The sequence below is a fragment of the Sylvia atricapilla genome, chromosome Z, assembly GCF_009819655.1.
Source record: "Sylvia atricapilla isolate bSylAtr1 chromosome Z, bSylAtr1.pri, whole genome shotgun sequence".
Taxonomy (NCBI): Eukaryota; Metazoa; Chordata; class Aves; order Passeriformes; family Sylviidae; genus Sylvia; species Sylvia atricapilla.
The window spans coordinates 11,622,593-11,868,517 of NC_089174.1; the positions used below are offsets into that span (position 1 = coordinate 11,622,593).

At 41.3% G+C, this 245,925-nt stretch overlaps 4 protein-coding genes and 1 long non-coding RNA gene across 19 annotated transcripts; 2 read left to right on the forward strand and 3 right to left on the reverse strand.

Moving 5' to 3' along the window:
- The first annotated feature begins 2,370 nt into the window (after window positions 1-2,370).
- CKMT2 (creatine kinase, mitochondrial 2) lies at window positions 2,371-24,632 on the forward strand. Its single transcript, XM_066339960.1, has 11 exons — window positions 2,371-2,459; window positions 6,951-7,024; window positions 9,588-9,745; window positions 11,331-11,529; window positions 12,510-12,605; window positions 14,066-14,287; window positions 16,756-16,841; window positions 18,472-18,595; window positions 20,392-20,526; window positions 20,879-21,004; window positions 24,398-24,632. Exons 3-11 carry the CDS (start codon window positions 9,594-9,596, stop codon window positions 24,515-24,517), a joined length of 1,260 nt encoding a protein of 419 aa, XP_066196057.1. The 5' UTR covers window positions 2,371-2,459; window positions 6,951-7,024; window positions 9,588-9,593; the 3' UTR covers window positions 24,518-24,632.
- Window positions 24,633-30,705: 6,073 nt separating this feature from the next.
- ZCCHC9 (zinc finger CCHC-type containing 9) lies at window positions 30,706-35,911 on the forward strand. 2 transcript variants are annotated; one of them, XM_066338439.1, is made up of 5 exons: window positions 30,706-30,994; window positions 32,228-32,378; window positions 32,593-32,685; window positions 33,573-33,641; window positions 34,940-35,911. In XM_066338439.1, the coding sequence occupies exons 1-5, from the start codon at window positions 30,728-30,730 to the stop codon at window positions 35,203-35,205; spliced, it is 846 nt and encodes a 281-aa protein (XP_066194536.1). In that variant the 5' UTR covers window positions 30,706-30,727; the 3' UTR covers window positions 35,206-35,911. The 2 variants fall into 2 exon arrangements, with proteins under 2 accessions (XP_066194536.1, XP_066194537.1); XM_066338440.1 differs by having other exon boundaries at window positions 34,935-35,278.
- A 1,542-nt stretch (window positions 35,912-37,453) lies between these two features.
- On the reverse strand, window positions 37,454-62,157 carry ACOT12 (acyl-CoA thioesterase 12). The gene is made up of 18 exons (XM_066338959.1): window positions 61,976-62,157; window positions 61,388-61,677; window positions 60,000-60,174; window positions 58,803-58,891; window positions 58,674-58,743; window positions 54,611-54,671; window positions 53,552-53,653; window positions 51,494-51,635; window positions 49,546-49,696; window positions 46,743-46,862; window positions 45,976-46,126; window positions 44,825-44,880; window positions 44,408-44,468; window positions 43,038-43,121; window positions 41,147-41,280; window positions 40,061-40,189; window positions 38,931-39,057; window positions 37,454-38,134 (listed from the first exon to the last, which is right to left on the reverse strand). Exons 1-18 carry the CDS (start codon window positions 62,155-62,157, stop codon window positions 38,000-38,002), a joined length of 2,259 nt encoding a protein of 752 aa, XP_066195056.1. The 3' UTR covers window positions 37,454-37,999.
- Window positions 62,158-64,810: 2,653 nt separating this feature from the next.
- Window positions 64,811-200,377, reverse strand: SSBP2 (single stranded DNA binding protein 2). Of its 14 annotated transcripts, none has more exons than XM_066339388.1 (17): window positions 200,146-200,376; window positions 167,905-167,977; window positions 164,074-164,135; window positions 162,360-162,444; window positions 109,618-109,707; window positions 97,293-97,352; window positions 95,545-95,611; window positions 95,285-95,355; window positions 93,130-93,221; window positions 88,972-89,020; window positions 87,952-87,987; window positions 86,110-86,164; window positions 84,522-84,592; window positions 83,721-83,799; window positions 82,565-82,593; window positions 79,718-79,816; window positions 64,811-77,366 (listed from the first exon to the last, which is right to left on the reverse strand). In XM_066339388.1, the coding sequence occupies exons 1-17, from the start codon at window positions 200,202-200,204 to the stop codon at window positions 77,337-77,339; spliced, it is 1,107 nt and encodes a 368-aa protein (XP_066195485.1). In that variant the 5' UTR covers window positions 200,205-200,376; the 3' UTR covers window positions 64,811-77,336. The 14 variants fall into 14 exon arrangements, 13 of the variants coding, with proteins under 13 accessions (XP_066195485.1, XP_066195486.1, XP_066195490.1 ...); XM_066339389.1 differs by having other exon boundaries at window positions 93,130-93,197; window positions 200,146-200,375; XM_066339385.1 differs by lacking the exon at window positions 64,811-77,366 and adding an exon at window positions 77,590-77,700 and having other exon boundaries at window positions 200,146-200,377.
- Window positions 123,133-134,467, reverse strand: LOC136374161 (uncharacterized). Its single transcript, XR_010745845.1, has 2 exons — window positions 126,941-134,467; window positions 123,133-126,542 (listed from the first exon to the last, which is right to left on the reverse strand). It is a non-coding gene; the product is annotated as an uncharacterized lncRNA (long non-coding RNA).
- Window positions 200,378-245,925: the final 45,548 nt, after the last annotated feature.

Here is a 245,925-nt window from a genome sequence, read left to right on the forward strand (position 1 = left end):
AAAAAAAAAAAGAAAAAAAAGGACCACTTTCCACTTTTTGGGTTTTGGAGATTTCTCCTTTTCCAAAGGGTCAGTTCAATGTGTAGGAAAAACTTTTCTTCTCCCTTTAGCCAAAAAACACACTGCTAATTATAGACAGCCTTTCCTCTACTCTGTAGTGGATGTCCTGTGAAGAGCAACTTTAATAACTTAAAAATAGCTGGGGTTATTTTTAAAACGTTTGTTGGATCTCGTTGAGCTCTTCATTTAGTGCAGATGTATTAGCACCTTGAGAAGCCTTTCTCTGGAAGAATTAGATTACTGCTCTGTGCCTGCTTGTAGTGTTGGCCAGTGTGTGCCCATGATGGACACCAAGTGCTGGATTTACCTCCCCTGCCCCTCTGAAATGCAGAGGTTGGATCCCCTCAAAAAGAGATTTTCCCCCAGCCTGATGACCTGCAGACCTCAGTGGCTGCACTGTGTAAGGGGATATTGAGCATCCACAGTCACGAGGAATTCTCAGTGAGAGGTCAGGGTAACCCCTAAGTATCAGCTGTGTTTGCTTCTCTGCCTTATTTTGAATCCCAGAAATTAGAGACCCATGGAACTGAAAAAACAGGAATTGCCATTCCACCGGGGGACAATCCAGCCTCTAGTATAGGAGGACACTGCGTCCATTGGCTCTTTGCTGATCTAATTTAGCAAAGCTCTGACTTCAGCAGCAGGAGAGACACTGATCTGTGTCCTTGCAAAGCTCCTTGGGACAAACATGCACCCTCCAACCCCCAATTCCACACACAGAGTTTGTGAGAACAGCCCAGCTCGTCACTTCTGACCTGACTCCTTTCACTGGCAATAAATTATATCCCACACATGGAAACTTGACTTCAAGTAAATTTTCTTCTAAATCATTGTGGCAATCAGAAGGGCCCTTCCATAAAACACGATTACTTTTGTCTGGCCCTTACAGGTAACTCCTCTGTCCAACAAACTCCAGCTGCTGCACTCCCTGTGCAGGGGCAGATGGATTAATATGAACTGTAACTGAATTAACACTCAGCTGCTGCTGCCTCCCCAGCATGAGCAATGAAACCACAAGAGCATTTCAGTTGTTAGATAATTATATTAGAGATGAAAATAAGGCATTATTTATGGATGATCCTTGGCATTCCACCTGTTTCAGGAGCTGAGTTTTTCACAAAATAGACCACAGTCCAGCCAGGCACTTCATGGCATCAGCTGCTTCCAGGGGAAGTCCTGGTCTGTTCAAGGCCTTTATGAAAAAAATGTAAAAAATGTAAAAGTAGGTGTGTGCCTCCATCATGAACCGTGGATTTGCTGTGCCCATATTTCCTTAGTCATGTTACCTCAAGAGATCCACAGTTGGTTTTTTTTCTCTATCAACACCAGGAACACAGTGATGGGTTGATAAAATCCTAGTGTGTCTAAGAGGCTGTTTCCAGGCTGTTTCCAGATTGATCTGGAATGGCTGTTTTGGTTTTAATTATTGTGGGTGTGTATGGCTCCCATTAGCCCAAACAAGACATGATATTGTGAGGGAGAGATGTCTGTGTTTTGTAAAATTTCAAGATCCTGAAATATGGGTTTAGGAAACTGCTACGTAAAATTAAAAGTATTTTAAATGTACAAAGGGAAAAGGATCTTTAAGTCTTAGATTTTTAAAAGCTGCACAGTGCTGGCCTGTGTGCTCCTCTGTCAGCCTCGACACATGTTCAGCTCTGATGGGAGCAGAGCCAGGTTAATGAAATTGATTATTCTTTCAATTCCCAAACCATAGCGTGTTATTTCTTACTGCAATTTACTGCTATGTAGCTATAGACATACAGCAGTTCTGAATGCAATAAAGTAATATAATAATTCTAGATGAGAGGCTTCAGAGGTAATTTCATTTTTCTGGCCCCCCTTGCCTTATAAATAGTCAAGAATTAATGTCGTGAATTAAAAAGTAAAGGGGAGGGGGTAAAAAAACACCCAACCTAAAGCTGTGATCCCAGCTCAGTTCTCTGCCCTGAGCCGTTTCCACCCGGGATGTCAGCGGTGGAACCGTGGCATCGCCTGCCCTGGTGTCTCTCTGGAGCTGTTCAGGCAGGACTGACCTTTCTCTTCTGGCTGCTCCCGAGCGGGTGCCTGGGGGAGGAACCGGCCTCTGTGTCCGTGTCCGTCTGTCCGGCCGTCGCTGACGTGGGCGCCCGCAGTTGAGAGCTGTTGGAGAGATGATGTTGCTGTCGCCCCGCTGCTGCCACATCCTGCTGACGCCCTCAAGGACACCCTTGTGCAGGCAAATGCCACTCACCTAAGCCAGCAGGGCAGGATTGGCCCCTGCAGCAATTATTTTCGTTTCCCTCACCTCCTTTTACCCGTCTCAAATTACCTGGGCTTCTGTCAGTTCCCAGCCTCCTGCTCTCTTTACACTCTGGGCGAGCTGCAGGCAGCAGGACGTCCCTACCTCCAGCTCCAAGGTCAGTGTGACTACACATATATTGCTTTTCTAGTCTCAAATCATACCATTTCAAATGCAAGGGTTATTAACAATGGGTTCAAAGCACCACAGGATGGTGGTATTAATTTGGTTATAATTTATTTACTTGTGTAAGTACTTGGTACAGTGAAGTATGTGCCAGCACCCACTGTGCAGCTGCTTCAAATAATGGATTCATAGGATTATTAAGGTTTGGAAAACACCTCTAGGATCATAAAGTCCAGACATTAATGCTGCCCCTTAAGTAACAAATTTACTTAGAGAAAGATAAGACTCTTTGCAGATGTGTAACAAGTTCGAAGAAAATGTTTCTAATTACATGAGTTTTTTGTGGTTTTGATTGTAGCTCTCTGCACTGCGAAGATGAGAGGTTTATACTGCAAAATGGCACCAGATTGGCTCAGGAGGGTGAGCGGTGCCTGCACCTTGGCTGGGCTTTGGCAGGAGAATTTGGGCGTCTGGGTCTCACCTGGTTGGGTCTGACCAGCCAGACCTTCAGCTGACAGAAACCAAAAGTCATGGTGGTACCAAGGGGTTGTTGTCTGATCTATGAAGAGTTACCCTGTCTTCTCTACTCACACGAATCTGGTCACAGGTTTATAGTTTGCAATTTATTTTTTTTTTCCAAACTAGTAAGTTTTTATAAACATTCATTGTCCTCTGGAATTACAAGGAGAAAGAAACTGAAATGTGGTTGATATTCTTGGTAGAGATGTTCCACGCTGTGATTAAGGCACTGTCAGAACAATGTCTGCACTTGGTGTTGTTTCTGCACTTTGGAGACTGTATCTCAAAACCCAGATGAGTCAAAAGGGTTTGAGTGATGCTGAGGCTGAGCAGTGAAAAACTGAAAAAAATCACCAGTATTGCTTTATGGGATTGGATGTTATAATGTGTCTTATTCTCTGAGCTGTAGTGTGATGTAGCAAACGACTAGAGATATAAACTGATTTCTGGGTGTCTAAAAATGGCCTCTGAGGCGAGCAGTGACTCATGACAGTCACTGCAGATGTTTCTGAGGCTCCAGAACCTTCCATGGATGGGCACAGAAAACTTTCCACTGCCCTCTGTAGGCTTTAGCTCTAACTAAGGATGGCTTAGAGGAATTACTTCTCAAATATAAAAGGACAGGCTCCCTGTCCCTGCACCACGTGAGGGTCCAGCTCAGCACATGGATCCTCTGGCTAAAAAGCTTTGTGGGGTAAGACGTGCACACACATCCCCTGTGGTGCTGAGCCCGTGTGAACTTTAGCTGTGACTCTGCCATTCCTCCAAAATGTCACTCAGGATCACATGGGGTGGCAATTAATACCACCCATGACATGGCTCAAATATTTAATCTACCTCTATTTCTAGAAATGTCACTGTAACCCTGGCACTTTCCTTCCCTCCAGGCAAGTGTGAAATATTGGATAACCAATACCTGTGTTTAAAAGCACCCAGTAAAAGATGGAGCTGGAAACTTCCTCTTTAGAAGAAGTTCAAGAAAGTGAAGAATTAACAGGGAAAACACTTTATAATTTTTTAAAAAATATTAGAAGTAGTTGTGAAGTTCCTGGGGTTCAAGCTGTGGTTACAAAAAGCCCATCCACCTGAAGTGACACCTGCAATCCTTTGGGCTGCTCTTCAGCCAGCACCAGATTTGCTGTAGTGACTTCTTTTAAACCTTGGTGATGGTCTTTGCCTCTATTTTTTTTGTGCATGGCAGGTGATATAGGTAAGAAAATACAGTTTAAAACCCAAGATACACTCCTGGCAGGATAGCAGTGTCCTGAGGGCTGGTTACAGGTGGCTGAGCAGAGAGAGAAGGGCTGTGACCTCTAAGATTGTGACCTGGTGGACACGTGCTGACTCAGTGGCCATGGTGTGTGGGAATTCTGCCATGGGAAAGGCAAGGCTTGTTTGATTCTGCACTGGCTCACCCTTCATGGTGCCAAGGGGGTGAGGATGAGCAGGGTGGAAGGAGGAGCCCTTGGTTTGGAGACACTGGAGGCCACCTGCTGTACTGGCTGTTACTCTGAGTCAGTGCTGCACATTCTCTGACCCTGCAGACACAGCCCCAGAGGAGGATTCCTACTGAAATTAACCTGAACTGTTCATTATGAAGGGAACCTGTTTCAGGCAGGTTGTTTATGGGACAGTTGCTGTGTGCTCCTCCCCTGTGCAGCAGCATTTGTGCCTTCTCTGAGAGGTGGCACAAGCACAGATGACCTTGGGAGTAAATCTTTACAGGACCTTGTGACAAAGGCCAGCCCCAAGGCGCTGAGCTCTGCTCCATCCCCTGGCCTGGAGCCATTTGTCAGCCTGGCACAAAGACATCCTCACCAGTAGTTAGGGAGCAGCTATCCAGAGCATGAGCAGACTGAGATAACAAGGGAAAATGTACAAGGCAAGGCATGGAAACATTTTGTCAAGCCCTCATACCCTCAAATGCCTTGCAGTACACTTGAGTAATAAGAGGAAAACCCAAACCCAATCCTGTCTACAGGTGGAATCACCTGTAGAAAACACACCTGATACAGAATATGAGCTGGGACATGAAATCTGAGCCTCCATTCCCACCCAGGACAGGAGCACAGACAGGCTGCAGGTGACAGCAGAGCAGCTCAGCCTTGACTAGTAGCCTTGACAGAGATGTTTGGGTAACATCTCTGATTTCTTACACACATTTCTTACAGTGGGCCAAAATATCTGCATTATTAAATTGTTCATGAAGAAGCTGCCTCTCAGTGTGCTTATCCATTACATTTTGGAGAAAGAGTTTTATTGCTATAGAGCATTTATCTGAGTGACACATGATTGAGGTCTTGTGCCAGGAATCTTGAGAGTCTTTTTAAAGATCTAAAATAGAAAATCCTTAAGGTTTATACCCACAAAAGGTGTTGTGTCTAATCACACAGAAATCACATCTCTCTTGGACAAATTACACAATAATAATCAGTGCAAGTTTAGATGCCACTTGTCCTGTCTAAAATAAAGCCCAGATTCCCATGTAGATTGTGGTGGATGAAAGGACTTGAAACATATGGAAGGTTGGTGCAATTAATGAACCACTCAACACAAATAAAATTTTACATAGAAATTGATAAATCATAATCAAGAACTCTTCAAGAATTTTTATAAGTGCCTTCAGAATCCCTCAGCAGAGGTGAAAACCCCTTTGCTTATGAGGAGGCATTCCAGTTTAAAGAGGTAATAGAAAGTAATAGTAAAAAAATCCTGATGTGACTGATAGGGTTGCAGCCAACCCCATCACAGGCATTGATTCAAACTGAACAGATATGCAGGCCAGGAATTGGGGTTTTATTTATAATTTTTTTACCGTGGGTGGATTAATCCTTAGAATTTATTTCTCTTTTCCAGAGCATACTGTCTCTAAATGGTTTTGAACACAAAACAGATGCCTTCCTAAGGGAGGTGTTCTTCCAGCACACATGCCCAGCTCAGGCAAACATTCAATTCCTTTCCAAGGGTTAAAACTGACACCCTCAAAAATTCTTCTGGTTGTGAAACAGTGCTTTTTCCCTTTCCCAGTTGCACTACAGCAGCACCACAGGCACTCAAAAGAAAATGGATTTTCTATCACGAGCACAAGGGAAGACACTCAGGAAACTCCTAAGAGAAAAGCCTGCACTTTAAATTTTAAGGCTGTGCAGTGGTTAAATTACCCAAATGAAAGTGCAATCCTTGCAGTGGAGGTTCAAATATGGTCTGTGGTGAAACCTGAATCACAGCACAGTAAATCTGGTAAAGTGCTCCTAGGAAAAACATAGTCAGAGGTAGTGATGGTGCAAGCCTACTGCAGTGGCAGGCTAACAATTTCTGTGGGGAAAGAAGAGCTGAATATATTAATAATTTGAGGTCAGACTTGACAAAAAGCTTTGGTAAAAATCTTTCCTTAGTTTGGAGCCATTGCATTTGGACTCTTTCCAAATGAATATTTTAAAATTCTTGTTTTGAAGCAATGCATTACTTAAAAATCATGCTATCTTTTGAAGGGAAAAAAATGGACCCTCTCCCCTCTACCTCCAAATGATATTGTTTCTTGCCAAATAACATTTCTTATTCATTTTGCACCCTCTTTTTGTAAAAAAAAATTTTGCTAAGCTGTATACCAGGTTTTTGAGCAGTCTGTTCTGGTTTTGTGGCACTGCCTGTGCTGCAGGACATTCATACTCAGGACTAGAGCCCACCCATGTGGCCAAAGCTGTGACTGAATCAGGAGTCACAGCACTTGGATGAAAAGGATTATACTCACTTTCCCGCAGCATTCCAGATGGTATTTTTCTTGTCCTAACTTTCATGTTCCCCTAGACCCTTGGCATTAGACAGACACAAATGATGGCAATTCGATGCTGCCATCAGAAAGTTGTACCTTCCACTGTATGAAGAGATGTGTACTGAAGCATTGTATTTTTTTAAAAAAGAGGAAAAAAACCACCCTGTCTTACTCTGGTTTATGTTTTTTTAGGTAGACAACCTGCACAGTCTGTGGCGTCTCCAGTGTGGGAGGCTTCTAAGAGCTGCCAGAGAAGTGTCTGTCAGGTAAAGCAGAGCCTGCCCGAACATCAGGAAAAGCTTTTCTGTGATCCAGTAGTGCCAGGCTGTCCTGGGGATGAGTCTGCAGCCCCAATGGGAGATAACACTGTCCATAGGGAAAATAGTTGGAGTCTGGGACATTATAAATCTGGTGATAAAGCTCCTGTCCATGCCTGGATGTGCCGTGGGGAATAAAGCCCAGCACATCCAGGCATGGACAGGCAGAAACAAGAGTGAGGAGGAGTTCTCAAGCTCACTCAGCAGCAAAGCCACAACATGAGGCGTGGCACAAAGCCTGAACCATCTGGGTGACCAAGAAGGTCTCTTAGCCTTTCTAAACTGGGCTCTTCCCTCCAGGGTTCATCTCTTTCTTTTCCCAGGTGTTTTATTTCCCTCTCTGCTCATAGGTTCTGGTTTCTGTCTGCATCCTATGTCCCAGGTCATAATTACCCTACTGTGCCTCACACTTCTTCCTAAACACACCCTGCACGTGATTCCTGTAATTTATTCAGATGTACAGATCATATTTTTCCCTTAAACAACACAGGGTTCAGAAGCTCCCAACAAACCCACCCTGATGGAGGTGCTGATGAGTGCCTGGGTTTTTTTAAGTCACAATATCATCATCTGCAGTGGGATTGTGATACGGCTGATAGTTTGCAGGACAGGTTTTTGACTGCCAGCCAATTCCTTGCAATGGTGACACAAACTATAAATACAGAGAGCTGTTGTGAAAATACATATGGTGTTTTACAGACATTTAGGTATGACAACAATAGCTCTGTGCAGAATAGTCATAAGGAAATATTTCCAGAGTGTAGGTGAGGGTGCTATACAGTGAAAAAGCACAAGAACCATCTGCTATAAACACAGAAATTAAATAATCAGAAAAATCTCTGTCAGAAACCTCTGACTTGATTTTCTTTACCATCAAACACACTTGTACTGCATTTTGGGAGCCAGAAATCCTGTTGCAGTCACAAGAGCCTGTCCTGCAGCGCACCTAAATGAATTCATAGATTCAGAGAGAATCTTTCAGTGAAAAGAACCCCAACATTTCTGTGAAACAGTCAGCACCTTTCTCTGCAAGTGACATTATATTAATTGGATATTGTGTTTCAAAGGCATGGAGGAGTCAAAATGAAAAGATTCTGGTAAAAAAAATTGCAGCAGCACAATAGAGGATGTGAACTAAGTAGAATGTGGAACACATCATATTCCTCATCTCACATCTTTCTATGTGACTGACATAGAGAGAAAATACTGGTTTGCAATACAAAAACATGCAAGCACAGAAGAACTTTTTACCAAGTGAGAAGATAAAGGTGCAACATTGCATCTGTCTTTGGGCAAGAGTGAGAAAGACAGAGAGGTAAAGGATTTGGGTCTAACTAACCCAGATCTACAAGAAAATTGTTGGGAATTTGCTCACTAAAAATAAAATCAAATGCTTTGAGGAGTTTTGTATAACCTCCAAAAGAATGGTGAAGAGGTTGCATAAAAATATCACACTTGAAAAAAATCTTTTAGTAGGACAACTGAAACAGTAGATCCTGGAAGAAATGTCATGGGTTCTTTTGTAAATCTTCCAGCTCATTTCCCAAAGGTGATTTATCACAGTCTAGTTTGAAGAAAAATCTTCTGTCTGTTACACAAATTTGAATTTAGATTCATAGAATTGTCCCTTATCTGGACAGGAGTTATATCTTCCTAAGGAACTCACAGTCACCAGCAATCCTGATCCAAATCTAATTCTTGTAATGAAAAACATGCATTGCATCCTTCAGACTCCCACAGAACATGCCAATTTCTTGGCCAGCCTTAGACCTCAGACACAGTCCTATTGCCTTCTAACCTGGAAATGGAACTTGAGATAATTTTAATAAGGAGGTAATGTAAGGATGGATCTTTATTTGAAGGCCTTCAGAGGCAGTTATGGAAAGATGTCTGCAAAAGCAGAACTAAACAGGACAAATATATGTTATACAGCATGTATAAATCCCTGAATCTCTCTGAACACTCCAGAGGAGCATGAGGTGCTGATGGGGATGAGTTTGCTGGGCTGTGGGGTGAGGTGGGGCTGCTGCTGCAGTGCTGGAGCTGGAGCTGATCATGCCTTGAGAGGCTACCTGGAACAGAGGCTAGACAGTGTTACAGGAATAAAGTAGATATTTGGTAAAAGGCCTTCACAGAATATATCTTGGGCAGCACAAGAGCCCGGTGAAGGCTACACCCAAGAGGGATGCTGGCTCATGAGGTTTCACAGTTTTATAAGTTTTGGTCCATTTACATATTGGGTTAATTGTCCAATTACAGCTTCAGGTTATGAAGTTTGCTCCCAGATTGCTCTCCTCAGTTTGCTGTTGTTTACACCTTTTTGGGGCCTGAAGCTGCAATGGTGTCCTTGGTTCTGGGGCTGGAAAAGGATTGTTTTGTCCAACTAAGCTGCGAGGAGAACTTGCTAACACTTTATATGAAGTTTAGAGTTACATACCAATGCAGCACAGAATCTGGACAATATGAAAGCTCAGACTGAAGGCATCCCTGACCCTGGCTGTGCTCCTTGCAGAGAGGAATGGCTGGCACCTTCTGCCGTCTCCTGGCCGGGCGCGCGGCCCCCGCGCTGTTCGCCGCCGCGGGCACGGGGGTGCTGGCCACGGGCTACCTGCTGGGCCAGCACAATGTCAGCGCTGCTGTGCAGGAGAAGAGGAAGCTCTTCCCACCCAGGTAAGCACAGGGCAGGAGGAGGGTGGCAAGGGAGGTGACGCCAGCACAGCAGCACATGCCCACCCTTGGGCTGTGCGACTCAGCAACACGGCTGCCAGCATCTCCAACTCTGGGCGGCTCCAGCAACAGCCTGCAAGGGATGTGATGATGCCCTGGAGTGGCCACCCAGAACAGAGGATAGACAACATTGAGAGAATAAAGTGGGTATTTATTAAAGGCCTTCAACAGATACACCTTGGGCAGTCAGAAGCCTCCCAGAGGCTACACTCAAGATGGATGATGATTATGAGTTTTTCAGACAATTGTAAGTTTGGTCCATTTACACATCAGGGGTTAATCCTCCAGCTACAGATTCAGGTAATGAAGCTATTTAACCCCAGTTCCATCCCCCCCCGCCCCAATTTACTTTTGTTTATACTTTTCAGGACCTGATACAGGAGGGTGTCCTTGAGTTTCAGACTCAGAGGGATTGTTCTGTCTGACCAAAATGTGAAGACAGTAGCTAACACTCTGTATAGGGTTTAGAGTTCTAAACTAATGCAGTACAGGATTTGAAAAATATAACAGTTAAAATCCTAATGCATCAGTAGATAATATCAGCTCTCAAAAAAATACCCCCAAACCAACCAAAACCAACACTGCTGAATGAAATCAAGCCCAATATATGCCTCAAATGTAGAACTATATAATTATATTAACTCATCAATGACCAACTCATCACCAGCTTTGCAGGTGCACCTATTGGACCTGTTGATTGTATGGACTCTGCTACAGGGAAATGTGAAAATATTTTCTCCATGCAAACAGTAATAATCTCCTGTATTACAGTTGTACTTTAAATACTCCTAGTTCTGTTACAAACTGACTGGCTGATGGTTAGGCTGATTAATTACAGGCCTTTTTCTCTGTAGATTGACTTTGCCAAAGGTAATGTGAATCAGGCTCTGACAGACTCATTTTATTATTTAAATCATTTCTACCATCCTAGCTAAAATATATTCTTAGAAAAATACCACAGTTGTACATAAAGCAAATCATTACCAATACAAAATATTTGAGGACTGACAGAGTTGAAAACCCCTTGCTAAAGCCTAACATCTTTATTTTCCATGGCTTCACACACCCTGCCACTTTCTGCAAATAATAATGCCATTACACCAAACCCTGGTATTTCAGAAGAACCACTGCCCAGCTGGCAGGTCAGACAGTCCCTCTGATGTCCGCAAAGCTGTGAAAGCACCCGGGGTGGCAAACTACAGAGCACTTCATCATCTAAACTTAAATCTCTGTCTAACTGGACAAATCACTCACTGCTGGGGGTCTTTCCTGTCAGAATAACATGTCTCAGTGGGGCTCAGTGCCCTTTCAGATCTCTTTGGGCCCCATTTCCCCCATGACCCTGAGCAGCAGAAAGCACACGGGGTGCTTTGGGGTGCAACATGGAGTATATTCAGCACCAGAACCTTCCTTCTCTCCTAAAATCCAATGCAGCACATACCAAGAATAATTACACTTCTGGCATCACAAACTATCTGGGGTGACTGTCCAGGGGACACAGTAATGCCTCGGGTTCCTCTCTCTGCAGTGCTGACTACCCTGACCTGCGCAAGCACAACAACTGCATGGCTGAGTGCCTCACGCCGGGCATCTACTCCCGCCTCAGGGACAAGATGACCCCCAACGGGTACACCCTGGACCAGTGCATCCAGACCGGGGTGGACAACCCTGGACACCCCTTCATCAAGACGGTGGGCATGGTGGCGGGGGACGAAGAGTCCTATGAGGTAAGAGGATTCCACAGGACCAGCTGGGTCTGCGCTTGTGGTGTCGTTCCCATCAAATGAAGACAGATTCCCAGTGGGGCGCATGTCCCTAAGACAAATTGTGTCCCAAAGGGTACATTGGGGGAAGGCTGGTGTTTTCCCTTACTTCTCCCTACTTTTCCACATTAGGAAAAGCAGGAACATGGTATTACCACAGGTGGTCCCTCTGCTGCAGCTGAAGGTAATGAAATGTACCTGCTTGGCAGCAGCTGCTACCTGCCTCTAGCAGCTTCCCTCCTTCCTGCACCTAAACCTAATTTATAGGAAAACTATCCAACTCTGAGAGACACCAAATGAATGTAATGTGGAAATTACATTGTGAAGCAGCAGAGGCAGAAGTGAAACAAAAATGTCTCCTGGGCAGTGCCAGACATCATTAAACCACAGCCTTTGGATCATGAGGAAAACTGAAGAGAAACAGCATTAGGGTCGACAGTTCATTTAGCTCTGCAATGAGAAGAGGAAAACAAAAGGAAGATCTCACTGTTATTGACCCCATGGTCTGCTTCCTTCATGCACCTGCAGTGGTGCCTGTTCCTCTGCAGCCTCCCAGTAGTGTCCCACTGAGGGTGGGCTGGGACATCTGCCACTCCAGACTCTCTGCTCCAGGGTTTGGTGTGTCTGTGCAGATGTGCCACTGCTGCTCACCTGAAGGGAGCTGTGCTGGGGCTCTGTGTGGGCACACCTGAGCCAAGTGGCTCTAACCAGGACTCTCCCCATGGCAGGGAAGGCTCAGGGTACTCCTGCATGACCTAGAACCAAGAGGCAAGTGGCTGGTGGGCTCTGGGGGTGTGTTCTGGTTGGAAGTACACCACAAACCCCAGCCTGGTTGTCCTTTCCTTGTCTGTGGTAACTGCAGACAGAAACTTCTGCCTGGAGCTGCTGCGAAGATACATTTCTGTGATGCTGCAGATTCTATCTAGACTCTCTTGACTCCACAGGTGTTTGCTGAGATTTTTGACCCTGTCATTAAAGCAAGACATAATGGCTACGATCCACGGACAATGAGGCATCACACGGACCTGGATGCATCCAAGGTAGGACTGAAATAAAACAATGAGACAAGAAAGGCTCTGAGCTGCTTATTCCAGTGATGATGCTGTAGGCAACAGTACTTTCATTTTTCTTGATCCTGCTGTGAAGACACAATTTTATGTTTAAGGGAAATGGGATGCCAGTAACGGCCCTGTCAGCTGCATCCGTTGTTCTCAGCAGGGAATCAGTACCAAACATTTAAGACACAGACTCCCTGGGCACTGTGGGTCTGTTCATGAGCTTACAGATCACAGACTCATCAGAAAATGGCTTGGGTTGGAAGGGACCCTAAAGCCCATCACCTTCCCACCCCCTGCCATAGGAAGGGACACCTTTCATATCCCAGGTTGCTCCAAGCCCCATCCAGCCTGGCCTTGGACACTTCCAGGGATCCACAGGCAGCCACAGCTTCCAGCAATTTTTTCAGGATGCCTGACCTTGCTTTTACCCTCTGTAGATTTCCTTTTTGTGTCTGAGCTTGTTCAGCAGTTCCTTGCTCATCCACAGAGACTTCCTGATGTTTTTTCCTGATGCCCTCTTCCTTGAGATGCATCACTCCTGGGCTTAGAGGAGTTGATCCATGGATATTACCCAGCTTCCTTGGGCCCCTGTTCCATCCAGGGGTTTATCCCATGGTGCTTGGCCAAGCAGATGCCTGGAGAGGCTGAGGTCTGTTCTCCTGCAGTCTAGTTAGTGATCTTGCACTCCAGCTGATCACTGATTTAAAGGGTGACACCCTGTCCTCATCTCCCCTGCCTGTCTTCCCAGGGAGCCTGCATCCTTCCAGTCTAAATCTCCAGTCACAGGAGTGTCCCACCATATCCCTGTGATGGCAGTGAGATGGCAGCCCTGCTGGCATGCACACATCTGACATCTCCTGCTTTTTTTACAGTGTTTTCTCAGAGATTTCAGCTGGGCCTCAGGTGAAGCAACCTGTTGGTGTGTATGGAATTCCTTGGGCTAGAATTCCTCGGATTAACATGGTCTAAGGCATGGAGTGAAAGCAGGAGTTGAATCCAGTACCACCCCATACACATGATGAAACCTTCCGTGCAGCTCAGTATTTCCTCAGTAGTTCAGCTACAGTATGGTTTAGCTCATTTTAAGCTTCTCTTTTCCAAAAGATCTTCCTTACCTGACCCTCTGCCTCTCCCCATATCCATATTTTCCAAAAGCCTCTGCCTCTCCCCATATCCATATTTTCCAAAAGCCATGTGGACTCCTTCATATCTGGGGACCCTGAAGGACTAGCTGGTTACTTCAGCATGTTCATACAGTCAGAGAAAGGTGTTGCTCCTAAAGACAACTCCTGGTGCCCAGGGATGTCAAACGGCTCCTGCTGTCCTGGCTATTTGTGACTGGTGGCGAGGACGCCAGCCTGGGCGGAGAGCCGCCGCTCACTCTGCACGGTGGGGTTTGGGCTCTGCTGAGGGCCGTGCACTGAGCGCTGGCTGCCCCGCAGATCACCCACGGGCAATTCGACGAGCGCTACGTGCTCTCGTCCCGGGTGCGCACCGGGCGCAGCATCCGCGGGCTCAGCCTGCCGCCCGCCTGCACCCGCGCCGAGCGCAGGGAGGTCGAGAACGTCGTGGTCACCGCGCTGTCCGGCCTGCGGGGCGACCTGTCCGGCAAGTACTACAGCCTGACCAGCATGACCGAGCGGGAGCAGCAGCAGCTGATCGATGTAAGTCCCGCTCCGGCGCCCGCAGCGCCTTCGCCGACTCTGCTTTCGCCTAACCTCCGCCTTCCGCGGGGGCACAAGCTTCCCTGCAGAGTCCAGCAGAATAACCACACCGCTAACCTGTACTTAATGCCCTGTCAATGTTTTTAATGGGATAGCAAGCCACCCAGGGTCTGTATTTCTGTTAAGCACATCGCTGTGCGGGTCTGAAGTGTGGATTTATATTCCAGAGAGCGAAGCCTGTGCCAAATCAAACACACGTGGCTGCTGCCACCTCTCTGAACAAGTAGTGAGATATATTCAGAACATTTCCTTTGTCATTTCCTTGAGCAAAGATTGATGCTTTCTACATAAATAACTAACCATTCTAACTAAAACTATTACACTGAGATAGGTGTGGGTGATTATACTGTGGGGTGGGGGCCTTTGCCTGTAATTTCTCTACATCAAAATGAGAGTAATTCTAATTTCCCAAAATTTGGCTGTAGTTTCATAACTGAACACTACACTAATTCTAGTTTTCCCAAAGTGGCCTTAACCTACTATACCCAGGTGACTTTTTCTCAGTCCTGTCATTATATGTAAGGAATTGAAGGATCAGGCCCATAACAAGAATTTTCATTGTCACACAGATGGAAGCACAAGGATTTTCATCATGGATTTTGTCACAGCATGTGACATGTCAAACAAAGCTTGAATATGCATTTTAAGTATCCAAAGGAATGGCTGTACCCTCTTAGCTATATTCATGGCACATTATTCCATAACATCAACCAAAGGGGAGCTGATGAAGTAACGTAACTATTTATAACCCTGGAACTAGGTGTTTGGATTAACCAGGAGTTAAGAATTTATGTAAGGTCAGTAACTTTTTTAATTGAATGCCCCCGGTAATATGTTTATTGACAAGATGTTGATGACCTATTGCACGTTTTATTTTTAGCAGGAGACAGCTCCTCGGGAAGCAGAGGTTGAAACAGGAATGTGGAAAACATAATTTCTTCATGGTTTAAGGCTAAATCCTGTGGGAAGTGAAATAGGTTTCATTGACTCAGTATTTTATCTCATTTTGTTTGGTTTCCTGATTGATAATGCAAATTTAGAGAGATCAGGCATAGATGTTGTAACCTGAGATTCATTCCTTACCTCACAACACTGCTTTATCCCCTCCAGCACCTCAGGACCTGGCACCTCTGTGGGATAAGGCTTCCTGCCAGCTTTTAAAAGGCACCCTTTGAGCTCAGTAAGATCACAGTTCATTTCAGTGAGATAAATCAGTGCTACTTGAATTGAACTCAGTACAGAAGGCATTTGGTGTTTTGCAGATTTGGGCCATATGCTCATGAGGAAAACTAACACTCTTTTCTAGCAAAAAGGAAAATTTTTGTTTCAAGCAAAGTGTCAAGTGGAGCAAGCTGAAGAAGGAAATTTTGTGTTCCTTTGAGGAACAAATAGAACTCTACACCTTTTCTTCCTGCATGGTTGGAGTTCTGGCTGCCCTGTGTCCATTACAAAGCATTCAAAGATGAAAACCTAAGTGAAATGAAGAGTATAATAACTATTACATTCTTAATTAAGGGAAAAACAAAGTAAAGCACATCAATGTATCTACCACGACATATGCCTTCTGGATAGATTGCCTTACTATTCTTGGTTAAGCCCTAGGGTCATGTTTTTGTGTTTTTTTTTTTTTTTTTAACAAACCAAGCAACATTGCCAGCAAAAAAATCCCCACATTTGATATGGCAGTGTTCAAGGAATTATGAAATAACATATTTTAGCACACACAAGAAAATCAATAATAAAATATTTATTTTCTTTGGGGGAAAACCCCCAAAACAATTAATTAAAAAAATCTAAACTATTAGGCATGGGGCAAGGTGGTGACAGAGCAAGTGCTATATTTATGAAGTCACAAATAGCACCTCTGTTAAGGAACATAACAAACCTGTGATTCCAAAGGGCTGAGATTAGCATTGATTTAATTCCTACCTGAGTTCATGCTCAGAATAAATATTCAAATCTCCAGGATGGAGAAGTATCTTTTCAGAACTAACACCTTTTACTGTTTGGTTTTTGTTTGGTTTTTATTCAATCTTTAAGAATTCCTTGTCTTCTCTGATGCTGAAATGTGTCTGAATGCAGGGAAATCTCTGGAGCCAGGTCCTCCAGAGCATCCTTTGGTGTGTCCATGTGGATTTAAGCCCCACCTCCCACCCCTCCCTACCTTTGAAAAGTTTTTGGCAAAACATGTCAGCAAACATCTGCAAGACTAAAGAAAATCACCTGGGTAAAGAAATCCTAGTTTCCAGGCAAAGGAACCAGGTTCCCAGGCTGTACTCTGTGGTTTGCTTGTGCTTCCACTGCCTTCACCAAAAATGTACTGGACAGTGTTACAGTGCTTCCTGGATAAACTGGAGTTTTGTTTTCTCTGTCTCTCTGTCCCCCTTTGGCTCTGTCTTGGTGCCCAGGATCACTTTCTCTTTGACAAGCCAGTGTCCCCTTTGCTAACATGTGCTGGGATGGCCCGTGACTGGCCGGACGCCAGAGGAATCTGGTATGTTGTGTGACCTGCAGAGTCCTGTGTCCTGCTTAAAGATCGTCTTACAAACCTCTTTGATTGTCCTAACCCTGCATGCACTCTGGCCCCACACTCACAGCATGTCCAGTCTGCTTTAGAAAGAGAAATGTTTTACTTCCTGGGGCTGAAAGCAGCTCTTTCCTTCCAAATGAGCTGGATGAAAAGGAGACAAGGAAGCTGGATTTCCTGCTCTGTTCAAGGTCTGTTTCTACTGTCACAACACTCTTGATACTGGGCTCAAATATCAAATATTTATACCTGCTGTGGAAATAAAGGGGTAACAGCTCTGAGATGAGGGCCCAAACCAGCATCAGAGGATACCTCATTCATTGCCTCTACAAACAAACAGAAGTACCAACAGCATAATTACTATCCAGGGATTTCCTGAATAAAACAGACCTGGATTTTTTCTTCTTTTAGATGTGAAATATCAGGGAGAATGGAAAAAAATTAGTGTGTTGGAAAGTACTTCTGTAAGCCACATCTTGAAAATCTGCCTTTCTCTTGCAAAAGAATGTTGTCAAGAAGTGTGCACATTGTGGAAATAATGCTTTTGCTTATTTCAATCCTGTCCTTGTTATGGGCTGCAGAATCATTTCCACCAACAGCACTGTCAGAAATGGCACAGTTCAAATGGATGGTCCTGAAAGTAATGGGGACAATTTTTAACTAAAAGAGGGAGGTGAGTTGGGCCAAACTCAGACTATTTATAAAACCCTCCCTCAGCATTTGTGTGTGACTGAGGAGGTGACTGGACCTGGCCTGACCCAGTGTCAGGGCACAGGATGTTTACACCTGCTCAGCATTGCACTGGCCAGCTCCAACTGCAAAAAGAAAAAGGAGACACAGCAAAAGACCAGCTGAAAGTCAAGCTCTCAGTGGTCTTGAACTTTCACTTTCATGTGCCTTAAACCTGGCGGTATTTCACTGCTGGCACAAATGAGTCTGATCTCATCAATCACCTTCTATTTGCCGTAGGAAGGCAGTAGTAGGAGAGTGGCCAAGTAGAGAAAAAGCCAGGAGAAGTGACCCAGCACTTAACAAAGCCAGCCCTGACTGCCTGTTTGAGGCAGGAGTGGGTTTCAGGGGTTCTGTCCGTTGTGGCAGAGCAGGGTCACTGAGGAATCCCAGACACATCCCTTGAGGGTTGCAGACACCCTGTGCTGCCAGGGACATGGGGTCTAAGGCAGGGGAGAACAAGATTAAGTGAGCACACATTACTTGGCTCCCAGCAGCTTGTAGGTGTTTCGGTTTTCCGAGAGCAATTGAACTCTTCCCTGAGGACAGAGGGTGCAGAGTTTGGCTTCTCCCTTGGGTGCATTCCCAGCTATGCTTCTGATGGAGGATCCCATGTTTTCCTTTCCTGGCACCACAGCAGTATGACCAGAAAACAATCCTCACACTGTGCCCAAGAGACCCTGTAATGCCATAGGCATGAGGCATCCACTGGTGGAACCAGCTCCAATCCCTCACTCCAGACAAGAGTTTTATTATGACATGTTTAACATCTCTGCTTCTTGGAAAGACTGTGATAAAACTAAGGATGCTGAGAACTATTTCTCAGGGCTTGCTTTTTAAAAGATTTTTTTTCTCCCGTCTTGATTAGGCACAACAATGAGAAGACATTTCTCATTTGGATTAATGAAGAGGACCACACCAGGGTGATCTCCATGGAGAAGGGTGGCAACATGAAACGTGTCTTTGAAAGATTCTGCCGTGGATTAAAGGAGGTAGTGTCTCAATGAGTTTATTATTCATTTGTTCACTGCTGTCACCCCTGCTTACTGTGGTTCACACTGAGCTGACATCTCCAGGGGCAATGAAATGAAGTCACATCAGTCCACACAACAACTCACATCAACACAGCTAAAGCAGGAAACATGGGCAGATTGCTAGCTGAGTTGTAGGCGAAAATAAATAAATAGCTTTTGTTTTTTGTCTTGGTTTTTTCCCTTTTTTTTTTTTTTTTTTCCCATTTTGTGCCTGCAGACTATGGAAAATCATTTGTGTCTGCAGACTATGGGAAATCATAAATGAAGCATTTTATTTGGATTGTTTGATTTGCTTGATTGAAGACTTTATTTGGCCCATCTTCCTTGGTTCTCATTTCTATGTCTGGGAGCAGAGTGGAGGGTGCTGAGGTTGTGCACAGGACTCAGGATTTAAGACCCATTCTTTTGAGGAGGTATGGGAGTTTGCAATCCAAATGCTAAGAACAGATAGTTGTGGCTCCTGGGTATTATTTTGGTCTAGCTAATCACAATGATAAGAAAGGCTTCCAGAGTCAGGGTGTGGTTTAAAACACTTTTGCCCAGACAGTCCAGTTATGACTCAGGTTGGGTCTTGGCCCAGTGCAGCCCTCTAACCTGCTCTGGCATGAAAAAAAGTTGATTTACTAGAGTAATAGAACTTTACTCTGCCCCACAGGTAATATCAGGGAACCCTGGGATGGTTTTAGTTAGAGTAAGGGTTTGCAGTGGGTTTTGGGGCATAGAAAAACAAAACCATCTGATTTATGCTCTGTTGGCATCAAAGTGGTTACTGAGAGTTTACAGAGTGAGTTTTCAGCACACCTCTGAGACTGAGCAATGCACAGGTGGTGGCCCAGGTGACACAGCTTCCAGATGTTGTTCCCACCTTTGCCTCTGCTGTTGAGCTGAACTCATGGCAACCCTTGGACATGAAAAGTGGTGGGGCAGGTGTCTGGGGCAGCAAATCATGTCTAGTTTCCCACCATCAGTTGTGCTGTCCTCACAAAATACAGAAATGTGGTTAGGATATTTATTTATTCTGTATCCTACTCACCTGAAGTATTCAGCTATATTCGTGGAAATCTTGTGAGCATGAGCTGGTTTATGTATCTAGTTCTCCTCAGGGGCAGATGAGAACTGAACTGAAATTGTATTGGGTTTGCACAAGCCTAGATCAGTGAACAGAGTACCATGTTGTTGAAAGGGCAATAGATCCTTGTGGTTTTCCTGCATGTAATTATTTCACTCTCCTGTTAATTGTGGTCAAAGACCTACTAATGAGAAGTCTTATCTACAAGCTGTGTTGTCTCCTTATAATGGAAGCGTGGCATTTAGAGGCCAAACGTCCTCTTCAAGGAGTCATGACATCAGCTAGAAAGCTACACTAGAAAACAACTCAGGTTTGGCCTCTTCAGTTTGCTTTGGAATGTTTGGACTCCTTCAGGGTCCTGTACTGCAAACTTCTTTCAAAATTACAAATTTGTTACAAACAAATGACAAAAGCCACAACTCTTAAGTGAAGAAGTAGCTCGATGGGCCAAGGCTTTACCAAAACACCATGACAGGGAGTTTTCTGATGAAGTGACCAAGAGTCTGTAAGATAGTGAGTATGAAAAGGTGGTGAAGAAATCCTTCTGGTACCTGTGGAGTGCAAACATTTGTATCACACCTAGACTCTTTGCCCAGGTGTAAATTCCTGCCGCTCCTCTGCTATCTTAAAATAAGACACTTGTATATGCTGTCCTTTTCGTTTTGTTTGTGTGCTGCCACCGCAGGTGGAAAGGCTGATCAAGGAGCGGGGCTGGGAATTCATGTGGAATGAGCGTCTCGGGTACGTGCTGACCTGTCCCTCCAACCTGGGCACGGGGCTGCGCGCTGGAGTCCACGTCAAGCTGCCCAGGCTCAGCAAGGTACACGGCATTCAAATGTGACATAAGTGACAAAAGTCAGCTCTCCTGGTGTGCAAGGGGGCAGAAGAGAAATGACAGCTTATGGGAACTGCTGGTTAAAAGGATGTGTGTAACAAGGTCCCAGGGATAGTGCACAGCTAAACCAGCACGCTGTAATTCTGCAAATTGCTGTATTTGTTATGGAAATGAATCTGCTTAGCGGAAGCCGCAAAGCGGGGCTGCAATAGAAAGGAGTGAGAAAAGTCTTCACCTCTTCCTGTCCTTCTGGCAGTGCTGTAGGGATCACAGCATCGCAATGACTCAATACATATGCAGTGGAAGGCAGTAAGCTCAAAGCTGTTTCTCCTGACAGGACCCCAGGTTCTCCAAAATCCTGGAGAACCTGCGCCTGCAGAAGCGTGGCACTGGTGGGGTGGACACGGCGGCTGTGGCTGACATCTACGACATCTCCAACCTGGACCGCCTTGGTCGCTCAGAGGTAAACAGCTTTCTGGGGTTTCTTTCTGTGTTCTCCCCTTGCTTTTTAGCTCAGATCAGTACTGACATGGGTGAGTTTCTCCCTGCTGACCTCAGTAGATCCATGGCAGCTTTTACTCATCGTAAATATGGTCCAGTGGAAATGCTTACTGAAAGAAAAACTGTTAACATGCATGAAGTTCTCGACAAATGCTCTTTTATGGCAGTGAAAAAGCCCAACCCTGAGCAAGCTGCACAAATGTGACCATGTGCTGAGGATCTCTATGAGGGTATGCAGGTGTTGGAAGGAAGCAGGCACAAAGTCCTAACCCACCCAGGGACTCAGGCACTACAGCAAGACTTGGTGAAGGGTGTTGTATTCCTTTCACTACTGAGTCACACACTTCCTCCACGGTTACACAGCAGCACAAGGCTTCCACTCCACAGTGACTGAAGTGTTGGGGCTGTTTTCACATGTCCTGCGTGGCTCTCAGCAGAGGACACAAGAGACCTGGGTTTAAATCAGAGATTTAAATCAGGGCAAAGATGTAACAGTGAACTGAGCCTTCCTTGTAGGGCACACACTGCAGCAAGGTGGGTGCACCTCAGACATCTGCTGCAAAGCCATTTCAGTGAGAAGGAACATTTGTTGTACCAGAGCATGGAAAAAACCCTGCAGCCTGGACCAGCTGCTGCCCTCCTGGCAGCTCGGGTCTTATACCTCATTCCAGCCTCATGTTTATAAGGCGGAGCAGCTCCTAAGAGCAAAGCTACTGAGGATGGAGAGAAACAGCCGTGCCCAGGAGCTGCAGCCTCCTCCCACAGCTCTGACTGAGCCAAACACCAAAGCCGTGGCAGGCTGTATATGGATGCAGTCTGGTCCTGGTGTTGCAGCCCAGGACCTGGGGCCAGCCTCATTCTAGGTAGGTTTTCATCACAGAAATATAACCCTGGGATAATGCACCTGGGTGACAACAATATTAACCAGCCCACAGTGCCTTCCCTTCCTGGCTCACCTACCACAGAGCCCAGCCAGGTAACCTGTGCTTTCTGAACCAGATATGCCTTTGAATGTCCCCATAGGCACGGACAGGTGTCTGGAAACTTTGAATGTTGGAGTTTGATGTAGGCACTTGTGTTCCTTTGAATCTAAAATGAAATAAGTAATAGGGAACAAAATAAGTTAAAGTGAAATACTATTAAGCTGTATTATTTGCCAAAACAGCCCATGACAAAGACATCTATTAACACCTGACACATCATCATGTGTGTTTTATATTAAAGTAATATTAATAATAAAAAAAGGATTACGCAGCATGATTGAGTCCTGCTGGCAGACAGCCTAAGCCTACAAATTTTTGTTTATATGAAGAGTTCCACTGAAGTCAGTGAGGCCTCCTACAGCAAGGATCCAAAGGATTAGGGCAACAGATAAGACACAAGCCCTACCTTGGAGATTCTGAAATCTAAATAAGACAAGGCATACTCAAGTGGATAAGAAAAATTTTATTATAGGATAAATTTTCCCAGTACATAATTAAATAAATTCCATTATGTGGTAAATGTATCTACAGAACTGAATTATGTTCCCAAAGGTGCAAGATAAAACTGTATTTTTGCTCTCTTTCAGTTATTGGTCAATGCAAACTTAATATGAATTTTGTTTTCCTATGGAGGCTGCAAATTCAGACCTCTGAATTCCCAACACAGCTAGTCTGTAAAAACAATAAAATGAACTGCTAAGCCACCAAAATGCTTTATAGTAAAAATAAATCCCTTGAAAATCGGCAACTATCACAATAAAGAGGCAACAGGATTTAGTCTTTGCACTTGGTTTTAACAAGCCGGTCATTAAAGGTTGCTAATGAACTATTTCATGGAGATTAAGAAATATCAGCTTTATCTTGCTGTCTCACAGTGGCACAGGGTCTGTGGTCCTTACATGCCACCTGTCTGCTGGGGACAAAGCCCCTTGTATTCTCTGGGAATTTTGAAACAGGTTATGAAGACACCACCATGCTCTGCCATACAGAATTATGGATTTTGGTGATGCTCTGGGACTGGAGTGAATCCCAGCCCTGGCAGTGTCACTCTGATGCCTTGGAGTGGCTACCTAGAACAGAGGCTAGACAAGATAGAGAGAATAAAGTGGGTATTTATTAAAGGCCTTCAATAGATACACCTTGGGCAGTCAAAAGCATCCCAAGATGGATGATGGTCATGAGTTTTTCACACAATTCTAAGTTGGGTCCATTTACATAATCAGGGGTTAATCTTCCAATAACAGCTTCAGGTAATGAAGTAATTTTCTCCAAGTTGCCCCCCCCCCCCTCAATTCACTGTTGTTTACGTCTTTCAGGGCCAGAAACAATAAAGCGTCCTTGAGTTTCAGGCCTAGAGAGGAATTGTTTTGTCTGAATAAAATGGGAGAATAGTAGCTGACAGGGTATGGATTTAGAGTTATACACTAAAACAGTAAAGAATCTGAAAAACGTAAAAGCTAAATTGTAAGGCATCAGCTCAAGAGCTGGGAGCAAAGGAGTGCTGGATGCTGCAGAGCCACCATGAGTCCCAAGCTGTGTGTTCTGATCCTAGCAGCACAGTCTGGCAGGACAGGCAGGGTCCCTAGCAGGGCCATGCCCATCTGCAGGAGAAGGACACAGCTCTGCTTTGATGAGCCTTCTCAGGCACTGTGAATGTCCCTGGTAGTCCTTCCCTCCTCCCAGTCCCAGCCACATCCAGGACACTCACCTTGAGCCTCCAGCAGCATTCAGGGCTGGTGTGAACCACGATAACAAGCTCCTTCTTTCTCTCCTTGCACCAGCATCCCTTCCAATTCATTTCCATGTCTCTGTGCTCACACAAAGGTTCATGCAAGCATGGGGCGTTTTGGGCTTGGGAGCTGGAAAGACACAGCAAGGGCTTTAGTGCTTCATCAAGCACTGCCTGGCAAGGCTGAACACTCACAGCACAGCTGCTCTGTGTCCTCACCCTCGTGCAGTGTGGGGAACACTCTGGGCCAGGCATCCCTCCTCAACACCTGGGGAGTACCCTGCACCGTCCTGGGGGTCATGTTTGAAACAGGTCCCTCAGCTCCCCCCTGAACACTTCATATAGGGACTTACCTGGTTGGTTTGTTTCTGTGGGAACACAGTTTGGTGGAAATAAGTTCAGTGGAAATAATTTTAGGGCTCTAATCAAAAGTTTCTGCTGCTGGTGGTCCAAACCTAGGGCAAACTGGAGAAAGGAATTATTGTGGCTTTGCCGTACTCTGTGCCAGAGGAGGTGTGATGTCTGTCACCCACCTCACTTACAGCTTTGTCTGCAGTTGTGACAGCAAAAACCTACTTCCTACTCTTCTATTAAAAGATGAGCTAAACCTTCTGTTAGTACAATTTTCTCCTTGTTGTTGCAGGTGGAGCTAGTCCAGATTGTCATTGATGGGGTCAATTACCTCGTCGACTGCGAGAAGAAACTGGAAAGAGGTCAAGACATCAAGGTGCCACCGCCCCTGCCCCAATTTGGCAGGAGATGAAGTTGCTGCTGATGGCTGCAGCTGAGGGTCAATGTGGCTGCCGTTCTGATGGAAAGGCACCCCTGTACATCTCTGTGTAAATGCATTGTGTAATAAAACACTACCTGACACCTGAGGTCTCCCCCATGCCTGGCTGCACTGGCACAAACTGGTCTGGGTGCAGCTTTACTGGAGTGCACCCACACAACCTCCATGGGACACTCTTTTTGGGGGGACTGCTTCCCTTTCTTGGTTGGTGATAAGAAAAGTACCACATCAATGGGGTCTGAAAAGTACCACATCAATGGGCAATGGGGTCTGGCTCAGCTGCCACTCCCCAAAGTGCCTGAGGATGTGCCGCCACTCTGAGGGACCTCTCCATGCTCACCATGGTCCCACGTGCTCAGCAGCACAGTGGAAAGGAAAAAAAACCCAGCAAGTTCTGACAATCCCACTGATTGCTTCTTTTTTGCATATGGAAACACAGCGTTTCACAGCCAGAACACCAGTTCTCAGGAAGGTTCCTGGGTGAGTCATATCTGCAGAGCTGTGGCTGGATAGCTGGCCCGAAACAGGCTATAGACCTTAAAAGTCACAATTGGAGGCTAATTGAGAGCTAGATGGTGAATTAGCTGCTCTTGAAAATCAGCAGCATGGGGTGCTGGCTCAAAAGGAGAGCTGCTGAGTGTAAAGCAAGCTGGAGCTTCCATGTGATTACTGTTACTTCCTCATCTATGCTAGGCACATTCCCTAGTCTTTTGCTGCTGGCTCTCCAAATGGTGATTAATAATAGTAATTCTGGGGGAGGGAAACAGACTTAGCTGATTTTACATAGAAGTCGTATAAGCAAACTGGAAAGGCTTCACTGTTAGCTCTCCAAAACTCTCAGCTCAACACAAAATCCAACTGTGTCCCAAGTGTCCTCAGAATTTATCCTGTATTTTGCTTTTCTCTTGCTGACTTGCAAACTGCTGATGGGCAGCAGCACATTGTCCAGTGGGCTGCCACTTGCTAACAGCATTCCTGAGGGGCAGGTATGGGGCTGATGACTCTTTCAGTCAAGTCTTTCAGTCTTTAACAACAACCTGGAGGATGAGGTCCACTGAAGGTACTACATAAAAGCTGAGAGGAGGGCTGTTCCTCAGAGTGCATTTCACAGTGGTAATGGGCGCTGGAAACCTCATGGGGTTAAGCAGAGGCAGAGCCTGGGAGAGGAAGGCTGAGAGGACATCTTAATGATGTCCACCACTGCCTGCACCAGGGGAAACCAGACTCAAGACTCTCCTTGGGGGTGCAGAGTGACAGGATGGGAGGCAATAGACACAGGATGGGACTCTGGGAATTCCTGTTACTTATTAGAGAGGCCTTTTGCCCTATGAGGGTGGTCAAACATTGGAACAGACCCGTAGATACCCAAAACTCAGGGAATAATGTTGTAAAAAATCTGATCCACACTAGGGCTGGGGTGGGATTGGTGGGTGTTGTGGGACAACCTACGCAAAGGCGTGATCCCTGGCTGAACCAATCACTGCAAAATGCCTGAGATGAGTAAATAACCCAGAGCAATGCCCTGGCATCCTGTGCTCTGACCAGACAGGGATAAGTCTGCACAGAATAGGAACACTCAGGTATGATTTACTGCCTGCTCTGCTCCAGCTGTGGCATTCTCCGTATTGCTGGCTTCCAAGCATGTCCTTCACGCTCCTCACATGGATTATTTTGCAAAGGCTCGTTGTCACCTACATTTCCCACTTCTATGACCTTTCTCTCTCTCCATGACTTCTGTACAGCCAACAAGAGCAACTCTGCTGCTTCACATGAATGGTGTATTTTCATTCTTCATTCCACATCACTAATTAATATTTTAAATTAAACCTGGACAGTGACAATTAAGTCAATGCAGGATGTCTTGTCTCAGTCCTACTCCCTCATGACAATGCTCAGGAGGACAGTTTTCTGTTTGCTTGGAGCCCATTCTCCTCTGAGTGGACCCAGCCTGGGGCTGAGGTGTGGGAGCAGGGTCTGTGCCCCTCAGTGCCTTCTGAGGCAGCTGCAAGGTGGCTGCATTGCCACCTTGGACAGTTCAGGAGAATGGCTGCAGCAGGAAACAAACAACCTGAAGGTTTGTGTGCCCACACAAAGGAAAGAAAAACATACAGATAATGACTCAACAAGAAAACATTAAAGGTTCAAAAGCTGGGTTAGTGCACTAACTCTTGACATAAAATGCTACTTCTTGTTTCTCATATTTATTTTCCCAAGGCGACAAGTACTGCACTGCTGAGACCCTTCTCTGCCAACAAAACTCTTTCCTGATAGACACTGATTTATTATAAATCTTTGAAATTTATTTGATTAAGTGCCCCAGAAGCTATATGCCATGCCTCAAGCACTTCTCTAATGCTCTTTATAAAGCAACTAGGGATCAGCAGAAATAATCTCTCAGGTCAAGCTCCATCAAAGCCCAAATCCATCAAAGCCCACCTATGCTCCATTAGGCAGTTCATGCAGGGTGAGACCCGGGCAGGAAATTCCCCTTACAAGACAAGAGGAAATGGGCACTTTCGATGAGATATCATGAAGAAATTTTTCCCCTGAGAGAGTGGGGAGGCCCTGGCACAGGGTGCCCAGAGAAGCTATGGCTGCCCATGGATCCTTGGCAGTGTCCAAGGCTAGGTTGGACAGGGCTTGGAGCAGCCTGGGATAGTGGAAGGTGTCCCTGCCATGGCAGAGATGGCACTGGATGGGATTTAGGGTCCCTCCCAACCCAACCCAGTCTGTGAAGTCTGTAGCTATGACAGTTGCACCTGATCTCACATGTGGCACTTCATATGTGGCACTTCACACCTGAAATCTTTGGCTACCCCAACAAATACTGACAATAGGCTCTGGAGGTTCAATGACTCTGTTACCCCTACAGGATCAATGCACACCTGACATAATGTTTCTCTGGAAACATCAAAACCAAAAGTGAGCAGATAACACGAGGAATGAGTTACAGCTAATATTTATATGCAGAATTACTTTACTAATAAGATTCACTGGAATGCAATTTAAGACCTGCATGCTAATCTTTCTCCAGCAATGCCTCTTACAGTTTGCCTTCAGCCTAAGGTTTAATTAAAAGATTAAAGACTTAAACAGTCACTTCTTTTGCCTGCAAAAATGTCTGTGTGAAACACCAAAATGCATGGTACAGAAGTCCTACCAAGCCAAATCTTCTAAGAAGGCACAGTCACCTACTGCCCAGCCTACTGATGATGACTGATATCACATTTTTAATTCCCTCTAAATTATAATAGAAAAACATTTGGCTCCTAATGAGAAAATATCAGTTATATTACAGTAATAAGTCTATCAGTAAACAAATGTAATTAAAGTATTTTTTTATCTACCCACTGCTCAGGGAACTCGGGTGGACCCAGCAGAGGGGAAAAAGATATTGATGAATTATACCAGTTAATTTTTAGCTCATTTTATGTGTACTCTGGCTTGAAAATGCTGTAAGTTTTCAGTGTACACCTTTAAGGAGTATCTGTCTTAGCTCTCGTTCCAGACTTATGCTCTGGTTTCCAAACCAGCATTTGGGCTTTGAAATTACTGATAATCTACCTGGTATTCAGCCATAACTGCATGAACTACTGGCATCTCTCTTTTTTTTTCCCCCTGTGGAAATGAGGATGTTGCCATTTTCTTGACAAAGAGGAATATAAGAAATTAGTAAGACTGAAAAGATTAGACAACTCTCCCTTGCTGATCCCTCTGCCCAAGGAACCTGTGCCTCTGCTGCTGCCTGCAGATTCAGCCTGTTCTTTCTCCTTTTCTCTATGAAATGCGGGAGTTTTTCAAAGTACAGACAATACTGCAGAAAAGGCCATTGTATCCAAACACAGGCGCATAACCCATTCTTGCTTTGTTTTGCACACCTTCAACCCTAGAAATCACAACTTTGTAATCTGAAGACACAAGCTTATGTGAAGTGCTGTGCAAATCAAATTTAAATTCATGAATTTCCTCACTGTGTGTTTCTGAAAAAAGAAAAAAATACATTCTCCTAGGGGAGAACAGTGTTTCCTGTTTAGCATTCAGCCACCAAAACTAAAACCTGGGAAGATTCTTCTGCAATCCTGATAGTGCATGTGTAACATTCCTACTTGAGCCACTTTTCTCAGACTGTCATTTTGATACGAGAAAAACAAATAGCAGCTTTGCAGTGCAAAACAGCCAGAGAAAATAACTGACTGCAGACTTTAATTTTCAAAGGCTTCAGTTGATCCAGGCACTTAAACATTTGTCTGAATATAAACCAATAAATATCTGAGTTGATCCAGCAACGAAAGTTGATGGAGCAACTTATTTAAGCTCTTGTTAAATATCCTGAAAGAACCACAGCTGTGAGCAACACACCCTGGTGGAAATGACATCCAGTGCTGGTCAGCTGAGCAGGCTCACTGAAAGGAATGCTGCCCCGGTTATACCAATTAAAATGCATAAATATTAAGATTAAATATAGCACAGGTAATTATTTAATACTGACAAGAAAGCAGTGCAGTAAATGCTAAGCAATTTGTTCATCTTATGGAGAATAAATCTAAGCAAATCGCCTGCACAGGAGCCTCAGAATATTTCAGATGTAACAGAATTTAAGAGGGAATGGGGCCTATTTTTCCTTTCTCTCCCCAGGCTTACATTCAAATTAAAACATCCAGGAAAATGTTACCATGACACTACACTCTGCCAAGTAGTATTAACTACACAAACCATACAGGCAAAAAAGAGTGAACAAAGATAACATCAGCTGTGTGTGTGTACAACCAAAGCTTCTGGTACCCCTTCAGCAGACAAAACCTCCTTCTTGGGGTATGAGGATTATGAACGTATGGACGCTGTGCCGTGTTCAGGTAATTTACTGTTTATTAGGAAAACATAGGGGCAAAAAAGGCAAAAAATGTTACAATTATTTGCACTGTCTTGCTCATAACTCACAACTACACCACCAAAGGAGGTGGTTTTAATTTTAAAAAGACATACTTGCCCCTTCTGGTGTAGTGGTGTTTGGGGTTTTGGTTTCATTTTTTGGTTTGGTTTGGGGTTTTTGGGTTTTTGCTTGTTTGTTTGTTTTGGGTGGGTTTTTTTTGTTTTTGTTTTTGTTTTGTTTTGTTTTCCTGGCTTTTAAACGTCGTTCATCAGATATTTTATCTGCAGTCAGCGGTGTTCTTAAATGCGCGCTTGTCCCGCCTGGCGGTGCAGTTTAAAACGCTCTTCGCGCACACCTCCCTCTAGTGGTCTCAAAACCCCGGAATATCGGCAAAATCCGCGAATTCCTCTAGGGAGACTCAAGTGTTATGGATAACTACTAGAGAAAGTGTAACATTCTTTATATATTTTATGTAGTGTATGTATGATGCAAATACCTTCATAACATCAACCAGGCAGCATCATGGGGATCTAGTGAAATGCTCAGAACACAAGATGCAGCAGCCTGACTGGGGGGCGAAGGGCTCATCGTCTCATAAACATGAACTGAAGCTGCTGAGCGGCCTCCTCCGAGAACACAGCCTCGGGGATTCACCCGGTCACCCCTCACTGTCCTCAGCTCAGAGCCCACTGCAGAGCTGCCCCAGCCCTGGGCCCAGCACAGCAAGGAGCTGGAGCTGCTGGAGCCAGGCCAGAGGAGGCTCCGGGATGAGCAGAGGGATGGAGCAGCTCTGCTGGGAGGAAAGGCTGGCACAGCTGCCATTGTTCAGCCTGGACAGGAGCAGCTTTGGGGTGACCTCACTGTGGCCTCGCAGCGCCTGAAGGAGCTGCAGGAAAGATGGAGAGAGACAATTGACAAGGGCTGGAGGGACAGGACACAGGGAACAGGACACTGGCTTCCCAGTGCCAGAGGGCAGGGATGGATGGGATATTGGGAAGGAATTGTTCCCTGGGAGGGCGGGGAGGCCCTGGCACAGGGTGCCCAGAGAAGCTGTGGCTGCCCCTGGATCCCTGGCAGTGTCCAAGGCCGGGCCGGAGCAGCCTGGGACAATGGAAGGTGTCGCTGCCATTGACAGGGGTGTCACCGTCCCCACAGGCCGCTCAGGAACATCCTCCCCGAGTCCCGCCCCTCCCGCAGTCCCGCCCCCGACACCTCCCGTCCTGCCGGCCCTGGCTCCCGCTCCTCCTCTTCCTCCTCCTCTTCCCGGCCGTCATCACGGCGCGCTGTGCCGGGCGCTTGGCCGTGCCGGGGCCATGACCCGCTGGGCCCGGCGGAGCGCCGCGCCCGGGGCCCGGGCTCTGGCCGCCACCCCCTGGGAGCAGCTGGCGCCCGGCGGAGAGCCCGAGCCGCCGCGGGCAGCCAGGGGGAAGAGGAGGAAGAAGGAGTACGAGAACCAGGACGTGAACGGGTTCGCGGCGCACCGCGGGGAGCAGCAGCAGCAGGAGGAGGAGTTGCGGAGGAAGGACAGGCGGCGGGAGAGCAGGAGGCTCAGGAGGCAGGAGAGGAAGAAGAACGCCATGGTGAGTCCTGCCCTGCAACCACGGGAAGAAAATAGAGAGGCTCTCCTTTTTTACTCACACCGCTCGGGTTTGGGGAGAGTGTCAGCGCCCTTGAAGGGCTCGCGTGAACAATGTGCACAATTGCACTCTTTGTAGTAAAATGTGATGGGTTAAGGCTCGAGGGATGCCGGTGACGGCATCTCACTGCGAAAGTGCGTCCAAAGCAATTTAATCGGAGCAATACACAGACTAGCTTTAATTCCTGGGAAAGCTCACACAGAGCACAGTCTTCACCTAGTGTGGTCCTATGGGGAGGAGACAATGGCTTCAGCTGATCCCACAGGTTATGATGGAGTCTTTCCAAATTTCTCCTCTTTTGTAACTCATTTTTATACTGTTTTATTTGCATTTAAGTGGAGATTCAGAGATTTATGGGTGGTTGTGCCTTGGGAACGGGTCACTCAGGGCAGTACCTGAGGTAACCCTGAGGCGGTATGTGGTCCGTCCAAAGAGAGGGATTTCACCACAGCTGCTGATCCAGCATTCTCCCTCATCTCCCTCCCTCGGCTTTCAGCTGCTGTGTGGCTGATCGGCTGCAAGGTTCCACCAGGTTCCTTTCTCTGCAAGGATTTTGGCAGAGCCTCTCTGCTCCACCCTCCTGTTATTCCAGCCCGGATTGTGATGTGTGTGAGGGGGTCCCATCCAGGGAGTAGCCACTGAATTTTCCCCTGGAATTTCTCCTGTTAACCCCCAGTCACGTTCCCACAGCGCTGTTAAAAGAGAGCCCCGTGTGGGAGGCACAGGTCTCTCTCCCTGTGGTGGTGCTGCTGTGGGGCTCGGCAGGAGCTCAGCCCTCCCTTGCCGCAGGCACAGTGTGTTTCAGATGAAAGACATGAAGTTTGGAACAAATGATGGTTTTTAGCTCTAGCTGTAGCCTTTAGCATGGTTCTTCTGGCTCAGCATTGTTCCCCCTGCCCCTTTGAGAAGTCCTCAGCCCCTCTTGGTTCCTGGGTGAAACTAACCCAGGTGATTTTTGTGTGATTCATCAAACAGTGTGTTGCTGGTTAAAGGAGAAAAGTGCCCATAATAACATGGTTTGATGGCACAGAGCACAGTTTGATGGCAGAGCACAAAAACTCTTCCTGGCTGCTTTTTTCTTGGGACAAAATTGTGTTTACTCTTTAGGCCCTGTGAAGCTGGGATTTCCAGGTTTTGAGTGCCACTCAGAGAATCACTGGATTTTCCTCTTCCAAGGTGTGTTTCCACTGCAGAGAACCTGGCCATGGTGTGGCTGACTGTCCTGCAGTGCTGGAGAGCCAAGACATGGGGACGGGGATCTGCTACCGCTGTGGATCCACGGAGCACGACCTCAGCAAATGCAGAGCCAAGGTGGATCCAGCTGCTGGTGGGTCTCAGGAATTTGTGCTGTTGCGAAGTGCCTGGTTCTAAATGGTCTGACTGCTGACCCTGAAGTTTTGCGTGTTAGAAATTTAACTTTTGTAGTATGATAATGAGGAGCCTGACAGGAATTTATAGCGTGAAGTGATTAAAATATTGTCATTACACTGTGTTGGGTCTGTGGATTTGGTGTGGACCATAAACCTTGTGGGATTTTGCAGGGCCATTTCCCTATGCAAAATGTTTCATCTGTGGTGAGATGGGACATCTGTCAAGGTCATGTCCGGATAATCCCAAGGGGTTGTATGCCGAAGGTGAGTGTACTGATTCACTAAATTTTGTAAAATTAAACTTCAGTGTCCTCCTTACCTGATACAGAAAAAAGTAACACTGCATGTGAATGGGAATGTGGCTAAAAGGAATTCCTGTGTATCTTTCAGTAAAAGCAGAGTAGTTCCGGGGAATTAATTGTCAAATAATTACCTAGGGATTTCTGTTTTAAATGTAGGTTTAGTATTATATGACAAGATGAGGTGCAAAGCGTGAGACTTTGCTTGTGCCTCAGTATAAGGAAATGCATAAAGGAACAAAATGCTGTGTGAATGTAGGCAGCATGTATATACACGCACCCAAGTAGGTTGTAAGAACATTCTCACACAGTGGCTTAAGAGGTGGCAAAACACAGGCTCTCACTCAAGGGATAGTATCTTCAGTCTGAGTAACTTTATTGAGAAATGGGGTCTAACTTTAAAGGCTTTACTTCTCCATTGGCTCCAGTTCTGTCTCCTGGTGTTTCCCAGGAGAAATGTGGGGTCTTGGCAAACTCAAGATAGGGATCTTGCAGCCCCAGTTAAAGTGGAACAAAAATCACCTTGCTTTCAAGTGTTTGTATTGTGGAATTGTGTATTGTGTAAAATTTCACATATCAGTACTTGCAGTTGGATTACTTGCCTCTCAGGAGCCTCTGTCAATTTTAAAGTTTATTTGAGTATGGATTTCAGCAGAATTCAGCCTGTGTCTTAAAAAGAGAGCTTCCAGCAAATCAGAGGTACCCAGTAAGCAGTGGCTGGAATGTGTGGTGCTCTGCAGAACAGTGTGATCCCAAACAGCTCTATCCCTCACAGACACAGAAAGAGTGTTTTGTTGGGTGTTTTGTGGTGTTTTTTCCTCTCAGATGAGTAACAACTTTCTGTGTGAACAGGTGGGGGCTGCAAACTTTGTGGCTCTGTGGAACACTTCAAAAAAGACTGCCCGGAGAAGCAGAATGCAGGTGAGCTGCAGGGGGTGTGGGGTGGGTGTGGGTGAGCTACTGCTCTGTATGGCTGTGGTCAGGGAAAAGGCTTTGGGAAGAGAGCTTGGAAGCATCAGAGGTGCCCTTCTGTTGGGACACTCAGGGAGGGTGTGGAGGAGTTATTAAGTTGCCATGCAAAACTGAGATCATTGGTTTTTTTAAAAAGAAAGTTCATCTTGTGTGTATCTGAAGGCCATGTGAAATAATCTGTGTTTTTTTGGCCAGTATTTGTGCTGCTGTTCACAGTTTGGCAGCTGTACAGCAGAACTGGCTGCTGCTTTTTGCAGATTTCAGTGTGAAGTGGTGGAGCTGAACCCAGTGCTGAGTGCAGGGTGGTGTGTGCAGGCAGGTGTGTCAGGCACCCAGGACAGGAACAAAGAAGATCTGTCCAGCTGGAACTAATGAACTGCTTTCTTACCTGTTCTTCAGCTTTCCATGTGTGTGTGGGAAATTAGATAGCCCAAACCCCCACTGCACTACTGGAGTCAAAGTATCAAACAAGGTTTGAAGAATAATCCCCTTACTGGAGTGGTGACACACCTGTGCATTCTTTTGCTTAATTTCTGTGACAGTTAATGTGCCACTTCATAATAAACCAACTTGGTGAAGTTTATATAAGAAATATTTATGGCATTTTCTATATCTGATCCTATATTTTATGGTATATTTAGGTCTGACACCATATGTAGGATTCTAGGTGTGGGCTGCTTTGCCAGTTTAGAATGGGTCACACTCAGTCGGAATTGGTATGACAGAGGTTTACGATACCAAAAGACTCAAATTTGCCCAAACTCATCTGCAGGTAGCAAGGCTGTTGCCCACTTAGGTGACTGATGTTTTAGAAGCTTGTAACTAGACTTTTTTCTACCTTTTTCTGGTAAGTTTAACATCCATAATGAGGACTGTAAATGCTGTTTATTTTCTCAAGTGACTTCTTTCAAAACTAGCACTGCTGGTTGAAAACAGTCGAGTTACTTGGAACTGTGACACCATTGGCAAGAATTGTGATATTCTTTGAGATGAAGTCTGCCCTGTGCAGAGCATGTTGAGGTACAGGAAGGCAGGTGAGAGCTGTCAAAGGAGTTCAGGCACTACAGTTTGCAGTTTTCTCAGGCAGATTGGCCCAGCCTTTGTGCCCAGAGGCTGGTGTGGGTACCCGTGGCATTCCCCATGTGCAGTGCTGCGTGCTGGGTGTGCTGCCCTGCTGGGGCAGACCCCAGGCTGTGCAGGTGGCAGAGCTGGCCCTGGCACTGCTGTGTTGTGTCCCTGCAGAGCAGATGACAGTCGGGCGCTGGACCCCCGGCCTGAGCGCGGACCACGAGGACGTCACGGCCGCGCCGGCGCTGCAGAAAGCTCAGCCCAAGCGACCCAAAGTTGTCACTTTCTGAAGGTCTCCTGGCTCTCACAGTTCTGCACTGCCGCACTCCAGAGTGGTGATGACAGAGTGGATCCAGAAAATCAAGAAGGCCGTGGAGGAATTAGTTTTTTTTTGTCTCCTCTCATTTTCTCAGTTTGCCTCCCAAAGTTGCCTGGCTCACTGTAAAGCTGGAAACAACAGGAACACAGCAAGTGGCTATTAAAGGAATTGTGAGTGTTTTTTAAAGGTTCTTGTTGGATTACGGTTTGGTTTTGCCTTTTCCTTTCAGGAATAATGAACTTATTCCTCCATATGTTCCAGCTTGAGCAGTCTTGTGGTGAAGTTACAGATCAGCCCTGTGGGCTGCCGAGCTTGGGGTGCAATTCCTGGTGGTTGTAGTTATTCTTACCAGCCATCTATCTCATTGGTCATGCACATTGGGTCATTTTAATGTGTTCACTAACAGACTCAAGCCCTTCTTCTGAAGCCTGTCGTGAAACACAATCCTAAAGAACTGGAGAGAAAGTGAGAAGCTTTCTTAGTTTATTTCTTTTTCAAAGGAAATGCTCAAAAATCTGCAGTAAGATTTCCATGCCTTGGTAAGCTGGGAGTAAACTTTTCTTTGTACTGCACCTGTCTGCTTCATGACAGACTTCCTATTTTTAAATGGAGACTGCAGCCTTAGAAAAACTGGTGGATATTAAAAAGGAAGATTAGGAAACCAACTCCAGAGTTCGTGCAACCACCAGTGTTATGGGAGAAGTGCACCCCGAGCTCCCCTCACATGCTTTTCTTGCAGCAAAAAAAAAAAAAAAAATACAAGGAATGAAATTGTGTGGAGATATTTTATATTTGTACAGGTAATTATTTTTAATAAAATGCTGCTAAAGAATACAGTGGTAGGTGTCATATTTTAGGTTTCTTAGTGCTACTGTGGAGACTGAGATAGGGGCTACACAGTTTGCATTTATCAGAGAATATTTTTAAATGGGGAAGAGGAGTGGCTGTGAATGAAACCAAGGTTTAATTACAGAGTTTTTAATTAACTGTTGGATAAAAGCTCAAAGCTATCAGTATAATTTGGATGTTTTGGCAACAGACATTCATCCCAGCTTAAGAACCATTTCTCTTCCCATTGTATGAGTTAAGTATATTGTTTGAAAAGCATCTTTTTAGATAATTTCCCTCCTCCTTGGATTTGTAATGTGTTCTTGTAGCCTTGAGGCCGTGGACTTGGCCTGTCCTAGTGGTACCAGTGCTGCCCAGTGAGGGCTGGTGGAGGCAGTGTGGTGTGCTGTGGTTGTGGAGCTCCCAAGGAGCTCCTGCAGAGCAACCTGAGCTGTAACTGCTGAACAAAACCACTCGTTAGATGCACCCACTGATATTTCACAGAGGGATGTGTGGCTGCAGGAAGCTGTTTGGAAAGCACTCACAAAAGGTGCTGTTCTGTGAAGATGTAAACCCATTCATTTACAATGCCTGGTGCAGGCAGCATCTGGGCTGGCTCTGCCTAGTGTCTGTGTCCAGAGCCAACATTAGGGGTCTCTCTTCACCAGCGCTGGGATCTCGGTTTACCTGTGCAGCCCAGGGCTGCTTTGCCATCACCTGCACACCGCAGGGCTCGGGGAGAGAGAGCTGCTGCTGAGATGGAGATGGACCCTCCTGAGCTGGGAGGTGGCAAACACGACTTTGGTGGCTTCCATGCTCTGGAAGGGGCTGCCCGTGCTCCCACAATGAAGTGCTGCACTTCATCCACCTGAAGGGAATGCTAATCCAGAATCAGATCTGATCCCTGCTGCTGAGCCAGAGGCCAGGAGCTGTGTCTCTCCCTGCACTCCTGGTGAAGCACAGCCCAGTGGTGGGGCTCGGCAGGCAGAGCTGTGCCCAATCTGAGACACAGGCCAGGTGACACCGGAGAGGTGACACCCCCAGGGCTCCCCTCGGTGCCTCCCCTGCCACGCTTCTCACATGCAGGCTGTGCTGGTGGTTTCTGCAACCTGTAAATCCCTGCAGCAGGCTCTGCTCTGGCTGCAGGGCCAGCTGAAGGTGTGTCCAGTGGGAGCTGTGCCAGCCCCGAGAGCTCTCACCATGGTGGTGGTGACGCGGCAGTAACATTGAGTGGCAGTGCTGCAGCTCACTTGTTTTCCTACCCTCACCCCCGAGTCCTCCAGGGTCCAAATGCTGATGAGCACACTCGTTGCTCTCACCAGGCCCCTCTGAGCTCAAACAGGAGCAGCAAACAAAGCAGACACATCACAGGCCCTGGAGCCATCCCCAGGTTTGTTGCTGAGGAGCGGATCCAGGAGTTGCTGTTGTGTGTTTGCTCCAGCCTGGCACAGCTGGCACAGAGGTTGGAGCTCATGGCGCTCCTGCAGAACCCACCACCGCAGGGCAGCCTTCTGCACCCCCAAACACTGTGATGAGTCTGTAACCTCAGAAACAATAATTTATTGGGAGTCACAGATGAACGGACAAGTACTAAAGTACAGACATTAGCAAACACTAATTTACACGGGCTGTAATCAGTTTATAAATAATGGGTGTGCAAAGACCTGCATGGCCAGGTTAGAGCACTGGCAAAGCTACTTGGTAGCACTGGTTTCTGCTGGTTACAAGGAACGGTATTTTAAAACTGCCTGGATGCCACTGTTCAATGTAACACTAAAATAGCGAAATAGTCTTATGAACTACAGCTCTACTGAGCCAAGTTCTGCCTCTGTTTATATAAAATTCATTAATGCAATCAAAAGCAGAATCTGTTCCTTAATATTTTTTAACTTAAAGATTGAATTTAGAGCGTAAGGTCTAAGCTTGGTTTGATAGAAAATGCTTATAGCAGGTATTTTCAGGCTGAAGCCCAATACTGACTACATGATCTGAAGTAAGTAACCCACAGAAGAATGATCAACACCCTTGCAGGAATTGAAACCAGAACTGCTTGATAATCTTCAGATGTCCCTTCAGAAATCTGTTTTCAACTTCAGCACTTGCTGTCTTTCAGCTCTAAGAACTTGATACATTCCAAAGCAGTGTCTTCAATGGATTTTGATGAGCCAGTAAGATTTGCAGCTAAGTAAGGCATAACTCCTGATGTCACTTGATTGAAGTAACACACCTGTTTGAACAAAAGTAAATGAAACAAAAACGCCTATGGATTGCAAGTTAGCCATTTTTTGCAGAGCCTGGATGAGTACCACAGTTTTTATGGATGTGAATAGAAGCACACAGTGCTTCTGAAGCTGAAGGCAATAATTTGCAAAAAGCATGCCTTTTTTACAGCACTCCAGTGATCTGGGTGTCCTCGCTGTTTTCAGATCCTCCAGCATCTGCAGGTAAATGTACAGAGCAGTGCAGCAAGAAACACTGTGTATAACATGTTTAATATGTGTACTTTGCAAACGAAGCTGTTGCCTCAAAAAAGGAACCGCAGCCACCAAGAGCTGCTAAAAGTTTTCAGAAATGTGTTTTCTTAAGTGGAAAAGTTTTGGCCTTCCCATGGCAAAGAAGTTTGGCATGGGTTCAGAAACGGGAATCAGATTGTGTGATTCATGGCATATGAAAGTTGAGGCAAGGAATTAATTTTGAACTAATTCCTTGGCCTTTGTAGTCAGTGAAAAGAGACACACCACCAGAGACCAGTGCAATGCACATCCTCTAGAGGTGTACTTTAGGACTCAGTGAATGACTCTGGAGGGGCAGGGCAGCCTCCAGTGCTCGATTTAGAGCTCATTTCTAGCAATCAGATTGGCCAAAGTTGGGCAAGACAGACTCCACACCCCCAGACTGAACTTTTTTTTTTTTTTGAAGTATTTTGCTGTTCCCTTTGCAGACTGTCAGCTCAGGTGAGGTGACAGCCCCAGGGCAGGAGGAGCAGGGCAGGGGGCACAGCTGGGCCCTGCAGGGGTACTCACGGTGCAGGAGCTGCTGCTGTTGCTGTGGATCTGGAACCCAGCACAGAGGATTTCACTCCTGCAGAACTCCGGGCTCGGGGGCACTGCCCTGAGGGTCACCGACCTCACAGCCACTGTGTAGGGCTCCCTGCAGGACAGGGACAAGCACCACACTCTTGTTAAAAACGCTCACACATTCACAGAAGTGACTCATGTCATTTTCACAGGAGAGCAGAGGAGCTCGGGTGCGTTCAGCAATCCTCGTTCAAAGTCTGGGCTCTGCTGAATCTCAGTGATGCTTCAGCACAGACTCCAGCCCAGGAGATACCTGTGCAGACAAAGAACAATTCCCCATCTTTTCTTTTTAATTTACCCTGCTCTCCTCAGCCCACATTTACAGTATCAGGGAGGACCCCCTACCCAGAGGCTTCACAGTGTGACCACAGTAAAGATATCCAAACTCATTCAATCCCCTCAGGGAGGGGGAGGGAAAGCAAGCACTGTACAGAATACTGCCTTTTAGTGTTAACTTGAGGAATTACTGAATGAGAGAAAAGAAACAGAATGAAGAGGGGTAAGATACACCAACAGGTTCCATTTGTCCATGTTTCACTATGTAAGAACAAAAGGAAATCTAATAATAAAGCTCTAAAAAGCAGGGTATGTTAAATTGAGTGAGGTACTTGGCAGAATTTACAGATACAATAAATGTGTAAGGTTTCAAGCACTTCCTGACTAAGTAAAAACTCTGTAATTACATGGAGCGGGAGAACAAATCACTTCAAATGAACAAAAACCAAACTCCCAGCTAGGTGCTTCAGCCCACTGACAGGCTCTCTGGGACATGAATTTTTTCCCAGTTTGCCTATTTGAAATTCTGGCCTATTTATCCTCCTGGTAGACCACTCCCAAAGAGTCACTATCAAAGAATCAATACTGGACTATGCTAAAAATTTGTGATTATCTGGATTTATTTCATTGCACCTTCACATTGCAAAGCAAATCTGGTTGTACAAACTCGGGCATCAATAAATGAATCTCACTCCCTTAAAAGTAAAATGCCATCTTTGTCCCCTGGTGACAGATCAAGGTCACAGGACTCCAGACTGTGTCCTGTAAGTGCTGAGAGTAAAAATCATAGCCATACTCACTGTGGCCTGCAGGGCTGCCTTTGGGACACCAGAATGACAAAGTCTCTGGGTTGGTGGCCTGTCATGGGGGCAGATGTAACGTGGTAGATCTTCTCCTCTTCACTCACAGCCTGCAGGACCTTGCACGTCCTGTGAATGCATTAAACACACATGTGTTATGTGCAACAGCATCTCCTCCAACAAACCCAGTGCAAGTGGGCTCCATTCTGACACTGAACATTTGATTTTCATCTTCCAGCAGCAAGGCACAGAAAGTGAAAAATTTGGGTTTTCTGCAACACTTCATCAACAGTATTTCTTTAGGTTTTGTTTGCTAATGTAAATTACAGTAAAAGCTGTAAAAAGCTGTAAATTCAATAGAGTTTGTAGATTTTCAAATATTCCTAAGGTTCTGCTTCCACCCTCTGGTAAGATCTTTCAGGATGGAATAACTATCCGAATACGCTTCACCAAATCAAATTAGTATGATTTCAATTCAGCTGTCTCTAATCACTATTCTACACCATAAAAGGTAAATAAAATCCTCAAACACCTTTTAGAGCCATTCCAAAACCCATTTCCAATCATACAAACATGTTCTTCTGAAAATACGCATTTTGAAGGACCACATTTCTTGATTTCTCAGTTTGACTGTACAGTGAGATTGAGCATCAGTGTCCCCAACAGCACAAACATTAAGGAATCCAGGTTTTCCTTAATTTTTAAAGCTAGCATGCACAATATATCCACCTCAGTTCTTACTTTTAACTTTTTCTGTTTTCGCTTGTTTTGGGGTTTTGTCACTTACAACATACACACATCTAGGATTGGAACTGTGCTCATTTAAGAAAAGGATGAGCTCTGCCCTATCCCTCTCTTTTGACAGAGCACTCTGTATTTTGACACCAGACTAAGCACAAACCAAATTCTACTTCTATAGTAAAGCACCAAAGCCCATATTTTGACTGATGAACGATTGGGGTCAAATTCTTACAGCACTTTCTTCCTAACGGGGCAGTGAAATGCCAGCACTCCAGAAGTGCTGTGTGAGGAAAGGAAGAGTGAGGTCAGGGGAGGATCAGAGCCTGGAGAGGGGCAGGTTCTCACAGGAAGTGTCTGTCCCAGCGCTGGCGGAGGCTGAAGTCGGACAAGAGGGAGAAGGCGACGTGGGATGGGACCTTCACCTGCATCTCCACCTTGAATGACAGCACAGCCCCCTCCTCATGGGTCCAGATTCTTACCTGGGAAAAAAAGAAAAAACAAGCAAGCATGTATTAAAACAAAAGAATTATTACTGTAAACGTTTAGATGCATAAATGTTACACATTTGGGACTTGAGTAGATTTTTCTCAAGAGTTCCTGGGAAATGCCACATGGCAAATCAGCCACCCCTTGGCCCAGCCTCCCTGCCCCTGGAGCAACCCAGCACTTCCCTTTCCAAAATATCCTTATTTTTCTCTCTTCTGTGAAGCAGAGCACCCAGAACAAATGACACTCTGAATAACTACTTGAAATCATAGTTTTGCATCTCTTGTCCCACATCTGTACTATATTCCCTTTATTTTTTGCATCTATTTCAATTTATAGGCCTAAATCTCAACATAGAGAATTCAAAAGGAATAACCTGTACATAACAATGCACGTATAAAGATGGGTTTGGCACCACCCATAAACCCCATATAACGGAAGAAGATGGGTACAATAAAATATTTAGAATTAGAGGATTTTATTCCCAAATTCACGTTGCTTTATTGCCTCTCAAATCCTGAGAAATTTAAGAGGTTTTCATTTCCAAGTGATACAAAATTCATAAAGTTCATCATCACTGCTGAGGTTTTATTGGTTTGGGGGTTTTTCTGCTGCATCAAAAATGAGCCATCTTTTGGTAATGCTGCATTTCTGCAACAACACAAATTTTGTATTTCTCTAGATTTTCCTATCTCGGCAGAGGAAATAAACCCCAACATAATCCAGCAGGCACCTTGCTGAAGTGAAGTTTGGTGTAAAATTAAATGCTTAGGAGGTCTGCTTAGGAGGATTGATATTTCTCTAAGGCATGGAACAGAAATCATGTTGTTCTAAGAGTCTTCTGGACTTGAGAAATCACAAAACAAGCCAGGAGGTGCAGATGCCAAAACACCTCTCTGCTAAGTGAACATTGGCAAGGCCAGATTATCTCTACAGCCTTCCAAGTCTAGTGGGTTTGACCACTCCTCTCATCAGAGACATCAGAGTGCCATTTTTTACCTTCAAAAACTGTCAGTCAGCTGGAGTCATTCCATTTGCAGGGAAAAGGGAACAAATCCTATACGTTTTAGGGTCATTCTCCCTCGTGCTGTCCCTCTCCAGACTTCTTGTAAGCCCCCTTTAGGTACTGCAAGGTGCTTCAAGGTCTACCCAAAGCCTTCTCTTCTCCAGTGTGAACAACCCCATTTGTTCTCTCTGCCTGTCTCCATGAGCTGGTTCAAGCTTGCTTCTCCCAGCACGGGTCTTGTCTGCTGTTTATCTGGAACAGCAGTGTTTACTTAAAGTCTTGAACCACTGGAACAACCTACACATGGCACTGGCAGTTTTGCCATCACTGGAATTCCTTACCATTTGTATCTGCTTTTACTCAAGTATCTTACTGTCTACATGCAAGAGTCACTAAGCAATGTTTCATAGCCTGTGATGCACAGGAGGCCAGACTAAAATACTGCAAAAGTCTTTTTTGGTCCCAAAACACCTCTGGATTGATCTTGAAATAAACTGCCAGCCACTATCCACATTCCAGACACTCAGCCTTGGCAGATGCCAGATGTCCCTCCATTATCTGGAAAACATGCACTGCAACAGGGTTAACACCACCCTTTCCCTTGACTTTCTTCTGCTTTTCCTAGCAGCATCTTCCTCTGGTAGGAAATGCACATGTTTCCTCACTGATTTTATTTTCCTCTCTGAATTTATAACACCAATTCATGAACAGGGAGGTGCTTTGCTTTCAGATTTCTGCACTTACATTATCCAGAGTCTTGGTTATGTCCCAGCCTGGTTTTCTTGCCAGATGTGTCAGTGCAGCTATGTTGCTGTAACTCAAATATGCCTGAAACACAAGACACATGTCTGAAAATGGAGAGGTAAAAGTACATTTCACTGAACATTGCAGAAATTAGGGGTTTTTTTCTATCATTATGCTTCAACTGCAAACAAATGCCTATTTTCCTTGTAAGTGAAAACACACTTCAGTAGTTTCTGAATTAAAACACTTCCAGTGGCTTCCTGATGCACTCACATGGCTGTTGGCAAAACAATCTTAATTAAAGGACAGCAAAACACTATTTTAAGCTTCTCCAGTTATAAAGCTGTGAAGAACAAAGATTTGACCACCAGGGAGACAATACAGATAACTTCTCAGACCACTGAATTAATGGTTTTGTCCATCTTTCTCTTAGGTAATCAGAATCTACTCGAAAATTAACCTCTTCTTTGCTACCAAGCTGGGTCCAGCTTGGCAATTGCTTTACACAGCAGGCTCACAGCAAAGAAAATGCAAATATATCCATTCTTTATGCTTGGCTACAGCGGATGGAGTTCTCATTTAACCACTCTACAAAGAGAATACAGCCTTTGAGTCTTTACTGACAGGTTTTGATTTTGTGGAAATAAATCTTAAGCAAGCCATTTTTATCATTGTGTGCATATTTACATTCGTTGTTCTGCAGAAAGAAAAAAAATAAGCTGCTTTAGCCACAAAAACTGGACACTGAAACAGATTTAGCTTATCTATAAATCCACCTAAATTCAAGTTCAGTCCCATTCACTGCAAGACATGGGCACAATCAATGGCCCAGCATGTCCAAAACAGGGACACTTGGTACAGGGTATCTGGGAATGAACATGATTTCACCTCTCTTTCCACAGAAACAAATTTTATGCTATTCCAATGCTCATCTCTCTGTTGCTATCTCTCTCCCCGCTTTTAGCACGTACTAAATGGTTTCCTCACTGCAATTTTTCAGACATTCCATGGCTGGATAAAGACAAAAACCAAAACCCCAAACTTCCTCTACAGGAGAATTCAGCTTTTTTAACAGCTGGGGACACTGAGAGATAAATCTGCAGGAGACCTTAAGAGACCACTCATATGCATCCGTTTTAAAGACATTTTTTATCCTTTGTATTGAACTTACTCTTATATTAGTAGTGAATCGTTGACTCTCTCCTTTTAGAAGAGAAATTTCACTGTGTTACACATCCATCCATTCCTCACATTCATTCCTGACATTCCTCCTCATTCAGAGGGTCCACCTGTACTGCCACAGCCTGAACAGCTGTTTCATACACCCCAAAAGGTGCACAAACACAGCTTTTTATGCACCTGCAGATTACCTGGTTGCTTGTCTCCCAGGTATCAGAGGGCTCATGTCCTTTAGCAGCTAGCATGCATTTTCTAAAACATAATTAAAAAGAGACATAGTAGCATAAATTGATTCTTTACACATCTGTATGCTAAGAAAAATCACTTTCTATAAGCTTAAGTGTCTTCTAAGTATAGGTATTCTATCAATTTTTGGTTTGCAATAACTGCTTTTTCTTCATGAGAAACAGTGAAACAAAATAACCCCCAAAGCAAAGTAATTTTGAAACAAGTAGCCTCTAATCATTTCAGTGCCACTGAAACAGAATTATTTGTAAATGTAAGCCATATAACAGTCATATATATGTTAAGGAGAGTTCAGTTACCTTATTTAGAGGATTATAAAGTTAAGTTTTCAAAATCAAGATCTGCCAGTGACCCAGCTATACCTGGTGAGTCGAATCCTCCTCCGGGCAATAGCTCCATGGTACCTCCTCACACCATCCTGCACAAAAAGTGAACCAGAGAGCAACACATCTCATTATTTTAGAACAAAGTCTGAAAAAAGAACAGAAAAATATTTATTACAGATGGGAAAATGGCAGAGCAGTAATACAAGCAAACAGAGAGTAATACTTCATGCAATAGCCTTTCCACAGGCTAACCCAAGTAAACTGGTAGTTTACTTTTTGCCTTAGCAATATTCTATGGAATTTGAAAAAACCCAGTGTGATAGAAGAGTTGTATCATTGTAGCATTCTCCCAGCGCTTTTTGGTCCTCAAGCAGTGGCAGCTGGGCAGTGCACCACACACAAACCACTCTTTCTCGATCTGCCACCCACCAAATAAACTCTTAATCAAATTTATCTGGTGTTCAAAGCACAAAGAAAAATTTTATTTTTAAGACTCAGTTTCTCCTCTTGGGACAGTCTGCAATGGACAGTAGTGAAACTTACTGTCCAGTGAGTACACAAGGCACCTTGAATCATTTGTCCAGTTCCCATCCTATAAAAAACATGATGTTAAAAAAAAAAATTTATTTCTGCCTTACACTGGCTCACTAGAATTCTTGTACCTGGAGCGGAGCAGGAAGTTGAGTGACAAGTGTTACCACAGTAAATAATTCAACAATAGCATTCAAACTGCATCAAGTACTTTATGAACCACTTTCAGTGAAACATGAACTGAGATCTCCATGTCAGAGTAACTGAAAAGCCCACCCACATCATGGCATTTGATTCCCACAGACTTCTTTATTCACTCTATTTCTCATGTTTGTTAAGGGTTTATAAAAATAACTATTCATTTGGTACTTATCAATTTCATCTACAGTCAGTCAACCTTGCACCAAGTGGAAAAATCTCCAGGCACATCAGATTCTTCTTCTCTGCTCATCAACCACAAAATTTCCAGTCATGAGGACCCTCCACCGAGCCTCTCAGTTTTGGAAGACTAAAGCTAACAATAACAAAACGCTCACTTGAGGGCAAACATTTCATTTGGAGCTTTTCCCTCCTGCAAGAAGATGCACTGCAGTGCCCTGCTCGGTCCTTGCTTCCCCAGGAAGGCTGTGGTGACCACCCTGCTCCTGAGAGCTCACCTGTGTTGTGGGCTTGACCCTGGGGAAGGTGAGCAGCTCCCCTTTGTCATTCACAGCGTTAAAAGTGAGGAATGCGCTGTTGATGTGCCGTGGCTGGTCTTTGATCCACTCCTCACAGTTGTAAGCCTCAACACGAACACCAACCTCCACACTGAAAGGAAAGTTTTAATAAATTACCGAACTGCTACAAGTGATGCAGAAGCAGTCCTGAGACATGCTGGAAAGGACTGCAGTACCTCCAGGTGTGCAGGAAGCCTGAATCAAATACCTTCTGTAGCATAGCAAATCAATTACTCAATCTGGACAGACACACTTCTGAAATAAAATAAAAGATGGAAGTAGCTAAATAGCATTAACAAAAATAAGCAATAACTAGAACCGAGATTTGTCAACAAATGCCAAGATGGGAAGATCCTGGCATCCTCTTCCTGGAAGAAGATGGCATCTTCTGAAGAATCAGATCTCTAGGAGCAACTCAGCCCTTGAAAATCCCTGAATTTATTGTGTGCATTTGCAGGAGTGGGATTTGGTGACAAATGATCCTTAAACTGAAAGTCAGAAAATATTTTTTTAAAAAACTTCCACTCCTTAGAAGTGAAACAAAAAAAGGCACATATAGGCAGTTATAGATACATATAAGTATCCCTCAAAGTCACACCTGAAAAAATAATTAATTCACTAATGGAAATCCTACTGATGAAACCTGAAACACATAGTGTAGGCTGGTGCTGGAGATGCCAAGGGAGGCAACAGATGAGGAGCTTTACCTGTTGTGAAAAGTGTTGTTGACAATGGCATTGAAGACCAGGCGGTCACCCACAAAGGATGGCCCCCAGAATTTGAACATGTTAACTGACTTCAGGATGGGGTGTGAACGACAGAGGCGGCTGAAACAGAAAGCCAGAGAGAGAGATCAAAACACAGAATTGTGCTAAAAGCACAGCCAGGGTGACTGAGTACAGAAAGAGGGTTTGCAGGACCTGGAAGGTCACGAAATGACACTGATCTACTCCATGTCAGCATGTTCAGCTCAAAGAGCATGTAAACTTGAGCTTCAGCCATCTCAATACCACTTATGTCATGCTGCTTCATTTCCAACACGTTTTACAAACACCAATTAATTCTTACTGCTTGAGACTGCCCTCTCTCTTCTGCCCTCTGAAGCCAGACCATCAATCCCTCATCTACAGAGTAACCCCTTACCTCACAGTTTCATTAATTTCTGTAGGACTGCATGGGGAGCAGGCTCCTGAGCAGTGTCAAAATGCCAGACCTTAAAGCCTTTAAGCAATTAGAGGAAACCTGAGCAGAAAGGTCGAGCACGATGGACAGTGTCCAAGAAATGCCATGTCAGTTTATCTAGTCTTAATATTTGTAATTTTTGCTTGGTTTTAGATGCTTTCTGCTGGTGTGATATGAAATGAGGATAAAAAGTCCCTCAGATGGCTACCAGATGCAGTCTATGTAAATACAATCTCATTTCCAAACTCTCTGGACCAGGCAAAAATCAGGTTTCTTCATCAGTTCTGCATGTAGTCAAAGACCCTCACTTTCTACTAGGATGTCTGTGCATCACAGGAAGAGGAGACAATATCAAACACATGCCATTCATTTTTGGCTTCTGAAGCAACAGACTGCTCTCAGTAAGAATCCCATGTGCACATCTAGGATAGATTGTTCCACAGTGAAGTTATCTAAATTTGAAAACACAGTTTCGTAGCACTTTTAGCTTTAACTCAACTGCACTTTGGAAACTAATGTACCGGTATTGTTAAATGCACACAATTATCTGCAGCTAATTAAATGACTGGTACATCTCTTCAATAGCCTAATACATTTTAATTACTTTGTAATTAAATTAAAATAATTTGCTCTTCTGATTTAAAATGCTAAGTGTTGATTTTATTTATAATGTTCACTCTAAAGATGCAAACACAGTAATGACGAGGAGAGGAACAAACCAGAAATCAGGCTTAAATATTCATTTTTTCCTGGAAAAGTACACCCTGAGTGCTTTTATTGCAAATGTAAGAAATAAGAAAGTATATGTCAACTTCAGGCCAATATTACTAATACTCAAATTATTTTATTGCTGTCTGCAAGATTTTCATATATTAGCCAGCCAAAAAAAGGTGCTGGGGAGGTGAGAAGCCAGAAGAAGAGTGAGTAGCCTTTAAAATGCCCTCAGAAATTTATTTTTCCACTGCTATCCCTCCTCTTCCCTTCCTCCAACACAGTCTGTAGCCATAGAAACTCTTACCTGGCACCTTCAAAGATGGGGTCTAACTCTGAGGGGCCTCACAAAAGGTTCATAGTGAGAGTAGTTACTTCTCAAGGAAAAACTACAACATCTGTTTTTAACCAGCCTCTGACACCAGCCATTATTCCTGAAATTTTCAACATGAGTAATCATGTTTGGCATTAATTAGGTCAAAGAAAATTTTTTCAATACTCTGTTCGCTGATGTTTCCCTTCCGTTTTTTTTAAATTTAAATGTGGCTCCCACTAGGTGAAATTTATCAGATGAAAACAGGTAAATATTCGAGTCATATTATGGCAAAAATCTGCAACAGTCCCTTTGAGCCACTGGAACTACACACAGAGGTAAGGTCAGCGCACTCTGATGTTCCTAAAACAAGTTGTTTATCCAACCACTACAGAAAATCTGTTGTTATCAGTACAACCACTGGCTACAAATCAAAACTGTATGAATAATGAATGGAGAAGTCATTTAATTATTAAAGATAAAAAGGGAAAACATATCTAACGTCCCTGAAGTGAATTAGGTCACTCGGTATGCAAGGAGAATTCAGCCTGAAACTTGAGTGCTGCTTACAAAGAAGCTTTGTACGGTGTCCAGGAACAGGAAGGGAGACAAACAACGGTTTGACTCCAGGGAAGAGGAATTAAATGATTATGTCTCTGGGTCACGCTGACAAGCAGCGTCACAAAACATACTTTGTTCTTTTTACCTGAAGATGCCTGAGCTCTTTAAACTGCTAAAATTGTTGCAAGCCCTGTGTAACTCACAGGGACTGAAAGGTCAAGTGACTTGCTGAGGGTTAAGTATCCATTCTGTGTACACACCAACAAAACAGAACCTGTTTATGTCAGTCCTTTTTCTCTGACTTATTTTTCTTCTGGGATCATGAAGTCTAAGTCCTGGAAGGCTGTTCATTTCGGATGTCACTTGATACAGGGTCAGCATTGGATTTGTCCTGATTAAACAACTTACTTTGTTTTTAAAACACTGCACCAAGCAAAAGGAGGGCAGGTTTCTGTTCCTCTATCCAGTGTTGGCTTTCTGTAAAGATTCCCAGGAAGGTAACACAGCCTCTTTTGCCTTAGGGTCTGTATGTGTAACAGAACAATGTCTGAGTCTCAGAGGCATGGCATGCTGTGGGAGATGTACTACATAAATAGTTCAAATACCTCCTGTAATGAGAGGAGGAAGAAAAGTCACAAAGACCTATGTCTGTATTCTTCATAAAATAAGTCCCTGTGAAACCTTTAACATTAAAAGCACATTCATTTAGAACCACATGCAGAGGCAAGGCTGTAGGAAAGTACCTTGCTGAAATGCTTGCCACTGTCTGCATCCAAGCCATGATCTGGCCACCAAAAGTGTTTCCATGATGATTTGCATGAGGAGGCAGGACAAGCTCAGTGCTCTGTACATGAGTATGTTCAGTTGAAACCGCATCTTTCTCTTCACAAGTATCTGAAACAGACCAGCAATAGATCAATGAACGCTTTCAAAAGAAAACACACCCACTGAAGCAAGCAGTTTGCTTCAGATTTGAAAGGAAGGAAAACAGACAGGCACAGAAGAGCTTTGTGGTTTGCAAGGGAAGCAACAAGAGGCCGAACATTTGCTCTGTTCTCCCAGGAGCCGCTGCTGCAAGCCCTCAGTGCATGCCCACATCCCTGTGTCAGGGGCAGCTCCTGTGTCCCTGTCTCAGGGGCAGCTCCTGTCCCAGGTTGGGGAGCAGCAGCCCAGCGTGTGCTGGGGTGTTCAGGGCTGCCAGCATGCCACGACAGCGGCTGTCAGAGCAGTTCAGCACTGACTCAAATGTGTGTCAAAGACATTCCACTGTGTGTGATGGGCACCTGTACAGATGTATTTAATTAAGGTTAGAGCAGGACACGATTATTTCATCTTGTTACAAATCCTGTGATTGCCTGCCACCAAACAGATAAGAGAAATAAGGATCTGAACCAGTGGTGACTTTGTACTACCTGAGCATTTCTGACATCACTTTCAAGTGTTTAGCCATGCATCCTCACTCTAATCTCAATTATTTTCAGTGGTATTTTGCAGAAAAAGATTTAGGTGTGAGACTACATCAAATAATTTTAAAAGTGCTTATCTGTGCTAGGAGTTGCTTTGACCTGAATGGTACTTTTGACTTATGCCATAATTAACTAACTTTGTGATTATGTAAGTGTGTGGAAACATATGACCAACTTGTACTTTGGACCTACTCAAGGTGTTCCTTAAGATACACTCATCAAATAAACCTCACTTTCAGGGTATGATCTGTACATATGCTGCTACCTAACAGCCTTTACACACAATGTTCTCTCCTCTCTTCTCCCACTCTGCTTGTTCTGTCTCCTTAAGGAGGTGAATTAGTGCTACAATAATATCCTTCAAAGACGTTTCCAGGAAAGGAGACAAAACCCAATGACCTCTGATTTATCACTCGGGTTATTAAACTGTACCCTGTGAGACAGTTACCATGAAGACAAATAGCTTGTTTTCTCGTACCAAACAAGACTCTTCAGTTCTGTGAAGTCTTACTAAATTGTTAAGGCTAGATCTTTGTTTATAACAGGTTTAATCTCTCCTCAGTAAAACCACATAATGCCTGTTATTTATACATGGAGCTACAGCTCAGATTTTCCAAATACCAGCATATTTTCCTAACTGCTCTGAGTAATTTCTTTTGTGGGGGAACACAACGACTTTTGAGCACAACTTTCTTTAAGAACAGAAATTACTATCATAGATAAAGAAGAATCTCTTTCTTCACTCAGTTTTTCTAACTTTTTTACCTGTTTTGACCTCCATATAATGAAACTTCAGCTTTTGGGAATCATCTTGGGGAATAAACATAGCTTTTACTTTGCTTTCTGGCAAAGACATGGCCATAAGCCTGAGTAAATTTCATGCTTCTCTCTACATCAGCTAGTGTCACAGAAGTTTACTGCTGTAATGCAGAGTTCTGTGTGACATGTGAAACCTCACACAAAGAACCTACACTAAGATCTGCATCTCACATCTATTTAATGCACACTTGTCCTCCGACCCGGCATTTTCAAGTCTGGAATTTTTGAGAGACAAAGAAATCCCTCTCTTTTAGAATAACTGCCTAACACACCTCTGGCACCTCTAACCACAAACCTGACACAGACTTTTCTACCTGACAACACAGTCCCAAGGAGCTATTTTGTCTGCTTTTTGCCTTCCTTCCAGGTGCCCATAAGTGTTTGTTCCACCCTCTATGCTGTGTACAGAAATCACCTTCCTTATTGCTCTCCTGCATTAGCTTCTGAAAGACCTGGATGTAGCCCAGACGGATTCTTCTCCTCTCAATAGCCAGGGTGTGCTCCAGGTGGTCTTCTGCAGACAGAAGCTGTACAGGTTTTAACTCAACCTGTGCAAACAGGGAAAAACCACAACAGTTCTCAATTTCACAATCACAACAAAGCCCACTTTGAACTTAAAGTGGTATCAGCATTTTCTACAACTTTTTCCTATCAGTTGTCCAAGATGACAAGTTTAATAATACAACAAATACAGAGTATACAGTTCAAGAGATTCTGCATTATCCTTTCAGAATCATTCATTAAAACTCAATGACAAAGTGCTCTTAGCTTTTAAATGCAAACATCCATGAGAGCACACAGTGTTTAAGAGAGTTCTCATTTGAGGGAAAAAAAAATACAGGAAAAGATGAACTTAATATGAAGGTTTGAGGACAGAATTTTTGAACCAGAAAAATAATTCAGTTGCACTGGTCAGTGGTGTCAGTGCAAATTCCTGTGTATGTCAGTTCAATGACAAACTGTATCCAAACCTGTACTGGCTTAAGAAAATTACTACATTTGGATAATGACAGCACATCTGTCACTGAACAATCACTTGTGAGATTTGTCTAGAAGGCCTAGCCTCAGAAATCTTAAAATTAAGCATAAAGCAGTACACAACAGACAAATTCAACATTTTGTTTCTTGCAGTGCTCCCACTAATGTTTCTCAGCTTTTCACTCTTCACTCTAACCCTCCTGCAGATTCATTGCCTCCTTTCCAGTCCTTTTCAAGAGCTTCCTAGATTTTCCCAGATAGCACAATTAAAAAATTAAGATGGTAGGTATATTAAGATTCTTCCTGTACAACTTTAGAAACAGTTGTTCAAAAAGTGGATTTGAAAAAAAATTCTTCAATATCTCAGACTTTAGTTAGTGATGGAATTTGAACCGAACTCTCAAACTCCCTCTGGGACATTCCTGTCTTAAGCCTAATCTTAGTTAATCATCACCAATTTAATCCTGAATTAATCTCCCAAGAAATCTGTGCAAAAGGTAAACAAGTTGATGTTATGAGTATGACATCAAACTAATAATGAACAATTCTTACTTGATAATATTTTAGTGCTATCAGGGTAGCAATTTAGCCATTAGCCTTTCAGGGACTAGATCTGGGCTTAAGTTTTTATAAAACTGCTCCAGTCTGTTTCTTCTCCAAACTGTGCCACATGCTCACAGAAGAGAAAGCAGTAGTGACTGGATGTATTAATTGCTCATGGGATGACTTTGCCAGTCTCCAGTGGATATTTAACAGCCAGATGTGTTGTCATAACACATTCAGTGAGACAGGAAAGTCAGACCCATGATGCTAGTCACATCCAAGAAAGCAGAAATTCACATACAAAGGGCGTTTATTAAAAGAGTATGAGGACTGTTTGGCCTTCTTCACAAAAAAACTATGAAAGGTCTGTGCCTGTCTGGCACAGTGATGTGAAGGCCAATGGCACCATGACTGATTTCCAAACACCTCCAGAGAGCCAATCACTGGGGAGAAGAAACAGCCCTGGCATGAAAACTAATCAACATAAAAAGCAAAGAACCAATTTAGATTGGAAGTGAGCTTAAAAATAATGTCTTATGTCTGAACAGTGATGTCTGAACCATCTCCCTGAGAGGGGAAGTGAAGGATAAAAAATCCCACCCTGCAATCAACTTCTGAAAAAGAGAGAGATTCACAAGGATCTCCTTTCCACTGCGTGCCTCTGTCAAATCTGTAGCCCTCACAAAGACCCTACTTCTAGAATGAACAAATGTGCGAAACAAAATGGAAATAACAAAAACAATGACAACAACCACCTAACCATTTCAGAGCAGTGAATTGGAAAAAAACCCTAAAAGTCTATCTTATCAAGCCTGGACTTCATGCTTTTTTCCTACCAGTGATCAGAATAAACAGTGTTTCTGCTGTGTTTCACAGCCAGAAAAGTTGGGTTATTTCACAGAAACTCAGTCACTCCAAGCTTAGGAGAAAACAGGAAAAATACCTTTCCAGCACCAACTGGTTTGGCCACATATGTTGCATATGCCACACTCACAACCTTTTCAGCATTAGTTAAAACATCCTGTACTGTCACCTTGATGCCAACCTACAAGGAAGAAGGTGATGGAGGAAGGAGACAAAAACGGTATTTACATCACTGTCAATTGATTTGAGACAAAGCAGTGCAGTTTTTATCAATCCCTTTCACCCAAAAGGAAAATGGTAAAAAATCTGCTATAATCACTGATACATCTCTGGTGATCTCAATATTAACTCATCTCTGAAAGGTTTTTAAATATAACGTTTATGTTTGTGTAGCATCACTTGTAGGGTAAAATTGCAAAAACAGGAAAGACACTTAGATGTAGTTTTATGGATATTTCCTTACATTTACTTCTGTGGCATTTGGAGTTCCCATCTGAATCAGTTTCTAAGATCTGTACATGCAAAAAATGTGTGTTTGCAGAGCACAATGAAACACTTGAATGTGAGACACTGGACTTAATCCTGTGGCATAGGCCTGACATACTTCAAAATTCTGATTTTTTCTAATCTTTAGAAACTTTCATAATACATTACGTGTAAGATGCATCACTCCCAATAACAATAATTGAAACTGAACACAGCAACAATGCACAAAAAGCACCCTCAAAAGTACACTTATGATTTGGAGAGACTGGTCAAGGCATTGCATTCTTAATATGATATGAAGATCTTGTGTACACCTGAGACACATACATTTGTATCACAAGTATCAAAATTCTTTGAACCCCACCTATTCAGTGGATTTGGCCTGGATCAACACCACCTATCCCATCCTGCCCACTACACTTGCCAAAGGCTTTAATTCTTTGGGGCCCAGTTGCTACTTTAACATGGATTATTTTACAGGAAACACACAACTCTAACATTCTGAAAGCAGTGCCATTAGTCAGTGTTATTGTTCAGATATCTGCAAATATGTCGAACATATAAACCTGGACCCATGCTGTGCTCCTCTACTGCTCCCACCTCTGCTCTATTCCTTCAGTATCTTTAGGAAAAAAAAGTTATAATCTCTTACCTCCATGCTGGTTTTGAATGCTCTGTTCACCTTTGTTCTGATGGAAATAATTTGTCCAACCCTGTTAAGAAGAGTAAGACCTCAGAGCATGCAAACATGCAGCTTTATAAGGGCTTGAATCTGCCTCTCTGTGTACTCCTAAAAGTAGTGAAGTACATCTCATTAATCAGTCTGTGTCTTCCACACTGCACTGAAAATTCACTGAGAAAAGTGAATTTTTCACTGTTTTCAATTTAATACTGTTGTTCAGCAGTCAGACTTGGTCAGTAAAATTACAGCTACTCGGAGATCTGCATAACCTTAATGGCAACATTCTTTCTCTCTGCTGGTGTCTGTATGAGGGCAGGTGTGCTCCAGGTACACCCAGAAATTTTGGCTTTTGCTCAAAAGCACATCCTGCACAAAATCACTGAGTACATCTAGCTGCAAAAGCAGTTGGATACACTCTTCATGCACCTCTGGCACACAGCTACTTGCACATGAGGAGATAAACTCAGGACAAAATGTGCTCTTGGACATCTTTAAAGGACGGGGAAAGAGTTCATGTTCCAGGTCTTGGCCAATAACAAGACTGCTTGTCCCTTCTGTGCTAACACCATCCCTCTGAAAACTACTCTTCCCCATTTACCTACATAAAATATCTAATTTTTTAGAATTTTTACTTTATTATCTAGTGTGATTTTATTATATTATGTATTATTTTATTATATTATTTATTCTTATTATAGTCTTTATTTTATTATTTATTATATTTTAAATTCTCTTTATTATATCATCAAGAAGAAATTTAAATGAGGAAATATTTTCTTTTCTTCTAGAATTCCTAAAGCACCTGCTTCATGTTGATAACAGGAGCAAACCCTCTTTCCAAAGCCCTCATATCCCAACCCTCAGCAGTGCTGCAAGGGTGGAAGGAAAGCAGTTTGCCCTCAAGTTTTCCCACGAAGCAGGAAGTAAAAGGACACAATGTGCAGGGTAAGCCAGAGCCACAGCCAAAACAGATGGGTTTTAGGCCACTGCCTCCAGGGAATTCAAACTGAGTTACAAATGCTAGACAGCAGTCCTGGGGCAGGCAAAGTGGAGCTAATTACAGCCAAGACTGAAGTTAAATATGACTCAGAGCACTTGGGTACTGACAAAACATTCACAGTAAAGGATTTTGCACAGTTATTACCCCAGTTTATTTAAAATAATAATAGTTGCTTCCTAATTTAAATGGATGAAGTTTTGACATTTAAAGGTAAAGGCTTACTTAAATTGCTTATTCCACTGCAGAACTAAAATGGGAAATAGGAAACAGGAAATCTGCTTCTTCACAGGACCTGACAGGAACAACACACTACATAGCAATTTTCTCTTTCTTGTTCACATCCAAGAACACAGACAGAATCCTTTGGGTGGATAGGGCAGGGGAAATGGTCAGTGGAAAAAACTAAGACCATCTGTAGGTGCAGAGCCTTCATTAGCTTCTGCAGAAGATGCTCAGAAGCAGTTCTTGCATTATTCATTGCACAGAAAAAGCAGAACTGTTATGGCAGTTGTTCCCAACTGCACAGCTAAGGGAGCCACCAGCTCTTTTCCAGAAAGGAGAGTGTTTGGAACTACAGATTTGCAGGGGCAAAAGTCACACAACACCACACTTCCACTTTAGACTGTCAGAAACTTACCAGAATGAACTGACTATGATTCGCATATGGAACACTCATAAAATTTGCATAAATGTAATTTAAAATCACATGTAATTGAAAATCAGTACCACTGAACTGCTATGTGCTACAAGAAAAGGAAGAAGTTATCATGGTATAAAACTACATTTTGGACTATATAGATTTGTGACAATTTCTGTTTTACATCTCAGCTGAAATAAGCACAGATGACTTAATCCTTGCAGAAGATTTAGTAACCTGGTTTAGATAAATAAACCTTACAGTAAGTCACTTACTGAAAAACCATCTTATTAATTTACCAGAGAGAGAGCAGCAAAAACTCTTTTATTTATGCAAGATGTTTCTACAATGAACTAGATCTGGTAAAATTTAGGAAACTGCACAATAATCTCCAAGAAGGATGTTACGAATGACCTGACAGAGAAGAATAATTTCTTAAATAATTTCTTTCACAGTTACAAGATCTGTACCCAAAATTCTTGTTACAAATGGAACATTGGTATTACAAGTGAAAGAAGAACTAGAAACATTTGGAAACAAATTTGGAAGGAAAACTATTTTCCCCATATTCCAGAAACTCTGTTCTGCTTTCAAGAAACAAGACAGAAAAGTGCTCTGAAGCTACTAAGTCTGAACTATTACACCTGAAAGGGAAACATTGCCCTGACTTTGATCAGTTTTCACAGACAGGATTTTTTCCTAAGGACAAAATTAAAAACACAGAGCAATTCCAGGTATGTCAAACACTTCAATATTGTGAAACAGACCAAGAAATTCTCTATTGAGTCCCAGATTTGGTATGATCATATTCTTTTCTTTGTCACTGGCTCTAGTTCTTAGTCTAATCGACGCTGCTCTAACAGTCTCAAGTCTGAGTGCATGCTCGTTTTACACCCATGCCATGAGCAGTTTTAAACCAACACCAGCTGTACCTCTGGAAGCCAGTGTTGCTTTGTTCATAGCCACAAAAGCCACGACAACTGCATATGCACTGCTCTGTGCAACCAGATCTATCCCATCTAACTACTTGTTAATTCCCAGATTGCACTGTGTAAAACTGCACAAAGCCCACAAGTACTGGTGTAGGAGAATCCGCGGATGGCTGGGACAAGGAATTCTGCTGACCTGAGATATTCTAGAAACACATGGTTTTTTTGCAAGGGTCATGGGTGAAGAGGGTCTGCTTTCAGCCACCAGCCTCAGCTGAAGGGAAGTCCCAAAGAGAGAGGGAGAGAGAACAGGAGAGTGAGAGGTAAGAGAGAGGGGAGTGAGAGAGAAGGTGGCAGGGGGAAGAGAGCAGGGGTGAGAGTGGGAGGAAAAAGACAGGAGTAAGAGCAGTAAGAGAGGTAGGAGAAGTAAAAGGTAAGAGTAGTGGGAAGGAGAGATAAGAGTTAAGAGGTAAGAGAGCGAGGTCTTTGTTACAATACATTGTATCTCCTTTTGTGATGAATATTCCAATTTACAGTGACCAACCAATACAAGACACAAAATCCTGTAGAATCTACATACAGCCTATAAGAACTACTACCTTACCTGTGTTACATTTTAAACTCTAAAAACTACTCTTTAGACTTTTCTGTTTTGCTACATTGACCTTTGGATCCCTTAGCCAGCAGAAAGGTATTGTCCAGTCAAAAGGGATTCTCCTTCAGCTAGCTAGACCATTGTTTTCAGGTTATATAGTAACTAAGACTTGGTATCCTACAACTCAAAGTAAGCTTTCATTTCTATTTCGATTATAAGTTTCATATTTTCAGAATCTTTTGCTAAGCAATCATATTTATAAGGTTTCCCTGATCCCTCTTCCACAACATACTGGCTTTAGGTTTCTGTAAAGATATGGTTTAGGAATAAAGGTCCTATTTCCTCTTACAGTATCTTTTATCCCACCAAATACCAAGAAAAATGGTTAAAACAAGTTCAGTTCTGTGTTATCTTGTAGACTCAGTCAATTCAGTGCTCAGTGAATACAAAATATTTCTCTTTTTTCTAAAAGAGCTGAAAGAAAGTGATGTCAAGAAATGAAACAAAAGAGAACTTCCAACAATAAAAACATTAATAACAGTAAGTTTTATAGGCATGTATTCCTTATTTAACAGAGATAAGCAACAGCCTGCAGTCATTCACTACAGCCAGAGACCACCGGACCATCAGTTTCTCATCAGGCATCTCAATTGCCAAGTAAAGTTAACAGTTTATTTCTGACCTGTGAAATGGATCTACTCTCTGGGTGGGTCAGGCTATCACAGGTAGAAAAGAGCAATTTTGAGACTTAGCCCTGTGACTGTGCTGAGTTCGTGGGTCTGCTGTCTCTCATTTTATAATGCCTTGGTTTATCTCTGCTAAATAAGAACCTCCAGAATGAAAATATCTGACTGCTGTCAGCTGGTTTGTACCTGGCAGCCTCTTCAAATCGAATGTCATCCATGGACGCTGTCACGCAGGACACCCCAGCATGCTTCTCAGCTTCAAAAGAGACACAGGGGCACACAGTTACCACTCTGCACCTGCAGGGAGCTATTCACCTGTGGGCTCGTGCCTGACAGACAGGGATCTCACACAGCAGATCCCGCTTCCTCCTGTGAACAACATAATGCAATTCCGCAGCGCACCCCTTAGGAAAAAAGAGAAGCTAAATAAGATTAAAGTCAACATTTTTTATCATGATTTTGTTGAAAAGGGTGTTTGTATTTATGGGTAACGTCAGGAGATGAGACTAGATGATAGCAACTGTCTTACTCAGTTTGAAAACCTCAACCTAACGTCTTTTTCTAGAAATGAACATTCTGGTAAGAGAGCCTTAACAGGCATTGAAAGATAGAAGGAGTCACAAAGTGTTACCAAACTCACAGAAACCTCATCATTCTTCCTCAAAACAATATGTCATGGGCATCAGCTAGGGCAATCCAGTGGGAAACTTTTATGTCAGCTGAAGATTCTGAGATACAGGAGAAAAACCTACTTATTAGTAGGTAAAAACCTTAGCTTATTAGTGCGGTCACAACGGTGGAAAGCAGCTAACTACATGTCTTAGTGCTGAAGCAAAAATGCAGGAACTAAAACAAACCAAAACCACAAACAGGATTTAGAAAATTCAAAACCAGAATTCACCTGCTGTGAAATATTTTAATGTAAATTTGAACTGTTATTCATCTCCCTGGGATGCATTTGGCTGTGAAAAAGAATGCACACTTTTTGTATTAATTACAAAAGCTAATCTAGAAAAGCTAAACATCCTATTTACTGTTAATATTTAATCACCTAAAGTTAAGGTTTTATAGGAAGATAATATGATATATTATTTATTTGACCATAGCACCTAGCGCTTCTAGTCAAAAGGTAAATCTCCAATGAACTAGGAGCTGTATAAACCAAAGAACCTCTGCTCCAAAGTCCTGAGTGACAGAGGCAAGAGGGCGGACCAGCAGGAAGCCCGGAAAACAGCACTGCACAACAGGCAAGAGTTCTCACTCCCGACCAGCCCCGTATTTTTAGTCAGCATCACAAGAGGAGCTCAGAGAAATCAGAGGTTTTATATCAATATCTGAAGAGTTCCCTTTGAAAATACGAGGGAAAAACACAGTCTCTCCTCAAAAAGCACTGCTAGAGGGTTAAAGCACTGAAGGGCTAAAATGGAACCACTCCTGCATAAACCTGAAAGGAGAGGTGTGCGCGTTTGGGGAAGCTGCCACACGCGAGGTGGTCCTGGGTGTGGGTCTGACCCCCGCTCGGGCACCCACGCGTGGCGCTCCGCGGTCACCGCGCCGGGGACAGCCAGCCCCGCACCCCGGTACCCCGGCAGGAGCTCCGGAACGCCGCCAGGCTCGGTACGGGCTGCTAATGCATGCACCGGGAACGCAGCTCGCTGCCAGGCTCTCTCCGTGCTTCCCCTGCAGCCTGCACTCACAGCAGGCACTCACAAGTCACTTCTGCAAGTTAGCTAGGGGGTTTTAGAACCTTTCGAAGCCGAGATACAGTCAGATATGGAATGTTCTGCGCGCTGGTTGGATTTGCGGTTGTTTCACAGAACCACAGAATCCCAGAATAGTTAGGGCTGGAAGGGTCCTCCAGAGACCATTTAATCTAATCCCTTGCCAAGGCAGTGGCACCTTTCCTTCTTTTTGGCACACATGTGCCAATAATCTTAAATTAGTACTCTTTTTCCTTCTCTTACTTATGTTTTCCCACCACTTTTCTTCCCTTCTGTTGCTCCTTTTATAAATTCTCTTCATCCTCACATTCCCTTCCTCGCTCTCCCATACCATCTGATGCCTCACCCTCGTGGTGTCTGTTCCTAACCGGACCCCAGATCTCCCGGGCTCCTCGAGAGAGATGTGGAGCTGCTGGAGCGGGTCCAGTGAAGGCTACCGGAATGACTGGGGGCTGGAGAATCTTCCTCACGAGGGAAGGCTGAGGAACTTGGGTGTGCTCAGTCTCGGGAAGAGATGGGTGACAGAGGACCTCATCCATGTATATACATATCCAAAGAGGGTGTCAGAGCATGGATCAGGCTCTGCTTGGTGGTGCCCAGCAATGCGACACGAGGCAAGGGGAGAAAATGACGCCCAGGAAGTTCCACCTGACCATGGAGCTGTGACAGGGGAGGTTCAGACTGGCGATCAGGGAAAGGTTCTTCCCCCAGAGGGTCGTGGGGCACTGAACAGGCTCCCCAGGCTGCCAGAGCTCCAGGAGCGTTTGGACATCAATCCCAGGCATGCACAGGGGGGTTGTTGGGGTGTCTGTGCAGAGGCAGGGATTAGACTGGGTGACCCCTGGGGGTCCCTTCCAGCTCAGGATATTCTGTGATTCTGTGATGGAGAACTTCTTCAGTGAGCGCTGGATCAGATTGCCCGGAGAGGGTGTGGAGTGGAGCTCACCGGACCCGTCCCAGCAGTGCCTGTCCGCGATCCGGTGTCCCGTGCTCTGGGATGGCCCGGAGATGGGACAGGATGACCTCTATGGCCTCTTCCACCCTATGACCCGGCGCGACCTCCAAAGCCCTCTCTCCCTTCCAGGAGATGAAACCTTCCCTCAAGCCTCCCGCGCCCCAAGGCGGGTCTGTCCCCTCCGGCTGCCGGGCGAGGAGGGTCCGGGCCCCGCGGGAAGGTACCTGCGAGGCAGGCGGCGGCGTCCATCCATCGCAGCAGCGGCCCCGCGCCCAGCTCCCCGCGGGGCCCGGCGTGGGCCGGCAGCACGGGCTGGCACATGCACACGGCCATGGGGGAGCGCTGCCCCGCTCCGCCCGGCACCGCGGCCAGCGCCGCCCGCCGCCTCCGCCCCAGCCATGGGCGGGACCGGCCCGCCCGGAATCGCCTCCCGCGGGGGCGGGACGGGTGAGGGGAAAGAGAGCCTGGGATGGGGAAAAAGGGGGGCTCGGTGTGAGGAGAAAGGGAGCCCGGGCTGAGGGGTAAAGGGGAACCAGAGCTGAGAGATTAAGGGGTACCCGGGATGAAGGAAAGAATGGGACGAGGTTGGTGAGAAGGGCCCGGGATGAGGAGAACGGACATGTGAGGATATGGGGCCGGGGGGCGAGGTGCTGAGGGGAAGAGGGTGCCTGGGATGAGGGGAAAGGAGTGTCTGAGGGTACAGAAGTAGCAGGGGTGAGGGAAAAAGGATGAGAGCAAGGGGGTGTTGGAGATGGGTGGGGTGCTAGTGCTGGGTGGAATCATGAAGTGGTTTGTGTCGGGAGGGACCTTACAGCCCATCCAGCCCCACCTCTGCCACGGCCAGGGACACCTTCCACTGTCCCAGGCTGTTCCAAGCCCCGATGTCCAGCCTGGCCTTGGACACTGGCCAGGGATCCAGGGGCAGCCACAGCTTCTCTGGGCACCCTGTGCCAGGGCCTCCCCACCCTCCCAGGAAACAATTCGTTCCCAACATCCCATCTTCAAGTGCTATCTCAGTTTGAAGTCATTCCCCCTTATTCTGCCACTGCATACCCTGGTACAAAGTCTCTCTCCAGCTCTCATAGACCCTTTCGGTAGTGGAGGGTGTTCTAAGATCTCTCAGCAGCTTTCACCTCTCCAAGCTGAGGAGCTCCAATGAAGGGGGTGCTGGTTGTGTACAAGGCACCACAGACTAGATATTCCCTCCACTTCTGCCCCGACTGAGGACTCCTGAGGTCACCTCACAGCCTGGCATCAGCCACGGCTAGGTTTGGTGTGTTCACTGTCACTGAAATGTCTCAAACCTGGTTCACATTTTAATTTTTGTTTCTCCTTTGGAGTCTTGCCCTCTCCTGTTGTCACCAACTTGACAGCTCAGCAGATGCATCCAGGGAGGACACATCTCCAGAGGCAGTGGAACCACTGGCACTTCCAGCATGGATGTTTTGATTCCCACCTCTGTGGCCACAGCCCCGGTGCACACTCATGCAGGAGTCAACAGCTTGAAAGCTCACAGAGAACTCCTTCTCTTACCTCCTTCTTCTCACACGGCTGCTCTTGCACACTGTGAAAATACAAGCACGGCTGAGGAAGAGCAGAGCAAGGGCTTCTGAGCTGACAGGAGCATTGAAGTTTTACGGTAGGGATACAGTGTTACTGCTACTGAAGGCTCAGCCAATTTGGGGATGCTCCGTGCCTGGGCTCGTCATGGGGCAGATGTGTTACTGCAATGTAGCAGAGTGTATTAACTGTAAATAGTTTTCAGGAAAGAATGCAAGGCTTGCATTTGACTATTTTGCTGCGTAGTTTCAATGCAGCAGCAAGACTGTTTTCTGTAGCCCTTCTTTACAACCTTTCCTCTTGTTAGTTACTGTTCCAGAGAGGGCTTCCCATGTTTCTCAGAAACATAACTCCACGAGTTTATATAGTGAACACTTGTTCATTTAAACATTGTTAAAGATCCAGCTTTAACCTGTAACAGCCGGGAAAACTTGAATTTTAACCAAGACAGAGTTTCTCAGAGCAGTAGGGGTTCTCTTCCCACACAGTCTGTTCCTAACACTGCACTGCTACAGCACTATCTCTGTTTCTATGCACATACTCTTTATCAAGCAACACCATGGCTGTATCATCTCACTTGTTACATTTCAGAAGATCTTGGCTCTGAAAATCAGCATGTTGTGCTATTCCCTACATTTATTTTTGTTCTGTTGCTTCAGAGAAAAAAAAAATGCTGGTATCTCTCTCCTCTGGCTTCTGTGAAGGGAAAAACTAGATTGTCATGGCAGAGAGACACCTTGGCTTTGCTACCTGAAGAGGGTCTGTAAAAGGTTTGCACCCAGTGTTTCCTCCTTCCTCAACTGTTCAATCCAGATGATAAAAATTCAAATTACTGGTTTCTCACACTGTGGCTCCTAGATGCTAGAAGAAAAAGTCTGTAAACAGAACTGAACATTTTCCTATAAAAAACCCCAAACCCTTAACTTGCATTTTTCCTGCCTAGGCCAGTAATTTGTAAATTTGTTTTCAGGTTTATCTTGTCATGCTTGGGCATTCTCTAAGATAATGCTGGTTGTTGTTCTTCCATGGGCAGCTTTTGCACCTCTGTTACACACAGTCCCAAGTGCCTGGCTTGTTATGGATCTCTTGTTAGCTGCGAGATGAGGAGCTACAAAGCTGCTGGAATCACAGCGGGGCAAAGTAAAATCGAAATCTGCTCACATGAAAAACCTGCAGTGTGGGGGGAACACGTGCTTGGGATGAGAGGAAAGAGAAGCAGCTGGAGCAAGGGAAAGCTTTTGTTTCAAAATCACACCTCTAATCTGCACGTAGCTCTTGGCCTTCAGGGAAGGAGGTCATTCACGGGGTGTCCTTTAGGGAACAGGGATACAAATAAACAGTGCCCATGGCAGAGACACACCTGAGCAGTGAGGCCAGAGAACTCTAAAATGAGCTTTCCCAAATGATTCTCTGCTTTCACAAGCTGCATTTCCTCTGCCCTCCAGCTACAGGAGATAGAAGCTAAAGTAGTGTAAATGGACTGCAAAGGAACCACCGAGGCTGACTCCTGTAGTTTCTTACAGTCTCCATTGGATTAAAACAGTGTTTTACAGCTTTCGGTGCTCAGGTAATACCTGCCAAGTCGGTACTGTTTTCCTTTCACTGCTGAAAAAGAGAAATTAGGCTGCTGGCCCCCGTTCAGAGAGGAGATCTGTGCTTTTCTATACTTTCCCTCTTGAAATTTACCTTCTGTAGCACAGCTACAAGCAGCACCTGTGACATCATTGAGGTAGCTGGACCTAAGGCAGCCTTTGTGGAAGCATCTTTGTGCATCTTTTTCAGTTTATAAATGATGATCTCAGCCTTAGATGTGAATAAATCTTCTGTAAAGTAAAGCCATTAGAGCTAAGAAGAAGGGTTCCAAAATGCATTGTTTTGGGAACATTTTAAATAAGGATGTCAGCTACTGCAGTATAGAGCTGTGCATTTCTGTAGACAGCATACTTCTACATTCTAGAAACAAATGTATTACTGCCTGAAGTTATAAATGTTTTATGTAGGCTTCTTTTATAACCCTAGTTATTTATGGAAAAAAGGTGTTAAATTGCGGGGTTTTTTTGGGACACGGCTTGTGAAAATACAACTACTTCTTGTAAAATGAAACTTTATTCTAAAATGTATCCAAAATTGCAAGACACAAGCACCATTAAACAGATAAATAGACATATATTTATGTACAGAGAGCATCAAAACACAAAACAATTGTTAATATAATTCTTATACCATTTTAATGAGTATCCATCAATAAAACTTTACAATTTAAAGGAGACTTTTCAGTTGCAAAACAGTTGTAAAATCATATGTATAAATTATGTTTACTACAATTCCAATAACAGAGGCAAAGTAAAATACAAAAATAATAATCAATACTGCAAATTCAAATACAAACCCCAAAAGTAATGCTGCACAGGTACATATGTACACTGGATGAATTCATGCAGCCAGGCAGTGCAACAAATTAACTGCTGAGTTTAACTTATCACAAAATGGAATCACCATGTCATCGGCAACGGAAGAAAATATAATTTTGTAATAAATCATAGTGCATTTTGAAGTTAGACTTTATAAAATGATTGTTGAGTGATATACTTCTAATATTCCCCATGTGATCTGAGATCCCCCCAACTCCTTTTTTCACAAAATAAAATACAAATGACAAAAGCTAAAAACCCCACTGTAGAACAGAGTCTGATGTACTGGTACCATCTTGAACATATTTGTTTTAATTCTCGGTATCAGACTTGTTTGCAAGTGTCCATGTCCACAGGGACACACGTTTTTCCTTGCTACCAGAAGTAAATCTTTCACGCTCCAATGCTATCTCTATAAACTGCATCTCACACGATGCTTAGACTGCACTAGTTTGAAGAGACACAGCTGAGCCTTGAAAAAAGAACCCTTAAATCCCTATGAAGCACAGAGAGAGTAAATGGAGGATAGAGAGACCTCATTATTCCTGAAGCTCCTATCCCTAATTGCTTTAATTACATAAACAGAGATTAACATAAGAGGCTTTTATGGCTTGGGTGAAATTTCTGCTAATTTGCTGGGCAAGTGCGAAGCCTGTGTCTCTCCACAGGGCTTTGCCTTTCACAGTGCAGAGGGCTACAGACTCTTTTGGTTGGTGAAAGGAAGCCTCAGGTAACTATATAGAAAAATACCTCTGCAGTGAAAATGTGGTAAAGAAACAAAAAATCAAAACCTCTGGAAAACTGTGACTTCTTGTGTAACAAAAACATGGCTGTCACCTTTCAGGTCTGTGTTGGTTGGTATAGCATGAACACGTAGATAAAACTGGTTAAGTGTCAAAATTATATGAGATACAATTACACAGTCTGACACTTTTTTCCTTAAAATCTTAAGCGATAAGCACGCTCAGTGTTTTCACTAGGAAATTACTGCTAAAATGCTACATTTCGTTGCTGAAAAGACATTTATAGCAGCCTGTAAACTACTGAAGAGTTGCTCCCTGCATCCCTTGTGCTTCCAAAACCCCCTTTCGAGCCATCAGTAATTTCTGAGTTAATGGGAGTTTTGAGCAAAAAAGGGATGCAGAAAACCACCTGTATTGGGTAAATAATGTTGCAATTTATACAGCAGCTCTTCAGATTTTCCAACATGCAAACACGTGTAGAGAGAAGCTAAGAGACAGCATGCACTGCAGTGTTATGTCATTGTGCTTATGTCTGCTGAGGGCAGTATGGCATTTTCACTCAGAAAAACAGAAATGTTAGCCCCAGAAGACTAAAAGAGCCAATATTAATGAAGCCATCAGCTACCATTGTAGTAAAGAACACCCCAAAAGAGGGAGGAAGTTTGTCTGCTTGTAGCATATATATACTGAAGCTGAAGAGAATTACAAAGGCACAATACAAGCCTATATTTCTGGTAAATTACATATATTCATAAATTTCTGCTCATACCACCTCAAGATAGTGAATGGTACAATAATAACTGAAGGTACAAATGTTAATTGAAAGTGAAGCTCTACAAATAAAGGACTGTTGGAGAACACAGCTCATTACTTGCTACATTTCTACTCTTCCCAGGTGGTGAGCATATCCACCTTTCCTTCACTGCCTGACAACAACCTGGTGACCCAGTGAGAAAACTGGAACACTGTCAGATGACAGACAGGCTTTATGCACCTGAAAAGTTGTCAGTGAGTGGCTGCCATGACAGTATTTCCCACTGCCTTACCTTTGGCTCAGAATTCACAGAGAAACCAGGAACAGCAACTGGAAATTCATACCCATTTTCATGCAGAGCTGACGCTGAGATAATCCATGAAGGTAGCATTTTGGTTAACTTCAGCACTCAAAAATATTGAACAGCAGAGCAGGAATTGTACCAGCTCATCATAATTAACAAATCTCAATTTTTCTATTCATAGCTACACAAGATCTCTGTCATTTCCAACAGTGAATGACTCACATCTTAGGAAATAAAGTGAATGGATCAACATCGCTCTAGTTAAACTCATAAAAAGTGACCTTACTTTGTATGATGTAATTACAGGGCAACTGTGGAGGCTACTGCCGTCCCAACCCAGCTTTGAGAACGTGGATGCTTGATGAAGGTGAAAGGTGTGGCTACAACATTTGAGTTTTAACCTTGAGCTGTTCCTCAGCTTACCACAACAACTGGCACAGCTGCTGTTCAGGATTTTGTACCAGCAGATAATGGAGGAAGGTATCAAGGGGAACTAGAGGAGGAACCTGCTGGAAGCAAACTCTGCTAACCCACAGTAACACTGCCTGCAAATCTGCTCTATCTGACATGAGATATTCCTTTATCTCTAAACCACCACCCCAAATCTCAACAAGTTTATCGCCAAGTTTCCCTCCAAAAAACCTATAATTAACTGCCATTACTACTTATATTCTCACAATCCTCAGTCAGGACCTCCTAAATTTGTTCCTTAAAGCTCTCAGGAAAGAATCTTTAGGCCACACCTGGAAAGTATGAACATTAATACCTTAGTTATAAGCTCACTGCCAAACTTAAAAGCTGCATATGCTATTGCTGGTGTTGACTGATCTATGCAATGGTTTCTCCCTGTGTTTCTTCCAATGAAAATCAGTGCAGGTAACAAGGAAGCCCACTTAACAAATAAAGGTAAGGATTCCTAGGCAGGGGCAATTCCCCTAGAAATGTTCCAACAAGTTGCAAGTTCAAGCTACAGGTGTTCATTAAAATTGAAGTCAAAATAAAGAAAATAGCACTACAGGGCAGAAATCTCATGCTTGAGACTGAATTCAGAAAGTCATCTGTAAGTCACTTGGATTCAGGTTCAAAGGAGCTGCGTTATTCTTGCCCATTCCAAGCTCAAATAAATACATTTTTGTGTAGAGGTGTGAGAAGCCAATTGTACACACTTGGATTCATCCCACCTAATTTCAGATGTTAATCAGCGGTGATGGCAAATGATGCCATAATGCAATCTTCCAGAGGCATCTCCACTGGTGTCTGTCCTCTGATTTACACATGGGACCCAGGATGGTAATTTCTGGCCAGCTGAAATTAGGGCAGGATGAATCAGGCCACAGTGTGGAGCGGAAACAAGTCTGATGTGGTGGCACAGTATCACCATGACAATCCAGTCAGTCACAGCCCTGTCTGAGGCTCCAAGCCAGACACGCTTTGGGTCAGTGACCCACACCATCCGTGCCTTTGCAGCTCACGGTCTGTTAAGGAGCTCGTCACACATTAAACAGTGAGGCTTGAGTTCATGACGATCCCCCAAAGCAGGACCCAGAGCCGCTTGGGATGGGAGCGCTGCCAGGCAGCTCTGGTGCACAGGGACTGCAGCCCCCTAGACATCCCAGAGGCTGCCATGGAGAGTTACACACAAGGTCTGGAGGGGTTTGCAGCTGGAGTGGTTACTCATCCTAACATAACATGCACACATATCCATGTATCCATGGTGCTGTGGGAGTTCTGCATCCCCACGCCCTGGCTACGGCATGGGCTGGCTCTTTGCAGGAGCTGTCGGTAATGAGGATGAAGCATACACTGAGGAGAAATACAGCGTTCTGAAACACACATTTGTGAGATCCCCAATAGTATCAATAGTAACAATTAAGGTCAGAGGCAGTATCAAGTTTTGCATGCACTTTCTACATTAATATTTATATAGACAAGTTTTATTCTTGCTGGTTTGCAAAATTACTGAGGTTTTCTCTACTTCCAGAGACTGGAACATTGAACATTAGTTTCACTTATGATGTTGAAAGTTATTTTTTGTCTAAAATACATCTACAAATACTTGGAATTACGGGACTGGGATTGTTGTTCTCTGCAAAGGGCTGAAGTAACTGTAGAAATATTTTTTGATCTTAGAAATACAGGGAATTTATCTACAAATTGGACTGTAAGCACAAAGAACACTTATTGCAAGTTCTCAAAGTCTTACATGAAAGGGTAAAGGTGCAAAGTCATTAAGACTGCCTTGATTCTAAAGATTAGCCTACTCATTTAACTAAACTATTAATAGAAACACAGAATTCAAAATAATCCAAGTAATAATCCCCTTCAACTTTCCAAGCTTCTTCACTTTTCCCATCGTCTTTCAGACTAGACAGGACTTGAAATTCTGAAGTCAGAAACCAGCAAAGAACACACAGACATTTTCAGGTCTTTGTTGTAAATCATAAAATACTGTAAAAAAGAATGCAGAATCCCAGAATTCATGTTATTTTTCTCTCTCAGTAACCAGACAGAGTTCAAATCTCCTTAAAACACCACCTCAGGTAAAGCCTGTGGTGGGTGGGAATGAGGACACAACACAGAAGCAGCGCTGTGCCTCCCATATGCCCTTAGAGATGGGCTTCTATCTTGGCACTGCTGCAGTTTTTGGGGAATAAAAAAGACAGCACTCACACATCTGTGTAAGACAGCAGCCTGCCCAGGTGGTGTGCCTGGGGCACCCCTTTGCCAGGGGGCACTGCACAGGTATGACACCTCTCAGGTGTGCAGGCACAGGCACCTGGGATGCCACAAAACCTGCAGATGCCTGCTCAAATCCAACTCCAAGCTCTTGGAAAAGGATATGAACTGGGTTGAATTATCTTACATTACATTTAATATTCTTGTAAATGGCTTATAGATCTGCTGCTTGAAATAAATTCTGAAACCACTAAGCGTGCTTAAGAGAGCTTCAACTCTATGTGGACAGAGAGTTCAGAGGATAGAACAAGGACTGTTGCAGTATATAATACACATGGCTGTACAGTCAAACGCCACCTCTTGCTTCAAAACAAGAATTTACAGTAGCAAGCAGTGGTGGCAGGTTTTCTTACACAAAACCTACAGGAATTTACAGGATATGCATGGATCACCAAGGTTATAACACCAGCAGTAGACAACACGGAGTATCTTGTGCAATGTGAACAAAGATGACAGTAGTTTACCAATGCTGTAAGTAATTCACATAAATATGCTAACCCACCAGCTAACAAATCTTCCTCCTCTTCCCACCAGAACCAGAAGATGTGTGTACAGCAATCCATTAAAAAAAGTGGTTGTTTTTTGTGGTTTTAGCCAAACATGCACAAAATAGATGCACTCCAAGGGGATACTTGTGGGAAAAAAACCAAAACAACAAACCCTCAAAACTGGTGTCAAGCACACGCAGCAATTGGATTCACACTTCTCAAACAGCCATGACAGAGCAAAAGTTTATTGTATGAATGCTTTTTGTCCTGGAAAAATAATAATATAAAAATTCACTTGATTTTTAACTAACAGAAAACTCCAGCTTTACTCACACCATCCTTCCATGTTTCTAATTTCAGCCCTACTTTAGGAATTTGTGCTGTCTTCCTTATCCATTAATGTAAATTCAAATCAAATCAAAACTACAACATAATCAGAAAAAATAAAAAGAGACTAAAAAATGAAAATGAAAATAGCTTATACCTGCTTTTGGATGTTATGTTTATTTACAAAAATTTAGTAATGCCACTTTGCTTTTCCACTAAACGACTGGATGTGCTCCTTCCCTCTGTTACAGACAGTTTTAGTAAATTTCTACCTCAATTAAATATATCCTGTGTTTGGGATTTTACTTTCCTCCAATCTGCATGACAAGAATCAGCTTTTCTTTCAAGGTATTTTCTGCCATTGTTAGGAACCATCTTGTCTAATTTGTGAGTATACAGGATGCTAATTTTGCTGATGTCAAGTCGTGAGAGTTCTCAGGATGCTGCAGTGCCACTCCTTATCTGGTGTTATACTCAATTTCTCTCTAATGAAATAAACTCTCCATAGCAGGGGTCTAGTTACAGATGTGAACAACTTCTTGCATGTTTGTTGGGCAAAATGCTCTTATTTTTGTGCAAAGGTCTGGCACAATACATTTAATGGAGAAGTCCAAGTGAGAGAGGGTAAAACAACAGATTAAAACAACAGAAATAAAGCCTAAAATATCCAGTTCATCCAGTTGACAATTTGACTCCTCAGGATCAGAGCAGTTGTTCCACAATGATAATTTTTCCCATCAAAAGCAATTACTGATGATTTCAGTATCTCTTGTAATAGCCCTAACTCTTAGACTGTACAGCTATTTCCTAGTTCACCCAGGCTATTGATAACACATCATCTTTCAAAATCCCCACATTTTGTGCTGTTTCCCTACAAAAACTGATGCTAAAACCGCCAGAACTTTCTCTCAGCAAAATCTAGCCTCTTGTCTCAGCATTGTAAAATCTTTAAAGGATCCCCAGAACCTAATGGCAAGAAGAGTTGTGCAAGTTCTCAAGAGAACAGCGAGGTAGCAAACAAACACCTTGTTTCTGGTGGATAATTGCCCAGTCCTGAGCCACCTGACCCTGGGAACAAGCCTGCTCAACCACTCGGTCACTCTTCTGAGACCACAGAACCCTGAATCATCTGTAAGACACGCTAAAAACACTGACCAGGCAAATTAAACCACTATTTGCGATTTAGGCTTTGTACAAGGTCACACACAAATCAAATATCAAGCAGAACACTTTTGGGGACGTGGAAGGAGTTTTCAACATGAAATCAAGCTGTATTATTTATAGCAATTAGCCAGCAAATCTCTTTTTGATCTGATTTTTCAAAACCATGTCTTTCAGCAAATATTTACAATGCTGAACAAAAGTAAAGAAAAAAAGAAGGTGAATTTCTTTTCCTCTCTCCATTTCTTTTGCACACAGAACTGAAATAGTGACTAGAAAGTGACCATTTCAAATTATAACCGAAACCTGCATTTATTAAATTTGAAAACATGTACCCAAGAAAACCTTTATACATTTTAATGGCAAGTTTTCCTATTACATGAGAGGCCTTCTTACACATTTTAAGCTTAAATGATGACCAGCAACCAAACAGAAGTTTGGACTAAAACTGCAAAGCTGTTGGCTGTGTTGGGAAACTATGGCTGTTGAGGGAAACTATGGCTGCACAACTGAAAACAAGATGGAAGAACAAATTCACAAAAATAGTTCATGTAATAGTGAACAAAGCTCTAATAAAGAAAGAAACAGAAGAAAGCCAAATCTGCTCTGCATGTCAGTACTATTGATACATAAATATGCTCCTGCACTGGTAAAATCTGTAAAACAATGTCTGCTTAGGAAAGACTTAATTTGAGCTCTAGATTATCCATGTTCAAGCATGGGTTTAGATTATTACAGTCCCACTTTTTTAATTTCCTGAAGGATACTACCTGTGTTCTTAGATCTGTTTAAAATTAGCTATGTGCAGGCTCAATTTCAAATCAAGGTGAAGCTGTTGGCAGGATCGGAATTTTTATGTGCTGAGTAGATGATCCATTTATTTTTTCTAGATTTGGTACTGTAATTTGTTTCCAACATGTAGACACTATACAAGAGTGCATTCAAAGCAGTATTTTAAACTCTTTTTTCTCATTTTTCAGGTTGAAACATAATTTTGGTAATTTCAACAGACCCTCTGTATTTTGCTCTATGTACTCAGTTTTTACGTCTGCCAAATAATGTTACACCACAGGTAAGTTATATATTTGACCCAGGCTAGGGTGAAATCCTACCCACAAAATGACCTTATGTGAATGGTTTCATCAAAGTTTCAGCAGAACTGACACAAGCAGCAGTTCATAGAACCGTTCCAATAATATCTGAAAAGTAGAGCAAGCTGCATTCAGCAAAATTTAAACCTAACTAATTTATTTGTGAATTTTCGCAGTTGTTTTGAATCACTAAATCATGAATTGGATCCTCAATGTGAGATAACGGTGTTGAAATAGTTTATAGAGGTTTATATGAAATATGTGCTTTGTCAGGATTCCCATCCTTAAGGCCTGAGCAAACTCAAGTGTGTCTGTGACAGCACCCACAGTTATATCACCACTTATAGTGAATAAAGAAAGATAGATTTACCTGTACTTTTTACATCATTAAGGTATATTTTATATTTTTCAAATGCAAATGTGTAGAGTCAAATACTGAAGAATCCAGTCCATACTTAGCCACAACAAAAACAATGGATCAGAGCTGACCAAGAATAGGGGAAAACACTTAATAATTAACTGATTCAGAAACAGAAACCTGCGCAACATGTATCAGCTGAAAAGTAATTTTGAATAAAGTGATCAACACTAAATATCACAACAGCTGGTCCCTCATTAAATCTAATTCCAAATCATCTGAACTTTCAGTATTGTACTTGCTAGCCACAGGACAGAGGAAAATTCAATTGGTTTTAGGCAGTTCAAGAAGCTGTCCTTTGATGCATCCTTAAAGAAGCAAACTTCTATTAACTTCTTACCAAGTGAAATTATTTAAAATAAATGATTAGCCTATATATTTCTCATTGAGTATTCCTGTTGGAAGGGAAAGGAACAGCTGGATGTCCTGTGACAAAGAACATTTAATCCTACATTATGGGGAAAGGGCTGAAAGCCTGAATGCTGTTACTGTCTCTGAACCTGTGACAGGTTAGGTGGCCAAGACTCTGCAACCACAGGGCTTCCAAATAAAAACCAGAATTTCTGGGGGGTGGGAGTGCAACTGCAGATTTCATCATTCTCAGAGAATTAGGGAAATAATTTAATCCCCACATGCAAATATCCAGGTATTTTGTTAATGCATGCCAGGCCACGTGTTTTACCTGTGATTCAGATAGCTTCTTCCTCGCCTCAAACCCTGTTCTTGCTTACATAAGACTTAGACATAGCAATAAAATCTAGGTGACATGGAGGATACATCTGGATCTGAATGCTCCTTTCCATAGGTTTAAGTGGCAGGTAAGACCCTGGTTTCACTGTGAAGATCACATGTGAATCCAGTTTCAGCTGATTTCCACAAAGCTGGAATATTTGCAAGAGTTCTCACAGCATAAGAGGTCCCTTACTCTCCATTTCTGCTACTATAAGATTTAATCACTTTTGTATTGTAAAAGGCTTACTTTAATTTTTCCTGAAAGAATAATTTACAGAATCACCTTTATTTATTTCTGTACTAAAGAGCAAGATCTATCTAAAAACCCAGGGTGAGAAGATCAACCCTGCACTACTTGAAAAAAAATTCCTACCAGAGCTAGACAAGTTCTGACATTATTAACAGTGCTGTTGCATAAGGACAGAACCAAACAGAAGTTACTTTGCTCCTGGTATCTGGAGCATAAAAAATGTAAGTGGGAGCAAAGACTGAGTGCCTGGGAATAGTCTTTCTTCTCATATTGATACTCCAGATACCATGAAAATCCTACAAGGATTTGTAAGCAAAAGAAAAATGAACAAGCAAAAAGCCCTGTGCAAATTAAGAAAAAAAAATAACCCAAAGGTGTAATTTTGAAGTTAAGTAATTAACACATAAGACTGTTTTCTAATGGTTCAGCTGCTGAACCTGGCCTCTCTAGGAGTCTGGCTGAAGCTGGGTAAAGCCTTGGACAAAGCATTTGTGACATCAGCTGCTGACTGTGGGGCTATGTGAGCATGAGAAATGCAGGACACAGGGACTAAATTATGTCCTGAAAGGACATTATGCTCTTGTATAGAAGTGAGGATAATGTGTTTTAATAATGATATACAATCTGTGTCATCAGTTCCACGCACAGGTTTAATGGTCAGACTTCTATCCTTCCAAGGTGCCTAACAACTCACTGACCTAGGAATGGGCTTTGGCAGTTGATGCATTGTTCCCACCTACCACAGTCCATCACCAGTGATGCCATCTGACTGAAACTGGGCCAGAAAGAGCCCTCAGTTCCCTGGAAGGCTACCAAAATAATACAGGTGGCAAACATAGGCTGCAAGAACACCTGGACTCTGGGTGTAATAGGGACACACCAGTGGTGTTAGTGACAATAGCAAAGGGTCTGAGGAAGTTACACCTGATTTTGTTTTTGTGACGCAAGCTAATAGCAGGGTCTTCCAGCATCTTTGGAGACAGCAACAAAGTGTTTCCCAAAGAGAAGCAAATGAATGTGTCCTTCATAATCAATATGAATACAGTCTACAAAACCATATAATGACTACCTAGGTCATGTTTACATCTAATCAAGTAGCTAATACTAAAAAGTAATGCTAACAAAATCTTTGATACTTCAACAGAATTTTAATCCTCTGAGACTTTAATTTTTGAATAGCCCTAACAGGAGAGTAAAGTGTTAAATCTTTATATTTCCATATAGTATACACATATAATATATGGAAATAAAAATGAGTTAAGAGATTGTAGTATTCCTTACACATCCTGTTACGTTCAGCTACCATCACAAGCCCAGCACATATGTTCCTTTATCACAAGTTCATGAAAGAAAATCCCCTTGCATATGGACATACCACATACCAGAACTGCTCCTCCTCTGCAAGTGGCTCTTCTGGATTTAAGTCCAAGGAGAGGGATTTGCTGTTTGTGGCATGAATTTCTGCTGAGCCACTTTGTGCCTGCACTGCTGATCATCAGCCTTTCTATCACTACAAACTGAAAACCTTTGTTTTCTTGAGGGAGCTGAAAATCATCAGGAACTAAGTAAATGTACCATAATCTTTGTTTCAGAGCTCTACCTGAAGATAAATGGGAAATGCTTCCAGAAGCGATTCCTTTAGGCCTTTTACTGCATTCTGTCCCCAGCTTTCATACCTAACTGTATGTCCTCCTTATAAAAGGGCCCAGACCTTTGCTCCTCTTCTGTTCATGGCAAAAAGTAACACTGTCACAACAAGGCTAGTAGTCATAAAAAGTTTACTGTGGCATTTTGGCTCAAAAAAAAGAAAAAGAAAGAAAGAAAGAAAGAAAGAGAGAAAGAGAGAGAGAAAGAGAGAAAGAGAGAAAGAGAGAAAGAGAGAAAGGAAGAAAGGAAGGAAGGAAGGAAGGAAGGAAGGAAGGAAGGAAGGAAGGAAGGAAGGAAGGAAGGAAGGAAGGAAGGAAGGAAGGAAGGAAGGAAGGAAGGAAGGAAGGAAGGAAGGAAGGAAGGCTGCTGACTGGAAAGTTTTGTGGGAATTAATTTTAGCAGATATGGCAGAAAACACACACCCAAGCAGCAGGGTGACCTGATTTTCTAAATGGGCTTGGGAAATACTGTTTATAATTAGGAACACGGATTGCTCATATTTGTTTGAGAATCACTGAAAATGGGAAACATAATTGTAAGTTGTTAGAAAATGTTTTGGTGATAAGCACTCTACTGTATTTCCAATAACGACCACCCCTACAGAAGACCATGCTAAATAGAAAACTCAATTCCAAGGGCAAGAGAAGCCCTGACACTTTATTGCTAGATTCTATAGCAATTGGAGCTCACTTACAGTAACCTTATAGTACTCTATATAAACTGAGAAGCTTGTATCAAATTCAGGCTTCCATTTAAAATAGATATTGCAGATATTAGGCTTCAATTAAAGAAGAAAAATAACCTTCAGTGCTTTTTTTTTTCTCTTAAAGGCAAAGTATCAAAAAAAAAATCCCCAAACTAGGTGGAAGTTATTACATTTCTCCATAAAATTAAGATGAGCTTTCTTCTATTTCTTGAGATAGTAAACTTGTGATTCACAGAATAGCTGGTATCAAACACAAGGTAATGAAAGCTCGTAGAAGCAATTTTATTCCTATCCATAATGGCAGACACTAACAAAATCAAAAGAATTTATCCTTTGAGTTCAACTTAAAAAATAACTTATAAAGCAGTGATATATGCAACATAAAACAGTTCAGGAGGGGAGAGGGAAAGCAAATTTTAATAATTAAAATGTAAACGTGAAAGGAAAAAAAAGAAATGGAATAAAAGTCCCTACTTCTGATTTCTACATAAGATGTCATGTGATCCTATTTTACAGTGTCCTGGGGTCTGTGTGTGTGTGTGTGTTTGGTGTGTCACACACACACACCCCATGCCGACCCACACATGTACACACACAGACAGGCGCTTGCAGCTCCACCTTGGGCACTTCTCTCATGTCACTCCTTACAGTTGTCTCAAGCATGTTTGGGACCCACTTTCTTGACAAAATGGGGGAGATGGTAGAAAAGAAAAAAAATGGGTGGGTCTGATTGTGTCTGAGATCCTTTAGTTAAACTGTACACTGGGATGAATAATTTTCTTCTTCAGTAGCTCTCTGGAGAGGGCCAACTCACTGTGGTCTTCATGGCGACACTTGTGAACGGGTCACACACTCATTGTCATGCTAGGGGAGTACTGGAAAAGAGGAATCCACATTTTAACAAACATTTAAGCCCCCCAACCCCAGGTAGCTACATCCACACCTGGACTGCAGCAATGGGTTCAGAGCTCCTTGAGCTCCATCCTAAATTTGTGCTGCAGCCTCTGTTGGGGCTATAGTTGACTTTGTGTCCCCAGAACTTCTGTCGGGCTTCTCTCATGAAAAATAAAGATGCTGCTGACAAAGGCAACTCACCTTAGGGCTGTTCTGGTGCTACCTGGGTGTTGTGATGAACCAACATCTCACTGAAGCTTTCCACACCCCTTCCTGCCCAGCGCCAGCTAATGGGGAATTTACCTGGGCAGGTGCCTAGCTAGAAGTAGACCGGCTGCATTCAAGGGTAGCTGAACCACACAAGATTTTGGGGAGTTTTTGATTACTTTACAGGAAGAAAGGAACAAAAGTATGTATGACTGTGATTAAATTAATGTTTTGGTCTGTATTATTTTGTGATACTTCACAATTTTAGGGGACAAGCTGAATCAGGGACCAGTGGTCATTCTCCTTTATGTGAACCAAAATCCAATCAACACATCACACTTATAGCAGTGACACAAATTGAACTGCAGTCTTTACCCAAGCTACAGCTACGCTCAGGTTAGCAGTTAGCAGATTAAAGTAATCAATGGGACACCACAGTGCCTAGGAGAAATGCACATCTGTACACCTAATTTGGTTTTAAATTGAAAACTGTGGAATGCAAAAGCACTTGATTTGCTCTAACATCCTTTAAGTAGAGGAAAATGTTCAAATACAAGAAGATCAGCATTTTGAAAATTGACAGAAGAAAAAGGAAAGACAAATTTGCCTGTGCAAAACCACATGTGCCCTAAACATCCTGCCAAGTCTTGAGTTCCAAGCTGGCCATTTCCCAGTGTCCAAGCATATAGAAAAAGTATTTTAGATGGGTCTTCCCTGTCACGTAAATTACACAAGTCTGACTACCAGCTCCAAAGCTTAAAGCAAAGTACCCACTCAGGTCTTTTCCTGTATCTGAGCCAAGGTATCTGGGGAATCACTTTGAGAAAGGAATCAAAGATTGGTCTCAAGGTGTTTAGGATTTTCAGCTTGTTATTAGGCCCTGCATTGCTACCTACCCCTAACCAAAATTCCTGGTGAACTGAACAGCAAATCTCCCTGAGGAAGGACTTCATGATACCACCTGTTCTGAGCAGCCAAGTAGCAAACCATGGATCAGAAAGCAAAGCAGCTCTCAACTATGATGAAACAACCTATGTTACAGAGGGAGTAGTTCCTGGGAGCAGACAGGGACATCCTTGGCATGTGTCACTCCTGCCTTGCAGGCACACATCTCAAAAAAAACCTTGAGAAATCTAAGTCCCTGGCTCTTCCAGGCAGCAATAACATCTAGAACTCAGGAGGTGTCTGAGAACACTGATTTTCTCCAGAGTACCACAGATATTGTCTTGTTCCCATGGTCCTGCTTCAGTGACCCACCTGCCCTCAGCACAGCAGAGCGTGCCAGACTGTGAGCCAAGGGCTGCCAGGAACAGGGACCACATTTCATGGAGGTTCTGTGCTTACTGCCATTTTGGCAGATATTAAACATTGCTCCTTTTAGGTTGTATATGACAGTTTTCTTCAACACTGCATACAACCTGAATGTGTGCCCACCAACAGCTAACTGGCAGAAACTCTTCCTTTTTTAACTAGCTGAAAAAGAAAACCTCCTAAAACTCCTCAAAATCTGATTCCCAGGAAATTTTCCATGGAACTCAACTATGCTATGATCTAACAGAAGCTGTTTGCTGAGCTGCAGGTCACTGGTAGCACAGGTAATAAGGTTACACTCCTATTTAGGGACCTAGACATGGACTTAGAAATCCAGCTTCAGGCACATGAATATGACAATACCAGTGTCTTACTCTGTAAAATATTTATACCACATTTTACTGCTTTGAGCATTCCATATTAACAAAAAAAACCCCAAACCCAAAAACACCCCATATAATTTGCCCCTCAATGAATAGTAGTGGCCTTTTATGGGTGTAACAGCACACTGACCTTTACAACATGCAATCTACTGGTGCTCTCATCACATACTTCAGGGTAAACCCTGCTCTTTCATTGATCTCCTGGTCCAGAGAGTTTTCTGCAGTAAATCTATGCCTCCCAGCTATCCTAGTTTCAGCTCTCTTTTGCACAGCAATTTTTATTAAAATCAATCCTGTACTTTCAGATACTTTTAAAAAACATGCAAGATATAGTGCTCCACTACAAAATTTGTAAATTTTCTTTTTCTAAGCAAAAGGCCAGATACAGGTTCACCTTTGCAATCCAATAACCCAGGTAATTAAATACTTACACTCTCACTCTGGAAAGGGTTTAGGAAGTTTCCACCCATCTCACTGTCATCCCTGGGAGTGCCAGGCTGGTTGCTCATGCTCATGTTACTGGGAGAGTTCTGTTAAATAAGATTGCAAAATATGATTCAGTGTTAAAGGTTTTGGTTCATTTCCCAGCCTCACTAGCTGTGCCCAGGGCCTGCTCCATCCACACAAAACTTGGTGCACTCAGGTGCACTGTGCAGGGCAGTGGGCCTCTCAAGGATGAAAAATCAGCCCCAGCAGGGTTCTGCATTATTCAGTCACTAATTTCAGTCTGTTAAGTAATGTTCTCTTCTCTTAAGCAAGGATTATTTACCTGTGCCTCATTTTCAGGCTATACCCAGCATCTGCTTCTGCTGAAGTCAAGAAAAGCTAGAAAAGGCTGCAGCAGGTATATGAGGAAGCTCTATCACCATATTAAATCATGTGGTAGAATGCAGTCATGTCTGTGAACCTGAAATATGTGAGTTATGGGTATGTACTTAAAGATAGACAAAGGATGTACTTAAAGGCAGGATGGATCAGGTCTGAAAAGACCTTTGCATAGGCCTGTGCCTGAGGGCTGCTCCTCATGGTCACAATTTACTGAAATAGTAACAACCTAAAGCCTTCCAAAAATTAATTGTTACTCTTTTTCTTACAGAAGTGCACAGTGACCTCTGCAACTTCAGAAGGAAAATGGGTGAAACAAGGTAATTGCCACAGAAATTATTGTCTATCATGGTTATTGTACACACTACCATTAGTCAGGTGCTGTTACAAAGCTGCTTTGCAGTACCCTGCCATGCCTGGACCATGGGCAATCCCTTTCCATCATTATTACATCTCCTACTAAGAAGACTCATGGTGGAAAAAGAGTAGTCAGGGAAAGGGAAGAGGGAAACCTCATAACAAAATTCTTACATCTATCACAGTTTTTTTTCTTGGCTTTTTTTAACTCAGAAAAATGGAATGCATTATAAATATAAATACCAAACTAGCTATGTACATGACATGAAAGCAGAAATTCTTTACTAGCATCTGAAATGCAGGTCAGAGAGTTGGGTCAAAAGCCCTGCCTTAGCCCTTCTGCTTTCCTCAATCTAATTCACTACTTCCAAAACTGTGACCCTCAGGGCGACTGGACAACACGTCCATCAAAGACAACTAAAAGATTAATGAGGTTATTGACATCAGTTAATCAAGTTTGCTCTCTAGTGAAGCTAGTGTACCAGATATTCAGGGACCCACAGCTCAGTTGTTGAACCTCTTGCCTTGGCTCTGCCACTGCTGCTGTACCTTCAGCAAGCATTAATCCAGGGGAGCTCACTGCTTGTGTAACACAGGAGGTCAGGCTACACAGTCACATTACTCCCTCTGGCCTTAACATCCAGGAATATAAAGACCTTGTCACATTTATATTTTATGATGCTCCTACACTTTTGCTCGTTCCTAGGGGATTTCCCACTATTTTACCTTGCTCTGTGTGGAACTAAGCCTTGACATTCCAGCACTGCTGCAGCATGCCAACCCCAAGGGGCCAAATTCCTGAAAAAAATCCCATTATAGTGGCTCCCTCAGGCTACTTTTGTGGTCACTTGGGGTCCAGCACTATAGCTCCAACTGGAGTTTTCCAAAGCAAGAGTCCCCCTGATGTCTGCTCAAATTCCATGGGCATTGCAATAAATGCAGGTTATTAATGCTTACTTAACATGCATAATTTCAGTTCATTTTCTGCCCTCATCTGAACTGACTTCATAAAAAACTTTATATTCTGCCATTCAGCCAATTTAGTCAAAATCTTTTCTAGAAAGCTATTAATTCTGTGTGCTGATTCTGCCAGTACTGGATCCATTTCTTAAGGACAACAGTCTTACAGGCAAAACTAATAGTATTTTTTTACTTATTTAAAAAACACAGATTAAATGTGATTTCCATGAGTTATTCATGCAGGTTAACATATTTCAAGACTTCCAGGTAAATTGTTTAAGACCCAAGTTTTCTGAGCTGCTGATACCTGTATCAGCACATACTGAACAGCTATAAGTGGAATACTGACTTTAAAAATTATCCCATGAGAATGGAAATGTTTTGGCTTTTTTTGCCTTAAAAAATGTTGCAGTTTGCAGAAAATACTGAAGAAAAAACATAGACTTTGATTAAAAATGTGCTGTATGCTGGTCATCTTCAGGAGGGATTTATTGATTCCTTCACTGCAAACCCATCACAGCACAACTGAGGCAATGTGGTCCTTTCCATGTATCACTTTATGTCATGCAGAGTCTGAAAATGTTATAAAACTTAAGAACACAGGGTCCTGTTTATTTATTCCCCTTTAGCAATACCACATCAGCTCAGTTCCTAAGTTAATGACGATCATATCCATAGCACTTTATTTTTACAGAAATTATGCATTCAAGTATTATTTTTGTAGATGCAAAATTCCTGCAGATTAAACTCACATCCTTTTCCGGCTATTTAACGGCTATGATATCAAAACACTGCTTCTTCTGAAACTACTTCTTAATCCATTTTTTGGAAATTTATTCTGAGGACTAAGGTATTAACATTACCTTACATAGTTGACAAACCAAATCCTGCAACACCCTAAGGAGGTTGTCCCAAGTTTACATTTGACTAGAACTGATTATTAGAACTGCTTTCATTTATTTTAAGAATATCAAAGATGACAACATGATCAATCAGATTATGAACTGGAGGTAATTATATATAATATAGATATGATATAATAAAGGCGCATAACAAAAAGATTTATAACATTGACAAGGGAAATGAGTTTAGAGTGAAAAACTCTAAAAATTCCAAATATTTAATTATATACTCACTTTGGAAATACTGTCCATGTCTCCTGAGCCTGAAATTAAAACAGACAATTGCTCAGCTGGTTTTGAGCTGAAGCTAATCCAATAGATTTTTCATACAAAATACATAGTGCAACATCAACATTTTAAAAATAACCAACTTAGTAAAAGTTTACAGTAGGTACAGAATAATCCACTCAATCAATCTGAGGCTCCATCAACTTTTGCTGCACTACATGTACTGAATATTTCTTAGAAGAAAACAGATGATCCTGATGAGCAGACTAATGGAAACTAAATAAAATTAAATATTATGAGTGCAAGACTACTGAAAACTAAATGAGGGTTTTTTTCACATGCTGTGGCTCTCATATCAGGTAAAACAGAGGATAAAGAAAATGCAATTTTAGGATGGATGAATGAAGAAAAGTATTTTTTTTCGCAGCAAAAGACACAATATATTTTCAGGGAAGAAAAGTTTAGGAAGAGTACTGAGTACAAAACTAGAAGAGTATCACAGCAGAACAATGAAAAGAAACGGCACTGCGGGAGAAGACTGAAGCAGCTGTTTCATACAGCTAGGCAAATTAGGGCAAATTAGGAATACAATTTCTCTAAAAACATCAGATACTGTTATCAGGAGTTATTTTGTCATGGCCCAAAAAGACAAATTACATGCTAGATACATGTAAAATCCTCCCATAATGGTTGCAATTCAATTTTTCATTTTAGCTAAGAAGAAAAAATTCTCAGGCTGTAGAAAGTGACATAGAAAGGTGTGGCTGCCTCTCACACAGATTTTCATTGATTTGAATGTAATGTGCATCATTAATAGTTAAACCAAGTACCCATTTTAGGATTGTAATAGGTAAAGAAAGGCTGTGTCCCTATATAAAGCAATCTAAAATTTCAGGGACATGCTTTCCTAAAAAAAGGCAATTCTCTTTAGGAGAGAGATGCCCATGCTGAATAGTCATTGTTCACAATAAGTCTGCTCACTGAGCTTCAATGACTTTTTTTTCATTGCCACAGCCTCTTCAAATCATTCTCTTTATTTTACTGATGTATACACAACTTTTTCCATACATTTTGACAAACTCATCCACAGGACTCCAAGAATTAGTCACAGAAAATAGCACTGCCAGTGAAAATCCACCACATTGGTAATATTTACTGTTACCTAATGATCCATTCATATGATGTGAGTCCATTCCACCCAGTCCACTCATGGGTCCATCTGAGCCTGGCCCCAGTGGAAACTACAAAAGGAGCAGGCATTAAAAACTGTACAATTATTTTTCACATAATCTAATAAAGATATTCCTCAGGAGAACCGAAAAAAAAGTAAGGACAAATCCTCAGCTCTGAATGAGAAGACACTCTCAAGTCCCATTTGGATCTTTAAGAGAAAGGTTCTTATGAAGACTGAAAACTAGTATCTTTTGCAATTCATATAATTTCATGATTTGTTGAGACTATCATCTCTGTAGGCTGGAATCTAACACATAATTTATTATTTACTTCAGTGGTTTTTTGTATGACTTTGCAGACTGCTGCTGGCAACTCAGCTGTATCCCCACTGAAGTTATAGGCAACTTTGATAATTCTCTTAAATCCATCAGTGATTAATTAACAGCTTTCAACCTCCACCTGATCTATCCTAAATTGGAAAGCTCCTTATCATCTTCACAACTTCAGCAGTTTCTGTCCAATTACATAATTAACCTTAAATTTAGCTCTTCACACATTTAAAAGACATTATATTATAGTCAAACAATCTGCAATTTACTGCATAATGACTTAGCAGATTTACATATTTTTTTTCAATTTCTACTGTTGTTTTTGTTTCAAGAGGCTATAACTGAAGAGCCACCCATAAAAATGGAAAGCTCAGCAATAATGATGGCTGCTGGAGACTCACTGTTTAGATAAACAAAAGGCTGCACTACTCAAAGAAAGATGTAAGTAGATTCATATTTACATTAGGTCTGTTGGGCCCAGGTGGCACAGCGTTCATTAAAGTGTACATGTTGTCTCCAGAGTTGGTTGAATCTGTAATAAGAGATTATTTTAAGTGCTAAAATACACTTTTCAATAACATTACTCATCTCACACATTTCCTGTCATTTTGTTCATATTATTATTGTGCCTCAATCCTATACACAGTGGCAATATAATGGCGGATTTTATTCCCTTTCCATCCATTGCTGCCACACAACAGGGCTATGAAAAGAAATAATTGCCATGGCCCCAAGTGACTATTTCTGGGCTCTAGTTTTATGCATGACTGTTAAAAGATTTATAAATCACCAAGAATCTGTAACTATTTAATTCCTAAAACGCTGCTTCCTAGAGTTCTAAATTTCTTCACTCATCCTCAATGTTATCCATAGAATAGGAGTTTGTTTCTTATCAATACTTCCTGTAATTTATTTTCCATCTGTAATAAATGATACAAAGCTCCTCCTTACACAGACTGAGAGTTAGTTTTTTACTCTCATCCCTGACAAGTCCATATTATTTTGGATCTAAGTCTTCAGTGGAATGTTGTGCAAAGATCCTACACTCCTGAGGGAGGCTTTAGCTGATGTACCTTCATGGTATAGCCTCGTGCAATGCTTGTTAAAAAACAAAAACCCAAAGTGACAAAAACTGAAAGGAATGAATGACCTGACAAAGTCTGTATACATCCCTAACAGGACAATGTAATTAAAAAAAAAAGTATTGGCAACTCTGGAAAATCAGTATCTGCACAGAGAATAGAAAGAGCTCAGCATTCTGTACCCAGACCTTCCACAAGGCCATTCCATAGCCAGTGGTCTTCTATGTACAACAGGAAGACAAATCAAGGGTTTTGTATACTAATTAATATTTCCAAGATTATTTTCTAAGCATTAATCCAAGCAAATAATTCCATTATATACAGAGCACTATGTATCACTAGAACATTCAAAGATGGTGTCTGAGAAAAGCAGGGAACAGAAAAGCTTTTAGTCTAAAGTAAAATTTGCCTATATTTTTAATATTCAGTGAGGCAAAATTTCTTTATCCACCAGATCCTTTTGCAACAAACACCCCTGGATGTTCCCAAGTTCTGCTGGCTCATGTCAGAACACATCCCAGGGGATGGCTGGGCTGTGGAATCTTTGAGTGTTGGTCTCAAAGATGAGATGAATACCTTGGCAAAACTCAAAGGTTGCCAATTTCTAAGTGTTTTCATGCTTTGGAAAACAGAACTTCAAAGTACTTCCATCTTAGCTTGCCTTTTCTTGTTTATTCATTTTTGAGGGGCTTTGTTTGTTTTGGTTTTTATTTTCATTTTTATTTATTTAAATGCCTGAAATTGTATGCAATGAAGTTATCATATTGGTCCAGTAAGTTTTGATGGCTAGTTAGGAAACTTCCCTACCCTCCTGTGCTGGAGAGGTCAGCAAGCAAGGAAAAAAAACCTGATACAAAAAATATAGACCAAATAATTTAGTTATCTGATTTATTATTAAAAAAAAAAAAATCTGTGTACTTCCTAAAATCCCTGATAATTTATTTTTTTTCCAAGTATATTTCAGTACCTGCAGGACTAGGCATGATAGGTGTTCCTGGTGGCCCTCCACCTCCTGGAGGACCCTGGGGAGAATAAAAAATTGTCAGTTAGCATGAATTAAAAGGTTAGAAAATTTCCATGTCACAAATCTGATCAAGACTAAGAAACACAAAATGCTCTGGCTGTCAAACAAGAGTTTTACGATTCTTTAGGATTTCTCCAGGAATTTTATTCTAATCACCCAAATCATGTACTAAGAACAGAAACATAACATCTTGCTTTCTATGTTTGTTGAACCCCTTCAGGTAACACGAAAAACTACCAACTTCCACTTTGGTAAAAATGCCTACATCAATTAAAGTAAAAAAATATTGACTTTCCATACTAAAACATACATAGACTGCTACTAATAATTATTATTTTCATTGCCATATGACTATTACTGTACTTTATCTCTTTTTTTATCATTTAAAATAGCAGATATTCTGCTTCAGTCAGGGACATCTTTTCAGTGGCAGTGATTACACAGGTCTGGTGGTTCTGTCTGCTTACAGGATATCTATCCCTATACTTTTTACTTATAAATTTTTATCTATAAACTTATATCCACATTTTATCCATACCCATACAATTCCCTAGGCATCACAGGCTCTCCATATACTTTTTATCCATATGCCTGTATACTTGATTTTTTTAAGGGCCCTCTGCATATTTTTTCAACAACACATCAAAAGATGTAGGAATAACTAATGGATGATTTATGAGAAAAGTTACCTGTCTTCATTAACTTTTGAATCTCATTTCAAATTTTGCTCTGTGTTTTTTCTTCTCTAAGAGAGTTTCTTGGTATCAACTATTTTCACTCTGAGAATATAACTTTATTTATGTATGAAGAATATATATTTGTATATTTATACACATTATAGAAGCTTATATATTAGTAGATAAGTTTATGTATTAGTATATATTAATATATCATATTTAGATTAATCTTATTAAGTTCTCAAAGCAAATAATTTCAGACTACAAATCTTTTCAGGAAAAATCTTCTTTTAGGAGTTCTCAAGCCCATCCCTCATCCCCAAACACTTGCTGTCCATGAAGTCAAATATTCCCAAAATGTCTTTAAATTCTTCAACAATAGAATAAGCCAAACCCACAAAATCTTCTCCAAAGAGAAAGAGTTCTTTAAAATTCTGCATTGAAAGAACAGATTTGGAGACAGCAAATCTTGGCTGTTTCCACTAAGCTGTGACAAAATGCGGCCTATAGTTACGGACACTTGGAAGAACCACAACCTTTTCTGCAGCTAATTGTCTAAATAAAAGACAAAATAAATTGCTTTTAATTATATAATCCTCCCTCATCACCCTATGACACCAGCCTTGTGCATACGACAAAAACAGACTAAACAATCTGCCTTAGAAGAGCTCCTTAGATATACAAATAACCTCAGTGCAACAGCAACAACAATAAAATAAACAAAGTTAATCTCTACTGACAGAGATAAAATTCAGCACTACACATAAACACTTTTTTCCTGGATAAATTCAGAAACTCTCACACAACATTGTTTTTCTGAGAATGCCAAGGGGTTTTTTGTCCTTCATTATGGTAGACAATACATTGTATTAGGTATAGGAAAGTTTTCTGAAGTAAAGCAGCACTAAGGGCAATTTGGAGCAGGCTGACAATGATGAACATTCTGGAGATGAAAACCCATATCTGCATAGAGGTGGCTGGGAAACCTCAATGCAGGCCAGATGTTCAGCTCCCAGCCAGCACATGAGGGCTTCCCATAACATCTGAGCTGTTGTTTCTCTGCCTAAATGAGATGTGATGTCCAATAAACACACACAAAGGCACTCACCACATAGTTCCCAGGAGATGCTGAGGAATAAGGTATCTGTAACATCAATAGAAAAAACAGTGATTTTCTCTGTGCTGGGATGGGCTCCAGGCAGCTGCAGGTGAGTGCTCATTCAATTAGAGTAACTAAAGACAGCTAAAATCATGGGGAGAAAATACCTCTGCTGTCAAAATAAAAACCTCTTTTCAACATTTTAAAAATATTGACTATAAAAATATTAAAGTATTAAAATGTTAAGGTATAAGATTATTAATGCAATGTAGTTTATAAGGGTTATGAACTCAAGCAACACATACTTGCATTTCAGTCAGCAGGACTTCAGAGGCAGCCAAATATGAACTGATTTTGTGTGTTCTTAGAGATACCCACTTTTGATTACAATCTTGACCAAAAAAGGAAAATAACCTACCACATCTTTTACTTTAGAAGATTTTGGTATTTATTTCCACTTTTTATTTATGTTTTTTTTTAAGGACAGTGTCCTGGAGAAATCCTGTGAATAATCTGTTTTCCTTTTCTGTTACTCCCTTTGCTGTTATTCTCTCCAAAGGAACACAGGCTAGTGCTGTTGTGGGAGCAGCAACTGTACTGAGAACCCCAAATTTCTCTATAGACAACTTGTCAGATCTATTATTGAACCTGCCAATTGATTTCAGGGATTGCAAAATAACTCTCAGTTTAAAAATATCCATTTTCATTGAGTATATGCAATAGAAAATTGAAGAAGAATTTCACTAATAATATTAAAAAGCCAAAAGTGAGAAAACCAAGAAAAACTGATTAGCAGAGCAAGCCAGACCCACCTTACCCATCTGTATCTGCAAAAATTGGACATTTTTAAACTAATGATACATGATCCTGAATGAAAATGAAGATTTTCTGCCTTCTGGAGAAATACCAGACACTGCTGTTCATGTAGGATCCCAGGATAACCTTTATGTTATAGCAGTGCCAGGCCTGGCATGAAGATACTTCCCTAAATACAAGAAGATGTCAAATATATTTGTAATATTTACTTACAGAATTGGCATTGGTTGGGTTTGGCCAAGGTCTACCACCCCCAGGACCCCTGAAACAGAAGAGGAATGATGAGACACAGAACCATCCTCTGAACACCTCTGAGCAAAAAAGTCTGAATAACCAGTTCCAGAGGAAGGAAACTGCTTTTTTCAATCTAGAGTGTGTTTACAAACCATAACTACACCAACTTAAAATGCAAGAGCAGAATTTTTATCATTGCACTGCTATTCAATCATTTAGTGAGTTGATTAATTTATTTACTATTCAGAAAATAAATTTCAGTAATAAAATAAATAAATGTTCAGTCATAAAACTAGTAGTCTTGCTCACATAATTAAGCACATGCCTGAAGTACTGAGGATGCATTCATTTGTTGTGCATCTAGAATACTGCAGTAGAGTCAGGTTTCATTAATAAAAGTTGTGCAGTTAGCTAATAAATGTTTTGGGAACACCTAATTTACAAAAGAATAAGCCATACAAAATATGTTGCAATGATCCCTACACGGTGATGAGGATGATGATGATGACCATGATGACGGTGTTCATGATGATAACAAAAACCATGATTATAAATTTCATGTATTGAACCCAGAAAACCCTCAGATGGTTTTTCTCACAACTTTTGCTGTTATTTTAAGTTTCTCACTCTCAGCTAAACCCAGAAAAATAGTTGGAGGGTGAGGCTTCATCTCTTAACAATCCAGAAGGAACTTAGACACACCAGAGGTAAAATCTCCATGTTACAATGTCTCAAACCCATAATTATTTCTGGGAGCATCAAGAACTCCAGCTTGTTTATAAACAAGACTGAATCACTTTTTGAAGGCCCTGACAATGGAGAGGCAGAGCAGATGACAAAACTTTCACATTTTCAATGGCATTTTGGCCTCATTAGCTGTAGAAAAGCAACATTAACCACTGCAGCTCACCAGGCATGGGAGAGAGACCAAAACACAGAGAAAGAAGCACCCTTTATTAATGAGTTCTGAAAGTTTTTCAAGTCTGGCAAAAAAACCCCAAAACTATTAAATGCATACATTGCCTGAGGGATTTAATATTGAATCTTATTTTTTTATTACATAGTTGATGAAGCTACAAAAAAACTCTCTCTCAAAAAAAAAAAATCAACAGAAATTTTATTTATTTCCACTGTCTTTATTGTTGGAATGCTGGAAATCCAGAATGTTGGTATGGTCTTTTCTGCTTTATTCAATGAAAGACTGAGCAAGGAAATGCTCCTCAGGTCAAATATTTGCAATTTCTCCTATACTGATGATCATATAGTAAAATACTAACTGGTGTTTTTTTTTTTTTTTTTTTTTTTTTTTTTTTTTTTCTTGTTGTTCTTTTCCTTATTTTTTATTGGTTTATTGGATCATCTCCTTCAGAAAAATCAGGAATATTTGTAAAAACACCTAAAAGTCTGTTTTCACCCCAAACCCTTGCAACTCATTTCTGTGACATGTGCCGACTCAGAGACACAACTGGGTTAAGCCACAGGAATATGGAAACTCAGAAATTTACACTGAGACATGGGAACTCACCTTTCATCTAAAAAGCTGTTGAAATTTTCAGACTTATTGGACAGCTTTCAGCATAGACTAAGAAATTATTGCAGCAGATTATGCTGCAATGCCACATAGATTTTGTGGAGCCAAATGCTGATAAAACACACATAAAAATCCCCAAACTGCATTTTTTTCCAATTCCATGCAGGCAGGTCTTTTGTCTTTTACTAAACATTTATTCTGGAAGCACCAACAAGGTCATAAAACATAACCATACAAGTACCCATTCCAAAATCCTTCACAAAGTATCTGTTACTATGATCAATTCTTTTAGCTGCAATTTTTTAGAGTTTGTCCTGTAAGTGTCACCCTTGGCTTGAAAAATTAAAGTCTGAAATTTAAGTTTTCCAAGAGGGAAAAATATTCCATCAGAAAATGAAACATCTAGACTCAAGTATGTGAATTGAAGCTAAAAGACAAAATCACACCTTTTTCTTTTTTTTTTTTTTTTTTTTTATAAATCTGAGGCATGACTGAGATATTCTTAGTGCTTGAGACAGCACTGCAGGTCACACAGGATGTTAAAAATCACCAGTGAAATGTAACACTGCTCCCTGGAATTTGTCTTTTTGTTCCAAAAACTGGCAGAGACATGAAATCTTCCTAAAAATGGCTATGTCAGGTTCCAACTGAAAAACTTACAGCTAAAATGAAGTTATTCTTTTGAAGAACATGGGTTGGGCATCAGCTGTGTCCAACAGAAATCTGATGGTGTTATTGATGACAAAGCAAGGAATTACCCAGCAGTGCAGCATTTGTGGATTGCATGGACTGAAATGCTGCTTTATGAGCCCTCAGGCTACCATTTCTGACCACAAAGAACACTTTCTCATCCAGAAAACTTGTAACATTTTATTTGGCAGATAGTCTGCTCTTAACCAAAGCAGCTTCACTTCGCACTTTCCAAGGAGGAAAAGCTGGATTTTAAATGGCAGCTGTTTCTGTGGAGCACTCATTTTTGTACTTGACACTGCCAAAAATCCAAGAAAACGAAGAACAGAACACTGGAAAATTGAAAGAAAACACTCAGGTATGAAGGGACATCCTTATGTACAGCTGAAATGTGATTTCTCCAGCTGACCCACACTGCTGCTTCCTGCACTGGAATAAAGGGTGAGGGGAACACAAGGAGCACATTTGGATCCATCCTCTCCCACAGCCTCCAGGCCAGCCCTCCAGGCCTCACTACAATTTCAGAGACAGCAGTAAATTTAAAGTAGGAAAATACCCCCATGTCCTGAATATACAACTCAAAGAATCTCAACTCAGATCAACCCTTTGATAAAATGTGTTTATAAAAAGCAGCAATATTAGTACTTCAATTCATCTTCTCTCTTTCTGGTAGGTTGGCAGGTGGCCAGGAAATTTTTTTGTCATCCAGGAAACTATTTTCTTATTTTTCCTGTGCAAACTCTCATTTATGTGAATAAATAGTTTCAAAATACATATCTATCTCAATTTTACTTCTGGAAAGTTAATTTCCTATTTTTTTTAATTCAGTCTTCTGCTGAGGAAAACCTCTACAGTGCTTATATCTGACTCACAATGAATTTCAAATGCCTAAATATTTTTTCCCACATCAATTTAATTGAAAAATATAAATGCCTACCATCAGGAAGGCTCCTAGAATTGTCTTAAATCCCCACATGTGATGTCTATGATAGAGCAACACACAACTTCAGATTTTAATTTATTTGCAAAGAATTCAATGTGTGTCTATTCAATGTGTGTCTCAAAATCCAAATCAATGAGAGGTATGGAGGATTTTTAAAATTGCATTATCTATTTCTGTACCTCTTTGACTTCTTCAGTGTGCTAACATTTTACTTGAAATGAAAATTATAATTTCTTATTTATTTTCTACAAAAACTAGAGTCAAAACAGGTACCTATGATATAATGAAAAAAGCATATAGAAATCTTTATTGATTTCTTAACGTTACAGCTGAAGGATTTCTGCACACTTAAAAGGGGGGTTGTCTTAAGGGATACAAGGTACAACACCCTGCCATGGCTATATCTATGTCTGGACTCAGATTATATCCATTTTTACCAGACAATTTCTCAGACCCAGAAATACACAGAAACACTGACAAAAATACTCTCATATCTGTAAAGGTCCTCTATCTGTTTAGACTGGAAATAAATGTAGTTATGGAAATAAAAACTGCAGTTGAGGAAGACTTTCAAATCAATTGTGTCTTTCTTTTTCTTATAAATAGTTCTAGACAAATGCTATTTTGCTACAATTAAGCACTGATTTATTTTGCAGAGAAAAACCATTCCTCACAAGATACTTAGTAAATAGAAATATAAATAGCATAATTTTTTAAAATGCATACAAGGATATATCAGTGATTATAACAACAAAATATTCCCAGTATATGAAGGTTGATCTGTGAAAGAAACTGAGTATTTGTACAGACTTGTTAGGACAGCCAAGGCTCCTGTAAGACTTTGAGTTCACTTCTTCAAACTGCATTTATTGGTCATCAAACCATGTTCTCTTTGTCTTATCTATTCCGATTGCTCCTTCTGCAATGCAATAATGGCATTTTCTAGGTACAGTAGGATTTATGTTGAGCTTACATGTTCATCCCAGGCATCCCCGGGCCACCTAAAGCGTTCAGAGGGGGTCTCATGGCACCTCCATAGTTCTGCAACGACAACCAAGGGTCAGACTACCACAAAACAAAAAAACAAAACCAAAGAGGAGGGGGAAAGAAAGGACAGCAGGTTAATGACATTCCTGTGCAACTGCTGCCAGGACAGGCCATGCCATTCATGCTTTCAGGATTCCCTGACTGTTGACTAAAAAAATGGGATCATTAACCCCAAGGAGAAACAATACCAACAACAGAAATTGGCTAAGAATGGTTAACATGGGTTCAGGGGGAATTATATTACTTACACATATTGAGCTCAAATTAATGGCCAGCAAGTGTCAGGTTTTATAATTAATTCAACTTCTAAACCAAGGCAATTCAGAATCAGAACCCCCTACTAAGATTCTGAGATATTAAATGGTTTTATTTCTACTTAGACTTCATTATGTTTGTATAAAATTAAACCACATGATATAACTTTTGTAATGTACCATTACATTTCTCTTTCCATTATTCAATTGTAATAAATCACAGAATCTCAAGATGGGACATTAAAGCCCATCCAGTGTCACCCCTGCCCTGGGCAGGGACACCTTCCACTATCCCAGGTCTGCAATAATGAAAATGAGGAGTATTTAATATGGTAATTAATGTCCTAGCAATGCTAACAAATTAAATTGCCAATGCCCATAAATTCTGAGTTTTTGCCCTGATACCATGATCAAAGTTTAGCTGCACCACTTATACAAAAAATAAATTACATCTATTTTTATTCAGTGGAATAGCAGAACAACCTATCTCACCTGACAATCTAACTTCCAACTGTAATTACTGCTAATTCTAAGCAGATGTACTCCTTTGCCCTAAATAACAGCGCTGCCATTAGGGCCACCCATAGAGGTGTCCTTTCAGAGCAACGATGTTCTCTGCAGAACCTGATGGCGGAGGTATTTGGTGATTCAATTACGGAGTCATTTGCGAATCTAAATTTTGTGGACTTTTATGTGTAAATTGGGATGTTGAGCACAAGAAAGAAGAAGCTTACGAAAACACTGGATCTTAAACGACAAAAATGCAAGAAATAACAAAAATGGAAAAATTATCCTTATAAAAAGTGGCATGAGATTTGCCTGCTGTGTGACTAATGATGCTGCATAAAGGATCAGCTCAATCTCATACGGCAGCACAGCAGAGTTGCTCTTTCTATCTCCAAAAGTGGTGAATACATTTCAGGGCCACATAATAAAAATAGCAAATATATTTAATAATGTTTTGTTGGTCACTCAGCAGATGTTGTGAAGAACTGCAGAACTGGTTTGTGGCAGGAAGACCCAAAATTGTACAGACAGTTGTGAACAGACTTGGAAGGGAAAGTTACTCAATCATTTAGAATTTAGTTGTTATTCAAACAAGAAGCCACCAGAGAGATTATTTGAAACAGCAAAGCAAAAATGCACAGTGTGGGCACAACAAGCACACTGTGAAACAAAACACTGGCAGCACCAGTAAGGAACACCACCACCCACATGCTGCTCACTGGCAGTGCTGACAAAACACAGAGGAGCCTCCTGGATTTATGTTCCAGGGGTTCACCAAGGACTGTTTGTCCCCCTGATTTGGAGCTCTGCTGGGACCAAGCCACAGAGATGCTCGAGGTGGACATGGGGACAAATGCCAATATGGACATCTCACTTTATACCAAAATCTTTGCTACACATGCAAAAATTTAGATCAACAGTGTATGAAAGAGAAACTTTACAGAATTTGGAGAGGTATTTTTGGTGAAGTTAGAGGGTATTAATCTTTTCCTCTAAAACAGCATAATCAGTGAGGAGGAGGAAGAAACACCCACTCCACTCCTGGTCTCCCTTGCCAGTGTCAGTCTTTGATTACAACATACGCTTTTCTAAAGAAAGCAAGTGAAAGGATTCCTCTTTTAATTCCAAATATTAATGAAAATGACAGATTTTTCATTTTGATTTTGTACAGCTGCAACTCAGAATGGATTCTTTTGGTAAAACAGGAAGTTTGTTTTTAAAGGGGATTATGAATATAACTCCTGGGTATCTTCAAACTACACAAAGACAGAATATAGACTATAGGCCTGTCACTAAGGAGAATCCATCTGTAGAAAATACCTGTGGTCCTAATGGCACCATTCCCCTTGGAGGAGTCATCCTCTGCATTGGCCCACCCATGTTTGGATGACCTGCAAATGCAATATAAAATACATTCTATTTATACGTGCAATACACAACTGATTAAACTATGCAAGACACAAGCACCTTCTACAGCTACTTTAAATGAATCATCTCTTTCTAATTAACAGAAATGCCTAAGGATTTGCAGTAAGGTGCCAGTTTGTGAGGACAGCACTGTGGAGAGGTCCCACACTCACCCTGCTGCCGTGTGGGGTCCATCCCGCTGGGCAGGAGGGGCTGACTCCCTGGGACACCTCCAAGGGCCTGAGGCACAGAAAACACAGCATAAAACCACTGAATACCTTGAAATTCATGTTAAAGGCACAACATACACTTTTCATTCCTAATTCCTGGATGTTTCCTCTGAGTCAAGAGATAATGTGCTTTTAAATCCCCATATTAATCTGCCCTCTGGGTTTACTGAATTAGGTTTAAAGCTCATTTTTACAGGATTTTACCTGTACCTGGGTCAAGTAGAAAAACATTTTTATGAATGGGTCTTTGCAGCTGATCCATGAGGTGCTATTTAGCATTTCAAAGCACCATCACATTTTCAGTAAAAAGTTATCCTGAGCAAGCAGAATTTCAGAATAGTTTGGGCTGGAAGGGACCTTAAAGCCCATCTCCTTCTAACCTCTGTGCCATGAACAGGGACTCCTTCCACAGTCCCAGGACCAAACTACCACTTAATCAAAATTTGGGCCTTAAAGCTGCACCTCAATAGTTTATTGCTTCCACACCCTGCCCATCCATGCCATATCTTGAGTAATGTCAGTGCTGCTAAAGCAGCAATTCGTGAACTTGACATGTGAATGTAGCAAGAACTGAAGTTCACTGGGATTATGTGATTATCTTCCACTCTGGATTGAAAATACCACAGTGTGCAGACCAAAACATTCCTGAAACCAAACCTGCAGGTTGACAGGTGGCACTTCCAGCCACTACATTCCACCTGCCAGGATTCACTGAGCTCAGGCTCAGAGGGTATGAAACACAAACACTTGGCTCAGGGGCTCAGACACCTCTGGCTAAGAGAGTATTGTGAAATGCAAAACTCAGTAATGCACTGAGTGACAGCACTAAAATGTTATCAAATATTAAGTGAAGTACTAATGGCACTGCACTGATGATCACTTCATTAAGGTTAATTAAGTCCCCCACTGCCCTGGTGAGAGATAGCCCTGGTACTGTAACTTAAATCTGATCCCAAACATCACCAGGTAAAGCAACACCTGGAGAAGTCTTTCCACCTGATACATCCAGCTCACTGAAATTTAGATTTCATTCTGGTAATAGTATGTCAGAAGTAAGGACAAATTTGTTGAAACTGTGTTACACAAATATAAAAATAGACAGAAATTAGGCTGGGGTATAGTGTGACAATAGAAAGGCTGTCCTGGAAGCCAAAGCTTATACCTATCCCATTTATACTTTCTACCTTTCCCAATATTGTAAATCACCTAGTTTTCACCTCAGAGCTCCACCAATGTTTTTCTGTCTGCTTGTCTTTAACTTTTCATTGGCTGACAACTATTTCTCCTTCTCTATCTGCACTATGGAGAACTTATAAACACAAATGTTCTCTACTTCCAGAACCCTCTTCTCACAGATGGGCCAAAAAAGTTCCCTGCTGACAAATAGCAGCTCATTACTCATCCTTTTTTTTTGCTGGCACTGTACATCCCTTGATGGAAATGAGACAAGATTGGGAATTCAGAGCTTTTAGAAAGCCCTCAGAGTGTCTGTAGGAGCCACAGAGCACTTCAAGAGACCTTCAAGAGGCCTTCATGTTTCTCACCAATAATCCACACATTTATTGTGAAATAATTATAATTTGTATGTCCAACCGAGATGGACAGAGACTGATGCATTTGACAGAGAACTGAGTAACACAGAGATGGAACCCTCACCCTGGGCAAGAAGAGCATCAGGGATCAAGTCCTACCTGGTTGGGTATTCTGAGAGGTGGCCTTGGACCTCCAGGGTACCGGGGGGACATGAAAGGCTGCAGGGAGAAAAAGAAACACTGCTGAATAATCCCACTCATCCTGTAAATGCCACCCCTGTGTCACTGCCATGCTCACACCTATCCAGCCTGAACACTCCCATGAAGAGCTTTGGACATTGTTCACAATGCTTAGCAGTATTACATAAATTCACAGATTTGCAGCCAATCCATCTATCAGGATAAACTATTTAACAATTTGTTTCAGCACTTGTAAATTCAGAATATAAAAAAAAAAAAAAACTTCCATTAATAGTGAAGAATAAATCATAATCAGACATCTGTACTTTCCACTGGAGAAGGGGCAAAGATGGGAACCTTGGAATAGAAAACAAAAGTGTTCCTGGGAGAGTTCAGAGATAAGGAAGATCAAAATAATTCACAAATACTTTTCCTTCAATTTTCATAATATGCTAATAAGCAACACAAAATTTAACCTGTGGGGGCAGAGATTCCCAGTTCACAATACAAATATTTAAAATTTTGCTGTTTTCAATCACCATGCCAATTCAGTGTGAACTCCTGCCATCTCTTCCTGCTGATGCATCGTATCTCCTCTCTCACACCTCAATCTATACCCAAATCTGGCACCCCATCCACACCTTAAGAGGTTCTGGTGGTTCTTGGCTACTCCTGAGCTACCTCACAGACCACAAACAAGGCCAGGCCCCCAGATAATTGAGTGGTACTGGTACTGGCAGCAAAAACATTTAACTTCTCTGCTCATTCCACTCCAAAATGTGGCAATAGTCTAGAAATCAAAAATTATGAGTGGCAAATATACAGGAAAAAGGCACAAATATCTGACTAAACAGAAGATGAAGAGGATGGCTTTGGCAAGCAGGAGTACCTAGAGCCTCAGAAGAAAATGAAGAGAGAAAAGTATGCTGTGACTGAGTACAGGGACAAAAAGACTATTAAGACTAGCAATAGCTAGCAGAGAAACTGCAATTATTTTACCAATAATTACTACTCAATTTTTTTTCTATGATCTTACATCAATAAATTAACGAAACCTTTCACGTCCTGGAATCAGATGAAATCTGAAATAATGTAACCTACATAAACACACACTCAAAGTAGAGTTAGAAAGCAATTTAAAGTACAGAGAATTTACAAACTGGAGAAGAAAGTTCAATAACAATTGTGAATAGATTAATAAAAAGATACTTGAAATTATGCGCTGTAGTAGAGGGAGGCTTCTTTGTGCTCTCTGATGGTAAGAAACTCCGATAAGAGAAAGCATCTGGTGAGGCCCTCATGAAACAGTAGAAGTGTCAGGAAATTAGAATTTCAAAAAATTTCCACAAAGGCCAACTGAGTGCAGCCACTCCAGTGAGGACCCTGGGTTTGACTTGTCTCCTCCAGCAAACAAAGCTCAACTTTGTTTACAGTTGTGCAGCTCAAAAAAGGAGAAATCTGAAGTGTCTCTCAATTCAGCCATGTCTTAAGAGCAGAACCAGCCTACCAATATTATGTAAAAAAAGATTTTAAAAAAATATTAAAAAACCTGCTCCTTCCAAGCTTACAAGGAATACGTAAATATTCATGTACCTATGTATTCCCCTTACATCCAGGTGGAACTGCAGTCAGCGACAAGCAGATTTCAAGTAGTTCTTACAGTTTTACTTACCACAAAAAATTTACCATTACAAACTTCAATATTTTCATTTTTGTGTCAGTGACTTGAACTTCTCCCTCTCCATTACCAATATATTGTTTGTCCACAAAAACATTCCACCAAGATGTTGCAAGACAACAAAGAAATTATATCCAACATTTTAATTAAAATCTATTAAATACTCCCAGCTTTTCATGACAGGGGAATTAGTTTTAAAGCCCCCACACACATTATTGAGCACCAGATTCTGGAAGACACGAACTCAAGCAGCAGAAATTTTGTGCCACATGCTTATTCACCAATTCTCTTGTAATTTCCAGAACACCTGACATTTAATCTCTTAACTATTTTCACTTTAATTTTCTACTCTTTTTTTTTTATTAGGAGTTTCTGGAATGTCCATTAGGGAGGAACCTCTGCAGGCTTTCATTTTTTACAGCAGGTATCCCTCTCTCCTTGACTTCTTTAGCAACTTCTTCTTCCTCTTCTCTCGCAGCACAAACACCCCTGAACTTACTGGGCTCAGAATACTAGTACTAAATTTAAACCAGTGTCCACAGACCTTGAATTGGTCATTCAGATCTTGTTTCTGAAAGTGAAAATAAAATATTTGCATATTGAAGACTTGGCCATTTCTGCCTGTTGCTTCAGCCTTGTGTAACTCAAAATTCAGCATTTTAAATACACCTTAAATGGATGCTCACACTGAATTGTCAGGAGGACAGACTCCTTATTTGTCTTGGAGTTAAGCTGGAAAAATACTCAATAATGCAACAGGCAACTTTAGCTGTGGGGTGGAAAGAAAACAGAGGGGCTTAAATCAGCTTCTCCAGTAGGAGTTCAAGAACTGGTAGGCATGATAAGGTGTTAGGAAAAGGAGAAAAAAAACCTCCAAAACAAATAAACAAACAAAAACTCCCCAACAATAATAACAACAAACAAACCAAACACAAACCAAACCATGCAAACGAAAAGACAGATAAAAGACTCCACCCAATTAAAAAAAAATACCCACACAAACAAAACCAAACCTCCTCCAAAATCCCTCAAAACTAAAACCAAAAATCAAGACAAAAACAAGCAGGCGACCACAAAAAAGGGGGAAAACCCCAAACTCAGAACAAATCCCAAACAAACCCAACCAACCAAAAAAGAAAGAAAGAAACAAAAAAAAACCCACCCTAACAAAATGTAACAAATAAAACAAAAAAATCCCACAACACAAAAAAAACCCCCACAAAAATTCACACCCAAAAATGAATAAAACAAAATAACAGGCAAGCAAGCAACATCTAAGCCACTGCTGAAATGGAGATGCTGCAACGGCTGTTGACAGCAATATTCTTACCCACAGGTAAGAAATTCGCTTATCTGGCATCACAAAAAGTGTTCTGAAGGCTGCCATCTTGCAGCTGAGAGCAAAGGAAGAAGAACCTTCTACTAAACAGAGTGAAAAAGAAGCCAGAAAGGAAAACCTTTTTGTGTAGTCACTGCAGAATATTTGCATTTACCAATTTACAGAGAAGGTTAAAAAAAAAAAGCCCCAAAACCTAAAAGGAGGAAAATATTAGAATACTGAAATAATAGAGATGACACAAAATAAAACCAAGATGTGAAATGTTAAATTTAATAAGCTTTCTGCTCTTATAGGAACATTTTGTGTTGAATTGTTAGAAGTACTTTAAAGAAAGGCAAGTTCAGGAACTTCAACGATGGTGCCAGATATTTTAGCACTTTTTTGTTATCTCTCTGCTCAAGAATAATCCAGCTGTGTACAGGGAGAGCAAAGGGTATCTCATAACCTGTATCTAATGCAGGTATGAGAGGTGTGTGTGCTGTGCAACATCAAAATCTTGTAAAATCCTGTTTTTCTTAGTTCTCAACACAACAGAAAATAAGTTTTTCAGTGGGAAAGTCTCTGAGAGAACGATTTTGAAGCATAACAGACTCACTGCCCACATTTTGCTGCCAGAAAACGTGATTTTACAGAAAGGATCCACCAGGAAGCGAAGTCCATAAAGGCACAGAGACTGGGATGTTTCTCTGCCAGTCATGCAGTTCCTACTCTCTTTTTCAGTTGTTCAGGAGACTCTAAAATACTATGTAGATTAGCTTTCACTTCCACCTAATAAGTGGTGAAATAAGGAAATCAGAGGGTGATGTTCTGCTAAGCATGACATACTTTAATAAATCTATTGCTTCTTTAATTTGCTTCCCTTCCAAAAGCTGGGAGTGTAATTTACTTCCTTCCACATACAGGTTTCTTGCATTGACATTTTTATCCATTTTTTTTCCTCATACCTTTACATTTATCAATCACATTTTGTCTCACATAAATTTGCAAAATTTACAATAATCCACAGCCCAAAGAAGTAATCCTGAATATTTTAATTCCTATTGAGACTTAATTGACCATAAATATATTGATCACAAATTAAAAATCACATGGTGAGACACAGCTTCACACTTGGTGCGGAGAAGGACTGAAATGGCAATAATTGATTTTTATAACTACAGCACAAACATAAACACCACTTATCCTAGCAGCTGAAAATGGAACCACAGACCTTATTTGTACACACTACAAGTGATCTTAAATTAATTGTGCTGCTGCTTCAGGTGTAAGTACTAGAGAACAGTTCAAGCTGCAAGAGACAAGGCCACATTTCCTCTGGTAATTCTGAAAATGACCCAGTCTTTCCTTCTAGCCATTTAAAAGTTCTAAATGATCACAAGTGAAACAAACTGAAGATTTTTGTTCTCCTCTCTGTTTAAAAATCAGTTGCCAAGTTACACATTCTGCGTAAAATACAGTTCATCTTCACCCTTTTTTGTTTTCAAACTCTACTCTGGGCTAAAAGGTTTGGCATCACTTACTGTTATGATTACTAGTATTAGTATTAGTATCCAAGTGATAAAAAATAAGACTGCTGGCCATTTTTATTTCATTTTCCTATAAGGGTAAATAATATCTTAATATACCTCTTTAAGATTCTTGTGTTTAAGGAAATGCTCTAGCGGTGTTTTACACCTACATTTCCCATTCCCAAACCAAAGGCGGTTTGCCCGCCCATGAGGACCACGGGGAATCATTAAATATGTGTGAATTGAATTTATCTAAGTTACCCTGCAATTCATTTTTCATTGCTTTTAATATTATAGTTTCCTCTGTGATTTTTTTTTCTGGCCTCTCCCTCAGCAGTAACAAATCACCCAAGTTTCAGGACACTGTTTATTAACACATTTTAGTTTTAACCAGCGCTAAACCCAAAATGATTTTTTGTTAAAGTATTTCAGAAACTAAATTTGTTGTTCATTGAGCATCTTGTAGCCTACCAATGCAAACCAAACCAGCTGATTTAATCTATATTATTTTACATAAAAACATATTATTCTCGGCACTGAGAGAGGATTTCTCTCTACATTGGCCTTTGCTGATGAACAAACCCATTTCAATGAGCAAATTCTTCTCTCTGCTTCAGAAAAAGACCCCTAAAAATAATTCCTGTATTTATAGTTTTCTAAGAGCAGATTGACAACTTATAAGTAGCAACAGTAAGAGGTCTGATTTAATTCAGAATACAGAGCAAAAATTTTTTGTTCCTAAATTGAAGAGCTCCTTCCACATCCAGAATTCCAAGTTACAGCAATACCAACTTTTTAAAATAAGTTAAATGTTTTATCCCTGTCCCAAGGAACACCATATGGAAAGACACTGCAACACACACCTTGTTTGCTGTAGAAAAATGAAGAAACATTTCCGTGCTTAGAAAGAAACAAACAAAAACAACCAGAAAAGCCCTAAACAAAACCTTTGGTCCCCAGCTAAATATTTGTCTGGATGCTGAAAGCCAGGTCTGCTTTTAGATGATCTGTAGGAATTGCACTGTTACTACACCTGTGTAACTTAGTGGGGAACGTCATTATCTGAAGCTCAAGGTTTCACAATTGGGAGAGAAAGTTGCTAAGTCCTGCACATGATATTTAAAAGAATTTTTGAGAGATAATAAAATTTTGTAAGAAGTATTACTTACATGAATTTTAAACCAGCTAAATAGCTTTTATATTTATTTTATTAAATGCACATAGAAGGGAAAACTGAGTATTTCCAACATCACAAACCGAAACATCCAAGGTGTATCATCTTAAACCCCCTCAAAAATAAAAATCGCTGCATATTTAGAATTTAGACATCACCAGACAGATGACTGAAAGCATATTCCCCAGACTGATAAACCTGATTATGATACACGGCTGATTCTTTGGAACAGCTGATTAACTCTTCAAGCTGAGCAGTTTTAATTTGTTCCAAAAACTACAAGCATCACAAACATTGCCACAACTGCAGGGTGGGATTACTGAGCCCAGCAGATCCTGGATAACTTTACTTTTTAGAAGTTAAATTTATTGCTGCTATTTAGGGAAAGAAATACAAACAGGAGAAAAATACAAACTACTTATAGATCTTTCTAAATTATAATACCCTCTCACATAGGGCAACAAGTCAAGTAATTTTTAAAAATGGAATATTTACAAATGCAGTGTGATACTGCTGAGGACAAACTGCACATATACCAGTTCTGCAAAGAATTAGACATATAATTTTATGAATTTGAGTATGAGAATCCAAAAATACAATAAAAGTTCTTCCTACTAACACAAATTATATAAACTCAGAGGGAAAATAATCCCCTTTAAAGTATTATTTTCGAAGTTTCTCAAGGCTACCAAAGCTGCTGTCTTTGCTCACAACTGCTTGTGCAGCTCTGGTAACATTTCATTTTTCCATCACGATATTTTCACAATCCAGGTGGTTCTCAAGCCTCTGGCACTTCGCTGTATCTGCCCTCCTCACATATTTTAGCTTTTCAACCCTTCACCTGCAACTGTCCCACTTGCTGCACTGGAATTGAGACCGGGCGTGAACATGAGCAAAATCCATCTAATTTTGCCATTCTGTTACATTTTGTAACTATCTCAGTTTTACAGACAAGTTAATGCTGCAAAGATGGGGAACACAGGAGTAGGGTGATGGATTCTGGGACAGATAATGTGGTGTGGCTACTGGAAGAGGGAAGATAAAATATGAAGAAAATTCTGGAAAACCTGCGGTTTTCCAGAAACAGTGTGAGACTGTGTGAGCATTACGGGAAGAGCTGAAAGAGTTCAAAAGGATTTATAAAGAAACAAAATGTTTTTACACTGACAGAGATACAGATGCTGGTTCTGCACAGACCAAGATGAGCCATAGCACATCCTCAGGCTCCAGCTGTGCCATTCCACAGATGGGACTGGGATTTCTCATTCCCTGCAGAAAGAATAACCCCCAGTGGACAATTCACTCCGAAATGTCTTTAAAGAGCTGCTGGGGGATTCCTCCCTCCTTGTCTTCCTTCCTTTCATTGCTTTAACCAAATGTTGCATTTACTGGGTCTCAAATGCAAACTCTGTTTTTTAAAAATGTGTCATGCCATGACTTTATGGTAAATATGATCAATATTAACTATGAAATAAAATAGAGCCATTTTACAGCCTTACACTTACAAATCCATTTTCTTTTCATGTGTAAGTAGCTCACCATTTCTGCTTCAAAATGCAGAAGATGCAGGTTACTAACTTTTAGTTTGCTGACTTTGATTATTCTCACTTACCTAAATGATAAACTTTGATTTATATTTATTTACATATGGAAGATATATATTTGTTATATATTCATATATAACCAATATAAATGTTTGTTTATATATATATTTATATATACCTATATATTAATTTTCCTGCCTAGCTATTTGAGATATATCTTTATATCTCAAATAGTAACACTAGGTAGGAAAATAAAGTCCTTTTTGCCCATGTGCCTTACTGTAATAATGCTCTTCTGAAGCAGTAAGTCAGCTCTACTATGGCAAACCAGGCTAAAAATAATACTTGAGAATAATATGGATTGAGCTAAAACAAGCACGAGCAGCTGCCACTAGATGGCAAAGCAGGCTCACATTACTTTGCAGAGCTGGATTTGGGCTGGGTTTTTTTCCTTCTCCTTTATGTAAGAGGAATATGTAACATTTGTATTTCAAACATGGTGTCGACACTTCTCTCCCATGCCATTTCAAGTTTATCTGGTTGTTGAGTTTATCTGAAGTTGGTGAATGAAGTCAACCACTTGAAAAGCCCTTTAGAAAACAAGCACCACAGAAATAATGTTTAGTGGTAAGTTGAACTTGAAGAGATTTTAACAAATATGCTGAAAAAAGTAATTTGTTTAAAAGAAAGGGCACTACATTTATGTGTGAAAAGGTACAGACAAGTGTTAGAATTTGACTTTTACCAGAATTACCAAATAAATAAGTGAACTGTCAATTGTAAGATAACCTGTTTCCCCTACAACTCACAGCTGGTGTCTCAGGTGAGTGCCTCTAAAGCCAGTCATGCTCCTCACACAACCAAACCTTTGGACAGCCATGGAATAGAGGACCTGAGTACAACTGGAGTTTAATTAAACACACATTTAAGTGTTTCTTGTAATTGCAGTGCAAAAGCAGCAGCCAGGGCCAGACTCTGGGCAGTGCTGGATCAAGTGTCAGTAACTTGGATAACCAGTGGAAGGTGTCCCTGCTCACCTAGGGGTGGAACAAAAGGGGCTTTAAGGTCCCTTCCAAACAATTCTGTGCTGCTTTGTTTTAAACTCTGCATTTAGGAGTGCTAAAACTGAAAATTTAACTAAAAGGCAAATAAAATCCTGAGAAATCAATAGTTTACATTCTGCCTAAAAACTCCAAACACCTTAATGAACATGTGTTCCTAAACTGCCCTCTGGCCTCTGCTCATTTGCTTACTAACACCAACATTGTCCACAAGGATTAAATAAATGGTCTGTAAAAACACAAATTTAACATCTCTCAAATTGTTTAGATGCCTTAAAACATCAGTGAAGAGTGGGATGGAAATGGTCCTCAGTACCTGAAGAGAGCAGCAGTTGCACCTGCAAGGCTGGATGTGCAAATCTGAAAGCCTCTGAATTCTGTGACCTGAACTTCTTTGATCACAAGTGGAAGATTTAACTCACTCAAAATGGGTTTCTAAGAGCCTTGGGTAAAGCTGTGGCTGCTGACATCATATACATCCATGAATGTTAGACCCAAAGGTAATTACGTATTATTATTTTATTCAGTCTTTTGGCTGCTCAATTACTATGACAGCATCAGTCAGGGCTCCAGAACCAGGGACAAAGAGCATGCTGATATCCATGACTGGCCATATAATGAAACTAACAAATTATATAGATTAAAAATGTCTAAAAATGACACAGGAAAATGTCCCAAATAACTTTTTATTATCACAGTAGCTAAGTGCTTTCCTCATGCCCAGGATGTTATAGATGGGAAAACTGGAAAAGGATGAGCTATTTCCAGACTTAAGCTGGGGCTGATTGGGCATTTCAGATATGTATAAACAAGTTCATCTCACCTCTATGCAATCTAGTATGGTTTAATGACTTCTGTTGCCTAAAGCAGCTGTTTGGGTTGTACTATTTAGAGTTAAAGAGTCCTGTATAGCAGAACTGTTGTGCCCCACACATTAGAGTGTTGCTGCTAATGAACCAAGAACAAGTTCATTTTCTGTTTCACACCAAGTTATTTCCATTGTCCCACTGCTGCTTAGACTGAGAGAAGATGAGAACAAAAAGTATGTGTCTACGAACTTAAAGCCACATTCCAACACAAACACACCAGCGGAGGAAACTGAGGCACATCCTCACTCCACATAAACAGACTTTTCAAATTTCACTTTTAACAGTGCAAACAATTTCTCTTAAAAAAACCCAAAAAACAAAACACAAACTAAACCAACCAACCAAACAACCCCCACAAACAAACAAACCCCAAAACCTTATTTATTTGATGACAATATCTGTGTACAACTCTATCACCTTCCCTGCACTGTGCCATTTTTCTGGACAGTCAGCACTGCAGTGATCATCATCCCTCATGTGAACTGAAGTACTAAAGTACAGCTACAGAGAGATACAAGACAAATTCAGCTGCTGGCTTCAAAACCACTACCTCTGTGGACCAGGCATGAAATGCCACAGGTTGCTAATTAACATCAGTGCTAATGGTCCACTTGCACAAGAAAAGCTCATTTTACAAAGAGAAGAGTTTACCACATACCATCTGAGAAACAACAATTCTCCTGTATTTCTCTACCTCCATATGCTATACTAGGAGTCTGCATTATCTTTTAAAAATAGAATAGATTTATTTTCTTCTATAGAAAAGAAATGTCTCAAAAATCATCTTAGAAGTCAGCAGTGCCTACCAAAAGCAAAGCCTGTTGTGTTTCTTCATTCCCAGCACATTTCCTCCCCTGGACTGTGACATTCCCCTGCTCTCATGAGAACCCACTGCAGCAGTGAAGACCCCACTTTGCTTATGTCCCTGTGAGTCCTCAGTGCCCACCCAAAACACGAGTGCAAAAGCAAGAGGAAAGAAATTACTTCAAATCATCTGTGACCTCTGAGTTCTGCAAGCAGAGCTGGCAGCTGCTGGCTGTCAGCAGCTTCAGTTCAGCCCAACCTAAACAACCCCTAAAAGCAACAACAGGCGCCCTTACCATCCCAGGGTGACCTTCCAGATAAATTTTGGGCTAAAGGAATTAAAACGTTATGAGGCCTTTGTGGAGCAAAGTCTCAGTGCACTAAATATAGATACAAGTACTTCTCTCCTGCTCTGCCCATGTGGTCTGACTCTGGAGAGCAAACTGTTAGCTGTCATAATCCAGGAGTAAGGGGCAAGTCTCAGCTCCAAACTGCTGTGGGAAGAAGAATGAGGGTAGCCAGCTCTCAGAAAAGACAGAACCTGTTCTCTGTGGTTTTACACTGGAATCGGAGGAATTGAGTGAGAGGATGGAGAAACAGCCTGTCCAGGTAAAGGTCTACCAGAACAGTGACACCCATGAAGGAAGGAGGAGGTTTTCACCATGAGTTTTCCTTTCTTTCCTGTAATTTCACGTTTATTTCACAGCAGCAGATGATGCCCCTCCATTTTCAAGTTTCACACAGGCTCTGTCTGCCAGCACATTTTCTTGTCCTGGGGCAAGTTGACCTTGGTGAGGCTGAGCTCTGAAGAAGGTTTCAGAACCTGGCACCAAGTGCTGCCTGATAACACCCACTGCAGCAGCAGGGCTGTCTGCACTCACAGCCTCAAGCACCTCAGGCTCTCACTGGGATGGAACCCTCTGGATTTTGGCTTAGCTCCCCTCGCTGGGATTGCTCCCAAACACATCAATGCACCCACTATCACACCTAATTTCCAAACTAACAAGTATTCTTAAGTACACAACTATGCAAGAATTACTAATGTCTTGAAAAATGTTCCTTTTCACTCTCAGACCTCACAAAAAGAGCAGGATGATGTTGTGGCTTCAAGCCAGACTCAAGCCAAATACTGGCATACAATGGGATTTTACCCACACTGAACCTTCTATCAGCTTGTCTTTCTTACATCTTCAAATATCTGGAGTGGCTAGAAGTCTATTCACACTTCTAAAAACAAAACTCCCACATCCTCCTTCTGTAAAACCTTTAAAATAGTTACTTCTCTCCTCTGTACTTCACACATTCGTCCTATCTGTGCCCCTTCCCCATCCTAGTAGTCATCATAGACAATAACAAAAAAAGTTAATTCCTCTGACATCACAACTGAAGTGGGAGGCTGAAGTAAAAAAAAAAAAGAAAAAAAAAAGGTGAAATATTGATATAATCTAAAAATTAAGACAAAAATAATGTGCAAAAGAGCCTACCTAACCAGCTGTTCAAAGCACTAAAAACAGAAATAAAATAATTAAAGAGTTCTGCTAGCTCCCAAGAATTTTGTGACTGGCAACAAACAGATATTTTCCGCTTCACTTCCAAGTATCTTTTCATTCATGTAATACAAATCAAGCATCAGTTTGCCACTGTGCAGGAAAACAACTGAGTTTTGGTGAGGAGGAGATGTAAGCCCAGCCTGGGGAAAATGCAGCCTCGGGTCACAAACACCACACTGGGCTTGCACTAAAATGTCATTTCTTCCACCATCATGTCCTGTGCTGTTACAGCCCAAAGTGCTAAATAGGTGCTTAACACCACTTAGGACAAAACTGAGCAGAAGCAGCACATGGTCTAAATCCCTGACTTAACTTTTTTAGGCACTGGGGCTGAGATCTTCAAGGTGCAGGGCAATGCTCAGTGGGACATTCTGCATTGCCCAGGCAGAATTCCCACAGAAGGTCCAGAATCTGCTCTGTGGCTTTAGCACAGAGCTGAACACAACCAACAACGTTCTGAGTTTAAAATTTCCATAGAATGTTATGTATATTATCATAAGAAATTATTTTAATATTGTACTCAAGCATTTTTGATCTCTGCTAAAACCCTGGCACCATTTCTTGTTCTGTGCTCCACTATTTCATAAATTAAATACTTGTCACTCAGGTCCCTTCCTTCCCACCTGTCCACTTCTGTCTAAAAATAAACTCTCAAATATTGCACCATACAGTGAGACATATTTCAGAACAGGACCTTTTCTACAGACTTGCAAACAGCATTACAGAGGATTTTCTATCCTAAAATTCCTGTAATCATAATTTTTTTTTTCTGAATACCTGAAAAAACCCCGGTGGTACTGGACCTACTGGCATGCCATCTCCTGGGGGAATGTTTCCTAGCACTGGGCTGGGAGCTGCTGCAGCACTCTGAAAAGAACAAAGGGAGAATAAACCTTTGTCATTGCATGGTAGGCATGAAAACCCTCGCCCCCCAAAAAACCCCAAACCTGACCAAAGTGCAGAAAGTAATTCTCTGGATATGTCATTATGCCATTGTTTCATCTGAAGGTAAATTAAAATAGTTTAGCCTTTTGTCTATACAAGTACCATGGTTTGTTGAAATAACAAATGTATGTTGAGGGGAAGGGTGCAGAGATTGCACAGGCCAATTAGACAAATCCTGACAAAATCGTAAAAATGTTGTATCTGAGTGTCTCTATACGCACCAATGTGAATGAAACTTGCATACTTCTTCTCTTATGCATATGAACAGTCTCACACATGCACAAGGATATACACAGAGCATAAAGAAAGTAATTTATGCATTTTATCAGCAGTTTCTAAGCACTTTAAAGATAATTTCAGCAGCCTGTAATATTTTTCCAGAACAACAAGCTTCCAAACAGGGCTCTGTTATAAACAGTACAAGAAGGGACGCTCATGATTCTGCCAGTAATGCTCATGATTTTACCAACCCCAAAATAACCACCATGACAAATTAGAAGAATTCAGGTTACATTTTTGGAAGGGGAAAGAAAAAAGGGATTTCTAAGGAGTGAATCAGAGGATGAAATTAGTTACCTTTGCAAATCCTTCAGCTGGAATAAGCGAGTGAAGAATATTGCTCCTGGCAATTTACAACAGGAAGATTGTCACAGAAAAGAGAAGCCAAATGACTTCTGTTGTCATGTGTTGGAACCTCAATTACTTTTAATTTCTAGCATTCATCCTTCCTGCAACATGTTTCTGTAGTGTATGAGGCTGAATCACCTATAAATGCTCAGAATCTTGTGTGAAAGTACTGAAGCACACAGAATGTTCCCAGACCCACAGGCAGGTTACTAATGACCAGCCAAAGCCTGCCCTGCAGAACACACAGATATTAAATTATCACTCTATTTATCGTGCACTCAGACTCGATATCCAAAAGACGCAGATGTGAATATTGCATTTCCAGGTGTTTGGCACAATACCTTGAAAAGGCAAGAATAGTGCTGGAAAGATCTGAAAACTGGAACAAAAGGAGGGATGATCTTTTTCAACCAAGCAGAAAGGAAACATTCAGTTAATCACCACAGATTCCTTCAATGGATTAAGCTGTGTTTTAGAATTAAAGTTCTGTGCAACCAGCAGCAACATATTTAGCATCCAAGCTCAATGTTCTTTAGAGAAGTCTGGAATGTATCACTGAAATAAAAAGTCTGCAAAAGGTGTTGGTTTTCAAAATGAGTGCAAGGCCTTGATTCATTAAAAAATCCTCTAATAAAGGGTATCATCTATGCAAGGATCAGTGCTAAAACACTGTAGAATTGCAGCCGACAAGGGAAGCCAGCCAGGTGAGCTGGATGCAGCAAACACTTTGGAATCATAACCACAAATCATGCAGGGGGAGGCCACCACAGAGAAGCCAGAGCAGCTGGGAAGCTGTGGACAAAAAAGATGGTGCTCTGCCAGCCACTGCCACTCATGTCAAATAATTTTTTACTATCATCTCCATTTCCAAAGGAAAACAGGAGCAAAAGCTGTTGGTTTGTTGTTTGAGGTTTTTTCAAGGAAAGATGAGCTCTTTAAGCATCAGTGTGCAATAAACCCATGACAGGCACAGTCTGAGTAGAGCATGTTGGATGCACATCTGCAGGTACAGGTTTTCTGGATGAAGGATGACAAAAACAGCACCACTGATGGAGAAAATCGATGATATTAAAAGCCTGAGCATCTCCAAATGGCCCAAAGAGCCTGAATTGCAGTGGCTGACCAAGGAGGAGCCGCCCACTGAAGGGGCAATGATGTGCTCTATTACAGCACCATCATTCCTGAGTGCCCTGGGCTAAGCCACCTCACTTCGCCATGGGATTTGCCAGCGGCAATGGGATGTGTCTGTTCCCTGCCAGGTCCTTCAGGTCACAGGGGAGGAAACAGGCCCTTAAGATGAAGAGTTCCCACAGGGATACAGTAACCTGCTGCTGACAAGTTCATGCTCTTTCCCATTTGAAAATTATTTTTTTAAAAATAAAATGGCAAAATCAGTTAAAAAAAGGAAGGGGAGGGCGAAATAATGACTATTCCAAAATGGAGGGAGAAAAAAATTAAAGTCATAACTGTTAGCCATTTATTGTCCTAAAAAGGCTTTGTAAGAAATATACCTAAAAATAGCACTTTCATAATTGTCTCATAGAGGTGGGTTTTTTCCCCCTATTTCTGCTTCTCCCCTGGCACTGACAGCAGAGGAACACAGCTTCCCTGGTGAATCACCAGGAATTGGCAGGGAGGGACTCGATGTTACAGGCGTCCTGCAACACTCTCACATGTTACAGAAAACTCCATTTTTACCCTTCATTATGCTTCATTGAGGTTATTTTTCTGTTTTCATGTTTGTTTGGGATTTTCTTCCCTGATGGGCAATGAAGTCCCACAGCCAGAAATAAAGTATTTTCAGTGTTTTGGGTATATTACATTTTCTAGCTTATGCTAAATAATGAATCTTTTAAGAACTTGTACCAGGTAGATCAATAAACAAACCTACAACTGCTGCATGGAAATATTCTTATTTATTCTACCCTGATGAATTATTCATTCTTTTTCCACATCCCATAGCAAACCATGGCCTCCTTTTGCATGCCTTACAAGTTGTTCATCATTTATATTTCCATTAGTTTGACATTTTAAATATTTGCAAATTGCTTTCCCTGCTTTTCATAAAAAGATGAAATTGGAAAATTTAGATGGTATAAACTATTTGTATAGCAGCTTACCTCCTTAAAAATGGAAATCTGTATTTGCTTTTGTAGCTAAAATAATGATTTTATACTAATGAATTTATAATAATTTACAATTATTAATTAAAACTGTGTACTTGAGTGAAAGTTATTATGGTCATTCCTTCTCTACCTAAGCTAGTCTTGGCAATGCAAAAAAAGATTATTATAGTAACTAATAGAACTAGCTCTGGTTTAGGATGGATTTTATAATAAAGAAATCACAAAGTAAATAAAATGTAAAGTAAAATAATTTAGCTATTACACTAGTACAGTATCTGAAGTATAAAAATCCAGAGATAAACCTGCAATGCTCATTTTTGACACAATCCCAAGAAGTGGCTGATGAGGGAAGCTTACTAAGAATTTCATTTGAACCCAAAAAGTGCTCCAAATACATGATTTGACTTTATAAAAATCCTCACCTGGCTCTTTCTTTAACCAAGACATTCAATTTCAGGTATTTTGGTTAGAGTAAGACTTCCTTATTTTTATCCAAAGTTAGCAGTTTATCACACCTTACTAAATTTGTCTACTCCAGGGAGAGTTCTGTTTTTAAGAAGTCTCACTGAAGGCAAATGATGTAATCTACTGGATGATGGTGGGGAGGAGTTGGACTCTACAAATAAAAGTGTTGGACACTCAATTCCCTCATCACCTCACCCTCTTCCACGTCAACCCTAAATCTACTCTTACCATTTAGGAATATAATGTTTTCATATATTTTTACAAGCAACCAAAGCATGTTGTCTCCAGACAAAGATATTCTGCCATGGATGGTACAGAAGCAATCAGCTGAACTGGAGGAGAAAGGATCAATATCTCAGGATATCTTTATATACAATGATATTGGCTTAATGAAACAAATTGAACAGTGAATGTGGAATGTGAAGGACAAGGCAGGGAAACCACAGCCAGATTTGAAATGCTGGTGAGAGCAGCAAAGTCAGAAGGAAAAGCAGAAAATGTCAAAACTTTAAAAATTGCCTTTTTTTTTCCCCCTATTTTTTCTTTTTTTCCTTTTCTTTTCTGGGGACAGGATAAATATCTGGTACATTAACTCAGGAAATTATGGAAAATAAGGAATTTTAATATAGTTGTTGGTTGTTTTCTTCCTGGAAAGACAAGCAATGGATGTTTACTATTTCCAGTCATATTTACCACATGTTTTATTTCTGGTCATTGATAGCTTTGAAGTGCCAGACATACTGCAGCCAGAACCATAAAAAATTACCAAATTTCCTTTTGTAAACACTTCAACTTGTAACTACCAAGTGTTTCTAAGACATCGGCTGGTTCCTGTAACAGACCTTCCCTATTTCTACCCATCACAAATTTAAAAGTATTAAAGGAACTACAATGATTAACCACTATCAACATCCTTGTTTTCTCCAAGATGGAAAATAAAACTACTCATCACTCTAAACAACAAAATAAATAAAATTCTAAAAATTCCCCCCAACACTTTAAATAAGTCTCTGTGCCTTTTACAAAGCCTTTAAACACTTGGCTGTACGTCAAGAAGCCAAATCACTCACACTGAGCAGCCTTGGTTTACTTAACACAGATTGGAAGGTCAGGCCCAAAAAACACTGAAAGAGGCAGGTAATTTGAAAGATCTGGATCATGAGACCTAATTAAATCCTCACGTAGCTCCACTGATATATATTTGTCTAAACTGCCTAATTTCTGTTGTGTAATAGGAAGGCATTCACAAGACAGCACAAGTCTGAGAAGTGTAATTGTGGAAGGTCATTCCTTACAACCTCTCAGTCTTCCTCCAATCCCAGCTCCCTATGGTTTCATCTGGACTCTGGTATTTTATTTCTCTTCATTCCATCTTATTTATGGGTAATAAAAAATAATAAAAAATAATGATGCCATCAATGCAAACGAAAAAAAATCACATTTAATCCTTTTCTTGGAAAGACAAAAAGAGTTGTACCAGCAGTTAGGAAAGACGAGACCTAGTGATGATGATGATGATGATAATGATGACGATGAAGAAGGTGCCCATTGAGACTTCACCCATCCCTATTCCCCAAAAGATAATTCTACCCCCAGACCCATCTCACTCCAGCAAAACTTCCCCATATCTAAAGCGGGATCACAGTTTGTATCCCAGTGCCCAGTCTGGGGATTTCATCCTGCTTAGCTGAGACAGAGAAATTGCATTACAGTGCTGAAAAGTGGCTACTGGGTTGGAATATAAATTAATTTTGAGGAATGCTTTATTATCAATGAATAAAAGGACTTCAAATTCCTGTTAAAAGACAGCATTTCCATCCTGCCTCTAAGCTGCTGCTTCTTGGATTATTTAGAAGATAATTTCCAGACAAGATTTTCTCAAAACTGTGGTTATAAAGAAAAGTTATTTAAAAGAAACCTTCATTATTTCCTGGAAGTTAATAAAATCAGTACTATGAATAGGCATCAATGGACCATTCACTGAAAAAAAGATGCAAGAGTAATTTGTGTTGTAGATATGGAAATAAACCTATGATATTATTTTGAATTTCTGCCCATTCTTCTGGGTTATTTTTTTTCCAAAACAGACCTGTAGTGAGAAGCAGAATACCCAGCTTTCCCCCGTTAAGAGAATCACAAAATCACAGAATGAACTAGGTTGGAAAAGATCTTTGAGATCATCAAGTCCAAGCTGTGACCCAACACCTTCCACATCAACCAGGCCACAGCACCGAGTGCCACATCCAGCCTTTTTCTGAACCCCTCCAGGGATGGTTACTCCACCACCTCCCTGGACAGACGATTCCAGTGCGCAACCACTCTCTCAGTGAAGTTCTTCATGAAGATCCAGAAATGATACTTCAGACAATGCTTCCAGCCCATTTTCTGTGAAGGCGAGGGCACTCATTTGAGGTGAATTCCCACGTCTATGTTTCCCAGCCAGGTGCATCTTTGTGCAGGACCCTCCTAAGCTGCAGCAGCACCAGCAGCACCAGCAGGAACTACCAGGCTGCTGACAACAAAGGCACTTGAGGACACAAAATGCTGCTGTTGAAGCCTGGAGCCGAGTTGCAGTGATATTTCAACAAAATAACTTCTTTTCCAGAAGCGACACTTACACCCCTCCTCCAGACTCCCTAGAGACTGAGGCAGCTTTGCTTGGCAGCTGCAGAATCCTCTGCACGTTCCACGCACTGCCCTCCTCCTGTTTCCCTCCAGGATCAATGCAAGGGCCACTGCAGACCACGGGTTTGACCCCTGCCCGCCGCAGGAACATGTTACTCCTAACACAGGGGGATGTTCAGCCCCCACCTCACACATTCTGCCTCCAGCTGGATTTTTAAATTCCAGATATTCCCTGTGCTCAAGACACACCATGCTGCACAAAGGGGGCTGATCACTGCTCATCCTTTCCTTGTTCTTCCCCAGCACATTCGTCCATTTTTTTCCACACTCTACAGATAATTCATGGTTGGTACAATTGTGGTAATTGGACTAGTTTGACAAGACTTTCTCATACCCCAACTTCCCCTAACAATTAAGTGGTTGGAACGGTGTCTTTTAATCATTTAATTAATCTAATTGTTAAACCCACTTTATTTTCCAAAGATTTTAGGATTGCCAGAGTATTGTATCCCAGTTCTTATGGCCCAGCACTCCACACAAGTCAACTGCTTTTCCATTTTAGGAATATAGTGATCATTAAGATGAAAGTTTTTCTGTATCTCTCTATCCTTTCCAAGTTATGAAACAAATGAACAAATATGCTGTGAGCTGAAAGACTAAAATTTGATTATGAAATGCAAAGTAGCCTGGTTTGGGGTTATCCTCAGGTCGCCTGGGAGTGATTCAGCAATGCTGGCAATATATGCACAACTTCAGAAAGGAAAATACACCAAAAAGTCCTCAGTAATTCCCTCACAATTCAAAATGGGTTTTTGTCTCCATGTGTAGCTGACTGGAAAAGTAATATGCACAAAGAGCTAAATTTTACTTCAGAAGGACCTGAACTACAGAATTTACCTCATGATGAAAATGCTTTTCTGCTTCTCCAAATTCTAAAAAACTGTTCATTTGGTTGTTCCTGTCTGGACCTTCATGTCATGAAAATTCCTCTTTAATAACCATTTACTAAAATACCAACCACGGATACGTCTCCACTTTCCAAGTCTGTGCTCTGTAAGTTATTCCTCTGTCCAAAAAAGTGAAAATGTGACTTCACACAACTGTAATTCTGACAGTCCATTTTCATAGATAAAACTTACTGAAGCATCCATTTGGAGGTTTTACTTGAACATTAGCTCCATTATCAACGGAGTGGTACGTAACATGTAACACAGTACACACTTTAGAGTCCCTAGACTAAATTTCATTGCTTTAAAACCAGTGGCATTTCTTGTGTGTTCAGGTCCTGATGAATAAATATTTAATTCCCTAACAAGTATGTGTTAATTTGAAGAAAAATAGGATAAATTTAAAACTCATGGAAAGCTAGCCTCCAAAGTATCTCATTTTTCTCATATTGCCTGAATGCCTATCTTTGGATAAATGTAACTTGATGAGCAGAGAGTTAACACCTCAAAGTGCTAAACCAGAATTAGGCACTGTGCTTATGGAGACCTCACATTTTCATGCTGATGATTATATGCTATAAAGGAGTTACAGAGAGTAGTCAATGAACAACAGCAGTCCCCCAGCCCGCCCCACAGGGCACCAGAATTCAAGACATTTTTATCCATCCAACCATGCATCCCTCCTCCACAGACTGCAGAGGCAGAGCAGGGCTCTGTTCTCCAAGGACCTCCAAGTCTTTTGGATGACCTTCTGAAAAAAAACCAAAACAAACCACCATAATTCCCTTTCTTTGGGAATTTGATCCAAGAAAACCAAGCCTGTGAGTGCCCAGCATGCACCCCAGGGCTGTGGAGGGCTGGGGCAAGGAGAAAAAGCCCTGCCAGGAAAAACCCTGGCTCCAAACATGACCAAATTCGCTGGTCCCTTAGTCACACAGCAGAGTAGGTGAACCTGTCTCAGGTGGCTCCTCCTCAGGGAACCAATTATTTTTCACCCCGTGGTGTGAAAATCCATAGCAGTGGTAATGAGAACTTGAATCTTTCATGGTTAACTACCTCCTACAGCTCTTAAGCACACATTCAAAATCTTATTCTTCTGTTTATTATATTATTATTTGAGTTTTCAGGTGGTGCTCACACAGACACTGAAGGGATGGTGATCCATGCACAGCTATTCCACCTGGCTGGTCCATGGACTACCGGGTCACCCACATAGAAAACAGCAACACTGACAGTGTATTTAAAATACATCATGTTATACAAGAAACAAGATTCAGAATTCAGCTGATGCAAGAATGACTACTGAAACTTCTGCTTCACCGCATAACTCTTCATTGCACTTCATTAAAAAAAAAAAAAAAAAAAGAAAAAAAAGAAGATCAGCTAAACCCAGGAATAAGGTATGAAAAATTGCTTTCATAAACAGTGTTATATATGCACAGATCGCATATAGAAACGGACTGGGTTTAAATGAGAATTATGTGTATTAATCTTCACCAAAAATGCACATTTTGCAGGGAAGGAGCAATAAAGTCAAGCAGGTATAAGCTCCTTTGTTTATATAAATAAATCAGATCACATTACACTGATCCAAAAAAATGCAAGCCTGTTTTCCCAAGGTCTGCGAATGCAGACCTGTCAGGGTCACCTTCACCTCAGCACTGTGTCCAAGATGGCCTAAAACACCAGAGATTAATGTGAGCACTTAGTGGTTGCAATAATCCATATTTCACTATATATAAAAAACTGGCTTCCTCTTCAGCTAACACAGTGAGGCTTACAGAAAGGAAAGTACAGACAGATCCAGTTCAACTCTGTTATTTAAAAACATTATCTACAGGAGTGCAGCAGTCACCCATGTGCCACTTAAACAGCTCCTGACCCACAATGTCTTTGGAATTAAGTTTATGTTCAGGTTAAAACACACCAGAATGAGAACTACATAATATACAGGCTGGAAACAAGAGAAAATGAGAATTGAAGTAAATTTGAAGCATTCTCTGCATACTAAACTATGATAGAGGCATTTTCCAGGAGGAGGAAAATGTGGCTTTTATTGGCACTGCTCTAAATAACAGCCAAGGCACAGAACTCTGAAGCTCCCCCATTCCACCACTGCCTCTTCTTCACTTTTAATTCCAAGCCTTCCAATCCCTCAAAACAACCCCTGCCTTTTCACTCTCTGGGGACTGCGGCCCATCACACAAAAATAAGCAGGTTTCTGCAGGCAGAGGGTCCCAGGGGAGAGATATTTGTGCTTCCTATGAAAGTTGACAAAACTTAAGTGTTAAGTAACAGTGGATAATTGTAGTATTTCATTTAACTGCCTCATCTACCCCAATAGCCTGCATAGGGCAAGTGCTGATGAAAGCAACTGCAGATGCCGGGGATGGCAAAGTTTCTTTCCTGCAATTACCACAGAGGTGCTCACCTGTGTGCTTGATGTCCCTTGTGCCTCCAGCTTCATGTGAAATGAACAGAAAACACTTATTTTCCCTGCAAGTACCATTGCATGGAAGGGACTTTCCAGGATCTGTTTTCCAGAAAACCCCCTTTTTTCTCATTCCTTGTGATTACCATTTGCACGGATATTTTACTAATCAAGATCATACACATCAAAGGCTGTTTTTACTTTTTATGCACTCAACTTGGTACCTCTTTAAAATGTCTGGAGATTTTCATTCCTACCCAGGTGTATTTCATCTGCTGCATAAATAAAATGTTATCATTCTAGCCTGAAAATCCAAGAGAAAGGTGCAAAGTTTGTATAGAAAGAATCAAGGGGTTATTTTTCCCTTAGTGGACCCACTTGGGTGCTATTCCTGTATGAACTTGTGTTTGCAGCACAATTTGTGCAATTGTATACATAGCAAAATTCACATTTAGCACACCTACTTCAGATTGGTGAAAGTCTAGCTAGAGCAGACTGCATGAAACAACTTGTAATTTTGAGACTGAAAACCACCCTAAAACACAGTACAATGTGTGAAAAGGTGACAAATATATGAGTTTAAATATGTATACAATATGAAGCTTGAAAAGAGTTTTTTACTTCTCAGGCTAAGGTAACATTATCACAAACTGTTATCAGCCATAGGAATGAACTTGTACAAGTTTTTCAATTATTTTTAAAATCCTTCTTTTTGCCCAGAACAGTGTGTGCATTTTTAGCATGACAATGACAAAGGCTCACTTGATAAAGCACTGCAAAAGAAAAACCCAGTGTCTCATTACTTTTCTCAGTGTAATTGTTAAATCCTCCTCATCCTTAACAACCCTCAACTCTACTAGTGCCTATTCCAGTGGTGTTCCTCAAGCACTCAAGTTTTGAGTGTATTGGTTATTTTGGAGCAGGAAACAAGGCTTTAAAATGAAATAAAAAGTATTTTTTCTGCAACACAGTGCCAAGAAAAAAATTACAGGAGGCAAGGAAAGGCTGCTTGATGTTTTCCAGTTTAAGCTGTGCCATGGCTGGGACATGAAGAGAAAGATGTGTGGTACCTGCAGGGACACTCGGGGCACTCCCCAAATCCCAAACCTGACGAGGCTCTGACCCAGCCAGTCACACCAATGCTTGGAGAATGTTTTTGGGGTGACCTTTGGGGGTCTCACGAAGATGGGAGGATGAGGAAGGTAAATGCAAATGCTCCCATTAGTGCAGTTCTTAGTCACCTCCATCCCCGTAATTAAAGATGAAAGGGCAGAAAGTTCAAAATCTGACGGCAAAGGGCATCTTAAAGCTGTCCACAGGTCTCAGAATCCTTGTAACCAGCATTTCACTCCAGAGATGAGAATGCTTTGCACAGGCAACCCTCCCCCATGCACTTTTTAGGCTGTTGCTTTTGGCTGAGGCTGCTGCTACAACAGGAAATAAAAATTATATTACTCAGGAAGGAAGCTAATGAGTTTCCCCTCCCCCAAACGCCATTAGACACTTCCTGAATAAAGGAGAAGCACATTAATATAAAGAATGGCCCTACGTGAGCAACCAGGGGCCGAATAGCTCCCGGATTAAAGCTGAATTCCAACTCTGGATGGACCAGGAATACCAGGTCAGCTGCCCCGAGGCACCACTGCACTGCCTGTGCCTCCTCCATCCTGCGCTCAAACCACCCAAAATCAGCCATGATTTCATCACTTCCTCTGGGAGAACATGCCAGGAGATAAAGCAGCTCCTTGTAAGGAGTGTTTTCCATGTGCTTACTCTGTTCATTTTGGTTTACTGTTCTGAATTTAAGAGGCAGTTTCATAAAAGCCCAAATCTGGGCTTTTAATATTTGGTTTGTTTTGGTTGTTCTTTAGACTGAGGGATTTCCCAATCTGGGAAATATTCAGAGGCCAAAAAATAAACAAAATACCCAGTGCTAGATTCATAGAAGCTTAGTGACTGACCCTGCTGTGTTACTAACATTTAGCACTATTTTAAAGATGCAGTAGCTTTTTCAGTGATCAGAATCTAAATATTTTTGTGTCAGTATTAAACACTTGTGTCAAAATCATCAAATTTTTCATGTAGTTCATCTGTATTACTTTGGACTGTAGTTACCTCAATTCATTCTCGGCATGTTGGTTATTTTTAAATCAAGTTACAGTAAGTAATTTTAGGAGTAGCTCCCCAAAAATGTAAGTGAGTACCATCGGAACTTAAAAGAAAAATGCACAGGAGGGAAGTTTTGTACCTATTTTCAATCTTCACAGGAGCAAACCTTCCCAGCAAAGGAGCACCAAACAAAAAAATGAATTTATTTTAGAGCTATTCAGCACGAGCTGGGCTTTTTTGACCACCCCAGCACGACCAACAGTGACTGCTGCAGCACTTGGAAAATCTGCGTCTTTGCTTTGACTTATTCTGCTCTCGCTCCCTTTTCTTTCCTAGCCAACAAATATCTTGTTTTCTTGTCTTCTTTAGGCTCCTCCCAATTTTTCAATCAATCAGCTCTTTTTTTAACCTCTTTTGATTTACAAAGTTGTGATGACTTGGTGTGAGTCTGGAAAAATTAACCACATTTTTGAGTTTAACTCATACTGACAAAAATGAATGGGGAATAAAAGTGTCCCTCCTGGTATCCTGTCTCTGCCACAGGCACAGTCCTCATCCAAAAAGATCAAACTAATGAGAATGGAGGGATTTCCTGCCAGTTTCTCCAGCTTCTCTACATTGTAACACCTTCTGTATCTAAACTATGGCTCAGAATTATTTTACGTGCCAATCAGAGAGTTTTAATTTCAGACGAGACCTAAAGGCATAGAAAACAAAATAATTAAAAGTGCAACTGACATAATTTTACATTCACATATCCTCTTCCTAGTGTTACAACACCTCTGTTGTTTTATTGTGATTATACAATATAATAGGAACATTTCTTAATCACAGCGAGAGATTTCAGAGTGCACTGACACTGGATGTTCCCTTTCCACCAGGAACTGAGACACTTGGATTCTTGTGTTCTAAGGAAATCAAGACGTATCAAGAAGCTATTGTGACAAAGGGTGTGTGGAACCTCAGGATTTAATCACAGGATCCTGTTTTTTAAAGAGAAACCACACAAAACCATGTTTAGAAGCAACAGAAAGGTGTGATTTAACCTGTGTGGATTAAATTCCTTTGCTCTTCACTGTGGAAAAAACACGGTGTTAGTGACGCCTATGTACAACATCTAAAAGGCAAAAAGATGGCGGGGAAAAAAATAACCCAAAATGCTTCTTTTTTTGATTTGTTTACCCATTTAAGAAGCACAGCTATTATTTCCAGCCAGAGCTAGCAGCCTTTGGCCACAATTCTGAACATACCTATAGAGTGTTCTGAACAACAAAACAAGTTTAAATTATTCAAGAGGAATTCTCCAGGAAGCAGAAGGATTATCTGGGTAGAGGCCAGCATGGCTGACCAAGTTTTGTCATGGGGACTCTACCTAAGCTGGAGACCTGCACAACACAACTCTTGGACAAAAAAAATAAATCACTCCCAGCAAAATAAAAAGCACACATGTGCACAAAACCTTCCGCATCCCTTCCTCCCCTAAACTTGTAGTGAGGGGTTAAATTTCAGCTCGTGTTAATTCCACAGAAATGCAGGATAACTCTGCAAGGAATTAATGCTAAATGAACCAAAATTTCCCCTAAAAATAAGAGATTGGAGTTTTTAAAAATTGTTTGCCACATTCAAAATGCTACATACTCTAAAATTGAGCACAAATACATCTTTTTGAGTGTGTTCTTTTCACACTCCTCACAGAGCCTGTCATTAATCACCTGCCAAACATGCAACAGTTCCCAGCTTCTCGAAGCACAGCCCCTCTGCATCTGTGGCTCCTGATACCAGCACACTGTCCTAAGACCAGGTCAAACTGTAAACTCACAGAACATTTACCCACAATTTTTCTTATAAGTTGCAGCTAAGCAAGAACAAAATCTAACCATTACAGAAGCCCCCAAATTGTTGCCCTACTACCCAACAACATCCTTTTCCTTTATTTAGAAGGCAATGACCATTACATTTAGAAATTAAGGCACTGAACCATTCAATTTCTCTGCTTTGGTTTGATTTTTTTTTGGTGTTTTTCCGATAACATGTTGCAAACACTGCAAAAGGGACTAAAGATCACCCCAAGATAAAAAAAGGGGTTTAATGTAGCACAGGGATTTTTAAACTTTGGCATTCTCCTGGGCACAGCCCTTTATCTGGCTTGCAGGTGATGCTCTGAGCCTGCCAACCCCAGCCCAAAACACAAACTCTGCATCCCTAGATATAGATAAATTCTAAATATTCTAAAAGGTGAGGACAAAGACAACAAGAAAACTTCATTCTAGCGTTTTTTTCTTTTCTATGAAAGAAAGGACTTCCACATAATGAAGCAATAATTACTCTCACACTCTTATATTGTCCTTCATTTCACATGCCCTATGTCAGCCCTATCATGCTTTTTGTTCAGAGAACTACTCCAGTAGGCTTAAAAAAAAAAAAAATCAGAACTGCCTCATATCCATTTGTAATTCAGTAAGGTTTTTAAATTTTGGCTTATCATACTGTCACTGTCACTTAATATCCATATGAAGAGTAAGTTTCCTTTCACCTGGAGATCCCCAAAGTGCTGGGCGCAGAAATCTGTTTATCTTGATGGTATTCAACGTCTTTGAAGTTAAGATACGAATATTCAAAGAATGCCTCCCACACTAAGCCTAAAGATAGAAACTTTTCATTCCCATTGTATATTCCGAACTCCAGAGCTGGCAGTTCTGGAGTTCAGAATTTCTGAGTGCACTGTTTTTGATTCAGAAGAGGGAAAACACTGAACAATGATTTCATCAGAGCTCAGGAAATATTTTAACCCTTATCTAAAATGAGGTTCATTTTGTCCTCGTACTTTTTCTCAGGGACAGACCCACCTGTTCTGCACGATTTTTACTCCTTAATAATGCACAAGCTCAGCATTCATGTAGTACTAGATCACTGTTTCGGAGCCACACAATACAACAAAAACCTTCTGAACTGAATTTCCAGAAGTAAGACATCTCAGTTCTGACAAACTGAGTCAAGTTGTGCTTCACTAATGCAGTTAGGACTTTAAACAATACCACTGAAACAGAGATTTTAGTATTTACAGCTAATACAAGTGTTGCACAAGGTTGTTTTGAAGCTAAATCCAACACTTTGAGGCACTGGTACTTAACAGTATCAACTTTTTCAGCTTCGTAAGTATGGCAATCCAAAATTTAAATCATTGAATAAATAAGGAAGGGGGAGGAAACTATCACCAAAGTAAAACCAAAGCCTTTCCTGACATATATTTTCAAAAAGAGTAAGTGGAGCTTCCCTGAGAAGTCACCTCGTTATTTAATGGTTCCTAACAGTTTCCTACAATCTTGCACATCCATTGTATATCTAAATAAATAACAGTTTCTTTGGTGTAGTAATAACAATGAGGAGTATCTTAATAGAAATCAGCAGTCTGTACTGGGGGGTAAAAAACTCCAGACCAAGCAGGATATAACTTCTCTAGGGACTGAGGAGACCTTGTGTGTAAACTGTCAACTCCTTCCTCTTCCCTCAGCAGCAGGAAAGGAAACATTAAGGGTGGGACATCACTTGCTTCTCTTACAAAGAAATGCCAGGGATCACAGATACTACAGAAAAAATATCTATATGATGAACAGAAATTATTAATTTCATTCAGCAGGGAGAAAAACAAAAGCCCTGTAATTATAGTATTGCTAGCTAACACTGGAGGAGACAGGTGGAGTAAATATAAAATAAATACAGCTGGACTCTTTTTACTGCCTAAGAGCAAAGAGGGAAATAGACCCCTAGAATAAAGTTCTTTTTAAGAAATAGAGCAAGTTGAATTGTTAAAACCTTCCCAGAATTTAAGGGAAGAGAGTGCACTTACAGCCATCTACAGTGCTTGCATCATTCCCAGCTAAATCCCGCTTACTAAGATTTATATCAATTTCATTCAAAATTAAGTTATGTTGGAAGAGGAACTTCTTACTCCAAAATTATTTAATTTATGACTTACAAGCAGGTACTAAGGTCAGACAAAACTGAGGGCAGGGCCCATCTGACCCTTTTTACTGCAGTGAATGACTGAAATTAAGAGTTTTGAGGGATGATTTCAAGGAAAGAAACCACTCAACATTATCTTAAGAGAAACTTTTGGTTTGTCTTCCGGTGCTACCTTTTCTTTTATTTTTCATGAGTATTAACCAGCCTGTGATGGACCCCCATAGCCCCCAGAAGCAGGTCCTGTCTGGAGTGGTTTCAAACCCATCTCAAGATCTTCTCTTGAGAAGAACTTTAAAGAACATACTTGTTCCAAACATTTGCTTGAAGATTGTGTTGGTGGGAGGAATGAAAGGGCTGTACCATGAGCCTGTGCAACATGAAAAGCCCCTCCATCTGGACCCCTGACCCCCGTGGCTGTGCCCAGGTGTGAGCACAGCTGGCCCTGAGGGGCTCTCTGCAAAATCAGTGACCACACAAGGGTCTTGGTCAGCATTAAAAGATGCTACACCTCCCACTAAAGCATCTCCAGATTCCTTTTTTTTGTTCCAGAAAATTTGAAGTAGCCTCATTTGAGGGGATTAAAGAATAAGCTTCAAGAATTATGATGAAAAGATAGAAAGACAAGGCAGGGTTTTATCCACACTTGGCTCTGGTTGATCACCACAACGAGAAGAATGTACCACTTTTCTTCTTCTGGGAGAAGCAGCTGGAGTCACATTTAATTTTTACTGCTGCCCCAATAAAACAGCTTTTTGTGATGCCCAAACGGAATTATCTGTACTTCAGTCTGTGCATTGTGCATGAAATCATCTCAGTTAACAAGATCTTGTATTATTTTGGTCAATATTTAATTTACAATAAATACACTTTAAAAGGAATTAAACACTGTATATGACTCCGGCTAGTTTCAAAAGGTAATTCCAATTAAATACATGGTAACACCTTAAGAAAAAGAAAAACAGGTAAATTCCACATGAATAGCTGTCATCTATTGCATAAGAGTAAAACTGTGGCCAGTGGTAGAAAAATAAACAGACCTTAAAAAGCTTCCATAGGTAATGGGCATAATCCAAGCAGAGTTCTGAAATGAGATGGTTTTCCATCACAGTTGGAGCAGAAATATATCAGATATATTTGCTGGCCTCACAAAGACATTCCAGGGCTGCTTGTGCAGCTCAGAAGTCTGTGAAGCCAACTCCAAAAATGAAGTGAGGCTCTTTGCTCAATAAACAATACTCTTCATGTTGGTTCCTAAGGATTCTCCTATTTCAGTATTTCTTTTTTGAAGGAATTCACTCAAACTCCACTCACTTCAAACTTTGGAGATACCAAAGATGACCAGGGCTCAAAACTTAAATAATTAAATACTAACGAATCCATTTTTAAGAAGAATCCTACTGAGCCAAGCTCCAAATAATTACTATGATATGTTCTGAGGATCTAAACACAGAGGAAAGAAAGCACCTGGTAAATAAAAAAAAAATAAAATAAAAAAAAAAAAACCAAAACCAACAACAAAACAAAACAAAAACTGGCTAAGTATTGTGAAGGTATGAAGTTTATATAGGCTTGAAAATAACATGAAAAAGTTCTTCTCCAATTCCAAAAAGATGAAGGCAAAAAGAACTCCCTGGAAATGTAAAATACAAAGGAAAGTATAAACATGCCCATGATTTTTAAATTATCCATAGTGCCTTTTCTTCATAATTAAACCTAATTTAGTGTTTGAAGACATGTTTGAAGACAGTCTTTAACTGAACATGTATGAAAGTGAAGTTATACAAAGCAAGCCCTAAAACCAAAATTATAAAACACATTATTTTTAGATGATTTTTAAAAATCAACTTTTAATTATCACCTACTATTTGGATTTCCCAGAGGCTGCAGAACTATTTGAGAGCGCGTGAATCCCTGATAAGTAACTGAAGTCACAGTCTCATCTGATGCTAAAACATTATCACATTCTGCCAAGCTGCTGTGCTAATGGCTGTATGGGAAAAGCACAAAAATCAATGAAAATCTATTAAATCTAAAGGTGCTCTTTTTTTCATCTGAAGAAGCAATATTAAAAGCATGTCTGCAATTCGCACCCTCCACGATCAGAATAAAAAAAGAAAAGAAACTGAAATGTTACAACCTGTGACAACATCTGAAGAGCCTATGTAATGAAAAGGGATACACCCCAAAAGGTGGATTTTACTCAAGAAAACTTGCACAATGACAGTCTGCAGAGTCATTGGTGGCGAACACATTCTGCAGCTGTGGAAACTATGGATTTGTAACAACACCAAAGAAGGTGGAAGTCTTCTTCTGAAATATGGCAAATCAGTTCTCCACCTCTGAACTGATTTAGAAAATTAGCATCTTCCTCTTATCAAATGAGGTCATTATATTTAATTTATTTTACAGCTACATAAGAAAAATCTTAATGCCATTATATTATATATGGAAACCTCATTAACAGCAACAGGAATTTCACAACCATGGGGAGAAATAAATCAGTGGGCTCAGGAGGATTTGGGAGAATTCACTGTGGGACCTTCTTTTGCAATATGTGCGTGTGCACAGGATATGACAACAATTTACAGTAGATTAGCAAAGATTAAAAATAATTAGGAGGCCAAAGATTACAAATTAGCCTGGATCATTAGGATATTTGAAACTAAAAGCCCAGGCTCACAGTGCTTTAAAGCACACACCGCACTCAAAGCACCTTGAACTTGACTGTTGCACTGGAAAGATTGATTAGAGGACCACAGAACCGTAAAAAGAAAGATTACCCATTTGTTTCCATGCTGAGCAATGATCAGTGTAAAACAATTCCCAATATTTAGCCAATTCCCTTTAGGATTGGGCCATTCCAATCTATTTCTCTGCTGCAGCCAGGTTACATGGAGACCACAAGACAAACAATTTTGGGTATTCTGGCATTGTTTTATTAACCAAAACCAAAACCTGACCTAACCACTGCTGAATGAAACAGCTTCTGCCCATAACTTCTAGCCTAAAAAATACAAAAGAAAGTGTTGTCATGGAAACCACTCTATCCCAAAGGTATACTGCATTTTTCTAGATCAAAATTTTATCACTATCCATATTTCCCTTATTAACAGGGATAACATCACACTGAGCATGGCCTCCATTCAGCACAACTAAAACCAGTCTAATTTTATAACAGATCACTAAGCAATGGTAAGAAGTATATATACACTATTATTTTTTAATATACAAAGTTACAAAATCTCTAGACAAATATGACAATAAATGGCAAATCACACAAGAAGACCAAAACCACCAAGTAACTGAAAATCAAAAAAATGAAAATCACAAAGCCTCAAAAAATTGAGAAGGATCTGAGTTTTGATGTCTGCTTTTGGCCAATTTTCCAGGACTTCCAAATGCACACATTACCCTGATTCATGTCTGGACTTCAATGCTTGTATTTATTTCATTTATTTGCTGCACCAAGGTCAAAATCTTCACAACCTGGAGAGTGTTCAGTATGTTTTACCCAAACATTGCTGAAGATTAATTCAAAATGTCAAAAATCTTGCTCAAATCTTGCAGAGTTAAAGCACTATTAAAGCTTTTTCTTTGCACTTTAGGAGGCACTGTGCAAAGCTGTGATAGAAGCCGCCTGGATCCAGGTCAGTCATGGAGCAGCAGGAAACCAGGCTGATGGAAAGGAACACCAGCCTCAGTACTGAGCAAATAAAATAGGAGCTGCTCAAGGGTTTAAAACTACAGACTTTCTCAAGAGCCTTCCTGCAGCAATGTGTTTATAAAGAACCTGGTGAAATGGGAAATGGAAGATGTCTGCTAGCTTGACTCCCAAATTCAGCAGACACAACCTCAAGAAGTACTCCTCTGAAGGACCAGGACTTTAAGCCTGCACAAAGCACGAGTAGAGATACAAAAAACTGCCAACACCGGAAATAGAACAGGCAGAAGAAGACTCTCAGGTCCCAGTTTCAATTCTTTGTAGTGACCACTTCAGCTTATTGACTCCAGGACACTCAAAAACCACAATTGGACTTGATCAACCTTTGCATGGCATGGCCCAATTAAAAAAGCTTCACAAAATCAGCCAAAATCCATGAGGATTTGGTACAGCAGAAACTTCTTTCTGCCAGAGGAGAAGTGGTGATGGGACTGGAAAGCCATTCAAGTCTCTGATGGTGGTGGAAAAATACTTACTCATCATTGTGAAATGTATGGCAGACAAGCCTACAATTTTATTTTTATTTTTTTAAAAATACAGCAGGTAATAAGAATACGTTTAAATGCAATTTATTCTGGTGACCCATGCTGCACCTGGAGCTGTTCACAAAAGTTTGAATCTCTGCTGAAAATGACACAGGGAGGGAAATCAACCTAGTGTTCACAGCATCTCTGTTCCCATGGCCACACAGAACCTTTCCTGTCTCAGAAAAATAAAAGTAATAGGAAGTACAGCTGGGACAAAAATCTAGGCTCCCTCCTAGGGCACAAACATTTCACTCTGCTTTCCCATGACAGTTTAGGCAGTCAGTGGTTTTGCTGCACTAACAGGTGTTTTACCCAGAAACAAATAATCCAAAGATGGTAATGAAGCTGCTGCTAAACCTGGGGATTAATTTGGACCTTCATCTCAAACTTTAAATTCCTATACCTGGTTAACAATCCAAGCCTGTGATTGTTTCAAGTGTATTCCTTTCAAAACTACATTGCAGTGGCCCATGAGATGGCCCATGGTTTTGGGAGGCCACCTCTTCTGAGCTTCACTTCGAAGGCCAGAAAATCCTTATGAAAGGGGTTTAGAAGACACAGACACTTGGTACAATTCTGGGGGTTTTTTTTAACAATAACTGTAATTATAAAAATGAATAACCATAATGGTGGTTTTCTGCTCCACAATCTTTTCCCCTCTCTAAGGACTTTCAAGAAACACTGAGTGATGTTGTACATGCTATAGCAGACTTCTGTGGGCATGGTAGAACTTCTTGGTTTAAATAACATTTTGGTTGCTCAGTGAGAACACGAACAGAAATGTCATTTTAAATAACTTAAAAGATGAAAACCTGACACAGTTCAGTGTCAACACCTGACTTTTGTGAGACTAATAAAAATTTTAAAGTGTAAGACACATCATGGCCAAATAACATAGATTCTATCCAAGTCTTGCATACAATTCTTTGAAATTAGCAAAATAAAACTTCAATTTCTTTGTAATTTCACAAGCCTGTCATGGAGCAAATTGAAACTGGAGAAAATGTTATTTGAGGTTTCTATTGAGTTTTATAAAGTCTATAAAGTTCACTTACGGGAATTTCCACCCTAAGACTCTAAGAGATACTGCAACTAACAAAATATCATGTATTGTTGCTAATCATCCAAGCTGGATGGTCACACTTAAACAAATGGCATCTTTTTCTAACCCTCATCACAATCTTTAAACTGTTTCTAATTAATGGCAACTTACATAAATAAAATAACCCACACTGAAGTTTTTGAATTATGGAAAAAACAGCTGTTATAACAACTGGCCTTCCCAGTTATTATAAATCACTCTAATCGTTCCTAAAAGGAGAGGACAGATAACCTCCTTTGTTGTTTTGGGATTTTTTTCTGCATTTCAGCATGCACACTCTGAGGCTCATGAAACCACTAATCACACATGGAAAATCTATTTCTTTATTCACACAAACAAGACTTGAACACAGTAAGTGTGTGAAACTCATTACATGGATTAGAACCTACAAATAGATGGTATTTAAGGTTCTATGTGCACATTACTGGCCTTGGAATAATGTGTGATTGGGAAATTCTGAGTCTATATTGCTGCCAAACCAAAACCAGTGTCATTGATTGCTCAACAATACCCAAAACTCTCATCTTCAACTGCTCCACACCAAGCACAGCAACATGACAGGGACTGGAGAACTCTTACATTTCCCCACAAATCCAGAAGAAGCAGTGATAAAGAGAGCTACAGTGAGAAGAGAAGCCAATTATCTGGAGCAAAGGAGTGTCGATGGCAATCAGATACACTGAGATTCCTCTGACTCCATCCTTAATTTTATTTAAATGGTTGAAACTTAGCTCATATTCATTTTTCTGCCTTCTCCATTTAACATCATCTATATTTTCAGCTTTCTTCCCAGCAGTTTTTTTTTTTTTTTGGTTTCAGGCTAATTGTGTTTCCAGATCACACCATGCCTAGTGTACTCCTTTTAAAATTTAAAACATTAAGGCAAAACTTCATTATTTTATGCAAGTATTAAACCCAAACCTACTTGTGCCTTTACCAGACAATGAAAACAACAAATTTAAGCCCAAAATCCAGCATCTAAACCTCTTTTTGTCAGATGTTTGGTATGGTTTTTTTCCATACTGGCAAAGCAACAGATGTTGCTGAGTATTTTTAAACACAGGAGCATTTCTTTTTGTGCTGCTGGATAAGATAGGAAAAATTTAAAGTGGCAATAAATTGAAGCTTATTATTGTCATAGTAATAGCAGTATAATGTGTTTAAATGGTACTTAGAATTGTGTCTTCTGAAGTTGAAATTAATTACACCTGTGCTACCGATCACTGATTTAGTTGAAAAATTACAGCCCGTGGCGATGCTTAAGAAAATCGTGTGTTGATCTCACCTGTAACCTCTGTATATTTAAATACAGGACATATCTAGAGACAAAATATAATGAATATAAAATAATAATGAATATAAACCATCATCCAAAATAACAGAACATGTGACAGGATGGCAGCACACAACATTACAGCAACTCATTTTACAACTCCTGTTTTCAGGGAATTGGGTTTATTTCCGTAATAAATGATTACTTAGAAGATTTATAACTCTGTTTCAAGGTAAGTATGGCAGGAGTAGTTTCCCTCAGGAAGGACTGCAAGATTACATCAATAAGCAAGTCCCTGCTGATTCTTTTAACCACTTAGGACTTGATGTTCTGATATCCAAGATTATTTCATATCAAACACCCTTTTTTGGTGTGACCTCAGAGAGATCTCAGCAGCCAGGCAGCAGAGCAGGGAGCAGAAGCAGAAATGTCTGAGTCCTGCTCATACGTACAGCATTTGGATGCTGTTGCTTCTGCTCCCTCTAAATTTTCATGGATTTGATTTTGAGTAAAATCTCCAGCAGTAGCTAAATGTAACATTCTCACAAATAAACACACTTCCAAGGACTATAAAAAAATTCTACTACCCAAAGTTAATAAAGCAGCTGTACTTCTACAGGAGTACAAGAGAACATTTCATGGTTACAGCCCTGTAGATCCACCACATACTGATATTTTTCCCTAAAGTGTGCTACCTAAGCAGATGAAACATTACTGACCTTTTTTAAAAAAAAAAAAAAAAACATGAATCTTTAATGCAACCAGGGTGTCCTAATATTTTTGTGATCCTTCACCAAATTTCAGATTCCTATAAATAGCTGTCTTGAGTTGATGAAATGGTCAAGGTTTTTAATCATTACACTGTTTTACGTCTTTCACATTCAAAAAAAATTGAACCTAAGAATTATAACTGTGTAGAACATAGGTGAGGCAGCACCATAACTAAAGCAGAATGGTTTAAAGAGCTAGAGATTAAAATCAAGAAGGACTAATGCAAATATTTGCAGCAACCTGAATTAGGATTTGTCATTCTGACATAAAACATTACTGTATGAATGGCGTGGTTTTCCTTCAATTCAGCTGTGATTTATGATGCATACCACCTCTACATTTGTATTTTCACTTTAAAATTCACATATAATTGCATTTATATCTGTGTGTAACACACTGTTCAACATGACATTATGCTTTATTTCTAGTAACATATTACACTGAAAACTTCAGTAATTGTCTGTGAATTCTTCAGAAGTACAATTTTACTGTACTAGGTGTTCTTAATGCCCAAGATGAACTATATAAGTGTCCAGTTCAAGGGCTACCACTTTCAACTCTTGCTACTGCCCAGACAGAGCTTTTCTTACATATGTAAAATCATATAAAATTTCTCAAAACCAGGCAAGTTATCCCCGAATCATCCGTTTGGTCATTGTGGGGCAGCCTGAGACAAGAGGAGAATATGCAGTAAACTAGAAGTAATTCTTTCAAGGGGTCCCACAGAAGGAAATAAGTCAAATAAAACTGATACTATATATATTCCTCATTAAAAAAGAAGGAAAAAAATTACTACTACCCTTTGCCTCCATAAATTCTTTATGACTTGGAACCAAGTTCCAAGTTTCTTTCAATCAGCTTTGTTTTTATCCTTAATATGTAATTTTTGATCCCTGCAAAGCTTGCAGTGCTGGTCGCATTACTGGCACTGAGAACAAATATCTATATTTTTAGGAATTACTATAGGATGACCAGGTAACTTAGGTTGGAGGAGACTTCTGGAATTCCTCTACTCCATCCCTCCCAAAACTGGTTCAGCAGAGCAGGGACTTGACCAGACAAGCGTTGAGCATTCCAAGAAATGACACCACAACTTCTCTGGAAAACCTGTCCTAGAGTTCTGTCAAAGTCGATGTAAAAAACGTTTCCCTTATTTTCACCTGGAATTTCCTATGCTCTCTCAAACCTTGTTTAGGTCAGATCACCCAGTACAACAGATTTCTGAAATAATTTGCCCATTTAATTTGCACTATTCATACAACCTGAAAATGTACAAAACATGTTCTCTGTCCATTTCATTTACACTGTAATTTTCTTTTTAAATTAGAGAAAGAAATGAATTGTTATATGAGAATCTTCAGACTCACTGAACACACTGCATTTGAGAGGCAAGAATATCAAAGATCTGGAGGGAGAGTTCCAGACTGCAAAGCATAACAAACCCATTCATGTATTTCAGGTTTTTCATGGAACTAACAGAAGGCTTCAGCTGCACCAATCCCATCCAAGCAAGTGGAATTTAAAATCTCATTTCACAGGGAAGAAAGGAGCAAGATAAAAACATTGGAATAAAATTCAAAGCTACGAATTAAATAATTAACAGATATGACTTCTTATGATAACTTACTTTTGAACCAAAGCTTATTTTCTTTTACAAAACATAAAGAAATAAAATTAATGGCTATTTTACGTGGTGGAAACAAATTTTGAAGGATGTTGAAATTGTGTAAATTTAAAGATGATAATGAAAAATTAAGTGCACACCAGAACCTCCCATGGTTCTGTTCCCAAGAAGCTTTCATGCTCCATAATGACCCCTCCTTTCCCACAGTATGCCAGTTTTGGCAGGGGCTCCCCAACCAATCATTGTCAGTGCAGCTGATCTGATCTGAGACCTCATTGGTCATTCCACCCCAACAGCCTGCCAGTAGTAACTGGAATTTTCTTTTTGTCCTCTTCAAAGGCGTACTTTTGGGGTTTTTGTTTGTTTGTTTGTTTTGGTTTTGGTGGTGGTGGTGGTGGTTTTGGGTTTTTTTTTGAGACAATTAAATGAAAGAAATTGAATCAATGGCTCTGTCATGAAAATACCTCATAAAGGAGGAGCTTTAAAACCTTGTATCACTGGATTTAAGGACTTGGATACTCAAGGACACAGCTGTAAGAATTCAGCACAAAATCCCTGTAAATTCTGAAATTAGGGATGCAAGGAGAAATTTGGATGTGAGCCTGGCCAAGATTTTCTCTCTTGATTTTGTGCTAAAAACTACTTTGAGTAAAGAACTTGTAGGTGGACATTATAAACCAGATTAAAGTACAGCATTAAATTCACATTCATAATCTTTCTTTCTACCAACAGATGCAAATATGTGTATTATTAAGGCCTTACTTTTCAGACCCTTGTAGTATATAAACAAAACTATTTCTTTTTATTAAGAAAATATACAACTCATGCTTTGAAATACATCATTTACTGAGATACCAGGAGTCAGTCTGCTTTATAGCTGAGGCTTTTAAGTATCAGCAATACTGATCATGATTAATTAGCGATTTTTAAAGGGTGCCAGCAATTTTAGAGGCAGGAAAACTTTTGCCTCTGTCAGAATCATATGCCATTTATTTGTGACACCTTTCAGCTTGGGAAAACACTAAGCATTTTGTCTACTCTACTAATTTTTAAGTAATTTTTTAACTAAAAGCTCAAAAAAACATCACAACTCTCCCAACCCAAGCCTGTATGTGACCTATGGAGAGTCAATCCCATGAGGATGTGTGCAAACCCTTTACAGAACACAGGGAAACACAGGGAAGGTGAAAGTTATTTGCACATTTACGGGCACTGGAGGAGTGCTACAAATAAAATTTGGCAATTTCAAAAAGTTGGAGATCTCAGCAGTGAAGGAACAGAACATCACTGTTGAGGAAACAGATGGAGAGGATGACCCGCAAAGGGATAAAATTTATCAGGTGTTAACTGGGAAATGGATAGCACATCTACAAATTAATAGAATCTATATTTTAATCAATCTATGGCGGGATAAATATGTAACAATAATGAGTGATTTTGAGACCATGAAATCACACTTGAATGTGAAATTTGAAGTCACTTTGGTAAAGCAGAGGAAAATACCAATAAGAGTCCAGAAATGATCTGTGAGATCCCAGCTGGGACATAGAAAACTGTGACCAGTAAGTAAAATTAATTTGGATTGTAACAGAGTTAAAGAAATACAGTGGCAAGAGGCTTGTCATTAATGGTGGTGAAGAGCTAATCAGGCTTACATGGCCATTTATTAACCATAACTAATTTCACAATGAACATTCAGAAAACTGGCAGAACCAACTGAAGATGGAGCATTTTCATATTGAGAATATTCTTCTTTTGACATTTCATATTGAGAATATTCTTCTTTTGACTCTGACATCTCTTGAAGCAAAGTTTTATACATCTGAATAAAATGAACCAAAAGTTAACAAATGCAACCCTCTTCATGGTTTTGGATGGGAGGGGTAGGGTTGTTACAACTGGTTTACCAAAATCTTAGTACAAAATCATCAATTAAAACAAAAATATGTATATATTAATAAAAAGTTTATACCCGCTTCTGGCTTTTTTGGACATAAGTCGCTTTTATATCTGCTGCTCTCTGAAATATTGAAAAAAATGCTAAAGATGCTCATGCCTGTGTTCCCACACCACAAGAGTATTTTAAACACTCTTGTGCAACATGGTCAAAGGCTCTTGTGACCAAAATAGCTCCAGATAAACTCCCAGCAAACAGACCTGTAAATATTGTCATACTCCTTTAGACTTTGATCAGGCTACACTGTGTTACCCTGGCTGAAAACCTGCCCCAAAATATTAATGTCAAACTCTGGTTCCAGCAGCACAGAACAGGAGGGGGGAAAAAAGAAGACAAAGTGTTTATTGAAAATTTGACCAGAGTAAAGTTAGTACTCAAATTACATTGTTTCCATTTATTTCTATTTTTATTGCTAATTACGTATGTTCTTTAATATTTAAGACCATTAAAATTTTGCAGATGCCAATATTCGCTTCTCCCATTTTACAGGACAGCAAGTTTGGGGAAAAATTGTTAACAGGACAAGACAATGGCAACAGGAGGTGCAGGCAGGGGATGCCAGAGCTCCCAGCCCCATATCCAACCCTTTTTATCACATTATTTCTTCCTGAAACCACATGTTGCACTGCTGACTGGATGTAACTGCAGCAGACCTGTGTGTAGGATTGATTACTATTATTAAGGTCCCAAAAAACCTCTTGCTTTAGTTTTAAAGATCCAAGAAAAAGCACTTGAGGAAAAGGTGGAAAGGAAGGGGGGGGAATTAGGGAAAAGGCAATCATGTTCAGAAATAAGCAAATATTTTCTTGATATCTTGTTTCATCCACAAGATTCAGAGGAGGCATCTGGTCATCTTACCCTGCCCACTTGTGGTGCAGGTTAGGGGAAGGTACACAAAACAAAATGGCTTTTTCTAATGCCCACCTAGAGGAGTGGAAATTTCCATTTCAGCAAGAGCCACTTAAGAATTGTCCAAAATCCAGAGAATATTCTTGAATTTCAATACACATTTATGATGCTGTCTTCTAAAGTAAACAAATGCAGCTGATGTGATGTCAGTAACTAATTTATTCTATGTTAAATATCTTAAGGATCTTTAAGGAAGACTTCTATAGAGTTCAAGACCTAGTGATCTATAGGAGCAAGAACCTGGCAAGGAAGGCAATAGACCAAGGAGCAGAGACCTGCGGGACACAGTAAAGGGACAGAAGCAAATGCACAGGCAGTGGGAAAGGAGAGGTGACCTGGGAAGAGTCTGGAGGTGAGTGTGAGTTATGTAGGAATTGCGGTGAGGGAGGACAAGGCAGAGCTGCAACTGAATCTCTCAAGGGACACACAGAATAACAGGAAAGGCTTCTACAGGTCTGTCAGACAGAAGGTCAGAGTTGCCAAGCCACAATCTACAGTACTGGAAATATCCTGGCAGTCAGGTCAAGTCCCATGTGACTGGAAAAAGGGAGCCATTGTCTCCTTCTTTAGAAATGGTGGAAAGGAGGACCCTGGGAACTCTGCCCTGTCAGCCTCCCTCTGTGCCTGGGAGACAGCCCCTCCTGAAAGCTCTGCTGAGGCAGGGCGGGGAGAGGAGGTGACTTGGGACAGGTAGCATGGCTTCACCACAGGTAAGTTCTGCCTGACCAACCCCATGGCCTTCTCTGATGGGATGACTCCATCAGTGGACAAGGGAGGGCTGCAGATGGCATTTATCTGGACTGCTATAAAGCCTTTGACACAGACTCAGACCCCCACAACATCCTGCTCCACGTTGGAGAGAGATGGACTTGGCTGTTACATGGATCAGGAATTGGCTGATGGGCACATCCCGAGGGGAGTGAAAAACAAGTCAAAGTCCCGACGGACATCAGTGTCCACTGGTGTCCCTCAGGGGTGTGTGCTGGCACCAGTGTGATTTAATATCTGCATCAGTGACACAGAGGCACCCAGGGCACCCCCAGCAGCTGACAGCAAGCTGAGGCTGCAGTGACACCCCTGAAGGACAGGATGGCATCTGTCAGAGGGACCTGGACATCCCAGGAGTGGCCGACGGGGATCTCAAGGTGTTTAACCAGGTCAGGGGCTGGTGCTGGCCCTGGCACAGGCTACCCAGAGAAGCTGTGGCTGACACATCCTGGGAAGTGTCCAAGGCCAGGCTGGACAGGGCTTGGAGCACCTTGGGAGAGTGGAAGGTGTCCAGGCCCATGGCAGGGGTGGAATAGGACAGGTTTTAAATCCCCTTCACACCCAAACTACTTTGTGTGTGATTCTTTGATTCTATTTTATGTAACAACAGAAAATAAACTAGTGAAATAGTTACTTGTTTCTCAAAGATAGGACACAAACTACAAAATTATGTCTGCTTATGTTCTTCTTGGGGAAAAAACAACAAACCAAAACCCAAACACACAAACCCCAAAAACTAACATTATTCTACAATGGGTAAAGCAACAGCAAAAATTCCTGCTATCAAATGCTGCTGAACTAATGTACTCAAGCTCATACTGAATTACATTTTCCCATAAATGATCCCAACATCATTACTCAGACATATTTTCTTTCTCTTCACTCTCACTGCATCACCTCACATTTATTCTGTAAGATACTTGGTCTTGAAGACATTGCCTGCAGTTGCCTTAAATATTACTTAATATAAGGGATTTTGTGCATTAATACTACCTTCAAGAAAAACCAAAAAAGTCCTTTCACTGACTAGAAATTTTATCATTTCTTTTCCACTGAAAGCCATCTGCAAGTATCAAATAAAACAAAGACTATTTTAAAATGTAAAAATACCTTAAACTAAGGACATTCACATGAAAACAAAATGATCAGACACTACTTTGGATAGTGAAGAAAAGTCTGGGTGCTGCTACACAGGAGTAATGGAATACTGAAAATATTACTGTATTTTATCTTTTTAGAAGATAGGTTTCAAGAGGTATCAGCTGTTGGAACAAGCAACTTATCAGTGAAGGGGTTAAATGAGAAACTGTGTCACGGAAAAGCTACTAAACGTGTCTTCCTACATTAAAAATTAATCTTATGCTAAAGTTGTTTAGTTGTGCCCTGGTTCAGAACGTTTCCATGTCTTCTGTGAGTTCAGTCTCTACACTCAAGAGCTTCCCATGGTGTGTACACAGGCTACCCTGAGCACACCCCAGCCCTCCAACTGCAATAATTTAATGAGCTGAGCCACCACCAGCAACAGGCACTGCATGCATATTTTTGAGAACATTAACCTCCTTCCTCACCATTCAAAATCCAATTACCCACCCAGTCTACAAGCATCACAATTACTCTTCATTAAAAAAAAAATCAGTAGCATCTAATATTATTAATCTAGCTCCTTGTACAATTATTTCCCATTACAAATGCACCATTTGAAACTATTGTTCAGAATTCTGTCTGGAAAGTAATCCAAAACCAACCTGGTTCTGTATGGCCCAAAAAGCACTTTTATGGTAAGAGTAGGGGCAAGGGGTTGGAAGGAAGAAAACCTCTGGTGGTTGCAATGACCATCATTGCACATAGAAGGCAGATGAGGCACTAACATACATGTATCATGATGAGTTTATAAAATTTTCCATACTGATTCCCACCCTGTTAATTTTGCAAGCATCACACAAGTTTATTTTCCTGTGCTATCATAAATAATTTGAAACTGAGAGATATGGTGGGATTTTTTTTATAACTGAAGAAAGAACTTCCTCAAATCTCAGTTTCAGAAATACTTCTTGCAAAAAGAAAGTGCAAAAAACAATCTCACAAATACAACGTAAGAATGTTAATAAAGGAGGTTTGTGTCAGAAAATCTGGTTAGTTTGAACCCTGGATTTATATATCACGTGAACAATTAAGCACTGTTTTTTACAGATGGCCTATTTTGTCAAACTTTAAAACAACTATTTTCTACATATATTAATTTACATAGCAATTATATTAATATATATTGTTGATATATATAAGCAGGATTACACATTTCAGTGGTAGGAATGCAAAGCAAACAGCAATATGCCAACAATTAGAACACTTCCCTAAGCTCTGGAAATACTGGAAGTTTTCAAGGACAATTTTAACAAGTGTGTAAGATGCTGAACCACACAAATTCTGAACCAATTATTTATATGATACCCAACACCCGCTTCCTAACATATTGTTTAAAATTATTCCATCTGTGGATACAGGCACTTAAACAGATGAAAACCTTTGATCATAAAGGGCTCACCAGCCTTACTGGAGCATCACAGGATCCAATAACCAGAGCTTAGTTATATTGTTAAAACTGAGAACTACTCAGCACTTACATGCTGTTTCCAAGAAGTCAGGATTATTAAACACAGAACTCACTCACCAAAAGAGCTTGTGGGCTTATTATTGCCTGGCAGTTGTTCAGGTAAAGCTTTTTTTAAAGTTATGTTCCTATCCACTTCGAGGAAAAACCTATCTGCTGTGCCCAGAACCCCCTTTTCTCTGCTTTTTTCCTTCTTTTGCCCTGGGGAGAATGGAGATGCTTCCACTGCCCCAGTGTGCTTGGAACAGCTGTGACCCTGTGTGGTGGCACCAGTCAGGGCAAAATATCCTCCCCAATGAACCTGCTGTGGTCCAGACCCTCCCCCCTAAGGTTACACCTATTCTGACAGTGCAGCAGTTCAGTGGTTGGTCCTGATTTTTAAAGAACAGAGTATTTGCTTTCCAGTCTGTTTTTGATAAACTTAGAAGATTGGTTTCATTCTCTTTTTCCTTCTCGTTTTCCCTTGGACAGTCCTCACTGAATTTTGAAACATTCCTTACTACCCACCTCACGAAAGTATTTCAGAACTCCCTGCATTTTTCTTCAAAGAGCATTTTACACTTTACTGGTTAAGCATCCCATCTTACCTGACCTTGCTGTTCAGTGGAAACTGACGTTTAAGAAACTGCTGGTTCCTTCTCAGACCATGCCTGCATTAGATCTTTTCAGCTTTTAATCTCAGTGTTTCTGTGATTAACTATCTGATTTTACTTCCTCTAAAGCTTAGTCTCCTCTGTGTTGCCTCTTGGTTCTCTATCTCCCCCTAGGATGTTGAAATTAATTATACTGTAATTATTATTATTAAATTGGTGGCTCAGCCATTCCATCTGAAATTGACTTCAGTTAGGTATTTACAATTAAATTGAGAATAATGTTGGCTTTCCAACTAACTGTTCTGGAGAAGTTCTTTAATGTGCTGGAAAAGCATACCTGAAGTTTTGTGCTACTCATCCACTTAATTCCTAACTGAAGTCCATTATTGTAACAATTTATACATGATTGCACAGACTCTCCATCCCTCTCTGCTGGCACACCAGTATCCTTTCCTTGGCTCATGTCTGAATTAAGCAGTTTATTTAGCTTCTTTCACTTCGGAATGAAAATCTGAGAGGCTTTAAATCTGGCAGCTGACAGTGGCTGTGTAAAGAAGTAAGTGAAACTTGAATAAAATAAGCATTGCTTGAGCTATAGACTGACTGCCACTCCTCACTTCTCACATCCACACACAAACACACAGCATATCTGAGAATATGTCCCAAAACATCTGTACACCATTTAACCACCTTTACCCCTGCAGGTGCTAATAAATTTCAGCCTCTTATGGCTTCTTTTTTTTTTTTTTTTTAAATAGCTCCCCATGCCTATTATCACCTACCATTTGCAGTTTGAATAAAAAAAAAGACGCAGGCAAATCATAATTGATTATGGGGAACACTATAGAAGGAAAAAACAAGGAGATCATTTTTATTACCGATAGTTTATGCTTTAAACAGAGACAGGATATCTGAGAAAAGGACAGTTATGCCCAGTTTACAGATAAGATCCTAAGGCAGAGAAATTATCTTCATACAGAATTCTGCCTCAGAGGTGGGCATTTTCCTTAGTCCTCCTCACTTGACTCCCATGTTGAGATAAAGATATATAAATAACTACAAGGTTATCCTTTCCTTCTGCACTGTAAAAGAGGGAATAAAAGGAAACTACCAGAAGACCCCCTCTACCTCTGAACCAGCTGATTAAAATGGAGTTCATCAAAATACACAAAACCTGAAAACCATATTCAGCAACTTCTAAGTGCTCTCTTTTACAGCTTTTAACATTTACTGTTTTGCCATTTCAAGAACTTAGTGAAATTCTTACACCCAGACTACTTGAAAAGATCAGAAACAACATTTACTGTCTGTGTTTATTGTCTGAACTTATTCTTTGATTAAATAAATGTTGTAAGTGCAATCATACCTGTTCTTTATTCTGTATGCTGCCTGACAAATGTAATTTCTGCAATATATGAAACACAGTGATTCTGATACTTAGAAGTCTGATGGTGAATTATGAAAGAAATCAGTCACACACCCCAAAGAGACTGACTTTGAAACTGGAAAATTCTGTGTCATTGGCAATGCCAGGAATAGCTTCCCAGAGGACTTTTAAAATTCCTGTATAATGTGGCTTTACCACTGCTTTTTCTTCTGTGGCAGAACAATAATTAGAATTATATTAGAATAAATAGAAGCTTATTTCCTTCTCCAGTGTAGCAACAGAAAACATTGCTTTCTGTCTCTTTCCTTTCCAAAGGAGAGACCCTGCTCAGGTGGGTCTCTCCTTTAGAGAGGAAAGAGACAGAAAGCAAAGCCTAGAATAGGAAAAATCTAAAAATGTCTCATCAAAAATACATTGATAATAAGATATTACCTGAGATCTAATCTTCCAGAGCTAACCCTGTGGGCTAGAGTTTACTTTTGGGTTGTATCATGGCTAACTGAAGAAGTTAAAGCTATGTTCAAATAACCTTGCCTACCTTTTTTATCTTTATCATTACCATTATTATTATTATTAAAAAGTTTGGATCTTGTACTAAAAGTGGTCTTTATTTTACCCAGACAAGATCTTCCAAATCTTCACAGAGAGGGCAACAGCTCTCAACAACAAAAAACATCATCTTTTCAATGATGCTGAGTGGAAAATATTTTCTCTTTTGTTTATTCTATTTTTCCTGTGCTGTACATGAGGATGAACATCCAGAGTATTAAAATAACTCAATCATTGTTTTAAAAAACAAACATACGCACCCGAAGGGAATAATCCTTCCTGAATTTCTTCCTCAGATCTATCCAGATCAAATTCTGAGAACTCTTTTTCTCTTACAGATGAGAGAGGAAGAGATGCACACACTCCTGCTTCTTCAAGTTTTCAAGTTTAAGGTTTTCTTTTTAATTTCTCTTTTATATTTCAAATTGTGTGACAAGTTTCAACTACAAACTTTAAAAAATAGGCTTCCCTTTTCTAAGCAAGGGGGATTACTCTTCCTGCTTGGAAGGACAGAAGACAAACTAATAATGTTAAGGTTTTGTGGAACCTCTGCAAAATTTGGGATACACTGAAGCTGCATTGAAGCGAGATGTTAAGGGTTGGTTGATTGGCTGGTTGATTGGTTGGTTGGTTGGAGGATTGCACCCTTGGGAAGTAAGGGATCACCTCACTTCCTCTGCATGGAATAGGTATAAAAGTGGCAGAATTGGTACAAAAGTGGCAGGCAAAGACCTGGAGAAAAAAAAAAAAAAAAAAAAAAGGAGAAAACCAGTATGTCCTTCCACAGTTGGAGCAGTGGATTCATAACCAGGACACTTGAAGCTGCAAAGAATGAACTGAGAGAAGACTGCTGAATGCAAATGCAACCAGGGAAAAATCTTAATACATTTAATAGTATCCTTTGTATTCTACAATGTTGTTAATGATACTAACAAGACTTTCTTGAGAAACCAAACTTGACAGTATTAAGAAAAGTTTCTAGATCTTAAACAGATATTCATATAAAATTCCAAATCAATTCCATCGACATATTTAAACCCACAGCACACAGCACTGTACTGATAAGCAAGTTCCTTACACAAAAAGACAAAACAAAACAAAAAACAAAACCAACCAACCAACCAACCAACCAACAACAACGAAAAACAAAACAAAACAAACCCACAAACCCAATCCCCCAAAATACCACAAACCAAAAAAACCCCAAAATCCCATACTAAGAAACAGCTAAAATTCTTCAAACTCAAGTTACATTGGTATTTGGGAATTCAGTAAATTTTTTCAAAAAACATACCAATATAATACAGCACCTCTTTGACTTCTCTGATCTATTTTAATTCATCTTCCTGGTTTTAATGTTTTCCATGCACAATCTTTGGTCATAAGGTCTTATTCACTCTCCAGCCTAAGATGTGGCTGCCCCTGGGATCCCTGGCAATGTCCAGTGTCCTCTCATCTGCAAAACCTGAAAATAGTCTGTACTCCTTTGGTTTAAATATAAACAGAGCTTTCATTATTTACAAATATGTGCAACTGTTTTGCTCTTGCTACTGATTTATTAGGTAACTGATATATATGACGGAAAGAGAGCAAAATGAACAATTTTTTGAAGAGGGATGTGAGGAAAGGTTGAGGTGTCTGTACAAGGCATGTCCCCAGGATACACAGGGGCAGCAGATGAGAGCCTGACTGTGCAACAGATCCTACTTAGATGGGAAATTCTGGAAAAAGAGGCTGTCCAAGATCTGCAAGTCAAGACATCCTCATGTCATGTTAAGACCAGAATTATTTTTTCCTCTGCCAAATATAATGAAGACTACATTGCACCAAACTCAACATATTCTTTTTAATGACTCTAAGCAGGACTGTTTCTGAAGAAATCCCTAATTGGTCTTCCCAAGACAAGGCAAAAATAATTACAATGTCAGATAAATACCCTGAATATTTCAGCTACCAGAACATCCAGGACTACAAACAGAGAAACAGGACAAATCAAGGAAAGAAAGAGAAAATACTACCACACAGCCAGCAGACAAACCACATTAACAGTGCACTTCCTTGACTTTTAATGTATATAAAACATTGAAAACAAACAAAAACCCCTAAAGACACTAAAGTCATTAAGGATTAAGGATTAATCTGGAGAATGGTAACAAGTGAAGCCTGAGAATATTGAGAGGGCTTCTCTTTAACAGAAAGGCAAAGCACAAGACTGGAATGATGTTTTGAAAATCTATGCAGGAAGGGCAAAAATAGTATTATGGCAGGTTATTAACTTTTTATTGGTAATTACTAGGAGTAGAGTGAAGCACAGAATCAACAACCAGCAGTGGAAAGTGCAAGGATAGTGAATACTAAGTTAGGGGCAGGATTTCTGTAGAAGTGCTCTGGGTGCTACAGCAACCTCAAATTTTTAAGGGCTGGAGAAAAGCACAGCTCCATAATCAATACATTGGTCAAACACAGAGACACTAATTTCAGCTCTAAGACAGACTGGAATGAAAAAAAAAAAAATATATATATATGGTGACTGGGAAATACCTGCAGATCTCCAAGCATTCCTGGCTATAATAAGAACAAGGGAAAGGAGATACCAAGTACAAAAGGCTGAGGGCCAGACAGTCAAAGAATAAAATTGGAATCTTAATTATTACATTTTCCTCAAAAGGAAAGGTGCAAGAGAAAGGCTAGGATACTGATTTGGAGAAAATAAATTTTTGAAGATGTGAACAGGTAGAATTATGAAGACAGAAGCTGTGTTTGTGTTTGGAAATGACCAAAGAATGAAAACGAAGGAAAGGGCCAAAGGACAAGAGATGTTAAGAGATGAAAAAAGTTGCTGTCGGAAACAATGTTGGAACATCTGGCAAGTGAGGAGGTGAACACACAGCCAGGCCACTAATGGCACTGAAGGAAGGGTAGGATGAATGAAGTTAAGAATGGATCAGACTTTTCACATGAATAAAACAGTGAAATCTGAGTTAGAAAGGTCCCTCATGCCTGTGAAGGAGGGGTACCCCAAACACACACAGTGAGGACTGAAAAGCTGATGACAGACAGATGATGATGTGGCTCAAGGAAAAGGAAATCAAAATATTTTGTGTGTGTGCGTGTGTGCTCCTACAGAAAAGAAGGATAAAAGACCTTTAGTTATAAATCAGGGAGGGATAGCAATTAATAAGAGAAAGGTGAAGAGCTATCCAGAAAATGCAAGAGAAGGAAGCTGAACAACTGGAAAAAGTAGCAGGAGAGCTGCAACTCCTTCCTGAACCTGTGACAGAACAAAACTGAGCAAGGAGAGGGGAGAAGGCAGACCAAAGGAGGGGAAAGGTCACACTGTGTGTTACTGTGCTCCAATTTCATTATTCATAATACAGTGAAATTATACAGAGAGAAGGTGACGGCCAAGAGTTCAGCTGGGATCCAGAACCAGGGGAGAGCCAAGGGAATATTGGGGAGTGTGGAGATATAAAGATGCTCAGTGCAGGGATGGCAGAGCTGGAGAGAGAGAGAGGAGCTGGATCTGTGTCCAGAGGAAGTGGGGCTGGCCGCAGGATTTCCGCAGGGATCCGGAGCTGCTGCAGCCCGCGGGAGGAAGCGGATGCTGGGAGCCTGCCAGGGACAGCAGTTGGTAGAGGGGAAAAAAGAGAGAGGACAGCACAGTTTACCCAAGAGCTCTGTTCAAATATCTGGTTAGAGGAGGACAAGCCCAGGAGTCAGAACAAACAGGGTGAGGACCTGCAGTGTTTGCTCCTGCAGAGCTAGGCTGGCTGGGGATTTCATGTCTTGCTATCAGACAGCACAGGGGGATAAAGCAAATGATGGATGTAGAAGCAGAAAATCACAATGTTAATTACCTTAAAATATCAATTATCTCCAGAAAATCTCCCCTTTGATCTGGGGAATCCCAATTTCTCAGGGTATAAACACGCAGAGCTGGAGGCTCATGAGCTATTTCTGCACATCTGAGCCACCTTGGTCTAGATAGAAGTGGTTTTGATCCCACACTCACTACCACAAGTTCTTAACAGGAACAGTGAATTTTCTGTCTTCAGTTTCACATTCCAGCAGGTCAACATTCAAGCAGTTCCTGTTCCTATCCACGACACAGTTGCAGGCCTAAATACCCACTTTCTCCTCCTTCTACTTCAATCTCTGTAAGGAGCAGCAATAAAATTCCAGAACATGGGATTGCTTTCAGCATCAGTGCTGCTGAAAGATATGAGTGACATTATTTCACCAATTGAAAACTGAAATTAGGGACAGTTCTGCTGTGAGACATATGAATTATAATGCCTGCATTCATCAGATATATCTATGTGTATATTTATATATCTTGCAGACATAATTTCAGTTTCATTGCAGTGCAATCCAGCAATCAATGCTATCTTTCTCGAGGGCAAAAAAAAATTTAAGAAGTTAAGAAAAGGTCACCTAAAACTACCTTCAAAAATTACTATTTCAATAATTACCTGGAAAATTCAACTTCAGGTGAAACAACACCAATTTTTTATAAGGGGCTCTATACATTACCTTGTGGAATATATTATCTTGGGTCTTAAATCAATTATTCTGGGAGTTTAAATTGCGAGTTTTTTAAGTACTCTCAATCCTAAACAACCTTGCAGCAGGCTTTCCAAATGTCCAATATAGTGGCATTGAAGTAGCAGACTTACAAATCAGGACCTGACAATTTAGCTCCTTCGTTTTTCCCCAGTCCTCCTAAAACTCTCAGGAACTTTGCTATAGTACAAGAAATCAGATTTTGCTGGAGAGCAACGAATTTATAAATTTTTACGTATTAGACGCCATGCTGGGAGCAGTGTTTGAGGACCATGTACAGACACAGTGCAATTTAATACGAAAAAAGGGGTATTATACTAATCAGTAAATGAAAGCGTGGTTCCAGCACACAGTACAAAAGTACCACAGCACATGAATTACTTAACACAATTCAGCACTTTAACTTTGCATCTACAAAAATAAAAGTACTACAGTGACACAGCGTGTGCTGATTGCATATCTTCAGAAATAAAAGGGAAAGAAAATCCCACTGGAAAAACTGAAATACAGAAAAGAATGTCAGCTACTTTAGGCAGCAGATTTCAATTTCTGGATATAATAATGAACTCTTAATTTTGGAGGTGCTGCTTAATTAAAAAGCTACCAAGAAGACCACAAATATAAGAAATATTGGTGGGTTTTGATCAATACCTAGCACAGCAATTAAAATAAAAGCCTTTTCCACAGTCTGACACCGGATATGGGGCTCACTTCTAAGTTTCTTCCATTCCACAAGAAGTTTTGACTTCAGCAGCTGCTTCAGTACAAAAACCCCTCGACAATATAAAACTGCAAACTGCTGAGCAACTGGAACAAAGAATATTGACAGCATTGCTTGGGTCCCCAAAGAGAAGATTTAGAAACCAAGTAACTGGAAATGAGACTTGAACCAATTCTATGGTTCATCAAACATCTGCAATAATATTTGATTCTGCTGCAGTTACAGTTACAGATTCTGCTGGGAATGAATCGGAATGTCTGTTAGGCTGGGATTAAAAATTAAAGCAGAGGCCTTGGCTTGTCAGGAATTCATGCTGTTAAGGAAAAAATAAAAAGAAGAAACATATATTTTAAAAGCAAAATCACTGATCAGTGGAGGATCACCACCACAATGTGACAGTGGGTTAAAAAAAGGAGGAGAAAATGTGTGTTATTTTGTCAAGGCTGATAGCCAGTTTGAAGTCTGACATTTCAGCATGCTTGAAAGCAATATTTAAGATTTTTTTACTCTTTTTACAAAGACCCAAGTGGTTTATTACATTACTAAACTGTATGATGGGATATCTGCGGGCACGAAGCAAAGCTGACATAAAATAAAAGCATCAACTAACTTACCTTAGAACAGCTTCAGAGAAGTCAGGACTGAGCTCTCAAACAAAGGGACATAAAGCACAGGTCTGGAATGGTGAGTTATGCAAGGAAAACACAGATGAAAAAAGACTCTATGCCTTGGCTTATTTAGCAGAGGTAAACACAGAGAAGGGTGTTTAGAGTGGTCACCCCATCTGTATGAATATTATTTAAGTTTAAATAAACCAATAAAATAAATTTTCTAATAATAATAATAAAAATAAAATAGTAGTTTAAAGAATGTTTTTCCTGATCTGTAAGGGAAGTAATGGTATTTCAGTACTTCATGGGAATGAGGAGGAAGATGCAACCAAAAGCAACTCCCGTAACTTGTGCCCAGTAGTTTAATCAGAATTACAGCTCAATTCTAGCAATTTGTGCAAAACCAATTAACCAGTATGAGAGTATCTTTTTATGCAGCAGCCAAATGCCTGTCAGAGTTTGTAAGCCACAGCACTACGAGGAGCAATGGGTTCAAAATCTCCTTCTCTTTTATACTAAGGAAATACCTCCAAATGCAAGAAGCACTCCATTTTCAGATAAAACGATTGGGAAAACTTGAGGAGGCACTATGGGCACATCTTATGTGTCATGAAAAGAACTCCTAAGAAACTCTTGTCTTTTTAATTCTTTATAAATAAATATGTTTGGAAATTTCAAAGTTTAATTTATTATAGGCTGGTCTCTGGAAAACAGGACAAATCAGCAATGGCACTTTAAAAACATTGTCCTGTCACTGTTTTCTTTCATTCTGAACTTCACTCTGTTTCATGACCAGCTCTATTAATTATAATAATTAATAAAGAGTCTAGAATACCAAGTATTTCTGCACTATTCCTATCCTCATGTAATGTAATTTCTGAATCAGCACCAGTAAGGGTTTACTAAGCCTTTTTATTTCCACAGAAATTACACTTCAAGATTGACAACTCACACAGTATTTTGTGTTTTGGGGCATCTGAAGTTTCCCTGAAAACAACCAGTGGAACTAAATGTCACTACCATGACCTTAAAAAAAATTAAGCAAAGATTAGAAGCCCCAGGGTGAAATAAAACATCAAGCAATGGCACAAGAGTTAAAATGTTCAAGGAATTATGTTGTCCATTAGCCAAAATTGACACATTCTACTTTTGCAGCTCAAACACCACCATGGTCTGCTTACTCAGCAAAAGTGCAACACAGAAATTACTACCAAACAAAGACAATTCTAACTCACAGATCTCTTCTCTTGTTTAGATGATGGTTGTGCTTACACCACCACAAACAATAATTCAGTTTCTGCTACCAGGCAACATCTTAACTGCAGCATTTTCCAGGCCCTGTTCAATAAAGATGGAACACATTTTCTAAGGTGGCTTCTAATCACTAATAAATCTAGTATGTAAATACATGTTTATTTCTTGTAATATTTCCTTTAACCTCAACCTGAAATTCTGAAAACTGTGAGCAATCTAATTTGAATTCTTGTGTTTTACTGTAACTTTTTTATCCTAAGAAGTTCCTGACAAAACCAGGACATACCTCCTCTTTTGTGTGACTAGTTTACAGAGTTTGGTTAATCTAGTATCAGGCCTGCATAAAAAAAAAAAAAAAAAAAAAAAAAAAAAAGGCTCTTTGTTAATAAAAGAGATTATTACTACCCTAGATAAATACCCTAACTCAGCCTCTTGAACAGGCAGCATGATTTATGGCAGCTGGAACACCTCTGGACTTCATCTCATGTCAGGAACAGCTACTGCAGACTCCACATTTTTATGTCACAAAAATAAAAGAAGGAAAGAACCACCAATGGGGTACTCATATTAACATGTACCGGTAGCTAAAATTTAGGCAGGCATAGCTGAGATTTAATTAATGATGTCAAAATCATCAGAACACAAATTACTACCTGTTTTCAGCTCCTGCTCTCTTTAAATGTATTTTTAAGGCACAGAACAAACCCAGAGGTTTTACCACCTTTCAAACCTTATACTTGATGTTAATAATGTTCCAGTTGACATTATTAAAAAATCATCACTGTTTTGCATTTGGGTAGTGGGAAAATGGAGAAAAAAGCAGAAAATAAACATACCAAGGTAACACTTTCTTCTTTTATATTTTTTTAAGTCACAGGCTGCTTAAAAGTGAATAGTACACTGTTTGTTGAGGACTTTCTAACACAGAAACATGGACTAACCAAAAAATTATCACTGCCAAACACTGCGAAGACTGAGGTGGGGTCTAAGAGACTCTTCTGGAAGGATATGAAGGTTCTGCACAACAAAATTTGTGTGTCTGCGAAGAGATTTAGCCATCACACAGCTGAACACATGTATTTAATTAAAAAAAATACTCCATAAACCCCCAGTTCTGTCATCAGGTAGCTTGAGAGGCAACTGAGTGCCACAGAAGCATCACAGAGACATTTCATGGACAGATATCTTGGACAGACAGCTGCAAATGCTGAAGTTTAGGAAAATGTAAACCAACCAAAAATAGGCTTTTAAAAAGAATCTCAAACTACAGATTACTTTTTGTAAACCTATTACCTATATTGCATGAAAAATGGAAAGTTACTTGTGTTTGTGTGTTTCAGTGGCAACAGGAAAAAGTAGATTTAATAATGATAAATATTCAAGAACTACCCCTATGGGGTGAAATGGCATCTGGTAACAGGGTAGAACACCACCCTCTTATATAAGCCCTATAAAAGCCCTCTTCTGCAATCACCCTCTTGGATACCTTAGCCTTCAATACCATTTTCTTGTGCTAATTTGGAATGCAGGAAACTGAATAGAAGCAATGTCAGTTTTACTGAGTCTATTTCTTTTTTTTCAGTACCTAACTATTTTCCACCATTCACTCAGGTCATGTTTTCTAAATAATCAGGCTAAAAAAGATTTTTTTTTTTTTTTAATAATGAAAGCTTAGTTCCTTGTACAGTTTAAGGAACATGATTTAGGGAACAGCAGCTTTAACAGAACCCTTCACATTCTATAGTGCTGCAACAATAAATAACAATACCCATCTTGTTCCAGGAAGAAGAAATTCTGCACATTATCAGGATAAGACAGCAAGGATGTCAAGTAGCTACATTTTTTCCTATTAAGAGGAAATCCAACACATGTTTTTCACATAGCAATGGGGGGACAGCAGCTGGATCAAGAAAAATAAAACAATTGGCAGCAGAAGTCACAAAACACCCTGTGTACACAGAGTAACACAAAACTATAAAAATACACGCATAAGATGGAGCAAAAAGCTTTCTGCAGGGATATCTAAGGGTTGTCTAGCAGCCACCTTTTAATAATTTTGTCCTTGCAAATAGAAAAATGGAGATTTTCTTCACAACAGAGAAAACTGGAAAAGGGTTTCATTGCCTCAAATATGTAGAAAAAATCCAGATGAAATAAATTAGTAGTTTTAGTACAGAGAAGTGACTCTAAAATTTAACAGTAAACAGGAATGACGCACTGCATTTGTACTGTTTTCTGTGACCCTGCTACTGCAAACGTGTGTGACTCTAATCAGTGTATTCACACATAAAATGCTACTCGACCATGAAATTGTTTGCCAGGTGAGGGCCAGAGTCCCTGATCCTGCTGTCGGACCTGTCCAGGCAGATCCCAACATCTGTGCAGAGCTGGTACAAAGCCAATGGGGTCATGCTCCACGGGGACTCACTGCCTGCTTTTACAAATCTCACTGAAATCCTACTTGAGAAAAACTGATTTATCAAGTGAAATGTCACACTCAACTGTATGCATATGCACAGTCTGTGCATTTTTCTGCCACTCTTTTAAAAGAGAAAAGACATTAAAATTCACCTCAGGGGTTAAATTATTCCCTTAATTATCTACTACTTAAAATCTCAGTACACTTCAGACTAAAATTTAGGTTTGCAATATGGAAATTGGATCTGAAAGCAGAATTGGAAAATGTTTTCCAGATCCTTTATGTCTCAGAAAGTAATATTTATTATCTGCCTTATAGAGAACTTGTCTTCCACTTCCTACATCAGAGAAAACCAGATAGGTCACGCACCTCTTCTGGTGTGAATTATGCACAGAACTACTTTCTTGGGTAAATGAGCCTCTGATGGATTACAGACTGCTGCATCTGAATTTTGTTATGGGTATCCTCCCTAAGTGGCATAAATCCAGTCTGTGGATGCTGCTGTGACAGCACTTTGCAGATGTAAACTTACGATAAGGAGGGGTCACAATAAAATAGGCTACAAGAACAAAGTGCAGTGCAGACTTCCACCTTTAGTCAAGTTTAGTATTTTTTATTCTCCTTGATTATGCCACAACCTCTATTTTTCTCTAGGGTGGAGAAGATGGAGTTGAAATGTTGTATTTTGTCTATCTGTATACACTGCAGGTTTACTCTTTTCAGTGGTTAACATGTTTAGAATGCAGAGATCTCAAAATAAGAAACAAGATTTCCAAGCTTTCCTCTAAATGTATCCCAATCTGTGGAGCTGCACGTTTGTTCCGAAGCACCACATCCTGTGCAGGCCTGAGGACCCATGTAAACAAGAGTGTCTGTAACACCAAGGCCTTAATTCTGCAGAAAATTCAAAAAGACCATTATCTGCGACTCGTGTTATGTAATGCGCATCTCATATTAAGTGTAGTGTTTGGATATGACAGCTCTAGTCAGCCATGGATATCCGTGTTCCCTCCAGAGGCCTCTCTGCCTTTCCTCCTCATTACTTCACTTTTCACCACCTCTCATAAGGCATTTGTTGTTCAGCTGTTCTTATTAAGAGCTGCACGTCTCCTGCAATTTGTGATCTTCAGGATTCATCTTTCATCATATTAGAGAGCAGATGGAAGTTGTAAGTCCTTGGATTTTCCAGAAATGTGCTAAGCAAGTCTGAAATGAGTCACTTAGACGTATTAACAGAGCAGTCGACCTGATAACAAAATCTGTGTTTGGCATACTGTGCAGACATAAGACTCTCGGTTTCACTTTTGCTTTTCATGAGGCTAAAGAAGATTGCATTTAGGTGAAGTGCCTCCAGTCCAGGCAAACAGAAAAAGGAAAATGCTTCTCATCAGTGCAGCTGCTGCTTAACCTAGTGCAGACAGAGGAATGGCCACACACCAGAGCCAGCTTTGTTGCTGCTTTTTCCCTAACCTGGAAATGAAACTCGTGATAATTTTAGCAAGGAGACAATATAAGAGGGTACGGTAATATGGATCTTTATTTGAAGGCTTTCAGGGGCAGTTATGGAAAGATGCCCACAAAAGCCCACCCCCACAGGGGTGACTACATGTTTACAGGTTTTAGGAAATTAGTATAACTGATAAAGAGCACCAATTAGGAGAACAAGTGATGATGGAATTCCCCTCAGAGAAGGTTAAGCCCCTTCTCTGGAGCCCTCCCTTGGTACTTTTCCCATGAAATGTATCTCAGAGAGCTGTTTTCAACCTTGGTAGCCAGGAAGAACTAAGAGAGCACTGGGGCCTTCTACCCTCGGGGTTGGAGCTCTGGAATTCATTTTGTCTTTCTGCCTAGGGAAAGAGCTTGGAAAATTACTGGGAAAACTAGCCACTAATGCAATAGGCTACACAGCTACAAATGCATGTGCGAAGAATACAGAGAACATAGAAAAAACAGCAAAAACCAAAACGGCATCAGTGCAAAGAGCCACAAAACATCTTTGTCCTCATCCTAAGGAGATCCGACCAGCTAAAGCGGAACTGTTCAGCGCAGACCCTGAACCAGAAGCATCAGGAGGCACCCTGGTATGGAAAGATGAACCATCAGGGGGAAGAGAACGAGGGGGAGGAGAGTATGCAGAAGCAGCAGGCCCTGGCAAGGCTTAACCCAGCACTTGCTTCCAATTGATCAAATGTTTGTAGAGCATTCTATTTCTGAAAGGCATTATGTACAATCAGTGTTAAATATTAATGCCATAAAATGTCCAACTCTAAATTCAGAATTAGTCCATTTAACATTCCCAGTGTTACTAAGCTACAACTTGACCTCCTTTAGTGATGTTCAGGAGTGCTGTAAGAACATACTGTGTGCATACTGCCATGAGTAAGGATGATCTGTATGTCAACAGTGATAAAATGTTTTTAAATACAACTAATAAAACAAAATTTTGGAAACAGGGCATTTCTCAATGCTACTTAAAATTATAGTAGGCTGTATCTTCTTACTCTTCAAGGTGAAATAAATTCAAAATAAACAAAGCTTCTACAACTTTTGAGGCAATGTCTAAAATCTAGAAGGTTTACACTTCTGTATATTGAATTATTAGATTATTAAACACACACCATGAAGTGTGTATACACAGAAATACTCTTAATTTGTAAAAGAAAAAATATCCTCTCTCCTCTAAAACTTTGATTTTAAGTTCATCCAAATGATATAGTTTAAAATTTAAACTGTAATACAGCTTTCACTATGGTAGCATAAATAATCCATTAGAGCAAATGAAAAAATTAAAATTTGAATGAGCAGAGTTCATTCAATTGCAAGACATTTTACACAGGATACATTTAACAACATTACTCTGAGAAATGGCTGAAGTTAACAGTTGTTCATCAGGACAGCCACACAGGAAAAGAAATTGCAGTATCTTGGAACATTGAACTGGTCAGAAATCTGTGGAGCCTTCTTCCAGGCAATGACACTTGTCCCAACTTAAGAGCAGGAAGACCTCAGCTTTGTTTTAATTATAAAGAAAGCCCTTGACTTCAGAACGCAGAGAAATAAACCCATGGAGACACCTATTATGAACTAAAGTATCTAGTAATTTAACAGTCTGTCTATCAACTTCAAAGAAAAAACCAAACTAAAAACCAGTTTCTAAAAAAACTGTATTTTTTGAAAAAAAACTAAGCTACTCTAGAAGGCTGTGAAGCAGCCTGAGCATTCCAGTCACTTCCCTTTGTCTTTCAGCCTCTACCTCACCCTGTGAATTCCACATTATCCCTTTAACCACTCACTTCTCCCTTAACTTCCTGAGCCTTCACATCCCCCTCCTCTCCTCCAAGCAAAAGAAAAACAAATTTTACCCAATTTCATAAATTTGGCATGGTTCTGCATACAGTGTATATAAATCTTTTTGGTGCTCCACTCTTAGTACATTTTTTAAAAGTATTCTTAATACTAATACTTCCACTGTCAATACTTTTTTGACACAGAATGTTCCCAAAGCCTGCTCTCACTAAAATGGCTGTGATCTCCCATTGTTTTCAATGAAAGTGAAGCTAAAATGGTTGTTAGAAAAGGGGAAGAAGAAAGGTGTCCACTGCCTCCCTCATGGGAACCATGAAAGAGGAGCTAAATTACTTTTGGGGAAATGCTGGTTCCTTATCCTATCTGAGGCCTTTACTGAGCTCAAACTAATTAACCATTTTACTTCTAAATTCCAAGGAAATTAAATATTCACTCAAGGAAGAGCAATTGAAATTTTGGGGAGGAAATGCTGCTTGTTCTCTCTGAAAGTGGCTGAGTTCTCACATTAAAAGAGAAGCAATACACAAAATTACCTAGGAAATTACCTCTATAAAGAGAAAAATTATGTTGTATGTAAGAAGCAACACAGTTCTGTATCAGAGCTTAGAGTTAACATTTGTGACACAGAGCAGTTCTAATCCAAGCATTATATTTTCACCTAATTTATGGGAAGGAATAATGAAGGAGGATGGTATGAGCAGAACTAGCACATCTCCCCTCTTCGTGAAAATGTGAAAACGAGGATTCAATTGGGGGATTTCTTAGCAGGAAACAGGAAATTAATCCTGATTTTCCTGCAAAAGGAGTCTTGGCAATCCAAGGGAAGTACCAGTTGCTCAACTTCAAAATATTTCCGCCGAGCAAACAAAAAGTTTCATTCTCTTGGAGATGCAGTGGAATATTCTAATACTCATTCATAAACACCTGACACTAGCCAATGTTGTTTGCAGACTTTGGGAGTGGAGCATACTTTTAACTAATCCTTTCCACAACAACTGCATTAATGAATAGCTACTGAACAATAAAATTAAGGAGCTGGGAGACTGAAGCAGCCCATCTCATCTGTGTAAATTCTGTGTAAGGCCCTCAGGTGGTGACCCACACTGTCCTCCCCAAATCTCCCAGTAAGCACTGGCCTCCATGCTGACAAAACAGTGCTCCTACACCAAGAACAAGAATTCTAAACATTTCTCCAGTTTTTCACATTCACAGCACTTTTGGCTGCACACACAAGAAAGTCAAGGATGCACCACCTTGTGAGATTATACCAAACAGCTGGACTGCAAAATATATGGTTTGCAAAATATATGGTTCATTAATTGTTTATTGTTGTACAATCTTTAACCATATGGATTTACTTAATGTGTTCGGGTATGTAATTTCAAAGCAAATACAAATTCTTGGTTTTCTTCTGGCTTCCATTTCTAAGAACACATTTTACTGCACATATACCTGAACAGTGTGAGACATGATCTCCACAGAATGAAAAGAGCAGTAAAGAAAGCCACTTCATTCAAAATTAAATACGAATGCTACTTACACAAAAGGAAAGAATACAATTCTAACCATGAATGTATGAGAGGAAATGCTTTTCACTTCCCTATTAACTACAAAAAGAATGCTACTGCCACTTAATAAATTTCTTCTACTTTCAAGAAATTATCTGCTCTCTATCTGGACACAAACCATCTACAGAGTAGACTAATCAGTTGTCTGAAGAACATATTCTGAGGGTGAAATCACTGACTTAGTGATGATCAGTCAAGATAGAAACAGCCTCCAGAACTTTCTGGAATTTGGGTAAGGAATTAACAGGTAACTCAGATCTCCAGCATTGCCTCTGGTACAAAAGCCCTGAAGCAAAGCAGGCCAACACGCCATCTTTTCCCCTTCTATGGGAAGATGAGGATGATGGGGAGCATTTTTTCTTAATTTCTCTTTTAAGCAGAAGGAGTTTAACATGCATTCTCCACAGAAACTGACAGCTGGAAACCAGACCTAGAATTCCATTTTCAGCAATAAATCTAGAAACTAAAGTTGCCCTAGCTAGGCTGCCTGCAGAAGGTCACAGTAGCAAGAGATGGGTCAGGCAATCAAGAAGGAAAACAAGTTCCTTCATCTCTGATGCACAAAAGACAGAGAAGGAGGACAGCAGTTTAATGAAACCAGAAACCAAACAGTCCTTGTGGGAGAAGTCTCACAGGCTTTTCATGGCAATCTGTAGTCCAAAACACACATAAAAGTATTCATAACTCCTCAAATACTGAGTATTGATAATGATTAATGAAGGGGACTTGGGGCATTTAGGTGCAAGTGCCTCCTAGCTCTACTGAAGGAAGATAGGTCCAGAGAAGAAAGCAGTAATTCCTCTCCCCATAAAACACAGAAATAAATGCAGAGACCTAACTCTTCTGAAGAGAGGTGCACAGAGATTGATCAGCCATCTCAAATGCCAAAACACTCCACTCAGTAACGTCTAGGAAAATTTTGTTTCTATACTTATGACCTTTAAAAAGGAATAATCTGGACAAAGCTGGTGAAAGCATTGTCTTTGGTATATTCTACAACCCTCAGTCACAGAGCTCAGCACTGAACTGTGCCAACAGAGCAGAGGGCACGTGGGCCTAGCTCATGACTCTTTTCAGTCTCTGGGGCAGGGAGTGTCTCCAGCTTGTTACTCTGTGCATTACATGGAATTCTTCTGGGAGACACAAACACAAAACAGACACCTTTGCCCATACCAGAAGTGATCTTTCAAAGAGCTGAGGAGAACAGCTATGTGTGAGAAACAGTGATCCCGTTCGTTGCACTAGCACCACGTGGAAAAGCTTCCAATGCCAGGAGCATGAGACAACAGGAGCACAGAAATTTCTGGACAGTAAAAATATCTTAACTGCTATGTACAGAAATCACCTTGTAAGGAATGATTTTCAGGTACCACCATTTCAAACCCAGAGATGGGATTGAATGGCCGGGAAGAGCAAGATGGTGATTTGTGGCCATCAGAAGAACAGGTGCTGCTAAAAATTCAGGGTTTATTTCCCCTTTTGGACCCAGTTTCCAGACTGGAAAGAAGTGGAAAGAGATGCATGTTGGAATTTGTTTCTCTCAGCAGAAGATCTCAAAACATGGAAAACCGACCCCTTTTAGAGAGGTGAAGAGATCTCCTCAGGACACTGCAAAGAAACACAAACCATTCTACACTGAAGACTGAATTCTGCCTCAGACCATCCATGTACATGATTTCTCACAAGATTTCAAAGTGTGCAGAAGTTTTCCTCCAGGAAAAAGTAAAGTAACAGGTACTCAGAAAAGAATCACAGGGATCTTTCTGCTTCAAGTGAAGCTACTCCTACTGAAATGCCAGCAGTATTAACAGACTGGGTGAGCAAGCAACAGTTTTCTTTCCTGAGTCACTTGAAACAATTTCCAATTCTACATCATATATCTCCAAACTTAAAGGCCAGGATCTATCTCCCTGATCCAGCATATGCACATTCATTACATGCACCTTTTCAAGCCTAAAAAAATTATAAAAATGTACAAAATCAGTTCAGAACCTTATTCAATCAAAAGAAAACATATCCAGTGGCAAATCTTGACAGAAAATAAACATATAATCCATTTTAAATATGAGGGAGCTGCAAATACTTCAACTCAGGATGAGCATAGAAAATCTTCTTTATAAAGCCAGAATAGCACTTTGCTTTACTATTTGGTGGATTTTTAGTAAGATGAGAATTATAGTGCTGCAAGCGACAATGCACTGTCTGAAGGAGGAGGGAAATCAAACAGCATTAATCTTACAGCTGCAGTTTAGATAATGGAAAACTTATAAGTAAACTTAAACTCAGTCCTTCTCTGAATTCATTTTATGAGTAACCAGTGTGTTCCTGCCTGACTTGCAGCTATGCCGAGTGAGGCAGCAATATTTCCAAATCATTAAATCATTTGCAAGTGCTTTCCTCCTCCATCAAGCAATCCTAAGCCTTTCTCTCTCTTTCTGACAAAAGCAAAGACAAGATTATTTCCTCTCCAAACACAGCCCACTCAGCTACAGCTGCCATGTCTGCAGCAGCCAGACCACACACCCCTTCAGCAGGAATGGTTTTCCTTAGGTCAAGTGGAACACATGCCTAATAAAAAATTCTGAATTGCTCATATGAATTAATAATCAAGCCTTCTGTGCTGTTTTGTCTGTACAATAACAGTTTTCAGATATGACAGAACAGCTACAAATGCTCTACTACTTGACCTGCAATGTGGCAGTAGAGTTTTGATTTACCAACCCCCTCAGCCTTGGCAGGAGCCAGAATCCAACACTAGCTTCCAATGGTCCCCACTGATGGTGGAACTTTGACCCCTCCACAGTCAATGGCAAGACACTGTGTGGATCAGGATTTCACTTAATACATGTTTATCTTCCTCTGCTGTGAGATCTGCTTGGGCTATATTCTAATACTATTTTCTTGTTCTTTGAAATGAGCTTGCAATGCTTCCTTAAAATATCAGACACAAAAACCATGATGAAGACTGTCCTAAGCAAAACCTAAATGATAACAAGAAGCATTGTGAGTCTTGTGAGGGATTAATTTATCCCAACTGTGACAAAAACAATGCAAAGCTTTTCCTGCCACCTTAAAATATTAAGAGAATGGGTTCTACAAACCAGGTGAATTAATTTCTAAAATAAATCAAATTGTTTTTAAAGTAAGTGTTCATCCTGTCTTGATGTGCAAATAGAATCATACCATGATTTATCTTTCCTTCATCAAACAGAACTTTATACAACAAATTAAATATTCAATCACAGAACTGTAGGACACATAGAACTTGCCTTTTCTCATTTTTCTTGAATTATGACAGTACACATCATAAATGAAGATGGAACTGAGCAAGAAGGCCATGTAATATTCCAAGGCCTGTAGAAATTAGAAATGCTAATAGAACATGCTAAAGGATGTTCCTAACTACTTGGATTCTCCTACTCAGATTCTTAGTATACCTCTAAATTTAGACTCAATAGTAAACTTACTGATCAGTTAAACTCTCCTGAGCTTAAAGGTTTGGGGACTCTTTTTAGATTCCAAATGCTTTTTCAGTGAAAGTTTCCTCTTGCTGATAGTTTGTTTCACAATTTTGTTTCACAGCAATATTTACATTTTTCAGATTTTTGGCTCTTGTTACATACACTTCATTTTGAGAACACAATGTCCTCCATTGAAGTCAACTGTTGTGCTTTGGATCACCCCAGATTTAAACCTCTAATGTCATTCCTCACGGTCTTGCATTATTCCTGTGATAACTGCTCCTTCAGTGGGGAATAAAACTTTCCTCTAATAACAAGGAACCAAAGTACTAAGTAGTTAATACTAATAGCTAAGTATCCTATTTTTTTCAACTATTTTATATTTAAAACAGATCAGAACAAAATGACCACAACTATTGTACTTGCAAGAGATATTTTATTTTTAACTTGAGGAATGTGCCTTACTAAATTGGCTGACCTTAACAACTTTGTGGGTATAAAATGTCACTAATCTTTGTTCCTCTCTCTGATAATTGTTTCATTTAATAATTATGTTTAGTGGTCAGCATAGCCTGGATACAACTGTGCAACATTGTCCAAGCTCCTTAATCATCCACCTTCACAATTTAACCACCACTACGGGGTGCTAAGGAGATATTGGTGAAAGATGCTGGACATCTCTGACTGCACTGATGGTGCATTCGCAGTCTAAGGTATTTACTGCAAATAAGGCAAGATCACCATTAGCTCACACATTGTAGGATGCCAAATCATTACCAGATTTTGACAGAGAAAATGGAAAATGGTCACTTCGCTGAATCATTTCTGCTGCTCCTGTTCTGTATTTGTAAGACACTGGGCTAGAGGAGTCTAATTCTGGTTTTATCTGTAGAAATATTTTTGGCAGTATATAGACACTGTTTGTGAGACAGACCTAAGAAAGACTCAAGGAAAGAGGTTTCACCATTGTATTGTGAGAACTACTCTCACCCAAGACCCTCCCATTGTGTTTTGAACTAAGTCTCAAAGGCAGCAAAAACTGTCATGAAAATTCGGCCCTTTATTCTTCCTGCTGTCTTGCTGATTTTGCATTTAACTTATTTTTTGATGCTTGATTGTTTATTAGGATGAAAAAAATCTTCAGGTTACTTCAGGATATAAAAATATATGAACCACCCTAGTTCCAGCCAGGGTGGTCCTGACAGAAGCCAAAGATCAACTTCATCTACAGAACAGTCTTTTCTTTAGCGCTGACAGAGCACAGATGTTTGGGTAGGTCACATCCATGCTTCTATCTGTCCTGTGCCCATGACCAGCCTCATGTGTCCACAGCACGGGGGACAGAAGAACACTCTTCGTTCTGCATTAACACGTGGGACAGCACCTTGGTTTCTGGGACAGCTTCTAGGAGTCACCGATATTGTGCTGGCAATTAAAGAATTAGGAACTCGTAATTCTAAGGTACTCCAAAAAACTGAGAGTTACATATGACCAACCTCTGGTTTTGAGCCACTGCAGTGCAGAAATACTTCTCTATCACATTTATACATGCAATTAATGAAGCCATGGTAAAGACACGCAACACTTACGTAGTCATGAAAGGCTTTTGCTTCACTTGAGTGTTCACATGTTTCTCGTCTTTCTGGAGCTGCACAGTAGAGATCCCAGAACACACTGAAAGGGAAGAGGTTATGGGGATGGTGAGAGTGTCACTGTGATGTTCACGTGCATTTTATCGCATACACACACCCCACATGGATGTTCTTATATAGAAACATCATCTTCTCTCCAAAGGATGGGAACACTCACCTCTAAGGAAGAATTAGATTTGTAAATCATCTGTGAGGAACCAAGTCCTTTCATCTGATTTCTGAGGCAAGTAGTGCTGTACTCCTTTAATACCACTCAATTACAGACCAAGAGTCTGGTCTAATATATAGGAATACAATAAGTATTACTGTACATTTAATCTTATCTCTCTGGCAACTGTTCAAATGACTTCCATGAAGCATGGGAAGGAATGAATTCACAATATGAAAAGAAAGAAACTAGAGAGAAAACTGTGAATCCCTTCATGGTCAAGGTTCATGAAATCACACAATTATTTGAACTGGAAAGATTTTAGAGCCCATCCAGTCTCCACCACTTTCCACCATCCCAGCTTACTCTGAGCTGTGTCCAGCCCGGCCTTGGACACTTCCAGGGATGGGGCAGCCACAGCTTCTGTGGACAAACATCCAGTCCTGTGTTTAAAGCAAAGCTTCCCGAGGATCTGGTGCCTGGGCAAGCATAGAAAATGGATGGGCATGTTCTTAGATGATAGAGTGAAAGCAAGGGTATTATGGCACATCATCCCATTGGTCTTCCCCCACAAACTCCTTCAACTAGAGTTATATACCAATCTGTTCTATCACAAAGTTTCTGGAATTAAGCTGTGTGTATGCTAGAATGACTTAATAATACATTTGATAATAAAATTTGTCAGAATTTCATAGCAGTTTTTTGCTGGTTTAGACTTAATCCTCTGCAACTTAATCCAATGCCATAATAGGGATTTATGGACAATTTGAGCACTCTGCTGCAGACAATCAAAATAAAGGATAATGCAGACATTAGAGATAAAAGGGACACATTCTTGCCAGGCTTCCATCACACACCAAAAGCTGTGAAAGAATGGTCAAAGAAGGATACCCCACTTCCCATGCAGCTGTGCAAATCACTTGGGTTCAAAGGGGACCACTTCAAAACCTGTGAATTCTTGTACTCCTGACAGCTGGGCATATTCTCTGCACTTCTTCATTCCTTCAAACACAGGCTTGTTGGATATATTAAAATAATGAATAAATACCACAGCTACACAGAAGTGCCTGTGAGCACTCCTCTGCCCTAGGGAATTCTACACACACAGCTATGGACTGCAGACTGAGCAAGCTCACATCTACACAGTCTCTCTATTTAGTGTGTTTTCTTTCCAAATGCAAGTATTTATGATACATAGAATGAGCCCTTAGCTGCAAAATGTGCTAGAAGGTGCTGAAGAAGGAAAGCCAGGCTACTTTCTTTCTTTTCAATGCATTATGCACCCTTTCTTTTATTTTGTATCCAAAATCCAGCATATTTTTCTGCTATTTCTTCTTCTGTATCTAATTTTCTGTCATTTTATTCCTTAACAAGAGAATGCCTCTTAATCCTGGTCCTCTCATTCTTTTTACAGTATTCACCTAAATTTCTTGCCCCCAGCAGCTGAAACTGGCCATTAACATGTTCTAAAAAAAGTCAGAGGAGAAGAAAACTGGTACTTACCACCACCAAGAATGCAAGAATCCTGGGGGCTCACCCAGTGTGATGTTTTTTTCCCATCTTATCTAAAACAAAAGGATAAAAACAGAGGTGTACATTCTTGTGATCATTGTGACTAAAAAGCATTACATAATTCAGATAGAAAAAGCATGAGGAAGAGAAGATTTCATGGTTAAAAGATGCTTTATGGTCATCAATTTGGATGCCATATTTACTTACTTTTTTACATTTATTGATACAACTGATACTTAAAATTAGCTTTTCTTATGCTAGGGAAGCATAGTTTAGAAGCAAAACGTTATTCCCTGGGGTTTTAAAAATCCTGAATATATTATGTACTACTTTAAGGTCAAAAATGCATGATTTAAAAAGTGATTATGAAGTACCCTTAAAACCTGTAATCTTTCCCCATTTGTACAGGACTGATGCTGTGGATTCAGCAGGTGGCACTCTTAGCCCCGCAGCCAGGGCCAGTAGAGTTTTATAATCCTCAAGGAATGCTTCAGTCACAGGTAATGTGGCAAAAAAAAAGGCAGCACCACTGCCATAACCCAGCTCCCACCACCCAGGGAAAATGTACAGCTAATCTGGCTTGCCTTCCTGGGCTGACAAAGCTCTCCTCACACCTGTATTGCTGGGACTTCCTTCCCACTGAGGAAACTGGGTTTGTTTGATTCTGTTTTCAAAGGAAATGCAGTTTAAGAACTCTCACTCCTGAATTCAAACTTTGTTGTTGATCAGGGAACCCATCAGACAACAACAATCACAGCAACAGGATCTGTCTCTCTGCAAAACTTCCCAAATATTCCTCTTAACTATAATCACACAACCACCTTCTCAATGTCAGTCAGTAGCTGGTTCTTAACTCCAAAATTAAACAGTTCAGGCAATAATAAAGCCCACATAATGCTGTCCAGACGTATGTCTCATCTTAGAACTTGGTGGATCTAAGGCACTGTGTGCACTGCAAACTCCTCCAGTTACAAGAAGGTAACAGCATTATTTCCTGCCAAACTCTGTTAAAAAAGGAGTTTTTAAAAGCACAAACATATTTTTCTCTAGAGACAGACGCAAAGGCAGACAAGAAGGTTATTTTAATTAAATGCTTAAAAAGCCTTAATATAAAAGGAATTAAACAGATAGATCCATATACATATACATAAAAGTAGATTCAAGCTTAATATTAAAGGTAGATACAGTGTTCATACTGCATGGGGCCTTCCTACAGCTGGCATTTTCAAAGAGGCTTAAGATTCTCAATTCACACTGGATTTCCACATCCAATTCTTAGGAAATTTAAACACATACAAGTTTTGTCAATAGCAGAATATATAGCTCATACATCTAAAAATGTTGTTTGGACTTACATGAAAATCCATATAGAAAAACTCAAACATGAAGAAACCTAATGCAATTTTGATATATTATATGAACATTTTGTTATTTTAAATTGTTTATAAAAGATAACCTTGAGCCACTATCACTTGAGTTGGTAAAGCTGGCAGAATGAAAACCAACATTCCTCATACTGTAGTTAATACACAAAAAACATATTCTACTGAGTTCCTGCTTAAGTGCAGGCAGAAAAAAGTGATGAACATTTGAAAGCCAAAGCCACTACAAAGGTACTACACACTCTTCAAATACATTTCTCTGAGGCACAGCTGTTCCTCATGTGCCCTAAGGAATGTCTTGGAAAGACCTGGATTAATAATCAGGAACACACAGTACCTCTGAGAAAGTTCAAAATAACATAATGAAGAGGTGCTTTGTACAACCAGAATGAAAAAGGGGTTTCTGAAGCAGAAATATCATTCACTTAGGAGTAAAAATTATCTCTGTGAAGATCACCCACATTATGTCTAAGCAGCGATTGTTTTCTTCAAAGCAGGGCCTGGTGAGGAAATTACCCAATTCAGGTCTTTTGTGGGTCCTGGGACAAACTTAATCTTGCGAAACTTATAGGGAGAAGGAAACTGAAGGGAATGTGGAAGTTGGGGACTCTTTTCAAGGATTTTTGTTTTGTTTTTTCAAAATATCCATAACTGTGTCTAACATGGCAGATGTGGTGTGTCTGACCAATGAGACTTACCAAGAATTATTATTTATAGAAAAAAAAAATCTTCATTGTGAAGTATACTGGTAAAGCTTCTATTTGTCTTTAATTTGGTTCTATTCCTCTGAGCCACAGTCCCTGGCAGATCTGTGAGAGAGGGCTCAACCTTTAGAGACCACTAGCTGCCCTACAGCTCAGACAATCTCTGTGTGCTCTTCATTTAAACCCCAGCACTCAGCTTTAGAGTTACTCTGAACTGTTTAACTTTAAAATGAAACCCACCCAAACTGAGAGAGCATCCAGGGCAACAGTCCCAGGATTATTCACAAGAACTGTCAGCACATTAACCCTCCTGCACTGCTAATTAGTGAGGGAAATAAACTCACAGCTCATGCCTCATACCCACTCTGTGCACTACTAATTGTCCCTCACCGGTGTTGACCATCTCTTGAGGAGTACAAGTCTTAATCTTGAACATTTGATGTATCCTGAAGTTTCACTGTTTAGACCTAAGAGCTTCTCTGTATGTCAAGACTGAATTAGTTTTAAAAGCGAGTTTCAAGACACTATATTTAATGTTTTCAGGAAACCCAGATGTCATACCAGCTATGCTTCTGCCAATTGCTCATTTCACAAATACACCATAAAACCAAAGATAAACAAAATTTACCTTGTGCAATGCATTATGTACAAATGACAGCTGTTTTGGAAAAGCCAAGATGATACCCTACATTATTTTATCTCTCATTTTTAGCACAGAGATAAAACAATTGTCAAAAACATGCTTTACTACAAACAAAAACCTGATCCTACTACAATTCTACCCTTTTTCCTTATCTCTGCTTTGTCAGTTTTTGTGTAAACATCACAAACAACCCTTTAGATTTTCATTTTCCCTTCTTCCATCTCCAAAATGTCATCACCAGCATAATAATTTTATTAGCTTTTGGAGGAGGATCAGTTAAAGCAGCAAATTTTCTTAGGACAATATCTTGCCTATTTTTTTCTTTCAACTTCTGCTCACTATTCCTATCATTACTACTACTACACTATTGCTATTACTATTATTGTTATTGTTGTTATTTTTACTATCTTACATGTTCTTGTCAAAGATTAAAAACAATACTAAACTCAGAAGATTTCAGTGTGTTCAGCATACATTTGTGTCCTAGGGCAAATGTAAAATGCTGAGGAGACATAATTTACTTCAACCTTCGAAAGATGCACACAAAGTGTTTGAAAATACTCTTAAAAAAACCCCAAAACTACTGTGTAAAGGTAAAAATTCCATTAGCAGTTGGAAGTGTTTAAAAAAGCAGGACCAAAGTGGTTGTGGCAATCATTGATTCAACAGATGAAAAGAAGTGAAGTAGTTAAAAGCATAGTGAGAGCACAGAGAGATCAGCAGTGCTTCAGAGAAGGAGAACTGATAGTGAATGACAGTGGGATATAAAATACATTTAGAATGGCCCATCATTCACAATTGGAGATATCAATAGCAAGTTAAAAGGTCATCAAAACTGAGTACCATTGAAGTGTTCTCCAACATGCCCACTTATTAGAGAAAATAGATTAATCTTCCCCAGTGTAGAATGGGGATAACAAACCACAGCAAAAATAGTTACACAAAATCATGTAAAATGACATGGCAAACTGGGCTTCAGAGCATCAGGAACAGCAGACTGAGGCAAACTGATACCCAAGGTTCTCACTGCTTTTATTCCAGACCAAATCATATTTATTTCACTTGCAGGCCCTCGGAAGTAAAAATAACTCACCTCTGATAAAAACGTCTGGGCTGATTTCTGTGCTCCTACATGGAGCAGATATTCATATACATACAGTGCTAATCTGAAAAATAAACAGAAAGAACAATATTTAGTATTGTGCATTTGTTTGCTCCTCTTCCTCAGAAGTAAAGGATTATCACAACCTTGAGGTATGCCCCATTGCCTTCCACAAACCACAATGTAATGAATGTGCCAAATCTATTACCTCTACCAGAATTTTTCAACTAGACATGTAGGACAATCTGACCAGAGGTGTTTAAATAGTCATTAATTAAAACATTATTAAGCCCCCAAATTAGTTAATGTCAACATTTTTAATATTTGGACAAGTGCCCAGTGAGCTAACAAGTGACCCAGTGCTGCTCTGAGCGAGTGTGCTTACTGTAAATACAATATATTCATACAGCATCAAAAGCATGATTGCTTTTCCAGGTCAACATTTTAAACATGGAATATGTCAAGCTGTTAGCACACTTGAAAAATAGCCCCGTAGTTTTTCCGAAGAACATGGAAACTTCAGGCTGCATCAGGAGAAGGGATGGCAGCCTCGATGCATGGCACAGACAAACAACCACAGCTCTCCAGCAAAGAGAAAACGGATCCTGAGATTCATCCAGACCTGGGCTCTAGTGGCAGCAGAGCCACAAACAACCACCACAGCTCAAGCTGACTCCCCAGAGCCTCCTGTCTGTCTGCCCATGAGCCTCCAGGCTTTCCAGAAGGAGAAGGAGGAGAAGGAGAAGGAGGAGAAGAAGGAAAAGGAAGTAGAGAAAGAGGAGAAGGAAAAGAATGAGAATGAGAATGAGAATGAGAATGAGAAGGAGAAGGAGAAGGAGAAGGAGAAGGAGAAGGAGAAGGAGAAGGAGAAGGAGAAGGAGAAGGAGAAGGAGAAGGAGAAGGAGAAGGAGAAGGAGAAGGAGGAGAAGGAGGAGAAGAAGGAGAAGAAGGAGAAGAAGGAGAAGAAGGAGAAGAAGGAGAAGAAGGAGAAGAAGGAGAAGAAGGAGAAGAAGGAGGAGAAGAAGAAGTCCTTTCATATTTGCTACCTGCACTATTTCTAAGAAGTAAAATGTATTTGAATGCACCTAGTCATATAAAGCTATTCTAATTTGAAACATTCTTATTATCCTTTTTTAAAAACCTGTAGATAACTACACAAAGAGGAGAGGGATAGGATCTGTCTTCCTGTTCAAAACCCCATGCCATCAGGTGATCTGTGTGGTCACTGTCATCATGGCTCTGATGGAGCAGTAATTATTGCAGTGAACTATCAAGTATGAAATTTTAAAATCTCAGAAGGGCCTTCCCCAAAAATGGTTTTCACTAATTTTTTGGACTTTGCATGTGTAATACATGCACATTTTGTTTTACTCTGTCCAACTTCAAATGCAAAGATGTATGTTTTCTCTCTCTCTCTCTCTCTCTATATATATATATAATATATATATATATATAATTTAAATATGTGACTAGTTTTCATTTGAACTCTATAAGTACTGTGGGCAGAGAGTATATCTTAAGACTTGACTTAGTTTTTCCTAGTTCAACTACCATGCAAATTTTAAGCAACAAATGTTCTAGACTAAATCTAAGACAGATGTAAAAGACAGAGAAGAAACACTTTTCTGCCACAGCCAATACATCCTGAATATCCAGTAATGCCTTAAAGCACCTCATTTGTCATATGAGAGTCACTTTCTTGTTCTTATTCAAACATGAAGTGTGCAGTCCAGATAAAAGAGTTTGTGTGATCACATCCTTCCTGCCCAGTCAAGGAAAGTGAAACAGCATAAAGCCCAGGTTTGCTGTGGGGGGTTACAGCACCCCCATGGATTTGCCATCGCCTGAAAGCTCTGGCAGACAGGGCACCTTGATACCCCCACTGACAGCACAAGACTTTAATGCCCAGAGAGATTTGTGCCTCCTCTCAGGACTCTGTGGTACCTGCAGTGTGCTCCAGCACAGCCCAACATCCCTGCCTGTCCCCACTGCCCTTGCTCCAAAACCACAAGATACTTCAACCCTGCTACAAAAAGACAACCCTAAAACTTTTGACATAAACACACAGAATGTGCTAATTAAGCATAACTGTTAAGGTCTCCAGCTCTGTGTAAATGGCTGTTACCTCGTGGGCTAAACAAACCAGCAGTGCAATGAAATAATGTTTGAGTGTGTGGAGGGTAAACGTGGCACATTTCAGTAAATGAATAGCCAGGCTTTAGGCTTCCAGGTTGATTCAGCTGTGGTAAACCCCAGGCTGCCAAGGGTTGTGCCAAGATAGCTGGGACAACTTCTCACCAACAGATGTGGGACATGAGCACAGCACAGAATACCCCATCAGTCTTACTAGGTCTGTATGGCCCAGCCCTTGTTATTGTGCTGTCAGGATGTCTTTACAGAATTCAACAATGTTATTGGTTCATTCCAGAATAAATGCATTCGTGGCAGAGATCAAAAGAGAAATACTAATGTTTCACTGTGTCACAGCCGAAAGATCAATGAGAAACTGAGGCTCTGAGCAAAAACAGCAGATGCCCAAAAAGGTGCAACACTGTGTAACAACAAGGAATACCAAATATACAAACTATAACGACAGGAGAGGAACAGAATAAGACAAAAACCAGGCTTCAGTTCAAGGGAGTAAAAAAACAACTTAATAAACTATTTCACATCCTGGCACAAGACTAAGAAAGTATTAGTGAAGTGGTCTTCAGCACCAAAAAGACTTGGGTTTGAAGTGACATTTTAAAAAGACAGTTTTTACTCATTAAACTGGTGTAAGAAACTGTGCAGAAGCAGCAAGCAGACATATGTTGAATTTTCACATTTGCATACTTGTTGACATCCCATGAGTAATGTGAGGAAAAAATATTTCCAATCAATTTATGACAATGCTGCAGTAATTTCTGCTAAAGACGTGACACAGGCCAGAGCTCCCCCCTCCCTGCCAAGACAATTAGAGCACAGATTCATCTGTACCCTGATGATACATTCATTCCATTAACAAACAAAAAAGGTTACTGTCTGACTCATGCTGCTAACCTGGTGCACTTTGCCTGAAGTTCCTGCTCTAATTGGACAAGGCATTCTTACATCCCACAAGCAGCTACTGAATTCCACAGAAAAGAACTATTTAAGTGGTTCAAGTCAAGCATTTATCAGAATATTACCAGGAGATAAACAGTAATCCCTCTAACTGTGCCTTGGAAATTACATTCTACATTTTAAAGATGGGGAGACACAATTAGCTTAATGAAAACTTACAACTCAAGCCTTTCAGCAGTATTTCCATTGACTAAAATATGGTGAACTCACCCAATTCCAAATCAAAAGACTAAGACTGCACATCACCCAAGTGTTCCCACCACTTCCTCCGTCACCAAAAGCCATTATGCTGCTAACATCTGATGCTGGATGTAAAAAAATAAAGCATCTATAATGGGAATGTTCCAGATCTGAGCATCACCAAGATATATTTATAGCATTTTTAGATTGTTAAAGCATAATTTTTTGAAAACCCTTCATATATGGAGAGTTTAGCATATGGCAAACCATCCATTGAACTTTTGGTGGGTTCAAAACAGTAATTAAATAACTAGAAAATCAATATCCATACATAACTGTAAATTTGAGTGAATCAAGAATGAAAAGCAACTTCACAGAAGAGATCTTAAACGTTACACTCCATGTTTTATAAGACCTCATGTATTCCTAAATTACTGCTCTGAACCATACAGAGAAGCAGCCTTTCTGTTGTTTTCAAGGTTTACAGTCTTCAGTTCAAATCCGTATTTAATTTCAAATCCTAGGAATCTCATTCATCTTACATTCAATTTACAAATCTCATTCTCTTAAACAAGAGTAAGTAGCACTGAACCACAGCACACGTTTTAACCGGAGGTTTTCTGAACAAATTTTCTCGAATCTATCAATCCAGTACTTAAAAACCTGCTACAAAGCTCCTGGAGGTGAGCTGAAGTTTCAACAAACACCGGTAAACAATCCCTCTAAGGAAGTTTATTTCATATGCCAAACCATGCTTTCTGATCTATTTGGTCATACTGACAGTGATTTTTCTCTGCTTCTCTTCCCTCATTTTTAGCATATTTACATAGTAATATAATTTGTTCCTAAGTATTTTAATATATTTTATATGTATTTTTGTATTTATGTATATATATAATCTTTTCCTATTCATCTCACCTGACATTTAGGTGATTCAGCCTGCTGTCAAGCACTCACCCGAGAGAGGACTGGACAAGAGATCAGATAAGCCACAGTTTTGGATCAAATTCAAGCCCTACTTGAGAAGTCCATGAAATCTTTTCCCTGTGCTTAGGCAGCTCCATTATGGGCCTCGAGGCTGCAGAGATTTCCCTGCACCTCCCAGCACAAGCAGCCACCCCAGGGTCACCTCAACATTCCACATATCACTGACATTTTGGGCTGTTCAGCCTGAGCCAGAAGGCTACCCTTGCCAGGAGGCTCCACTCAGGCCACTCTACTGCTTCCTCTCCCAGCTCAAGACATGATCTGTGTCACTGTGAATGCTCTGTGTCCCACCAGCAGTCTGAGTGCTGCTCTCCGGAATGCCCAGGCATTGAACAGAACCCAACCACTGGCCAAAGAAATAGTCCTGGGGGAGATCCTCGATGTTTGCCAGGCACTCAAACGCCCTCACAGCTCCTGAACTGCCCTGCAAACACAGCCAGCATAAAAGTGTGTTCAACATGATTCACAGGTATCTCTCCCTCTCTCTGCACATAGCAGAAAACACTTTCTTTGCATTCACCCAAGCACCACAGGGCTTGCACCCAGTGCTGTAAGGAATGGGGGCCTTACATGAGGCTGGTGGTACTTCCCAAATAAGCTGATCCTTCTCCTTGTTCACCTCGGTTTCATAGACAGGAAAAGCCTTCACCCAGCACAGCTCAGGGCAAGCAGACCTGCCTCTCGTCCCTTTCCACTTGACTCATTGCAAGATGTCCTCAAAAATTTGCCTAGTGAAGTGTGGCCACCCTCCCCTTGGTTACTGCCCTGACAACACCATAAACAGCAGGGTTTTTCAGTTCACCCACATACTTGCAGCTCATTTTTTTGCATGTGTCCTAATTTCATGCACTTTTGCTACCTAAACTCCTGCAGACTTCAAGTGCTAGCACAGCCATTTCCAACCACATGTTAAGTTGAACACTAGTGTGTAACTAAACACTGAACAGGTATTTGGAATGCACTGATCTTTTGGGAAAGAGCAGAGATGTGTGCCTTGGTAGTGTCTGCAGTCTCTCCCACAAGCTCTTAATTGCATGGTTTTACGTATTTTTACCTGCTAAGGATGCCTTGGTTTGTGCTGTCACACTGCAGCATTCCCCATGTTGCTTTTATCTGACTCTGGATGAATTCCATATTCGTTTTTTGTCTCAGATCTCAGCTCATAGAAATTACTACAGATCCAAACTACTGCAGAATCAAAATACTCTTCTGAAGACTTCATCTTGAATGGGACAATTTCCATCCGTTTCCAAATACTTCATCAAAAGGCAAGGTTTCTTGTTGACCTCAGAATTTCCACAAACTGTCATTTTTACACCGATGTTTGGCACATATGTTCCTCAAGATTTCCAGAGGTTTCACAGGCTTCTAGTCCATGTTTAGGGAAAAAAAGCAACACATTCTATGAAAATATATGGATTTTTAAAGATAGTCTCTAAGTAGTTTCTTGGGCTTAATCATATAAATTACACAACTTACCATAATTATAAAATATTCCAAATGGCAGCTAAAAATAGTTACTTGACAAAATACATTTTAAAGTGTAAGTTGAGGCTTTTATAAAAATACCTGAGATTCCACCTCTTTCTGATAGTCAAGGTGATAACCTTGTCTTCCCTGCTGCTTTCAATGTGATAGTAATGGGGTTTTATGCAGTATTTTGTCCTTGGTATATACTTTGCTGTATTTCATGAGTTTAATGCCATGCCCTGGCAGTGAGCAAAGGCAGCAGCACAGAGCTGGAATGGAGAGAATCACCATCAGAGGCAAAGCAGAGACTTGACCAAAATGCAGATTTTAAAGCTTTAAAATCACAGAATTACTGATTGGTATATAACATGCTAAAATATTACAGCTGTTCCTGAAGCAGCTGCTTGCTCTGAGTAGAAAACACAGCCTACAGCATCCCCTGGAGAAGGCTGAGGAGAAGGAGAGAGTTGGAATGCACAGAGTAGCTCCCCAAAGATGAGCTGGATCAGCACTGACTGAACATGCAGTGCCCAACAGTTCTCACAGAGCAAACAGCACCTAATTTGATTTTCATTAGTAGAAAGGAGTCAGTGTTTCTGAGTATCTGGCTGCTACGAGGTATCCATGGTTTTGCTAGTAGCTTTCCCAGCCTTTCTCAGAGAGTGTACATTTAATATCCTGTCTGAAAAATCCCAGGATATTTAGGGTTGGACTGCCAGTCTCCCTTCTAAGTGTCATCAATAACGTTGGGCAAAAGAGTTTATATTCCTCTTTTACAGAAGACCCTGGTTAAACCCAGATGCAGATGTTAAATTCAGACTGTGCCATTCCCCCTACTCACTGCTCCACTTATGTGCTCAGACTCTGTTAAATGCAAACTCTGCACTTACAGCTTGGTAGGACGCTCTGAAGAGACAATAACGAGTCACCTCATGAATTTTAGGGGAATCATATGGGATAGTGACACACAAGATGAAATTCCCTAAGTATCTACCTAAAAAGGAATGGGGGAAAGTAATTTTTATGACTTATTATATAGCAGTAAAACTTTCTTCTGGAAAGAGTAAGTTCTGAAAGGATCGGTGTGAAGCTATCAGACCTCAGAAGTCAAAGAAATTCAGGGAACAGATGGAGAGAGTCTCTTCAGAAAAACAGATAACCTGAAGAAAGGATGTGCAATAAAAGGATCAGGTGCGTCAGGCTAAATTTAAAAAACTGATGGTAAATATAAGTGAAAGAGAAATAGAAAATAGTAAGAGGTTACTGTGGCTGCATCCAAAAATTCATCAGTGATCCAAGACTGCAACAACAATGAAGCAAGTAAGGTCATGTAACAACACCATTCAAGTATTTGGATCAGTAGATGACAACTGAGCTTCTGTGTGAACCATTAAGTTTCCTCTCCAAAACGGGGAGCTGTGATGCTGCTTCTGAGAGCGAACTACCACCCTTGGCTTTGAGACTGCCACTTGTGCTGGGGGGTAAATTCTGCACTGGAGACTGAAGTAGAGGAACTCAAGGCATTTCCCTACAAAACAAAAACAAAACAGCAGCCACCCCAGACAGCAGAAGGTCTCTGTGTGTGAGTGCAAACACACTGTGGAGGTTTTCAGCACACCTGAACTGAAGATGCAACACTTGAAGCACAGATTTCTCCTCAAATTGCTGCAGTTTGCACCCAACAGGACAGCTGCACACAGCCTGCTTTGGCCAGACGCACACCTACCTGCAGAGTCCCTACATCTGGCTGGGCTCTCACCTGCAGAGCTCTCTCACATCCAGCCACCCTTCTCCAAGGATTTATACACTTGCCTGCTCCTCATGCCCCCCCCCTTGCTGACAGAGAGACCTGGAGAGAGTCTCTTGCTGTTCCCCCAAACTGGACCATGGCCCAGAAGGATCAGCCAAGATCCCAAATTTCTCAATGTTTCCACTTAACAACATCTCCAGATAAACTGAAGCACCCAACCTGAGCTACACCTCACACATGGTGACTTTGTTGAGCCTCCACTCCTCTCATATTGCCCAGAGGACGGTCTAATACATAAATATGTGTATTTTACAACTTTACAAATAATTTGCTAAGACCCTGAACTGGAAGTTACCAGAAACACCTTCCTTTTAAAATGTAGATCATAAAAAAACCCATTGTGATTGGTTTTCCATATCCTCACACTATTTTTTAATAGTAAGAACACTTTCCAATTAAAAAAAAAATCTCAGCAACAGGAGAAGATATTTGAAAATCAGGCTCACAAAGAGTTTATCCACACATTAGAAACCCCAAAACTTAAAAAAACCCTCAGCAGTAATAAAACCTTGTAGTACTGAATTTCTACTACCAAATGTTTGACTCTCAGTCTAGAAAATTTGAATGCTAGCTCTCCAAATTGCTACCACTGGCTAGTGTTTGAAAGAAAGAAACCAGATACGAAAGAAAAGGGATGGGAAGTGTTTGATTCTGCACTGACAGCTGATGCTTGGTAGAAGAACCAACACAGTATTGGATTTGCTTGTACATGAAACAGGGAAAACAGCCAAACCATTTGGCACACAATCTCCAGCTGTGCACTTATTGCTAAATCAAAACTTAAAGGGCATAAGCAGCCAAAAGACCTCAGTTCTACCATGTGCAGGACCCAACTTATACTGTCAGTTCTGCTCTTAAAAGTTACAAGTGCATTTCTGCTCAGGACATATTCAGTTAAAGAAAGCATTGCCTTACATTTTACAGGGGAAAATTCTCTATTTTCTTAAGTATGGATTACTAGAATACTCTAATCTACACTGGGTTCAGTTATTAAGTTGGCTTCATGGATAACTTCATAGGCAGGCAGGGCAAGAAATACAGGATATGTCAACGTCATGTTGTCAAGATGCAATTTCTGCAGCAAGTAAACAGGGAAACAGGAGATTTTGACTGGGCATGGACAGGTTTTAGGATGCCAGGAGCTGGCACTGAAAAGTAAAACTGAATATAAATAAATATATGAAGTTAAAAAAAGGTGGGGTTGGGGGAATAAAAATGAGGGAGAAAAAGAAAGGAAAAAAAATATTAAGGAAAAATAAGTTCATAATAAATAAGTTGGGCTCTTCACAGCCAGACAATTTAAGCTCTTCACAGCCAGATGTTTATGCTTCAGTGAGTTGATGTGCTCTAATATTATGTACCCATTAATGTACCTGACTAAGCCAATACCTGACCACAGCCATGGCACAACAATTCCAAGCACCAAGACCCTTGGGGATCACCATCCGTGGCACTTCAGGCATAGCAAAGAAGTACTTAAAACTCTCAGCTTGTGACCAAAAGGACAAAGATAGTGAAGATGTCTTAATGGAGTCAAAGGATTACAGATTAAAAATACTTGCGAGCTCTATGCAAGAACTTCAGGCAGTTTTGCTAAGGAGAATTTCAGAAAGTATTTTCCAATATATTATGAGTGATAAACCATTTAATGTAAAAATCTTCTGTAATAATAGTGCAAAAAAATTGACTTTCAAAATTAACTCAAAAATATTTTATTAAATATAAACACCAGTTTGCTTATTGCTCACACACAAAATCCTGCCTGAGCACAATTTTTCATTCCTTCTCAGTGACATTTTAAAGAATGAAATCTCAAACTGCTTGAGAACACAGAAAAGTTAATTTCAAAAAAATCTACATAACTTTCAAATGTTTTTCACTTCTCAAGTTAATATGAATAGAATATTAAGATTCTGCAAATATTTGTATTTAGGATGCTGTTTACACACTACTTGAAATTGATTTGAGATATTTATGTGGTACTAAAGAGATTCTGATCTTGAGCAACAGAAGTACACACACAGAATACCAGATTCGTGGAATGGTTTGGGTTGGAAGAGACCTTAAAACTCATCCTGTCCCCCCTGCCATGGGCAGGGACATCTTCCACATCTTCCAGGCTGTCCAACATGGTCTTGGAGACTTCCAAGCACACTGCAATAATTACGCTGCTATTCCATGCTTCATTTATTGCCTTTATCCTCCTTTCTTCATTTTCCCTTTTTCTTAGCAGTAAAAGAGAAACTAATCTTGAATTTGCAAACTCTCAAAAGAAGATTTTGGTTTAAGAAGACCAAATCATGGGAATTACAAATAGCAGAGAACCAGAATTTGCTTTGCTGATCCTTATCTTCAACAAGGCTCTTACCTGCAGAAGGAAGGGGAAAGAGACTTGCTTTTAACGGCTGCTTTTTCTGCAGCCTGCCAGCATTATCTCTGCTACGTTGTGGTGGGGTGCTGGTACTGCCAGGGGTGGGAGAAGGGAAAGAGACATTCCAAGACTTCATCAAAGATTTTTCACAAGTCACTTCTGGCACCAACTGATGAACAAAAGTCTATCAAGATCCTTTTACTCTTTCTACCAACTATTTATTTTTATCAGCACAAATAAATCAGTTTATGCCTCCCTGTTTCACCTCTTACACACAGAAAGGCAGAAGATAGAATTCTTCAGGCACAACCACTTTGGTTTTACAATGTTCAAATAATTATGAAACTATGCTTATGCCACATAAAGCTTTTATGAAGAAAAATTATGAACCAAACTTTAAAAAAAAGTATTGATGCATGACTCTGAACGACTGCAAAAACTCTGAGTGAAGAAAAAGGTATTAAACTTGCAATGAGTAGCATTAAAGTGAAAAGGAAATCAACACTTGTGAGTTACTAAGGAACTCTCCTGTTTCTGCATTAACTGTTCACTTGATATTGAACAGAATAAAAAAACCCACAAAATTTTCAATTCTCAGCTAAGTGGTGAATATCTCTCAGTTCTGTCTCACATCTAGTGGAGACAGATTCAATCAGAGAAACCAGACTACACCTGAAATTAATAAAACCAGCTACCATCAAAGATAAAAGGACAAGGAAAGGCACACCACAAAGATCCATGACTAAAAAAAAAGCTTCACAATATATCTGTCATAATAATTCAGTATTGTGTACATTGTATCTGCAAAAGTTTCTCTCTTCAAGGTAAAACTAGAAGATCTAGTTCTAGATCTCACAAGAAGTTGTACATATATACAGAAATGTACATTAAGTGCAAATCTTTATTTGCATCAGCAGATGGCTGCATTAAAACCAAAACCAAATAAAATGTAACAGCCTGTTTAAACACAGAAATTATTTTTCATCAGGAATACCATTTCTCATTCTCAACGTGACTCAAACTAAGACTTGAATCTAAATCTTGTATTTAAGTTAAAATACCTTACTTTATCTTCCAAATTACTGATGCTTGGCTTGGTCCTGTGTATATTTAGAAAACACACATTAGTTTTTTAAAATATCCTTTTATTAGTATATTACAAGAAGAGAGCTTTTCAGCACAGCACCAGGCATTCACAGGCTGTGGATTTCAATTTCACCTCAAAAAGCCATTCCCTCCTCAGAAGGGTTTTACTAGAAGGCTGGAGTCAAGTCCTGGAATTATATTTAGCACTAACTATAAAGTATTTATAAATATGCATTGAGTAAATCAAATGTTTAATATATATGTTTAACAAAGGGTCATTTGTTATGGATTTTAGGGCAGGAGTTAGACAAAACACTGTCTTTAACACCTTCTACTGTGTGTTTATTGCCATACATAATACACACTCTTCATGCCTGTAACCTGTTTAATAACAGACATTAATTATTTATTAGCCCTTTATAAACAATTTATAAATGTACTCTTACTATAAAGCATGACTGGACTGGCCTTTACTCCCACAATGAAGGTGTCTGCAGAATCTTAACAGCTGCATTAAGAAGCAAACTCCACTTACAAAGAACTTAACAGCAATACACATTTGAGGATATAAAAATATAGCCAAACAGCACAGCCCATCACCTATCTCAGAATTCTGTATCATGCAGGGGATATCCCAGAAATTTATGTGAAATGGTTATGATGGCACTGTTAACAAAACTGAAGCCATGTTTAGGTGCAATAGAAAGGTGTTTTCATACCTCTGTCATGCATCTCTTGGAGAAGTTTCATTTTTAACCTTGGGTAGGCTGGAGTGCTTTACAAATACTCTTTTTAATAAGATGACCCCAGGCATGGCTGCCTAGGGTACCTTGCTTACCCAGGAGTGAGTGAAAATTTTAGGAAAACTGTGTATTTTGCCACTCTAGTTTTAACAGCTCTGGAAATAATGTTGTAAGTTAACTGAGGGTCAGTCTTCTCTTTCAGACCAGCTAATATTCTTTATATTTTTAAGTATTAAAATCAGTTAATAATTTTAGCATGTACAAGGCATTTTGTGGTTCCTTCTGGCATTGCACTAGTTTAATTTTTTCTATAAATGCTAATTCTTCTTGTGTGAGAACTGCATTAAACTTAAAGCAAATACACCATAGCAGAACACAAGGAAAGTTCCTTAATGGCAAGACACAGGGAGCAACACTTCCCTCTAAGTTTTTAAGTCTGCTGTTGGCACCTCTTCTTTCTGGGATTTTTCTCCAGCTCAGTGAGTAATCAACCACAGCTTTGTAACACTGCTAAAACTTGTGGCATTTTTCTGATTAAACTCAGAATTTTCCATACGGATTTTTCCTTATGGGACACATCTCTTCTGAGCAGCACAAGATTTGAACAAACTGGTGGAATATCAACCCCAAAAATATCAGTGGTGCTACATGTGTTGCCTGTGTTGCTCATCTCTGACAACATGTTCAGGAGAAACAACTGCAAGTAAGACCACATGCAAAAAAAAAAAAAAAATCCTAATCAGGAATAGAACAGCAGACTGTTTAACTCTTTGCTCCCAGTGGTCTGGATTCATTCAGGAAAGAAACACTGCACCAGGAAAGGCTCACAGTATAATTAACTCATACAGTTCAAAACTACTCATCTATTTAAAGTCAATTAGAAATATAAATCACAGTCAAGGCTGCTCTTTGTGCATGTGAAAAATGCCTGGCCTTAGCAATAAAATGCCCTCTTCAGATCTAAATTATGCCTTCTATGTACCATCTCACTTAACATGAATGTACAAACAGAAAAACAAACCAAACAGGTTCTTGTCCATATGAAGGCCTTGGGAAAGATGACAAGGGAATAACTGTGTAATTTGAATAAAAGAGAAAAGAAGCTTTGAGTTCACAAATGAAGACAAGATTTATCATTGTTTTTTAAGATGTGTAAGAAAAAAGTAAGCAGAGCTAACACAGAACATTCAGGTAAAAGAAAACATTAGGAAAGACACAGAAGAATAACCACAGGATGACACACATTATGTGGCATTTAAGATTCTTGGCAAGACAGCCCAGAGCTGGATGGACAGAGGTACCAGAGGGGAATTAGAGGAGCAGAGCTGGTGGTGAGAGCAGCAGGAAAGAACACAGCGGTAGTGACAACACTGAGGTGCAAGAACTTAAACATCCCCTACCAGAGCAACCTCTGGTTTCTTTCTAGCAAGGAAATGGAAGTGCCAACACAGTAGAGAATTTCCTGGTGTTTCCATCATGCCTGTACAGGTGATGCAATTTTTCCACTGCTTGGTCAACAAGACAAGCCCACACAGGATTGGAAGTCACTAAAAAGGTCTTAAGCACCCTCCAGGGTGATGAACACAACCCTTCCAGGACTCTCATGCAACTATCCAATCCTTTGAAGATCAAGTCCCTCAAGAGATGCACAGCTTTGAAGGTGTCCTCAGACTACAAAGCAACAATCTTAGGTGGGGGGAAAAATGCATTTATGGGAATAACAACTGAACAAGCAAATCTGAGATAAAGATCTGTAAAGTCCAACATGAACCTCAAGACAACCCTGGCAAGATCAGCACAGTTAAAGACTGCTCATTATTTCACTATGTGCTTCTTTCCCAGTGCTTCTGACCTAAATAATGTCCTTGTTTTTCAGGAGGTGGCCTCTCTGTGGTTCCTCACTGCTTCCTCTCTCCAGGAAAGCACAATCCTTACTGTGACTGAAACCTAAACCCAGGGACACTGCTTCTTGTGCCCCAAAGGAAATGGCAAAAACTCCAAAATTAAATGCCCTTGAAAAGGGACAAGAGGTGGGTAATCCTCAAACTGTATCAACCATGAGACTGCAAGAGATGGAGATGCACTCAGAAATGTTAATCTCTATGATGTCTTGTCAAACTCTCTTAATCCCTAGAAATGTGGGACTGCAGAAAAAAGGGAGTAGCAGGAGAAGAAAAGGGAGTATCTGGAGGTACACAAGTCTTGCTGCCGTGAAAGTAACTGAAATCTGAGCTCCATGCAGCCTACCTTTAATAAATTATTTCTACTGGGAATTTCTGCAATTTCCCCAATCCTCCCTGAAGGTGCAACAGCCATAGAGATAATTTTTAATGAAATATATTTTCCAAAGGTATCTTGTTATGTGCATCAACCATCAGAACAAACTGAAGCCCTGTGAGAGCTCTGGGACTTATGGTGAACAAAGTTAAGAGTGCTTACCATTTATTGGGCCTTTCATCCAGACATCCTGACAATCCAAAAACTGGAAAACCAAATATTTTACCAACCTGATCTGTTATGGCCAAGAAGAGAAAGACATCATCTCCTCACAAAGCCCATTCCTCCCCTCCACACACAGACAGCAGTGACCTGGCTGGTGCACAGAAAGAGAATCCAGGTGGTTATCACACCTTTTTGTCTCCTGGGTTTTTAGGAGGGGTACAGTCTCCTCCACAGGACACAGGAACTTAGAATGTCTCTAGAGAGAGGAATTCCAAGACCCTCCCTGGGCAACTCTCCCAGGGCTCTGCCACCCCACAAGAGAAGCCAGACCCTGCTCCATCTCCCATCCAGGCCTGTGGGGACATTTGGGACAAGCTGCTCACCAGCACTGGCCACAAAGATTCCTCAGGAAACTCAGTCTTGCCCTTCATGTCTTCAACACTCAATGCCACACTTAAAAATCTAAGTCAAAACAGTCAGTGTCACCTCCTCATTTCCCTGGAAGGCCACTCAACTGAAACAGAGAAAACTTTTTTCAGTACCCCTCACTGTTTAAGTCATCTTACCCACTTGCTTTAATAAACATGAGCCATTGCTTGCCTGTTTGTGAAAACCTCACATGGAATTACTGAAAGCAACATTTGCTGCTTGTTCATGAGTTTGATCACAGTTCTATCACAGTTTGATCACAGTGATGATCTCATTAAATCATCCAAATATTGGAGTTTTGGGTGGGTTTTTGGAAGGAAAATACAAGGAGTAACAATCATTTCTTTTTATATTCATCCTTAGCCAACATCACTGAAATAATTATAAGGAATGCAGGAGTAAAGGTTATCGAGAGACTGCAATTTTTCAACATTTGACTCAGACCTGAACATGCATTCCTGCTTTTTTCACTCAAAAGCCTACAAAACTATTTCATTTAAAACAGTAGAAGAAATATACTGTTCTCATTCCAAGATGTGTCTGCCGTTTGCACAACAAATGTTGATAAAGATGAGACGTTTTGATTGAGAAAGTTACTAATCCCTTTTAGACTTCGTACACCTGCATTATTCATATATGCAGGCACCAAAGGCCTGGATAGGGTACAAAATTAATGTGGATTTGACCATGCACGGAGAGCTCCTGAGGTGGTATCACCCTCCTCACAAAAACTTAGCATATGCACCCCAAAACACTGAAAACAAATAAAAAAAAAAAAATCCTCAAACTAATCCCCCTCCAAAAAAACCCAACCCCTTCGCAAAATTAAAAACCAACCAACCAAACAAAAACCCCAACCGAAAAAAGAAAAAACTCCCAAAAAAACAGACAACACAAACCCCCCACAAACCCCCACCCAAACCACAACGACAAAACAACAACAAAAAAATCCCATCCCAAATATCAGTACTTGTGACTTCAATATCGAGCTGAAGCATTCAGTACACACTACCCTAAACTAGGAATATGTTCCCCCGATGCTTCTATTCCAAGTATTGGTGTTAATTCTAGAAACAGCTTTTCAGAGCAGCGCCTGGGGCTGGAGCTTTTCCCTTTCTCATGCAACCTGTGACCTTTGCAGGTGAGAGGGGAAACATCAGCCCCTTGAGGTGATTTTCGCACTTCCCTCAGGTGAACAATCGGCGGGTGCAAACTTTACAACAGCAGGACTCAATTTCAAAACCAGTAACCTGGAGATGGAAGATTAACAGGAGACACTCGATAAACGACTAGTTTGACAAAGTACTCGAAGTTCCCCAAATTCCAGTGCATCTTGCTCCACCTCGTCCCTGGGAGGGTGATTGTCTCCCATTGATTCCCATCCCACCTGGGCTAAAGGGTTTTGCTGATGCCCGCGTTTTATGTGCACTCTACATAAATACATATTTATCTGTTAAAATCTCTGTTGTTTTCAGTGCCCAAGTTGCTCTGGAGGAGAGCACAGCTTCACTCCTGCTCCAGTTATTTCTCTCCCCAGGGCTGTCATGAAAACAACAAATGAAATCACATGGATGATGATCTTGTCAGGTCTCATCAGCAAAGCTAGAGCCGGCTTGGTCATTATCAGAGTAAGAGATTTAAAATATAAGCTTGAAAAAAGACTACCAAACTTTTATCGCTCACTGCAGCTTTTTTGTAACAAATCCCTTTCCTGCAAGGATTTTACAAACTTTTCATGTTTATGAAGGACCACTGGAAAAAATAGTTGTACAAATGGCAAAAATAATGAGTCAGCTGCTCAGTTTATTTAGAATCCCTGCGACTTGCACGGCAATTTAAAACAACTTGCATAGGAAATTCAGTCAGAAAAATATATTAAAAAAAATTAAAACTTTATTAGAACTGGATTTGCAAAGAGAAAGAAATTTCCAACCAAGATGCCAACAGTGTGATTCTACTGGCATACTACAAAACAATTAAAAGTAATGAAATTTTGACTTCTCACTAAGTTGTTATGAAGCTTAAGGTTATTATTTGGTTAATCCTTCAGTCCCAGGGAGAAGCCCTCACACCAACCAGATATCATTCTGGAGGTAGTAGTGCTGCCCCACAAATTCTCACCACCCTCACTCATCACAGAGCAGGAGACTGACAGCTCCAAACAACAGCAGCTCTCCTAAAACCTTTTATAATGTGTATATACATGCAAAGGTGCACAGAGACCGTCTGTGCCAAAAGGCGGAGATGATAGCTAAGGATACAACATGAACCTGTCTTTAGAAACAAAACTGGTGCACCTATAGTCAACTGCATCCAGCAGGGATTTGTATCTGAGGAGGAACTTGTGACTACCCACTCTCATGGAGGAGGAGGACAGGAAGGACTAAATAAATATTTTTAATTTTTTTTTAAATAAATTTAAACATTTTAAAAGCCTTTGGGAACACACACCCAAAAATAACCCCACCACCCCCAGTACTATATTAGGTGCCAACTTGAAGGCTTCATTCAGCTTTGCCAATGGCTACCAGAAGGTTTAGGGTCCCTAATGGAATCCCTCGGTGGTGAGGAGGTGCTGCAGGCGTGTGCCTAGCTGGTCCCAGTTAATGGGATAGATACATTCTGGTGGCTGCAGCAGCCTTCGAGCAGTTCCAGCTCCTGCCACAGGGCCGACTGGAACCAGAGCACTCAGACAAAGTCTCTGTGTAGAAGGCAGAGTCATCTCCTCAGTCTGCAGAGCAGGGGCCATGGGATGTATTGTCCAATATAAACAAACACCTTGGAGGGGATGCAGAGAAAAGACACCATGGTCCATTTATATTCAACACTAAATGCCATTTAATTTTCATTTTAAACTAAGCATGATTCTCACCACCTGCCCCTCTCACCCCGACCTCCCAGGCCGAACAGGGACAATGCTGGAGCAGTTGCTGGAATGACTACATTTCACTGAGGCAAATATACAGCTTTTCATCTTGAGTATGAAACTTTGCTAGGAAAAGGGGAAAGAACTGATGACAATAAGATCTGTGAAATTATCAAGCTGAAGTGGATCTTAAAGGCAAAAGCTCAATGTGAGTAATTTTAAATGTTTTCTTTCAAAGCAGTGTTCATGTGGGTTTCAGGGAACCATAAGGTTATTTTGAAACTTGAAAATGCTGTGTGTAAGATGCGTCATCAGGTACAATATCTGGAAAATTGAAGAACTCCATCAGACCACAGACCAGACAACCAATAAGACATTAGTAATAAAGGTGAGGATTCTGCTACTTGGAAAAAAAAGAAGGAAGATTTTTCAAAGAAATTATTTTTTAATGTAATATCCCATCTCATGATTCTCCACTTTTTAGTTTATTTACTTCTGTTTTTAAGCAGAAATCAATTACGTCTATTTTTTTATACGAACACCACTTCTTAAAACTAAAAGGAAGCTTCAGTGAGAACACATCTATGGCAGCATCAGTCAGAGAATGGAGTAATGAAGCTGATGCAAATACTTCAGACCAAGACTCAAACTTCCCCCCAACTCTAAAATGTTCAGTTTCCTGGGAGTCAGTGTGGGCAATTTGGCAGGCATGCTCACGAATATATTAACTGACAAGAACCATCCTCCCCCTCCAGTTAATATATATCAGAAGGGAAACATGTAGAGAGGCTCAAATAGCTAAATATCTCAGGCTAAAAATATAAAGAACTCCCTCAGCTGGAAGTTGTTAGCAAGAGCTCTGATAAAAATAAGGAACCAGGACAGCATAAATTCTTTCCTTTCCCTGCAGAAAATAAACTACATTTGGGAGGAAAGTATTCAAAACATAATAAAAGAGGTGACTCACCCTGTTCAACATGCAGCACACAGTGCATGGAAGGAGGGGAGGGGGGACAGGGATACAAACCCAGTGGAGGAGTCCTGCTGGGAGAGCAGCAATTCCCAGCTTCAGCTCAGGTCCTGGAAGGGTCACCACAATAGTTCTGTCACACACACACACACCTGGCCTGAGGAACCCCTGTGCCTCCTGAAAGGCTCCAGAGACAGTAAATGACCACACTGAGTAAACGGCTGCTCCTGGAGCCTTCTCCTGAGGTTAGTGGGTTGTTGCTCCAGAAGGCTCTTAACACCTACAGCTGGAACTGCAATATCCAAACTATGGATATTTTAAATTCACCTCTTAGCCAACAAGATTTCCAGACATGGGCTGCATTCTTTATTTCTTACATATTTCTCAAACTTACCTTGACGCAGTCTCCAATGAGAAAACCCAGAACTAGAAGAACCAGCTTGGCTTTGGTTTGCAAGCAGACACATGCACATCACCCAGTTCTTTCATTTTTGGGCAGGTAGGGTACCAAAAAGCAAGGCCATGCCACCTACATTTAACAGCCTTCCACTCAGAAGAAAAAAGAAGCTGAGCAGGATAGGCTTGTTTCAGCTATGGAGGAAACACAGCAAACATGGTGTCTTAGGACTACTAAACCAGAAAATAATTTACAATGGCATCCCACTCCTTCATTCTGGATGGAGCATCCTGCATAAAGAGAAATGATCTGCCTAAAACACATCACAAGACTCACCATTTCATAATCACATACTTGACATTTGTGCATCACATTGGGTCACATGCCAGAAACACTCAAAAGGGTTTGGACCTTTCAGAGTCATCCTCAAGTGCCTCCTTCCCTGCAGTATTCCATGGCAGGGTAGGATGCTTCTGCACACCAACATCTCCCTTTCTTGTAGAAATAAAAACTCAGGAAAGAGGATACGGCTCAAGTCTGTATCTAAACATCACTTGAATGCCCAAGAGACTGATGAAATTCACTTAATTTTACAAACTGCATGATGTAAGTAAAACAAAAATATAACTCTGCCACTAGGAAATACTCTGATCCCAGCCATCTCAGAAAGAAATATTCTTGGACTCTAGAATACAAACACAGAACAGTAGGAGTGGGCTGGAAAATGATCGTTTACCAAACTTGAATCTTTGAACATAAAGGGAAAAAACCTTGACTCCAATGTAAGGACACTGCAACATCTTCACTGAGAAGCATAATAGCATAACTCATGGATTGTATCACATCCCTGAAAGAACTTCTTCTAACAGTTTGTAACAGTAATTTTTCGATTTTTCATGTTGGCTGAAGACATGGGTTCTGGGAAGCTTCCTGTGCTGAAGCGAGTTGAGGGAAGAGACAGGAAAGTTTGTCCTAGCAGCACATCTGAGTCACATTGTGTATTAGCTTAGAACACACAGAATTTTTATGTCACAATTTCAAGCTATAAGGCTGTGTGGCAAAAGAGGGTTCAAACACAATCTGATCCTTGAGATGGCTTCTGTATTGTTTTAGACAGTGGTACACCTGTCCTGTCCTCTTCAAATGCTCATGTTCAGCTAAAATATCTGCCAGCTGGCTTAAGAGCACAAGATCCCCACCAATCTGAGATCCCTCCACCACCTCCAGAATAGAACCCTTCATCCTGGTTTTCATGCTGCTTTCAGAGTTGTCCCAAGCCTTGGAACCAGACTGTGAGGTTCTGTCGTATACCTAGACAGAACCAATAGAACTGGAGGGAAATAAAAACACCACAAACTAAAAAACAGGCAAACAAGAAGGAATAAGCTTTTGGAGCACCAAAGCTTTTTCAGGTCACTTAGTGTGTCAAAAGGTAAGAAAAAACTCTTTCTTTTGATAAACTCGTGTCAGTTGCTGGTGCTACTGGGGAGAAACATGGATAGAAGCTTGATGGGGAATTAAAATCTTGTTCGACCAGATTAGCATTAGGGGAGTAGTGCATTCCAAGGCAGAAAGAGTTATACATATGAACTGCTTTTGCTCTTTTCAGAGGTTCTCATTCACATTGCTCTAAACAAATACTTTGCTTTAAGAAGCTGGGTTGTTGGGTAGTCCTTTTGTTGGTCCTGAAGAGAAGTAAATATAGGTGTTCAATATCGATCCTAAAGACAAGACAGGTGCTGAACATAAAATCAGCCTTGGTGAAGCAACTAGTCATTACACAACCAACAGGTAGGACACAGTAAATTTTGTGTTTCCATACCACGCAACATGACAAGGGTATAAGGCTGACATTGAACTGGCTCAAAAGTGGACCAAGAATGCAGTTATTCCATTAACTGTGAAAATGCCCTTTAATTTTATTCCATATTTGAATCAAAACTGTTTGTCTTTTTTTCCCTACCAATGTGCTTCTGTGATTCAACACATGCAAGTTATGCCCGTTTACTTGTACTAAAGACAAAGATATCAACCCTTGATACATAAATATTATATATATTCATACATAAACCTACAAACACACACAAGCACAGGCAACACGGTGAGAAAAAGTGGTGCTGGGAGAATGCAACAGGCCTCTCTCTTTCAGCTATGTTAACTCTTTAAATATGGTCCTGGACTGGGAAATGAGAAACACCAAGAAACTTATGAGCTTGTTAAAAACTGCCTGTCACAGAACTGGACTGAAGTTTAGCTGAATTCCACAACTGAATCACAAAGGCAGGATGAACATGAAAATATTTCCATTTTGAGCCTGCAGAATACACAGCAAATACTTTGCCAAGTTGTACTGTTGGTCCCTTTAATCTTGTTTCTTGGTTCCTTTCACAACACCCTCAGAATAAGGTGTCAGGAAGCCGAGGCACATCTGACACGGCCATGGGTTAGGTTTCCCTACCCTTTCCTCAATTAATTTTTCACTTGTGCCCTGAATTACTGAGGATTTCCAATGTTTGTGCTGAGCATTAAGTGCCTGTGCTCACTTCAGCCCACAACCATTTGCAGAAGGCAAAGCTCTCTGTAAAAACACACCACACCAGAGAGTCCCTCTAATTATGCCTTGCCCATTGAATGTGTACACTGTGCAAAGAGAAATTAAACATAAACTAATACCAAAATACTTTCATAAGCTCTGTGTGTTTCCTGTGGCTGCAGCTGATCATCCCCCGTGCTGCTCTATCAGGGAGCCCCTTATGCACAACCTGCTCTCAGAAATATGGAAAAGGTACTCCCACAAGCTGCTGCAGGCATGACCCTGCATTTTCAAATGCATTTATTTGGCTTACAGCCCAAGTATTGAAACCACAGAGTCCTTTTTTGACTTCTTGACGTATTTTGTAAGAGCTTTACTAGACAGTGATATGAGTGAAAAACTGCTCAATCCACTTACATTGTTTTACAGGAAAAATATTTCTGGTTTTATGACAAGAAAACCTTCTGTCTATTATTTGAGGGTTTTTTTCTCCTACATGAGTAATCCCACCCAGAACTGGAGACTGATACTGGGCAACTTCTACCCTTCACTTCTATTTCCTAGTTTAGAATTATTTACTACATTCTTACAGGACTGTTTGGGGAATATGGGTAATGTTTTATAAACAACTTTTTAAAATTACTGGATTTAATAGGAATGCATCTGCATCCAATACTCCAGTCTGCTTTTGTTTCTAATCATATATTTAGGATAATCTGTAAAATCATTCAAATAGGTTTTTCCATTCATTTTTCCTAACTACAAATTATTTAAGTCTTGCATCTTTAAAGCATAATAGTTTTATTTGGGGTTGGAGTTGCTTGCTTATTTGGGTTTTGCTGCATTATAATACCTCATATTATTTCTAATATTTTGAAGTATATACAAATAGGTTTGTGCATGCACGCGTCTACACATAATGGTCTTGTAAAAGTAAACATCTTTCCCTCATAGAGAATTAGATGTACATTTATCAAAATTAGAAGTGACACTGGATTTGAGGAGCTGCATCAGAAGTCAGGAACACCAAGGTGTTTTACCTTTCAGGTCTGCTCTCAAGCCAATTATCATCACCAGAGGCACATTTCCAAACTTCCAACACTGCTCTTCATCTCCTGATCAGAAGATCTCCTTCATCTTTTCCAGCTTTGTGTTTTTGTTAACCAACTGTCCTGTGTACAAGCTCTGTGTGTTTATTTGTTGATTATATACTTCAACCCAAAAAATCAACTTACATTTGTATTATTTTACAATGTGCATACAAAGATACAGGAAAATTAAATTCCTTAGGCTGGAACATATGACATTTATTTTTTTAAACATCACTTTCATGTACATGAAGATACACATTCCAAGGAATATTAAACAATAAACAATTAAAGGAGCCAAACAGTTCAAGAAACACACAATAGGAGTCATAATCTTTACCTCCAGGGCAGCTTCAGATTTGTCAAGGGAGCTTTGTTATTCCTAATAGACCCGATGAAACTTCAGTAACTCACCCACAACACTCTAACCACTCAAAAAGGACCTGCACCTCCCCACCAGCACCTCAGCTCAAAGGCTGACCCAAACAGGAGCCATCCAAGGCTGGCTCTCACTCTTTGAGAATTATCTGGGAGAAGAACATAAATAACATATAGAGCATGGAGAAATCAGCAGATTCTCAAATCCTGCTCTTGCTGCTACAGGGATCTGATAAAGCACCACAAAATTCTGAAGAGCATCAGGTGGCAGCCCTCACCTCGATCCTTGCAAATGTCCCTGTATTTATGACACAATCATACATCCTGTCAGCCACATGACCCACTCTGTCCCAACAGTTTTAAGAACAACATATTTATTAAGGAATTACACTTCCATTTCTGCACTCCAGTATCTTAGTCAGAAAGCAATATCCCTCCCAAGGAAAGGAACACAGGCTACTTCAGTTTGCCACTGATGCTGCTGGAATTTTTTTCCTAATCACTAAATCAGGTTTTCAAGACCAAAACTCAACAGTTTTTAATAAGCATTAAGGTGTTTATCACAGAAAGCATAGATAGTTTTTACTTTCTTTTACTATCTCTAAAAATGCTTAATTCCAGCTGTGGAACATTCTTGTTAACTTTCAAAACTCATTAAATCAATATTAAAATGCACTTGCTTGTAACAAGACATTATCAATAGCAATATAAAAATAGAATTGCATGCACTGGAAATTACATATACTGGTAACCCCTTAGTAGTGACTATTTACTGCTTCTGTATTTTCAAAACACTGGATTCTTCCAACGAAAATTAGAGGGGTTTGGTTTGGTTCGAAGGTGAAATCTCTCCCAAGACCCAGAGGCATTGGAAACAAAATGGAAATAATGTAACACACAGGACACCTTGCAATCAGTAACTTCCTAAAGTTCTTCATGATGGAAATTTCTTTCAAAGACAGTATTTTATTTAGGAATAGGAAAAAGGAGGAAAAGAAACAGTCAAGCCTAAGTGGCAAGTTAGGAATTCATTGGCAATTTAGGCCTGATCAATCCCCTTAAGAGTTTGGGGTTAACACCAAGGGTTGTACTTCAACCAGACCCACACAAATTCAAAAAAAAAAAATCAAGACATAAGTTCAAAGGCAGATTTCAAGCCTAACAAGGATGGAGTAAAATAGCCCATGAATTCAATGCACAGAGGAGCTAATCCACAACCACTGCTGAAAAACTATACCTGCCATCAGAAATGTGATTCCTGAAATCAGAATTTCCTCAAATTGTAATTTTCAATTAATATTTGCACAGGAAATGAAGTGGGGCAAAAAAAAGTGTCCTGTCACAGTTTTCTTTCACAGGTGGCTCCAGCTTAAAAATAAACCCTCAAAAAATCAGGGTACTCTTGCCTGGAGAAAGCTTGAGAGAACTTTGGAACGCCTAAAGAAAACACAGGCAAATAAATTATATTAATTTAAATTTTCATTATGCTATCACAAACTAGGCTGGTTTTCCTAGAGTAAAGATGTGTATGTCAAAGCTGTGTGCAGCTGGGGCTTGGAGGAGCCCAAAGGCTTCTCCACAAGAGGCTCAGGTGGCACTGGGTACAGGCAATTGAGGGGTAAAGGGAGAGGAAAGGAAGGGCTTCAAGGGATAGAAACAGTTTCAGAACAAGAACAAGAAAGGCAAGAGGCCAACATTATCTGTCAAGAAAAAGTGTTAGCTCAGTGTGGTTCACCTGGGAAAGCGGGCAGTAGGCAAGGAGGAACAAGTAGAAAGGTTAAATATTTTAACTTCAGACTCTTGGCCTATCAGATGATGCCTCCAATCAGCAAACATCTTCATAAAATGAAAACTCAAGGTACAATCACATAAAATAAATTATGGAAGAGCCACTAACAGCATGTTTCTATACAAAAGAGAACATTTCAGGAAAGCTCTTCCTACCCTAAGCCAACCCCACTAAAAGACTTTCATTAACGAGCAGTATGTAGAAATACAGAAGTGTATATGACAAATCAGGAAATATTACAAGCTCTTCTGGGGACAGGAAAAGAATATGGAAAGTTAATAATAGAAAATTCAATACAGGCAAATGTGGAGTACCATGCTCAGGACTAAGAAATCAAAGACACAAATATGAAATGGGGAATAATTGGCAAGGCAGCTGTGTTGCACAAAGAACCTGGAGGGCGCACGACTACAAAAATGGATTACTTAAAAAACAAAATAAAACCCCCCAAACAAACAAACAACTCCCCCAGCAATAACAACAATAAACATGCAAGTGTTCCAGAGAGTATTAACAGCATTGTTTTATCTATATTATGTCAAATGCAAGGTAATTATTTCATTCTGCTCTGGATAAACTACTAACAATATGGAGAAAAAAAACAAACAGTCCAGAGGCAAAATCCACAGAAGGTGTGAAAGGGAAAAAAATGACCCACCACAAAAATGTTTAGTTTATTTTTATATTTGATGGAAAGTGAAAGCTAGGACTCTATGGTCTTGACAATAGCCGTATTTCAGTTTCTTAGAAAGGGACATTTTATGTTCTCACCTGTTCCCTTCCTGGAACTGGAAGTGAGAATACCTCAAAGACTGAAGAAGCATGAACAAAGGTCATCAAGATTTCTGGATTAACACGTTTGCTGGTACCTGCGGATGATTTTCTCTCAGGAGCTGAAATAACACCTGCCCACTGCCTGAACAACCTGGTGTTAGGGGTCAGTGGCTCAACTGAGCAGAAAAAAACCCTCAGCTGTGACTCAGCCTGGACCAGCGCTCCTTCCTGGAATGTTTGTGCACTAAAAAAAGCAGGAAACAAGTGGTCCTAACTCCAAGCAACACAGCTGGAAGGCTCTGTAGATGTAGCTGCTGAACCCTGATGGACAAAAAATATCATCTGGTTTCGCCCAAAGGAGTCTTAGCAGAAAATTCTAAAAAATAAGACATTTTGATCCCATTGCTCATTACCTGCAGAGCACCACATGAAGCTGTGCAGGGCAGTGACGCTTCCATGAAGTGGCTATGCTCAATCAGTCACCCCAAACCACAGAACCATGCCTCTGTGAGTCTCCCTCCCTAAGCATAGCAGCCTGGAGAGGCCTTGCTGCAGGTGAGTGTGCAACTCTCCACCCTGGATAACTTTGAGTTCATTTTCCAGTTTGAAGTGTATCCACAAGAGAAACAGCAGTTTCACAAAAATACTACATTTCTACAAGTTCCTTTGGCATCTCATCTTGTGGCAAGAGAAACAGTGGAAGCTGCCTATTTGTATTTCTGGTTTATGTGACACTCCAATAGAGGGAAAAAACAATTCAGGGCTACATAGCTCAAATTGGGCATCCAATAATTGATGAACACTTTTGTCTTTAGCTTTTCTGCATCTTACTCCCTCTTCTAAACTGGCTGTTGGTCAGGAGTGGCTTGATGCCTACTTTTAGAGGTGAAGCTCAGACACTGTGGAGCTAGGTACAAAAGAAACAACACAATCTTCTGTATGAACAGCAGTATTATGAAACAGCAAGGCAGCCATAAGGCACAAACCGCTAGACAGCAAAATAGCAAATTATCAGATAGCTGCTCATTACCAAAACAATGCTCTTCCCCACACAATAAAAACCCCTGAGCTTTTTTTTTTTTTTTTTTCTTCCCCCCCCCCAGAGGGCAAAAAAAAAATTCACTGAACATGCAAATGAGGGCAAAGTGAGAAAAACACTGTGTATATCTGCACTTTCCAAGTTAAGAGAACATTTTTGGGAATGCAATTACAGCACCCAGACACTGTAGAGACACACTGCTCCAGCTGCTTCTGAATGGCAAATCCTTCCTTCCTGGGACTCTTAACATCTCTGAGACATCACTCTAGGACTGCCACACACCCTTCAGTCAGCTGTCATCTCATAGGTGTGGGTCAGTTTTACCTTGGAGACAACAAATTTTACACCCCAGCTCTCTCAAGTCCTTCCTGGCAGCAAAGGAATAATGGTCATTTCCAAGCACCTGGAGGAACAGAATGTTCCTCTGAATTCAACAAAGGCCTCCCACTTCCTGAGCTGCCTCCTGGATGTCCTGGCTTTGCTCTCTCTGCTCTCTCTCAGCTCTGTATCCCTAGTCCAGATGCTGCAGCCTCCTCCCAGATCCCTGATGCCAGACCCCTGATCCCAGGGCCAGTTCTCTTATGGAACAATTCTCTGTCTCCTCTCTCCTGACTGGCCATTTCCATCCTGTTTCCTCCATGCTCCCTGTTATCCCTGGCACCTCACAGCTGCAGGCTCCAGCTGCTCACATCTCCACTTTCCTTCCCACCCATCCCCAATTTTCCTCCCCTCTGATCCCAGGATCTGCTGCCTCCCAGCGAAGATGAAATATTCAGCGATTACAGTCAGTAAGCCCTAAGCATATGCAAATGGATCTTTTTGAAAAGCCTTGTATCCTGGCTAAATTCAGATGCTTTGTCATGCAAATGGGAGAAAGACACATCTCTGGAATCAAATCCCTCATCCTTTTCTTTTTCAACCAGATTTCAAGTGTTTCTAAGGAGAGGGGTATCATTAGTCTTCCACGGTGCAAGTTGAGAAAACTTTTTAAATGTTGGAAAACGTGTATTGTCTTTGCCCAGTTTTCAAAATGGGCCACATTTCAGCTGATCTTTTACACACACAAAAAAGTTAAATAAATCGGCATAAGGTTTAAAAATTGCATTGTAACTTTTCCACCCAAACAGCTGAAGTTTGGAAAAGGTACTAAAATCTTGGCTGCTTTAATATTTGTGACAGCATCATATGTCTGTAATTTAAGCAGAATTCATTTCTTCTCTGTACCTGTTTAATCTGAATGGCAGCATGTTCATTACCTGAAACATTTTTGTGTGCTCCCAAGACACCGGTGGAGAGTAAGGGAGCACCTGAAGCACATGGCAAATAATAAATACTGATAAATAGCTACTATTTCCTGAGCCCTCCCTTCTGCACAGTTATTAAAAGGTGTATTCTTCTAAAATGCCTGATATTCACAGAATCCTGAACAGCACAACTGCAACTTTTACAAGCCAGACCTGATGGATAAATACAAACCCCAAACTTTCTAAAACAGGCAAGGTTAAACTACCAGATTTGTCTTCCAAAGGTGTGTGGGGAGGGGGGAGGGGTGGGTGGTGTGGAATTGATGTATCTTTTGCCACTAGCAACTTAAAAACTTGCTGGCCATTTCCCAGGGTTGAGTAGCAAACTCATCATCACTGAAGCCGGTAAATTTTTACTTGAATCTTATTTTGATGTAGCTTACAAACACTGCAGTGGAAAAAGGAGACTTAAATATGTAAACTCGTGCAGTCTTTTCAAATCTGAGGGGAGAAGAACGAAAAAAGAAATTCAAAGAACTCCACTCAAAGGAACTGTACATACAACAGCCAACCTCTCAAAACAGACCTTAGGAGAAACAATATTTTGAAAAGGCATCCTTTTATAACAAATTAAGTCACAGTCTCTAGTAATTCAAGTCAGTTTTTAACCAAAATCTGTGTGTCTTCCAAGCCTCAGGAAGGTTAAGAATATCTTGGGAAGAGGACTAGTTTGGAAGACCACTGGAACATGAAGGAAATTGAACTCAAAACATATATTCCCATCAGAACTTAGTTTTCCTTACATGTTTTTTAGAATTGCTTTTCTACATATGTATTTTCAATTTGAAGTATTATTTATATATAGACAGATAGTTGCATTTGCAAATGGAACTTGTGTGGTCTGGTCTTTTTTTTTTTTTTTTTTCTCAAAGATTAAAAGTTTACAAAGTTTCACCATTTGGTGAAGTGCTGGCAGATCCAAATTCCTAATCTGAAATAGTCCTATTTAAAGGAATAAGGGGGGGGGGGGGGGAGGAGATTAAAAAAGATCGTTTACAGTTGATGTGAAGAGATAACAATAACGCATGTGTGGATACTTTTTAGTCTTTTTTTCCTTTGACAATCTAGTCGGGTCTGAGGTGGTACCCGCAGAGCAGCGTGGTGAGGAGCTACAGTTTAACACAACTTTCCTATCCTTCAGCAACTCGGATGGACACAGCCCAAAATTAAGGCATAGCTGTTCCAGAGTGAGAGGAAGGGGCACAAAGACTCTTGTGATTTTTGTCTCTTCACCTTCCTCATGCCTCACAGGCAGAGTGTGCTCTCACCTTCAGTGTTTTACCAGCTGTGCAGTGCTGCACCTCTCTGGCACAAAATTCGTTATTGTTGCCCCCAAATTCATCTACCCACACTTCACATGTGTTGCAAATCTAAATACACAGGCAATTTACCCCAGAGGTCAAGCAGAAGGGACAAAGAGAGGGACCATAAAACAAATGCCATCTTGGAACTGAAAATTTGCCAAGGGCTATTACAAATGGCTGGCAAAACTTGTTCGTTTTTATAGTAATTACATAACCTCAAAGGACACAAATACTGAATGCAGCACACAGCAAGACACCATGCTACAAGACACACTTGGCACTGGGCTGTTCTGTACAATATATCACAACAAATATCACTAACAGCAGCTGAACAATACACATCTTTTCCACACTTGCTAAATAAGCTTTTCACACCCGGTCCTCCCACTGGCACACATCCTTATGGGGAAGAGACATGGTCTACACAATCAGGCCATTAAAAACTGAGGGAGTGAAATTTTTTTAAAAATTTATTTCCTCAGTTATTACAAGTGTATTTTGGAGATTGGTTACTGGCTACATATTTTAGGCACTTAAAATCTTGAGGAGACACACCACTGTTCAGTTGAATATTCTGTTTGAAAAACTTTGATATTAAACATAATTATAATCTCACTCATCTTGATTGAATAAGTACTTCTTGTATCAGTCAAACATATGTATTTTTCTCTGTGGTTTCCCAAATGTGGTTTTCCAGTCTCACGCAGAAGTCAGAGCTGTATTTTTGTAGAGATATGTGATTGGACAGCCACTTCTTTTAGAGCAGAACAAAAACTCATGCATCACCTTGGGATAAGCATTGCGTGGCTGCAAAACAATGTCCTAAGAGGAAAAAAAATGTAACCACAGTTTTTTGGAAATCAGAAATAAAACACATGAAAATGGGAAGGATGTGATCTAATCAGAAAGAAGAAATTTTAACAGATGAAATACCGAAAAAATCTGAAATGTAGACTATACATAACGGTTGGTATTCCACATTACAAAGCAAGTCTCAAAGCCTTTATCTTTTTTTTTTTTTTTTTTTTCTTCCCACTGGAGGAAAGAGGAGGGGGAGAAAAAGGACGTTTCTAAGTCTCAGCTGAGTTCATCTCTAAGTAGATGCAACCACGAAGTTTCTGACCTCTCAAGTCCACGATCTAAAAACAAACCATTTCAGTGTTTTCAATAAAATAATCTACACATGAGAAGCCCACATTTCCAGCTGTTAGTTCGAAGTGGGAGACAACGTGTATTTAAATCGAATAGCACCATCTAGCAGGTCCTCACAAACTTAACTTACGAGGGCAGTTGCTGCTTGGCAGTAAGGCAGTTTGGCAAGCTTGCCCTGAAAATTATTAAGCATTTTTTGGCCAAACGAAATATTATGTGCTTCACAGCATCAAGAACCCCGAAGAAAAATCGGCTACAATGAAAGAATACGATTGAAAACCGTTTAAAGTATCAGCCCCACGACCAGAGCACTTGTGTGTGTGGCTTGTACTGGGTAGCTTTTGCAAAGCAGAATTAAAACAACATGATCTTCATCTGATCCGACGCACAGCAGCCCTATGGATTTGTTTTTAGTCCCACTGTGAGATCCCACTGTGCCCTTCAGTGATTTACCGAGTGTATTGACAAACACCAGCAACCATGTAGCACGAGGAAATGGTTTGATTCCCTAATTTTGCTAGGACAAATAAACAGTGCTTCCACTAGGCGGTTAAGCAATTATTTTTAAAATTATCCCTCCACTGGAACTAAGTAGTGCCACTAGTTGATCAGATTTCAGAGCCCAAGTTGTGTCTCCCGCCCCACCTCAGCAATTAACGCTTCCGTCAGGGCTGCCTTCGTTTCCCTCCACTTTCCCGTGGCAAAGTTAGGTGTGAAATTGTCAAACCCCTCAAATTCCCCCTACCACCTCCCTCTCCTATAGAAACAGATGCCTGGCCTGCTGCTGTTTCAGGAAGCGTGCATGCCAGCCTCTGGAATTAGGAAGTCTTAAAAAAACCCAAAAAAACCAAACCACCAAAAAAAAACCCACAACAACAACAACAAAAAAATAACAACACCAAAAAACCCCCCAAATCAACCAAAAAACCCCAAACAAACAAAACCAAAAATAAAAAAAAGCACAAAAAGAACCCAACATTAAAAAAAAAAAAAGGGGGGAGGGGGCAAAAAAACCCACCCCAAACCAAATAAAACCATCAAACCCAAAATTCCTAAACTCACACACACACCCCAAAAAGAAAAACACCCAATAAACAAAAACTTTTAGGTGAAGGTTCAAGACAAGCTGCCTGAAGGGAAACTCCTCGGCGTTGCCCGGAGCGCAGATCCCGCTGCTGAACCCGCTCCGGAACGATGCGATTTTTGGAAGAGAGGTGCGAACCCGGTCTCTGGACGGAGGTCTCCGTCTCCGGACCCCCTCAGCAGCCTTACCCTGACCTTCCCACCTCCGCTACACTTCGCCCCCCTCCTCCTCTTCCTCCTCCTCCTCCTCCTCCTCCTTCCTGCACGGGCTTTTCCTCCCCCTCCACCCCCAGCGTGCCAAAACCGGCCTCGGTCACGCCAAGTCGCAGCCGCTGCAGGACAACTTGAGGAGACGCCGTCCATTACCAAAAAACTGGGGTTTCCTCCCCGGTTTTCTTTCCCGGCGGTGCCCGGCTCGGGGGCACCCCCAGCCCTTCCCGTCGGGCAGCGAGCAGGAGAACGCCGGAGCGCGTTACGCGCAATCGGAAATAAAAAATAATCAAACCCAGCATGAGTTTGGGCAGGCAGCGGGAGCCCGGCCGGCCCCAGGCGGGGGGCGCGGTGCCCGCTCCCCTTTGTGCGGCGGGGCGGGCGCGGGGCCCCTCGAGAGCGAACAATGGGGGGCCGTGGCAAAAGTTGCGAGGCGGCGAGTTGGGACGCGGCGGGACGCGGCCCCGGCCCCCAGCCCGGGCTCTTTGTTACCGAAGGGGTCCCGGCACCTTGCGGGGCCGGGCTGCGAGGCGGGCACGGCGGGGCAGCGGGCCGGGGGGACGCCGCCGCCGCCTCTCCCGAGCTCAGACGCCGGGTCCCGGCGCGGGGACCCCCCGGCACGGAGCGACCGAGCCGGCGGAGCTCCGGGCCGCGCCGCGGAGCGCCGCAAAGTTTGTGAGGGGGCCGCGCGCGCAGGGGCCGGGGGCGAGGGGGGCACTCACTTCTCGCGGGCCTGGCTGTCGGACGGGACGCTGCTGTTGCTCTTGCCTTTGCCGTACATGCCTGCGGAGAAGCTCCCGACTGTCACGCACCTGTCAACCCATCACCGCCTCCCCGGGACCGGCCCCGTCGCCACGGTGACGGGCGCCACACGCGCCCGCCATTGGCCGGGCCCGCCCCCCGCGCGGTGATGGACGGGGCGCGCATCCGGCCGGGCGCGGCCCCGCCCCCCCCCGCGCGCCGCTCCCGCCCGCCCGCCCTCCCCGCGCGAGGGGGAATTAGAAACGGTTCGAGAAGGATTTTAAACAACCGGCTGTTCCCGGCGCCCGCCGCGCCCCCCGCCGCCGCGCCGCCGAGCGGGGAGCGCGCCGGAGAGACGCAAACTGCGGACCGGACTCGCGGCCGCCCCGGCCCGAGCACCGCCGGGTTGGGCGCTCCGTGTCCCCACCGGACCCCCCCCGGGCCGGCCGCCTCGGCACCCGCACCCGGGCCCCCACCCCAAACGCACCCCCGAGGGTCTCCTCACACCCCTCTGCCCCGAGGGCGCCCCAGGGGAAGGGACCTCACGGGGACGGAGGAGAGAGAGAGCCGGGACCGGGCTGGAGGTGGGCAGGAAACATTTCCTGAACCAAAGCAGCGTGTCTTAGAGTAGCTTAATTAAAAAAAAAAAAAAAAAAAAAAAAAAAAAAAAAAAAAAGAGAAAAAAAAGAAATAAATAAAGACAAATAAAAAACACCCGCGGTCTGAAGAAAATTCAAGGAAATGCTTTGATTTTTAATTTTTTTTTTTAAAGTTACATGGCAATAATAGCGTGCTCCGCAGAGAGGGGAGAGAGAGCGAGAGCAGCCACTGGGGCCATTTGTTACTTGGTTTCTCTTTTTTAAGTACCCGAAGCTCTGGAATTTTTCCGCTCTTCTTTCTCAACCACAGTCCCAAATTTTGCAGATATTGATGCCTGCTTATGTTTAAACTACGGCTAACCTGGTAAACCCACTCCAATGTGTGACCGTGGGAGGGGGGGCTTTTAGTATTTTGATACTTTTAGTGTTTAATGCCAAGCCCTTTTGTTTTGTTTTGGTTTTTTTTTTTTTTTTTGTCAAATGCACCCAACATCTATCTCCCCGTCATGTTGGCAGGCAAATGTCAGGAACAAGCAGGACCGTGAAAAACCCGACCAAAATTCGAGCAGGGAAGTTGTGCCAGACATAGACCACCAGCATCTGTTTATCATTGTTGGAGCTGCAAGGGGAAAAAAACATCCTCTGGATTCTGAGCTGGTGGAGCGAAGGGAATGGTTGGTGAGGTGAAACTGGGGAGGGGGGGATTAGGAGAGTATTAATGAGCGACTGGAACAAATTAGCGAGGGAGTAGCAGAGACAACAGGAAGGAGTGAGAGAGGCTGGAGAATCCGAGGTGCTTGTGGCAGTTCCCTGCCCGGCGTGGGATGTGCGTGCTCTTGGAGCCCACCGCAATAATTCATCAAATTAAAGCACACGGCAACAAAAGCCATTTTGTGCCAAAGTTGGTTTGTCTTGGTCTTTCACCCCATTGTATGTTTTTTATTATTATTTTTATTAAGAGCGTGAGAGTGTGGTTGGAGTGGATCTAGGGAAAGAAGTAAATTAGGCTGACATCATTCACCCTGGTAGGGACCGAGACTCCTGCTCCCGAGTTACACCTAGGAAACCAGAGGAAGCGGGTTATGGTGTGAGGAGAAGGTGGGAAAGGAGAAAAAGAGGGAGGAAGGAGTGAATGGAAGGGAAGGAGAAGCCAGCAGAGGAAACGAAGGATGAGGAAATGAAGGATATGGAAATGAAGGATGCAAAAAGGAAGAAGCAAACGAAAAACACAATGCGCGGTGAATTTGGGCGGTTAAAGGGGGGTAAGACTAGGGAGAGAACCTGAGAAGTTACTGCAGAGTGAAGCAAAGGCAGGCGTTTTGCCCACATTGGGGCAGAGAGATTCTCAAAAGCGTCCTGCCCCGCAGCCGGACCCGGGGCGAAGCACGGACAGCAGGACATGGCACAGAGACAGACAAGCAAAGAGAGAGAATCAGGGCAGAGAACAAAGAAGGACTCGGGCTGTGGGTGAGATTAAAAAGAAGAAGATTGTTGAGAAAAGGGAAGGAGTGAGCGTGGACATCCTTGGTCAAGCCACAGAGGCAGCTGGGGCTTTGGTACAGATCACCCAGAGTAGAACTTTCATCGGAATGTTTGCTTGCCCTCGGGGAAGGGCCGGCATCACCCATCAGACACGATGAGCAACTCCTCTCCAAGGCTCCCTTCTACCACCCATCAGCCGTGGTATCTGCAGGGCTTTCACACGAAGAAAGAAGAAGCTGATAACAGTGGAGAAATCCTTCCCCGGCGGGACAATCCTCCAAACCTCTCGTTTTGTTTGCCTCAATGGTTTTGGTTGATTTGTTTGAGGTGTAAGGGTGGGGGATATGTCGAGAAGGCAGCTGTGTCAGTGTTGTGTCAGGTCTATAAGGGAAGAATTTTTCTTCTTGAAAAGGACGATGTTGAGGTGTTTCCTAAAAATGTGATGGTGAGATAGCTGTGATGTCCTTTGGATGTGCATCCCAGAACGGGACTTTTGCAGCTGAAAATGGTTTGTTTCTGTTTTTCATGTGATTTATTTGCATCCCTGCGGTTTAGTTTGGCCTGAAGGACCGCCAGTGGGTGATGTGTTCGCAGACCAAATCGTGATTTGGGGCAAAGCGGGATGAGCTTCGGGAGGGAAGGGAGGGGCCCTGGCACACGAGCAGGACGGCACCAAGTTTACATTTACATTAAATGTAAAATGTTAAATGTTAAATCTAATTCTTTTCACAGGTCTGCTTCCCAAGCTGCCATTAACATTCAGGTGATGACTTTGTAATTTTGCTTAGAGATCCTTCAGTGGAAAATGGAGAAAGGCTGCTAACCCTTATTTTTCGTGCATGTGAAAAGAGGAGCACAGGGAGGAGTGAGGCGCTCGCAGGACCCTGCGGATCCGCCAGGGTAATGTTACTCCTGCCTTCGGAGGAAGGCTGTCCTGGGGTGTTACCCACCAGCGTCACACCAACAAAGCCTCATCACAAAAGTGGCGACAAAAGTTAACTTAGTAAGCAGGTAAATTAACACGAGAAACCACCCGAACAGTGTTCCCAAGTTCGGTGTGCCAGAAATTCCTCCTCGGAGTGGCGATGCACGTACAATCCCCGTGTACCTCTGCCCTTGCTCCAGTCATTCCGAGCACAAACACTGCTCTCAGCAGGAGCAGTTGTATCTCATGAGGCCAACGCTGTAATTAATGAGATTTGAGGCGCAAACACCGAGACAAAATTCGAGTTTCCAATATCAGAAATTAAGATCCAGCCTTTGTTACAAAAGGGGATGAGGGGTGGCAGTACTTTAAAGCTTCTCAGTCCGACACTGGAAAGGAATTCACAATGTATTTTTAGAGTGTTATAAAAATCTCTTACATAATGCTGATTAATTCTTCGGTTTTAGGGAAGAGCACTGGGCTTTGTGTATAAGAGTGTTGACCAGCTAAGCCACTGAAAAGGGCTGGTTTGGGCTGGATTTTTTTTTTTTCCTTTAACTTTTTCTTGGATATAGAAAGCTGCAATTATTCAATTATTACAGGATTTTGCTTTTGTTTGGGTGTGTATGAATATTATTCTGGAAACTGTGTCTTATTCTTGGAAGTATTTATCATTTTAAAACATATGTTATGTTATATCACCCTGTCTGAGATATAGGATAGCTCCAAACTGGGTGGGGTTTTTTTTCCCCCCTCTCTCTTGCTGCAGCTAGTTACGTTATGGATTAATGTTAAGGATATCTGCAGTGAGACATTGCTTGTGTGGCTGTGAAGACTGACTTAAACAATGTCACATTACAGGATCGCAATTTTACTGATACAGTAATATGTACAATTACTTGGTATTTCTGCCCATTCTGTTGATCCTCAAAAATCATCGATTAATCTAACTGGCATGTTTCACACAGCCCTTAACAAAGGGCTATTCAGGAAATTAAGTCAGTAAATGCTACTCCCTTATTTTAATTTTATTATCTATACTCATTGCTGTGTAGCTGGGAAGATTTTTTGGGGAAGATATCATGGGAGAGAGACGCTTTTGTTTAGTCTTTTTCAACAGATACGTGACCGAGGCAGCTTTGAAACCTTTTCTGAGGAATCCTTCGTCCTTCTGTAGAATGTTTAACCTTCCTGTGGAGTGCCTAACTATGAGACTTATTCTGCAGACTTTCATTCTTGTGCCATACAGATGAGCAGGGGTTGCTCAGGTGATTGAACGAGTCCTAAATCATTACTGGAGAATGGAGAGAGCAAGAAGGCGTAGGTCAAAACAAAATCTTTATTTGCCCCTCTTTTTCCACCCTGCAGGGGAAAAAAAGTAATTATAGCTCAGGAGTAGGGAGGGATAATCCTTGTGGGTCCCTCCCAGCTTGAGATACTCTGTGATTCTGGGTCTCAAAGAAAGGCTTACTAATAACCCAATAACCCCTTGCACTTTCTGCTTCCCTCAGGAGCCACAATTCCCTCCTGTCTGTGCAGAAGGAGCCAGGATGATTTTGCAGCCTCCTGTCATATAGTTCATCCATGAAGGGGCCAGAGACAGCACAAATACCATCAGCTTGGAAGCAAAACTTGCTAAGAACAAGCCTTTCATGGGTTTATTGCTCTCACTGGCTGTGCTGTGCCTGTTCACATACTGCACACATGTGCAGTTCAGAACGGGGAAATTATCTGTACAGGGAGGGCACCCAGTGCCACACGGTCTGAGCCTTACAGTGGAAAAAAACACGTTTGTGTGTACTGGTTTCCTCCACAACTCCTTTTTCTGGTGTTTTATGTGGTTTCAGCCCTCCCTGGTGCTGTTTCCACTGGAGGGGCTGTCACTGCCTCTCTCTCTCACACAGACACTCATCTGTGTGCCTTTGGTGCTGGCTAAGGGTTGAGCTCATACTACCTCTCACGAAGAAAAGTTCGAACCCAGTCTTACTCTTCTCCCCAGTCACATATTTTTACTTCTAGAACAGGAATTGATACTTTTTTTGGTAAAATGTATTTGATAATTTGGTTAAAATTATGTCTACATATACATAAACATGCTTAATATGTGAGATCTCTTTGATTTCATTGGTTAGCTGGTTGTTTTAAGCCATTTGATAGAAATTATATTTTACCAGACAACCCAGTCTGTGGGGGAAAAAAGTATGAAAGAAAGCACATTGCCTTAGTTATTAATCATTTGAAGGATAGTTGAAAGTCACCATTGCTGGCTCAGTGATGTGTCACATCAGGAATGTGGCTCCTTGTGCTGTGTGTGGCAGTAAACAGAAGAAAAACAGCATGAAAACTGGGGTACAGGTGGATGTGAGGCTACATGGGACCCTGATCCTGCAGGAAGCTCCACACAGGCAGATCTATCTCTGCATGATGTGGGTGCAGGAATTTGTGACAAAGGACTTGAATTTGTGACAAGGGACTTCGCTGCTGTAGTGCCTTGCCTTCACTGCCACTTTTAGCAGTAAGTGTTGTGCAAAAAAAAAAAAAAAAAAAAAAGCCGAGCCAGAAATCACATTAGCAGCATCAAAATTGCTTTTATTTTCAGGGTCAATACCCTCAGCAATATGTTGCAGGAAAAGGTTGATCCCAGTATGGAGCTGCTGATAATTCCCGAGTTGGTTTGACATATGCGGGCTGCTGTCGACTTCAACAGGCTTATTTAACACATTTGTTTCTTTTGGGTTTAGGATTAGTCAAAATGCAATTTTATGAAGCTGCACTGACAAGGTTTCCTGCAGTGGTCTGTGGGCCTGGCAGGACTCAGGTTGCACAAGTATGACAGCAGAAAGTCTCCCCCCTCAGCCTGGAGTTAACCATGGTTAGGGCAAATAACCTCCTCAGGACGCTCAAGATTTTTGCATTTATTAAAGTCTGCTCATATAAAAAGAAAGCCCAAAGCAAGCAATGGTGCTCAAAGTGAAGATCTAGGAAAATAAATGGCCTAAGTTATTGCACTGTGACAGTTTTGGCAAACCTTTGCACAGTTTTATAAAACAAGCATGCATGATGTTCTATTCTCTGGGCAGGTCTTTGCGTTAGAAGTTCATATCTAACCCAGAAAATGAATAAAATGGTTCTCTCTCTCTCCACATATTTACTGAGCACATACTGGTGAATTAAGTGCCATCTCCGTGCTGTACCACATCAGCCACGCTCTATTAGCACGTCCAACCCCTCTGCAGCTTTCCTGCCTTAGTCCATGTATGTAAACCACAGAAGATGGAGAGCATTCCAGCCTGTTTTGTGGGCTTAATATTCCAAGGAGCTAACTTCTCAAGAATCACAGAAAATAAAATGATTGTCTGTGGGCTTGCTCTGCTTTTCAGCAAGTGCAAAATGTGCCAGTGGACTCTGATAACTGCGTGTGCCTCCACTGGTTTTCCACACCAAAGTTTGAGCTTCTTCTGCTTTTTATGAACCATTTGAGGTTTTTGTGTTCAGCCAAGGATATATTGAAAATGGAGAAAAATTCACTGCTTTGGACCTGTGGACCAAGGAGGGGTGGTGATGATAAAAAGCACTGGCACATGTCAAATCAAAGTGGTACCAGGTCTGACTGACTGTTTAACAGCTGGCCCAGAGCAGTGTTAAAAGTAAGAAAGGAAATCACAGCATTATTCATTAATTTATGCTTATGTATGTTTTGTTTCTCTCAACACACACACACGTGATATTGTTCATATATATTGTTCATCTGGTAAGGAAGAAATAAAAAAAGAAATTGATACCAGTCTGCATATGTGTTCAAAAGCTTAGCAAATTCTCTGAGCTCTGCTGGGGATCAGATTTCATCAAACTGCAATAAAAAAATCCTTTTTTACCTTGTCTTTGTGTGTTCTGAGGTGGGTTTGTAAGGTTTGAATTACTGGGTAATAAGCAAGAAGTCTCTTTTTCATGAGTCTGCAGCTGGGATATGGACAGTTTAATATTAATGGAAAGAACAAACTCTTCTCCTTTCTCTCTCCTTTCTTTTCTGCACTTCTGCTTCCTCATTTCCTTTTCTGAGGTCCCTGTCCTGAAACTGCCTTTGTGGAAGTCCAGGATGAACTACAGACCAGGAGTAGAGACCAGTTTTTCAATCTTTCACTTAGTGACTGCAGTGAGAGTAAATGACACCAACTTGTGAACATTCAGGATAGAAAAAAAAATCCACTTCATTGACATATCTGCAGTTATTTATTTAACTAAGAAACTAATGTCACATGAATCTGTAGACTTCCCTTATATAATGCTTATTAAGTGCCCTGATATCAGTGTGCCACGAGGTGGTATGGGAACATGGAAATAATCCCCCCTGGCCTCCAAAAGAAGAAAAACCCTAAATATTTGTTAAGAATTACTCAGCACAAATGCTTGGATAGAAGTAATCAGCACTACCAGTCTATGTTGTCATGTATATCCACTTCAGGTCCATCCTGGCTTCACTTCCAGACAAGTTCAGCGACAATTTCAAGTTAAATACCAAGAACGTTGCAACTTTTTTTTTTTACGTTGAAGAATTTATTAATATCCTTTTTCCTTTAAATCAAGTGCTGGGAAGTCAGTGTGATGAATAAGAGAGGACAACCCCAAATTAGGGTCTCCAGGGACTGCTAGGTCTACGGCAAACATAAAGTTAATCCTTCTTGGGATTTCTGGCACAAAGGAGCTCCAGGTTCCCAAAGGGGAGCCTGTTGAGAACCTGCAGATGTCATGGTACTGAACTGAGAGCTCCAAAAGGTTTCTTGCTTCTGCACTTCTGGGTGTGAACAGTGTGCTTGAAAAAAACCCCTTTGCTGATGACTTCTCTGCTGGTTTTTGAGCTGCCCTCCCCTTGTCTAATTGTGGTGCTGTTTTTTAGGGCACTGAACACAAGGAGCTCCTCTGACCTCTGGTTTGGTCCCTGAGAGACCTGTTTACACAGGCAGAGCTGTCCCAGGAAACGTGGTGCTGTGGGTCTGTGAGACCAGAGAGCCCAGCCCTGGTCTGAGCAGCTGGAGCAGGGATGGTCACAAAACCATGTCCTGAGCAAGGGAACAAGGATGCCTTAGGGCTGTGAAACAAACAGAGCCTTCTCCCATCTGTTCTCTCCTGTTGAGTTCTTCACATACTTGCTGACTGGCATGGTGTTTTCCTAGGATAACTGAGTAAGGAGGAGCCTGAAATCTAAGGCGAATTATGTTATTTAAAATATCCTGCTTTTATGGTCAAAATTTATAGCCCAGCTTCATGATGCTTGCCTGACCTGTGGTACCCTTTCCCCCCTGGTGATTTAAAAGCGTCCTTCAGAAGCAGAGATGTTTTAATTCCTTCCATTTCCTTTCATGTTCTGTTTTTCTTTCCCCTTCATTTTCTCCTGCTCTTAGAAAAAACACAAGACCCAAAATATTCTTCCAGCAGCACAAGATATATCTGACCAGTGCATCCCAAGGTATGGATTTTAGTGAGGGAGGAAGACATACTAACAGACAGGAGTTCAGGGCAGGGAGGCAGGTCTGGAAAGTCTCCTCCTTGGCCTGGGAGGGCATCATGCCTCATTATGACAACTCACTCCATTCCAGACAATGACCAGCAGACAGGAATGTGGAAGGGCATGTATATGGAAGACAAGAGCTTTTTAATCTCCCTCCTTGGCCTCAGGGGTTTTGGTCCAGAAAGAGGCAGGAGTTATATAGAATTCCCAGAATACAGCTGGTGTACCTCTAACTGCACTGGCTATAATAGGATTTTTTACTGTATGAGGAATGAAATGCCAGGCTCTCATTGTTATCTTCCCTCATGCAGCTGTAAAGAATTTATTTGTGAGTTTTACAATATCCAGAGGTGGTTCCTTTGTACCCTTTTTCAATAAAGTTGAAATGCCAAAAGTTCTTCAGTTTGTTATTGCTCTCTTTGCCCAGCACAAAATCCTTGTAGCAATCCTGAGACTGGCATCTCTGTCTGATCATGAACCTGCTCTTAAAGAAATCATCCTGGTTTCCCTGCACAGCTGGTCCTTATAATGCCATTTTTCAGTCTGCCCCGATACCCAGGCTTTTCCAGCATCTTGACATGTGTATTTGTGGTTTTGGGAATCTGCATTATTTGTTGTGACCCCAGTAAGAGTCTGGGTCATGCTTTGGATTTTAAGCATTCTCTGTTCAGTGTATTCAAATTTCTCATAAGCCCAAAAGTGTCCCACCTTAGAATGGAAAATAAAGTTTTATAAGATTGTGGGGATAAAAAGGTTTTACTAGGAGAAGTTGCCTGGAATATCAAGGAATCAGGGAACCAGTTCATTTCCATCTGCCAGCTCATGTTCCATGTGCCAGCTTGCTCCCTGCTCTTCCTTTTTTACCATTCCTTAAAGAATTTGGCCCTGATTTCTTGCTGCCTCAAGGGGAATCAGGAGTCAGCAGTTATGCGGCTTCTCAAGCACTCCACTTTTCTAGCATCCATCAGTGGCTGCTCCTGAGGATTGTTCTGGGTTTGATACTGCGGGTTGAGCACATTTAATCCTGACAAACACAGTCCTTGTTTTAAAAAAATACCATCAGTATTAGTATTGCATATTGATGGAAACGACATAACTTGCATATTGATGGAAATGACAAATTAATCCAGCAAATAAATACACAATAATAAGGAGATTCTATTTATGTTATATTTCTCTTTCTCCCTACATGCCAATTCTTTAAAATCAATTTTTAAAAATACTTGGGGTTTTTTTTTGGGTGGGACCTTTTTCTCTCTTTTAATGAGTTTTATGAATCCCCTTCCACCTCCATAGGTGGTTGTCATGTCTGGGGAAACAACACATGCTAAATTCAGCTACAGCAGGCCTGATCATGTTGTCTACTCATGAGTGATTTTCCCATTGAAACCAGGATGGTTTGGAACAGTGTAGGACTAGGAATTGCTGCTAAGGAGTAAGGAAACAACAAACTCCAAATTCTTTTGAAGGCCATGAGGGAAACAGTGAAGAAAATCTTTCTTTTAAACCCTTCCAGTGCCTCATATATATCTATAGATTTTCAACAGCCACTACGCAGCCCTCTCCTCATTTGAGAAGTACTTAGACAGACAGATATCAGAACAGTAGGGCACTAATAAACTGTTTCAAGGTTCCCAGATTATGTCTGCTTGGGAATTAAAAATAGATTTACAGATACTAGCATCCAATCTGAATGTTGTCCCTGATTTCCATGGTTCCAGTGGTATCTGGCTCTTAACACAAATGTCATAATTTGTTTTCCATCCTCTCTGATGTCAATGTAAACAATCTTTTGGATGAGTCTGGATGTTTCTCCACATGAGGATGAAGCCTAACTCTGCAGAATTGTTCAAGTTTATGAGAAACAGAAGGGCAATCTGACAAGCTTGGTTGCATTGTCCAAGCTATCTGAAACACAGAGAATGTCTTACACAATGAGAAACACACTAGAGTTAAAGATATGTGCTACATTCCTTGTTTCAATGTTCATCAGAAGACAACCAGGTCAAGATTTGAGTTAAAATGATCAAAGCAAAGGTCAAGGCAAAAAGCATAGGAATGGCCAATGTTTCACACAATTCATGATCTCCTGAAGTTATTAACAGGTTCAGTCATGGTATTATCTTTTTTTTCAAAGATTTGTGAGGAAAGTCAGTTCATACAGGGCCATGTAAAAACTCAGGGAAGGCAAGAGCCATCCCATTCTTTCCCATTTGTTTCTATTTCTTTCCCATCTATTCCTGTTCCTTTTAAAAATAACCTGGTGCATCTTTCATGGAACACACAGATATATATACACACATGTCTATATATATAGATGTATATATATACATATGTAGTCTTGGTTCTTGTCTTGCAATTTGAATTTGAATTCCATCAACTGCATTTCCCAAGGAAGTCTTGCATTCAGACCCAAGTTACCAAAAGCATTTGTTTATTGCTTGCAAACAGTCATTATCTGTTGACAGAAGACTGGAACCCCCTTTCTAAATTGACATATTGGAAATACTTTAGGGCTTATTTTTCAGAAAGACTTAAGGCAAGCAAGTGAATGTGAATGAGTAGAGCCTGTCCTGCTTTTCCAAGGGCTACACTTGGAGTGGGAATTCAGGGGTCAGTGCACCCCAGAACGAGGGATGCTGGAGCTCACCATGGGCACTGTGGTGTTCCCATTCTTGCCTGCAGACCTGGCTCTTCATTTGGAAGTCCAGTCACTCTGTGCTGGGCTAACAGTGTTGTTTACCACAAAGGGTTCAGCAAAATCTACTGCTAAAATTGCTCTGTGGTCAGTTCTGCTTCTGGAAATTAATTTCCAGGCTGCTGTGAGGAGGTTTATGGCAGATCGTCTCTCCTCACTGCCAGAAGTTGCTCAGGACCTTTTCATGCACAAGCAGCGGGTTTTAAAATATGCACTTGCTTAGGCACATTATTATTCTAAACATCTCAAAGTTATGTTCTCCCTCCTTGTCACCATAGAAATGATTATACAATTACGTTTCCATTTCTCCATGCAAGGGCTGCCTGCGTGTCTGGGTAGGGACACAATGGCTCTCCAAGGCACTGAGGAATTACTTCACTGCAAGGCAGACAGCTTCCCTTCACTTCCCAGGACATGGCAGGAAAGGAGCAGCTGCCATCCAGGCTGACCAGACCTATTTTGGGAGGAGCAGGCAAGGCAGGCTGTGCACACGTTCCCTCCTGCCTGCAGCCACACACCTGCCTCATCTTTGAGGTAACTCCTACCTCACTCCATAACACATTCTGTATTCCCCCTGTTTAAACCTCTTTCAGGTTAAATTTTTATTTCTGTCCCACTCTTCTCTTTGGCAGTGTTTCTTTCCTATAGAAATATTCTTTTATGGATCTTGAGCTCAGTGTCCAAGTTCCCAACAAGCCCTAAGAATTCCCTTCTCCGAGCAGTAAATTCTTCAAGGACTCTCACTAAAGAGAATCCTTTTCAAATTCCAAACTCTGCTAAGGGTGGCTTGTTCCTCCATGTCCAGAAAAAATGACACTGAAGCATTACATAAAATATTCTGCTGTGGTTTGACATCTTGTTCTGAAGTCATCATCCTGAAAAAAGTATTGACAAACAGAGGTAATTTTAGAGAAGGAGCAAAGCAGATTGTCCAGATGCCAATGTGAGAGGATTTATGTTTTTATATATATACAGTAAAAATAGCTTGGTTAAAAGGCAACCATGAGGGTTTGGCAAGGTCCCAGTATTTAGAGGCCATGAGAATACAAACACAAATCGCTTTTACCAGTCAATTCAGGGATATTGCAGCTGACTCCAATAGGAGCTTCCCGAGGGAAAGATGGATCCTTGGGGCTTACACAGAATAGCTGACTGCAGAGAAAATGGCATAACTAGGGAAACTGTGTGGAAATCAATAATATACATAAGTCATTGAAATAAAGGGAAAACTTCTCACAGTGAATGTCCGACAATGTTCTCAAAGGAAATGGTGAATAGCTCATCCATCAGAACATTTACATCTCATTTGGATAAAAACTGTAATTTTTTCTACATGGATTCCCCTGGTGTCTGCCAATTCCTTGAAAGCTTGTGGGAGCCTCAGTGGGGTTTGGTTACACCTCAGCAGAAGATGAACCCTTATCCACCCAGTAGAGAAATATTTCTCCTGGCCATCTGCCACCAGAAACCAGACCTCAGTGTTCGTCCCGGTCCTTTTCTTTGCATTTCTTGTTCACTGTCTTTCCTTTCCCTCTGGTTCTGGTGCCTTTTGCCCTGCAGGTGCTGTGCCCTACCAAACCCCATCCCAGGCGCTCCCCTCCCCACTGCTCCACCCTGCAGCAAGCATTGCTGGAAGTGTTCCTGCATGCTCTGACGGTGCAAAGTTGATTCTATTTTGACTCATTTCACCTGGTCAGGGCAGATTTGCTCATGCAAGCTGCCAATTTGTTTAGCTCTTGTTCAACAGTTAAGTACTGGAAGCTTCAAATCTAAAAATCCCCAGCTTTCCTAAGACCTTTCAAGTCAACTTTCAAAGGCAGTCTTTTATTGCTGGGTTATAAAACCCTTTACATAGAGAAAACTTCTGAATATTGAAGTAAAGTGTTTAAAGTTCCTTTTTGGATCAAGAACCTATTATTAAGGCAGGATGAAAACCACTTTGCAGCCTGTCTTCTACATGGAACATCCACAATGCCAGAGTCCAAAGTGAAGTCACTTTTTTGGATTAGGCACTGACCACAGAAGGCTTAGAAGTGCCACTTGTAATTAAAAACATTGTGCCTGGATCCTTCTGTCTTTATTGAGGTGAAATGGCCACTGGAAGCAATACAAGTTGAGGCTGAAGAACACCAGCAAGCTCTTGTCCTCTGTTTTCTAATATACTTAACTGTTTATGGATGCTGGGGAAGCTTTGTACATTCTGTATGTTTCAACAGTAAAATGGATGCAATTTCCTCCAGCTTTGATAGTGATTGTAATAACAGTTAGTGTCTGTGAGGCCAAGCAGAGCCACCTCTCCTCATCCCCTCCTCTGCCCCATGTGAGATGACTGCCAGCCCCTCAGCTTGCAAAAACCTGTGAGCTGCTATCCCAGCTTTCTTTTGTTTTTTCAGCTTTATCTCTTCTATTTCTACTAATGCCTTGTCTACTTTATGGATCAGAGACTTTTATCTACCCGTCTGGAAGGGCTTAGCGCAACACAGCCTGAGCAATCCAACATCAGCACTAATTGCACAGCACTTTAATTCTTCTAAGTGTTGTGTAAACTGGATGGGCTCGATTTGTGGTGGTACCCAAAAAAAGGGTTTGGGTAAGATATCCCCTGCCAGCTGCTGGCAGTGGGTGCCAGGGTCCCCTCCTGGAGGTGGAACTGGGAAGCCACAGAAGTGTTTGTTTCCCTGTCACAAACAGTCTCAGCATCACCAAACTCTTTGCAGTCATGTCTTTTCAGAGGGATCCCCACTTTGCCATAAGTCTTCCATGCCAGATTTAGATTTCTTTCTGATAAGGGCTCCCGAATGTGCTGAATTTGGCATGAAGTTGTTTTGTGCACTCAGCAGACCACAAAGCAGAGGAGAAATGCCAGCAGCTCATTAACCCTTGCATCCCCTCCTTTTACCATGTTCATTATATTATTTACATATCCACAGAGGTACCACAGGCATTGTCAGGAAAGACTTGAGGATCAAGTGTAGCATCCCAGCATCCCAGAGCTGTCTGAGTGAGTATCAACAGGAAAATTCATCTGCTGGGATGCAGTTCCACCACGCCAATCTGTGATGCATCTCGGTTAAACAGCAGCTCTTTTTTTTTTTTTTTTTTTTTTTTTTTTTTTTTTTTTTTTTTTTTTTTTTTTTTTCTGAAATGCATCTGTTGATCTGGATGTCACACTCCTCGTTGAGTTTTCCATAGCAGAATCCCAGCCCACAAACAGGAGTGAAGTCGTGGATAAGAAGCTGGTGGTGGTTTCTGCTCTGGGGTGGTCAGTGAGAAGCACCAGTGAGGTTCAGCCCCTGTCACCATGAGAGGAGTCTGGGAATATTGCAGCCTACAAGAGGGATGGGAGGGCAGGGAGAGCTCTGATATGGTACAATTTAATTCTGGCTTTGCCCTTGAATCAGCAGGATCTGGAGAGCTGTAAATCCTGGTGGTTCTTGCTCTCTGCCTGCTGATGGTGCAGGACGGTGCTGCGCTCCGTGCTGGGGACGTGTTGAGCCAGGGCTTTGCAGGAAGAGCTCTGGATTGCTGCCATCTGAGACAGCGTCAACAAAAACTCCTTGGCAAGGTAAAATCTGATGTGACATCATGTGCAGGGTGTGTCTGGGTGTGTGGCAGTGGCCAGCAGTGTGACAACACAGGTGTCTGGCTCCTCTGGGGGTGCTGCAAAGGTGTCCACGTCTTAGTTTTGCTCTGTGTGTCTCAGTCAGAAGCACAGGTTTTTAGTCAGTTTTTACTGAATGTGGAGGTTTCTCTGCTGGCTTTTGTAGTGCAGGATGGAGAAAAGAGAAGCAGGGATTAAAAGCAGGGATTAACTGAGTCCCTGTTGTCTCCAGACAGGTAGGGCAGAAATCACAAAGGAAATCTGTGTGTTGTTAGTCAGCTTGGTTAACAAAACGTTAATGTGATTGACACATTCAACAGTTCAAATATGTCTTAAAACATTTTACTGGCAAAATCTGAAAGCCATAGGTATTTCTGCACTGAGCCAAGGAGCTGTGAAGGAGTTGTCTCATGATGCTTTGTGCATAAAATATGTCAAGAAAGGGAAAAAAGGTATGGGAAATAATGGGAAAAAACCCTGAATATGCTGGTAATTCTTTGTAGAAGCACTTATACTTGCTTCTACAGACAGACACTTTTTGCTCAACGCTGTTTTGTGCTAGAGGAGTAGGGTAGGATAAAGCTGGGAAAACAAGCTTGGAATGCAGCAGCTCTCAGAGGACAGAGAAAGGAGAGCACAAAGTCAAGGACACTGCCAGGTGTGGAGCTGAGAAGGAGATGCTACAGTAAACACAAAGTAGGAAGGATGATCTTACGTTCTGTGTTATGCTTGGAAGGAGGAGGTGGCTCCAAGGCACACATCCAACTTTGTCCCAAAGGCTGCTCCCAAAGGTGACACCAGCATGTGGCCAAGGGGAAGAAGGATCAGGTTTCTCTATCCAGCACTGCTAGCATGCAGGCAACAATTCCTGATAGGTTGGGACGGGTTTGTAGGGCTGGAGATTGAAATCACACAGAAATAAATGCTCACCATCATCCAGTGGGAATGTTAATGGAACCTGCACCACCTCACCAGGAAGGGGCTGGAGAACAGCTTGAGAGTCACTGATAAATTATGGCCTGTCTCCTGCTACAGACACTGCCTTAGCATCTGAAGGGGATGATAGAAATCTGTCCTTAATGATTGCTGACCTTCAAACAGGAGGGGGAAGAAAACCAGGCCCAGCTTGACAATATCTTTTTTGAAGAAAAAAACCAAAACAAACCAAAAAACCCACCCAAACAAACCCCAACTAAAACTCCCTATATTTAACCGGATTCTCATGAAAGATCACATGTGCCACAAGAGGATAAATTTGGAGCATTCTCAGTTTCAGAGTGAATATTTTATATAAACAGACTAAACAGCATAGGAAAAATACAGTGCTCTGCACAACAGCAGTGCTCAGTGAGCTAAAAAACCAGACCGGGCCAGATCTTAGTGATAATTCCCAGTGCAACCTATTCTTGAGTCTGAAGTCTCCTGAGAGACACCTTACATAACAGGAAATTGTGGATAATCACAGAAAATACATCAAAGCCATTTCAGATATTTCTACCACAACATGTACTAAATGTTATTGGGGGTGTGTGTGTGTGTGTGGAAATAAATGTGCAGATTAGCGTTTAGGGTTATAGGTTTTTCTTTTTTATTTTGAGTTGGTTGGAATATTTCTTCCAGGAACAGGGGCTGAGAGATTTTCCAGGGCGTGGAGTTCTGACTGGCCTGTGTGTTCCATCCTGCCCGTGTGATCTCCACAGGAGAGCACAGGGAGGGAACAGGCACGGAGGATCAGAGGCAGTCAGGGAACATTAACTGCATACATGCATAATTATTACTACAGTGACCTGATGGAAATTTTGCAGGGATTTCAAAATGTGTGTGAGGAGCAGAACCTTCTCCTAGCCCCTTTTTGTGATTCCCCTCGGACGCTGACAACACAGGAAGGGTAAATAATATAGTGGGTAGGTGTTTATTCCACAGGCAATTCCACAGACCCTGGAATTGCAGCAGAGGTTTTCGAGAGAGGGTAACTGAGTGCTTTGAAAATGGTAGAAGACTGCATCAAATTGGGTGTTATATCCATCCATTCCATGCAGGAATGTGCAAGGAAGAAAATGCTAGAGTGACTCTGGCTGCCGCCATCCATACAAGCCTTCACCATGGATCCATCCACTCATTTCTCTACGTGTGTTGATTTTCTGTGTTATGGAACTATTATGATAATGTATAGGTGGAAAAATTCAAATTTACCATTCAGGTGGGTTTTTTTGGTGGGTTTTTATTTTCTTGAAGTGGCACAGTGGTGTTGAACACTGCGTGCTAACTTTGCCTGAGCTGGGTACTGAGTTTCAAAATATGCTGGAATTAAAGACATAGAATCCACTGTTCCATGGTTTTATACCAGCCTGTCTCAGTCTAAGGTCAAACTGGAAAAGTTTCCTGACAAGAGCTGTAGGTCTGACTCTTTGCCTCGCTGCTGACTGAGCTGGGTAGCTGCATGAGTATAATGTAACTCGAAAAAATCCTCTAACAGAGGGGGCGGGGGGGGGGGAGCCGGGGGGAGTCCACAAATTTAGGTTAAAAACAAAAGTTATGGCAACGTAAGTGCCTCTAAGTTTTGCAATAATCCTCCAGTACTTTTTGCATCCCAAAAGGCTCCAGATGTGACCAGCCACTGCGAAGTGGTGAGTTGTTTATCAGCATCCTGCTCCGCAAACGGGCACCTGTAATTTCACTCGTGCTTTGCATCAGCAGAATTAAGATATCCAGAGAAAAAGGAAAAAAAAAAAAAAAAAAAAAAAAAGGCAAAGGGGGAAAAAATGCTCTGCCAAGGCAGGTTTCTGCGTTTTAAGGCATAAACGGGAAAGCCCTGCCTATCACCCACAAGGTGAGGTGGGCAGCACCCGGCTCCTCCCGCGGGGGTGGGTGTTTCTCTCCGCTGAGTGTTGAGGGTGCCTCTGCCCATAAAAAGAGTGAAAATTAATAAAAATCAGCAACTCTCAGCAGTACTCCTAAACACTTGGATTTTTTTCACGTCTTTCCCAGCTGTGAGGGATGTGGCTGCCCATCACCCACGGGCATGCTGGGTACATGTATATAGTGTGTTTGAAAACTACTTAATTTCAGGTCGTGCTCCCTCCCTGATCCCTGGTCTATTCACAGCTTCGTTTTCTTTTGGGGAGCAAAATTTCCTCTTGATTACTTCTTTCAAAAATGAGTGTCACCTTCTTATTTTTACAGGTGGTTAATTCAGTTGTTAATAGAAGCCACCAGGTAAAATTCCTGTACTCAAGGGGCAGATCTGTATTTTCAGAAAGTCACCTCCATGTTTGTGTGAAGCACCTGCCAATTAATATGCTTAAAAATATCACTGGATTATGTAAGATCTTTAAAAATCCTTCTGCTTCTTGACTCTGCAGCACTTCACCTATGACTAAAAGTCATCAAGCTTCAATGTGCTTTAAAATAAACTCAAAACCCAAGCAGCCCTAATTTAATAGAAACAAGAAATTATTAACTCCTTCCTCCTGCGCAGGATTATTCAAACCTGTCCATATGGAACATAGTCTGATACTGAAGTAATGATCTTGGGGATCTGTGTCCCTCGTCTGGCACCCCCCAACCATGGTGCCTTAATATATGACATTCTTTTATATATATGTAAAAGTGTGTATCATTCTCTGTTAATGATACATAAAAACTCTGACACTTAACATTTTATTGGCATTGGAATGGTTATTGCTGGGTAAACTCCAAGCTCGACACACCAAACACATTGCCCAGGGTAATTCTGATTCCCCCATCCTTTATATTTTTAGTTTTTTTCTTAAGAAAAGGCGATATGGAAATGAACCTCCAGGGGCAAGTAGCAAATGGATTTTCTTCTGATGTAGTTTTGAAGGTGGGAGATTTGATTTTGGTTGACATGGGTGTGAGGAGTTCCACGCACATCCAAGCACCAGCAAGCACCAGGGCTGAGTAAACGTGCTGCTTATGGCACCTTTAAACACATTTAAACACAGTGGGATTTGTGTAATAGAAATATTAAATCCTTCATAGCACTGTTTAATGTACAGGGTGTTAGAAGTCATAAAGGTTTTCTGGTTTAAAATTATAGAAGATACTGAAAGTGGTAAGTGGTGTTTTTTCTTTCAGGAGCTGATTCGGGCTGCTGACATTAATGAGAATTTTCCCGTTGTGAGCTGTGGATGAGGCTTTAAGCAAGACTTATAAATAAATCAACAAATAGATAGATAAAGCCTCTCCTGTCTCATTTGCCGTCCATTTAGAGATTTTTAGGGCTGGAGCTGTTGTTGTTCGCCAGGTACCGAGAGCTGGGCAGCGCTTGCTCTTCCTGCAGCTCTTCCTTGCAACTCCAGTAACCCCAAATATATTTAGACTGATGACTCTATTCCCTCATCAGAAAGATATGTGAGTAGGAATTGTTGTCTGTATTGTAAAGACAGTGCCGCACTTGTGCATGCATGTGTGGGGCTGTTAAAGGTTTTACAAGGTGCACAGGAATGTGTGGCTGCTTATCTGGGGCGAGGAGGGAGCCCAGCACCACCAAAACTCCTCCCTGGCCTGCCCAGTCCCAGCTCGGGGCTCCCCGCAAGACACAGCACTCTCACACCCTGCATCCAGAGGTGAACACTCTGTTCAGGTCAGGAGGGAAGATTTAGGAGCAAACTCTACTTCCATTTACATCATTAAAATCCTAATGAGGCTGTAAATCAGGGTAAGAGTATGGTTGAGGTCGATGGGGTTGGGTGGGTTTAAATGGCTGGAGAATTTCTCTGTTTTAGGTGGAAATACAGACCAGACGAGCCAAAGCAGAGGTGAAAGAGAAAAGGTTTCATGCTGTTATTAAGATATGAAGGGAATAACAACTATCAGTTTTGAGTCAAATTGTTTCGCTTCCTTCTGAAAGGAGATACTAGTGGAAATATTTACTGTCCTTAATCACAGTGGCATATAACAATTACATTAAGCTGGGCCATAATTACTTACAAAAGTTTAAATATTTTTTTCTGATATATCCTTAATAGAGTAGTAATTAGAACTACTTTTGTATACTTCAGTTTACATTTTTCTTCAAACTATTAACAAAATCTGGTATATTTCCCAAGATACATCAACACAATTATATTTTCCATTACTTCCCTTTTTAAAGTAAGCCTCAATATTTCAAATATTACATAATGTGGAATGATCTGGAAATACATATATTCACTGAGAGTTTTGGGGGGTTGAATTTGAAGTTTTAATTAATGGGTTAAATAAGTGCTTCAGTGTAAGAGGGCACAATTTAGAAGATGAAAAAGGTAGCCCACCCTGTACACCTAGTGCAGACCACTGGTTTCAGTGGAATTCTCCAACTAGCACAGCCGTGGAAGCAGCCTCTCCTCTGAGCTGCAGCCAACTTGTTTTTCTGTTCCTTAAACAGTCCTGCAGCACTTGCCAGGAAATGCAAGAAAATAAAATGACTCACTGAAACAGTAGTTGTTTCCATTGGAAATTATTAAAACAAATGGTAATGTTATCATATATTAACTATAATATTAATGTTCTGCAGCACAATCGTTTCTGATGATGAGTGGCAGCATCACAACAAGGACCATTTTGTCTTAAAAATAATATTAATGTGAGCTGATGCAAGTGGTAAGGTTGCCTAATGCAGTAGTGCTGACACAAGACATGGAATGACAATCTGTGGACCATGGAAAAAACCCACTGTCTGCTGAGCCAAGCTCACATCTTCAACCTGCACAGCAGCAAATCTGTGATTTAATTGTGAGGCTCTTTAATTCCATATACCACCACTGGTAATTGTGTTTATGTTATAGGTAGACAGGATTTCTTTTTTTCCAAAATGTGAGGGGAGTGGTTCTGAAAGACAAAATCCTAGGTAAGATATCAAGGGTGCAAGAGAGAAATTGCACATAAAGGCTTGCACTAAGCAGACTAACAATGAAATTATTACAAGTTTTTCCTCTATCACAATCTGAGTCCAAATTTCTCTGTTTTCTTTGAAAACACTGCACTATCTATTTTCCTGCATTGTTTGATCTCCCCAACAACATTACAGCACTTCCCAGCAGTTGGAATACAGACCTTGGGAGCAGCTTATGCAAAGGGAAGCATCCCAAGGAATGGAAAGATCTGGAGACCTGTATGGTTTTGCATTGCTGAAAATGCTTAATATCTGGAATTGCTGAGAGTGATGGGGGTGATTCTGGTGCCCTCTGAGCAGTTGTTGTTTAACCAGGAGCTGGTAGCTCCTAACTAAACATAAACCCAGGCATGAGTAGGCACCCTTCCTGACGTCATGATTGCATAATAAAATGTACATAAAAAACAGCAAGGCTTGTAACTAGGGTTCTAGTGAGATCATTTGTGTCTGACAGTCTAAAATATACGTGAAATTTTTGAATTATTTTCTTAAATTGTGCAGTTTCTGTAAACAATCCCAACAGTAAACCTATTAGCTGAAATATTCTCACAAAGTAAACAAAAGGAACACAAACGTAGCCAAGTCAAATTCAACTTTCTGTCTTAGTAAACACTTGTCAGAGTGTTTTTAGAAACACATTTCTAGCTCTGCCTTGGTTTTTCAGAACTTCCAAATACTAGTCTTTACAGAATTAATAAAAGTATATATAAGTATATAAAAGTATACAAAAATATATAAAAGTATATTTTTTCCCAAACAACAGCAGAAGAACTTCTATACAAATAAAAAGACACAAAGCAACAAAGTCAAACATGAGTCTTGCTTCTTGTACCTAGACCCAAACCACCAGTTTTCAACTCCAGCTCATTTTTGGCTACCTTCTCTCCCAGAGCTGCCCACAGTAGAGAGGTGCAGAAGTATTCCTTGTGCAGGTTACCTGACACGCTTTGCTCCTGGGTGTACCTGGAAACACATCTTGTGTCCACTCAGGCAGGTTGGCTGTGGGAGATACAATCCTACAACCCAAACTCTACCTCACTCCTACATTGGGTGCATGAGAAATTTGAATTATTGGGTAAATGTATGGCTGAAGAGTCAAGAAGGCGTTTTTCATCACCAATCTGACATTTTATAGCAGTTGATGGAAGAGGATGGAGGGATGGATGGGAGGACACACAAAGAATTCGTCATGAGAGGCACCTTTTTGTGCCAAAAATCTCGATTTTCCCCGGCTCTGTTGTGTGAGGGATGACACCTCCAATGGCAGATTGCCTCCTAGTGCCGCGCTCGGGAAATGACTGAGAGCCCAGAAACCACGAGGGCAGGTATTTCATCCTGGATCCCACACCTCACTGATGTTTAATGCCTGCCTTTATGAATGGATAGTAATTTTCAAATAGTGAGTGAAGTTGCCTCAAGTCCACTTAAAAAAAAAAAAAAAAAAAAAAAAAAAAAAAAAAAAAAAGTCCTAAAGATGTGGTTTTGTCCACCACAGGAAAAGTTGTTTCTGGTTTCTTTCATGAGTTAGAGAAACACCTGTTTTATGAAGTTTGTACCAGGGACATTCTGCACATTTTTTTCTTAATTCAAAATCTAGCTTAGCTCAATCAACCAGTTGTTTTAGGTTTTGGTGCAACAAGCCATTACCATCTTCATCACATATAGGATGAGAAAAGAAAGAAAATATTTGTCCTAATTCCTTTCCTTTTTCTCCCGAGGATGTCTTTTGTAACCACAACTTGTCCCTCCTCAATTTGCTTCCAGAGATGAGATCCATCATCTTTGCTTCTCCTTGCTCCCTTGCCAGAAGTAAAACCATTTATTTTTTGATCTCCCACCCTTCCAAATCTTCCAGTGAGAACAGTCGAGCGAATTTCACACCTCACACAATTGCAAAGGCATTACGGGCAGGCTGACAACGCCCTCCTCAATTTGCTTCCAGGACGACGTATTTTTGGTAAGGAGTAGAATTTACAGGAATCAAATATATCGTTGAGAGCGAAATGGAGCAGCAGAAAGGAACATTTGTATATATTCCATTTCCAGCAGACACTCGAGGAAACAGCAGAGGATGCCCAGGTTCTCCATCAGCCTTGGGCAGGGGATAGGGTGCCTGGGGCAGGGCTGGGGGTGCTGTGCAGGGAGGGAGGTGGGCGCGGGTCAAAGGGGGCACAACCAAGGCGTCACCCATCCGAGACCTCCTTGGCTGGCACCTGGAGCCCTCCCTCTGGCCGGCCGCGGGGACAGCAGCCCCACACCGCGCACACATCAAAGCCTCTCCAGAGCATCCTTCCCCGGGAGGCGCCGTGCGCGCCTCCGGCGAGGAGGAGGCAGCCCGGAATGGAAAGGAAAGCAAGAATGCTAGATGTTAAAACCCTAACTGAGCTGACTTGCAGAAATTGCTGGAATACCTTCTTGCGTTCTGACCACTCCGTGTGTCCAAATTCCTCCGAGATCTCTCAGAAGTGGCGCTTCCGGCACAAGCTGCGGAGGAAAGGTCTGAGGAGGAGCGCCACAATAAAGTACATTTTTACCAATAGTGCAATTTCGCTCTGGGCAGACCTTGAACAGATCAAACTCCTCTCTTTGCGAAGCCTGACACAACATAAGAAGCAATGGGAACCTCGAGTATCCATAGGAATTCATGTTTATCTTCGGAAGGTCAAAACCTACCCCAGTTTCAGTTTTCAGCTGAGTGTGGGGAGGGAGTTGCCAAGGTTCAGCTCTTAAGAAAAACTGAAATAAAATTGTCTTGCAGAAGAAGTTTGACTCGCTCCTGCTGGATTCATTACTTCCCCAATAAATGCAGCATGGCATTTCAACATGTTTGTATTGTGACTTCACTCGCTTTTGTTATGTACTTGAAATATAATAATATTCGATAATAGTTCATGGCAGAGTTATTTTTAAAATGTATAATAGTGACAGCATTCGGACATATTACAGACTTCATTTGAATGAGAAAAATTTATGATTCACTTGCCTTACAGAAATTGTATTTTACTGTCATTATCAAAATTACATTATTTAAGTACTGCACGATTTTCATACCAAATTATCTTTTCACAGAAAAAAAAATATCACTGCAGTAAATTACAGTGTATTAAAATTCTGTACACCATTTTCATATTACATTACAAACATTCTTTGTGCATTGTTTCTTCACTGTAGCTTTGCTCTTTCATCAGATATAGCCCAACATGAGACGCACAAAACTGGACTGAATGGGAAAGAATATAGAGGAGATGCTGGTGCTGGGATCTGTTATGCTAAATGTAGATGTTAATCATGTGTGTTCCATTGTGCTTATCTTTCCATGGATTTTTGGCTAATTTTCCAGGTCCAGGATATTACCAGTGTTTTGTGTTATGCATGGATTAGGTTATTGTGTTAGGGTTGGATGGCTGGGAGGGTGAAACCAAAGAAATGCAGTAAAAAGCTGTTGTTTGTGGAGCTGTAAATAGTTTCCAGCAGAAATGTCTCTGCCCACTCTGCTCAGCCCCAAAGCCTGGGGAAAGGGATTGGTTTGTTTGCTTGAACTCAGAGGTGGCTCTTACTTCTCCAGGTCAGTTATTAATGAGGAAAAGAAGGCTAATGGCAAGAGGAGGTGCTGACATCTCAACTCTTATTCTGTGGAACCATTAAACATCGGATAAAACCAGTACTCATGTCACACTTACTGCAATACCAGCAGTTGTTCGAACATACCTGAATCTAACCAGAGTTTTTTGGTATACATCACAAAAGACTGTGGTTGGAATAAATAGTAGATAGACACCCAATGGTTAACATGACAGTCTGATTTTAGTGGCCGTAATTAATGATTAATTAATTAATTAATTTGGAGGTGACTCAACAGGCCAGCTGAACAAGTCATCTCTGCCCTCCTCACATGGGACATCTCAGCCCGAGGGGGGAATTTCATCCCCATTCTCTTCCTTGGTTCTGTGTTGGACTTTGGGACAAGCCCTGCTCCTTAAATGCTGATTATTTGTCTGATTTGTTTTACTGGAAAAGCTTCACCATGAGTCAAAGAAAGATCAGGTGAAATAAACAGGGACTGGGGTGGAAAAGATCTAGCCTAAGGGCAGTACAGGACTGGTCTCTGAAGCAGGGGAGTGCAGCTGTGAGAGCAGCACAAGGAGGGCTGACATCCACACTGAATTTTGCAAGTCTGATCCCATGAAGGGAATGCTGTCTTGAAACAGGTTGGTATGGGCTCATAGGCTATCAAATACACTGACTTTCAGAGCAGCAATTCCATCGCTGCACAAACATCAGAGTGTTCTTGGTCTCTCTCATCAAAGGAGTAGCTCTGAAGTCACTGGAGAGCCAGAGCTCCATTTGCCACGAGCCAGCATAAGATTAGTGTGGGCAGGGCAAACCAGGGCATGGACACGCAGCAGCAATAGCATCTTGCATTTTTAATCCTAATGTATGCGATGTCTAGGCAGGTACTGAGAAAAGAGTGTAACTGATAGCAAGGGGAATGCACAGGTAAACCTGCAATGACTGATCATCGAGCAGTCCTAAAAAATGGTGACATCTATCATTTAGAGAGAAAAAGTGGCTTGCCATCAGGGCAAGCCCTACCTGGAAAAATCATGTCCCTCACTAGGGAGGCCCCTGTGTTCATGCTGTAGCAATTAAAGCCATTTCTTCAGAACAGAGAGGGCAAGCACATGATGTTGGGGACGGGAATGTATTTTGGATTATTCTATACATACTGTGTATTTTCCACACACTCTTCCTTTTACCTGGTATTATTTTATTACTAGGAATACTATAAATTATATAAATTCAACATGTATTGTTACTGTACTGCCCCAAAATCCTCATGACCCCATGCCCAGTGGTGTGAAATCACAGACAAAAACAGGAGTCTTGTCCCAACACCATCGGAAATACGTTATGTCATGATCCTAAATAAAACCCAAGCTTTAATACAATTTTATAGGAAATATAATTTTTTTAGCATGTATTACAAACGATTTACCTTATGGTAATTTAGGATGCATTCAATCCAACTATCCAGAAAGGCCAAATTATGCATAATAAATGATTGTTGAGGAAGAGGTATCGCGTTATCTGTCTTGTCCACAGCAAATTATAAACCTATTCTAAACCACAGATGTTGAGTTCTTAATCAAAGAAAACTCCTTCCAATAATTTTGCTGCAGGCTTTTATATAGCTGTGAAGATGTACGTCAGTTGGAAAGATGATAAAATGTTTTTAGAGGATCAAATGTTATTTAAAAATTCATATTGCTTTATGTCTTGGAATTGTACTAGCAGGTCTTTTCATTCTCCTCCAGCATGGCCATAGGCTCAGCTCTGTGGTCTTTGCAGCCAGGAATAAAAACACAGAGATGTGGTTTTTTACCTGAATGATGACATCACGGGGGGCGTAGCAGCAGCCTCTGAATAGCGAAGGTGACAGTGACATCCCGCTTCCTTCATCCCAGCCAAGGCAAGGCTGGCCTGGGGAAGGGGGTTAGGATTGGGTCCCTGGAAAAAGGAGATAACGAGCCGTAAGTAGGGATAATGGGGTGATCAGAAGGCTTGGAAAACGTAGGTTGAATATCATTAAAATCTTCCTGACAGTGAGCTTTATTGTGCCGGGGAATAATCTTGTCGGCTTCAACGGGAGCCCTGCCAGGGGAAGGTCTCAGGAACAGCCCCGGTGCTGATCCAGAGCCCACGGAGCTCGGAGGGGACATTTCCTCACCCTTCAGAGGGGTCTGGGCCTGGCCCGGGGCAAGCACTGCAGCTGAATTCGCCTGGACTCACGCTATTCCCAGAGATTTTCCCGAAATTGCTGTGAATGGTTGTGAGAGGCTTCTCCACACATGGTGCTCCCTCTCACTGCAGCACAGCTGAACCCCACCGGCTCAAGAGGCATCTTCCACGTAGTGACAAATGTAAAAAAGCTGTAAAAATCATCGATTGGGGTTGAGCAGTCAGGTAATTTTAACAATGGGGGCCACTCTGAGGAGCAGGGTTATGGAACAAGGCCACACTGGATGTTCTTGTAGCCCAGGGATGGTGGACATGGCATTAGAAATCCCCGTTTTCTCTTTTCCTGCCATGGGCAGAAAGTCAGGGGAGCTGCGAGCAAGAGAGTGCCAGGCACAGCATCACATACTTGAAACAAGTCAGAAAACAGCATTTTTTTTTCCCCCATGCATGTTGTTTATACCCTTGGTAAATAAACTGTATCACGTGGGAGCTGACAGCCCCTGCGTCTGATCTCTCCTGACAGACAAAACTTGCAGGATTGTGAACTTTAGCTGCTACCTGTCTCCAGAAGGGCAGCAAGACTAAATCTTGGTGGGAAGTGCCTCTGCACAAATCATCTCACTCATATATTGCTTGGTAGGCACCAGTGAATAAATGCATTTTAATGCCAAAACTCGGTAAAGTAACCAAACGCCAAATATTAAAAATCACATTTTCCTGACAGCAAATATGCTTTTGACCTTGTGTGAATGCACTGCACCTGGATATCTTCCTCAGCACCTTGTCCAGCCCTATCCATATGTTTTATATTCTGAAACACACTAGCAGATGCTGATGTGAAGGTTTCTGTCTCCCAGTAAAGTTTCTGTAGCTCACTGGTTGAGCTACTGGTGGGAGAGAGGAAGGGGCTCATCCATTTTTATTCATTACTGCACGTACCACAGTCAATGAGATGTAGAGATCTGCAGCACTCATCTGAGGCTAATAAAACCAGATTAAATAGAGTTCCTGTGGTTTTTTAGGTAAATTTATTGAAACCTCAAGATCTGTATGTGGGGAAAAATAACTATGCACCTCCTCGGTTTTTAACTTGCAGCACTTGCTGGTCTGTTGGAGAGGGTTATGCAGTTACTACAGCATTTTGTGATTATATTAGTTTAACCCAACGCAGAATGACACAGTGAAAGGAGTTTCACAGCTACATTTTGGCATTTGAAGTCTTGTGCTGTGCTTCTCTACATTTTATCCTTTTTACCCCTGAATAGCGTCCACCTCTTAGAGCACTCTGATGGTTTTGAGGTTTTTTTTCACTTTGGGTTTCCACAGCTTCAGCACAAAGTCTGTCCATACCCTGTGTATACTTCCTCAGGGTGCAATTTTGGGTTTACTAATTAAATTTCAACCTGATTTCCAGAGTTTTTCTAATTTTCAACAAAATTTCGAATTATCACCCTGTCCTTGAATATGACCTCCACTTGCTGTTGTCTTCAGAGGAGAGAAACTTTTTGTATTCTATTAACTAAGCCATTGCTAAAAACTGCTGTACAGTATTGGACTAGAGAAGAACCCCCAGTGTGAAATCCCATTTGATAATCTGTTTCTACTTCGATAATGTGACACCTGTGCTCTCCAAACACATTTTCAGTAAGCTGATTAGTAATTTCATGTTTCCCTACCTTGCACACAAGAGCTTTGTGACACAGTGACACAAACCCACTGAAGCCAAAGCTGTACCATGTCCACAGCTTCCTCCTGCTCTCCTGCTCCTGATGCCAGTGACTCTGTCATGGAACAAAATTTGTTTGTTTTGACATGATCTGCTCTTGACAAATTCATCTTGGCTACTGCTTGTCTCTTTGTTGTCTTCTAGAAGATTCTATATATTTTAATTAATTGGTCCGCAACTTTCTCCCTTGATTTTCTTCTTCATAGTACAATGCCTTTGAAATGCCTGGTTGTATTTAATTTTTTTTTGTCCATGGCCTACCTTTTATTTTTTTTTTTTTTTTTTTTTGGTAGTTCGACCTAGTTTCCAACTTCCTGTACTCTCTTCTTGTGTTTTAGCCATTGAAACACACCTGATTTAGCTACATTCACTTCTATCCTCCTTCTGCATTGGCAGAGTTTATGGTTCTGCCTTTACTATAGTTTTTTAGAGGAGCTGTCAAGCGTACTGGATACCTGTTCCCTAGAAAATCTTTCGATTTCTGTGTATTTATTGAACAATGACTTCTTGATGATCATTTGGTTTGCTTTGCTTCAAACTTCAAGCTGATTTTTCTCCTGTTTTCCTGGTTTCCTACCTCACCTCTGGAGCAGTTAAACTTCTGCATTTCCCCAGGTTCCAGTGTTTTCACACAATTCTATATCAGTTTACAAAAGCATCATTCACTTCAGCAGTGCACAGAAGCTGTGATTTTTCCTATTACTTTCACCCACCAGTTTATAACCCATCCATCTTCTTTCCTACCCAGGCCTTGGGAACAATCCTTGTATCATCTAAATATTTAAGAAGACACTCTCTGCTGCCCTTCCCACCCTTCCAGGGAAAATTATACCCTCACAAATTAATATTCCAGTCATGTAAATTACTTGAACAAGTGCCTGCTATGCTTGTTAACTTGCAGTTTCATTCCAAGATTTTGCACCAAGATTTTCAGCCATTCTTGTTAATTGCCCCACTTTTTGCTGTACAAATTGTAAGATATTGAGTAGGTGGCTTCATCATCCTGCTTGTCCCTCCACCAACCACAAATATAATGATTTTTGATATTTATAAGTATCATAAGTATCCCCAGATATACCACTTGTAGCCCTTTGAGCAGAACTTCCCCAGTGCCGCTGTTCTGACCTGAAACAACTACTGCCAGGCATGTGAAAAATCCTGAATTCTGGCATTGCTTTTTCTTCTATATTTTTGAAGATAGACTTTTTTATTCCCCTTTAATTTTTTTTTCTGGTATTTGCAGGAGGAAATAATCACAAAGGCTCCTACAAAATAATGTGATGTTAGCAGAAGTTATCAAGAACTCTACTGAAAAAACTTAACTAGAGGCTAAATTGAAAGGTGGGTTTCTAAATGCTTTTTAAAATAAAGCCCAGTTTTGATGATGTTATGCAAAATGTGAATTTTTCTGCTATTTAATAATATTAAAATTCCCTGGGTTATACTGAAGCTCCGGAGATACTTAGAGGAGCTATTAGGGAAAATTTGGTGGGATTTAGGAGAGTCTTTCAGCATCTTCTGAAAGCACATTTTCTACCAGATGTTTGTAAAGAATGGAAAAAAAAAAAAAAAAAAGGCATATTTTGATTCCATTGAATCATCAGCTGCATGAGAATCTTTGTCTTCTGAAAGCCCCTTAAGCACTTTCTCTGGATCAAATATTAAGAGAAACTTTCATTAATTAATATTTTTTTCAGTAGATGACAGATATTGGACTTGAAACTTCCTCAGGAAATTTTCTGATGATTTGGAAGACAGGTTCTTATTTTCTGTTGCTTTTTTAACTTTCCCAGAACACTGCTAGCTGGACAGCAATGGAATTTTTAATATTAGCAGAAGACGTTGTTTATAATGCACAACTCTTCCTATCACAAAATTACGTGAAAAAAAAAATCAAAATAATCTATTTTAATGCCACCCATAATTACCATCACTTAATAAAAACAGAAGCACATCATAGTCCTGCGGAGGAATTTGCTCTCTCTCTCTGCTCAGGCTGAAGCACGATTTCCAAATTCTCTCGGATGATCACATGCCTAATTGCTGCTGCTGCTTTTCAATACTTCCACTTTATTTGGCGTTCCTGATGAAAACCAATACCTGGCAGTCGCCACGACCAAGCCAACATTCACCTCCGGCGGCCGTGCAGCGGCACTTGGGACGCCGCAGCCACCAAACCTCCAGCACATAAGGGCTGGGTGGGTGCCCTGGGGGTCTCTCCCGAGCAGCACAAGCAGCTCCGCCACCCCTCCAGCTGTTTCTCCCCGCCCTGGCCGCCCACGGGCGCGGCACAGCTGTGCCAGCGCTGCGCGGTGGGCGGCTCGGCAACAAGGGCTGCCGATGAGCAGGGATGATGCTCCGAGCGCTGGAGGAGGGCTCGGGGTGGTGTCGAGCAGCGCGGGGGGCTCCGCAGCTGCTGTGAAAATGTCTCGGTTCTTTCACTCAGCGCGGCTCCCCTGCCCCTTCTCCCCGGCCCTTCCTGGGGACCGCCGAGCGCCGCACTGAAGCAGCCTCCTGCGACTCCTGTGCCACCGTCAGCCCACGCTGAGGAATAATTAAAGCCCAAGACGCTGGGTGAAGCCACAGGACCGAGGCCGGAGGGAGACAAACCTCCCACAATGTGCTGGCTTCAGCTGGGGCACAGGGAATTGCCTCCCCAGTGGCTGCTGTGGGGCCGTGTTTGGGTTTGTGCTGAACATGGAGTTGATAATTCAGAGATGTTTTTGTTGGTGCTGAGCTCACCCAGAGCTGAGGCCTTTTTCTGCCCCTTGTGTGGCCATGCCGGGACGGGCTGGGGGTGCGTGGGAGGTTGGAGGGGACACAGCCAGCACAGGTGACCCAAAGTGACCCAAGGGATGCTCCAGACCATTGCTATCGTGCTCAGAGTGGAAAGTGGAGGGAAGAGGGAGGGAGGGGGATGTTGGCAGTGGTGGTGTTTGTCTCCCCAAGTCACTGTTACAGGTGAAGGGGCCCTGCTCTCTGGGAGATGCTGAAGGGGAAGCAGGGAAAGAATTCCTTGTCTTGCTTTGCTTGTGTGCATGGCTTTTGAACTATTGAACTGTCTCTATCCTCAACCCATAGTTCTCTGTGTGTTACCCACCCTGTTCTCTCCCCGGTCCTGCTGGTGGGGGAATGAGTGAGGGTCCAGGAGGGGTTTGGCTGCTGGCTGGGGTGACACCATTGACATACAGACACCAGGGTCAGTTCTGAGCTGGTGGAAACCCAGAAACCACAGCAAATTCACAGCCCAACCCAGCCCACAGCCACTTGTCCATATCTTATCCACAGGTGTCCTGGCTTGGCAAAGAGTCCCAGAGGGAGCCAGACTGCTGCTGTCACAAACCAGCAAAATGATCCCTCCCAGCCAGCAAAGTGAGAGCCAGTTTTGTAAGACAAGGGTCTGCAGCATGAGTGAACGTTTTGGTGGATGTAGAGTGAGTTAAACTCAATCTCCCAGCTTGAGAAACCCAAGGCACCAACAAATGACCAACAACAAATGCACCCACCATTGTAATTGAAAAAGTGTGCCTCCATTGTGGGTATTCCCCAGTTGAAGAAAGTGGCCCCGCGGTTTGGAACAACTCATTAATTTGCAAATTCTGCTCAGTACAAGGCAAACATAGGTGTATCATTCAGGATTTGAATCTCCTGTTCTCCCTGGTGTTTAATCTGTTTCGGTAGCTGCTGGAATCAGGTGTTTCCAATAAAAGTTCATGGAGCCCTCAGTAAAGATGTGCAGTGATCTGCCCAGTATCTGTCCGTATCTGACTTGTTTGTTCTAAGATTGAGGGAAGATTTGGAACCTAAGGGTTTATATCTCCCTCTGTACATGTTTGCCTTAGTTTATCTGCTCCGATTTTGAATGTTCTTGCTGGTCATAAAAAACCTCTGCTTTCTTTTGTAGCTTGGAAACTGCTTGACCTCAGTTATCTGCTGTGGCAATGTGTTCTCTGATCTGAAGTCATGTGGTTTGATAAAATGTTTTCTTTCACTGGTGGTGAGTTTGTAAATACTGATGTTCCACTCTCCTTTTGTATGAAACAGTGGGAGCAGGAGCTGTCAATATTTTTTTATTCTGCAACAAACCATGAAATCAGCATTGGCATGGCAAGTCAGGGCAGAGTGATCCTTATGCAGACACACTGCCCAAAATGCCCTGCCAGTGCATCAACAAGATCATGTATTTTTTGGAAACAGTACCTTCAAAGTATTGATTTTTAGTTAGGATTAACTTTTAGAGGCTTAGGGGGAAAAAATCCCAAAAACCCTCTAGAATAAAGACCTGAAAATGGTCCTATGCTTTGAAGTGGATGATTTGTTCTCATGACCTTAATGACCTTTGGAAATCTCGGAGAGATCCGTGGAGTTTCTGAACCAAAAGTTCCATATCTGACCTCCATGCAATTTTTCCAAGTTCCATGCTATTTGTGCATGAGAAAACTTTGGACACAAGGCAGCAAATATTTGAAGCCGCCTGAGTGGAAAAAAGGAGAAGATGGCTGAAAAAGACAAGGAGCTGATTGTCGTGAGCTGCAACTTGAAGCAAGTCTCTAAACAGCAAGACCAAGCATGTTAATTCTCCTGAGGTTGTAGAAAAACTTGGAAAGATAAACATAATTCAGTCTTTTATAGGTTGCAGTAGCAAGGGTTTGGCTCAGAAAAACCCTAAACAAAATATGCATATATATGTTTCATCAGAACTACAGGGAATCTGAATTAAGGTAATCTGTTTGATGAATCTGGGTTAGAGGTATTAACTCTGGGTACCACATGTGAAACCCCCATCTCACTGAACTCCTTGGGAATTCTGATCCTTCAGCATCTGGGTTTCAAGTCACTTATTATTCAGAAAGAGAAGAGTTAACATTCATATATATGTGTGTGTGTGTGTCTAATCAAAGTGCTATCTTTTTTAGACAGCAAAAAATCAGGCATTAATTAGCAGGAAGTAGTGGAGTTGGGCAGAGAGCCGTGTGGAGAATACAGCCGAAGGAGCAGAGTGGACCAACCTGGAAAAAGCAGGAGACAGAGCAGAGTCCACTGAGTGATGTAAAGCAACAGACTGGAATAGTGAACCATCCTGAACAGGGAATTAAGCAAGGAATGAAATAGGCCAGCTAGACAGGAGGCAGCAGGGCTTACTGGACAGCTCTGCTTTTAATGAGCCTCTCGCAAGCCACACTTGCAGGATGTCAATAGTGGTCATACTGCATTTATTTTATTTATGAATAGATGGATTCTCTGCGGCAATGGCAAAGGCAGAAATATCCCAAAGGCACCAAACTGTCTCTGCAACACCTGGACATGATGAAGCCATGTCACGACATGGTGGAACATGTCACAGCAGTCCTGAGGTGGTGATGGATATTGAGATATATTGCAGTTTGTGACAAAGGTGCATCTGCTGATAGCAGGGATGATCCAAAGTGCACCAAACGTGAGCTGAGGGACAACCTTTTTTGTAGTGGGAAAAGCAAGAGTGACTCATGTTATTGCTGCCCCCTCCAAAAATGAAATACTCCCCAACTTCCTAAAAAACGGCTGCTCCCTCCCTGGGAGCATCCATCCCGGGAAGGAGACAAGCAGCTGTGTCAGTGGGAATACTGAGAATCAGGCATTCCTTAAGACAGAAACATGCCTCTGAGGATGTACCCAAGGAAGCATTTTTGGAATCCAAAGAGCGTCGTGTGTTCGAGGAGGGCCAGCGCAGCCTCCCATGATTTGCCGGCCTACCGGCACCGTACGCAGCTCACCGGGAAGGGGCTGGGCCGGACTCCCGGCTCTGGGGTCGCGGCAGGGGTGTGGGGTCCCGGGCAGACCCCGCGGGACCCTCCGAGCCCGGGCAGGACACACAGCGCGAACCATCCCCGGAGCCGCCGCGGCGCCGTTCCCGTGCCCGCCGGGCCGCGGAAGGGGGCGAGGGGGACACGGACCCCACTTTCGGGAGATCGCTGTCCCCGGCCCGTCCTGCATCCCCCGGGCCGAGCCCGAGCATCGCTCCCGCTCCCACTTCGCCTTGGCCGGGCACCGCCATCAGCCGGAGTGGGAGGAAGAAACATTAACTCCAGCAGCTGTTTCTTGACCCCGGCTGTCAGCCCTGCCCCCGAACGGGGCGCGCTTGGGTTCTGCTCTTGTTTATTTTTTTATTACTTAAAAAAAAAAAAAAAAAATTAAAATTTGTCGGATTCGGAGAGCCCAACCATGGGCACACACACGCACACGCCGGCACGCAAAGGAGGATGAACTTTTCTGGGGGTTCAGTGGGACGTGTGTCCCCCCCCCACCCCGTTCTCCCCCGCGCCCCTCCCGCGGCGGCGCGGTCCCGCGCGCGCCCCCGCGCTCCCGCACCTCCGCCGCCGCGCGCGCCCCCCGCGGTCCCGCACCGGCGCTGCCGCGCGGAGCCGGCGCTGGGCGCCCGCAGCTCCGGCAATTCCCCAGCATGGGCGGCTTGAAACTGCTGGGGCTGAATAGCATTTGCTGTTCCGTCCCCGCGCCGCCTCCCGCCGCCGCCCGGCGCCTGGCGCGGCTTCTCCTCCCGCTCAAGTTGTGCTGACACAGGCGCTGCCGCCGGCTGCGGCTCCGCCGGCGCTGCCCCCCGCGCCCCGAGACCCTCGCGGCTCCTCGGGGTCCCGGGCGGGGTGCCGGGGTGGGAATGTGCGGCAGCCGTGGAGCTGCCGGCTCCCGGCGCTGCTTTGCCCGTTAGTTTTTGTGGGGGTTTGATTCCATCTTTTTTTTTTTTTTTTTTTTTTTTTTTTTGGGGGGGGGGGGGGGGGAGTGGGATGGGGGGTTTAATACACGGGTGGAAAGGGATTGTCACTCGCCTCACCCCGGGCGGTGTCACTCGGGGTGAGGGCACAGTCGCAGGTGGGGTTTCACTGGAGGTATCCGCGCCAGCGGTGGGGCCAACCTTGGAATAAGGAGAGGTGCCAAAAATGCCCATCGTTGTCCCCTGGGAGCCGAGCAGGGCAGGAAGGGAGCCGGGCAGGAGCAGGGAGGGACATGGTGGGCGGGCAGGTGTGCCCACACCTGCAGCTCTGGGCAGGCCGGAGCTGCGCTCGATGCTCCCCGCTGGCACCTGAAGTTGCTTCCACACAATCCGAAGGGTTTGGGAGGTTTCGGGGAGTAGTGGTTTAAGTGGTTTTCTGTTGGCTTCGTGTCCTGCGTGCCCTCCGAGCCTTCGGAAGGCTTTGTGGAGGGAGCATTAACTCTTTGCAGGGCGCAGCACGCACATTCCCAAGCGCTGCCCTGGCCGAGCAGCGGGACCCGCAAGCCACGGCCGGACACAGCCCGGGGTCACGGCCGAGGGAGGAAGGGGAGGAAGGCAGAGCTGGAGCACTGGGAACTGCAGGCGATGGCTCCTGCCTCTCGCTCGGGTCCGCTGTGCGTTCGGCTGGGCTGGAGCACGCAGGAATCCCTTCCTGCTCCCAGCCCAAGCTGAGCATCCCTCCGCGCCCAGCTCCCGCTGCCTAGCGCGGCTGCGGCGGCCGCTCCGTGCTCTCCAGCGTCCCCGAACAGGGAAAAGCAACTCTGCGGAGATGGATGCTGGAGTGAACGTGCCCGTGTGTGTGTTCGGTGGGGGACAGGGGTGTGGGAGGAGGAGTGGTCTGAGGGCCGGCACCCAGAGCAGCCAGGGCTCCAGGGACTGAGCAGCATGATCAGCCTCACTTGCTGGAGGAGCAGGAGACTCATCCTGACCAACTTGTGAATGAAATAGTAGTTGTATACTGTATAGTAGCCATAAGAAAAATTAAACATCTTAAGCACATACGTTACAGATTGTGCGAAGGATATTTATCTTAAACTACCAGAGATTATGCTTTCCCTTTTGGTAGATTGGGAGTACCTGTCTGTGACTCCTCAGGTTCATGCAAACCTCCTTATTTTGGGGTGATCTGACATATTTTTAGTTGCTCTAAAATTGATTTGATTACAGCTGGTGGATAAATTCTGTTTTGTGTTTTTTTAATAAAATTCATGACTCCACCAGTGAAAGCTCACTGATGTGTCTTGGAATGTCAAGCTTCCTGAACACAAAGAAGGAATCTCTCACTGCTCTTTCAAGAAAAATCTTATAAACTTTCTGGAAAATATGGTGCTAGTGCGTAAGTTGTGGTTGTTGGTGGTGGTGGTGGTTTGTTTTTCTTTTTTTTTCTTTTTTTTTTTTTTTTTTTTTTTTTTCTTTTTTTATCTTTTTTTTTTTTTCTTTTTGTTGTCTTTATATTTAGTCCAGTTGTGTTTTGGGGAGAATTACTTGAAATTCCTGTAATAATTTGCTGAAAGTTTGCTTCTTTGCCAGCTGTGAATGCAGATGAGACATCAGCAACCATATTGGATGACAAGTTTACTGATACACAACCAAGCAATAAATATAATATATATTGCATATAAAATATATTATATATGGCTATAATATCAAATATTACATGTATAAGTATGTCCTGCAAGATTGTTTCATGCAAGTTTAATAACAAGGCAGGTGTAGAAAACATGTTGCACTGAGACCAAAGACAAACGTGGTGCAGCAGGAGCGTTTTCCTAAATCTAGTCAGAACTATAATCTGTTCCATATTTTACACAAAGATTACTGTTACTCTAACTGCATTCTAAGTGCATCTTGTGCACATTCTCAATCCAAATGCAGCTTTTACCTCTCATGAAGAGGATGGTATCTGGGCAAAATTGTAATAAAGTCCATAAACATGAGGCAGGACCCTTTAACTGCTTCCACAGAAGCTGGTGATGAAGTCCCAGAGATCTCATGGGTACAGGATTAGTTTTCTAAAAATATTATGCTAGTATAAATAAACAGAAAGAATAATAATAACAAAAGAGAAGAGTAAGCAGTTGGGAAAGCAAACTCTTTAATGGCCAATGCAGATAAAATTCACATTTTTCTGAAGTTTTCATGGTAAGGTTTTGTTCTTCCCCAGTGCAGTTGATCGTCTCTGTGATACTCTGTGCAGGAGCAATTTCACGTTGGTGCTGATGCCAGTTTTAGCACGAGAATACCTTGTCTGCAGCTGGAATCTGGTCTATGGTGTCTCTGTCATGTTTTTACATGCTTAGCAGCAGAGTGCTAATGGTGCAGAGTTGGTATGCTGGTTTTATGGTTAGCTAAGACATAGATTTAGGTTTGAAAATGAAGTTGCTAAAAACTATATTAATGAGGTCTGAATAAGCAGTTAAACAGTGCCTAATGGATTAAACTACGATAAATACCCAATGTGTACTTCCTTTTCTGCAAAAAGTTGAATTGTGTTGCCCAATTATTAGAGAAATTTCTTAGGCTAGAAGGAACAGTTCCTGATTTTTTTTTAACCCTTATAATTTATGGTTATTATCTTTTGAATTATTTTGGGTTCAGGCAGCAGTTTATTTATTGGTACAATGGCTACCAATCTTCTTGTCATAAGTCATGACACAGTATTTCAGTTACCTCTGTGGACAAAATCTTAAATCTTTTCTTCTTGTGGCAAAATTTATAGTATCAGGAAATTACTTAAATAACAGCTCAAACACCCATTTAGCACATGCCTTCATTATTCAGTATGTGCAGCAAGAATACACAGGCATGTGAAATGTGGATTTAACATTTCAGTGGCTCTCGAAAATGTGACTATGGCCAGCAGAGGATCTCGGTGGTAAACTGAAGTTTGTATTTATATCACACTAGTGGTGCAGACCTGAGCTGCAAAGCAGAGTGGACCAATAGTGACTGCACAGTCCTGAAGCAGACATTCCATATGTAAGGGTAACCTTGTTAGTAGAAAGTGCCTCAAAATAAAGAGCTTTTTATCTGCTGATGAGAAAGATTAAATCTGTAGTCACAGGGTTGAGTTTGATAAGAGAAGAATGGGAATCTTGGCCAACAAACAAGTTTATTTTCATGGGTTTCTTACAAAAATGCTCCAACAGTTTCCAATGTCCAGGTACTGTTTTGTGTGTCCTTTATGTTCTCTGTTTTGGGGGGAAATGGTCCTGTGTGTTCTTAGTCTTGGTACCAGTACTTTTGGATGTAACATCACCAGGCTTGCATTAATCTTTGAAAAGGTTCTGAAAATGTACCTTTGTAAACCGGAATAATGGGAGCATGGGAGCCTGTAGCCAATGTTAGAGCAGCAGGTTACTTGGCTGTACTTGGCAGTTTATTCCCTCTAAAGAAATTAACTGAGCAGGGTATAATGAGCATTGACTGGTTCCAGGGAGTTGAGGGGGAAGGAGTGAAACCGGAGCAGAGCTCGTGCTGATGTTTTTTAAAAGAGGGTGTGAGAAGAATTTGGAGGAAGAAAATGTTTCGGCAACTTTTTCCTTTTGTCTGAAGAAAGAAAAAAAGAAGAGGAAAAAGGGAAAAGAAAATCAGTCAGTTCATTTTAGATTTTTTTTTTGTTATTTTTTAAGGGAACGGTTGGAAGTTCTGGTCCTTTTTCTGCCAGGAAAAACCTGCATGATATGTTAGGAAGTTTTCCCTTGCACGTGGAGGAGGAGAGCAATAAGACAGAGGATTCCTGAGGGACCCATGTTCCACCGCTGCTTGTTTTGTTCTGTTTGTGGTGGGTGGGGGTTTTTGTTGGTTTGTTTGTTTTTGTTTGTTGGTTTGGTTTGTTTGGTTGTTTATTTGGGTTTTTTATTTGTGCCAGCACCAGAAAAGCAAGTCTCTGATGCTGGTAGATCCTGCAGCTGAAGCCTTAGGTTTACAGGAATCGCTAGGGGATAGCCCGTGAGCAAATCAGAGAAGCTGGGGAGGACAAAGCCACTCCCAGAGTGACACTGGAAATGCTCCCTCCATCGCTGTGAGGGAGCCCAGGGCCTGGCACCACTCTCAGCACACCCCCACAGTGAAGGTTCCTCTGGCTGAGTGGGAAGTTTTCTTTGACATCCTTAAAAGCAATTTAATAATTCTGTTTTCCAACCAGGGTTAAAATACGACCAGCAAAAGAGATTAGAGGCTGAGTAAAAGAGCATAAAAAAGAAAATACATGACTGCTCATTAAAAGTTTTATCTAATCTGCCCTCAAAAAGGTGGGCAAGCACAATACAGATGGACCACTAATTACCGCCTCGGAATGCTGATGTGTAAGATGAACGAATTAAAGCTAAATTCTCGGTTTTGGCACTTTTGATTACTAGACTTTGCAAATGTAATAGTATTGAACACATTATTTTATGTACAGTATGTATGAAAAAATGACGGTTTTGCTAATACAAATGGTGGTCTTCAGAGGACCCCTTTTCTAGAGGGAATGTCACATAAAATCCTAGAAAATTTCCCTTTTATGGCAACAAAGAAGCAATAAACATATTTTTAATCCCTTAACATTTTCCCTAAAGTTCTAAAGGGTATTTCTCCTTAATAGAAGAACCAAAATCAGAGTGAAGATTCCAGAGAAAAGTTTAGTCAAAATAAAACCAAGAAGAATTTTCAGCCTGTTCTCAAAACAGTGCCTTTCAGGTTTTTTGGTATTTTTTCTCCCAGAGAACATATCTGGGAGTGCTAAGGAATGCAAAATTTTGGCAGAGTTATTACATTACACATAAACAGAAAAGCCCCCTTAAACCCAACCCAAACAAACCACAAAAAACTCCCACAAAAAACATCCCAAAATAAACACCCCCCCCCAACAAATCAACCCTCCCAAACAAAAACAAAACCACAACAAAAAACCCACCCCAAACAAAAAAACCACCCCAAACAAAAAATCCCCCAAAACCCAAACAACTCCCCAACAAACAAACAAACAAACAAACACACCAAAAACAGAAGAGAGAAAATACTTAAAAACATATTTAGCTCAACCCCCAAATTCTTACCTTATCTGGAAAGTAGCTATTGCAACCTTTTAATGCAAAATCAGCACAAACACAAAGATAAAGCAAAGGTTATGAGGCTGGTTTTGCTTTGGATGGTGGATTGTGAGAGGACAGATGCAGTGATTTTTTATTATTTGATTGAAAATTGCAGCTTGTTTTAATCGGATTGCAAGTATTATACTGATTCCTCATCAGTAAAGTTTTAAATAAATAATGAATTGAAACTTATTGATGCTAAAAGTGATCTTAGCACGCAGTAGTAACTTTGTGTGACTAGAACCGATTAAAGTCCAAACCAAATTGTGACAATGAAATGGAAAAACTTCTGGGTGATAAATTAGGCTTGTTAGCATCAAAAATGCAAGTGGTGAACAATGTAGGCATTCCCCAATGAAATAAAACTCAGGGAAATGAGTATAAATAAAACCTCAAACAAGCTCTGATTTGTACAAACTTGTCCTGCACACACCTTCACGAAATATTGCATATGCTGTGATCAAAAGGATTGTCTGCAGTTTCCATATGATACTATCACTTTGTGGCTGGCAGTTCATGCTATAGCTCATGGATACAAACTTTGAAGAATATTAACAATATCCTGTCTAATGACCCTGTGTTTTTTGCACTTTCTGCCTCAGCATGTCTGCTCAGGGAGAGACTTTCTTCTCCCTACCAACCTTCTCTCAGTGAGAGGGTTTGTGACATTGGTTACACTGACAGAAGATATAACCTGGCACTACTGAGTGAACAAACAAACAAACAAACAAAGAGCACAGAATAGCCAAGAATGAGGCATTTCTTCACACTTACAAGCTTTTCTTGCTCATCCATCCCCTTAGGCCACAGGTCAGGATTGGAGTAAAGCACATGTAGGACAGAAAATCCTGTTTCTGGGGTTCCGTTTGAACATGGATTTTTCAGAATGTGATCTGTCTGAGCCAGAACCCTGCAGTGTTTCCACTACTTCTTTATAAAGCTGCAGCTCAAACAATGTCTAAAACACTGGGTAAGGTCTGACTACCTGTAATTGCTGATGCTGTAGCAAGCAGTAAAAGTGCTGTAAAAGACTGCACACAAATAGCACAGGACAAAAGGACCCACACTTGCAGGATGGATACATGCTTCAGAGGCAGGGCCAAGTGCCAGCAGAGTCAAGAAGTTTATGTTAAGCATTGCATTGTAACCACATGCCCTGGAATGAATTACTGAACTTCTTAAATGGTCATGCTAATGTTTTTACTTATGAGTTCTTACCTGTAGAGGTATGGTCTCATAATTATGGTAATTACAAGGCTTACGAGTCTCATCACTCAAATCACCTTGCTCCCTCAAGACATTCTCAAAATTGCTATCTGTCTGATTCCCACACACCGAAAATGTAATTTTGGAGTAGTTTCCACAAAGAAAAAATAACTTGAATAGTCAGAGGAAAGAAATACTCTGATCTGTTATTCAAAGCTCTTCTCACTTCTCAAAGCCCTTCTCAAAAGCCCTTTCCTTTCTAATCTTGCCTTGTGAGCAGGGACACCAGAATACAGGCAGCCAGGGGTTGGTGAGGAGCACAGTTGGTGTGGGGTGCTGCAGAGTGAGAACTACAGCACTGAGTTTATTATCTGGTGCCTCAGTTAATGCCCGACGAGACGGGAAGGAAGAAATATTTCTCTGTAGTGCCACTGCTGGTGTTTCCAACAGCACCAGCTGCAATACTGAGAGCCGCACTAAGGGCTGCACTGGCAGCATGCTTGGGATTAAAGCTGCTGGATACTTCTTGGCTTTGATTTTTTCCTTTGAGGTTGTGGAATCATGGAATCACAGGTTGGCTTGGGTTGGAGGGACCTCAAAGGCCATTCAGTGCCGCCCCTGCCATGGGCAGGGACACTTGCCACTGTCCCAGGCTGCTCCAAGCTCTATCCAGCCTGGCCTTGGACACTGCCAGGGATCCAGCGGCAGCCACAGCTTCTCTGGGCACCCTGTGTCAGGCCTCCCCGCCCTCCTGGGGAACAATTCCTTCCCAATATCCCATCCATCCCTGCCCTCTGGCACTGGGAAGCCATTCTCCATGTCCTGTCTCTCTGGGTCCTTGCCCAAATTCCCTCTGCAGCTCCCTTTTAGGTGCTGATATTAATTTATTATGCCACTGGTTACTGGTTCTCACTTGGATGCTGAGTGATTTCCTGTAACTTTTTGAATGCAGCCATCCAGCCAGGTCCTTATCCATCCAAGAGTCCCTCCTTCAAACCTGTCTCTCTAATTCAGTGCCAAAGTCTGAGTCTACACAGAGCTAAGTAGTTCTTCTATGAAGACAGAAATTATTTAGAATGCAAAAGAAATCTTGTATCCTACAGAGAATAGCTGTGTGCTTAATTTTGAAAGTTCAGAATTGCCTTATGGCTAAATATGTGCATGTGTGAAATCTGGAATTTGTGGAGATGGTGGCTGTTAGCCCCCAAATACATAAGAGAAAAACAGGAGAAAATGTGAAAGAGGAACACTTAGAAATGCATCCTCTTTCATAGTATAGTAAAGAGTTATAAACAAATAATTGTCTTTTGTGAGAATAATGAGTATATTTTGTATCTAAATTAAAGATATATAAATTCTAAAGATATATATTATTAAAGATGTATAAATTCTCCTTTAAGACCCTAATTACTGCCTCTTTGGAAGTAACGGGGAGGGGTATCCAGTGGAGAGAGAGAATTCTATAAATAGAAACCCCAACAAGAGGGCTGCTACTGGAATGTTCATGATACTGTGGAATCCAAACAAGCAGACAAAGTTCAAGAAATGAAATGCAGGGTAACACGAGTTCCACACTGGGTGTTGTAGCTCATTTATGTCTGACTTTACATCACATACAGAACAGTTATAGTTGATGTGATTTGTGGCAACATGAGATTTATAAGTGCTATCCCTTTAGCCTTTTCTGGACTGAGCTGCAGGTACTCCATTTCATGTCCTCTGGTTGCAGAAGTAACATTGGCTCCTCGGGAGCCACCAAGGGAATGAGGGCAATGTGGCTCAGCTTGGACTTTTCGTCTTTGATAAATTCAAACATGGTAAATCTTCAGGTGCTTTTTGATGACGTGGTTCTTAAGACTTAGAATTATAACAAACCTAAATTACTGCTAGTAGCCTCTATCTTATAATATAACCAGTAATAACAAAACAGTAGGGACCTAAATCTAGACTTGTTAATGTTGTATTTACTGATACGGTGAATATGGTTACAGGCTTGAGTCCTTAAAACACCATTTTACAGCTTCCCATTCCCAACCATACTGCCATATATCTTTCAGACACCAAGATTTTGGCACCTGGGAACAGGGTTTAGTGGTGAACATGTGGTACTGGGTTAAAGGTCATACTTGATGGCCTTAGAGGCATGCCAGGTTAACATAAAAAAAAAAAAATAGGGAGATGTACATTTCTTGCTAGGAACGCCCTCCCTAAGCTCAATTAAAAATGCTTCTTTTTACTTTCTTAATATCATGTCTCAAAATCCTTCAGTTCCAGTGGTCTGATTATCTCATCATCTTGCCTTCCCTTCCCTTTTATTCTGAACAATACTGCACATTTTCATAATAATTATACTTTGATTTTCTATACACCCATGCTCTCACTTGAGAGTCTGAAAGGGCCTTAAGTACTATTGAATTGATCTTCAAAACACCTCTTCCATTATCCTCCTCATCCTCATTCTGCAGGTAGGTGAAAATAGCAGCAAGGAGCCAGTGACCTGCCAAAAGCAATAGTGAGAGCAGGGCAGAGATGGAAGAAGATGAGAGCTGAAAATGGGTGACACCCGCCTCACCGTTAGCCCCCAGCAATTGCCCAGTTGATAAAACAGGATAGAGCAGCTGTTCCTCAGCTTCTGGAAACCCACAACGAGCTGTCATCTCCCAAGGTGCTTTTATCCACCTCAGTGTGTAAACATTTTCCTAAAAAAGGCTTACCAGATGGACAACATTTGTAGGTGTTATTGTGAACATACATGGATATGTACTTTTACATGAACAAAACATGCCTATCCATAAAGCCGTGTTGTTTGACTGTGAGCAGGTGAGGAGACAGAAAAGGTTACCAAGAGTTGGCATAAAAGGGATTAAGCAGGAACTGACCTGGATTTGGGTAAACTGTCAGGATGGCAGACAAAAGAAAACCATGGCTGGAAAACAGTGCTTGGGATGGCTGCTGCTGGGTGGGTCTCCTCTGAATTGGTGCTCGGGAGCACATTCCAGTATTCCTACATGGAGAATAGCCACCTATCTGGCCTCTACAAATCAGGTACTGATGTATACATTGTACTCCAGAGATCCATCGTTTAATTTTATATCTTATTTTGGCTTTGTTTCTCGAATTTAGCTGTTTCTGTGAAAATTCCTGGGAAGAGAAATGAATCTGTATCTTCTGCGTGATTTAGTCTGAGTCCTGCACAGGACTTACCCAGGGTATGTCATTCCTCAGGTGTTGCAGCCCCGCTACTAGCCTGGATAATGCAGAGTGATTGCTGGACTGAATGAATTCTGACATAGTCTCCCTGACTTCAGCAGAGCTGCATCAGTGGTGAGTTTGGCCCGTGGATCCCATTGTTATGCTAAGGAGCTGTCAGTGCCGTGCACAGATCAGGGGAGCTGATGCTGATGAGTTACTGAAGCTAAAGTGTGCTGTTTCACAGTGTTATTAAATAAATCATTCAAATTTCGGTGACAGATTGCTCTCAGACTCTTTCTGATTTCCTTTGACTCCTGCTGTATTATTTGCCAGGAGAAAGTGCTGCACAATGGCTAGGGCTCGGGATTGGAGGTGGTTTCGACAACCTCCACCCCCTGCCCTGCCTGAAATCTTCCTTTGTGGTAAAACTGTGCCGTAGGTAAATACTTCAGTGAACCCTTGTGCCAGGGTAAATTTGGTCAAGTAGGTCAGTGCATTTGGGAATCACGGACTAAAAGTAAGAAATTCTGAGGTAAGTACCGGGGGGGGGGGGGGGGGGGGGGAGGGGGGTGGGGATGGACACGAGTACTGAAACTGCAAGAACCTGGTGCTGAAATTCTGCTGACAGGGTTTTAAGGGTTGGACCCCAAGAAATCCTTTCTTTGCACACACTTCTACAGTGGAAATTGTCAGCAGTTTCGGGGTCAGGAAGGTAGTCCAGTAACATTCAAAGGATCATCTTGCTTGATACACGCAGTGATTATGCAGCATGCTGCAGGTTTCAAACTTTATCTGAATAAATGTACAGCTATTATGGGGGAAAACCCCACCAAACCCAAACGTAACTGGACTTGATAATACCTCTAATTTAATCAGTGATATGACTTTTGAAGGTTGTGGTAAATTCCTGGACTCTGTAATTCAAAAGAATGAAAAAAGTCTTTGCCCATGTCCAGATAATGATAAACAAAAGCATGAGTGTTATAAATAAACTTATGTTACAGAGTATTTGGTGAAATCTAGCAGAGAGGTGATATTTTAGCTCATGCTAACCTCTTCATTTTAGACAGCAGGTCTTTTCTGTGATGTAAGGAAAATTCTTATCATTAACAAATGGGAGAAAGAGGTATATTAAAAATGCATAGTTACAGGGCATGATCTCATGTTGGCAAGGACATTAAAACATAGGGATTTTCTCCTGTGCCATAACTGTTTTTATTAGGAATGCTAGAGAGTAGTAAAACGTTAAAAATTCCTAGGGGAGTGGAGGCCTGAAGGAGAACTGCATAATCCTTTGTTTTAGGTTACTTTGTTTCTGCATCCATTTAATTCACATTTTAACAAGTG

Coding starts and splice junctions, on each gene's coding strand:
- CKMT2 (XM_066339960.1), top strand. CDS start 9,594: ATGGCTGGCACCTTCTGCCGTCTCCTGGCCGGGCGCGCGGCCCCCGCG. Junction 9,746..11,330: donor AGGAAGCTCTTCCCACCCAG/GTAAGCACAGGG, acceptor CTCTCTCTGCAG/TGCTGACTACCCTGACCTGC. Junction 16,842..18,471: donor CCGGACGCCAGAGGAATCTG/GTATGTTGTGTG, acceptor CGTCTTGATTAG/GCACAACAATGAGAAGACAT.
- ACOT12 (XM_066338959.1), bottom strand. CDS start 62,157: ATGTTGGGAACGAATTGTTTCCTGGGAGGGTGGGGAGGCCCTGGCACA. Junction 54,672..58,673: donor CGATTTGAAGAGGCTGCCAG/GTACAAACCAGC, acceptor TCTTCTTAACAG/GGTTGGACAAATTATTTCCA. Junction 49,697..51,493: donor CAATAAGGAAGGTGATTTCT/GTACACAGCATA, acceptor GGTCTGTTTCAG/ATACTTGTGAAGAGAAAGAT.
- SSBP2 (XM_066339385.1), bottom strand. CDS start 200,204: ATGTACGGCAAAGGCAAGAGCAACAGCAGCGTCCCGTCCGACAGCCAG. Junction 97,353..109,617: donor TACCACCGGGGTTTTTTCAG/GTATTCAGAAAA, acceptor TTCTCCCTGCAG/CCTTTCATGTCCCCCCGGTA. Junction 84,593..86,109: donor TATCATGCCTAGTCCTGCAG/GTACTGAAATAT, acceptor CTCTTATTACAG/ATTCAACCAACTCTGGAGAC.
- ZCCHC9 (XM_066338439.1), top strand. CDS start 30,728: ATGACCCGCTGGGCCCGGCGGAGCGCCGCGCCCGGGGCCCGGGCTCTG. Junction 30,995..32,227: donor AGAGGAAGAAGAACGCCATG/GTGAGTCCTGCC, acceptor TCCTCTTCCAAG/GTGTGTTTCCACTGCAGAGA. Junction 32,686..33,572: donor CAAGGGGTTGTATGCCGAAG/GTGAGTGTACTG, acceptor CTGTGTGAACAG/GTGGGGGCTGCAAACTTTGT.